Below are 273,417 nucleotides of genomic sequence, written 5' to 3'. Positions count from 1 at the left end.
TTATGTCATGTTTTCCTTATCATTTGGTTCAAAATATTAGTTCTAAGTCTTACTGTTATTTATTCTTTGACCCATAAGTTATTCAGACATATGTTGCTTAATTTCTAAACTACTGAGGATTTTCTAGCTATCTTTTTCTTATTGATTCATTTTCATTTCTAGTATAATCCCACAGTGGATTTGTCTATTCTTTTAGTTTGATCTATTTCTTTTATATATTTTGAAGCCATGTTTTTAGGCTCAAACAAATGTAAGACTGCTACATTTTCTGTTTTGCCAAAACATATGACTAAGGAATGTCCCCTCTTTGTGCTAGTTGCACATGTGAATCAGGACAGTGCTACAAATCAGTATTCACTACACTATTGTACATGGAAGACATGTGTATAAAAGGTGTTTCTAAGAATGCTAGTAGTTTGTTGCATCAGGGTGGTGTTCTTAGTGAAAGAATGTGTTGATCACACTGTAATGCATGTAAAACATTGTGTAAAAACACATATATAAAAGAGTTTTTAAAAATGTCTAGAAGTTCTACACTTTTAAGTATGCATTTTAAAAATTATTCCTTTAGGGGTGCCTGGCTGGCTCAGTTGGTAGAGCATGTTGGGGTAGTGAGTTTTAGCCCCATCATGGGTATGGAGATTACTTAAATAAATAAATGAACCAGGGTGCCTGGGTGGCTCAGTCCTGTTAAACATCTGCCTTAGGCTCAGGTCATGATCCTGGGGTCCTGGGATCAAGCCCCACATTGGGCTCCCTGCTCAGCAGGGAGTCTGCTTCTCCCTCTCCCTCTGCCCCTTCCCTTACTTGTATTTGTGCTCATGTTCTCTCTCTCACTCTCAAATAAATAAAGTCTTAAAAAAATAAAAGGCACATATGATCAGGATATTTATCACTATTTATGTTAATCTTGGTCACTTAGGTGAGGTAGTGCTTGTCAAGTTTTTGCAGTGTAAAGTTTCCCCATTTCCATACTGTCTTCTCAAAGGAAGTCACTATCACAGCCCACATTTAAGGATGGGAAGTTAGGCTCCTCCTCCTTGATAGTGGAACATCTCCATATGTTATGTGGAGATTTTCTGCAAGGAAGATTCGTCTATTGCACGTCTATTTATTTAGTAATTTATGGATCTCAATATGGACCCATGGATCTCAATATAGACTCTTATAAATTGGCTTATAACCTAATACTAATTTATTTGCTTTATTGTCCAAATTGTTCTATCTCTGGCCACTGGGAGTTTTTTCAGTTGGTTCCTGAAAATACTCCCTTAATTGAGTTTTATTCTTTTTTGAGGACTTCAGCACTATCTAGGACTATAAGATATTCTAGGCTCATCCTGTATATCACCTACTTCAATCCTAGAATCAGACATTGCTTTCAACCCAAGTTACTTTTTATGGAGAATGTTATTCAAAACCAAGATCCAGGTGCTGAGTATATTCATTGTTACTGGGGTGTCACTGTTTCTCAGCCAACTCAGCTGACAAAGCAAGCAAATATATGTGTGTGTGTGTATACTAATTCATGTATCCATTTTGTTTTTGAGAGATATTTTTCCTAGATATATAGCTCTATGATGATACTACCCCCCCTCCACACACTTTAAAATGTCATTTCCTGGGACACTGGGTGGCTCAGTTGGTTACGTATCTGCTTTCAGCGCAGGTCATGATCCAGGGTCCTGGGATTGAGTCCCATATCGGGCCCCTGCTCCATGGGGAGCCTGCTTCTCCCTCTGCCTCTGTCTATCTCTCATGAATGAATGAATAAATAAATAAATAAATAAATAAATAAAATCTTTAAAATATAATAAAGTAACGTGTCATTTCCTTGTCTTCTCTCTTCAATTTTTTGTTATAAGGCATTCATCAATCTTATATTTATATCCCTGAAGGTAAAGTGTTCCTTTTCTCTGGATGCTTTTCAGAGGTTTTAAGAAGTTTTATTTATTTATTTATTTAATCTTTTTTAAGGATTTATTTATTTATTTATTTGACAGAGAGAGAGATCACAAGTTAGGCAGAGAGGCAGGCAGAGAGAGAGGAGGAAGCAGGCTCCCTGCTGAGCAGAGAGCCCGATGTGGGACTCAATCCCAGGACTCTGAGATCATGACCTGAGCCGAAGGCAGCAGCTTAACCCACTGAGCCACCCAGGCGCCCCAGGTTTTAAGAAGTTTTAAAACAGCACATAGCAACAAACAAGGAATGGAGAGAATCTGACTTCCAGAATTGTCACATATTATCTAAAATGTTCAGTTGTCAACAAAAATTACAAAAAATTCAAAGAAACAAGAAAATATGGAAATCAACAGAAACTATCCCTGAAGAAACCCAGATCTTAGATTTATTTAACAAAGATTTAAAAGCCAGCTATTTTAAATATATTCAAGGAACTAAAAAGGAACCATGTCTAAAGAAGTATAGGAAAAGTATGAGAATTATTTCTCATCAAGTTGAAAACATCAATAAAAAGATAAAAAGAAACCAAGTATAAATTCTGAAGTTGAAAAGTACAATAAATGAAATGGAAATTTTACTAGAGAAGATTAACAGTGAATTTGAGCAGACAGAAAAAGAATCATCTCTGGGGGCGCCTGGGTGGCTCAGTGGGTTAAGCCCCTGCCTTCGGCTCAGGTCATGATCTCAGGGTCTTGGGATCGAGCCCCGCATCGGGTTCTCTGCTCAGCAGGGAGCCTGCTTCCTCCTCTCTCTCTCTGCCTACTTGTGATCTCTGTCTGTCAAATAAATAAATAAAATCTTTAAAAAAAAAAAAAAAGAATCATCTCTGAACCTTAAATACGAGTCAATTGAGATTTTCAAGTCTGAGGAACAAAATAAAAAAAAAAAACAGTAAATAAAAATGAACAGATTCAATGGATATAAAGTTTCAGTTATAAAAGAGTTAAGTCTGAGATATCTGCAGTACAACATAATGCTGATAGTTAACAATACTGTATTATACACTTAAAATTTTTTTATGATAGTAAATCTCATGGTAAGTGTTCTCACCACAAAACAACACAACAATAAAAAAGCAAAATGGCACAAGGACACTTTTGGCAGTGATGGCTATAACTATTACTTTGATTGTGGTGATTGTTTCATGTGTGTATACGTATGTCCAAACTCATCAAACTGCATATATTAAATGTGTGCATTATTTTGTATTTCAAACATACCCCAATAAAACTGTTAAGAAAAACAATATAAGACAATTGGGGTGCCTGGGTGGCTCAATGGGTTAAGCCTCTGCCTTCGGCTCAGGTCATGATCCCAGGGTCGTGGGCTTGAGCCCCATATCAGGCTCTCTGCTAAGCAGGGAGCCTGCTTCCGCCTCTCTCTCTGCCTGCCTCTCTGCCTATTTGTGATCTCTGTCAAATAAATAAATAAAATCTTAAAAAAAAAAGAAAAAGAAAAACAACAGAAGACAAAAAAACAAAACAAAAAACCAAAACAGAGCCTCAGAGAGCTCTGGACATTCAAGCATACCAACATATGGGAGTTGCAAAGAGAGGAGAGAGAAAAAAGCATGGAGAATATTTAAAGAAATAACAGCAAGAATATTTTCCCCATCTGATGAAAAATATTAATCTAGACATCCAAGAAGCTCAACAAACTCCAAATAAAACAAAGTTAAAGAGATTCATATGTAGATACATCATAATAAAACTGATGAAAGACAAAGAACTTTGAAAGTAACAAAAGAGAAGTAACTTATCATGTACAGGGATTCTCAAAAAATTAACAGGTGATTTCTCATCAGAAAGCATAGAGGCCATATGTTATAGAAAGATCTATTCAAAGATCTGAAGGAGAAGGATTATCAACAAAGAACTCTATATCCAGCAAAACTATCATTCAAAAATGAAAGAGAAACGAGAACTTCCCAGATAAACAAAATTGCAAGATTTCCTCACTTGAAAACATGTCCTACAAGAAATACTAAAGGCAGTCCTTCAGGCTGAAGCAAAAAGGGACTACATAGTAACTTGAATTCACATGAAGAAATAAAGAGAACAAGTAAAGTAACTACATCAATAAATATAAAAGGCAACATAAATGCATTTTTTGTCACTTAAAAAAAAATTCCGTCTGGCTTGAAAGACATATGCATTAAGAATTATAAATCTGGGGGTATATTCCAAGATGAAAGAGGAGTAAAAGACCTAAATTTCATCTGGTCCCAGAAACTCAGCTAGATAGTTATCAAACCATTTTGAAACTTACAAACTTATCTGGAGATCAACGAAAAGACTAGCAAGAACTCTATGAACAGAAAAATGATGACTTTAAGCAAGGTAGGAGGTACAGATAATTGAATCTGAGGCAATATTTGGGAAGATAGACCACAGAGGGAGGCAGTCTCCATTAGCTGGCTACCAGTAAGTGACAGAGCAGAGGAGCACAAAATCAGAACTTTTAGAAGTCTTCTCTGTTGAGGGACTTTGCTCTGGTGGCTATGTGTGTGTGTGTGCAGGGGTGGGGGGGTGCTGTGGAACATTTGCTGGGACAGTGTGGTCTCAGGACCCTGGGGGTAAAAGAAAGACTGGGGGTGCCTGAGTGTAGCAGAGCTCCCAGGTATCCGAGCAGGGAACCCAGCTTCAAAGTGAACAGAGGAGTGGGCTTTCAGCCTAGGGTTGCCAAATACCATTATTCACGGCACTGTGGGGCCCTGCTCTTTGAGTGGGCCCCAAAAGCAGGAGAGCTAGAGAGATTCCCCTACCTTCCCCACAGGAATCTGCTGCGTTTAAAGACTCCAAACAGGGCCATCTGCTGAAACAGAAATGCTCAGTCACAGGCTGAGTTATCACAGAGTGCTGCCAGAGACCAGGGAGAGAGGAGTGATTAACTGCTTTTCTCTAACTAAGGAGTGGGGCCCAGAGTTCTTGGTTAATCTGTGGTGAGAGATTCGGAGGTCGCCATTTTCATCTCATCCTCTAAAGCTGTGTAGAAAGCCTTCAGGGAACAAAAGCTACTGAGAGTAAACTGGAGCAGGTTACTTAGCCTGGCTCACTGGCAAGGGCACTAAAATTCCACTTGGGAAAGACATTTGAAAATCAATGCAATAGGCCTCTCCAATAGAAGATCAGCAAAAACATCCAGCCAAGGCCAATTTTACTGATCAATGGGAAATGCAAAACTCCAGTGCTAAGGGAATACAGCTCATAGAATTCATGGCTTTTCCCCCATAATCCTTTAGTTCTTCAACTTTAAATTTTTAAATTTTCTTTTTCTTTTTGTGAAAATTTCTCTTTCCTTTTTAAACCAACTTCTTCTCTTATCAATTCCTTTTTTAAAATCTTTTTTAATTTTCATTTTTATAGTCATATTCTATTCCTCCATTGTATTTAACATTATCTTTTGCATATTTATATGTATATGTATATATATATATATATATATACACACATACACACACACACATATACACACAAGTTATTCTTTCTTTAAAGTTTTGGGATGCTGTTTCTTCTAAAAGACAACATATACCCAAAAACTAGTGTATGGTTCTGTTCTATTCACCTCCTGATCACATTCTCTCTCTAATTTTTTTTTTTTCAATAAACTTCTCTTATCAATTGCTTTTTTAAAATCTTTTTTTTAATTTTCATTTTTACAGTCATATTCTATCCCTTCATTGTCTTTAACTTTATTTCTGTGTATATATAAGTTTTTCTTTCTTTAAAATTTTGGGATGCAGTTTCTTCTAACAGACCAAAATACACCCAAAATCTAATGTATGGTGTTCCATTCATCAGCCTGAACATATTCTTTTCTTTTTCTTTTTTTTCTTTTACCCTCAGTTTCAGTTCTCTTCTCATTTGTTTAATGTATAGTTCTCTGGGCTTGTTGTAACCCTTTTAGAATTTTGTTCTTTCATGCATCTATTCTTCTCTGGACAAAATGACAAAATGGAAAAAATGACCTAAAAAAAAAAAATACAACAAAGGGCAGTACCATCTGCCAGGGACCTTATCAATATGGACATTAATAAGATGTTGGAACTAGAATTCAGAATAATGGTTGTAAAGATACTAGCTTGCCTTGAAAAAGCATAGAAGACACTAGAGAATCCCTTTGTGGAGAAATGAAATCTAACCAAGTCAAAGTTTTAAAAGGCTATTAATGAGGTGCAATAAAAAATGGAAGCTCTTAATGGAGACTGCTAGGATAAATGAGGCAGGGAAGAGAATTAGTGATATAGATGACCAAATGATGGAGAATAAAGAAGCTGAGAAAAAGAGAGATAAACCACTACTGGATCATGAGGGAAAAATTTGAGAGATAAGTGATACCATAAAATGAAACAATATTAGAATAATTGGGATCCCAGAAAAAGAAGAAAGATTGAGAGGGGCAGAAGGTATTCTAGAGCAAATTATAACAGAATTTCCCTAATTTGGGAATGAAAACAGGCATAAACATCTAGGAGGTACAGAGAAACCCCTCAAAATCAAAAAAAGGTCAAACCCCAACATTTAATAGTAAAACTTAACAAATCTCAGAGATGAAGAGAAAATTTTGAAAGCAGCTCAGGACAAGAGATCTGTAACCTACAATGGTAGAAACATTAGATTTGCAGCACACCTATCCACAGAGATCTGGGAGGCCAGACAGGACTGGCATGATCTGGTACTAAACAAGAAAAAAATATGCATCCAAGAATACTTTATCCAATAAGGCTGATAGAAGGAGAGATAAAAACCTTCCATGGCAGATAAAAACTAAAGGAATTTGTGATCACCAGACCAGCCCTACAAGACATACTGAAAGGGGTCTTCTAAGCAAAGAGAGAGCCCAAAAGTAACACAGACCAGAATGGAACAGAGACAATATCCAGTAAAAGGCACCTTACAGGCAATACGAGGCACTAAATTCATATCTTTCAATAGTTACCCTAAATGTAAATGGGCTAAATGCTCCAATCAAAAGATACAGGGTATCAGATTGGATTTTAAAAAATAATAAGAAGAACCACCAATATGCTGCCTCCAAGAGTCTCATTTTAGACCCAAAGACACGTCCAGATTTAAAGTGAGGGAGTGGAAAGCCATTTATCATGCTAATGTACCTAAAGAAAAAAAAAAAGCTGTGGTGTTAATCCTTACATCAGAAAAATTAGATTTTAAACCAAAGACTGTAATAAAAGATGAAGAAGGACACAATATCATACTTAAAGTTTCTATGCAACAAAAATATCTAACAATTGTAAATATTTGTGCCCCTAACATGTGAGCAGCCAATTAATAACAAAATCAAACAAACACATCAACAATAATAGAATAATAACAGGGGACTTTAACACCCCCATCAAGGAAATGGACAGATGATCTAAGCAAAAGATCAATAAGAGCTTTAAATGACACACTGGACCAGATGGACTTCACGGATATATTTAGAAAATTCCATCCCAAAGCAACACAATACACATTCTTCTCTAGTGCACATAAAACATTCTCCAGAATAGATCATATCCTGGGTCACAAATTAGGTTTCAACTAGTACCAAAAGACTTGGATCATTCCCCGAATATTTTCAGGCCACAATTCTTTGAATCTTGAGCTCAATCACAAAAGGAAAATTGGAAAGAACTCAAATATATGGAAGGTAAAGAGTATCCTACTAAAGAATGAATGAGTCAACCAGGAAATTAAAGAAGAATTGAGGGGCGCCTGGGTGGCTCAGTGGGTTAAGCCTCTGCCTTTGGCTCAGGTCATGATCTCAGGATCCTGGGATCAAACCCCGCATCCAGCTCTCTGCTCAGTGGAGAGTCTGCTTCCCCCCTTCTCTCTGCCTGCCTCTCCACCTACTTGTGATCTCTCTGTCAAATAAGTAAAATCTAAAAAAAAAAAAAAAAAAAAAAAAAAAGAATCGGAAAAATTCATGGAAACAAATGAAAATGAAAACACAACTGTTCAAAATATTTGGGACACAGCAAAGGTGGTCCTAAGAGGGAAGTATATAGCAATTCAAGCATTTCTCAAGAAACAAGGAAGGTCTCAAATACACAACCTAAACCCACACCTAAAGGAGCTAGAGAAGAACAGCAAAAAAAGCCTAAACCCAGCAGGAGAAGACAAATAATGAAGATCAGAGCAGAAATCAATGAAACAGAAACCAAAAGAACAGTAGAACAGATCAATGAAACTAAGAGCTGGTTCTTTGAAAGAATTAATAAAATTGATAAACCCCTGGCCAGACTTTGTAAAAAGAAAAGAGAAAGGACCCACATAAATAAAATCATGAATGAAAGAGGAGCAATCACCAACACAAAGAAATACAATTTTAAAAACATACTATGAGCAACTATATGCCAGCAAATTAGACAATTTGGGAGAAATGGATGCATTCCTAGAGACATATAAATGACCAAAACTGAACCAGGAAGAAATAGAAAAACTGAACAGACCCATAACCAACAACAAATTTGAAGCAGTAATCCAAAATTTCTCAACAAACAAGAGCCCAGGGCCAGATGACTTCCATTCTACTAAACATTTAAAGAAGAATTAATGCTTATTTCTCCAAAACTGTTCCAAAAAATAGAAATGGAAGGAAAACTTCCAAACTCATTTTATGAAGCCAGAATTACCTTGATCCACAAATGAGACAAAGACCCCATCAAAAAAGAGAATTACAGATCAATATTCCTGATGAACACTGATGCAAAAATTCTCACCAAAATACTAGCCAATAGGATCCAACAGTACTTTAAAAGGATTATTCACCGTGACCAGGTGGGATTTATTCTTGGGCTGCAAGGTTGGTTCAACATCTGCAAATCAATCAATGTGATGCACTACATTTAATAAAAGTAAAGGACAAGAACCATATGACACTCTCAATAGATGCAGAAAAGCATTTGACAAAGTACAGCATCCTTTCTTGATTAAAACTCTTCACAGTGTAGGGATATACCTCAATATTATAAAAAACATCTATGAAAAACCTATAGAGAATATAATTCTCAATGGGAAAAAAACTGAGAGCTTTTCCCTGAAGGGCAGGAACATAGCAGAGCTGTCCAATATCACCTGTGCTGTTCAACATAGTACTATGAGTCCTAGCTTTAGCCATCAGACAACAAAAAGAAATTAAAGGCATCCAAATCAGCAAAGAAGAAGTCAACTATCACTCTTTGCAGATGATATGATACTTTATGTGGAAAACCCAAAAGACTCCATCCCACAACTGCTAGGACTCATATAGGCATTCAGTAAAGTGTCAGGATATAAAGTCAATGCAAGAAATCAGCTGCATTTCTATACAACAACAAGACAGAAGGAAGAGAATTCAAGGAATCCATTTATAATAGCACCCCAAACCATAAGATACCTAGGAATAAACCTAATCAAAGAAGCAAAAAAACCTGTCCTCAGAAAACTGTAGAATACTCATGAAAGAAACTGAAGAAGACACAAAGTGGAAAAATGTCCCATGCTCATGGACTGGAAGAATAAACACTGTTAAAATATCTATGCTACTGGGGCACCTGGGTGGCTCAGTGGGTTAAAGCCTCTGCCTTCGGCCCAGGTCATGATCCCAGGGTCCTGGGATTGAGCCCCGCATTGGGCTCTCTGCTCAGTGCAGAGCCTCTCTCTCTCTCTCTCTCTGCCTGCCTCTCTGCCTACTTGTGTTCTCTGTCAAATAAATAAAATCTTAAAAAAAAATCTATGCTACCTAGAGCAAGCTATACATTTAGTGTAATCCCTATCCAAATATCATCAACATTTTTCACAGAAATGAAGAAATAATCTTAAAATTTGTATGGAACCAGAAAAGACCCTGAATTGCCACAGCATGTTGAAAAAGAAAAACAAAACTGGTGGTATCATAACTCCAGGCTTCACGTTCTATTACAAAGCTGTCGTCATCAAGACAGTATGGTACTGGCACAAAAACAGACACACAGATCAATGGATCAGAATTGAAAACTCAGAAATGGACCCTCAACTCTATGGTCAACTAATCTCTGTCAAAGCAGAAAGGAATATCCAATGGAAAAACAACAACAACAACAACAACAACAACAGTCTCCTAAACAAATGGTGTTGGGAAAATTGGACAACCACATGCAGAAGAATGAAAATGGACCATTTCCTTAAATCATACACAAAAACAGACTCAAAATGGATGGAAAACTTAAATGTGTGACAGGAATCCATAAAAATCCTTGAGGAGAACACAGGCAGCAACCTCTTCGACCTCAGCCACAGCAACTTCTTCCTAGACACATCGCCAAAGGCAAGGGAAGCAAAGGCAAAAATGAACTCTTGGGACTTCATCAAGAAAGCACAGCAAAGAAAACAGTCAACAAAACCAAAAGAAAACAGAAAGAATGGGAAAAGATATTTGAAAATGACATATCAGATAAAGGGCTAGTATCTAAAATCTATAAAGAACTTATCAGAGTCACCAGTCAAGATGGTGGAGGAGTAGCAGACTAAGATGACGTCAGGCTGCAGGAGTTCAGTTAGATAGTCATCAAATCATTCCAAACACCTACAAACCCAACAGGAGATCGAAGAGAAGAAGAGCAGCAATTCTAGAAACAGAAAATCGACCATTTTGTGAAAGGTAGGACCTGTGGAGAAGTGAATCTGAAGTGATGGGAAGATAGACTGTGGCAGCAGCTCCCAGCAAGCAGTGGAGCAATGGAGCACAAAATTTGAAAATTTAAAAGTCTGCTCCACTGAGGGACATAACTCCAGAGACCAAGCGGGAGTGCAGCCCTTGCAGGGACAGTGTGGTCTCAGGTCCCATGGGGTCACAGAAGGATTGGGGTCATCTGAATGTAGCAGAGATCACAGGTATCAGAGCAGGGAAGCCAGCTACAGAGATGGAGCCAAGGACTGTGCTCTCAGCTCAGGAGTACCTTAAACTGTGACGCATGGCACAATCAGACCACTGTTCTTTGAGAAGGGTCCCCACAAGTGGCAGCTTGGGGGAGACCCACCTTCCTTCTCTGGATGCGGGAATCTGCTGGATTCGGAGACTCCAAATGGGGGTGTGTGCCAGAGACAGAGGTGCTTGAGAGCTTTTTCCCAAAGGTACACTGAGGAGTGGGGCCCCAAGCTCTTGGTTCCTCTGGGCTGGAGATTGGGAGGCTGCCATTTTCACTCCCGTCTTCTAGAGCTCTATGGAAAGTGCTCAGGAAACAAAAGCTCCCAAGAGTGAACCCAAACAGATTACTTAGCCTGGCCCCTGGCAATGGCTGTGTAATTCTGCCTCGGGCAAAGGCATTTGAGAATCACTACAACAGGCCCCTCCCCAAAAGATCAGCAAAATCATCCAGCAAAGACCAAGCTCACTGATCAAGGAGAACAGCAGAACTCTAGAGGAGGGGAAAGCAAAGCATAGAATTCATGGCCTTCTCCCCATGATTCTTTAGTCTTGCAAAGTTAATTAATTTTTTTAATGTTATTTTTCTTATTCTAACTTTTTAAAAAATTTTCCTCTTTCCTCTTTTTTAAACTAGTTTATCTTAACAATATCTTTCTTAAAAAATCTTTTAAAACTATAGTCATATTTTATCCATTGTATCTAATTTTATTTTTTGCATACATTTGGGTTTTTTCTTCTAAAAATTTTTTGGGATACAATTTCTTCTAATAGATCAAAATATAGCCTAAATCTAGCACAGGGCTTTATTCTAGTCTCCAGCCTGAGCAAATTCTCTCCCCTTTCTTTTTCCAACCAACTTCTCAATTCCGTTCTCAGATTTTTAAAAATTTTAAAAATTTTTTTATCTTTACAGTCATATTCCATCTAGTCATCATGTTTGCCCTTATTTTTATATACATATAAGTTTTTCTTTCTTTAAAATTTTGGGAAGTAGTTTCTTCTAAGAGACCAAAACACACCTGGAATCAAATGGGTGGCTCTGTTCTATTCACCAGTCTAATATACATACATTTAAAACAACTAAAAAAAATTTTTTTTCAACTTCTTTTTACCCTCTTTCTTCTCCCCCTGTTTTGGGGTCTCTTCTGATTTGGTTAGCATACATTTTTCTGGGGTCTTTGCCTCGCTTTTAGTATTTTATTCTCTTGTTCATATATTCTTATCTGGATAAAATGACAAGGTAGAAAAACTCCCCCCCCCACACACAAAAAAGAACAAGAGGCAGTACTGAAGGCTAGGGAACTAATCAATACAGACATTGGTAATATGCCAGATTTAGAGTTCAGAATGACAATTCTCAAGGTGTTAGCTGGACCCAAAAAAAAGGCATGGAAGATATTAGAGAAATCCTGTCTGGAGAAATAAAAGCCCTTTCTGGAGAAATAGAAGAACAAAAATCTAACCAAGCTGAAATTTAAAAAGATATTAATGAGGTGCAATAGAAAATGGAGGCTCTTACTGCTAGGATAAATAAGGCAGAAGAGAGAATTAGTGATATAGAAGACCAACTGACAGAGAATAAAGAAACTGAGCAAAAGAGAGACAAACAACTACTGGACCACAAGGGGGAGAATTTGAGAGATAAGTGATACCATAAGATGAAGCAATATTAGAAAAATTGGGATTCCAGAAGAAGAAAGAGAGATGGGGGAAGAAGGTACATTGGAGCAAACAAGCATCAAAACCCAGGAGGCACAGAGAACCCTCCCTCAAAATCAGTAAAAATAGGTCCACACCCTGTCATCTAATAGTAAAACTTACAAGTCTTAGTGACAAAGAGAAAATCCTGAAAGCAACCCAGGACAAGAAGTCTGTAACATATAAGGGTGAAAATATTAGATTGGCAGCAGACTTATCCACAGAGACTTGGCAGGCCAGAAAGAACTGGCACAATATATTCAGAGCACTAAATGGGAAAAACACGCAGCCAAGAATACTATATCCAGCTAGGCTATCACTGAAAATAGAAGGAGAGATAAAAAGCTTCCAGAACAAACAAAAACTAAAAGAATTTGCAAACACCAAACCAGCCCTACAGAAAATATTGAAAGGGGTCCTTTAAGCAAAGAGAGAGCCTAAAAGTAGTAGACCAGAAAGGAACAGAAACAATATACAGTAACAGTCACCTTACAGGCAATACAATGGCACTAAATTCATATCTTTCAATAGTTACCCTCAATGTAATGGGCTACATATCCCAATCAAAAGACACAGTATCAGAATGGATTAAAAAACCAAACCCATCAATATACTGTCTATAAGAAACTCATTTTAGACCCAAAGACACCTCCAGATTTAAAGTGAGGGGGTAGAAAACAATTTATCATGCTAATGGACATCAAAAGAAAGCTGGGGTGGAAATCCTTATATCAAATCAATTAGATTTTAAGCCAAAGAGATGAGATTTTAAGCCAAAGAGATGAGGAAGGACACTGTATCATACTCAAAGTGTCGGTCTAATAGGAAGATCTAAAAATTCTATGCTCCTAACATGGGAGCAGCCAATCATATAAACAAATTAATAACAAAATAAAAGAAACACATCGACAATAATATAATAATAGTAGGGGACTTTAACACCCTCCTCACTGAAATGAACAGATCATCCAAGCAAAGGATCAATAAGGAAATAAAGGCCTTAAATGACACACTGGACCAGATGGACATCACAGATATATTCAGAACATTCCATCCCAAAGCAACAGAGTACACTTTCTTCTCTAGTGCACATGGAACATTCTCCATCCTGGGTCACAAATCAGATCTCAACCAGTACCAAAAGATTGGGATCATCCCCTGCATATTTTCAGACCATAATGCTCTGAAGCAAGAACTCAATCACAAGAGGAAAGTTGGAAAAAACCCAAACACATGCAGGCTAAAGAGCATCCTACTAGAGAATGAATGGGTCAACCAGGGAATTAAAGAAGAATTGAAAAAAATTCATGGAAACAAATGATAATAAAAACACAACTGTTCAAAATCTGTGGGACAGAGAAAAGGCAGTCCTGAGAGGAAAATATATAGTGATACAAGCCTTCCTCAAGAAACAAGAAAGGTCTCAAATACACAACCTAACTCTACACCTAAAGGAGATGGAGAAAGAACAGCAAAGAAAGCCTAAACCCAGCAGGAAAAGAGAAATAATAAAGATCAGAGCAGAAATCAATGAAATAGAAACAAACAAAAACAACAACAACAACAAAAACACAGTAGAACAAATCAACGAAACTAGCAGCTGGTTCTTTGAAAGAATTAATAAGATTGATAAACCCCTGACCAGACTTATCAAAAAGAAAGGAGAAAGGACCCAAATTAATAAAATCATGAATGAAAGAAGAGAGATCACAACCAACACCCAAGAAATACCAACAATTTTAAGAACATATTATGAGCAACTATCCTCTAGCAAATTTGACAATCTGGAAGAAATGGATGCATTCCTAGAGACATATAAACTAAGAAAACGGAACCTGGAAGAAATAGAAAACCGAACAGACCCATAACCAACAACAAAATTGAAGTAGTAATAAAAAATCTCCCAACAAATGAGAGCCTTGGACCAGATGGCTTCCCAGGGGAATTCTACCAAATAGTTATTTTTTATTTTTTAAAAAGATTTTATTTATTTATTTGACAGACAAAGATCACAAGCAGGCAGAGAGGCAAGCAGGAGAGAGAGAGAGGAGGAAGCTGGCTCCCCGCTGAGCAGAGAGCCCGATGTGGGGCTCCATCCCAGGACTCTGCGACCATGACCTGAGCCGAAGGCAGAGGCTTTAACCCACTGAGCCACCCAGGCACCCCTCTGCCAAATATTTAAAGAAGAATTAATACCTATTCTCCTAAAACTGTTCCAAAAAATAGAAATGAAAGGAAAACTTCCAAATTCATTTTATGAGGCCATCATTATCTTGATCCCAAAACCAGACAAAGACCGTATCAAAAAAGAGAATTACAGACCAATATCCTTGATGAATACAGATGTGAAAATTCTCACCAAAATACTAGCCAATGGGATCCAACAGTTCATTAAAAGGATTATTCACCATGACCAAGTGGGATTTATTCCTGGGCTGCAAGGTTGGTTCAACATCTGCAAATCAATGTGAGACAAATACATTAATAAAAGAAAGAACAAGAACCATATGACACCCTCAATAGATGCTGAAAAAGCATTTGACAAAATACAGCATCCTTTTTTGATCAAAACTCTTCAAAGTGTAGGGACAGAAGGTACATACCTCAATATCTCAAAGCCATCTATAAAAAACCCACAGTGAATATCATTCTCAATGGAAAAAAACTGAGAGCTTTTCCCCTAAGGTCAGGAACATGGCAGGGATGTGCATTATCACCACTGCTATTCAACATAGTACTAGAAGTCCTAGCCTCAGAAATCAGACAACAAAAAGAAATGAAAGACATCCAAATTGGCAAAGAAGAAGTCAACTATCACTCTTTGCAGATGATATACTTTATGTGGAAAACCCAAAAGCCTCTACTCCAAAACTGCTACAACTTGTACAGGAATTCAATAAAGTGTCAAGATATAAAATCAATGCAACAAATCAGTTGCATTTCTACACCAACAAGAGAGAAGAAAGTGAAATTAAGGAGTTGATCCCATTTACAACTGCACCCAAAACCATAAGATACCTAGGAATAAACCTAATGAAAGAGGCAAAGAATCTGTACTCAGAGAACTATAAAGTACTCAAGAAACTAACTGAGGAAAACACAAAGAAATGGAAAAACATTCCATGCTCATGGATTGGAAGAACTAATATTATGAAAATGCCTATGCTACCTAAAGCAATCTACACATTTAATGCAATCCCTATCAAAATACCATCAATTTTTTTTTTCACAGAAATGAACAAATAATCCTAAAATTTATATGGAACCGAAAAGACCTCGAGTAGCCAGAGGAATGTTTAAAAAAAAAAAGAAAAAAAGAAAAAAAAAAAGCCAAAGTTGGTGGCATCACAATTCTAGACTTCAAGCTCTATTACAAAGCTGTCATCATCACGACAGTATGGTACTGGCACAAGAACAGACACACAGATCAATGGAACAGAATAGAGAGCCCAGAAATAGACCCTCAATGCTATGGTCAACTAATTTTCGACAAAGCAGGAAAGAATGTCCAATGGAAAAAAGACAGTCTCTTTAACAAATGTTGTTGGGAAAATTGGACAGACACATGCAGAAAAATGAAACACCACACATAAAAACAGACTCCAAATGGATGAAAGACCTCAATGTGAGACAGGGATCCATCAAAATCCTTGAGGAGGGCGCCTGGGTGGCTCAGTGGGTTAAGCCGCTGCCTTCGGCTCAGGTCATGATCTCAGAGTCCTGGGATCGAGTCCCGCATCGGGCTCTCTGCTCGGCAGAGAGCCTGCTTCCCTCTCTCTCTCTCTGGCTGCCTCTCTGTCTACTTGTGATTTCTCTCTGTCAAATTAATAAATAAAATCTTTAAAAAAAAAAATCCTTGAGGAGAACACAGGTAGCAACCTCTTTGACCTCAGCTGCAGCAACTTCTTCCTAGAAACATCGCCAAAGGCAAGGGAAGCAAGGGCAAAAATGAACTACTGGGACTTCATCAAAATCAAAAGCTTTTTGCACAGCAAAGGAAACAGTCAAAAAAACCAAAGACAACTGACAGAATGGGAGAAGATATTTGCAAATGATATATCAGATAAAGGGCTAGTATCCAAAATCTATAAGAACTTAACAAACTCAACACCCAAAGAAAATAATCCAATTAAGAAATAGGCAGAGGACATAAACAGACACTTCTGCAAAGAAGACATCCAGATGGCCAACAGACACATGAAAAAGTGCTCACCATCGCTTGGCATCAGGGAAATACAAATCAAAACCACAATGAGATACCACCTCACACTAGTCAGAATGGCTAAAATCAACAAGTCAGGAAATGACAGATGCTGGTGAGGATGTGGAGAAAGAGGAACCCTCCTACACTGTTGGTGGAAATGCAAGCTGATGCAGCCACTCTGGAAAACAGTATGGACGTTGTTAGGAAGTTGAAAATAGAGCTGTCCTATGACCCAGCCATTGCACTACTTGGTATTTACTCCAGAGATACAAATGTAGTGATCAGAAGGGGGATGTGTACTGCAATGTTTATAGCAGCAATGTCCACAATAGCCAAACTATAGAAAGAGCCCAGATGTCCATCAACAGATGAATGGATAACAAACATGTCTCACACACACACACACACACACACACACACACACACACACACACACAGGAATATTATGTAGCCATCAAAAATGAAATCTTGCCATTTGCAATGACGTGGATGAAACTAGAGGGTATTGTGCTAAGTAAAATAAAGAAATCAGAGAAAAGCAATTATCTTTTGGTCTTACTGATATGTGGAATTTGAGAAACAAGGCAGAGGATCATAAAAGAAGGGAGTAAAACATAAAAAAAGATGAAACCAGAGAGAAAGACAAATTGTAAGAGACTCTTAATCTCAGGAAACAAACTGAGGGTTGCTGGAGTGGAGAGGGGCTGGAAAGGATGGAGTGTCTGGGTGATAGACAATGGGGAAGGTATGTGTTGTGGTGATCACTGTGTATTGTATAAGACTGATGAATCACACACCTGTACTCCTGAAACAAATAATACATTATATGTTAATAATAATTAAAAATAAACATGATAAAAAATTATAAATCTTCATTGATGGGCACACATATATAAAGATATAACCTGTATGACAACAAAGGATGGGGGAGTGATTGGTATAATATAGAAGAAACTTTTTGTATGCTACTGAAATTAAATTGTATTAACCTGACATATATTGTTATAATTTGTTAATTGTAATTTCTAGGGAAACAACTGAGAAAATAGATTTCAAAATACACAGTAAAAGAAACAACAAGGGAAATAAAATGGTAGTCTGAAAATATATATATATATTCCACACAGAAGATAGCAGTAATGGAAGAAAAGAGGAACAAAAAAAAAAAGGACATAAGACATTTTCAACATAAACAACAAACATAAATCTTATCTCATCAGTAACTACATTAAATGTAAGTGGATTAAAATCTTCAATTAAAAGGCAATTGGCCTTTTAATTAAAAGGCAATTAAAAGGAATTGGCAGAATGAAAGAAAACAACTATGATCTGATTACATGCTGTTTACAAGAAACCTACTTTATAGGAATACAAATACACTGAAGGTAAAAGGATGGTGAAGATATACAATACAGCTACCAAAGGAGAAATGGAGTAGCTAGACTAATACCAGATAAAATAGATGTATGACAAAATTTTTACTAGAAATAAAGCTTGTAGAATGATAAAAATGTCAATCCATTAATAAAACAATGATAAATACATATTCACTCAAAACAGAAGCAGCAAAACTCACAGAATGGTGGGAAAAATAGATCAACAACACTTGAAGATGTCAGTGTTCCATCTTCAAAATGGATAGAAAAACTATACAAAAGATAAATAGAATATAGGAATAATGCTATAAACCAACTAGACCTAATGAATATCTATAGAAATTCCAACCCAACAAAAACAGAATATACATTCTTTTGGAGTGCACAGGGATCAATTTCCAGGATAGGCCATTTATTAGGTTATAAAACAAATCTCAATAGATATGAAATCATACAAAGTATTTTCTCAGGTGGACATGAAATAAAATTACAAATCAATTATAAAAGAAAATTTGGAAAATTCACAGATACATGGAAACTGAAGAACACACTCCAGAGTAACCTATCATTCAAATAAGAAATTACATGGGAAATTATTAAATATTTTGAAATCAATAAAAATAACAATACAATATACCAAAATATAGAGCATGCATTGAAAGCAGTGCTTAGAGGGAAATTTATAGCTGCAAATGGCTGTCTTTAAAAAAAAGAAAACATGAAAAAGTGCTCAACATCATTTATCATCAGGGAAATGTAAATCAAAACTACAATGAAATATCACTTTATAATTGTCAGAATGGCTAAAATCAACAGCACAAGGAACAACAGGTGATGGTGAGGATGCAAAGAAAGGGGAACCCTCCTGCATTTTTGGCGGGAATCCAAACTGGTGCAGCCACTCTGGAAAAAAGTATGGATATTCCTCAAAGGGTTAAAAATAGATCTACCCTGGGCGCCTGGGTGGCTCAGTGGGTTAAGCTGCTGCCTTCGGCTCAGGTCATGATCTCAGGGTGCTGGGATCGAGTCCCGCATCGGGCTCTGCTCAGCAGGGAGCCTGTTTCCCTTCCTCTCTCTCTGCCTGCCTCTCTGCCTACTTGTGATCTCTCTCTGTCAAATAAATAAATAAAATCTTTTAAAAAAAATAGATCTACCCTACATTCCAGCAATTGCACTACAGGTATTTATACACACACACGCACACACACAAAATGGAATGTTACTCAGCCATAAAAAGAAGGAAATCTTGCCATTTGCAAAGAGGCAGATGGAGCTAGACAGTATTTGGCTAAATGAAATAAGTCAGTCAGAGAAAGACAAATACCATATGATTTCCCTCCTATTTTGAATTTAAGAAACAAGACAAATGAGATGAGCATAGGGGAGAGAGAGAAAAACCAAAGAAGAGACTTTAAAAAAAATTTTATTTATTGAAAGAGACTCTTAACTACAGAAAACAAACTGATGGTTATTAGAAAGGAGATGATTTAAATAAGTGATGGGGGTTAAGGAGTGCACTTGTGATAAGCACTGGTGATGTATTCAAGTGTTGACTCACTATACTGTATACCTGAAACTAATATTGCACATTATGTTAACTACCTGGAATTAAAAAAAAACAAAACTTAAAAAAATAAATATCTTAAGCCAATAATGTAATCTTCTACTGTAAGACACTAAAAGAGGAAACTAAACATAAAACAAGCAGGAGTAAAAAAAAAAAAATAATAAACCTCTGTGCATAAAGAAATGAAATAGAGTATAAAGACACAATAGTGAAAATCAATAAAACAAAAAGTTGGTTCTTTGAAAAAGATCAACAAAATTGACAAACTAGTTAGAATGACAAAGAGAAAAATAGAGAAGACTGAATTATTAGCATGAGACATGAAAAGGGGTATATTACTACCAACCGTACAAAAATAAGTTATAACCTAATATTACAAGAATTTGTATGCTAACAAATTAGATAACTTAGATGAAATGGACAAATTTCTAGAAAGACACCAACTAGTGAAATTATTCAAGAAGAACAGAAAGGGGCTCCTGGGTGGCTCAGCTGGTTAAGCATATGGCTCTTAATTTTGTCTCAGGCTATGATCTGAGGGTCATGAGATTGAGCCCTGTGTCCGCCTCTATGCTGGGCATGGAGCCTGCTTAGGATTCTCCTCCCTCCCTCTTCTCCCGGGGCTCGTGAGCACTTTCCTCTCTTGAATAAATAAGATAAATGTGAATGACTAACATTAAAAAAAGAGAGAAATAGAAAATATGAATAGGCCTTTAACAAGTAAAGAGATTGAATTAATAATTTTAAAAACTTCCCATAAAGAAAAGCCCAGAACCAATAGCTTCACTGGAAAATTTTACTCAACATTTTATTTATTTATTTGAGAGAGAGTGAGAGTGAGAGAGAAGGCAGATGCTTAATTGACTGAGCCACCCAGCACCCCTTTATTGAGCATTTAAATAAGAATTAATGCTAATGTTTTACAAATTTTGCAAACAAAACCAAACAAAGCAAACAAACAACAACAACAAAAAAAAAAAAAAAAAAAGGAAGAAGAAACACTTCCCAACTCATTCTTTGGGGGCAGTACTACCTTTGTACCAAATCAGACAAAGAAAACTACCGATCAATATACTTTAATAATAAAAACATAAAAATCCACAACAAAATACTAGCAAACAAAATCTAGCAGCATATAAAAAGGATTATACACCATGACCATGTGGGACTTAACTGCAAGATTGGTTCAACATACAAAAATCTATCAATGTAGGGGCACCTGGATGGTTCAGTCAGTTAAGCATCTGCCTTTGGCCCAGGTCAAAAAACATCCCAGGGTTCTGGGATCAAGCCCTGCATTTGAGCCACCTTCTTCTCCCTCTACCTGCCACTACCCCTGCTTGTGCTCTGTCAAATAAATAAATAAAATCTTTAAAAAACATAAATATATCAGTGTAATTCATCAAGTAAATAGAATAAGAAAAAAAATCAGATGGTCACTTTAATAGATGTGGGGAGAGCATGTGAGAAAAATCCAATACCTTTTTATGACAAAAACACTAAAAAACTAGGAAAAGAAGGGAACTTCTTCAATGTGATAAGACCATTTACCAGAAACTTACAGTTAACATTGGACTTAATGGCTAAAGACTGGAAGTTTTCCTTCTAAGATCAGGAATTCAGTAAGGATGTTCGCTCTTACCACTTCTATTCAACAGTATCCTAGAGTTTCCAGCTACAGCGAGTAGGCAAGAAAAAGAAATAAAAGTTTTCAGATTGGAAAAGAAGAAGTCTAAATATACTTATTTGCAGATGACATGATCTTGTATATAGGAAATCATAAGGAATCCACAAAAAAATTAAAGAAATGAATTCAGCAAGGTTGCATGAAATAAGATCAATATGCAAAAATCAATTGTATTTCTATACACTAGCAATGAAAAACCTGAAGAAATTAAGAAAACAGTTCCAATTTACAGTAACATCAAATATAATAAAATACTTAGGAATCAAGTTAACAAAGGAGTGTGAGATTTGGACACTGAAAAATAAAAAATAAAAAAACAAAAAAGAAAAAGAAATTAAAGAAGACCTGAATAAACAAACTAATTGGAAGATCTACAATTGTTAAGATGGTAGTACTCGCCAGTTGATGGTACAAATTCAATGCAATCCCATCAAATTTCCCACTAGCGTTTTCGCATGAATTGAGAAGTTGACCATAACATTTATATGGAAATGCAAGGAACCCAAACAAGCTCTTGAAAAAGAAGAAAAAATGTGGAGGACTCACACATCCCAATTTTATAACTTACTAGAAAGCTACATTATTCAAAACTGTGGTACTGGCATACAGATAGACACAGAGATTAATTAAATAGATTTGATAGTCCAGAAATAAACCCTCACATTATTGTCAATTAATTTTTCTGTTTCCCCCCTGTTTTATTGATATATAATTGACAAAAGTGTTAATTGACACTTTTAACAAAAGTGTATTTAAAATGTACATGATAGTAATTTGATATATGTATACATTGTGAGAGGATTTCCATCATCTACTTAATTAACACATCTATCAGCTCACATGTTTACCTTTTGTATGTGAGAACATTTTAGTTCTATCCTGTTAGGAAATACTAGCTATATAATGCATTGTCATCAACTATAACCACCATGTTTTATATTGCATCCCTAGACCTTGTTCATCTCATAGTTGAAAGTTTGTACCCTTTTACCAACCTCTCCCTATCTCTCCTGTCCTTCTTCACTGCAACCACAACCATTTTCTCTAATCTTTGTTTCTATGAGTTTGATTTTTCTTAGATATCACATATAAGTGATAACATAACAGTATTTGTCTTTTTCTGTCTGGTTTATGTCACTTAGTATAATGCCTTCAAGTCCCATCCATGTTGTTACACTATAACTTGGATATAGTAAATAATGCTACAGTTACCATGGCAGTGAAGACAACACTTTGGTATCCTATTTTCATCTCCTTTGGCTATATACCCAGAAAGTGAAATTTCTTGATCCTACAGTATTGGTTTTCTGGAGGAACCTCCATACTGTTTTTCATAGTGGCGGCACCAACTTACAAAAGGATTCTCTTTTCTCTACATCTTTGTCAACACTCATCTCTAGTCTTTTTTTTTTTTTTTTTAAGATCATTTATTTATTTATTTGTCAGAGAGAGAGAGAGAGAGAGAGAGCGAGCGCACACAAGCAGGCAGAATGGCAGGCAGAGGCAGAGAGAGAAGCAGGCTCCCCTCTGAGCAGCGAGCCCAATGTGGGACTCGATCCCAGGACCCTGGGATCATCACCTGAGCTGAAGGCAGCGGCTTAACCAACTGAACCACCCAAGCGTCCTCATCTCTAGTCTTTTTAATGACAGATGTGTGTCTAACAGGTGTGAAGTGATATCTCACTGTGGTTTTGATTTGCATTTCCCTGATTAGTGATGGTAAGCACCTTATCATGTACCTGTTGGCATGTCTTCTTTGGAAAAATGTCTATCCAATTCTTCTGCCCGTTTTTAAATTGGATTGTTTGGTCGTTTTTTTTTTTTTTGTTGTTGTTGTTGTTGTTTGTTTGCTATTGAGTTGTAGGAGTTCTTTATATACTCTGGATATTAACCTCTTATTGGATATGTGATTTGCAAATACTTTCTCTCATCCTGCATGTTGCTTTGTAATTAATTTTTGGAAAGGTGCCAAGACTGTTCAACAGTGAAAGAATAGTGTTTTCACCAGATAGTGCAGGAGCAATTGGCTATCCATATGCAAAAGATTAAGATAGACTCCTACTTCACACCATATATAAAAATTAACTCAGGGGCGCCTGGGTGGCTCAGTGGGTTGAGCCACTGCCTTCGGCTCGGGTCATGATCTCAGGATCCTGGGATCGAGTCCCGCGTCGGGCTCTCTGCTCAGCGGGGAGCCTGCTTCCCTCTCTCTCTCTCTCTCTCTGTGCCTGCCTCTCTGCCTACTTGTGATCTCTCTGTGTCAAATAAATGAGTGAAATCTTTAAAAAAAAAAAATTAACTCAAATTTGGGGCATTGAAGTGGCTCAGTTGTTTGAGCATCTGTCCTCAGCTTCAGTCATGATCGCGGGGTGTTGGGATAGGGTCCTGTATGGGGCTTTCAGCTCAGGGGGGATTCTGCATCTCCCTCTGCCCCTTCACCTACGCATGCTTGCTTTCTCTCTCTCTCTGATTAAAAAAAAAAAAAAAAAAAAAAAAAAAAAAAACAACTCAAAATGGATCACCAGGGACTTAAATGTAAGAGCTAACACTATAAAACTTAGAAAAAAACAAAAGTATAAATCTTCATGACCTTGGATTAGGCAGTGAAAGTCCAGATGGGACATCAAAAGCAATAAAAGAAGAAAAACAAATTTTACTTTAACAAAAACAAAATTTTGTATCAAGTAACACTATCAGGAAAATGAAAAGACAGTATTTTATTTTTTAAAAAGGTTTTATTTGTTTATTACAGAGAGAGAGAGAGAGCACAAGCAGAGGGGAGGGGCAGAGGCAGAGGCAGAAGCTGACTTCTCACTAAGAAAGGAGCCTGAAATGGGGCTCAATTCCTGGACCCTGGGATCATGGGACCCTGGGATCATGACCTCAGCTGAAGGCAAATGCTTAACCCACTGAGCCACCCAGGTGCCCCCAAAAGACAGTATTTAAAATATATAGAATGTATATCCAGAATATATAAAGAACTCTTACAACTCAAAAAAGAAAGACAAATAATGTAATTTTTAAAATGGGCACAGGGTTTGCATAAACCTTACTCCAAAGAAGACATACAAATGGCCAATAGGCATGTGAAATGATGTTCAACATCATTAGTCATCATTAGCCATTGGTTGAAAACGTACCACTTGAAAACCACTAGGATGATAAAAATAAGAAATACAGACAATAGCAAGTATTGGTGATGTGGAAAAATTGGAACCCTCATCAACTGCTGGTACGAATGCAAAATGATGCAGGCACTTTGAAAAAAAGCTTGGTAGTTTCTCAAAATGTTAAACATAGAAATACTATGTGAACAAGTTCCCTCCTAGGTATATAATCAAGGTAACTGAAAACCCATATCCACATAAAAACTTATTCATGAATATGAAATTTGTTTATAGCAGCATTATTCATAATAGCCCCAAATCAAAACAACATAAACAACCCATCAACTGATGAATGGATATATAAAATGTGGTCTTACACAGGGGCCCCCAGATGCCTTAGTCAGTTAAGAGCCTGACTCTTGATTTTGGCTCAGGTCGTGATCTTGGGATTGTGGGACTGAGCCCCAACTTGGGCTCTGCACTCAGCTAGGAGTCTGCTTGAGATTCTCTCCTCTACCTCTCCCTCTGCCGCACCTCCCACTCATGCTCTCGTTCTCTCTTTAAAAATAAATAAATAAAGTCTTTTAAAAAATGTGGTTTGTACATACAATGTACTATTATAAAAAAACTGATACATGCTACAACATAGACGAACTTTGAAAAGTTGATGCTAAGCAAAAGAAGTCAGACACAAAAGACCACATATTGTATGATTCCATTTATATGAAATGTGCAGAGAGACAGAGCCATAGACAGAAAGCAGACTAATGGTTGCCAGGAGCTGTGGGGAGTGGAGGATAGAGAATGACTGCACATAGGCAGGAGCTTTCTTTTTTGGGGTGATGCAAATGTTCTAAACTTAGATTAGATACAAATCACTGAACTGTACACTTTAAATAGGTGAGTTTTATGATGTATATATTTCATCTCCATTTTTAGAAGAATTGAGAAATACAAAGCTAGGGAAAGGGATCCAACACATAGATAACAGAATCTTGGGACACTGAAAAAACAAAATTGAACTAAAAAAGTAGAATTTCTTGAAGAAAGCTGGAACAAAGAAAACAAAAAATATTCAAAATTACAATTTATGGAAAATTTTCTGAAATAAAAAAGATGTGAAATACATATTCGAGGCACCTGAGTGGCTCAGTTGTTAAGCTTCTGCCTTGGGCTCAGGTCATGATACCAGTGTCCTGGGATCGAGCCCCGTATCAGGTTCCCTGCTTAACGAGGAGCATGGTTCTTCCTCTCCACCTTCCTCGTGCTTGTGTTCCCTCTCCTGCTATCTATCATAAATAAATAAAATCTTTAAAAAAGGGGGTGTGTTGCCTGGGTGGCTCAGTCAGTTAAGCATCTGCCTTCGGCAGAATCATGATCTCAGAATCCTGGGATTGAGCCCAGCATTGGGCTCCCTGCTCAGCGGGGAATCTGCTTCTGCCTCTCCCTCTGTCCCTCCCCCTCATTTGTGTGCACTCTCTCTCTCTCAAATAAATAAGTAAAATCTTTAAAAAAGGGACGCCTGGGTGGCTCAGTTGGTTGGGTGACTGCCTTCGGCTCAGGTCATGATCCCGGAGTCCCTGGATCGAGTCCCACATCGGGCTCCCAGCTCCATGGGGAGTCTGCTTCTCCCTCTGACCTTCTCCCCGCTCATGCTCTCTCTCACTATCTCTCTCTCAAATAAATAAATAAAATCTTAAAAAAAAAATCTTAAAAGAAAAAAGTCATCTGGCCATGTTGGCAAAAAAGAACATGGGGGGGGTGTTTGGGTGGCTCAGTTGGTTGGGTGTCTCCCTTTGGCTCAGGTCATGGTCCTGGGATGGAGCTGCACATCCAGCTTCCTGTTCAGCAGAGAGTCTGCTTCTCCCTCTCTGTTGCCTCCCCTCTACTTGTGCAGTCTTCCTCCTCTCTCCCCTTTTCTCTCTCTAAAGTAAAAAAAAATAAAATTTTTTTAAAGGAACACATGATTTATGAGAGAAAGAAGATTAGTTTGTCATCAGGTTTCTGAACAGCAGTGGTTTATGCCAGAAGAAAATGGAATGACACATTGAAGAAAATGGCAGCCAAGGATTTTACATCCAGCAAAATTGAACTTCCAAATATAAAGAACAGAGAGAAATTGTAATCAACATGCAAAAACTCAAGAAATATTCTTCCTATAATCCCTAAGGAATCTTCTAGAGGATGAACTTCAGAAAACCATAATTACTAGAGAGAGAGGAAAAGACAAGTAGGGACATTCAATATAAGTTTGTGTGTAGAGCTTAGCCTCAGTGAGGACTGAAAATTATTATCTACAATGCCAGATGCTCTGACAATGAAGATGTAGAACAACCCTTTAAATAAAGAAGGTGAGGCGAGTATATGCAAAAACAATGTTTAACTCTATTTAGTAATCATAATGGGAGGTGTGGCATTACTATTCTTACCCTAAGACTGTTGTATGTGTAAAGTGGATTAAGCAAATGACTAATTATGGAAAATTCTAATTCCATAGTCCCCTGTATACTTGAGAATGAAAATTTTCAGTGTGGAAGAAAAGAGATGCCAATGTAGTGTAGAAGATGACCAGTAAAAACCCTACAGTCCTGAATTTGAATTAGAAATAGCAGTATGAATTCAAGAAGTATTTTATCTTCATGGGTGTGCATGCGAGTGTGCACTTTTTAAAACCCCACTCTGTTCACTAAAAACGTGGAGGAATAACCAATCTTTAGATTAGAAATATTTAGATTAGAAATCTTTAGATTTAATCTTTAGATTTAATTTAATTTAGATTAGAAATATGGTTATTTAGAAATAACCATCTTTAGAGGGCAGAGTGTACCCTTGAAATATCATTTTCCACTGAAAGAAAGAAATCAGGGTTTCTTGGAGAAATGGCTGATTCCAGGTCTGAGTTTGGGAAAGGTCTGAGATGAACCTGGAACATCTCAATGGGCTAGGTAGCAAGGAAATCATCAGTGACTAGTAGGTTCATGTGAAAAGGACTCAGGGGCCAGTGGAAGAGGCCACAATGGGCAATATATGCTTTGACAATAAAAACCACATTGGGTTGCGATCCAGCTAGTATGTTCACACCCAGGATTCATTAAGTGACATTAGAGTAGAACAGATATAGGACCAACTGGGTACTTTCTGAGTACATCAGAGATGTCCTCATTATCTTGAAAAGTGAATCAAGAATTGGGCACATGTCCAATCCTTCCAGTATGCCAGTACCACTGTGTAAGTGAGTAATAGCTGAGGGGAAGTGTCTCCTCATACTATTATTCCAACTAATGTATGAAAACAACATGATGGACTTAGACTATCATCACTGTGCCACTGTCGGTGAATGAATGGATCTGTAAGCACTGAAAACAATGGGGACTACCACAAAAAAGAGTGAAGACTAGATTTGATGTGCCTCTGCTGAGAGAACACATTACCACCCACAGTCTTGACAAGAGGATCATAACTCAGTCCGATCTGGTCTCTGGAACCAGGTGGTAACTTGAAGGGTGTACAGAAAGCACACCAGTGTTTTGAACTGAACCCCGAGGAAGCCATTAGCAACAGACCATGGGAGACCCTACAGGTTCGGTGAATTGGATGCTTCACAAATACATGATAAAAAAAAAATCAAAGGAAGGAAAAGGAACCAAAACTTAAGATACAAAACAAAAATGTTTAAATAAGACTTAACCACAGTAGCTATGGATGCACACTTGGATAATGAAACCAAAACGAAGCACAGGAATGATTACTAGAAAAGTGGGTGTGGGGGTCACTTCTGGAGGAAGATGGGGGCAGGGGGATGGACAGGGCAGGGGCCCCTGAGATGGATCGAAAAGTGCTAGCTCTTGACTTTGAGTGATACTTGCAAGGGGTTCACAGTAAAATAATTCATTAATCTATTCATTTGTTTTGTGTTATCATCTGTATCTATGTTTTATTTTAATTTTTTAAAATTTCTTTCTTTCTTTTCTTTTTTTTAATTTATTTTTTATTTTCAGCATAACAGTATTCATTATTTTTGCACCACACCCAGTGCTCCATGCAATCCGTGCCCTCTATAATACCCACCACCTGATACCCCGACCTCCTACCCCCCGCCCCTTCAAAACCCTCAGATTGTTTTTCAGAGTCTCTATGTTTTATTTTTACCATAAGAAGATTTTTAGAAATAGAGAAAATAAGATAAAAAGGATTTAACATGTCTGTGTTTTAAAGAGTTTTTAAATTTATTTTTAAGTGATCTCATGACCCTATGTGGGGCTCAAACTCACAACCCCGAGATCAAGGGTCACATGCTTTCCCAACAGAGCCAACCAGGTTCCCCAAGATGCCTGTATTTTTTGAAAAGGAGAATGCTAGTGCACTAAAAACCTTTATCAAGGCATGATGCCTCCATTCCTTTTTATAAGATTAAAAATTCCTCTTGGTATTGGTGTCATGAAGATGAATATATTCTCAGTTGAAAATAACTTGGGGGGCACCTAGGTGGCTCAGTCATTTAAGCATCTGCCTTTGGCTCAGGTCATAATCCCAGGGTCCTTCTCAGTGGGGAGCCTGCTTCTCCCTCTACTCCCTGCTGGTGCTCTCTCTCACTGTCTCTTTCTCTTTCTTGCTCTTGGGTGAATAAATAAAATCTTTTTAAAAAAAATTTAAAAACTAAAAAAAAAAAAAAAAAAAAAGAAAGAAAGAAAATAACTTGGGCCACTCGAACCATCAAACAACAGTTACCTGGTTTGTATTAATAATGAACAAGCTCAGACCTCAGTCATCTGAGCTGGCCATCTAGCTATAGCCTGTCTGCCCTCGCTGTAACAAGAGAAGATGGTTGAAAGGATTTCTAAGGTTTTTTCTAGTTCTGTGAGTCTGATGATCATTTTCATATGATTAATACTTAATATGCACTTTTCTGCATTTCAGCATACTGTAATTTATTTAAATGCATGCTGTGAAACACTTTTCCCAAGCAACTATGCCCACCATGATACCCACAGGTCTTCCTTTACCACTGCTTTTCTCTGGAACTATAGGCATCGATAAGGATGGTGAAGGGCTAAATAAAGTATGGTGAAGGGCTGCCTGACTGGCTCAGTCAGTGGAACATGTAACTCTTGATCTCAGGGTTGTGAGTTTAAGCCCCATGTTGGGTACAGACATTACTTTAAAAAAAAGTAATGGTGCAGACATTAGTTTAAAAAACGAAAGTGTGGTGCAACCAAACTATGGATTCCTATGCAGTCATCTAAAAGGACGAGCTGGACCCCTGGGGATAAAAATATATGTTTATAAAAAATAAAAAAAGTATTAAAAAAAAAATAAAAGGACGAGCTGGACCTATAGTCCTAATTTTGTAGATAAATTTCTGAGATGAGAGAAATACACACATTTCAAAACAGGGTGCTGTTATCACAACACTGGCATTTAAAAAATTATGTGGAAATACTCATTTACCTTACTATAGTTTTCTCAGGGAACAGGATTTGATGAGTGGAAGAATGTTATGGAGGAACAGGGGACATTACCTTTTTTTCTTACCTTATTTTGCAGTTTCTCAAAATTATTTTAAAATTAAAGAATCATCCAGTGCATGTAGTAAAATGTTTAGCTTGATGAATTTTCACAAACTGAATACTCAGTACAACCAGTCCCTTGATAATGAATCAGAGCAGCCGCAGGCCACAGAAACTCCCTCCTGCCGTCTCCTAGACAGTATCCCTCTCACCCCCACCTAGGGCAACCACTATCCTTATTTCTAACTGCTGTTAATTTTTTATGAGCAAGATTACTTCTATGATATAAAACATCAAAAGAAAATAGCCTCCAAGGCTATATTTATCCAACAACAAAACAACATAACCTATTCTAGGAACACAGAAATAAATGGGGGCCCTTAACTGCAAGAAGCTCACAGACTAATGGCTAATCAAATATCAGAACTGCAGGAGAAACATGAATCCGATTGTACCAGTGCAAGGGAATGCTCAAGGAAGTGAAGGAAGGTTTCACAGAAAAGTAGGGCTTTAAAGGATAAGTAGGAGCTGCATGTTGACAAGGCTGGAAAGAAACTGTAAGTGAGCACAAATGAAAACTAGCTCTTTAAGACACCAGTTTCCAGGGAGGTCTGGTTACTGGTTAATCCTACTTGCGCTGTCAATCAGGATGACATCACTGTTGTTCAGGTTACTCAGGAGGCTTACATTTGCTAGCCAGGTAATGAGGAAAAGGAAGTCTTGGGAAACGGCACCCGGTTGCCCAGGACAGGAAAGCCATGCAGCGTACTGAGGCCGGAAAGGCTTTAATTAAATTCAACCACTGTAAGAAATACATCTATAGCTTCAGTGTTCCCCAACGCTGCCCTCTCTGCCAGCAGGTGATAGGCTCGAGGAAGCTGGAGGAAGCACCTATTAGCATCTCCAATCCGTTTACCAACGGGCATCAGGAAAAATGTTCATTCCTCCTCAGACCAACTCAAGGGAAGTTTCTTAGGTACAGTGCTTTTTGAGTGTTATATTAAGTGATTCTGTAAACTCCTCCTTCTGTGTTGTAGTCACTAAAACTTTTTCTTTAAAGATTTATTTGAGAGAGAGAGTTCCCGTGGGGGTGGAGGGGAAGGGTGGAAGGGCAGAGGGAGAAGAAAAGGAAGAGAGAATTTCCAGCAGACGCCCTGCTGAGCGGTGAGCACAGAGCCTGCTGCCCGGGTGGGGGTGGGGGGCTTTGGGATGCCATGAGACTGAGATCATGACCTGAGCCTAAAGCAAGAGTTGGACACTTAACCAATCAAGCTACCCAGGTGCCCCCAGAACTTTCTTTTTCTAACAGGTACTATATGGTGTGAGGTTTGGTGGATAATCTTGCCAGTGTTTCAGCATTAAATCCTAAAATTTAGGTCTATTCACTTCATAAAGATAGATGGTGTGTGTACTTTCCTAGATTGGTAAGTGCAAAGACTATATGAAGAATAAGAGAAGATCAAAACTGCTGATACACTCTTAAGAGAGGAAAATTGATAGCTTGGCACTTTTTTGGGTCATAGATTTTGTGCTAAGAGGGTAACTGGCTACTCTAATCAAAATAATTTCTTTACTGCAAGTTAGTCTGTAATTTCTGTGACCAAAAGAACAATGTACAAAGCCTGAAGAAAAGCCATATACAGACTATTCTGCATAGAGATGAATTAAACTGAAGACCAGAGGTGGTCTGCCTCAGTTGTGGATACCACCTGACTAAGAAAGATTTCAGAAATCAAAAGGACTGTGCCTCCTTAGTGTCCCTGTGGAGTTTACAAATGGAATTAGAAGTGGCCCAGGATAAACCAGGTGTGAGAGCAGGGACACTATGGAATGACCATGGTCACGAACATCACTATGACCTAATGCCTCCTTGAAATCCACCCTCCCAACCCCCATGTGCCTTTGGCAGCGCTGGTTTGGGACAAGACAGTTGGAGTGGTCTAGTCATTGCCCTGCTTACTAACTTCCTTAATTGGTTTCCTTCCTGTCTTTATGTGGATGAAATGAACCAAAGTGTGCAGAATGCTGCACTCATGCCTCTGGAAGGCTGCCGGGTGCAGAGAGAATAGCACAGACTGTGTTGCCACGAAGCCCCCAGTTCCTATTCCCGTTCAGACCAGCTCCAGACGCTCCAGTCTCTGTTCCTCATCTACAAATGGACGGGCCTGCCGACCCTGCAGGGTGGTGAGGTTCAGTGATAAGGCAGATAAACCTGACCCAGGCTCTGTTGAACCAACGTACTCCTTTCCATCCTATTCTTATACTCAGTTCAGAATACAACTGGCAGAACTTTCGTTTTCCCTATCTGAATCATGAAGCCCAAAATGTTTCATAAGATCCCCTCATTTGTGCTAACCTGGAGTATTAACTGGCTGGATTCCAAAAGCTTTTGAATGAAGTGATTAAAATTCAGAATTTAAATACCATAACATTGGTTCATTCAACAAATCCTTACTGAGCAGCTAGGGATGTCACAGTGAAGGAGCCATAGCCGCTCTCTAGAACATGACAGACTTTTAGGTTGGCCCTTAGGAAGCATTAATTTATTCTATGATGTGGTAGCAATACTAATACTTAGGTTTAGCAGAAACCTTAGTACCTTCCTTTACCACCAGACCCTCTAAGGCCCACTTCCAAATTGTTCCTTTCCCTTTCAGCCAACTTCCAAAACCTGAGGACTGACTCCCACAGTTCACCTTGAGACGATTTCACCTACTTTGTGAAAGAGAACCTGCAATAACCCAAAGGAATCACTGAGGTTCTCATCAAACTCTCAGGGCTGTCACATATGGTTGTGCAGGTTGTGGACTACACAAAGCTCCCTGGCCACTAAGGGACAGGAGGAAGGAAGGAATAGCTGGGATTTCAGCAGGAAACAGAGTGCGGTGAAACGCTGGGTTCATTCTCGGCCTCTGAACCCATGGGGTCTCAAAACAGAGTGGCTGCAACAAGATGACCTGGGGGATCACTCTGAAAGTGGGGCCACTATTTGTGTTCTTGATCATCTTAAAGCCTGGGACTGCTTGCTTCCATTGGGAACCTGCTGTCTCATGAAGGAGCTTTATCATTTAACTATGACCTCTGATTTATTCAACATCTGTATGTGGCCAGTACTTGGCAGGCATTTTATTCTTACGAGATTGCTGGAGGTTTATGGTATTCCCATTTTACAAATGAGGAATCTGAGATCAGAGAAAGTAGCTTTCTAATGTCCTAAGGCTAGTAAGTGATGGCCTGGGATTGTATATGAAGGTTAAATCATGGAGTCAGAGATTTAATGGACAGTCTCAGGTCAAGAGCAATTTCAGGAAGCAAGGGCTGTCCAGGAAAAGCGAGCATGGCTGTGGGCTACAAAGACCAAAAGACAAGCTATTTCAGTTTTGAAGGTAGAGGTCCACGGAGATGCACTCAGGACCCTTTCCCTGCTCAGCCTGAGGAACAGGCTGTAACTTCTCCTCCAATGTGGAAAGAATGAGGAGCTCCTTCAACAACTGACCTGCAGGTGTGCCCCTCTGCTGGGGAGCCAAGAGCTAAGCTGACTTCACGCCCCAGCAGGGCTCGCTTTCCACACACTTTAGTGCGTGTGTGGTGGTGGCGGAGCTTTAGTAATAATAATGGGGTGGGGGGTGGTTAAAAAAAACCCATGGGGGCCAGGGCATATTTTCTACCTCAAATGTACTCTTGGCTCAACCAGTTTTGAAACAGCGCTTCCTCTCCCCTGATCACTCATGCCCAGTTCTGGCACCAGCCAAGATCAGTCTCCTACTGTAAATACCGACTCTTCCTGTTTCTTTCAGGGAGTACGATGGAAGGTCTGATCTTCACGTCGGAATAACTAACACAAATGGTGAGTGCCCTGCTCAAGGCAGGAGAAACTGACAGGTGAACAGAAACCCAGGACTGGGTGTTTGGACTCAGATTTACCCACATGAGCCATCAAAGGTATGACCCATTGTCTCAGCGGAAAGTCAGTGCTGATTTAAGGAAACCAGAGAGAAACTCTGATACATAGAAAACTTCAACAAGAATATGGAGATGATTATCCTGGCCCTATGATTGTCTCCATTTGCTGTGGCAACTTTGCGGAAGGAGGAGAGGGGGTGGAGAAAGAACTGGGTTTCCCTGAAAGAAATGAGGTGCTGAGGGCAGGAGAGGCAGAGGCTCCAACAGCCCCAATGCTCCCTGGCTCTAGGGAAGGCTCCAGCTCTGTTCGGGGGGGTGGCTGCCTCCCCAGCTTGACCATGGGGGTGGGGAGGCAGATTCTAGAGCCTCTCATGGTCTCCTGCTCTCTGACAGCCATCAGAAAGTACAATCTGGTTAACCTCTTTGTAAAGTGACCACGGTGGCTGTGACAGTCTTCCAACCACCCCTCACAGAGGCGTGTGTTCCCTTAAGCCCCCACGTGACCCTATTTCCGGTTGCAGGAGTAGTGTATAACTATACCACACACGGCGTCCGGCGAGATGGAGCAGGGTGGGAGGAGAGTGTCAGCATCCCGCTACTGCAGCCTGGCATGTATGGACTGATGGACCAGTGGGACAAGTACCTGGAAGACTTCTCCAGCACGGGGGCCTGGCTGCCCCAGAGGTATGGTTCCCTGGAGATTCCCCATGCAGTTGTGACCCCAGCGTAGAGGACTCCTAAGCTGTGTTTGGTTCGTGTTGAGCCTGTACGGAGATAGTAGTGCCTGTAACATAGCATAAGCAGGGGTCGAATGACCTTGGATTTTCTGCAGGGGTGAGCCAGCCCACCTTTACATAACAGAATCACTGTATCTTAAGAACCGAAAGGACTACAACACAGTACTCCCATTATTTGATTAGAATTTTTACATACTTAACATTTAATATGTACAGCAAAAGCCACATTATAGTCCCTTAAAATTTTTTTTTAAATGTTTAAAACGTACCTAGCAGCCCTTTTTTTGATTTAGCAATTTGAAATTTCTCAATTTCTTGCTCCCTCAATACTTTAGGCATGTAGCATACTTGTGGACCTAATTGGTTTGAGGCTTCCCTTAAAATAAGTGTAGATGCTGGGATACCCTAAAACTTAGAAATGGAACTCTATTTCTAAAATGTCAGTTCCCCAAGTTCCTGTGCAACTCAAGTCAGCACTTTGACCATCTAGGCGCGTCCATGCCTATCTTGCTGAAGTTGCAAGCAGAAATAGCCCGAGCGGCCAAGCATCCTTCAGATCTACACTCTGGGAGCTCAGTCGCCCAGGGGACCAGCAGACCCAGTGTGCGGAGGGCCCAATTTCAATGCTGCAAGTCCCTTGGCGGCTTCACGGCCTGTGTCTGAGCCACTTTGAAACCTCAGCCTTCTCTTCTCACCGTCCTTGTTTTCTAAGGTATGAAGAAGACCGTCACAACTGCTACAGTTACACCCTCACATTCATTAACTGTATTCTGACCACAGAAGGCAAGGAGCAACTGGACAAAGAAGAGTTCATAGAGAAGTATGTGGTCCCAAGGACAAGGAAGGCCTCCAAGTACATCACACTCTACCGGGCGATAGAGGAGTATGGCTTCTATGTGACCGACCACCCTGATGAGGAGACAAGTCCTCCGGAGGGGAGCGGCTCGTGCTGAGTGTGCTAAGGGCAGAGGGACAGCACCGTTAGACGGTTTGAGGGATTTCTACATGTGTTCAACTGTGGTTAATAACAAGGTTTTATGGCTTTCTTTGTAGCACATTTCTACTTACTGCATTGTGTTTATGAAATTAATAAAAATTGCTATGTTTTGCTAGAGTTTTAAAAATTGTATGCAATACAAGTAAATTAAAAAAAAAATTTATTTGACAGAGAGAGACACAGGGAGAGAGGGAACACAAGCAGGGGGAGTGGGAGAGGGAGAAGCAGACTTCCTACTGAGCAGGGAGCTCGATGGGACTCGATCCCAGGACTCTGGGGTCACAACCTGAGCCAAAGGCAGACACCTAACTGACTGAGCCCCCCAGGCACCCCTCATTACAAGTAAATTATTCTCATAATTGTTCTATATTTAAACTGAGGTTCCATGTTACAGCATAAAGTGGCAGCATCTTTTATTCACAGGACAACAAAAGCTATTTTTTTAATTAAAGCTGAACAAATTCATTTTTCCAGGTGAACCCAGAAAGTGGGGATTTGTAGAAAGGTGAGTGAGACATAATTTATTAAATAAATTCTCCTGTTTTTATTCAAAAAGTGCATGGTAACCCTTTGACAGTAATAGTGAAAGAGAGAGAGCAGGAAAACAATCAAGTAAGGGTTTCTGAATCTAAGTTAGGAAATGGGCTCCACTTCTCAATGAGTCTTTATGAGACTATATGCAAAGTGGATGGCAACTCACTCAGTCAGTCTGTTTCTCTCTCATATTACTTGACCTGACATGAGGAGATTGGGGTGTTAAGCTGACCAAGGCAAGTACATCCCCTGTCTACTGTGTTTATTTATATTTTAGACTTTATTTATTTGAAGTCATCTCTACACCAACATGGGGCTTGAACTCACAACCCTGAGATCAAGAGTTGTGTGTGCTTCTGACTGAGCCAGCCAGGTGCCCCTCCTCTGTCTACTTTACGTATGGAATTCAGGGGGCACCTGTGTGGCTCAGTTGTTAAGCATCTGCCTTTGGCTCAGTCGTGATCCTGGAATTCTGGGATTGAGCCCTGCATCGGGCTCCCGGCTCAGCAGGAAGCCTGCTTCTCCCTCTTCCGCTTCCCCAGCTTGTGTTCCATCTCTTACTGTCAAATAAATAAATGAAATCTTAAAAATAAATAAATAAGTACAGAATTCAGGAAGAACACAATGAAAGGTCAACTTCTTTCTTTAATACCTTTAGGGGGAAGAAGGGGATAACTGGGATGAGGAATTATAAAGAAGTGAGGTGATTTTTTAACAACCACATCAGAATTCATATACCCAGGGCGCCTGGGTGGTTCAGTGGGTTGAGGCCTCTGCCTTCAGCTTGGGTCATGATCTCAGGGTCCTGGGATCTAGCTCCGCATCAGGCTCTCTGCTCGGCAGGGAGCCTGCTTCCCCTTCTCTCTGCCTGCTTCTCTGCCTCCTTGTGATCTCTGTCTGTCAAATGGATAAATAAATAATCTTAAAAAAAAAAAAAAAAAAGAATTCCTACACCCAAATGATTATTGAACTTTAAATAGCCAAGGAGAAAACATTTCATTGTTCCTCTCTGGAAACTGCTTCCAGAATTGTTTGTTTTTGACCAAATGTGATTTACCACCACGGCTAATTTCCCCAGCTACGGCACCAAATAAAGAGGTCTACTTTCTAAAAACCAAATCCATCTTCACAGAACCAATAATTTACTCATAATAAAGATATTTAGAAGACTTGCTACAGATCTTTAAGGCCTGTTTCCAAAGAGGCATTTGGGTAAAGTTTCAGCACTTGGTAACTTCAGTGGGGGAAAAAAGGCATAGTACATCACTTCCATCTATAGGTTCAGGTACTTTTAGACCATCTTGTGAGGTGGGAAACTGAAGAAATGACTTGCCCAAAGTCACATGGTGGGAAAACCAGAGATCAGACCTAGGTATGACTGCAAAGGCCGTGCACTTAACTCCCTGGGTCACCCGGCAATCTGAAAACAGCCAATGGTATCTGGGATTTGTGGCAACTGGGTCACAGATTTGCCATCATTAGAGAAGATAAAGGAGAAAATAAAGGTTTTGCTTTGACATTCAAATATGGAAAGGAAATAAATGTCGCAAAACAATTCAGATAAAATAAGAATAGTTAATGCTAGAAATACCAAGTTCATGCTTTCCCTTATGCTTCACTTGATTTTCAAACAAAGCTTTCAGGGTCCCCAACGCCTGTTTTAGGGGCTGCTCTCCAATCTGGGGGTGACCATAGCAGTAGTCACCCTATTTCTTTTTTCACTTCAGGAGGTCACAAATTCCCTCTCATACAAATCAGAGCACGACCCTATAAGCTTTACCCCTAACAAAGGAAATTCAGCATTGAAATAACACCAATAGATGGCAATGTTGCTTAGTTTTGCAGAATTACCACCTGAGGCTCCTTCCATTAAGTTTCTTTTATCATAACAGTTAAATGCTAACAGAAGTACAAGGCAATTCAGCATCGGCACCAACTCAGCTTCCCAGAGGAGTTCTAGCTGGCACTCCCAACAACGTGCCTCTGCATCTCAGCACGTGCTGCCCTGTGGCACACACCTAGTCCCCACCAACGCCACGCAATGGCCGCAGTGGCCAATTGCTGGGCTCCTTTTCACAGCAATGTCCGTAAAGTTGGCCTCAGTGTTCCTCATCTGAAAGTCTAAACTGATCCACCCAAAGGCATCTTCCCAAAGCCTTTGGAGCATTGATGAATTACTCCTACCACCAGGAAAACCCAATAAACAGTATTTAAACAAAAACCACATTCACACAATAGCTGTGTCTGGCTTCCTTGGTGCAGGAGATGCTTACTACCACTCTTGCCATCTCCAGAGCTATCTTCACTACTTTCCCTCAAACTACTTTACGTCACCTACCATGGCATAAAAATTGGCTACACATCTCCTAGAGAAAACAATTATGGCCGAGCTTACATTTTCGGTTCCTCTGAAAGAGAAAAAAGTATACCCGAGACGTGCCAGACCCTTTCACTGGTCATTTCATCTAGTTTGCAAAACACACTCAGCAGATAATTATCCCTGTTTCACAGGTGAGCAGACTAAGGTTCAGAGGCAAGGCTTTCAAGGTCACCACTGTTTCCCTAATGTAGACATGGAATTTAGACCCAGGTTTTTCTGATTCCAGTTTATCAGAATGGGCCATTTAAAAGTTGGGAAGAAGAGGGGCACCTGGCTCAGTCAGTTAAGCAATCGGACTCTTGATTTTGGCTCAGGTCATGACCTCAGAATTGTGGGATCGAGCCCCATGTCGGGCTCTGTACTCATCATGGAGTTTGAGATTCTCTCTCAACCACCCCCACCACCCTCTCTTAAATAAATAAATAACTCTTAAAAAAATAATAAAAGTTAGGAGGAAGAATTTCTACCTGCATAATATTATTTCTGAAGATGTAAAGATTCTAAAAAAAATCAAATTCTTGCAACCTTTCACTTAAAAAAATAGTGAAAAAAATACCTCTAAGTTTAAGAGTTTCAGATTTGTTTTCATCTTATGTATTCTTAAGGCATCCCTGGATTTCACAAAATAGCAGACTAAGTTTTTTCAGCTTAGATACAAGAAAACAAAGATTTGAGATAAATCGAGGGGTTTACTTTTATTTCTTGAAGATTTATTTATTTTAGAGAGAGACACACAGTGATAGCAAGAGTGGGGAGAGGGGTAGAGGGAAACTCAAGCAGACTCCCTGCTGAGTGCAGAGTCTGACACGGGGCTGGACCCCACGACCCATGAGATCACAACCTGAACTGAAAAGCTGGCAGCTTAACGGACTGAGGCACCCAAATTGAGGGGTATGACCTCAGGTAGTTTTAAGGAAGTTAACATTCATGGTTTAATTATTGGAGTCTGTAATCAGATTTTTAAAAACTCAACTCTGTTAGTACAATCATAAATGGAAGGTGAATGTGAGAAGACACCTCATTTCTTTTTAACCCATGTACTCCCCGACAAAGAGAAAACTAAGTTAAAAATCACATTTAAGTAAATAGTAACTTAAAAAACAACAAAAATGCCTTAACAATAAGGGGGGAAAAGGACAAAATTTTATTCTGTAAATAACAGTGACTTTTCAGACTTGCAGACTATGTTCAAAAAGGAAGAGAAACTTAACTAACCCCACCCTGGTAAACCTGCCTAAAACTATGCCCCATTCATGCTGGTTTAATCCCTGCCAAGCGTAATGTTATCAACTAACCACCTTCTAGAACTCAAATCTCCTTACAGGAGAACTTAGGCCAGCAGAGCCACAGACTTTACTATTTCACTTCGGTTTGGGAATGAGGTCAGAAAATGTCAGCCTCTAAAATGGAAGCTAAGAGAATCATCGTAAAATAATCAACTACTCAAATAACTGCTTTAACAGATGGTAGGTATGGTGGTTCTTACAAGAGTGCTTCCTGTCCACCCTCAACCCCCCACCGCATGCCTGGAAGCAACTGAAAGTCATCTGTGCTGTATTTCTGATTTCACATGTTTTTCTACGCCAGTGTCACTTCTGCTGTGGAGATCTTGTAAAGGCACTAAACCCAGGACCGAGAGCTCTCGGGTCAAGTCCTCCACTTGCACTTGGTGGCAGTGGCGTGTGGTGGTCACATCTCTGAGACGCAAAACCTTCGTCCTAGGGCAGAAACTCAAAAGTCTGTTGTGGGAGAAGCATGAACACAGGTGTCTGCCCCATCTTAACCTCCACTATTTATTTGCTATAATAATATATATTTTTTGCTATAATAATTTTTCAAAAAAAAAAAGGTATTCCATATTGGCTACCCCCACCCACCGACCCCAAAATGAGTCTGAGTCTGCAGAAAAATCACTCAACTAGTGCCTGAAGCACATAGCCTGTGCTAGTCTTAGCTGACCATCCAATGCCTGTGCTATTTGGATGGTGGCGTATGGTCACATCATTTCCCCCGCTTTATTGAGTAAAAATGTCTCTTATGGAAATGGAAAAGCTCATGAAGAAAGTAAGTGTTTTGGGTACCTGGGTGACTCAGCTGGTTAAGTGTTAAGTGTCTGCCTTTGGCTCGAGTCATGATCCCAGGGTCTTGGGATCGAGTCCCATATTGGGCTCTCTGTTCAGTGGAGAGCCTGCTTCTCCTTCTCCCACTCCCCTCGGTTGTACTCTGTCAAATAAATAAATAGAAATCTTAAAAAAAAAAAAAAGAAAAGAAAAGAAAGTAGGTGAGTTTTAAAGGCCTAGGAAATCCCCTTAGAAGAAAAAAAAAGTGATAATATATTGAGAAAGGTGATCATATAAAAGAATCCTGGCCAAACACGTGTTCCCCCTTTATTTGCGTATAGTTTTTTGCACTGGGTGACAAAACAGAACTTGGAAAAAGTGTTGGTTCCACAAAGTTTGATGGTGCTCTTGAGTGTGGCATGCTACTTTTATAAAGCCAGTGAAATCCTTGTATGGAGGGTGCACAACTGGTCAGCGCGATGCCCCTAAGCACATGTTGCTACAATGGGCAGCTTAGATGCCTTGGGAGGGCTGGAAAGTGCTGGAGCAGAGGGAGGATTTGGTGAAGAATTCGTTTTGAAGCAAGCCTGGAAGGTTCATGATTTAAGAGCCACATAAACACACTTTGAAGAGAGCAGGTGAAGCAACTTCCGTTTTCAGTGAGGCAGCAGCATCTCCCCCAGTGAACCACAGCCATGCCTGAAGGTGGTTTTATCACAGAACAAATTTCCAATCTTGCTCAACCTGAGCTTTTTAAAAAGAAAACACACGCCATCTGTTACATTTATTTCAGAAGGTGAGAAAAAAGTTCCAGGACATAATGCATCTACAGATAAGCTAATCCTACTCTTTTGGCTGGTAACTGTGAGGCTCATGTAAACCAAAACCTTTGTGGTACATCATTCCAGAACCCCAGGGCTCCTGGGTAATGCTGAAGAGCGCACGGGCTGCTACATGACATTCACACTGTGGACCTGAAGAAGGAAAATCTTTTCTAAGAGGCTGGTCTAAAGATGATGCTTTTGAACATTCTTCTAGAGCCTTCAGTTAGAAATAATACCTGTGTAGTCTTGTGGCTTTTCTGCATCTTTAATGTGGCCGTTACATGAAGGAGGTCCCCACAACCTTGAAGACACATTAGCTGATGATAAGATACATGACGTGGAGTGCTCACAGGACAAGATTTTGATGAAGGATTCATGGTAGAGTTTTTACCAAAAAGGCACATGATACACTGATCAGGCTTGGAGAGAAACATCACCACTAATGACAGATGAAATAGGGAAAAAAATGGCTCCAGAAATTTTGCTGACCATCAGGGTTTTGAGAGGGTGCTGCTTCAAAGCCAAGTCTTTGACTTTGCTAAGGAGCTTAGAGAAAGCAAAGCGGGTAGTAAAAATATTGAAGTATTAGCATCACTAATGAAGAGCAAGGACTTACTACTAAGAGACTCTTTCAAAGTGATGATCATTATTGGTCTGAGGTAGGGGAAAAAGTGGACAACCTCCTTCATTTGAATGCCAAATCTTTAAAACGGAGGCCATACAGATACAATGATTCTCGGGTGAGGGAGCAGGATCCTGCTGTGAACAGAAGCACCGTGTTAACACACACAGCTACAAGCAGCATCTCAGGCTGCCGGCCGAGGAATGCACACAGATTCCCATCTCAGTCATCTCTCAGCTTCCAGCTCGTACCATCCACTTCTGGGATATTAAGTGCCAAGAAGAAGACTGTCTGCCAGTGTCTTGAATTTGGACAATGGACGAATCTGACATTTGTTTCCCTCACACCAATACTGTCCTCTCCCCTGCTCGTCTGCCCCTCCACCCCCGCCGCCACCCTGCAAACCTTCAATGGTACGCAAGCAATCTGAAAAAGGCTTGGTTTATTGTGTTTTACCAAATGCTAACTGCATTCATTATATAACTCCATACATTATTTCACTACATTTTAAAAATTTTATAACAAGTTCACTGAAGCATGATGCAATTTTTCTCTAATACTGTACAATACTGTTGTGTACTATACACAAGCATGTCCATCAGTGAGTTTGTGGAAAGCTAAAGATTAGGTTTTAAAGGCTTTATGACATGAAAATCCTTGACAGTTATTAAACAGATTTTTAAGCGTTTGAGTAATTGGTTCAGGTTCTTAGATAAGGTGAGATACACATTATTTGTTCCCTTTAACATAACAGAATACAGAGCCTTACAATCCCCAAATCTCCTTTCTGGCACTCTCTCAGGAATGGCATGGAGGTGAGTATTAAGAGACACACGTGTACGAGTGTTTGGGAAACTGTTCTATGCCACATAAATGTAAACTACTGTCATTTTCAAGTAAAATCAGAGAGTAACAGAATTTCCCTGCCGCCGGAAGAGTCCTCTTGGGACTCATCTAGTCACACCTGCTTACTGAATGGATGAGGACCCCGGCCCACAGACAAGCTGCTCAAAATCAGGCGGGAGTCAGTTACTGACCCAAGGACAGAATCTGAGGCCAGCAAGGGGCTCTTTTTTCTCCCCTGTGTAATCTTATCTTGTAAAATACTAACTGCTTCTTGGTGCTGGGACTGCTATGCCCTTTAAAACTTTTCAATTATCAGGCGATTATAATAAGAGGACTCTACCTCACACTGAACTTGGCTTACTGTAGGAGACTCAATAGCATTTGTTGATAAAGCAGAATTCTGAGGTTGAATCATTAAAGTTCATCTTGGTCACTCCTCTCTCGTGAAGAAACCCAACGACTTAGAATCACCTCCTGTAACCAATGAAAATAAAAAGGTGACTAAAAATTTCAAGAACAGAAATGAAAGAACATGCTAGGCCTGTGGGATCACAGCAACATTTCACAAAGAACCGTCTATAGAATGATGATATCCACTCCCATTCCTTGTCACTGAAACACCTGGGGCTAAGGGGAAGGTAGCAATACACACCTTCCATGCAAATACCATCTGCCGTAATCACACCAAGATTTTAAAAGCTAAACTTGTGTTGGCAGTGGTATTCCATTAGCACATTGCAGGAACAGGAGTGCCGGTATGAAAGCGAGCCTTTACCATTAGAACCAGCTCTGAGACTGTGCTGGTATATCCAGGCCAGCACTAAGAAGGGAGCAGTGGGCTGGGCTGGCACACGAAGAACAGCTAACCTAGGGGGTGCGAGCAGGGAAAACTGCTCAGATGAGGCACGGGCACTGGGGCTGGCTGGCAAGGCTGCAGCAGGACAAAGCAGTGCGAACAAGAAAGGGTGCAAGGTGAGAGACAAAGAAAACTGACAATATGCTAGATGTGGGGGAGCAGTCACAGGCAGGGCGAGGGGCAGAAATAGTCACTAATACTGGGTAACAGGATGGCCGCCGTGGCGGAGAACACCTGCCAGAAGACTCAGAAGCCAGACAAGAAGTTCAAGTGGGGGAGTGAGTTAGCAGCACCACTTTAGTTTCTGGGACTGAGACCTGGGGGAGGTCTGGCCAGGAGGTCCCAGGCCGTCTGTAAAAGCAGCATCAGCTGGATGGTGGGGAATAATGGAAGCCAAATGACACAGCAGAGAAAGTGGCAGCAGGAATTACGGAGGAGTGAGAGTGGGCTCAGCAGGGAGAGGGCCTCTGCGGGGGCTTCCTGTTACCAAGGAAAGATGGTTTTCATTTTTTTTCTTGGGACCACATGTTCCAGAGGACACAATATGATGGATGGAATCTTTGGGATGCCATGAGTCTGTCTCTGAGTTTACCTACCTGAACTTTAATTTGTTTCATACATTCTGGGGACTCCATCTCTTTGTTAGTCATGGTAGAGGGTTTAATCAAATAGCACAGCATCAGTTCCTATTGAGAGATGAAGAAAATGTCCACATTCCACACAATAACAACATAAATTTCGGTGCAGGAAATGCAGGCAGGCTCCATTCCCTCCCATCGTGCGCTCTTGGAAACTTACAAAGCACATTAATTACCTCCTAGGAACATGACTGGGCCTGAGAGCTAGACTAAGGACCTGCCATTTAGTCATTGTGGACATGGCAAGAGAATGCAAATAAAGCAAATATATGGGTTATAAACCCAGTATTTAAAATATTAAATATATGCAACAAGTCCCATAAAGTGGGTCTAAAAGTACTAAAAGCAGTATAGACTCCCTATTTCTAACAGACAATGTTGCTTTTTATAGGCCATGCATAAGCAACTTAACCTGGACTCAAGATTGTTTCCACCTGGCCTCTGCTGGACCTTCTGGTCTCCCCTGCCACCGCACCTCTAAGAGCACTGGGACACAGCCAGAGGGGGTTCACAATCTGTGTTCAGTTAGCAAACTTTTGGATGACAGAGAACACACAAAGCTTTCATCCTTAGTAGTTCTGGTGTAAGATGAAATTTCCCGCCTATCTTGATGGCTGCAGAATCCAGCAGAACACAACCAGGCAGTTGGATGACTGTGGGTTTAAATCCCAATTCTGCATATAAGCTGTGTGATCTTGGCTTTGTCACTCAGGATCTGATTCTGATTGATTCCTCACCCTTAGCGATGAGGATAACAACAGTGTTCAGCCATAAATATTAATATCCTTCCTTTCTCTTCAAGAGATCTGCTAGCTCTGAAAAGAAATTTACCAATGTTTTGACTCCCTTGTGAATGTGTGTGAGTGACTGTTGAGCATATGCTGACAGCACTTCTGGGGAGGAAGGCAAGGCTCACCTACATCAATCACTACAGGAAATTCTGAAGCTCAATTCTTAGAGCTCAGCACGAGTGGGTGATGACAGGGAAAGTGAGAGGAGGTCAGCTTCTAGCCCCTTCTCGCTGGCAGGTGTGAAGTTCCTACAGATGACTTCTATGATTCTATTACATTTAATAAAAAAAAAAAATCCAACCATTTTAAGGGACACATGAATGTGAAAGCTGATGTTGTTACCTTGGAGACATTAACTGAAACTCTGCTCAAGGCAGCCAGTGACCTCCAACTGAAAGGTCTGCGAAGAGAGCCCTCAAAATTGTCATCGACCAACTCAATAATGACAGAGTAACTGGAAGACACAGAAGGCATTATAAAAATAAACAGCATGAAATCAACCTCTTTAAATGAATAATGCTTATTCTACCAAGTACAAAGATACAGAAAATAAAACATACATCATCTAATCCTAAATGTCCTTGCAAGTTATTGGGAAAAGTATTAATGAAAACGTTTGCTTTACATTAAAAACTTTCAGGCTCATCTCAACACTGACAAGGAGAGAACAGAAATGTTGCTTCCAATAAGAAAGCCATGAATTCACTTAACTGTTTAGATATTAACACTCACTGATATTAAGATGAACAATTACTGCAATAGATTAACTAAAAGTGTAACACTACATACAACACATTTGTCATAACCTATTCATTATTTTACATATAGTACAACAATGTTAATGTATAAGGCACAGATTTAGAGCATCTATTCCTAATAGGTCAAGAGAAACACGACTGTAATAGTTTCTGTGGCACTGAAAATTACACTGGAAGACAGAAATTTCCTCCTGTTCCTTTAAACGATAAACTTATTTAAAAATCACTCCAAACCTTGCGTGGTAAAATGGAGGGCCTTTTCGATACAACACTGCAAAGAAAAAGAAAGAAAATGTATAACCACTTGAAATCAAAATCTTATTAGTGGCATTTTCTCTTCTCTAAAGAGACATAAATACCCGATTATCTGTATATGGGTAATCTGCAATATGCCCTGTGGTCTATTTTTAAAACCCAAACTGTTTTCTTCCCCTGGAACAAAAAGCAATTAGTAAAGCAAATCTGTGGCCAGGATCCTAACAATTTTATCTCATCCTCACCTCACAAATGAAATCCAAATTCAAATACAAGTGATTTTGGTCTTGCCTCTTGTCTTATACTCTTCCAGAGTGAGAATGTGAAATGATGTTAAACATGCGAAGTACAGGGGCGCTTGGGTGGCTCAGTGGGTTAAAGCCTCTGTCTTCGGCTCAGGTCATGATCCCAGGGTCCTGGGATCGACCCCCGCATGGGGGGGGGGGTCTCTGCTCAGCGGGGAGCCTGCTTCCTCCTCTCTCTCTGCCTGCCTCTCTGCCTGCTTGTGATCTCTGTCTGTCAAATAAATATATAAAATCTTAAAAGAAAAATGCGAAGTACATATAATGTTGACCAATATTTTGTTATTAATTTCAAATCAAAGTAATTCAAAGGGTCTGAGCTACTCCAGCCAGGTACAAGCTGGCTGGAGTTTTGGTGCTAGAGATGAGTAAGAATCATCACTACTTTTTAAGAAATTCAGTCAGGTGGGGAAAACAGTCATGTAATCATACAGGCCATTTGGAGATGAGTCTGCCCTTCTGTCAATCTGTGGAGGTCGAAAGCCAGTGCCCACAAGAGCCTGGGGCAAGGACTCTGACCTGGAGAATCTTGAACTGCATAGGGAACCCTTCAGAGGCACAAAGTCTGTGGTAAGTCTGTTTATCAAACTCATTCCCTCTCTTTCTAGGCACGTGGCTAGATCATGTCTCTCAGTCTCCCAAGCAGCCAGGCTGGCCCATAAGACCCTGCCATGTACCAAGCCTGTACTTAGTCCTTTTAGAAGATGACCTTCAAAGCCATCTGGTGAAGACCACGGAGGCATAAGGAAGAAGGCTAGACTCCTGAAGCACCTTTGGGAGTTGATCTGCATCACCACTCAGAGATACCAGTTTTCAGATTGCACATGAAAAATTAACTTCTGTTGTTAAGCCTCGGAGATCTGGGGTTTATATGTAACTACAGGTATAAAATTATCTTTACTAATACACAATTATATCTATAAGCTTGTGACTATCCCCAGTGCAAAATCAATGCAGGCAAGCTTTTTATCCTTTGAGGAATTGAGAAAATTTTCCTTTTTGGCCATGCCAGTACTATAGCTAATCACATTTCCCTTAGGCTCAGCAAGCTCAGAGCCAACTTGACAGCATGAGTAGTAACCCGTAGGCCCATGGACATCACAGCAATCCTTCACCTAGACTACATTTACGAGGGTCATGTTTCCTTCTTACTATGATATTTCCTATTTAAATTGTAGCCAAAGGATTTGGCAAGTCAGCTCAAATTCACTGTGTGTTAAGGGGACAAATTTAAGTAAATACCCTAACATACAATCCTCAGCTTTCTGAGATGTGGTGTAGGGAAGGAAACCATGTACTGGAATGAACTTGAATTCAGGAGTTTTGCTACCTGCCTGGTTTCTGCCACTCATGGTTGTATGACTTCAAAAAAGTTACTAACATCTCTGAGCCTCAGTTTCCAAAATTGCAACATGAAGAACAAGGGGCAACTGAGATCTTTTCCAGCACTCAAATACTATTACTTACGATCAGGCATCAAGCATCTCTAACATGCTTCTGGGACACTAGAACATTACATAGCTGGAAAGCAGCCTCCACCCCTAAGTTGGATCATTTCAGATGACTGATAAGGTTGGTGGTATAGCTTACAAGTTACAAGCATGAACAGCGGCATCAGACCCAGGTTCAAGTCTTTTCAGTGTCAAGACCAAAGGACAACACCTTGTGTTTCAATCTCCTTCTTATAAAATCTGGGGGTAGTAATTGAAGATAGAGTTGTCGGCACAGTGGCTGGCATAAAGTGAGGGTTCAAAATGCTACCTGGGATAGTATTCATAATGATGACAGCGTCTTCAGAGTGAACAATAAAATCGTTTTACAAAAATGCCTCTCAAGCAGAAAGATGAAAACTTTCGAAGTCTAAGAAATCCTGGGCATTAAAAAACAAAGTCTGAGAGAATGGGAAAAAGAGAAAGCTCCTTCTTATAAATGTAAGCCAGACATGGCATGTGGAAGGAATGACAGAATTAGAAAATGATCAGGGAAAAAACCAATCTGGGCAACCATTATAATTATTGGGGATGCAGATATGCACAGTCTCATCCACCCATTCGTTGTCAATTACAAAAGGAAATACACAATTTTACAATGGATATATGATAATGGTCACTTTATCCAGCTAATCAAACTTAGTATCATCAACAGTGGGACAGCCTGACATTAAGTACCTCCTGACGGGGTACAATACCCACAGCACAGACGCAAGCCAAAGAATGTGAGCCAGAGTCTAATCGTGAGGAAACAAACATATCTAGAATGTGGGATATCCTATAGGACTCTTCAAAAAAAAAAAAAGTCATGAAAACCAAACAAGGTAGAAAAACTGTTATAGATTTAAAAAAAAGCTAAAGAGGTTGTGGTGGGGTGAATGGTGGCCCCCAAAAGATACATTCATGTCCTAATCCCTGGAATCTGGGAGGTGGCCTTCTTTGGAAAGGGCTCTTTGCAGAGATGGAGTGATGCCACCATAATCCAAGGGATGCCCGGTGCCACTAGCCGCTGACGATGCAAGGGATCAATGTCCCCTACTGCCCAGCAGACTGCCAGCCTCCAGAGCTGTGAGGAAATGAATTTCTGTTGTTTTAAGCCCCCCAGACTTTGGTAATCTCTTATGGCAATCCTAGCAAAATAAGAGAAACCTAACACCAGATGTGATACATGAACTATGAGTAGAGCCTGCATTAAAACAACAACAAAATCCCCATAGCTGCAAAAGACATTTGGGGGACAACAGAGAGAAATTCAAGTTTTCTGGTATTTTGATGATACTCTAAGTTCTGATTTCTCTCAGGTGTTGCACGGTGTTATAGTTATGTAGGAGAATGTCCCTATTCTCATGAGTTGCATGTAGAAATACTATGGGTTGTGTGAGCAGATGTGGAAAATGTTAATAAAAATATTTAAAATGTGGGGCACCTGGGTGGCTCAGTGGGTTAAGCCTCTCTGCCTTCGCCTCAGGTCATGATCTCAGTGTCCTGGGATGGAGCCCCACATCAGGTGCTCTGCTCAGAAGGGAGCCTGCTTCCTCCTCTCTCTCTCTGCCTGCCTCTCTGCCTACTTGTGATCTCTCTGCCAAATAAATAAATAAATAAAAATATATTTAAAATGTTTAACTTGAAAAATAAGCCAAGAGAGTGGTTTAGGAAAGAACCAAGACATGGGAAGAAGGCACAGCTCTTTGTTTGTGGTGAGTACAGAGGAGCTGCTCTGATGCCTCTTCCTGGATGCAGAACCAGCTATCAGTCTCTGAGCTGGGTGTCATGACTAGGGAGGGCTCCTCTGGTCTCTGGGAACCAGGTACTCTGCTGGCTTCTAACGTCTCCCATCATTCCACTTGTCTTGAGACTTCTAATTCATAGGCAGCTATGAAATTACATGACCCAACTCAGTCAGGGTGGGAGGGAGGCTTAGGAGTAACTAGATCTTAAGTCAGTCACGTCAACCAGTAGCTGCATGTGTCAGAAAAAAAATATACACCTGGAGCTGGTTTTCAGCTTTCTGGCCAGCAGAAGCAGTCTGGTGTGGTGGAAGCACACGGAGCTTGGACCCAGACAGAGCCAACCTCCACACTTACTTGCTGGGGGACCCCTGACAACTTCCTTGAACCTTCTAAACTATAATTTCCCCAGTGTCTTATAAAAGGAAGTGAATGCCATATGCCTCACAGGAGTATTAAGATTAAATAAGATGAAGGAAGAAAAGCACCAAGGCAAAGTGCTGGGTCACCATGAGAGCCAGCAGATGTGGGAACCTTTGGGTGGGGAATATAAGGAAAGGCTCCCACTTGGTTTCTAATCTGGTTTTCACCAGTGGGTGATCAAGGTCAAGTAGCTCAGCAGTTGAACTCAATTTGAGATCCATATCATTTGTTCCGAGTACTGCTCCTGGAATGAAAAGGGATTGACAAGATTTATTCAAGGGAAGAGTTTCCTGATAAGATGTGAATTTCATAATGGCCCTTTGTCATGGGTCATTACCTCTTTAAGCAGAAACAATAGTTATGAGGGGATGTCCTGGGCTTAACCTGTGTTGACAGCTCTAGGATATGCCTGATTTGGTCACTGGCCCTTAAAATTAAAATAATATTATTGTTAAAAACCATCGGGCACCAAGCGCCTGTGCCTAGAGCAGAGGAAAAGCTTAGGAAGCTGTTTCTCTTTTCTTTTCTTTAAAAAAAAAAGATTTTAAGTAATATCTACACCCAACATGGGGTTTCAACTTAAAACCCTGAGATCAAGAGTTGCATGCTCCACCAGCTGAGCCAGCCAGGCACCCCAGGAAGCTGTTCCTCTTATCCCAGGCTAGCACTGCTTGTGAACCCCTGCTAAAGCAGGAAATGTGAAAACACCCCTCATGTTGCTGCTGGTCCAGAAACCTGGTCTCACATTAATTATACAAGCAGCTCAAAGTACATGATTTGACCCAGCTGTGGCAAAGGCCTCCAGGGAGTTGGGAAATAACAGTTGTTTCATTTCTTTAAAAAAAAAAAAAAATCTGTCCTTTCAACCATCCCTATTAGGCGATTTGTTTTAAAAATGACTCTTCAGGGGCGCCTCAGTGGCTCAGTCTTTAAGCCTCTGCCTTTGGCTCAGGTCATGATCCCAGGATCCTGGGACTGAGCCCTCCATCAGGTTCCCTGCTCAGCGGGAAGCCAGCTTCTCCCTCTCCCATTCCCCCCACCCCCAGCCTCTTGCTGTCTCTCTCTCTCTCTGTCAAATAAATAAATAAAATCTTAAAAAAAAAATTAATAAAAAAAATGACTTCACAAATATGGCTTATAATTGAAAGTACATCAGTCATCATACATGATCATACCTCAGGTATGCTTAGAAGGCACTCAACAAAGGCCCCCTTCCCCTGCAATTTTTAATTTATTTTTTGTAAAGATGGTGTTATCCATGTTATATGATGAGCAAATGGACACTCAGAGAGATGAAGTAACTTGCCTGAAGCCACACAGTAAAGAGAAAGAGCTGGCTGTGAGGCCAAAGAGCTCTTTTGACTAGTCCCATGCCATCTCTGAAAGTAAGCGGGCAGCCTTGTTAACTGGAAAATTCTAACTCAAATTTCACTCATACAATGAGAAAGCTGAGGAAGACCTGCCAAGCGTTTGCACCAAACAGCTATTCTTACAAGAGAATGAAAAGGAGAACAGGGTGGGAAGCCAATGAAGGAAAATGAAACAGGCACATAACTTATTTAAGCATCATGAACTGTAGCGAACACAATTATGTGGAAACCCAACAAGCTAATCTCAAGCTTATCCTGGTCATTTGTGTGCTAACCCTAAGTCAGTGTATCTGTACCTGAAATCCAGGCATGGAAGAAACAAAAGAAGCCATTTATCTTAGAGGATTAGGAAATCTTTAACCTTCATTTTGGACTGCTGACACCCTCCTTCCCTACTAAAGAATTTAATGAAAGAGGTGGACTCTTGATCAGAAAAACACACCAATCTACAAACACAGTATTTTATGCTAGGGTCTCCTGAAGACTATCCTATGATTTCAGGTTAAGCACAATTTTATAACACTTAAAATTTAAAAAAATTGAATTGGTTTTGTGTGTTAAAAAAAGAAAAAGGCTCAGAACACATGAAACAAGCATATGACACAGCTCACAAGACCTCAGGGCCATGACTTCTCAGAAGATTTCTTAAAGAGCTTGACATTTTTATTTGAGCCTCATAATTCTGAAAACATCTAGGAAGCACCCTCACTTAGCAGATGTAGAAAATGAGTTTGAGGGACTTAGCAGTGAAACAAGTGCTGGAAGGGACCCCAGGACCTATGTCCACTCACCTGGGCCTGTGGCTTTGAGGGCTGCTTACATTAATGACAACTCCAAATTTATATCTGAAGGCATTCCTGTGCTCTAGAATCATTTTCCAGGTATGCAGGCATTATCCCTGATTCCTCTTAAATGAAATTCTGACATCCAATCTGTCTGCAGGGCTAGTTGGGCTCAGTTTTCCTAATTAAGTCTCTCTGCTTCATTTTCGTCCCTGACCCACCCCACTGTCCATTAGTAACAGAGACGACAGAGGGTCCTGTTCATTTCAAGACACTTCTTTGCTCAAAATCTCCAAGACTTCCAATCACCAGAAAAACAACCAGGCCCTACATGCTCTGTGTAAGCCCAACTTAAAGACATCACCTCAAGTCACTCTCCCCCTGGGATCTCCAAATTCTAAACACTGTCTTTATGCTGTTCCTGAGACTTCCCTGCCTCAGGGCTTTTGTGCTTGTTCTTTACCTTGTGCCTACTATGTTCTTCACTCTTCCCTGGGATCTCTAAGTTCTAGACACCCTGTCTTTACATTGTTCCTGAGATTGACAGAGCTCATTCCTGCCTGAGGGACTTTGCACTTGCTGTTCACTTTGTGCCTACCCTGTTCTTCCCCAGATTCTCAAGTGACCTGTTCCCTCACTGTGGTCATATTTTTGTTTGTGGTCACATCTTTTCAGAGTCCTTTCCTAACTAATTTTCTTCACTTTCTATCCTTTACTCTGTTTTATTTTTCTTAGTATGTAATAGCCCCTGAAATTACATTATACATTTACTTATTGGCTTATTCATCTCCCCAGCCAGAATGCAAGCAGCTCCATCAAGGCAGCTTTGTGTTAGTCTCATTCACCTCTGCATTCCTGGCCCCTAAGAACACCTGGCCCATAGAAGACTCTCAGTAATTATCTGTTGACTGAAGTGCTCATCTGGTCCAGAATCCTTACTTCAAGATAAGAGGAGGCAGTTTCTAAGAGTCTGGACTTCAGAATTCAAAGCCAAGCTCTGTTAAGTTGCTGACCCTGGAAACTATTAGAGGCAAATGACCCATTCTCTCACAACCATAATCAGAAAAAAAATTAAATAATAAGAGTATCAGTCGCATAAGATTGCTTTAGGGATTAAATGAGATAATTAATTTTAAAATGCTTGACACATAGTAAGTGGTCAACCAAAGGATCGGTGGGATTATTAGGATTGTATGATCATTCTCACTTGTCAGATGAGACAATTGAGGCCTAGAGGATAAGAGACTGCCCTGTATCACACAATCACATGGCTAATGAGAGGAGGGGAATGAGGGATATAAAACTCTTTTCTCAGATTACAGAGCAGGTGAGAAGAAAACCTGAATACTTGGGGCTACAGGCTTCTATCTCCAGGCTTTCCCCTTAGACTTCCTTTTCCTTCCTTCTGGACAAACCCTCCACCCCAACCCAAATATTTTTATCTAAGCCAAAATGAAGGTATCATTTTAGGAAAAAACCAGCAACAGTACTTATTACCAATTCAGTTTTCACCCTGAGAACCAGCATTCTACCGATTCAGGAAGTACTTACATAAATCTGTCCCATACTTAAGTCCCACTTTGGGCACCCAGCCCTTGCTTCTGAAGTAATGGTATGCCATGTATGTAGTCCTGAATGTGGGCTGAACTGCAGTGAAAGCTTTCCAGAGCTTCAGGATTGTTAAAGGCTCCTAATGTTGGTGAAAGAAAAAAAGGGCATTATTATGTATGTTTTTGCTCGTCATCAAGCCAGTGAACTGACATCTGTACCAGCAGTAAACACACACAGCACCCATGACCAACGGGCTTAACAGAGAATCTAGGCCTGTGCTACCCAGTGTGGCAGCACCAGACACAGGCCAGAAGGGAGATGGGCCTCAGGTGGAAAATACACAGCGAATTTCAAAGACTCGGTAGGAACACAAGAATGATATATTGAGTTCAAGAAACTCTGTAAATAATAAGACTTTTTTTCTTTTAACCCCTTCAATGCGGCTACCAGGAAATTTAAAATGAATCATGCAGCTCCTGTCTGAGGTTTATATTCACTTCCATCAGAGAGCACTGCTCTGGGAAGGGCCTCCATGCAACAGCAACATCTGAGATGAGGAGGAAGCAGCCAAGTAGAAGGGGGTGATTGGGGGTACCGGGGGCAACAGAGGGGACTGGGGGTGGTGGGGATGGGGGGAGCCTGAAGCAGCAGGGGGACTGGGGGTGGCGGTGGGTGTTGCACGAGAACACTCCAGGGAGAGGAGTGAGCGAGTGTCAGGTGCTTGAGGGCAACAAGTCCGCCAAAGCTGGAGGGCAGGATGTCCCAAACATTTCACTGACCCAAGTTGAGTAGCTACTGTATGTCAGGCCACATTCAGGAAATCAAAATATAATTTTATGAAAGCTTAAAAAAAGATGCCCCATTTAGTCTTTGGAACTAAAGAATTTATCTCATGGCACAAATGAATAATGCAACTGCTTTAAAGAGAATTCTGTTCCTAACGGAGGGTATGAAGAGACGGAGAATGGCTTGGTTCTGGGAACATTTAATTCATTTAATTGGTTTAAGGCTCAGTCAATGAAACCTGTTCAGTTTGTCTCAGCTTGAGATTTTAAATCCATAAATATGAAATACATTTATTTTCTTCCTTTCTTCTGCTCCTTCTTCTTCTTCTTTTAATTGTTCCTAAGGTAGAAACTCCATACATATGTGGCTTTTAAATTCCAAAGCAAAGAAACACTCAGCACTCCCGTAATAAGCAACGGTCTCATAAGGAAGGCTGAACTTACAGTATGGAGAGCCCACCATGTTACAGAGGGTGAGGATTCTAGGTAGCAGTGGAATATTCTCAAGAATTTCAACTAAGGCCCAGGAGAGGAGGCAAGGTGGGTTAAGAATGGCCACAATCTGGGAAAACGAGTCTCCCATCAAACATCAAACATCACCCATTTCAAACTACTGGAATACTCTTGAAAAGAATTTATATAATTGGAATTTGATGAATGATAAAATTATGCACTCCCAAGAACAAAACAAAATATGCTTTTCCCATTCTATTTATTGCTCTGCTTACCTTTCTCTTTTTAATTCATTTGAATTATTTGGAATAGATATTATATTCACATGGTCCAAATTCACAAAGCATAAAAATGTACAGTGAAGTCTCCCTTTCTACCTGTGTGCCCAGCCCCCCAAGGTCTCTACGAGAAGGTAAGCCATGGTATCAGCTTCTCGTGGAACTTTCGTCTGAGGGCAGCAGGCTACAGTACACAATAACAGGTTTGGAGATACCTTCACATAGCTTCAAGTATTAATTCTAACCAGACTAGTTGTGTGACCCTGGCTGAGTTACTTACTTCCTCCAAGCCTCAGTTACCTTATCTGTAGAATTCTTACCAGGCAGAGGCAAGGACCAGAAGTACTGCCTGTAAGGTACCCAACACATAGCTTTTACCAAAGGAGGCACTGAACACTGGCAGTTCTAATTTTTAGTACTGTTCTGATGCCAATTTCCTGATCATTATCTAAGATATTGTTCTTTTCCTAGCATCTGGGAATGAAATTCAATTTGAAAGAGTCAAACCTGGCTTCTGTCTTAATAATCACAATTCAGGGGGTGCCTGGGTGGCTGAGTTGGTTAAGCGTCTCACTCTTGACTTTGGCTCAGGTCATGATCTCAGGGTGGCGAGATCAAGCCCCACATTAGGCTCCACAAGCGGCATGAAGTCTGCTTGGGATTCTCTCTCCCCTCCCCCTGCTCAAACTTGTAGTCTCTAAAATAAATAAATAAAATCTTATCCCCACCCTAAAAAATCACAATTCAGGGCCCAAAACCTAAACCTAGAGAAAAAATTTAACTCCAATTTCATTCAGTGAAGGTAGGTAAGTTTGTATTATAGCAATATGAAAATTACTACAGCCCGCTTTTAACACCAGGAAAATTTTAAGCAGAGTTTATTTAAATATAACATCTTACCTTCTCATAGTAAATACTCAGACATCCCAGAGCATAGACCAGGAAAAAGGCCTAAAAACAGAGCAAGCAGAAAATGTCCATTAGAAACTATCCCACATTCTTGAGAAATTATTTTACAGGTTGATTTTTCTTTACGTCAAGTATAAATTAATGTCCTTAAATCACCTTCAAAAAATGATCACATATTTTTTTTTTTTAAGATTTTATTTATTTATCAGAGGGAGAGAGGGGGAGAGAGCAAGCACAGGCAGACAGAATGGCAGGCAGAGGCAGAGGGAGAAGCAGGCTCCCCGCTGAGTAAGGAGCCCGATGTGGGACTCGATCCCAGGACACTGGGATCATGACCTGAGCCAAAGGCAGCTGCTTAACCAACTGAGCCACCCAGGCGTCCCAATGATCACATATTTTTAACAGAAATGTGTTCATGCAAATTTAAGTCTAAGAAGATATGAAAGTCACAAATTGATTAAAAATCAGTAAAAAAGCATTTGTGTATTTTCCATGTATTTTCCCCTTAAAAACCATATAGTTAAACTGAAAAATGATGTAAATAGCTGTAATAATAGAAAGCATTCCTCATTAGATTTTCCTCTGCAAAATTAAATAACCATATTAAACCAAGAAAAAAAATTTACAGGAAGAAATACATAGAAATTTGTGAAAAGTGGGCAGTATAAATTTGGCTTGCATAACAAAACATAGTTTTTCAGTCACCCTTGCTTGTAAAGTGATTTCCCATTAAGTAATCCCTAACTTTACATGAACTTCATTATACAGTAATGTTTTACTTGCACGGGGAGGCAGGAGGAAAAGCAAACAAGGTCAGCTGTAGTTGAGTAAAATCACACTTAGATGGAGATTAAAATAGCCTTTTTTTTTTTTTTAAAGATCTTATTTATTTGATGGAAAGAAAATGAGCACAAGCAGGGGGAGAGGCAGATGAACAAGCAGGGGGAGAGGCAAATGAACAAGCAGGTTCCCCACTGAGCAGGGAGCCGGATTCAGGACTTGATCTCGGAACCCTGGGGACAGGACCTGAGCTGAAGGCAGACACTTAACTGAATGAGCCACTCAGGAGGCCCAAAATAGCTTTTTTAAAAAAAATGTTTATTTTTTTTTAATAATCTCTACACTCAACGTGGGTTTCCATCTCCCAATCCTGAGATCAAGAGTCATATACTTTACACTAACCGAGCCAGCCAGGTGCCCCAATTGCTTTCTGATGAAAGTAAGACAATGCCAAACACTGATGCCACCAAGCACTGTTCACTATACTTGTAGATGGGGATAGGATCCATGTTTACACCCGAACAGACTTATACGAGAATGGTGTGTCCTAGTGGCTAAATGGTGGTTATCAGTAAAAGCAGGGTACTTTCTTTATAAAAATGAGGACAGAAGATTAGAACCAAACGAAAACCATTCTGCTGCCTCTGCCTGGCACAGATGAGGGCCTTCTTACACAGTGTGGTGACAGAGATGCAGTCCCCCGCCCCAAGCCTACGCATTTCTGTTCAACAGCATGGTACCGATGACGGGTGCTCACCAAGCATACTTCTTCACTGCCCCAGCACGCACAGCAACAAACCACAAGAGGATTTAGGAGAGCACAGGCCATGGAGGTGTAGGGGGTTTCAAGCAGTGATAAGGTTTGCTAAGGAAACACCTCTGTGATCCCCAGGAATTGCCTGAGTCCACCCCCTGTCATTTTCTCCTATCTCATGCCAATTCTCTTTACAACAGTGGTTCTCAAAGTGTGGTCTGGGGATCCTGGAGTCCCCGAGACCCTTTCAGGAGATCTCCAGGCCAAAACTGCTTCATGAAAAGAACACTTTATTTGCCTTGTTCCTGCTCATTCTCTCCAGAGGCGCTAAGACACGTGGTGTCACACAGTCTGAATAAAGAAGCAGATGTGGGCATCCAGCTGACTTCTATAAAGCCAGACCTTCAAGCAACTGGCAGAAGGGGAAAACTGCCATTCTTCTCACTGAATTTGTTCTGTTTTATAAGAATGTAGTTATTTTTCCATAAAATTTTATGTAATATATAAAGGATTTATCATTATTATCTTAAAATGAATTAAAGAACAAATTTCAAAATTGTGTTTTAAAAATTTAGTTTGGCAAACAGTGACAGATATAACCCACATAAAGATGTTCCTGGGATTGTCAATAATTTTTAAGAGTAAAGTGGCTTGAGAACTACCGCTTTAGGTCCACTCTGGTCTAAACCTAGAGCTTCTCTAAAGATGCAGGTGACCCTGCTTCTCTGGGTCCCAGCTGCCACTCCCTGCCTGGACTTCTCAGAGGCCTTTCTGCTCCATGCATTCTCCATAGTAGCGGAGCCATCTTTTCCCCACATGAAGGTCACGTGGCTCCCATGACTAAAACCCTCCAAATGGCTTTATGGCAAGGCACGTTGCTTCCCACAGCCTCCAGTCCCTTGGACATCTGACCACTACTCCTTCTGGTCATGTTGGCTCCATGTCTGCCCCTGAACACAGTAAGGTCATTCCTGCCTTCACCTTTTTAAGTGCTACTCCAGTATCTGGCACGTTCTGCCCCAGACGCAAAGGTCACTTCTTGGAGAGGTCTTCCCCTCCGCCCTTGTTAAGCAACCCCCATCCTGATCATCTTCTTCAGAACACACCTTTTTTTTAAAAGAAGATTTTATTTATTTATTTGACAGAGAGAGATCACAAGTAGGCAGAGAGGCAGGCAGAGAGAGGGGGGAAACAGGCTCCTCACTGAGCAGAGAACCTGGTGTGGGGCTCGATCCTAGAACCCTGAGATCATGACCTGAGCAGAAGGCAGAGGCTTAACCCACTGAGCCACCCAGGTGTCCCAGAACACATTTGTCTGAAAAGATCTTTCTTATATGCGCCTCTCCAGCTCGAAAGTCAACTCTGTGAGAGCAGAAACTCTGCTTGCCGTTCCCCTGGCTCAGGAGAGCACCTAACACATGGCGTTTGCTCTGTGCCTGTGCAGAGAGAATCGACCCCGGGTTTATGACACTGCCGGAGTCACTGCAGGCCTGGCTCTCCAGCTCCTTTCTCCTCACGTGGATGCTGCATGCCCCACAGCCCCTTGCAGCTACCTGACAGCCTTCCCAGGAGTCTGATAATCTTACTTTGACCTTTGGTCTTCCTGTGGCACACCACTCACTAATGCAGAGTACCACTGTTTCTCGGATGCACACAAATGGTGGTCAGAAGTTGATACGGAGGAGATGAACCTGGGTTCTCCAACAGTCAAGGGCTTCTCTTTTCGATGTCTCCCAGCCATCACTTCTTAGTTCAGAACGGGACAACAGGGAAGATGAACTGTGGGATGTGGCAGAGCTGGGCTGAAATCTTCATTAACAGCAAGCCCCCTGCAAGTATCACTTAAGCTCTCCTACCTCACTGACAAAATGGGGCTGAAAATGCCTTATTAAAGATTTAATGAGATGGGACGCCTGGGTGGCTCAGTTGGTTAAGCGGCTGCCTTCGGCTCAGGTCATGATCCCAGTGTCCTGGGATCAAGTCCCACATCGGGCTCCTTGCTTGGCAGGGAGCCTGCTTCTCCCTCTGCCTGCCACTCTGCCCGTGCTTCCTCTCGCTTCTCTCTCTATGACAAATAAATAAATAAAATCTTTAAAAAAAAAAAAAAAGATTTAATGAGATTAAGTCTCATAAAAATTTTAAAGTCTATGCAAAGTACCTAACTGCTCAATTCATTTTAGTATTTGTTAGAATTTAAGTTCTACAGAAACTTTCCATTATCAGTAAACAAATGTTCCTAAGAACTGATAATTAATGCCTCATTAATATTTATTGGCCTAAAATAAATGGTTTTTATGAATGTACACAAACTGCTCATAGGCACTTATTACAGATGGAATGGATCTTAATTCAATTAAGTTGGCTTTATTTGGAATTAAATCATCAGAAGACTGGGGAAGTCCGGGGAGGTAGGTGATTATGTCCCTTGAGATCTCATTAGTAAGCTTTTACTATCAAAGCAAAGTGGAGGGAAGAGTTTAATGATAGTTTTAATATCATCACGAAATCTAGCTAGGTCCCAAAGTGTTATAATGGAAAAACAGTTCTCAGTAACAGATCTTTAAGTCAGCTGTGGAATTATCATACCCAAGCTCCAGAAAAAAACTGCTCTGAATCACCAGAGAAGGGCTGCCTGTGCTCCTGATGGACATTTATGGAAACACATTAAACTGTATAAGTGGTGCACCAAACACAGGTGATTCCTTCAGAGGCAATCTGCCAAAACAGAACTGAGGCAGAGCGAGGTTTAATCGCACATTCCCCGAAAACTGCAAGACCTCTGTGGAATGTCCTCAGGAACCAAGCAGCTTCCAAGAATGCACAGCAACCTAATCTACCTCCCACTACTCTTGTCTTTGTTCAGGAGTGTTTGGGAGACAGCAGCAGAGAGTGACGCCTTTTATTGTCAGTAAAAAGCATCACATGGAACACAACCAGTCACCTCCTGGAACAGTGAGGCTGACACCAAATGCCCTCTCTGCCTATTGCTGCCGCCTCCCAGAGCTGAGATCCTGGCCGGCTCCTCCTCAGCCCTCCAGCAGTCTCCCACTAATGCCAGCTCCAGTACCTGCCCTTCCCTGACATGGCCACTGCAGTGCCCCAGCACCGCCAAGACCGGGTCAGAACCCTGGTTGATACTTATAGATATGCCCTCATGATCTAGCCCTTCTGTGTTGCCATCCAGGGCTGAGCTGCATGAAGGAGTCTACGCTGTCTAGTGTCCAAATGGCAATACACTATTTATCTTTTCACATCTATAGATATCACCAACTCCATGAAGGCTTTCCAGCTAGTTCACGTCCTTTTGGACTCCACCAGTTTCTGTGCAAATTCCACACCCTGAATGCCCCCATTTAACAAATAAAATGATTAAGCACTTGATAGACATCAGACATTGGGTACAAGGATACCAGAGGAGCAACACTGGCACAATCCACAGACCACATGGAATGTAATTATTTCTGGGCCATCTTTAGGACCAGAGCCATATTCTGTTTATTTCTGTATTGTTAGTACTTAGCCCAGTGCTCGGCACAGAGTAAGTACCCATTGAACATTTTTGCAAAATACTGATTGCAAAAGAAAAGGTTCTAACTAGCTACTTAATAGCTTTTACAAGTAATTTAATAATAATGATAACAACAAGAAAAGCAGACACTAATGCTTACTGAGCACTTACTATGTATCAGGCACTGTGCTGGGCCCATTACATGGGGTAGTTAATTCCCAGAAGATCTTATGAACAAGGCACTACATAACGCTCATTATACTGAGAAGAAATCAAGGCCCAGAGAGCTCAAGCACCTAGAGAAGGGGAATCTACAGTGTTGTCCAGCAGAACTTCCTATGATGATGATGTTCTACACCTGTGCTGTCCAATACAGTCACCACTATCCACCTGTCGCTGCTGAGTGAAATGTAGCTGGCACAACTGAGAAACAGAATTCTGCATTTTGTTCACTTTTAAATTAAATAGTCACACGTGGCTAGTGGTTACTGTCTTCTACAACAGATTCAGCTGGTGCATTTGTAGAAAAAGGAGATGTAGTAAATAATTCCAAATATCATTTCTGGGTCCCACAGTCTGTTTGGTCTCATTGCAAGGAAGGAAGTACAGACAAGGAAATCCAGAAAACATGGAGATACAACTACTTCTCTGAGAATGCACCCACAAAGTTACCAATGTGGCCACATTCAACAAGCACTTCCTGAGACCTGCATCTCCACCAAGAACAGTGCTAGTGACTGCGGGAGCCATCCAAGACAAGCAGGAGCATTCTGGGAGAGGAAGCACATGAGATTGAGGAAGGGGTACAGTTCTCCAGGGCAAAAAGGACATTTCTGTGCACAATGTAAACATAAGCCAAGGAGGAGGGACTGAACAAATGAACACAGGATAGAGGAACTCCAAATAAGAGGGAAAATTTATGATGCAGTTTTTAGAAAGTCACTTTTAGCTAACTTTTGGGAATGTAGCTATTCCATTAAGAGACATGTATTAGTAATTCTGCAGAAGGAAATATCTAGTATCCATTTATATAATTAGCAGCCACGACATGACTTGAAGCACGCACCTTGGCTTATTAAAAGCTGGTGAAACTATGAAACACTAAAAACCATGAACTGTACACTTTAAATGGGTGAATAGTATGGTATATAAGCTGTATCTCATGATATAGGAAGGACCCCTTCTTAGACCTGATGAAATGAAGGTTAAGGAGTGAAGTTTAGGCAGACCTACTTTGGAAGGTGCCTATGGTTATGTCAATACCTATTTGTAATGTTCAGTTACTGCATACTCAGTTACTGAATTATATAGTTCCTGAGTTATATACAGAATTGAATTTACAAGTGGACCCCATTAGAGGTTGTCCAGGCCCTGAGACCAAGAGCTGAAAAGGTAACATGCAGGAAACATACCTCTTCTAAGCTAAGCTGCAAATACTCCAAGATCCTATATGGATTTCTTCTGCATACTAATCTCCTTTTTGGTGCCAACTGAAAAGAAATAAACAAACAGAAGCACTACATATTACATAGAGCGGATTGCATTTTAAAACATTTTTCTTACAATTTTCACAGATTTACATTTATTTGATTGATACTGTTAAAAATATTTTTAATTATGATGTGGAAAAAGAAGTTTTAGGTTTCTATTATTAACATTTTGATTTGCTTCCTCTCTATGTTCTCCACGAAATTTTCCCATGGTTGTGATCCTTTCCTTGGTCAAATTTAAGTACTTCTTTTCACCCACTTGCAACTCAGAAGGGTGGGCCTAGCTTATCAGGCTCCATTAACCCTATTCTAAAGGCTAGATAATATTTCTTCAAACAGGTGTTTCACATACAACTTAGCCATTAGATTTGCTCATTTTAGCTATTACAGATAATTCTAGGGCAACCGACTCTGACTATGCATCCCTCGGTAGGGGGCGGGGGTGTGTGCTCTTGAGCTTTCCAGTGTTTTTCCTGTGCTGGCTGACCTCCTCCATACCCGAGACTCCCTGCACCACAGCTGCACTCAAGACTATGTGTAATTACTACAGCACTTCTTTTTTTCCCACCCAAGGGAAAGAATATTATTATATATGCTTTAATTTGCACTTTCTTTTTTTTTTAAGTTAAGTTATTCACAAACTTTGAGGTTTTAGGAGAAATAACATTCATAGCTACTGGGCCACCAGGGCTGGGATCCAGTGCCTGCTAGTTCTCCCAGAGGGTCTCACCACCTCCCACATGCCCTGGGCACTTAATATGGGCCTTCTACCATTTCTGAGTAAGGGGCATCCTGGTTAGCCCTCATCTGCGATGGGCCAGAAACTTAGGGAGTAATTTTCTTCTTCAGTTGATCTTTGGACAACACAGGGGCTAGGGGAGCTGACTTCAGCCACAGAAAATCTACATATAATCTCTGACTCCCCCCAAAATTAACTACTAATAGCCTACTGTTGACTGGAAGCCTTACCAATAATTATAAATGGCTGATTATTGTGTATTTTATATATGTGTTATATGCTGCATTCTTATAATAAAGCTAGAGGAAAAAAATACTTTAAAAAGTCATATGGCAGAGAAAATACATTTACAGTATTGTACTGTATTTATCAAAAAAAGCAAAACCAAAACCCAAAAAAACAAAAGCCTGCACACCAATCCTTGTGTGTATAAGTGGGTTCATGCAGTCTGAACCCCTGTTGTTCAAAGGCCGGCCATACTTACTTCTTCACTTGGGGCACATTCCTTCTCGCTCTCATCATACACATCTTCCTCCACCAGCACGTACTCATCACCAGGCACCCTCTCGCTGGCACAGAGGGGACCTGTGGGCTGGCTCCCATCTCCAGGCTGAGTGTCAGGCAGGAGGAGGAGGACACCTTCTTTGCCACAAGGAACTCGGGGCAGGGGGTGGTGCTGTGGCTTGGCCACCTCCGCCACAGGTTCACCCATGCCGTTGGGAGCGAACGGGTCAGGCCCAGGGCCCTGCTGCAGGCTGCCTGATGGCTTGCAGGGATCGTCCATGCCAACCGACTTTTCCGAGTCCCCATTCATCACAGAGGGTTCCTCTCTATCTGTGGTAACTTCCATTTTGGAAATCGTTTCAGAGTTCTCATCGTGCCTTTGAACTTCTTTCCTTTTTATACCAGGATGCTCGAGTGGTTTTGTGTAATCCTGGAGGGTTGTCTGTACAGTACTCTCCTCCTGCCCTTGTCCTCGCATGAGCTCTGCGGCCCACTCCACACGATGCTGATACCTGGAAGATGCAAATACTGTTAGTAGCACCTGAATTTCAATATTCAAAGCACAACGTGGCATGCAGAAGAGATGGGTTCATAGCATGTCAAAGCGTTTATAGCAGTTTTTCTCAGTAGAGGGCTATAGGTAAATGTTTTCTTTATACTTTTTTTTGGTGTGTGTTTTCTAACTGTTCTGCAATAAGCATGTGTTACTTTTGTTTTTATTAGAGCTTCATTTAATTTTCTTACTTTGAAAAAAAACTTGACTCCAGTTTGACCAAGTATGAATATTTATGTAATTTAAAACTGGTTGGCCAAATGATTAAGGTGACTACAAAGAGAATATGGCTATGTTCTCTCAGGATTTCCTTTACATTATTCTCAATTTTGGATATCACAACATTTTCAGAAAAACATCCCACTCACAGTATACAGAATCTTTGCTCGGCACTGGAATGCAAAATGAGAACTTCAATAAATATTTTTCACAGTACCTACTAAGGTCCTCACTGCATATGGCACGAAAGGATACATATGGCCAAGCATCCTAGCAGAAAGGGCACTTTCTCTCATAATAACTTTTGAAGTACTGTTTGATGAGGAATATCTGCTTCGTTCCTCAAATGTAAAGGCAACCCCGAACACTTTCCATGTTATAAAAAATCACAGGTAAGACAATAGCGTTCTGCCCCAGTGAGACCCCTGGCCTGATGATCCCACTGCAATGCCTCCATGCAGAGTCAGGCTGCCATACTGGAAATCTCATCAGCAGGAGCTAAAGGCAATGCGAAACTCAAGCACTATTTTCTTTTCTTTTTTTTCCTAGATTTTATTTATTTGACAGTGAAAAAGCACAAGCCGGGGAACAGAGGAAGAGGGAGAAGCATATTCCCAGGTAAGCTGGGAGCCCTATGCGGGCCTTGATCCCAGGACCCTGGGACCATGACCTGAGCTGAAGGTAGATGCTTAACCATCTGAGCCACCCAGGTGCCCTAACTCAAGCACTTTTTGCCTCTACCTACAACCGTTGGCCTGGAAGCCACTTACGACCACACGGTTTGTGGGAAGACCAGAGGTAATTTTACTCTTCACCTTAAGTATTTTGCTTTGCGTATAGATGGCTGAATATGTCACAGTTTCTAAACTGTGGCATCTCATACGCAACTGAACAAGGAAGTTGGCCTCTGCTATATTTTAAGATTTGTGGCTGCTTAACCCTGATTCCTCAGAGGAATCGCCAAGCTGTCCACACCCTGTCTATCCTACATAGGGATGAGTACGCCTTCCTATATACTGGGAACTGTATCTTAGATTTAAAGAGTAAAACCTAGAAAGGCTACACCTACATCTAAGAAGAAGCAGGTAGACAAAGCCTATTACTTAACTTCTCTGTGGTTGTTCCCCCACCTGTAAGTAGGGGTAATGAGACAACTACTGCAAAAAGGGGTTATGTATTACTTTTAATAATCAGAATAAAAAATGTAGTTGCTCATACAATGGCAGGGTGTCTTCTCACCTGTATGAAAAGTATGGCCGCTGTTGCATACAGTTAAAAGAACTTTCAATTGAGAGATCTCAAAAAGAATCTTTGCTCTTCATGCCACCTATAGTACTGGCTTGATAGGCTTTGTGGATTTATGAATCTTTTTATTTGAACACAGATTTTTGTGTCAACATATCTTTCTGGGGAAGGGATCCCCAACTTTCATCAAATTCCTTGACTTAAAATATGTGAAAGAACCACTGATGAAAGGTTCAACTATTGCCCCTTTGAGCAAAAGATCTGAACTTGAGAGAGAGAGAAAAAGCACAGAGAGAAGGAGAGAGGCTCTGATCTCTGCAATAGGGTGGTCAAGGCAGATACAAGTTCAAACTCTCATTCCATCATGTTCCTGTACTAGCTACCCGACCCTTAAAAGGCTCAGCTCCTACTCTGTAAACCAGGAGTAAACCGTACTGACATGATGGATTTGTTGCAAGGACTAAAGGAGACAAGACATGGGCAATGCTCAGCACACAGTAAGTACTCTATAAATATTTGTTACTATATGCTTGTGGGCTTTTTAGGGGGAGACTTGAAAAATAAAATCATTTTGACTTATACATATACATTACAAAACACAAATAACATTTTTAATGAATGGAAGTGTACACCTTGCTTTTTGAGAGCAGGACAGCTCTGTGGGGACAAGTGCTGCACCAGATCTGGGTTCGGGAGTTGGCTCTTTCATGTGATTCCGAGCTAAAGCACTTAACGCCCCTATAACTTTTTGCTCTTCTGCAAAAAAGCAGAATCACACCTGCATTCCTGCCTCATTATGACCTCAGATGCTCATTTTGTGGAAGCTCAAATGAGAGCGTGGCTGCAAAAGCATGTGGGAGAAAGCCTCTGAGAAAGACTGGTGATGCAAACAGCCAGATACACAAATGACTAAGACATATGGCATATGAGTCACAGAGCAGGTGTCCTCTCATTGGCTGACAATGCCTGAAAAAGCCAAGTCCTGCTGCGATTAACCCTGGACGCTGCTGGAGAAGCAGCAGGAAGAGAAAAGTAAAAGTCAGGCGACATAAGGGAGAGAGTGGCAGGGGGAAAAGGTGGCAGCTATGATTAGCAGCAGTGAAGAGACTGGTGAAAAGCCATTTCAGGGCTACCCGACCGCACAAGGGTGTAGCATCTGAATACGCCTCTGCTTCTTCTGTCTCTATGGCCTTGAACATACTCTTCCACTGGCACGGTGAATGCCCCCCTTCCCCACTTACAGATGAATGCCTATCTGCCATTGGAAATTCACAGCAAAACAGTTTTGAGGCAGTCTGCTTGGGTCCAAGTACTGCCCTTACACAAGTTATGTAACCTCTGGTTGCGTTTCCTCACCTGTCAGATAACAGGACCTACCTCTAGGGGAGATGAGAGGACTTTAGGGGACAGTCTAAAATGTGTTATCAGCACAGGACCTCATTTATGGAATATGACCAAGAAACGCCAGCATGTACGACGTTATTGTTCTCCTGTGTCAATGTCTTGTAGGCTCTGAAGCTGAACTGCCTTGTCTGAGCTGATACAATAAGATGGAAATGACTATGCCTACCTCAAAGACTTCTCAAGAAGATGAACTGAGATGGTCAAGTAAAGCATCCAGACTGATAGCTAGCACTGTTAGAGAGCCGGTACCTGTTAGCTATGACAGTGATCATAGTAATACCTCCCTGCAATGTTTATTACAGAACAGTCCAGTCATTTACTTCTCTTCTGCTCCCACTTGATGGTAAATCCCTTGAGAATAGGGATGAAATTTTTTCCTCCTCTTGTATCTGTAGCACCTACCCGACACCCAACACTCAGGCACCTGCAGTAAACACTAGCTGAACAGAGGACTACAAATGGGGGGGGGGCAACACCTCCCTCACGACTGGCCCTTCGAGGACACAACCTATATATTTCAGTCCCCTAGGGCATCATCCAAGGGTCTGGATACTCACCTCCAGAGAGGATTACAGGAAGGTTCTCATCACCCATGGACAACTATGTTGGGAAAGAGCCAATCAGAGTGAATTCACTTGAGAAAGGGAATCAGAGTTTAGAGGGAAGAGTAAAGAAACAATTACAACAAGCACTTAAGCTGAAAAATTAACGTAAAAATATAAAAATGAACCCAGTTATTTTAATATTTAATAATTTAGATTTTGACTGCAATTATTATGGCCAAATAATTAATCAAGTGATGGGGGGCCATAATTTTCTGCAGAAATGTCAGATATGGTTAAGTCCTAACCCCTGGCACCTGTGAATCTGACCTTCTCTGGAAACACTGTCTTTGCAGATGTAACCAAGTTAAGATGAAGTCATACTGGCTAGCTTCCTTGTAGGAAAGAAGAGGGAAATTTGGACAGAGACACGTAGACATACACAAGGGAGAGCTCCATGTGAGAATGGTGGAAGAGCCTAAAGAGATGCATCCATAAGCCAAGGAATGGCAAAGATTGCTGGCTACCACCTGAGGTTCACACCAGGCATGGAAGATGGGAGGATCCTCCTTTATAGCCTTCTGAAGGAGCACAGCCCAGCTGATATGCTGATTTTAGACTCCTGGTCTCCAGAGGTATGTGACTAAATTTCTGTTCTTTTGAGCTATGGTAGCCCTAGGGAACTATACAAGGATCAATAAAATGCTTGGAATGTTATTACTGCAGAGCTGACAAAGGGATAACTTCAGCCGGGTGACAATCTCCCCCACCCAGAACTTCACATACTCAAACTGGCTTGACTGCCAGCCCAATCAGGATGCAGTTTTTTTTTTTTTTTTAAAGATTTTATTTATTTATTTGAATAAATCACAAGCACAAGCAGGCAGAGAGGCAGGCAGAGAGAGAGGGGGAAGCAGGCTCCCGCTGAGCAGAGAGCCCGATTCGGGGCTCGATCCCAGGACCCTCAATCATGACCTGAGCCGAAGGCAGAGGCTCAACTCACTGAGCCACCCAGGCGCCCCCAGGATGCAGTTCTGAGGGGCAGGCTTCTGCTCTGAGTCCTAGGGTTGACCACAGCAGCTTTCCTGCAGCTGCTCCTGGGATGGGGGCTTTGCCAGGTTCTTAGCAGGCCCCTCCCAGACTGGAACCCTACCCCCACACCCAGCCTGCAGGTATAGCCACAGCAGCCACTGAGATCTCCCTGGGGTCACTGTCCCTGGCTACGGGTTACCGAGCACACAACTGAATAGGAGCTGTCAGATTCTGCCAGTATGTGCTAGAAGCAAAAAGAAAAACCACTGGGGCTTCAATATTTTTAGAAGGCTTACAGAAGAGTCACCACTGGAGCTGCCTCTCAGGGACAATGAGGATTTAAATGCATGAACGTTTAGTCCACAAAATCCCACCAAGGGACCACTCTGTGTTGGGGCTGCAGAGAGGAAGCAGGCCTGGTTCCTGCTCTCCAGGAACTGACAGTCTAAATCCAGGTGTATGACAGCCGGCACAGCGAGGGGCGCCAAGGCGGACTGTGTGGGAGCTGGAAGAACCAGCCCCACGAAGGGAGGGTGGTGGTGACAAGAAAACCTCCAAGAGAGTGACAGGCAGCGTGCTTGCTTGGGGGGGGGGGGGGGGGTCAAGAAGAGAAGTTCCGAAAAATGGGAGAGCGTAAAGAAAAGCCAGAGGAAGGAATTGGGATTGTATGAGTAGATGAGGAAGAGCCTCCATGGAAGCCTTTCTCTCACCCTGCAAGTGTAGAGTGAGGAAAGAGGATAGGGAGAGGTTAGTTCTAGACCTAAGTGTAAACATCCTAGCACTTAAAGACATACACAGTAGAGGACACTTGTTCATATTTTGGAAGTGGCAAAGGATTTGGATTAGCATTATTTAAAAAAATTAACTTAGTGCATTTCAAATATGATTTGATCCACATTAAGTTCAGACATAATTTTCAAGGACACACCTACTACCAAAAAAAAGAAAAACAAAAAACAAAAAACAAAAAAACAAGGCGTGACCTACCACACTGGAAAGGCTATCTACAAACAGATCTGACTTAAGCCAAGGCCATCATGACTTACTTCTTTGACGTGATTATAGGCATGTCTGTCTTCATATCTGTAACAACAAAAAAGTCTGTTCAGACAATTTTCCTAAAGGTAAAAAATACATTGAAAATCCAGAAAAACAAAGAGAATTTCAAGAATCACAAAATCACACATTTAGAAGGCTAATCTTGCTCAACCAGCAATGGCATGCTTTATATGCCATCATTCCCTGAACCCACTGGAAGGCAGTGCTGATTGATCACAGTGCTCTTGCTGTGCCCAGATGTGACCCTGAAATCCTTCTCAACACTGCAGCGCAGCAGCAATGGCATGCAAGAGGAAACCCCTCTGCCACCTCTGAACTTTTGGATGAAAATATCGAGGCACTAAAGTTACGTACTTTGCCATTTTCCCGTGCTTCATAAGGCATCTTCAGTCAAAGCTCCCCACATGTACCTACAAAAAGGGTTGATGAAGTGAATTTCATGGCAGTGTTGGTGCTGGGTGTGGACCTGGGAGTTCTGGGTTGTAGCTCTGGGCATCTGGCTGGTTGAGCCTTTCCACCTTCGGTATTATTTACTGATCACCTGATGGTGTGGGTTTTAGTCCTCATCCTCCTCCACTCTGCCTTGGGCAAATCGTTTCTCCTTACCCAAACTCAGCCTTCTGCCCAGGGCATTAAAGGCTTGGAATAGATGATCATCAGCTTTAAAAACACTAGGAGTTCACATACTCCTACCTCCTTAGGAATTTGTCAGTTTTTGCTGTGTCATGACCTCCCTCCTCTGGTAAATTTAATAAAAATGACAATTTAGCATGCATTACTGATAGTCATCCATGTGTCCAGCACTGGAGACACAGAAGTAAGAAAATAAATCCTCTTTTCTTGAGATACAGCCCAGTTGGGGAGACAGACCAGAAATGACTGATTGTAACCCAAGCTGAGGAGTAAAAGGAGTATAAAGGGAGTAGCTCACTTTACCTGAAAGGCTTAGTAAAAAACACCAAGGAGGAGGAGTAGCTGAGCTGCTCTGAAGAGTGAATGAGGGTTCACCAGGCAGACCAGAGGGAAGGAGGCAGGGGAAGCCATGCAGAGGCTGAAAGAGTAAATGCATGGCAGGTCCATGGAATGGCAAGCAGCCCAAGGTGGCTATAGTGCCAACAAGTAGAAAAGAGTGCAGAGAGAGGGTGGAAGATGAGGCTGAAGCCAGAATTTGAAGACCCTCCTAAAATGGACATTTGAGATTTACTTCTTCAAGGCAGTCCACAAGCTTCATTTATGATTCCTTGGCATAAATTCCTTTCCTTCAAATTTCTATTACTGTCTAAAATTCAGTTACTACACAGATCAGGAGAAGATTCTCAACTGTTAAGATCATCATACTATTTGAAAGCCTTCTAGGTTTCTGGCCAAATATTCGTAATGCTGAAGCTTGATGGTGGGGGTCATTCTGCTATTTTTTCCCCCACTTTTTGAAAAAGTGAAAAAGTTTTCAGACATACAAAAGTAAGGAGAATAGTATAATAAATTCCCATGTTGCCATCCCTCAGCTTTAACAATTAACTCATGGCCAGTCTTGCTTTATTTGTTCTTCTGTTCATTCTCCTGTCTCCAGATTATTCTGAAAAAGATCCCTTACATCCTATCACAGCATCTCTAAGTAGTGCTTATATATTTCTCTAAAGACTTAAAAAAAATCCAAAAAACCTTGTATAAAAAAATTGGGGGCGTTGGCTGGCTCAGTTGGTGGAGCATGTGACTCGAACTTGAGGCTGTAAGTTCAAGTCCCACATGTGCATAGAGCTTACTTAAAAAAATTATAAAAATTGGAAAAATAATTGCAATACCATTGTTACTTTTAAAAATTACTATTAATTCCTTAGCCTCATCCAAAATCTATGAACTGTCACAATTTTTGAAAATTGGACTCAAAATCCATCTAAGGCCTATACGTTGCAACTGACTGGTAAATCTGAAGTTGATTCTAATATACGTGACCCCACATGTTTTTCTTCCCTGTGATTCACTTACTGAAGCAATTGGGTCTTCTGTCCTATACAGCTTCCCCCTGGTCTGGCCTCAGAGGATCACGTCCCTACTGTGCTGTAAACACGGTGGCTCATCAAAGGTCGCAGGCCCAGTACTGTTCTTGAATTACTCATGGACTGTCCAAGAAGAGCCTGCACCAACCTTTAAGCAACTGCCTCACTCAACACATCGCTTAGTTCAGCTCCCCTTGTCTTCACAGCCTGCTTTTCACAGAGAGGGAAGCCATAGGTAAACAGCTAAATAGTAGGGGATCTATTTCCATTCTGTTGCAAAGGTCTTGACACTGGAGTACTTTGAGCAGCACTGGCTTAATTAACGCATTCTTTGACCCTGTTTCCCGCAAATCGATGCAACTGGTGGCTTGACCAGATTCAGGCTCAGTATTTTGGGCAGCCTACTTCATGGGTGGTGCTGTGTGTTTCCCTCACAAGACAAAAAAATGTGTTGTCTCTTTGTATGTCATCAACACCACTGGTGATCAATGTTTTATAAGAGGATGCAAAATGGTGCTATTCTAATCCCATTATTTCTTGTTTATAAGCAGGAATCTTCTATAGAGAGAAATCCCTCACTACTTAGTGACCTCAAGAACCAGTCCATGTTTACGAATTTCCAAAATGGTGAATCCTCCACAAGTGAACTGTGAATTTCTCCTGGAATGTATCAGTATGTACTAGCAAAAATTAAAAGATTCAAGCGTTTTTTTTGAGGTATTATTACCGATGACTGGATTTTAAAACAAATTATAGTATTAATTCTTTTTGTTTGTTTTTAGCAAGAGAAAGAGAGAGAGAGAATCTGAAGCAGGCTCCATGCTTAGCACAGAGCCTGATGTGGGGCTCAGTCTCACGACCCTGAAATCACAGCCTGAACCGCAATCAAGTGTTGGACACTAAACTGACTAAGCCACCCAGGTGCCCCTATAGCATTATTCTCATTGATGTTCAAATGTTTCCCTCTTTGGTCTGGGGAGCCTCCTTTGAAACAAGCCTAGCACTTTTTGATAATCTTCTTTGCTTCCTGGTACAGATGTTTATTGTGAAAATCCTGGCTCTCAACCATACCAACATAATTAATCATGTGCTTTTCTAAACAATACCCATACAACAGTCGGTTGTATGATTGCTATCACCTGTAAAATAATTGCTGAAAATAATGTGAAGATTATTTTGCAACTCTTCCTTTCTTTAGAGTATAGGGCAGGTTGATTGCACTGATGGTCCCAGTTCTTCAGATCTTCCACCTGCCAAACACGTTGACTCTAGACAAGTTGGAGTAACAGCAAACATGCCATGAGGAGAGGTCCAAAAAGCACCGGCATGCTGGGGCTTGCTTGTGACCCTCCACCATGACCATGAGAACACGCCTGGCTAGTCTGCTAAAAGGATGACATTATGGTGCCCCCCGCCCCTCATCCCAGTTGAGACCATCCTAGACCAGCTGACAGCCGACCAACAGACCGCCAGACACTAGTAAGTCCAGCTCGATCCATTATTGGACTAAATCCATCAGAGTAGCCAGCTGATCTCTATAACTAACCAGATGGAGAAGTATATGCAGCCAAGATCAGCACACCTACCTAGCAAACTTGTCAGCAATTTGGATGCTGCTGAAAGCCAATGATTAAATAACACTGTGCCAAGAGAGAACTGACACAAAGTCTATGCTATTAGGATTGAACCTCAAGTCACCATGTTCTATAGTCACTCAATATAGTTTTCTTCCATGGCTATACCACCAACTTGATATATAGATTCCGCTTTTTTAAAAAATTACTTTTTTTTTTTTTTAAAGATTTTATTTATATATTTGACAGACAGAGATCACAAGTAGGCAGAGAGGCAGGAAGAGAGGAGGAGGCAGGCTCCCCACAGAGCAGAGAGCCCGATGTGGGGCTTGATCCCAGGACCCTGAGATCATGACCGAGCCGAAGGCAGTGGCTTAACCCACTGAGCCACCCAGAAGCCCCTAAAAATTACTTTTAAAAATTTAACTTTGTTTTGTAATCATGTAACACATTTACAAGGTTCCAAAGTCAAATCTATAAAGTTGGACCTCTTTCTCCATCCTGTTCTGTCCCTCCACCATAGGCATTAAAAAGAATCCATGATTTATCCTTCCTTAAATTTCAAAAATATATTTATATCCCCCCACCTTCAGATAAACCATGGCACACTACGCAGATTCCCCCTTACTGTGCCTTCTTTGCTTAGGAACACATCCCAGTTATCCTTCATTCTTAGCTCAGTTCCATGGTACTTCATTGTATGAATGCAGTACAGTGTTAATTGACCAGTCCCCTCATACCGGACATTTGGGTCTTATCCAGTCTTTAATATAAGAAACAGTTTGCAATGAATAGCCTCGTGCAATTTCTTTTCATATTTTTGCCAGTCTATCTTTCAGAAAAATTCCTAGAAATGGAATTGCTGGGTTAAAAGTAAATGCTGGAGGGGCGCCTGGGTGGCTCAGTGGGTTAAGCCTCTGCCTTTGGCTTAGGTCATGGTCTCAGGGTCCTGGGATGGAGCACCACATCAGGCTCTCTGCTCAGTGGGGAGCCTGTTTCCCCCTTTCTCTCTGCGTGCCTCTCTGCCTACTTGTGATCTCTCTCTGTCAAATAAATAAATAAAATCTTAAAAAAAAAAAAAGTAAATGCTAGATATCCACAGGCGAAACACTGGACCCCTACTTTATATCACACATAAAAATTAACTCAAAGTGGATCAGAGACCTAAATTTAAGAGCTGAAAATATAAAACTCTTAGAAGAAAACACAGGGGAGAATCTGTATCAGCTTGGATTTGGCAATGGCTTCCTAAATATGACACCAAAACCATAAGTAATGAAAGAAAAAAACATATACACTGGACTTTATTAACATTAAAAAATTTTATCACTTCACACTCACCAAGATGGCTATCACAAAAAACAGACCAAAAAAAAAAAAAAAAAAATTCAAAACCCAGAAGATAACAAGCGATAGAATTAGGAACTTTGTGTATTGCTAGTGGGAATATAACAGGGGGAAGATATTGTGGAAAACTGTTTGCCATTTGCTAAAAAATGAAAACAGAACTATCATAAGAGCCAGCAAGTTCACTCCTAGGTATATGCCCAGGAGAAATGAAAATATATGTACACACACACACACACTCACTCCTAGGTATATGTCCAGGAGAAATGAAAATATATGTTCACACACACACACACACACACACACCCCTGTATATGAACATTCACAGCAGCCCTATTCATAACAGACCCAACGTGGGAACACCCCAAAATGCTCATCTTTGGATGAGTGGATAAACAAAACATGGAATACCCATACAATGGGATACTATTCAGGATAAGTTCTGATAACGCTACAACATGGCTTCACAATGTATGATTCCAGGTACAATGAAGTATCTAGAATGGGCAACCTCCGAGGCACAGTGAACATATTAGAGTGGCTAGGGGTTAGGGGGAGACGAAGATTGGGGGGGAGGCATATGCATAAATCATTTTGGCAGCCATTGCTAAATTCCCCTCTGTGACAGTTGTACCACCTGCATTCCCACCAGCGATGCGTGAAGAATGTTTCTCTGGGCCTCCCCAAGAAGAATATGGTCAAACTTTTGGATTTTTGCCAATCTGATTGTTAAAATGGTATCTTAGTGCAGGTTTAATTTGTATTTTTTCTTACAAAAAAACCCCAATTATGTTTTTATATGCTGGCATTGGTTATGTAATCACCTTGAGACTTCCTTGGACAAACACACTAAGGTAAAAGATTTTTAAGTTAAAAGAAGGCGAGTCAAGCAAGTAAGAACTACACACATTAGTTAATGTTTTAACAAATTCATTAATGTTATGGTTATTGTTTAAATTCTAATGCTAGAAATAAAAAATATAAAGCTCATTTTGCATATAGGTGAAGAGGTACTTAAACTACTAGTACCTTCTGAGTGCACAGTACCCTGCTAGTCAATATTTACCAACAGAAAAACCTGAATAACACTTTTGATAACTCCAGAAATTAGTTAAAACTCATTTTCACCAATCATCAGAATCCTTTCACCTTGATCAGAATTATTATAGTTGCTAGTTTTAGCAGTAAAATTGCCACTGTGCATGTTATGTCTTCTCCAGAGAATTTTCCTATGTAATCAAAGTGTAAGATCAAAGAGGAAAAAAATAATTTGCCAAATGAACTGAATGAGGTACGTTTACCTTTCCACTTAGCAATGAGCTTAGGATCTGAAATTGTGAAGTTTGGACGGCTTCTAGACAGGATACCTTTTCCAAAATAACCCTTCCAGGAAAAGAGAAAACAAAGTTAGTTCATGTGTAGTTACCATTTTTATAGCTGATGGAAAATAACTATTTGAGTTAACAAGAGATTCATTCTATTTTTCTAAGCTTTATATTTTCCTTCTGATTATTTAATGATTACAAATGAAGATCTTAGCATTTATCTCTGATTGTTTGAAGAGTTCTAGTAAGTTTTCAGTACACCTTATGTGTCTTAACCTAATGATTTCAGTCTGGGTTTGGTAAGCTTAAGGCAATGAGATAGGCAGAGGCAGGGCCTTGGCCTAGAGCCCCATTTCATAAGGATCAATGCCACCTGCTGTATCCCACTGTGAGAAGGTGGCTACAGCATATGTATTTTGTATAAAAATGTTTAGAAAAGCCATTTTAGAGAGGAAGTAGATCAATGGGTGACATGGGCTGGAAGTGGGAGCAGCGATTAACTGCAATGGTACAAGGGAACTTTTTGTGGTGATGGGAATGCTCCACAACTAGACCGTAATGGTGATTGCACAACTCTATGAATTTACAATCATTGAATTACGCATTTACAATGAGTGAATTTTTATGGCACTAAATTATACCTCAATAAAGCTATTTAAAAAATGCTCCCAAGTTGGGGGATCTGGCTGCCTCAGTTGGTACAGCATGTGACTCTTGAGCTCAGGGTTGTGAGTTCAAGCCCCCTGCTGTGGGTAGAGGTTACTTAAAAAAAAAAAAAAGAAGCCTCCAGTAATGCACTGGCTATGGATGGGGGTGAGGTGGGGAGGAAGCAGGCTACCAATCTCAACCTGAACTTATCATGGGTGGAAAACACAAAAACTAGAACTTGTTCTCATCTAAGAAGAGTTCCCCAAAGAGACAAGATCCCCGTGAGACAGAACAACATGCCACCCTGTGTTTACCTCTGGAGATGGAGTGGGACAGGGGAATTTTTACTTTTTACCCATTAGATTCCTGTAAATTGCTTGACATTTTTATGAACATGCATGGCTTTTATAACTGAAAGACAAGAAAGGCCAATGCGCTACCTTACTATATTGTTGCAATGTGGGTTCAAGGGTGGGGGAGTAGTCTTCCTCATTAACATACGGCTTCAGGGCACCTGATTCAAATTGCACAGTTCTAACACTGGACTGAATGGCAAGGAAAGAATATAGGTCAATTACAGTTTGCTTTTGGGAGTGAATGGGGGGGGAAGCAAAAAGGATAGCTGGCTCAGGGCTGTCAAAAGCAGCCATGTCAAAGCCTCCAACACTTACTCTCCCATAGAGCTGCTCCATATCTTCTGCGTTCCTCACAATTACATTGTTGTTTATCAGCTCTGCTGTGAACACTTTGAAGTCTTGCTTAGGCCCACAGTCCTGACCAAAAGGAATGGGCAGTGGAGACTCGTAACTCTCATACACTCTTCTTTTCCGCTTTGGGGCACGGAAAACTGCTTCTGCCATTTCTCAAGGGTAGCTGTTTTTAAAAGAGTCTAATAAGGAGAAAGAAACAGATAGCCAATCCATAACTATGTTGACCAAAAATGGGGATGCATTTATCTCTAGGCTCAGAAAGCTTTGTGGTCCATGTGAAAAATAAAATATTTAGAAGCAGTGTACTAAAAGAAGGAGTAATGAGAACATTTTGTACAAGCACTAAAAATCCCAATCACCTAAATATCTCAATTCCCAAAACTGTGCTCAAGAAGTCAGTAATGGTATTTCTAATTATCATGAACAAGACTGAGGCCTTGTGGCATGTCCAAAGTCATAACACCATGCAAAAGTCTACTGATAGCAAGCACAATAGGATTCCTGTTCTTTTGCTCAGACAACAGACATTTACTGAGTACCTACCAGGGCCTCATTATAATCAGAGGTGTTGGCGATATAAAGATAAAGCCAAAAAAGACACTGTCCTCAAAGAATTAAATCTAGTCAGTATTTTTATTTTCCAAAATAAAAGGACCTTAAAATACATTCTAAACATCAGGTCAATCATCTTCTAATTTATAAGGTAAATTAATAAGTGATAACAACAATGACAGAAAGTTATTTCAGGGTTTGTTATGTACCACCAAATGTGAGTGGCAAAGAGCACAAACTCTAAAGCTAGAATGCCAGGACTGAATTGGCTTTACTAGTCCTACCTGTGTAATTTGGGGCAAAAGATGGTTAATCTCTCTGTGCTTTGGTTTCCTCATTTGCAAAATAAGGATGAAAAACAGACTCTATCTTAGAGTTAAGACCCCATAAAGGGCCAAGAAGGGTACCTGGGACATAATGAGCTTCACGCATGTATTTAATTATCATTATGGGGTGAGCACTACCAATTCTGGTTTACAGATGAAGAAAACAGGTTCAGGTCAGAGAGATTTTACAAAAGGTCCGTTCAGATGATCCCAGGTCTGTTGAACTTCAAAGCCTACACTCTTTTCACGGGGCTCTGCTGTGAGCACAGGCAGCATCTCCCACCCACCCTCCTTGTCTGAAGGCCCACTATTTCTCAAGATTAGGAGCCAAAGGGTTCCAGAGAATTATGGAATTACTTAGACAAGACTGCCCTTGTCTGTCCTTGTCTCAGTCCTGAGCCAGTGTGCACTCAGCACTCTGAGGAAGTAAAGGAAGCCAAAGTCAGTACCTCTCCCTTCCAGGCCTTATACTCAATCTGAAGAGACAAAACAAGCACATAACACACACGAAAGCAAACTGAAGGTAACACAACAGGCTACAATTTCATAATGGCTAAAGGAAGGAAATGAAGTTGAGTGCACCGTGTGATAAAGAAAAAGAGCCACAACAGATATATCTAACTTAGGAAAATTCAACCACATGCAAAGGGGGAAAATGTAAACAGTGCAAGCGTCTGGGCCAGGCACTCCACTCTCCCAACAGATGCCCTGGAATGAGAGGGGAGACTCGAATCTGCTGCTCCCTTTGTCCCGGCCCAGTTTGATTTAAGTGGAGAGCAGATCCAGTGCTTGAAAATATAGTGGAGCTCTATCACACGTTTCATCTACATGGATCCAAGAGAAAAAAGTAAGACTGCTTATTAAAATGCCTCCTGCGCTTAATACCAGGATCCATTGGGCAACGGATGCAACCAAGCCTGAAACAGCCGGTGATGGTGGCCAAATCTATGGAAGGTAAGTGGTTTTATGGGTTCGTGACCATTAAAAAGAAATTGAATGCCTTGTCCAGTGTGTGATGATACCTTTATCTGCCTTCTCAAAGAAATTGAGGAATTAGATGAGGACAAAGGAAAATATAGAACAAGCTTGAGTTACAGAAATTGAAAAACCAATTACAAAGATAACTGTGAAAAATAAGAATCACTAAGTTGAAACCTTCATAGAAATAACCAAGTATGCTAAGCAGCAAACACTAGAGTAATTTTTTAAATAAGATCCCTCAATGGAATTACATACTGAGCATGACTCATATATACATTATACACATGCTATAAAATAAAGCCTTTATAACAAGCCATGTATGTTGGATGTTAATGGACAATTAAGAGATTTTCTTCCAAGAGCATTTTAACTAAATTTTCACTTGCTGACTTATCCCTCAATCCAAGCTGATGATCACATTTCGTATTCAGAAGAAACAGCAATAAAAAAAAAAAAAGAAGAAGAAACAGCAATTTATCCTGAAACTTAAACAGCTTTTTTGAGGCAGGATGTTTAAATCTAGTGAGAAACTTTCTAGGCATTTCCAGGAACAAGTTGAACTTTTATGAGATTTTTCACTTTTGAAACTTAACTTCTGGTTAGTATTTAACTTGTATATGCTACATTTGGAATTTTTTGAAAAAAAAAAAGAGGAAATGTTAAATGGCTAACTTCAAGAACTTCTAATTAAATTCTCTTGAACAAGTGACAATGAAGTTATAATTTGCCTGGTTTGGAACTTTCCCTCAGATTGCTGCTATATTCTCCTTATTTTTTTCAAGATTTTATATATATATATATATATATATATATATATATATATATTTATTCGACAGTCAGAGATCACAGGTAGGCAGAGAGGCAGGCAGAGAGAAAGAGGCTGAGCAGAGAGCCCGATGCGGGCCTTGATCCCAGGACCCTGAGATTATGACCTGAGCCGAAGGCAGAGGCCCAACCCACTGAACCACCCAGGCACCCCAATATATACTCTTTAAGAAAAAAGCAAGAATGAGCTAGGACACTTGATGGCAAGAACTCTGTATTCCAACCCAAGTGTGTGTGACAGAAAGGTTCCTGCCACAAAATGTTCCCTGTTTTCCACAAAATCTCAAAGTCTGGTGGTGTTTCCTCTGCCCATGTGGCAGGAAAGGCTTCAAGAATCTGGCTCATAGGACTCCTAGATATGCAAACCTGCCATTATTATCATGCGACCTTGCACAACCCACTTAAGCTCTCTGAGCCCTGTTTCTTCATCTTCAACTTGAATAGGACTGGAAAACAGTTTGGAAGTCACTCAAAGGTTAAACACAGAATAACCATATGATCCAGCAATTCCATTCCTTGGTACAGATATAAGAAAACTAAAAACAAGTTCATGCAAAAATCCATACCGGAATGTTTAGTGATTCATAATAGCCAAAAAAAACCCCAACAACAAAAAAAGTGGTAACAACCCAAATGTCCCTCAACAGATGAATGGATCAATGAAAGGTGGTGTATCCATATGTAATGGATTACCAGCAATGAAGGAACAAAGTGCTGATAGATGCTAGTGTGTATGAAGCTTGAAAGCATTACCCTAAGTGAAAGTAGTCACAAAAGACCACATATAAGACCATTATTATGAAATGTCTACAATAGCAAATCCATACAGACACAAGTGGATTAGTGATCACCAGGTTCTGAGGGAAGGGAGAAATGAAGAGCAACTGCTAATAGGTACAGATTTATTTTTAAGGGTGATGAAAATGGTTTAAAACTGGATTGCGGTGGTGGTGATGGCTGCCCAACTGTGAATATACTAAAAATCACCAAATTGTATATTATACAAGGGTGAGTTTTATGGTATGTGAATGGTCTCAATGAAACTGCTACTTTAAAAATCTAATAGGACAAACCAAATGATCTCTAGTTTCATGGTTTTGTGAAGGAACTGTCTTGTGTTGAATTTGAAAGGCAAAACGGGGGAGAAAGGACTGAATTCACTAGTTTCCATTATCTGCATTAGGCATTTAAGATATGTTTCTTTAGTGCCATGAAAGGAGAACAGCATAATGTAAGATGTGGCATGTGAATAAAATTAGAAGAGGTAATTATCAGTAGGTATGACATGCCAGGCACGGACTGTGCCATATGCTACACACATGGGTACTACTATCCTCTTTCACAAACAAGGAAACTGAGGCTTAGAGAGGGCCAATCATTTGCCCAAAGCCCCAGTGCACAGAGATATAACATTGTAAGAAGACTGGCCTTAAAGAGACCCATGTCTGAACCACACACGTATGTATAGGAACGACTGGGCCAGTTGTCAAGGGGTTTGGAAGGTGAAGGCTGGTTTAGACTTGGAATCGGCGCAGAGGCTTACGCAGGGATTGAGAACTGAAAAGAGATTAATTAACTCTGGGTAGTATACAATAGTGGCTCTCAAGCTTGGGTGCCCGTAGAATCACCTGGAGAAATCTTAAAACTCCTAATGCTCAGAGCTTAACTGCAATTACATCAGAAATTCTGGGGTGGGACCCAGATGATTTCGGCAGTAGCCAAAGTTGCCAGCTACTGGTGACAGGATAGCCTATTCAAACTCACTTAATCCCAACAGCTCCCTAAGTAAGTACTGTTACTACTCCCATTGTTCAGAGCAGGAAAGGGACTCAGAGGGGCTGAGTGCTATGCACCTGTAAGGGATTGTTGTTTCTCCTTTCCCAACCCAGGACATACTTGACTCCAGACACAAGAAGTGTTAAGTGCATTTACTTTCCTATCAAAAGTGGGGCTTGCTCCTTATTCTTCCCTTGAGCAGACAAGCTAACACTGTTTAGGTATTCAGTAAATGTTTATTCCAAACAAAACAAGCAAAACAAAAACGGGGGAGGAAGCTCCATTTAATTTTCCAATCCCCTGGAAATACCCTGTCAAATAAACCTGGTTAAAAAACCTCCCACCCAGTAAAGCTCACCTTCTCCCAATTAAAAAATGTTTGAAGCTCCAACGGTGTACCTCCTGGGCTAAGGGAGGCAAGGATGAAAGGGACAAGGCAAACAATCCAGGCCCTGGGGAGCTTTCAAGTCAGAACCTGAGACTAAGCCACATAAACAAACGATAACCCTTTGAAGGTTGTTGTGAGGATTAAGTGGGTTAACTCTGTGAAGGCGAAGGAGCCTCGTACTGGGCCTGTCATGTGCAAGATGCTAGCCAGACGGGGGCTGCAACTGCAATACGTGACTGCACACAAGCCAGAAGGTATTAAGGGCCCACGAAATTCATAACTCCCTGCCTTACTTCATCCCTCTGCGGATTTCCTTGAGCGCGCCCCCCCCCCCCAACAACCGCACTAGCGGCTGAGGATCCCCTCGGGCAGAGACGGGTGTCCAATACACCTCTACGTCCCCAGCCCCCAGCACTGAACGTGGCATCCTGTTCTTGGGAAAGAACGAAGAGAAGTGTAAAGGGCTACAGGTGCTGGAAGAACCGGAGAGGGGCTAATTCCGGTGGAACCAGGAAGCCTGGCTCCCCTGCCCGGCCTACTCTGGGGCGGCTGTGCAACGCGGGGAGTCTCTACGCCCTTTCCGCTCCCGCTCCTGAGAGCTTTCAGAAAAGGCGCCGTCGCCTCTCACACCGCGAGACGTGGCCACCGCGCTCAGCGCCACCGGACACCGCCAGCGGCTCGCCCCGGCGTCTTACCTTCCTTAGCCCCACGCGTTCGTCGTTACCCCGGTAACGCCGGCGGGTGGGCGGTCACCGCCGCCGTCAAGCAGTGCGGCCGCAAAGCCGGGTGAATGCGCAGCCGCAGAGTCCTCGGGCATGCCTGCCGGGTCTTTGCGGAGAGCGCGTGCGCAGAAGCCGCGCATACCTTGGCCGGGTGTAATCGAGTTGTCCTACCTGCCCTTCTTGGGGTTGTATGGCCAACCTCCTGCATAGATGCCACTTTTATTGAATCCTCACAGCAGTCTCGCAAGATTCGTTTTACATGAGATCCCAAGTTACTTGTCCTATGTCACATAGCTAGGAGGTAGTGGAAAAGAGGCTCTAACCCAGGCTTGAAGATTTAGTTTGTCCCGGGGTGGGCGGTGGGATAGTTGAGGCCACCAGGTTTTATTGTAGGACCTAGCCCTGGAAAAACAAAACAAAACAAAACAAAACAAACAAACAAACAAAAAAGGGTCTGTAAGTATAGCCCTGACGCTGTCCTCAGCTTTCTCAGTGTAGATGTATAAGCTGCAGCATGCCGGGAACCTGTAAGGAAGCGCCCTCTCGCAGACACCTGACTAAAAGCCACAGTGTGCACTGGCTACCCTGTGCAGTGTGAAGGACAAAATCGCTAGGAGTCAGAGCTGCATCTGAATCCCTGTCGCCCGCCTCACTGGCTGGGTGGTCTTGAGTGACTTAACTTGACTGAGCCTCAGTTTCCTCTACTGAAAAGTGGGCCATTAGAATTACGCAGGATGAGCAAAACAAAAAGGCGTGGGGGGGAAGTGTAAAAGTTAATCCTGGTCATTTTAAAGGAGGTCTAGTGGGGAGTCCCAAATATACGTTTCAAAATATGAATCCCAGGCTCCCCAGCACACATACCACTCATGCTGGGCAGGTGGGGAAGGTGGGTGACAGGGAATGGTGGCAAATAATGCCAGAGACATTCATAGGGCTGGTGTGATGGTTTTTGAAATCCAAGCCTTTTTCAAATTTCTCCTGTCTCCAGGACTTCACACACATTAGCCTTGGCCTGGAACATCCTTCTCCCCTCTGTATGCAGCTGTAATTCCTGGCCCCTCCTTGAGCCTCAGGTCATGTATCTCTTCCTCCAGCTTATTTCCTCTTCCCTCCCTAGGCCAGCTTGGGTGACTTTCCTCTGTGTTTCTTCAGTCGTCTGGTGCATCCCATGTTGTCCCTGTTTCATGGTCCTTCTTAACCAGAGGGCTTCCGTTGATGGTCCACCTGCACTGGCCTTAACTGGTCGGCTTTGAGTCCAGACTTTGATTTAGATAAATCAAAATTAGAATAGCTTCCTGGTTAGAATGTTGCAAAAAACAGAACTTCAGCAAGGTTCACAGAATAGTGTATCAGGATGAATGGAGGCAGGGAAGGGAGAGCCGGCCGGAGGCTGTAATGTTATACCAGAACATGCCAATTTAGGAAATACTGGTTTTAGAATGGGAGCATTTTAACAATGAAGGGGAACCCAGACTTTGTCCAATTCAATTTCCTTATTTAACAGATAAGAAAAATAGGCTCAGAGGCACTGTGAGTTGCCAGATGTAGCAGAGTAAGTCTGAGGGGGGGACTGAGACTACAGCCAGGTCTCCTGAACCTCTCAGCCTGGTACTCTGCATTCAAGGACTTGGGATTCATCCGACACACAGACATCTCAGGTGGCATCATCAAGAGCTCTGTCCCAACAGAGGGGTCCAGAGTGAAAGCTACTGGATTAGATATTCTTCCCCCAAGATTTTCTCCTCTACTGTTTTTTAAAACTTTTTGTTATGGTCATTTTCAAACAAAGAAGTAGAGAGAATATTCTAATAAATCATCACTTCCACAATCTTCAACCTTTGCTAATTTGTCTATCTTATATACTCTCCATATATATAGATAGATAGATACAAAACACACCTTTATCCCACTTCTGTAATATTTTAAAGCAATCCTAGACATTGTTTAATTTCACTTATAATATTTCAATGACTCTCTAATAGATAAATATTTAAATTTTATTGCATATTATATATTTTCATATTCATAGTTGATGTTTATGTATACATGGTATATAATATGATACGTAGTGGATTCTCTTGATTCACAGTAGTTCTATAGCATCACCATGAACACTGAATCAGTGAATACTGAACCATTACTCATGGGGAAATACAGGGTTAGTTTCCTGCCAGAGTCTGGCCACAATATTTCTATCAACTGATCAGTACATAACCTTACTTTCTGTTAAAAGACATTGTATTTAATATCTACTGTTGATTCATTAACATTGGACTCACGGCCAACAGCACTGTAACTCATGCCTGAACGAAGCTTATCTAACACAGGTATTTTCTCTGTAAGTCATATCACAGCCTTCCTGGCTTAGGAAAACTAGGCAACACTTCAGCACTCTGCTTGGTGTCCATTTTAAGCAGTAAAATCAACAGAAAGCACAGAAATGAGGAAAATGTGGTACTAAGGAAATTGCCAAAAGGAACCTTGTATGAGAGCTGGAATAGGAAGTGTCAACTGATGACTTCAGCTGGGAACTTGCATACTGGGAGACTTGAATTTTTCTCCACTCTATGCATGTCTATGAATGACTAGGTGCTATGAATATTGATTTTGGCAAGACCAATAAATGTTAGCCAGTAGGAGCGATTGCAAATGCAGAATCTGCCAATTTGTGTATCTATCTATCTATATATCCCCAATGTCTTTAGCACATCTAAAAAAATGAACAATACTCCTTAACATCATATTCTGTGAAATGTTATGCAGAATCCCCATGTAATATTTGGGGTATTTGGGATATAAAATCGCTTATCTGAAATTCAAGTTCAATTAGGTGTCCTATATGTAAATCCGAGCAATCTAAAGATGAGTTATTGGGTGTTTATATGTGCTGGCCATTTTGCATCCAGTCTCATTCTCACCACAGCCCTGTGAGGTAGATGCTCTCAACTCTATTTCACCGTTTGAGGTTCCCTCTCTTTCAACTTCTCAGAGTAGGGAAGAAGTGGAGGCCAGATATGGATCCAGATCCACGGGACTGAAGGGCGTGCAATCATTGATATCAATCGTATTAGACAGGGGAGGCCATGCACTGACAAAACACAGCTTTAAAAATGGAAACACAAAAATAACTAACAGCAAGTGTTGGTGTCAGGTCAAGGTGGGTTGAAGGGTCCGTGGGTCTTCCGGGAAGAGGGGGCCTTTGAACTGAGCCTGGAAGGAGGTTGACCTTCGAGAGTGGTGAGGAGGAGGGCGAGAGTGGGCTGGGGCACAGGCCAGGCACGTGTACCAGGCAGGTGAGGGTTTTGAGGTTCTGGCGGGGAGGAGTTGGGCCTGGCCGGGCAGGAGGTCGCCGCCAACGATAAGGTCCGATAGGCAGGGCGGGGCCTGATTGTGCCGGCGCTCGAATTCCAGGCTTGGCATTTGGACTTTACTCCGCAGACAATGGGGAGCCACCGGCGTTTCTGAGCAGGGCAGGGCGGCCCCAGCTGTCGCCCCATTGTTTTTCTCAGACCACACAGATTTCTGCAGTATTTCAGCGAGCCCACTAGATGGAGATATTTTAGCAAATTTCAACCGCCCAGCCTTTCCTGGACTCAAAGTGCAGGGAGAAAAACAAAAAACGGGGACCCCGCAAAACCTCCGCGTGTGGACCCCGCAGCATCTGCCAGGTAGAATGCAACGGCTGCGAAACAGAAGTCAAACCAGGGACAGTCCAGCTCTGACGTCCAGCCAGTCCAGTCCGTGAGATGAGACCTTGGGTCATCTCACAGTGTTGAAGGAGAAAAGGTCCTGGATGAACAGAGGCCAGCACAGTATAACCAGTCCCTCCATTTATTTTCTAGTCTTTAAGCTTCACACCTTTGAGGAGAGTGTTATGCCATTTTACAAGGAGGGAAAGTGAGATGCTGAGAGGTACATTTGCTCAGTTACTGAGGGAGCTGACACCAGGCCAGGCCCGGGAATGGAGTTGACATTTGGTAAGGTGGGCTGGGCGGGCCTCTGAGGCATTGTTTTGCAGGAGGGTTGGGCACTGCCTTCTGATTCTTCTTTGGTTGCTAGAAAAATCTGTAGCAAGAACTACGAGAGCTACGGGGCTCCTACTGTTTGCACTATTTCAGCTGCTTTTTAGAGATAGTCTCACTTAATTCTCTCCCAAGAACCCACTGAGTTAGGGATTATCATACACCCATTTTATAGGTAAGAAACAGATTCAAAGAAGTGACTTGTCCAAGGTCACACAGGGCGGAAGTGCCATAGGGGGAAGTGGATCCCAGGTATGGCCACTCCTGTTCGGTTCTTAGCAGTGAAGTACATTCGACTTCTGGGGAAATTCCTTAGAGAATCTGGGGCACAGATTTTCAAAGAGACACATACAGAGATTTTTTTTTTTAATCCAGGCATGATAGTTTGCAATTAAAAAAAAAAAAGGCAGGGGGGATAACTTAAATGACCATCCCTAGACCAAAGGACATATAAAATGTGGTATAAAAAGTTCATATGGTAGAATACTATGCAGCAGTTCAAAGGAATGAATGAGCTCTTATATACATATCAACATGGACAGATTTCAAGAATATGCTTGGTGATAAAAGGCAAGATGCAGAATGATATGAATCCTCTGATACCATTTACTTAAATTAAAACACACCCCAAGCAATATCAAATACTGAATGTATGTGTGGGTACACTGAACTATTTTAAAATAACAGGGAGGGGTGCCTGGGTGGCTCAGTTGGACTTTGGCTCAGGTCATGATCTTGGGGTCCGGGGATTGAGTCCACGAGTTGGGTTCCACGCTCAGAGGGAAGTCTGCTTGTCCCTCTTGCTCTCCCTCTGCCCCTGCCCCTCCCCCCACTTGGTTTCTCGCCCTCTCTCAAGTAAATAAATCAAACCTTTAAAGTAACAGGAAGGATATGCACCAAATTCATTAGTTACCAGTGGGACTTGGGTAGTAGATAAGGGGACATTAGCTTTATTTTCTGTTTCTTTAAAAAAAAAAAAAACTAGAAGCAAATATGGGGTGGGGATATAGGTGATTTTTAAATTATTTGTTACGTTTCTTTATCGATTTTAATTTTTGCACAGGAAGACTCTTCGGGTAAACAAATACACATGAAGATAGAAAAACCATAAACCAAAATAATTTTCCCATTTATCATCAACAGTTTGATGACGGCAGTTGCCAGTACTCTGGTTCTGAGAGGAACCTGGGAGAAGGGGATCAGAGGAAGTGGCAGATAGGTTCTGAAGCTAGGATAACAGGCCTGAGCTCTGTGATGAGCTTGTGGCTGGTGGGGTCCAGGGCACCAGCATTTTCAGCATAAGAGCCCATCCCTGCCTCTTACACATGGCCCTGCCGCGCTGTGACTGCTGTCCCTGTCAGGGAGAAGCTAGGCTACATGGGGCAGTAGGAACCACACAAGGAGGACAGAGGAGAGCAGGAGGGGGTGCAGGGGCCTTGGCTGGAAATGTCCACACCCTCTGGCTTCTCTCCCTCCTTCCCTTTCCTTTGGTTACTTTCTGTGACCTCAAGGTTACAGACCATTTCTTAATGTGTGTCCTTGACAGGATCACACCCACTTTGCTGCACCAGGTGCTCCAACCACAAATGAAGGGTTATGTTCACTTTGCCCATCTGCTGGGGCTGGCGTGACAGGCATGTAGACTTATGAGTGCTAACCTTCTTTGCTAGCTATTGCTAGCAAACAAACAGAATTCTTTTTCCCCTTCCTTTACATTTGCATATGACACAAAATAATGGTATACAGAGAGCCTAGCACTTTCCTTGCATTGCTCATTTCCCCACTCATTTATTCCTCTTAACATGCCTCTTAGTGAAAACTTCTATTCTGCCCTTTTGTTTTAAAAGATTTTACTTGTTTGTCAGAGAGAGAGAGAAGGAGAGAGAGAGAAAGAGCACACAAGCAGGGGGAGGGGCAAGCAGAGAGAGAAGCAGGCTCCCCGCTGAGAAGGGAGCCCAATGTGGGGCTTGATCCCAAGACTCTGGGATCATGACCTGAGCCGAAGGTAGACGCTTAACTGATTGAGCCACCCAGGCATCCTCTATTCTCTCCTTTTGAAGATGAGGAAAGTGAGTCAGAGAGGTTAAGTAATTTATCCAAGGTAACCCAGCTAAGAAGTGACAAAGGTAGGATTTAAATCCAGGTCTACCTGACTGCAGGGCTACTGTGCTGTATGGAGACAATATGTTTTATGGTCTCATAAAAGGTTTCTTATTCTAAAAAGGAAGTACAGAGAACATTTAGTGATTTTCTTCTTTCTCATAAAATTCTTCTTTGTTCCAAGTTGCTGTTGTCTTGTGTGTGACCCCTTATACGTGCCCACCTCTGAGCTCAGGCTCATAATTTCCTTGGTGGCTGGTGGCTGAAAAGCTCTCTACTCTGCTCACAGGAGACAGGGGAGAAGAGGTCCACCACGGCCCAAACCTGGCTTTCATGCTCTCCTGGGTATGTCAGCCTCAGATGTCAAAAGGCCTAAATTCCAGGCAAACCAGGAATAATGCCCCAGTCATCAAATTTGAAACCAAAACTCAGCAAAGACATGTATTTGCTGCCAGAAAGCAGATCGCTTTTTCTTTTCTTTCTCTCTCTTTTTTTTTTTTTTTTTTTTGCCCAAACAAAACATCCTCTTATGAAATATGTCCAATTTGCAATATTTACTTTCCCTTTATTTAATAACAGGAAAGGGTTTGCAGGACTTTTGTTGATTTTTGCATTTCTTATTAAAATTCTTAAGGGGGTTTTGGGGGAACTTAATCAGCAAAAACGGAGGAGGAAAAAAATCTCATCTGCATTCCACAAGCCTTATTAATGGAGGAAACTTACTGTTTGTTTAAGAGCACTTTCTGATGGGAGAAGGCAAATCGTCACATGTTCCACAGCCTTCCTGTGAATCTTTTTCTTGACTGTGCTTCCTTCTCAGCTGTCTCCAGAGCTCTGAGTCCCTTTTTTCAAGCTTTTTGCCCAAGAAGATGGGGCTGGGGTTTCCACCCCACTGCCAGGCTTGGAGGGAAGCTAACATTCATTGAACATCTTCAGCCCAGTTGTCTGCACCCACAGTCTCACTTCACCCCACATCAGCCCTCCTGGCAGCACTTAGTTGGCAGATGAGGAAACTGAGGGTAAGAAGGATTGAGTCTCTTATCTAAGCTCCCTTTCCTTGTAGCTTTCATTCCTTGGGAGTAAAAGGAAAGGGCCTCTAGTATTCATGGGGTCCTATGTCCAACTGAGTCCTCACAGCAACCCTCTGGGATGACTGGATAATCTCTAACTTACAAAGCTCAGAGAGGTGAAGTGATTTGTGAAAGGTCACACAGCTGGAGGGGTACAGAGCTGAGATTTAGCTGTGCTTGGCCAGACTCTCACATCCATGTTTATTTCACTTAACCACATCACGTCTTTGGGGCCAAGGCAGTATGTTTCTTATAATGAAATAAAATATGCCCCCAAAGTTAAAAATCCCTCCCCCGAGAGGTCTTACTCCTGCCTTCCTTGGTTCCAGAACTAGACTGCACATGACTTTAAAGACTTTGTTTTTATATTTTCATTCAACCACAAATATTTATATATATAATGTATATTCTATTGCATATGATATATACAATGTATATAATACTATATATATAAAATATACACATTATATAATTATGTTTATTTCTAGAATAGGACCTGTACAGAGGTAGTCTTAATTAAAAAAAACCTTGTAGATAGTCAAGTTCCAGTGCTCTCCTTATGCAGAGAAGGAAAGTGAGGACTAGAGAGAAGAAGGAATTTGCCCAAGACCCTACAAGGTAGGAACCTGACCTGAGACCTCCTGCTTCTCTCTGTATGGTCTACAACAGAGCACAAATGAGTCTACAACAGAGACCTTCTCGTTCATTCAGCACTACACACGGGGCACCGTGCACGAGGTTGGACACGCAGATCAACCAAACATGATATTTGAGGCAGGATCCTCATAGTCTAGCAAGAGAGGATGCTTGGAAAAGTTACACTCTCACAGAGGTGGTAAATGTTAAGGTTTTCAAGACGGTCGGGGGCTTGGGAAAGACTCTAGGGAAGAGGGGACATTTGTGCTGGGTCTTAAAAAATAAAGAGGAGCTAGCCAAGTCGGGGAGGGCACCCCAGGCAGAAGGCCTTGCTCAAGCAAAGATCTGGAGGTGTGAACACATGTGGCCTATTCAGGAACCATCCATAGTCTGCTGGGGGAAAGCAGCAAGCCTGGAAGGGAAAGTTGGGTTCAGGCTGTGATGGACTTTGAACGCCGTCCGCAGGAATTTGGAGTTTATCCCACGTGTGGTGGACACACAGAAAGAGGTAAAGGAGGGGATTTGTTTTAGGAGGATCACTCGGGAGGCCTGGGGTAGAGGAGAGTAAAAAGGGCCGAGGACCACCAGGAAGGGGACTGTTGCGCCTTTGAGGTCAGAGAAACCCAGGACTTGCCCACCTAAAAATCCTCTGTCTCCTTCTACTCTTAAACGACATCTCACCTGTTCTTCCTTCTCCAGGCACTCTCCAGACCGCACACCCAGGTGGTGCCCCTCTTTCTAGTTCCCCAAGTTCTTATTCTTCGGGCAATGCTATTGGCACCTTCCCTTCCACTCCTGAGTCCTCAACAGCAGTGGGTCTTAACCTTGGGGAAGAGTCTAAGGAAGGACTTAAAAAAGCAAGTACGGAAATGCTCCACATGTGGAAGGTGCAGACCCCCTGAAGCTGCTTTCACTTATAGAAGGGGGACAATTCCAAGGCAACAAAGGTGGGGGCAGACACCCCAGAAGCCATCTGCTACAGTTTGTAAGTCCCCAGGAAATGGGAAGGCCAAAGAGGAAAGGGATTAGGGATGAAGATTGCCTTGAAAGTTTAAGCATACGTCCAAGGAGGGATCCTGGGCCAGAGGAAGCCCTAAATGAATGTAGTAATTGTCATTAAAGAAAGAAATGTCCATCTGCAGAAGAGCTGGGCAGCCAGGGAAGTAGCAGGATGAGAAAGAGGGAGGATGCCATGGTCAAGGATTCTGGGGACCCCAGCGGTAGGTCTAGCTTGCCTCAACACCTGAAATCCTGGAATCCCATAACCAACCCCTCCCTTTTCTCATTCTGTGCTCACCAAGAATCTTCTGATTAGGATTTGGCATCCCGAGGAGTGTGCCTACAGGGAGCTGGTGTGTTGGCTAGAGGACACGTGTATCCAGTCCCCTTGGCAGTTACATTTGTCGTGTAAATTAGTAAATTGGGAACAGACAATTCACAGAAGAAGTAATACAAATGACTAATAAGCACATGAAAAAAATGTTCATCCTCACCAGTATTCAAAGAAATGTAAATTCAAACCAAAACCGAGATTGTTTTCTACCCATTAAATTAGAAAGGATTTCTTTTTTTAAGTGAATACATATTGCTGGGAAAGAGGTGGTACAAGGGGCACCTCATGTGCTCCCTGCTGGGGCAGGCACATCTTCTTCCCATGGTGTCTGTTCTTTAAACTCCCACAGAACAGACCCATGCAACTTCATCTGCCTGCAAGGAACAGTCAGAGGGCTCTCTTCATGATCTGTTCACCCCGTGTTTACTGAGCACCTATTACATGCCAGGCTTATGAGGCACTGTGTGTAGTAGGGGCCACATAGAAATTTTATCCCAAATGCCAAATGATCTCAAATCAAGAGAGAGGCTGGAGGCCAGTCCCTGGGTGGGCTGGAAAAGGAAGAGATCTACAGGAAGCTGAGAGGAAAAAGAATCCGCTAACTTTCACTCCTCCCCTTCCCACCATCCAATTCTCTTGGAAGTTCCAGGTCAGGCTGAGGCTCTTGGGAGAACACCAGGCGTGTCCTAGAGCCAAGTTTTTAACCCATGTCCATTCCCAGAGACTGATTTGATTGGTCTGGGATGGGCCTAGCCACAGTCTTCTAAAAAGTATCCCAGGTATTTCGAATGTGCAGCCCCGGTTGAGAACCACTGAAAGAAGTGAAGTAGGAAAACGCTCACGCGTCCTGGTTAAGAGGCAGGTTTTAGGGCTGGCTCCAAGGGCTGGACACTGATGACCTGGGTCATGTCCAGAAAGACACTTCCTGTCTGAGCCTGGGTTTTCTTCTCTGTAAAACCGAGAGCAGTTGCCATGAGGGTGAAATGAGGCAGCGCATGCGAAGTGCTTGCCTGTGCTCCCTGAGATTCATGGTCATGATTCTTAGTGATCAGCCAAATACTAGCATAGGCTCAGATCTCACAGGAACAAGGATACAGGGCTCCCAAGGTATCTGAAAATTGCACAGGAGGAAAACTTTCAACTTGAACAGCCCTGACCGTCCACTTGAGTTTTATCCAGTGATTTAGGAGACGATCCCCATGGTTTTACTTAAGCTCCAGGAATTCTCCTTCCAGATGCCAGGGCAGATGGGGAAACAATGTGCCATTCTAGCCCAAGAATCATACCGTAGGAAGGATGGAGCCCAGCAGTATCTGGACCAAGCTCAGTTTATGAAGCCAAGTTCGCTGGCCCCACTCCCATGAAAATAGCAATGAAAAGCCCAAGGCTGGTAGACCTCATTCTGTCACCACTTACTAGCTTTGTTACCTTGGGTGAAAGACTTCACCTCTCTGTGCCTCAGTTTCCTCTCTAACCTGGGGGTAGTTCTGGTCTTTACCCCAAACGGCTATGAGGGAGAATGAAATGCGTTAACGAGGGTAAAGCTCTGAGCCCGGGATCTGGTGTATGTTAAGGCCTTGATGAATGGCTGCCATATGGGCCTTTCCCCAGCCAGCAACAGCCCTTTCCACAGCAGTCTGATTCCCTTGTGGCCTTTACCCCCAGCCCCCACCCTTGCACATGGGGCTTGGGGGTATAATTGCTTATGTGTGTGTCTTATCAAGGGCCTGGCCTGATTCACCCCCTTCCTTCTGTTCCATGGTTCACCATTATGTTGAGCCCCTGCTCAGAGAACATGTGTGGAACTGGACTAACCTCTCTGCTTTCCCAGATAAGAAAACTGAAGCTGATGCAGGTGGGGATGGGGGGAGGCAGGGGGGAGCTGAGGTCACATACCAGGTGCAAGGTCCTGAGGCTCAGGTCATTGGGGAAGGATTCTCAAAAGGGACACATTTGGGCAGAGGGCTTGGGACCTTCCACGACCTTATTGGGCAGTAAACTTGAACAAGGGGAGCCATGGAGGAAAAGGTGACTGAAGAAACCCCCTGGGGACTCTCGCCAGAGGTCGATGAGGATCTGCAGGTGGCCGGAGAACCCGGGTGAGCAAGGGGAGGGGGAGAGGCCGAGCAAGTAAAATTCACACTGTTACCGGTAGGGTGACTCATTTGTGCCAACAGGCTGGTGAGACATAGAGAAACTCCGGGTACAGGAAGATCAGATGGGATAACGAATTTGAAAGTTCTTTGAAAATGGTAAATCAATCTAAGAGTAGGGGCTCTGGCTTCAAATAGACCTGGATGCAGAGCCTGCTTCTGGAACTTACCTGTAAGCAAGTGGCTTAACCCCTGGAAGCTTCAGTTTGCTCATTGGAAAGGAGGGGGCGGGAGCCATAGCTGCCTCAGTGGGCTGCTCTGAGGATCCAGCCACCAAATGTGGATAATGTCTGGTCCAGAGCCTGGCATGTGGCCATCCATGGTAGCCGCAGTGACGGGGAGAAAGAAGTTGGGCCCTCGGCTGGCGGAGTCTTCCCTCACAGTGTCTTCCTGTCTAGTTCATACCCATCTTCCGGCCTTGCAGTTTCCCTGAGACAGAAAGGCCCTGTGCCTTCTCTACATGCTCGCAACTTTCTATTGAAGCCCTTCTCACGGCACTTCTCAGAGCAGACTTTGCATTTACTACTACTTCCCGAGCATGCCTGACAAGGCCCAGTCTAGGTCTCCCTCGTCCCTGCCCACCGTGCCCGCACACAGCCTCCACCCTGTCCAGAGAGACACCACGGAGCAGTGAGATGGCCAGCAAGCAGAGACAGCAGCTGGGAGACAACTGTCCCAGCCCTGATACCAGAACAGAGTATGTCATTTGCACTAATGAAGTACAGAGGAGAAAGGAATTTGTAAACGCATTTTTTAAACAATTCTACAAACTTCTTTTGATTGATACAATTGAATTCATATTTTTTTTTAATGAACACAGTTTCCTGTTTGTTTTGTGTTTAGGCCCTGCTACAGATGAAATGAACGAAAACTTCCCATAAAACCCACTGGCTTAAGTGGTTGGTAAGTCCACATGGAATGTTTGTTAACCAGTCAGACAGGGAAAGTTGGCCCAGTTGTAGGAAGCCCTATCGCCGGGCATCAACAAAGGCCAGAAGAGATAAAAAGAAAAAGCATCTACTCTCAGAGCCTGGAGAATTCCAGAGCTGGCACTCATGGGCCCCTAAGCGGCAGGTTGCTCTCCTGTAAGATAGGGGAAGCAGAGCTTACCTCACAAGGACATGGAGAGGTTTGAGGATAATGTGCCCAGAGCCTCGCTCAGCACCCGGCAGGTGGGGGGCACTCAACAATGCCAGCCACCCTTACTCCACTAGCTGGCAATGACATGAACTTATTTTCTGGGCTTCCTACCTGACAGTTAAAATGAGGTGTACATAAGAAAATGAACCATGTTGGGGCACCTGGGTGGCTCAGGCCATGATCCCGGGGTCCTGGGATCGAGCCCCACCTTTGGCTCTCTGCTCAGTGGGGAGTCTGCTTCTCCTGTTCCCTCTACCCCTGCTTGTATTCTCTCTTTTTGCTCACTCTCTTTGTCAAATAAAAAAAATCTAAAAAAAAAGAGAAGAAAAGAAAACAAACTCTATCTATCACTAAGAGTGAGCCCAATACCTCTTAACTGGATAAACCTTTCAAAATCAAGATTTTGATCTTGAGTCTCTGTTAAATGGGTGTAGAGCGGAAGACCCAGTGGGAAGTCCAAGAAGAACTGGGCGGGGCAGGATCTCCCAGAGCTAAATGCCTGTCTGCCCGGGTTTTCTTCAGTAAGAAAGTTCAGGGATTACTTTGACCAGGCAACTGAACCTATGCTTTGTCCATTACTGATGACCCTGAAAACCAACCAACCAACCAACCAACCAAGAAATAAAACCATTTATCTTCTTAGTATTCACTAAGCTGAGAAGACTCCCTCCCTCCGTTCACCCTCCCTTCCTTGCATCCTCTCCATCAATGTGAAGCCACCATCTACCTGCTAATTTCCCTCATCTAACTCTTCAGGACAGAAATGCCTGTGGTGTTTCTCTGCCCTTCTTCCTGCCTGTCACAGGGTAAATACACTGCCCCTTGGTGCCCCTGATCTGCAGCCAGTGCGACTGGCCCCAGTGTCTCAAGGCTGAATAGCCTGGCTCTGGCTGCGTCTGATCCTTGGGCAAGCCCTGGGTCATCCCCACCCTCTGCCTTCTCCTAATGCAGATGCAGTGGGAGCAAGTAACACCTCGGGCCCCTTCCGGCTCTGCCATTATAACCTCAAGGAGGCCTGGGGCCTGTGGGCCTGGGGCCTCAGTCCTGGGACCTGACCCACTGGGGTTCCCTTCCCTACTCCACCACTTACCACTGCGTGGCCTTGAGTCAGGTATACAATCATCAGTGGCTCCACAGGGGGCCAGACATCCCTTTTAGGGTCACAATGAAAGATGTTACATAGTAAAGATTTATACTTGTGCCCATATACAATTTAAGCACTCATGAATGCTTTCTACTATTTTATTGTGCAAAAGAGGGAGCAATGGCACACCAGACCCATCTCAGGCTGACAGTGGGGACCTGTCCCAGGGTCTTCCACTTCATGAATGCAGCAGCCCTATTTGCCAGCATTCTGGCATCCCGTGATGTAACACTAGTGAAGGAGTGAGGTACAGTGGCTTCTAGAGGAGCTCAGTCGAGGTCAGGGTCGCGTTCCCGCCGCCCTGGGTACCCAAGAGTCTCCTGCCCTGGTGCAGGGATGGACAGATTGTGTAATTGCTAAAAACTGTGTGCCTAACAGAGGACTAGTGAGCACAAGCCCAGCCTGCAGGCAAAGAGATCCAATGAGGTTTTCAACGTGGCCAGGCAAACAAGATCGCGCAGCTGGATCCAATCTGCAGGTCTAATTATGGGACTCCCCACACAGTGTGGGTCCTTGCTGTGGGCCTGAGCCATGGCCCTCATCGTCATGTGTATGTATCAGCACCCAAGACAGCTTTAAGGAGATCTAATTCTCACGCCAGTCAATGTGCCTTTTTAAAGTGTGCGATTATTTTTTTTTCCTACCATAGTTGTAGAGTTGTATCTTCAGTACCCGAAAAACAAATGCTCTCCTCATGAGTGGTCATTCCTCTTCTCTTCCTCTGTCTAGCCCCTGGCAACCACTGATCCACTTTCTGTCTCTGTAGATTTGCCTATTCTGGACATTTCATATAAATGAAATCATAACAGCATGTGGTCTTCTTTCACTTCTTTCACTTGGCATTTTGTTTTCAAGGTTGATCCATGTGATGACATCTATCAGGACTTCACCCCCCTTTTTCATGGCCAAATAATACTCTGTCATGTGGACAGAACACATTTTGCCGATCCATTTATCTGTTGATGGACTATGGGGTAGTTTCCACTTTCTGGCTTATGTGAACACTGCTCCTCTGAACATTCACGTGCAGGTGTTTGAGTAGATACAGGTTTTAACTTCGCTTCTGAAAGTACCTGGGGGCTCCTGGCTGGCTCTATCAGTTAAGTGATCGACTCTTGATTTCACCTTGGTTCATGATCTCAGGGTGCTGAGATTGAGCCCTGTGATGGGTAAGCCCTGAGTTGGGCTCCGAGCTCAGCACAGAGTCTGCTTGAGATTCTCTCTCTCCCTCTGCCCCTCCCCCTGTTCACACGGGCCCTCTCTCCATCTCTCTCTTTCTCTCTCTCAATAAATAAATAAAGTCTTTTTAAAAAGATTTTATTTATTTATTTTGACAGAGTCACAAGTAGGCAGAGAGGCAGTCAGAGAGAGAGGAAAGGAAGCAGGCTCCCTGCTGAGCAGAGAGCCTGATGCGGAACTCGATCCCAGGACCCTGGGATCATGACCTGAGCCGAAGGCAGAGGCTTTAACCCACTGAGCCACCCAGGCACCCCAAATAAATAAAATCTTAAAAAAAAAAAAAAGGCAGCACCTAGGAGTGGATGGCTGGCTCATATGGCAAAGTGGCTATTAGGGTTATAGTAAGTGCTGTACTGCATCTTTTTGCATTCCCACCAGAAGAGGAGAGTTCTAGTTGATCCACACCCTCGCCAACATTGGCTAAGGTCAGTCTTTTTAGTTTTAGTCATTCTGATAGAGGAATCGAGGAGTCTTGTCCTTTTAATTTGCATCTCCCTGTCCAAGCTCTGAACTGCAGCAGTGAGCTGCATGGCCAGGCCTGTTCTCCCTTGAGGGGAAAAAAGACAAACAGGTGTTGGTAAGAGAAAATAGGGGGAAGAAAAGAATGAGTGTTTGGGTGGGTGGGAGCCAGCCGGATAGGGCTAGAGCAGAGAGCTGACTTAGCAGTTTGCATGGTGGCTGTCTTTGTTTTTCTAGCACATTGGAATCTCTTGGCTACTGGTCTTTGATTTCCTTTAATTAGCCTTCCCTAGTGACAGCGACAGGTCAAGATTTTTAGGAAGTGCTCCAGACGCCTCTGCCTGACAGACCTACATCCCTGGGCGTCCAGTCCTTAGGGCTGAAATGCATCCTATTTCTCATCCTCGGAGCTGACTTAGGGGCTGACAGAACAGTTGTGCCCCTGTTGACTTTTCATTCCCTGCTTCACCTCCTACACAAAGGAAGTGTATTATTTACAAAGTATCTCTATCGCCTAGAAAACATCTCATTGGGAAGAATTAAACAGTTACACATTAAAACCTTTTAAAAATGCAGGCATGCATCAGCTGCCATTAGGACACCAGCGTGGCAAACCTGTTTGGCATCTATTTGGTAGAAAAATAAGCTTCTAAAGCTTCCAGGCTTGCTTGAGGGACATTTGGTTTTAAATCTGAGCGCCCTCAGAGATTCCTTAAATAGCAATAGCCATGGTGGGGAGGGGCATTTCCTAAATGTGATGAGGACATTTTAAGAGTTTGGGACAAAGTACTCAGAAATCAATACCTAACCTACTAAACTTGTGATCCCAAGCAGGATACAGATCTATAAAGAAGTAAATGATAGGATGGTGTGATAGCTATTATGACAGAGAGATGGACAGGGCACAGAAAGCAACTGTTTGGAAGATGGTTTAGGGCTATCTGACAGAAAAGGGGACATTGCAGTTCAGCTTTGAAGGATGAATAGGAGTTCGTTAGAAGATACGAGAAGGAACAACCCACCAGTGTGGAGAGCATGCATAAGGCACTAAGATGTGACACCACGCAGGTTAAGAAAACTGTGGGTCCTTAAGTGAGTCTAGACCATAGGGTGGGTAACAGAAATGGTAGGAGTGAAGCTGCTGAGCTCCACGGAGCCGAGATCCCAGAGAACCTTGACAGCCAAAATAAGGAGCTCGGGCCATAACCACTATAGGGTTTTGGTCAGAATATGTTCTTGAGAGAGCACCCTGGTCGCCACGAGGGGGAATGGATGGAGAGAGCAGGGCTAGGCACGATTTCACCAGGGCCACAGTGCCAGTTGTGGCCCGAGGACATGTGATATACCAAAACCATGCTGTGTACCTGGGATTGGAAGTCAGCTGGCAGCACTCCCAGGGGAGGCTGGGGTTGGCCAGGGCCCGAAGGAGGGCACAAATCCTTCCCAGTGGACACCCAATTCATTCTCCACAACCAGAGGGAGGTGTCAACCCTCCTCCCGCTCAGGGCAGATCCTGGACACATGGTGTCCATGGAATGGACCATGACACCATGTGTCATTCTTTTTTTTTTAAAGATTTTATTTACTTATTTGATAGAGATCACAAGTAGGCAGAGAGGCAGGCAGAGAGAGAGAGAGGAGGAAGCAGGCTCCCTGCCAAGCAGAGAGCCCGATGCGGGGCTCGATCCCAGAATCCTGAGATCATGACCTGAGCCGAAGGCAGAGGCTTAACCCACTGAGCCACCCAGGTGTCCCATCATTCTTATTCTAGGATGGGAAAATGGCCAGGGCTCAGTGGAGACCGGAACAACCAGAACACTCCAACTCCTTGGTACTCAAGCTCCTCATGACCCCAAATCCTAAACCTGGCTGATGACCCAGCTCGCCTCACAGCCACATCGCACCCTGGGGGCCGGACATGTCAGGACTGGTCAAAGCCTTTGCTTTTCCAGAGTTGGAAATTGAGGTACGGATGAGGCCCAGCTTGCCAAGGCTCCCAGGATTAAGAAGGGGTAGGTAGGGTCAAGACTTGGATGAGGGTCTTCAGATTCCCAAGGCCCTTTTCCAGGCTGCGTCTCACAGCAGGTCAGGAAAACGAACACTGCGCCATGTGATAAACATACATTTTCTTACTTTCTTTTCTTATGACTGTTCCCATTTTGCAGATGAGGTGCTGAGGCTCCTAACAAGTAATAGCTGTCCGTCGGATGTCTCCATGATGCACCAACCTGACTTCTCTGATCTGAAAACAGACTTGGATCAAAATGTCTTTCCACACTGGCAACAGTCAAGCCTGCTTTGCAAGGCAAGGACTGGTGAGGACACAGGCCTCTGGGGACCATAATGTTTTCTGCATTGGCATGGCAAATGACTTGCAAAATACCACGACATCAGGAGAGGTTTTTTTGCAACAGAGCTCTTGTGACAAGGCGAAGAGGCCGGGATGCTCTGGGACTTGTGTTTCTTTTTAAAAATAATCATTTTTCTCCCTCTGACAGATAATTCAGATCCCAGGCAGGCGTCAGAGCGGGCAGGGGAAGCTGCCCCTCCCCCTGGCGGCACCCACTTCCTCCAGGGCCCAGGAGAGAGTGGGCCTATCTCCCAGGCCACTGCTCTCTGAGGCGGCCCCAGGTACCAGGAGTTTGTTTTATGGATGGGTCTGTCGTGAGTCAGTATGATAATGTTTCCTGTGAGAACTTTATTTCCCTGCATTGTTTGCAAAGTCTGTGTGTGCGTCTGAGCACGTAGTCCTAATCTCGGTGGAGTCTGTGCCTTGGTTCTGAGACACCCTTGAGGGTGGGGGTAGGGACCCGAGGAGACCAGACACGGGTTGTCCCGGTCCCCTCTGGTGGCAGGGAGAGGTCGGGGTGACTCACATACTTAGGTCTTGCCTCCAGCCTGTGGTGGGCTGGCTTCTCTGCTGAAAGCCACTTCAATCAGTCATCTCTTCTTAACACTCAATGTGGCCTGGGCCTCATTGGCGGCACCCACCCGTCGCTGTCTGGGACGCTTCTGAATGAGGGCAGGAGACGATCCTCTCACTTAGCTTTCAGCTCCTTGGTTTGCAGGTGGGGGAAACCCAGGGAAGTTACGTGGTGTGTCTAGGCTGAACTGACCCCTGGGGTGGGCCCCAGTCCAGCAGTCAAGCAGGGTCTTTGGAGCTCACTGGTCCTAGGTTCAAATCCCAGCTCTCCCACTTGTCACCAGGCAGGTCACTTCATCAATCTCAGTCGCTTCGACTGACAGATGGTGTTAATCATGCTCAGCCTGCTGACCAGCTGCCAGCATGAAATCAGAGAACAGATATAGAGCAGGTGCCTCAGAATGAGTTTGGGGAGCAGTCTTTTAGTCAGTCTTTCCTCATTTCCTCTGAAACACTGGCTGGAGCTCATGGCCTTAGCAAGGGCCACACAGCAGATGCTTCTGGGGAAGCACCAAGGGGGTGTCAAGGCGCTTTGCTCACAACAGTTCTCTTCAGACCACTTAGTCAAAGCCACTGGATTCCAGAGCTTTCCAGAACAGACAGGAAATGGCCCTGCTGCTAAGAGATGGCTATCAGTAGTAGTGAGTAGCTTAGCCAAGAGTCCGACTAGAAGAAAAAAGAAGAAGAAACTGTAAGTTGTCCGAGCTCTCCTTAACATCTTAGCTCACTGCCTGCTGGCTTCTCTGACGCCTGCCTGCCATGGCACTCAGGGGCAGCCCCACATTGTGGTTCTGTGCTTACCTGCTTTGGTGGAATATCTATTAATTCTTTCAATTCTCATTTCCATCGTTTGCTGTTACAGGACTTTCTGGTGGACACCTTTTTTCTAAAGATTTTATTTTTAAGTAATCTCTACGACCTAACATGGGGCTTGAACCTACAAGCTCAAGATCAAGGGTCCACACGTTCTACCTACTGAGCCAGCCAGGTGCTCCGGAGATTGGATGTTTTGATCTGCCCAACATTTACCTCTTCTTTTTCTAGAATCAGAACCCAGGTTTGGTTTTGATCCCCTCCCCCAACCCGCACTAAACACCGTCTTTATAACTGTCGATACAACTATTTTTGGCTAAAAGGAGGGCATATGATCCCAGCCAAACTAATCAGACGCCCTTCTCCTGGGATCTGAATGTCAAGGGAGGATAACACAGGGACTGAAGATGGGTCCAGCTGCTTTCTCCCATAGAGGTTTCCTAAACAGATGAGCCGGGTCTGCTGCTTCATGGACCCACAGAACTGCTTTTTACCTACCCTTTTTGTGGTGTGATCTGCAGGCTCTCATCCCATAACTTCCCAGTCCATTTTGTTTGCCTTAAATTTACAGTTGTAACTTACAATGGACACAACCTCAGTAGTGCACAGTCTGCATACAGTAGCTCCTTTATCCATGGAGGATACGTTCCAAAACACTCCGCAGATGCCTGAAACTGCAGACGGCACCAAACCCTACATGGGTTGTGTTTTTTCGTAAACATATGTACCGATGAGAAAGTTTTATTTATAAATTAGGCACAGTAAGAGATTAGCAACAACAATAATAAAAATACAAGAATTGTAATGATCAACTGTAATTAAAGTTATGTGATGGTGTCTCTCAAAATACCTCAGTGTACTGTACTCACCCTTGTTCTTGTGATGATGTGAGATGATAAAATGCCCACGTGATGAGACAAAGTCAGGGGAGTGACGTCGGCACTGTGACCTAGGGCTGGGCCACCTCTGATCTGATAATAATGTCGGAAGGGGCATCGTCTGCTTCAGGAGCATTCTTGACTGTGGGTGACTGAAATCATGGAAGAGGAAACTACAGATAAGGGGGGACCACTGTATAAATACATTGATACCTTGCCTTCTCAATTTATCTCATGAGCAGGGGCTGAGTTGTTTATTCATTCAACAAACCACAACCAAATTCCTATTTGTACTGGTCTGTTTTGGGAATTGGGTGTTTGGAAAGGAAAACACAGTACTTGCCTCCAAGTAGTCTGAAGTCTGGTCCACCCTTGGGAAAATGTTCAAGTTACTCCTCAGTCTGTCACTCATAGAATAATGCTAGTTGGGCATCTCCCGCGGGCCAGGTGCTCTGCTGGGGTGGGCTGACAAGGTAGAGGATGGAATCTTTGTCCACACCTCAGCACAGCAATCTGCACAAGGAAGGGGCTAAAAATGAATTCGGGGTTCCAGAAGGTCAGAGTCTGAGGCCATCCAGAATCCACACGGTTCTACTGATTTTTGAACAATCCTGTGGGGTACTGGGGACCGAGTACTGTGGCTTCATAAAATACTCTAGTATTTTACAGCTTTATTGAGGTGTAATTTACATACCATAAAATTCACCCATTGGAAGTGTACGATTCAAGGCTTTTTAGAGAATCTACGATGTTGTGCAACCATCACCACAATCCAGGTTTAGAATGTTCCCGTCACCCTGTGAGGTTCTCTCGCCCCTGTCTGCGGTTGATCCCTGCTTGAAGCATTCTATTTTTTAAAAAAGCTAAAAGAAAAATTGAGAACCAGCCATCTGTTCTAACCCACTTTCTCCGCCGATGGGGAAGCTGAGATCCAGAGAAAAGAAAGGGCCCTGCTGAGGACATGGAACTAGCCAGCAGCATTGCTGAGATTCGAGGCCAGAGCAGCCTGACTGCAAAGCCGGCTTCTTTTCACTCACGGGAGACGGTGCCAGTTGTGGTTAAGGGTCCCAGAACCGTGCAGTTTGAGCTCAAATCCTGCCTCCCTCGTTTATCCGCTGTGTGACCATGGGCAAGCTGCTCAACCACTTGGGGCCTCAGTTTCTTCGCTGGCTCGTGTGCAGAAGAACAGTACTACCTGAGAAGGTTGGCGTGTGGATTCCCCGAGATCACAAATACGAAGGCACTTAGCACAGGACAGGACACGGAGTAAGTTCTCGGGGAAAGTTGGCTAATAATGATCATTTCACCACATCACTGTCTCCCAATTTCCCCTCAGAAATTTGGAAGTGAAAAAGACAGTGATGAAACAAAACCAGTCGAGGCCCCAAGTGGCACTGCCTGTACGGAGGCAGCTTTCTAAGAACGTGGTGCAACACCCTACCCTAGGGCATCATAGCCCTTGCTCGGCGGATGGAGCAACTGCCGGGGGGCGTTGCTCAAGCTGCCCGGGACCCAGCCGGGAGACGCGGCGGTTGCTGTTCCTTCCTCCCCAGTTTCAGCATTGCCCAACAGGCCCACAACAGACACATTTCATCAGCGTCCAGGGAGCCTGGCTCCCTTCCCACTCCCACCCTGAGGGGCCAGATGTGGGATTCTGGCAGCGGGTCAGGAGGGGCCAGGCTCCGCCCCCTGCCCCGCCCTGCCCCGGCCGCCGCGCCTCAGCCACGGAGGAGGAGAAGGGGCAGGGCACCCAGGAAGGAAGGGGACTTAGCTTAGCACGGCGCTGCATGCTTTGTGTGTGTTATCTCTGTCAGCCGAAGAAGGAAGCTATTAATATCTTACCCCATGACAGCTGAGGAAACCGAACTTCAGAGAAGAGGGTGGGGGTGGGGGTCCGCCCAGGTAGGGAGCTCCCGAAAAACACGCTCTCCCAATAGAGGTGGGATTAGGTCCGGGTACCGCTGCTTCTATGAAGCAGGGTGGGGGTCTTCGTTTTGTTTTGCTTTTTGTCTTTTGTTTTTAGCACACACACATTAAACCTGCTTTAGTCACTGTGAGAAGAGTTCTGCCTTTGAGACTCAGCATATCTGACTTTGGTCGAGTTGCTTAACCTGAGACTTCATTTGGGGGAAAACACTGCCTAGTTTGCTGGGTTGTCATGGTGATTAGAGAGCCTGACTGTAAAAAGCACCAAGCACGGTTTACTGAACTGCTCCTGAGGGCAGGGCGTGAGGGACACATTGCTAAACAACATCCCCAACCCTAAGAAGTTCCAGTGTATGTGGCAGGAGACAAAATTCTATGGTACTCTACTTTTTTTTTTTTTTAAAGATTTTATTTATTTACTCATTTTAGAGAGAGAACGAGTGCAAGCAGGGGACGGGAGGGCGAAGGAGGGGAAAAGAATCTCAACCCAGACTGTGCACCAAGTGTGGAGGCAGGGCTCAATCTCAGGACCCTGTGATCACAACCTGAGTTGAAACCAAGAGTTGGATGCTTAACTGACTGAGCCACCCAGGTGCCCACCAAAGTTCCATTTTGATGAAGATTAGAATAAAAGGGCCATGGCAGAAACTGAGGATGGAGCTAGGAAAGGTTCTGGCTTTGAATGGTGAAGGGACTGGTGATAGCTGGAGAGGGCTGGAATTCAGGATGTGGGAAGGGCGCATAGAAGGGGAGGCTGGAAAAGCCTGCTGAAGTCAGACCCGGATCTTGAGCGGTGAGGATTTTAAACTTTATCATGTAGATCATAGGGAGCCACTGAAGGTGTTTGAGCAAGGGCATAACCTGACCAGGGACCCTGATCTGCTGGCAGCTGCACTAGGGTTGACAGGAAAAGAGCTCTCCTTTGGGGCCCTTCCCTGGGCTCGCGGACTGAATGAGAGTGTGAAGACTGACTGCCTGCTATGTGTAAGGCACCTGTTGAATTTATAAATGACTTGAATATATGAACCACTTTAACAAGGTAGTGATTGAGCCACCAGAGAGCAGGTGATACTTTGGTGAGCAGGGAACACAGCTGAAACCTGACGTTAATGAGAGGTGCCAGCCCCCAGCAGAGGAAGAAGTACCACAGAACAGTCAGGGAAACAGTGGAGCTCACCAGTTGGGCCATTTGTTTAGGGGCAAGTATCTCCCCAACAGCTGCTCTGTTGGCGTTCATAATGATGACACAGGCAGTGAGAACAAGTCACCAATGGTCCAGACACCCTATTTGCCAAAGCAGGGAATTGCTCATTTTATCACAACCATAAATAAATAAGGATGAGCACACACAAAAAATGAGGTGACCAAAACATTTCTTTCTTCTGGGTTCTCCTTGGCTATCTGGGATAGCCTGAACCATGTTCCAGCTAAGCCAGACCAAATGATGGAAGCCACGGCGGCGGGGCGGGGTAGCTAGGGCAATGAAGACGACTCTTTTGCCACTGGGGTCATGGGTTAGCCATCCTCCATCCACCCATCACCCACTTTTATTTCCAGACACTCCAAGAACCCTCTCCTGTTTATGCATGGTCTTGGGCCACATTTCACAGATGTTTTGCCATGAACCAGGAAAGCGGCCCCCAGCCTTGGGCTTCCCTATAGTCCAGATGATGCCGAGGCTTCTGCTGGGTTTCCCACTTTTTCCATGGTGGCCACAAATACCAGGTTTATCCCTAAGCTTGGGCTGACACTTGCCACTCTGACTATGAACCCATCCTAGGAGGAGCCTCTATGTTGCACTGGTGGAGAGAAGGTTTGGGGACAGATGTCCTCTGTCTAATTTCATAACTCTCAGTCACGAGCCACATCTGCACTCCTGCTTGGCCCCCAGCCACTTCCTCCAGGGTACCCCCAAGAGCCATGCAGATCCTGATCTTGCGGTGCTCAAAGACCATGAACCTGAAGATCCATGAACCTGAAGCCTTGGGAGTTCAAAAGAGGACTAGGCCACTGAGGGCTGGGATAAACAGGAAAAGGAACTGGGAAGGAGAAAGAGAAGAGCTTGAGTAGCAGAGAAAATAAGATGAAGAGAGGGAACAGAAAAGATGACAAAAGTCTACATTCTTGTTTACTGTAGGTGGATGTTTTGGGCAGGATAACTTGTTGGCACATTAATTTCTGACTTGCCCTTGCAAACGTAAGAGACTCAAGGAAGAAAGAGAGGTAGCATCTCCTTCCCTCCACAACACCTTTCTTGCTGAGAACTTACCAGCCTTTCCCCCGCTAAAGCCCGTGCTCCCAGAACTGATGGCATTGGATGGTTCTGCATGGAGAGGTTTTCAAGGGTCAGAGGGAACAGAAGTGGGTGGAAAGGGCTGTGCCCACTGAGACTTCGGTGGGAGGCTTGGGGGCGGCCTGGAGGTAGCAGAGCCACTGATGGGTGTGCTGGCATGGAGGCCACGGGGGCAGGTACTGTAGCTGTGACTCTGGGGACCCTGGCTTGACCTCTGAGAGGCCACGGAGGACTGCAGGGGCAGCCCATGAGAGACTGAGGATGAGAGGCCCTTCCTCGACTTTCCAGGTTGCCCCACCCTGAAAACACATTCCTTCAATTTAGAAAGAAAATATATTAAATTTTATACTCGAATGCCCTGGAACAATTTCATACCTCATCCTACAGGCACCGAAAAATCGACTGAGAGGAAATCACCCCCAAATATGGACCATGGGGGAGTCGTGTTCACTTTTGTCTTTGTGCCATTCACAGTTTGTACTTTGTACGTGATGAACAGGAATTATTTTTGTCATCATGCTGTTTTTAAGACAATGAAGCAGGTTTCCAAACAGCATTTCAGTTAAAAAAAAATTATGTAAATGTCCATACGTGTGTGTCTACTTAGACCAGAAGCTCGGGAGATTGTAATGGCTCTTGTCCACTTGTCTCTCAGTGGTCGGGCTGCAGCTAATTCTTAGCTTCTCGTTTTTCATTTTGAAATGAATATTTGAAATGATAGAGTATTTCATTCTCTATTGACTATTTTTCCTGTAATAAAATGAACTGTAGAGTAAAGAGAAAGTAATGAAATATTTTCTAAAGGGGAGGTAGGGAGTCCTGCCCCCCACCCACAGCCCCCCAGGACAAATAAGAAGGACACTGGGGCGGGGCAGCTGAGGCTGAGTAGCCAGTTCCCATGGGAGCCTGTGTTGAGCGATGAGGCTGGGCTAGGCAGGGATGGAGGGAGGGACTGGGTTCTGAAGGCTGCCCATCAAACCCTTGTCAGTGCCCACAGTAGCATTTGCATCGGATTTGGGTAAAAGTGCCCTTATGTACTCCCGCAAAGTATGCCCCCCTCCTGAATGCAGGCATTTGTCAGGTACCAGTCGTGCTGGGCCCTGGGAGGCTGAGATGAATGTGATAGGTTTGGTGGAAGGAACATGAGCTCCAAGTCCCAGTCCCACCTCCATGGCTGTGCAGCCTTCAGCAAGCTCCTTACCAGCTCTGAGCATCAGCTCAGAGTCTTTCTCTGTAAGAATAAGGCTAATGCCACCTCCCCTGAAGGGGGCTGTCCCTTAATGGGGTTCCCAGGCTCATGCGGAACTCAAGATCCTGGCTAGGGGGTCTCTGATGCTCCGTCTGCCTTTCAGGACAGTGGCCCCAGTTGATTAAAAATCACGCAGTGAGTATTTCTTGAGGGCTTCCAAGCCACTCCAGACGCGTTAGCTCCTTGACCCAACCAACTTGCAACACAAGAGGTTTCTACTCTATCCTAAGTTCCAGAAAACAGAGACTCAGTCAGACCAAGGGATTTGCCCCGTAGCCACAGAACCTGAAAGTGGCAGGTCAGGGTTTGGATGCAGGTCTGGTCAGGCACCTAAAGCTCCAGCTTAAACCCCGGGGCGCCCCTGCCAATCCAGATGCTTACTGCAACAGGGATCTTGTGGTGAGCACACAGGAATGGCCTCCCCCACCGGCCCTGAGCCTTGGCATAGAGAACGGAGGTGGCAGACGGGACTGGGGGGTCGGAGAGTCACAGCCCTGGGTTCAATTCTGATGCGGGCACTTAATAACTCTGCGACTTCGGTGCCATTTTCCCTACCTGGGCTTCAGTTTCCTGATCTAGAAGAGGGAGCAGTGATGCCTCCCCCAGCCCAGGAATGCTGTGAAAATATGAAATAATGTATACCCAGTATCCTGGCCTGTGGCTGCCCTCAAAAAGTTTGTTGTATTTGTATCTATGGAGCCCAGAATTGTTTATCGGGGCTTCTGAGTGGCAAACCTTTGACCCAAACCATTGCAAAACACTGGTCCTGATCATATGAGCTTTTGCACCAGAGCTCAGATCCCCTGAGTCCCCATGGCCTTATCCTAAGATGCAGAGCCCTGTGCGTGTGGCAATAACTGTCTCACAGGGCGGCCACCCTTTCCTGCAATGAGTGTGGAGGCAGCCAAAAGCCCAGTGATGTCACCACTGTGGGCTCCATCCTGAAGCAGGACGCTCTGCTTGGGGATTGCTAAACATGGCCCTGTGTCCCCATCACCACTCAGGGAGCCCATGCCAGGGCTGGAGGGAGCAGGAGATAGACATGGTCCCGAGAGCCCACTGTTGGTAGGGGCCCAGATATTCAACTCCACCATCTCTTGTGTTTGCCCACCTTCTACCTTGCAAGACCACGACCCTGAAGGTTAGAGAGACTGGGGTTCAAATGTAGGCTTCACCGCTTCTTTGCTATGTGACTATCTACAGCACACTTTCCTTCCTGGACCCTGTGTGTAAAATGGGATTCATCATTCCTATGGTTCAGGATTGTCATAGAGATTAAAGGATGTGATGGGTGTCAATGTCCCAGCGGAAGGCCTGGCCCCAAATGGGTATTGAGTATGTCTGCCGGTGACCTTAGATAACTCTCTTTTCTCTCAGGACTTCAGTTTCTTCACATCAGACATCAGGAGGACCTCATCCCAAAGAGGATGGCCTCTTGGGGCCTTTCTAGTTCTCACAATCTTCAGGCTTGTCCCCAACCGGAACAAGAGTCATGGATGGTGTTAGCCATCAGGCAGGAAACAGAGGGCAGAATCAGCCTAATGTCACTCAGCTATTCAGCTAGAGGCTCAGGGCAAGATGCAGAGAGTGGGAGCTTCCTGCCCCAAACTTCCAAGCCACAAGGAACTTCCTTTGCAGGGTCAGAATAGGGACTTGGCTGGCTCTCTGCCTGCCATTAAGGTGTCTGGACACTTCCCTGGGCCACTCTTAGCCTTCTGAGCCAATTCAGTTTATGGTTCTCTTGAGCATTAGCTTGTGTGGGCCTCTCCTTATTCAATCTCTATTTTAATTTTCTAAAAATAATATAATCTTTTCAGGGAAGGTGCATGCCTTACACAGGGCTAGGGTCAACATTCAACAGTCAACGTTCACCAGTCACTGACCGAGTTACCTGTATGTGTCAGAATCTGTGCTAACCTGGGGTGGTAACCAGCCTCCAAGATCCCCCCAATGATTCCAGCCTCTTAGTGTCCACAACTTTGTGTAGTCCCTTCCTATAGTGAATAGAGCTGAGTTGCATGATCAATAAAGTCTGGTAGAAATGAAAAAATTGACTTACAAGCCTAAATCATAAAAGGGCAGTTTGGGTTCCACATTTCACTCTGGAGGAACCAGCCATCTTGTCATGAGGACATGCAAGTGGGGGCTGGTGGAGTTACTTGGCAAGGAATTGAGATTTCCTGCCAATATCATACGAGTGGGCCATCTTGGAAGTAGATCCCACAGCCCCAATCAAGCCTTCAGATGAGGCAGCCCCAGCTAACATCTGATGAGACCTCATGGGACACTCTGAGCCAAAACCTTCCAGCTAAGTGGCCTCCAAATTTCTGACCCACAGACACTATGTGAGATAATCAATGATTATCATTGTTTTGGGCCATCAGATTTTTGGGATAATTTGTTATACAGCAGTAGATAACTGATACATTCAAGAATATAAAATGATATATCGGTATAATCAAGCACTCATTCCTTCTTCTGGGGGACTCTGACTTACCCACATCCCCTTATGCCTAAAACGTGGTGTGTTGTCCTGCCTAGAAGTTTTCCCAACTGTGGTTTACTGACCAACTCTTTCAGAAATACCCGGGATGTTTGTTTATTGTGCAGATTGCTTCACACAAGGCCTATCTGGCAGAAGCACAAGCCTCTGGTGCCCTGATGTCACCTGCAGGTGTATGCTGAATGTTTTATGCATGCTCAGTCTCATCTTGAGCTGTCAAGTGTCCCATGCCTGGTATGTGCAGCACATCTTTTCACATCCTGCCCAAGACTTTCTCCAAGTTGTGGGATCTCACATATAAACACGGTCAGGATGCCTCCAGGGGAAATCCTTGACCAATGGGGGTGGGAACTGTCCCTCTGGCACATATTCTTGGGAGTATTCATTTACCGAGAGAGCAGTGACCTCAGCAATGCACACCTATATTAACTTTCCTTCCTCCCTGTCTCAATCTCCTCATTCTCTCACTACTGCTTCCTGCACTCACCTCCCCAGACACTGCCTGTATCCACAGTCCTGTCTTGGGCTCAGGTGAGCCCATTTTAAGACATACTGAATCAGAGTCTGTAAAGAGGGGCCCAGGCAACTGCATTTATGAAAGTTCCCTGGGTGATTCTCAAACACCTTCACGTTGAGAATGCGGTTTGAAGTAAGATTTTCCCAGTGTGGGGACCAAGTGCTCTGCTTCCAAGAGTTGCCGACTGTCAGATGTGCCAGACACCTTCCATCAGCCTCTCCATGTCCACGACCACCTTTGTCCTGGATATGTTGCACCCTGCCTCAACAGGAAGCCTTACTCTCTGGTTCGTGGCTGGCGTCTGTCAAGGGGACACACACAGGAGCCCAGAGGGGAAAAGGAGAGGGATTTGGGGCTTATTCCCCAGTTCCCTCCCTGTAGGGTCCCCATGAATTGGCTACCTCTTTCGACCAAGGTCGCTGCTTCTCTTAGACTGTCTTCTTCCCACAGCGTGCTCTCTTTCCAGGTTCTGGTGACTGCACTTTGTTACTGTGCCTAGCCCCAGGTTCTGCACTAGCCCTGTGGTTTCTTTCCACTCTGTCTATTCCTTTGTAAATAATCCCTTTATTAAACTCTCTTCAAATTACCCAATCTGAGTGTGCCTGCTATTTCCTGGTGGGAAATATTGATCCTGACACAATTCTGTTATGCACCCCGCCTTGTTGTGGTGGAATAAATCATGTTTCCCTCACGGAACTGTGGTGGTTGCAAGGTGTTTGCTCCTCTAGAGTCCACTTCCTTTCTCCTGACCTTTGTTTTGGAATGTTCTCACCTCCCAGCTGCTTCTGGGACGAGCGGGACACAGGGATTAGCTCATTGGCTTTTTGCATGCCCCTGGACACAGTGATTGGTTAGGTGGCATGCCATGTGACTTGGGCTGGTCCAATCAGGCTGAAGTGCTGGTGGGCGCTCCCCGAAAAGACCAGCAGTTCCTGACCTGGGGGCTGCCTGCTTGCCCTGGGCTTCTGCTGGTGTCTAGAGCTTCACCTTGGGCAGAGAGGCAGTATGGGAAATCTGCTCCTTCCTTTCTCAGCCAGCTTAAAAACTGTGTGCTCTTGGGCAAATTACTTAGCAGTTCTGTGCTTCAGTTGCCTCTTAAAAGGGGGCACGGGAATTTCACAAGTGTCTGAGTGGATTCTTTTAAGACCAAACCAGAGACTCATGAAAATAAAGTAAGACGAAAAGAGAAGGAGACAAATCATAATAGACTCTTCACTACAGGGAACAAACAAGTTTGCTGGAGGGGAGGGCGGTAGGGGGATGGGGTAGCTGGATGATGGGCATTAAGGAGGGCACATGATGGAAAGAGCACTGGTTGTTATATACAACTGATGAATCACTAAATTCGACCCTGAAAATAATAATATGCTGTATGTTGACTAACTTGAATTTAAATAAAACCCCCCAAAATTCATGAAAAGAACTTGGGACAGAGATTTTATCAAAGCAGGTTTTAGGCTTTACTAGAGACTTCTTCTTTCCTAGACTTCTTTCCTGGGATAGGTCAATGAAGCTGGAGAGCTTTAAGTGACAGCCTGCTGCTGTGCTGAGAATCACCCCTTCCCCACTGGAGACTTTGTTACCCAATCAGGCTTCTCCACACCAATTCACAGGCTTCTCTTGCTCACAGGGATGGCTTTCTGTGACTCCCTTCCACTGGCTCACCTGATGTGCCCAGGAATGTCTGAATCACCCCTCACCCGTACCTACATAAATTATAACCCAAACCCGATTCTTCCATATTGCCAATAGACAGAGATCTCTGAGATGAGAGGAAGCTGGGTCCTGGGAGGCACCCCACCAGGAAGCAGTTTAATGGCTGGCTTTTGCTGGCTGGAGAGGGGGAGCTCCGTGCTGCCCGCTGCTGTCCTTCTGGTCTAATCTGTAATCCAAAGGCTTGTGAGTCCTTGCAGCAGAGATGCCCCAGCACCCTATGCAAACAACCATCTGGTCATAGCCAGGCCTGGGACATCAAGGAAGCAGGACAAGGAGAGGTGAAGGACCTCGCTTAGCACAGCTATTCCTCTAGAGTCCAAAACTCAGAGCTGCATTGCTTGGGATTAAACACTGCTCTGTGCAGATTTCCCATTAAAAAATGCAAATGCCGGGAAAAGAAAAGGTCTTTAGGATCTGGAGTCTGCCTTATTTCCCACTCTTCTTTCCTAGGGGCTATGTCCCATCCCCAGTGAGTGACTTAGTGTTTCCAGAATCAGGCCAGGCGCTATTGCGTCTGTGTACCTTTACCTTGCCTTTTCCTGGAAGACATCTACACTTTCTCCACCTGATGGACTGCTTTGGACTTTTAAGATTCAGCTTAGTAGTTGCCTCCTCCATCCTTCACACCGAGTTAGGGACTCTCCGCTCTGTTTGCCATGGTATCCTGGACCATATTCTGTCATTGCCTGTATCACTCTGACTGCTCACCGTTGGTTTGACTGGCCACTTGTCTGCCTCTCTTGCTACACAGTTTTTTGGATGCGTGGCCCACCACTAGGTCACTCGCAGCATCCTCAGTGCTCAGGGTCTAGTATACAGTAGGTGCTCAGGGTGTTTTCACTGGCTGTATGGCTACCCCATCCCCGTATCCCCGTCCCCTCTAGCAACCTTGTTTGTTTCCTGTAGTGAAGAGTCTATTATGGTTTGTCTCCTTCTCTGTTTTTATCTTACTTTATTATCAGTGGTAAATGCCACTTACTAACCAGGTGTCTTAGTTTGGGCTTCCCCATAAGCAGACCCTAGGCAACGTTCTGAGTGTAAGCTGTTTACTGGGGAGGTGAGGAGAATGTCATCAGGAACCTGGAAGAGAAGCCAACCAAATGAAGTGTGTTTATAAGCTAGATCCTAATCCCACTGGCTATCTCTGGCAGTATAGACTGTATCTGATCTGGGAATGAGGGAGCTGGGGTGTTTGTCCCCCACGCCTATCAGTCCTGGGACTGGGGGCTGCCCTTGGAGAGCATTAAGACCTTGGCAAATCCAATCAGGCATTAAGCAGTGCAGAGGTGGGCAGCTGGAGGTCAGCCTCTTGCACTCAAGTGGGATGGGCGAGGGGAATGCATGAACTCCTACCCTTGTATTCTGCAAGCTTCACACTCCCCCTTCTAATCCAAGGACTACATACTGCTTGAGGGCGGTGACCATCCCATTCATCTTTCCATCCCCAGCTTTCGGCAACAGTGCCTGACTCCAAGAAGATGCTTGGTGAGGACCGAGTGAATAAATGAATAAGTGAGTGATTGAGAACAGTGGCTTTCAGGTTAGCAACTTTCGTCTTCCATGGCGAAAGAAATGAGGGGTCTGGAGGTCCCTGGGAACCCAGAGAGGATGGTGGGTTCGGGAGGAATGGAGGGGGCCAGTCCCTGGGAAGGGGGAAAACTGCTCTACAGCTTTGAGGCTGGCCGGCCAGATGGCCATGAAGAAAGACTCATTTCATGTATTTTATGGGGCGGGGAGGCTCCCCAGGCTCAGGCCCTGATGCTGTGGGCATCTGCTTCCGCCCTGGGCCTGTGGGGTTGCGTGACTCCGGGAATGCTGGGCCCAGGGCGTGGAGGCAAGCAAACGCCATTAGCTCTATCAGCGATCTCCCAGCGCAGATATGGAAGTTTGAGGAGGCCCAGCCGGCTCTGCCCGACTGTAAAGAGACCTGATTGAGGCGGGTCATGGGGAGGTGGCGGTGATTAAGGGGGGCTGAGTCCTGTGGACTTCCTGCCCAGCAGGTAGTGGTGACCCAGGGAGTGAGAGGATGGGATATTAGTCATAGTGTAAACCTTCTTGGGCTCATAAAACCTGGGCAGAGAGCTGGCTCAGGAACCTCCAAAGGCTGCAGGGAGAAAAGCTGATTCCCTAGGGTGGGACAGCAGTGCCCTGGGCTTATCTTCCTAGTCTGGGACTGGAGTGTCTGGCTTCAGTCTTGGGAGTACCTGCCCTGAGGCCTGACTCACGGAGGCAGGTGCGGACAACAGCTCTGTTAAGGTTCCAATAACTCCGTGGCCCCTGTGAATTTCTAGTTCATAGTGTTTGCGAAGCACTTTCTCCTCCCACGGCCTCATCTATCCTCCAAACAGCCTTGCTGTGTCTGTAAAAATGGTTATAACCCCTACTTTATTGTTGAGAAAACTGAGGTCCCAAGGTTTCAGGCCTGAAAAATATGGAAGTGAAAAGGAAGAATATCCAGGGAGTCAGATGGGACTGAATTTCAATGACAGCAGGTCTAGCTTTTGGCTCTGGAGGTGGCCCAGGGACGTGGGTTGGGGTGAGGCAAAGGGAGGGGAGGGTATTTCCTAGGCTGGGAGCCGGGGAAGGGGGCGGGGCACGGGCGGGGACAGGCACCTACCGGAAGAAAAGAGTCTAAGAGTGGGAGAACTCTAGCCTCAGGCCCTGCCATGTGTCTGGGCCACTGCTTCCTGATAATAAAACGCTCTAGAAGTAGAGACAGAAGCTCCAGGGAGTTTTCTGCTGAGTTATGGGAGAGAATAAAGTGGCTCCTCTACAAAGGAGCCAGAACAAGACACACGTCTTCAATGGTATGTGTGTCTGTGTGTGTAGAGATGGGACTCAAACACCCACCGGGGCCCCATTTATGCAGGTCTTTAAGCCTCTCTTCTTGGGGGTGATCATGAAATGGAGAGAATAGTATTCATCTCTCATGGTCACTGTGTAAGAGAAATGAGATATCATATGTCCTTGCCTGTGGGAGGCTCTTAAGCACTGGGAGTTGAATGGAATCTTAGTTCTCCAACATCCCCTAGCATATTGAAGGCACTCCTGGACATTTAGGGAGCCAGGGGATAACAAGAAAACAGAGAAAGTGAAAAACCTCCATTTGATCTTGGTGGGAAACCAGGGCTTAGAAAGTCAACGCATATTTTTGCAATATTTGTTGGTCTTCTCCTTGACTGTCACTGCCCTATGACTGTCCTCACTGCTCTTGCACTGCCACACTCTCCCCTCCAGCCCACCTCACCTCTCAGCTCCAGATACCCATCTCTAACAGCTAACCAGACCCCCTCCTGAATGTCCCCTGGGTTCCCAACCTTAATATTTCTAAAACACAACCTGTTATCCTTCCCTCACATAAGCCCCCATCTCGATAAAGAGCATGTCCCTATCCTGCTATGTCACCCAGATCAGACCCTGAGAATCACCCTGTCCCCACCCGCATTAAGCAGGCCCTGGAATATTCCTCAACACTGTCCACCTCCTCCGTCCCCATTGCTGATGCCTTTCCCTGGCTAATGCCAGCTTCCCCTCTTGTCCACATGACAACCAGCATCTCCTCAGGTCCCCCCCAGCTCCATTTCCTTGCTGGCTCACAGAGTGAATATATCTGATTTGCCACTTCCCTGCTTAAAATCTCCCATGGCTCTCTTCTACGGTTCCCCCGAGGATGAAGTCCAGGCCGCTTGGTCCATTAGTATAAGCCCCAGCCTAATTTGATTCCATTCTGCTCCAGCCATTTCTCCCCTCACCCCCCTACACCCTTCTGTTCCAGCCACAACAAAATAATCATCCTGCCTAACATGCCTTGTACCTTTGCCCATGAGCCTCCTGTCCGGACGCTTCCCTGCCTGGTCAACGCTTATAAATCTTCCCAGTCCATCTCACATGTCACCTCCTCCATGAAGCCTTCCCTTACCCCCCATCCAGAGTTAAGCATCTCCTGCGTTTCTACAGCAACAGAAACCATAGACCTCAGATTCTCTGGGAAATTTATGATAACCTATTTTGACATTGGATTGTGAGTACAATTTTTGGTTAGAAGAGCATGGCTGTCCCAGAGAGCCCTGGCATGCCCGGTCCCCTATCCTAGTGTTCATGACAGTACGAAGATGAGGATAAATTCACATTTGCTAAGTCACAGTGCTGCATGCTTTCAAACTTCATCTCTCCTTCACAGCAACTTTATGATGTAAGTATGACCTTACCCAGTTATAAAAGAGGAACTGGAAAACCTTTCTAGTCCAAGGTCATATTTGCCCAAGGTCATACCCCCAAGAAGTGGCAGAGAAAGGGCTTTGAACCCACCTGCCTGCCTCTGAACCTTCTTCTTCCTTCCAGTTGTTAGATAATGTTGGCCTTGCCAGCTTAGATGCCTGTCTCCAGGAGAGAGTGAGCTCCTTGATGACCCAGGTCATACCAGGCATATCTGTTCCCAGAGCTGTGGACAGAGAATGTCAGTGAACATTTGCTGACACCGAGCTCAAACCCCTTCCTCCTCACCCCTTCCAGGCTGACCATTAGTGACCTTTTTCCCTTTTCAGGCTCTATTTTGGCCAGAATTCCTTTTTCTCAACCACGCAGGGAGCAGGGTCATGCGACTCCAAGTTTGATTATTAGCCACGAGGTGTTGGGTAAGTACATTCTTTCTCTAAAGGATACTGGGGCCTGTTCTCCTCTGACTAGGTACCTGGATCATTCTTAGGGACAGCTAAAGCCATGGAACACATATAGCACCCTTCCGTGGAGAGTCTTTTTCTCCTTTAATTTTTCAGGTAAGTAGAAATAAATTTAAGTCATTTAACTTCTAAGCACTATTTTAGACATTTATTCAAAATAAAAAAAAATTTTGGCACAAACTACAAAGTTTATGTTAACTTTTAGGTTAAAACTTACGCTTGCTGGTTTAGGTTACATGCCTTAGGTCTCCAGGGAATATGGTGGAAAGATGTGGGAAGTACCCCATAAAATTGTGTGGGTTCCCAGCTACCAGGGCCCACCCTGGCTAGGGGTATAAAGAGATGCTGATTTCATCAACCCTCCCTTCTTCCCGCCCTGGTCCCTTGGGTCTTCTCCTACAACTGGTTTAATACAATGGAAGAAATTATGTCTCTGGAGCTAGACAGACCCAACTTTGAATCCTAGAATGGGAGCTTACACTTAAAGTTCTCTGTTTCCTTTCAGTATCATGGGCTTAATGATACCACCTACCCATGCGGGATATACTGTTTGCCCTGCAGATTTGCCCTCCAGCCATCCCTACCCTGCTGTCTGTGCTAGAAGCCTAAATCTTACTGATGGTATCAACTGGGTCTTTTGTTCCCTGGCTACCGGTGGGATTTGGCCAATGGGAGACTCTGGCTGCAGGATGGGAAGAGAGAGGGGAAGGGTATTTATTCCCTAGTTTGCTCTCTGCCATCTGGAGGACAGCAGTGAGAATGTTCCTCACTTCCTTGGGCCACAGCTCTTGCCACTTAGCCCTCCCCTGTGGCTACAGCTCTCTTAGGTTCCAAAAGCCTTCCCTCCCCTGACTTCAGGGCCCTAGCTAGCCTGGGATTGGTGCAGGGGGATGGGGGGGAGGTGTCTTGCCACCCTGTAATGGTTTCCTTTAACCCTTCCAAGGTTTGTAAATAGCCCCCCCCAACCCTAAACCGAGCTCTCCCCAGGGGTGCCTTCTGAGTGTACCATTGTTTTCTGTGGGACCCTGACCCATAAACCACCTCACTGGGTTTGGTGTTTGGGGAGGATTGAAGAAATGGCTGCGAAGTGGTTTTTAAGTAAAGGTTGTACTTGGTGTTCGAGAGGAATAATGGCTGTCATTGGGGACCCACTGGGGAGACTGGGGAGGGGAGAGCTGGCCCTGGGTAGAATCTTGTCAGGAGGAGGCAGCTCCTAAAAAACATCTCCCTTCACCAACAGCCGCTCCCTGCCCTGGAGCCCCAGGAGGCCTGGCCAGGGACAGGCTTTTTCAGGGCATGGTTCCTGCTGCTGGGGCAGCCGCGGCAGCATCATCGGTAACACGCTGGGCTCCTGGGAGGCCCTCCTGGCCGCATATCATCTGGCAGGCTCTGGCGGCCCGGGAGCCCCAGCGCGGAGCCGCCAGCTCGCTGACTCAGCACAACGCCCCTCTCTCAGCAGCTTGGCTTGGGTGGGAACCAACCAGCCATCCGGCGGCCCCTCCCCGCCCCTTGGAGGCAGCACCCCCTCTGGCTGGAGCAGCTCCAGGCCTCTAATGAGTGCTGGCTGTTGTCTTGTCCAGGACCCCGCCGCGCTCAGGGAGAACACGCTCAGGCAACAGAGAACACTGTTGGTCAGCCAGAGAACTCTGTCTCCCTTCCAGCCTATCCCCCAGAGGCTCCCAAGGACCTGGAGTGTCAGAGCTAGAAGGACAGGACAGAGCCCCTGACAGGACAGCACTGCAGATGAGGACACTGAGGCCCCCCGAACAAAAGCCATTTCCCCAGGGCCCCCGCAAACCGCTGTTAGAACCCAGGCCAACACTGGACAATTCCTCACAGGCTGGAGTCTCATGGTTTCCTCTGTGGTTGAGGACACTGATCACCAAAGGTCCCAGGGAAGAACAAGGGCCTAGCAGATTGTGTGAGGTGGTCTTTGGAAGATTTTAGTTATGGGGTGGCTCTCAGCATGTCCCCTTCATGTGATGTCTCATCCTCACAACAATCCTAGAGGGTAGGAATTGGGATCATTGCAAACTAGATGAAGCTGAGACCCAGAGACAGGAAGCAGCTTGCCTGAGGTTGCACAGCCAGTAGGTGGCCGAGCCAGGATTCTAACTGATGTCTTTCATGCCATACGCTGATGGTGCTCTGCCAACCAGGCAACACTGTCTTTGCATCTAGCAGTGTGTAATGGAAAAGAACCTTAGATAGGGTGGGCCTCAGCAAGCCAGAGGTCTAGCCTCAGCTTTGCCTCTTCCTTTTATTTGTGTAAATTTGGGCTAGCTTCTGTACCTCACTGGGGCTCATTTTCTTATCCATGAATAATGGTGAGCTGACCTGCCCTACTTCCTTCATGTGATATTCTAGAATACCTGCAGGGTGGGTATACTATTCCCATTTGACAGATAGCGAAACTGAGACCCATTCCTCTATTTGTGTTGAATACATGATATGAAATTTGCTGAAGGACTTCTTTTGATAGGCCAGGTTCTTTGTCCCCAGAGGGGAGGTGATTGCTTGAGGCCGCACATCTAGAAAGTGGCAAAGCCAAGCCTCAAGCTGACAGTGGATACTCTAACATATACTTCATGGCCTCCAGGATTATGCAAAAGTGGCCACAGGATCACGGTTTTCTAACTCTTGCAGAAAGCCACTTGGATTCTCCTTGAGCACAGCCCATGGCACTAAATAGATCCCAGGAATGTTATTCTCCTGGGAACTTTTGGCCTGGAACATATTTACAAAACTCTAGAGGGGATGGAAATATCCCAACCCACTCCCTACAGACCCAAATTAGCAATTTTCTTGTTCTTTATAACCTCTTTGGAAATGCAAACTATGTAATATTGGTCTAAAATTAGGAGCACAAGTCACAAGAGAAAAGTCCCACTCCTTTGGATAAAATATTTTCTTAGCCTCATCCTGGCATTTTTTCTAAACCAGAACCCAGCAGTTGTCTTTCAAATAATTATTTTCTCCTAGTGCGTATGGACTGGAAACAAAATGCTTTGGAGAGAACATATTTTTTACTGTACTGTGAAATGCTGAAATCCAATCCCTTTTACCTGACTTTCAATCGATTCAGGTAGGGCCTAGAATACTTGAAGAGGAAGAGCCTGTTCTATGAGCCCAGGATGCCTTCTTGAATGAAGGGCACCTTAATAATAACAATAGCCATAATGTTATCTGTAGCCAACACAGACTGACAGTAAAGATGTGCCAAGGTGCTGTGTGAAGTGTTTTATAGCCACTATTACGTTTAATCCTCAGGATTACTTATAAGATGGGTATTATTGTCCCATTTTACATTTGAGGGCAATTAAGGCCTAGAGAGGTTAAGAGATTGACCCAAAGTCATATGGCTATAGGAAAAGTAGTGGTAGAGTTAGAATTTTAACCCAAAGCTGTGTAGCTCTGAAGTCCAAACTAGGGTAATGTCTTTGTTACAGGTCTACATACTATGTGCCAGACACAGTCCTGAATGACTCACATAATAACCTTTTGACTATCACAATAATTCCTCTAAGAACTTTGCCCCATCTTTTTCCTTGCTCCTCAGTGCAGAGACATGCACTAGCTTCAAGTTTGTCATGTCCTTCGAGATTCTTTTGTTGGGCTGCTGATCCCACAAGGGGCTATGCCAGGTTGGTAAGAGTACGTGTGAAATTTAACACCTTTGAATAAATTAATCCTAGTAGAGGCCTAGGGCCTTGGGCATATTACTTAACTTCTTTGATCCTCAGCCTTCTCATCTATCATTTGAATGGGCTAGCTCCTTTGAGCTCGAATTTACTAGAATTCTATGACAAATGCTGGGCTTGTGTGGAAATAAGTGTAGGGCATGAAGGTTTTGTTACATGGGGGTAGATGTTACTCTGCCATCAAGGCAGAGGAACATTGTGGGTTAGGGGAATATGAGGTCCCAGCTCCTAGGAGCAGTAGGGAATGGACAGCAAGGAGGGAGGGGGCAGGGTCCTTCAGCTAGCCAGAAGACTGAGCCAAAAGACTGTCACCTGACTAAAGAGGACACGGTGAGTCAGAACCTCTCTGGTGTAAGAACAAGCATGTGGTCCTATGTGTGACCCTGGGAGAAGAGCTTGTCCTACCAGATAGAAATCACCAAGGGGCTTGGAAGGGAGAGAGTTCCCCATCCCTTCAGGTAGTTGTTTGGGGGTTGGACAGCCATTGGAAGCCCTGTAGAGGGGAGCTGACCTGTAGAGAGCAGACTTCCCAACGTGTAGACTTGATCATGTCCCTCTTCCTTCTGCCCCATCTACTGGATCCCAGGTGCTTATGAATACAGTCCAAGGTATCTCCTTACCATGTGGGTGAGGCTTGTTACAATCTGTTGCTGATTTGGCCACATTCACTTCTCACTATTTCAGTTATGGTAGCCATGCCTAACTTCTTGCTGTTTTCTGAACACATGACGTGTTTACACTTCTGAATCCACCCATATCCCCCTTGAATCCTCCTTCACACCTCTAGCCGACTCATCCCTTTGGCTGAGCTATAATTATGCATCAACTTTGTCAACAGATCATGAGCCCCTTGAGGACAGGGCCCAGTCACACTCCTGTTCATATGGTGGGATGGGGACTGGAGTATGAGCGGTGTACAGATTAACAAATTAGGTGGGATTAGATGACATCTGACAGGCTCCGGGCTAAGATCCTGCTATTTTAGTTCATTTCAATAAGCATTAAAATGGTGGGCCTACCATGTACAATCACACAGTAAGCGTTTGATTCACAGATAGTAACAGTACTAATCACGTGAACAGAGACAACGGGAGCCGGGGCTAGGAACGAGGATGTGGAGAGGAGAGAGAAAAATAGGGAGGTGGCTACCTAGTGAAGACAGCCTTGGTCTGTCTCATGGCCCCAAACTAGTTCAATGAGTGGGTGGGAAAGAGGAAAGAGAAAGCAATGGGGATGGATGATTCTGCTGGCAATGAATTTTGGTTCTTTTGGGATTTAGAACTGAAATTGGCTTTCTTTAGAAGCCTCAACCCCTGCTCCCCAGTGGGTATTTTTAAGGGAATAGGTATCTGGGGGCCAATTTCCAACCCCCTCTCATCCTTGGCCCGTTGTATCAGCAACAGTTAGTAACAGATAATTCAGCAAGTAGGGCCCACCCACACAAAGTGTTTGCCTTCGGTAACCTCCAGGGAAATGAGGAAAAGTCACTGGAATCCAGTAGCAAGTAAGCAGGCCTACCACAGAAGCCTAGTTCCCCCGTATCCCTTTTTCTCTTCAGTGGCATTGATATAGCTGCTCCCCACCCCCCCGGTTTCTGCCCCCTGTGTTATCTATCAGAATTTGAAGTGTGGCTTCAGCTAGAGCTTCCCAACTCTTCGAGTTCCCACTAAAGACCCCCATCCTCTTGCTCCTCACCCAAATTTTGAAAGTCAGAAAACTCAGATCAGCCCAGTTTTTGATGGTGGCTAGAGAACAACGGGGTGTGCAGATATGGTCTCTCCCATGGGTACCCCGCTGTTCCTATGCTCCATGGACAGCAAGAGCTGGGGTGGCAGGGGGCTGGGGGGTTAAGCCAGGCCAGATTCAAGGGCAGTGTTGGGGCTAGGGCTCTTTTGGGAACCTTGAAACCCCCTTCCCTCCCTTCTTGACCAAAGTTACTTTTCTTCCTATTTTTATTAACCCAAATCCCTAAGTGTGTTTATGTCCAGAGAAAGTACTATGAATAACTGATGATACATTTGTTGATTAACTTGTGAATCATCCTGGGGGGAAAAGGAGACTGGAGAAAGGAGCAGGAGCTTTGGAGACTTGCAGAAGATGTGTCGTAAAATATTTAGCAAATGATAGTCCAAACCACAGGGAAGAAGTCAGAGAGATGGGAACTCACAAGCTGCCAGGGTTTAAAAGCTATTTAATGCTAACCATCCATGCCAAAGAGCTGAGAGCGTCTCCCTTCCTCCTCCCATTGGCAGCCACAGCTCCGAGAATGTGGAAAGGGTTTGGACCGGCTGCACAGTGCTGGTGGGAACAGAGAGCAGGCAGTGTGCTGAAAGACTTTTTGTTTGAGAAAGCTTGTAAACAAGGGATCTCCTCTGAGGTGGTATCCTCACCTCGTCTACTGCTCACACGTTCTTTTCTATCTTTTTTCTTCAAGATCTGCCAGATGATAAACTCTCCACATGGAACAGTAGTGGAGCCTCTGGTCAGTCATGGGGATGTTTCGGAATATCCTGATGTTTGGCATCAAGGTAAAAAGAGCCATGTGACGGACTGAGTTTCTTACTCTTCTTCCCAGTGTTTTGATAACACTTCAACAATGACTTCAGTCACTGGTCCCTAAGTGCTGAGGTTGTAGCGAAAATTTTGAGCTAGGAAGTCATGGCTCCAAAAGGGTTAGGGGTCTTACATTTTTAGGGCTGTGGTCAGGACTCCCTTCTGTAACTGACTGTTTGGAGATGTTTATTTTGGGGTAATGGATGAAAAGATCTTGCCTGATATTTTGGCCTGAAAGCCTCATATGTGAAGTTAGGTTCTCCCAAGTATCAGTGCTTTATTTATAAAGAAAGATAAACTAAGAGAGAAGCGGCAGGGAAATACTTAAAGTCAGTGGACATAACCATCCTGGGGAGAAAGAGCACAGGAGAGTTTGTTTACAAGGCACCCTTCAAAGTCACAGTATCATGAGTTCACAGGGAAACAATGCTAGTGAATTCGGTGTCTTCAATCAATGAGCTTATTAATGTGCCAAGAAGGTCCCACTTTTAGGGAACATACCGTCTGCATGCTGGGGAGCCATGGGTCACCTGAATGATACAGATAATTAGCTTTTGAGGTTAGAAAAGCAGATCTTTGGGCAAGGTGGTCCCAAGGAAGACCACAGGAATAATTTTAGCAATACTGGTCCAGGGGCACCTGGGTGGGCTCAGTGGGTTAAGCCTCTGCCTTCAGCTCAGGTCCTGATCTGAGATCGTGGCATTGAGCCCCGCATTGGGCTCTTTGTTCGGCAGGGAGCCTGCTTCTCCACCCCACCCCCACCTCTGCTTACTTGTGATCTCTCTCTCTCTGTGTCAAATAAATAAATAAAATCTTAAAAAAAACCACCACCACCACAACAACAAAAAACAACTGGTCTGTGTGCATCAGAACCAGAATGTGACTCTTCTCCCTTATTCATGTTTGGTTTTGGTTCCTCCTGTTGCTGTTGCTCCTGTTTTGCTTTCCTGGAATGTCTCTTCTCCTACTCTCTACCTATCCCAATCCCAACACATCCTCTGGGCCCACTTTAATGAATTTAGAGTCACACTTAACTATTCCAATCTTCATCAATCCTTACTTCCTTCAAACCCTTACCACACTTGGAGCCATGTCTGGGCATATGATTATACGGAGTATTATAATCTATTTTTAAGAAAGAGCAATCTTTTCCCTTCAGTTCAACTCCAACTTCTTTTCGGTAGGTACCAAATCTTCCAGCATCTCTGATACCCACAGCTTCTAGCAGCGCCTACCCTGCTACATGGGGTATGCGTCGGTGTCCCGTCAGCAGGCTGCTCACGGTGAGTGGAAATCCTGACTAGGGTTAGAGGAAGAAGACTGGATTCTTGGTAGGCTAGGGCTGTACTCCAGATGTGCACATCCAGGGTTAAGAAACACATGCTCTGAAAAGATTTTGGTCCTGAGGTTTCCCTTCTTTTCTTAATTGTAATTGTTAAGGCAGATGGGAGGGTTCAGAAATGTTGTGAATGGAGTGAAAAGTTAATCTACTGAGAATGAAAGTTGGTCAGCAGTGCCATTCACATTTTTAAAAACGTGTAAGAAAGAAAATGGGGTGCCTAGGTGGCTCGGTTGGTTGAGGCAGAGAGTCTGTTCTCTCCCTTTCAGTCTGCTCCTCCCTCCACTCATACTCTCTCTCAAATAAATAAATCTTAGAAGAAGAAGAAGAAGAAGGAGAAAAGTGAAAGAAGAAAAAAGGGAAGAAATAAAGAACGGACTTAAAAGGAAATAAGCCTTGTGGTGGGGGTAAAGTGGGGGATGTGTAAGACTCAGGTCTCAAATACAACCAGCAATTTCATCATGTGGTAATTTTTAATATTAAAAGTAAATTGTAAATGTATCTTTATAAACAATATGCATAAAATAGATCTATTATTCTAAAACCTTTTCTTTTTAAAATGCTTTTTCACAGTAAATTTTTTAGGTGTCAGATTTCCCCTCAAAATAATAGTGCAATCGGAAGAAGGAACACATGGTCAGTGAACTCGGACTTCTCTGCTAATACAAGTCCTTGTATATTTCCTGTAGGAGCGGGTGAAGACTCATGTCTGTCTCTGTTTTCTTTATGACTTGCAATAGCTGCACATGTTCTGTTACAATCTGTCTGAGGTCTGTCATTTTCTGGAGCAGCTTGGCAAAGAGCTGGGAGGACTCGGGGTGGTTCATCTTGAGCTGGAGCTCCAAGGCTTGCAGCAGGTTGTCCTGGATGTCCTCGATGGGCTTCACGTTCAGCAAACCTGGGCGGTCTGGGGGAGGAGAAGAACAGGAGGTTCAGTGACAGACTCCTCTGGCCCCTACATCAGAGGCATTGTCAGCCCAACTAAATTACCCGACTTTTTGTTGGCTTGTTTTGTTCTGGTTCTAGAATAAGTGGGGAGGGAGGGTAAGTAGACAGTGTGCAAGAAGTGCATATGGGAGGGAGGATGGGCTGAAACCAAGACTATCACTGGTCTTTCCAGGGGTATGGTTTCCTGGCTGGGGTTAACTCTGCCTGATCAGTTGACATAACACAATGGCAATGCAATCCTCTCCCCACACTGAGGAATCGTCTGCCAGGATGTTTCTGTCAGAAATCTCATTTTCAGCTGCTGCCTCTTCTTCATGAGTGTGCTTTACAACCTTACTACTTACTTTCTCACCATACTGTTGATATGCTTTTAAAACCAGCATTGGGGGTGCCTGGGTGGCTCAGTGGGTTAAGCCGCTGCCTTAGGCTGAGGTCATGATTTCAGGGTCCTGGGATCTAGCCCCACATCGGGCTCTCTGCTCAGTGGGGAGCCTGCTTTCCTCTCTCTCTCTCTCTCTCTCTCTGCCTGCCTCTCTGCCTACTTGTGATCTCTACCTGTCAAATAAATAAATAAATAAAATCTTTAAAAAAAATAAATAAAACCAGCATTGTCTTCTTTTTCCCTTAACGTGGCATATATGTTCTCAATGAGACAAGACATAGTTTTTAAATACTGGTACAGTATTTAAAACTGTAGGCACCCAGGCGCCCCTTGATTTCTAGAGCCTCTAGATTTTAACAAGGGTTTCTTCTAAGTGGTGAGGCAATTTTCACTTTCTTCTTTATATTCTCCTTATCTGAATTTTTAAATGATGAACTTAAATTACCTTTAAACTTTTTATGTTTTTCTTCATGCAGATCTTTTAAGATGCATCCCTAATTATAGTGTCTTTTAATTCTTTCTTTCTTTTTTTTTTTTTTTTTTGCTTTATAGTATTCTATAGCATTCATTTTCTTTTCTAATCTAGCCCTGCTGGTGGTTACAAAAAATTTATTCATTTTGGTATACTGAATATATTCCAATTTCCTAAGCTTTTGTCAATTCAAATAATTTTTATCATGGATTTATTTTCCTATTTTGGATAGCCTATTACATCTTCAAATAATGATAGTTTCATTTATTTCTTCTTTTCCAGTGTTTACACTTCTCATTTCTCTTTCTTGCCATAGTGTATTGGCCAATCACCTCTAATATGGTATTAAATAGTCACAGTGATAGGATGTATTCTTGTTTTATTCCTAACCACGACAAAAATACTTCTAATGGCTTACTACAAGAATGATGTTTACTACAGATCATGGTGGACACATTTTACCCCTGGCTTTCCAAGAGCTATAAAGTTTTTTAATTAATTTAGTCAGGAATGTTGTGGCATTTCCTCAAATTCTTTAAACCTTTTCTCTCTAAAGAGATGACCAAATGGTTTTATCTTAATCTCATAAATTATATTAATAGATTTCCTTATATCACTGTACTCATTTGCTCCTATTTTATTCAGGGTTTTAAAATTTGTGAGAATTGTCCAGAGTTGTCTTTTTTGTGCCATCCTTTGTCTATTTTTTTGGTAATAAATATTAACTAGCCTTCTAGACCGAGTTGAGGAATTTTTCTTCTGTTTCTATGTAGTAATGATCTGTTCCCTGATGGCTTCTTGGAGTTCACTGGCAGAACCATCTGATCCTGATGGTAAATCTTTGGCTACTTTTAATTTTTCTCCTATAGCTTTTTAATCATTTTAGTAAAGATCTTAGTCAAGATTTAGTGAAGACTATTTACTCTTTATAAAAGTAAAATTTTGTAATTCATATTGGAATAATATTGTATATAATATTCTCTCAAAATCTGAAATCCCTTATTTTTATTTATAACTGAACGCTTTTTATTTTGTATATTCTCTCATTAAAAAATCTGATTTGCTAAAGGCTTTTTTTTCTTTTTAAAGAAGCACAACTTTTGGTTTTATTCATCACTCTTTTTAAAAATTCTATTTTGTTTTCAATTTAACTAATTTATTCTTTTGACTTCCTTTAAGTCTATTTTCCCCTCTTTTTCTAGCTTCTTGAGTTGAATGCTTAATTCATTTAGTTTTAGTATTTCTTTTTTTGTGATAGATGCATTTAAAACTTTAAAATTTCCTCTGTCACTTTGGTTTCACCATACAGGCTTGGGTAAATAGTATGTTCACAGTTCTTTCCTAGATAGTCTGTCTTACTCTTGATTTCATTTTTTTTTTTTAAGATTTTATTTATTTATTTGACAGAGAGAGATCACAAGCAGGCAGAGAGAGAGGAAGGGAAGCAGGCTCCCCACTGAGCAGAGAGCCCGATGCGGGGCTCTATCCCAGGACCCTGGGATCATGACCTGAGCCGAAGGCAGAGGCTTTAACCCATTGAGCCACCCAGGCGCCCCTTGATTTCATTTTTAATCTGAGAGTTCTAATTTCCAAATGGAAAGTCTGGGTGTTTGTTTTTGTTTTCTAAACACTAAGTTTTATTTTCTAATTTCTGTTTGTTGCACTGAGATTAGAATATAAGGTTTCGGGGTGCCTGGGTGGCTCAGTGGATTAAAGCCTCTGCCTTCAGCTCAGGTCACGATCCCAGGGTCCTGGGATCGAGCCCCATATCAGGCTCTCTGCTCAGCAGTGAGCCTGCTTCTCCCCTCTCATTCTGCCTACCTCTCTGCCTACTTGTGATCTCTGTCAAATAAATAAGTAAAATCTAAAAAAAAAAAAAAAAGAATATAAGGTTTCCTCATTAAAGTTCACCAAAGGGGTGCAGGGTTTTTGTATACCATTCAGGACACACACCTGACACCTTGTGCTGATTCCAAATTTTAGCTCTTGAAGGCTATTCACCCTTTTCTAATTTTATCTTCTCCCCTTCCCTGTAAGCTAAAGCACTATATAAGGGCTTTTACTTGCCTTTTATTTATTTAAAAAATTTTTAAAGATTGTATTTATTTATTTGAGAGAGAGTGTGCATGCACACAAGCAGGGGGAGTGGCAGAGGGAGAAGGAGAAGCGGGCTCCCTGTAGTGTGGCTCCATCCCAGGACTCCGGGATCATGACCTGAGCTGAAGGTAGATGCTTAACTAACTGAGCCATCCAGATGCCCCTAAAATTTTTTTGTGTGTGTGTGATTTTAAGTGATCTCTACACCCTCACATGGGGCTTGAACTCATGACCCTGAGATTAAGAGTGGCAAGCTCTACTGACAAAGTCAGCCAGGTACCCCTAGTTTATCTTTTAATACCTTTCATCCTCTAGTGTCACTTTCTGAAACCATCCTTTTGTTCCAGCCATATTAAGGTATTACCATAGTAAGTCCCTCAACCATCCTATTTTCTGTCATGACTGTGCTTAGGCAGAATCTGTTCCTCCCTCATGAAACAGTCTTCTTTTCCCTTCATCCAACTTACTGACTTCAACCTGTTCCTCAAAATACAGCCAGTTTTACTCTGTTCTGGGAACACTATTTGACTTTAGCTCTTCCTCTCCCCTGTTCTCCCAACCCCCTTTCTCTGGACCCTGTAGCACCCTATAAACACTTTAATCTCCACCATACTAGTAGATTACACTTATTTAATTTATTTATTTTTTAAAAAGATTTTATTTATTTATTTGACAGAGAGAAATCACAAGTAGGCAGAGAGGCAGGCAGAGAGAGAGGAAGGGAAGCAGGCTCCCCGCTGAGCAGAGAGCCTGATGTGGGACTCGATCCCAGGACCCTGAGATCATGACCTGAGCCGAAGGCAGCGGCTTAACCCACTGAGCCACCCAGGCGTCCCAGATTACACTTATTGAATGGTTATTTTCCAAAGAAAGTGCTAAAGGCTTTATACACATTAGATCATTTGATATTCACAGCATCGCCATGAGGCCCATGTTCTATGGAGAGAAGAATTAAGATTTAGAGAAAGGCTTGCCCAAGGTCTGCTACTTCCTAATAAATGGTGAAACTGAAATTCAAATCTAAGTTTAATTTCAAATGCTGTATTATAAGTATATAGTATTTATAAATTATATGATAAGTACTGATTTTTCTTCTTTATGTCTATGAGGTCATGAGGTATCAGAGGGCACACTATGTCTTGATCATCTCTGAGCCTCTGGAGGAAACACAGGAAGTACTTAGTTGGCTGAGTTAATGAGCGAGAAGGTTGTTTGGGCTAAGAATCCTGGATTGAAAAGTACAATTCTCCTGGTTGGTGAACAAGCCTAAAGGCAGGATCACTACACAATGAAGAAGTCTCCTGTAAAGTGTTTTCCTGTATCTAATAAACTCTAGTAACCTTTATGCATTGAGGTGAGGTACAGGAGAGAAATGTTAGCTGGTCTCACAGTGGGATTTTCAGAACTCTAAAGGTTCTCTTAAATTAAGTTTATTTTCATTCTTTTTTTCCCCCCCTTTTTATTTACAGAAGGAAACTTTGGGTTGATTTTTTTTTTTTCTAACTTCTTATTCCATTGACTGTTATAAGTATCCTCCCCATATCACCCTTCTCCCCACTCCCAACCAATATTTAACTTTGGAACCATCAGCAAAAATCTCAGATTCTAAGAATGAAACAAATGATGTAGTCCTGGCTTAGAGAATCATGCCCCTGGGGGACCTGCCTTTCTCACAATTGCCATGCAATCATGAAAACCCTGATGCTTTAGCCTGTCACGGATCCTGGACTGGTGCCTTTGGTTTAATGACTGCTGATCCTCTTTCTGACAAATGTTCCAGATTTCAAAAGCTCTCAGCTATGCAAATGCACGTGCATCTGAAGTGGCAGCATTTTGTGTGAAGGCAGGTGTTAAATGTGGCTCCTCCAAAGGCTGGGACCCCACAGCCCTTGGACCTCTGCTAACTGGGCACTGACTCCTTAGAGCCCTATCTCCTTCTTCCTTCCTCTTGGGCAGCATCAGTCAAAACTTCTGCTGAAGAGATTACATTAATCTAGTGGGTTTCATTTATCATGACAGCTCAAACAACCAAACCCTAAAATGCAGCTGATCAGGCTTGCTGGAAACTCTTGGCTTCAGTGCAGTATAATGGAACTGGCTCCTTTAGGAGTGGAGAAGGATCTGGTTTGGATTTTCAAATCCCTCTTTGGCAAATTATTTTTTTTATTATGTGACAGATGAAGTTTGGCTGAATGGCTGAAATTCTGTGGCCACTGATTTATATTTTCTCCAGTGACGAGTTAGATCATTTACAGATCTGTCCCTGTCCCCTTTACTGAGCCTCAGTCAAGGCAAAATGGAGCACCACTGAATGGAAAAAGTAGTACACTTTAACAGCTCTGTGACCCTGGGCAAACTGATTAAGGTCATTGCACCTCGATTTTCTATTCTGTATATATGTAATTCACATAATTAAACTGGGGAAATACACTCAAAGTGTGATTACAAAAGTACATTAACAGGCTTACACTTAAATTTAAAACACTGACTTCTTTAAAAAAGTAAAAAGCTAGCTTCCCTTGGTCTTAAAGCATTCCCTAGAATCAAAGGCAAAAGGGATTTGTCAAGGTTGCTTCCCACCTTCTATCCTGTTGGAAGGACTTCCCTCTCCCTCTCCTCTTTCTCCTTCCACACTTTCTTTCCACACACATTCAAACCCTTGCTGAGCTAAGCTGGACACCACAAATATGCCATGGCAGTCTACGGAAGTACCCAGAGCCCTCCTGGGTCCTCACCTTTCCCTCTCCACTCAGTGCCTGCTAAGATACTGATTTTAGAAGACCCGTCTGAGATGTTCTTCCTGCACCTTGCTGAGGTCTGCAATTGCATCAGGGTCAAAGGACCCTATTTACTGGCCTAGGCTGCCTAGAAGGCCCTTTTGGGAAAGTGAGTGTTGACTCACACACTCCAGGACACAACGCTAGAGGAAGCTGGAGTCAATTACTGATTTTTAACTCCCAGGCTGCAAAGAATTGGGAAAGCAACCTTTCCGGTCCCCACTCAGACAGCGCTGGAACTGATTACAGAGGGCTGCTGATTATGAGGAAACCTACAAAACCCCCACCATATCCAGATCTGACTCCGTCATGGGGAGAGCTATCTGAAGATTTCAATTCTCTTGACCCTCTTGGGATCTGTCCACCTGGGCCAGGCATTTCCTGAGCACAGATTTTCTCAGGAGGTGTCTGGGGGAACCAGAGGGCCTCAGTGGAGTCTCCTGAAGGAGAGCCAGAAAACCCCAAGTGTTTGTCTCTATTCTAGAAACTGCTGTTAGGGCTTTTCCAATCTTTGTCTATTGGCTTTCTGATACAGGCCAATCTGAAAAGGACTGTATCTAGGGGATTTGGGGGGAACAAAAAGTCCGGTAGTTGGGGAGCTGTAAATTGATCCACAGACAATGAAACACCTTAGTTCAGGTGCCTGATGAAAACCAAAGGAGAAGTAGGGCTTCTTTTTACACTTCCTCTCCAATTTCCTTTATTCCATTCTAAGTTCACAGACGTGTTAAAAAGAGCAATGGATTTGGAAACTGAAGCCTCGAGTCCTGTCTCTCTTCCACTTAGTTTCTTTATGACTCGGGACCAGTCCTCTAATCTTTCTGGGTTTTGGTTTAATTTTTTAAATCGATGGTACTTCTTTCATAGGGTTGTGGTGAGAATGAACTAGGTATAGGGACACTGTAAGATGTTACTATTCTCTTGGTTTATCCAAATAAAGGCAGTTTCCACCGGGATGGGGTCAGGAGTGTAAGTGGGGTTGGGCTGGCAAATACACAGTGGGGAAGGGGAAGGTTCCTAAACTGATTCTGGTTAAGATCACAGACTCAGGAACACAAAAAAATAATTCCTGATGCAGGCTCATGTTTGAGGGGTTTAGGCAGATTCTCATTCTTGTGGTTGAATGCATAAAAGCAAGACAGTCTAAGAGCAATAATAAAACAAGGAAGGCATGGGACCTCAAGTCACTTCTTTCTTGAACTGATGGTGTTCGGGCTTCTGCAGTACTTTTCTGATCAAGCAGAATCATGGTGAGCATTAGGCAAAACTGTGAGTTCAGCCAGCTTTATCTCTGGTAAACTATGGTAGGGCCTATAGCAATTCCCTTCTACATTCCTACCTTTGGAGGAAAAAATAATGTAAGAAGGTTTTACATGTGCTGTTCCTCTCATAGTTAAATTTCAATTGGAGCTGGATGGAGTGCAGGGATTCTCAACTTTGGCTGCACACTGAGATCACGTGGGGAGATTAAAACCCTGCAAACGAATACCTGGGTGCCATCTCCAGAGATTCCTACTGACTTGGTCTGGGGTATGACCTCCAAGGTTTTTAAAAGCTCCTGGATCATTCTAGTGAACAGCCAAGAGTAAGCACTACTGGCTTAGTGGGAAGCAGCTGGATTCCCAGCCTTAAAGCTTACTTGCTGGGTAGCCTTGAGCAAGTTCCTTAACCTTTCTGTGCCTTGGTTTCCTCACTTAACAAATGGAGACATACAAGTAATGTGACTCATAGTGTTGGTAGGAGGATTAAATGAGTTAATAGATGGCAAATGCCAGAGCAGTGTCTGATACCTAGTAAGGTAGCTATTTCTAATATCACTAGACTCTTTTTCCTTCCTACCTTTCTTCTCTCATTTGTCTGATTTTTCCTGGGTCCTCTATCTTTTCTGTTCTTTCTTCCTTAATTGCTCCTTTCTTCTTGGCCATCTCTCCACTCACCCCTCCAGATGTTTTTCCCTTTCCACTATGGGACCTGCACTGTACTGGAGGTTTGGTATTAGGAATCCTAGCAAGGCAAGTCTAAATTGATCAGAAGTTTGCATAATGGATGATTTTAGGAGAAATGCAGTTGATGATGGCTCTCTGGGCAAGGGGACAACACAACCAGAAGGTCTTGTAAACATGTTATCAAACAGATAAAGAGCTTCTGTAACGAGCTGTTCTGCTGTGAACCCACATGTTATCGCCAGTCCTTCATTGTGGGGTGGGTTAATATTCTAACATTTCCCTTATGAATGCTTTTTCTGTCTATGTCCAAATGATAACCCCTCCTTACAACAATAACACATGGGATGTGGTCAAGATGGGGAAAGGGGATGACCACCACAATGAAAACCATCGAGAAAACCATTCCACACACCAGCTTCCCTCATCTCACACACCAAATGCCACCGCCAAAATCCACCTCCCCAACTACAACAGCGGTAGACACAAAGATATTATAATGAGGTGAGTAGTGCTTTCTTCTTTTCTGTCTTCAAAGCCCTTTGCATTGCTCAATGCTACCTCAATGGAGTAAAATGAGCTTGGGCTCTGTTTTATTTCCAGGTCTCGCAGAGTGGAAATTTTACTGGAGATCTCTCCATCCTGCCCTTGGGAAGTCCTTGTCTTTCCTGTCTCCTTTCACCCCGGTGGGGGGTTAAGGTCCCCCTAAAGGCTGCTCAATGGAAGCTCAGCCATGTGGTTTGCTGAGGGTTCTCTGTGTCAGCCCAGGACAGCAGCGTGTTCTTCCTTTTAGCTGAGGGATACAGATTAATTTCTGCTCCTTCTATGTCCAACACTGGCTCTGAGCAGCTGGAAATGGGGTGTGAGTGGGGTGGGTGGAGAAGGCTGGAGAAAAAAGAGAATGATTTTTTCTTCCTCATCAAGGCTGACACACTCCTCCCCCTAACCCAGTTACACTTCATTGCTTCCTCATCCTCTAGAAATGACAATAACTGAACATAAAACATAGCCAAGTATTTGTTTCCTGCAATTCTCCCTATCTTCCTTTCCAGTGTCTTTGAGAAGAACTTGTGATCTCAAAACATAGGTGTGATCTTTAATCTCCAAACATGACCTCTCAACATATAATGTCCCAAAACTTTATCAGAACCTTCGGAGTGTGGAAACTCACTGCACTCCTGCTATTCTTTGTCTCCTTGAAGGGGCCAGGAGGCTCTGAGTTCTCTCCTTAGCCTGTCAGGCCTCTCCCTCTTCCTCCAGTATCTCTTTCCCTTAGGGTTTTTTTCCCCTCAATCCACAACTAATCCCCTTAAAGTGATAGCTGATAAAGGGATTAGCTGATATCTCCCTAGGGGTATTTATATTGTAATAAGGGATTTCAAGAATCCCCATTGGTGGAACTGCAAGCAATCGGACTGGCAAGATGCATAGAGCTACCTCGAATTCTATCATACAGGGGAAAAGGGAAAATTAGCACTTATTGTGTGCTTAACATGTCCCAGGCATTGTGCCAGAGGCTTCACATAATGTTATTTCATTTACTTAAGACACTGATAAGGAAATTAGGGCCCAGGGAGGTAAATAATTGAGTGAAATCACACATCTAGTAAGTGGTGGTAGGGCGTGGGGTCTGAACTCCTGGCTGTCCCTGGGATTCCAAAAGCTTTCCAATGCCCCCAGCCCGCCTCTTCTGGTTTTCTTTTTTGTCAGTCTGGCAAGACCCTTGATAGGTGCTTTCCCTGGGAGTGCATGGCTCCTTCACAACCTGTGTTGGCCTTTCAGTGACGAGTGACTAGAACCCCTCCTGAGTTTCATTCTTCCTCACTCGTAGATGATCTGTCTGAATGTCTTGGTGGATTGTGCCAGTCTGGAAGGCTGCCTGGGGTCACCCAGAGTTTAAACACACATTGTGAGAACCCAGAATGATAAACTGCTCCAAAAAGCGGCCCACTGACTGACTGACTGAACCTTTTCCAAAACTGCTGGTGTGGCGATAGGAATGACTCAGCAGTTTGGCTTTCAATCCCATGTCTGTCTCTGAGGTCAAACCCAGCCTTGCGCTCCCTCACGGACATGATCCCAGCCTACCAGGCTCAGGGTGAGGAAGAGATTTTAATTCTGAAGCAGTCACAGAAAAAGATGCTTGTATGTTCTACAAACAACAAAAGCCTGTGTGTATGTGTGTCTCTTCTGTGTGTGTCTGCGTGTATGTGTATTTTTAAGTTTCTCAGATGATTCTAGTATGTTTCATCTTCTCCCTTACCCTCCGGCCTGCTGGTTTTTAGAATTGGTGTGCCAGTTGAGAACTCATTGATAGACTTCACCTTTCTCTAAAACAAGTCCACAAAGTTATGAGAAGAGTGAACTAATGGGGCATTTCTCGATAACACTGACTGAGTCATTATTCAAAGCCATCCTGGCCGCCTGACAAAGGTTTTCCCACTGGTGGCAGCATCATGGTGGGAAGAGCGAAGGAGAAGAGTGTCATACGCCGTGTAGACACAGTGTAGGTGCCCATTACAGACTTTTCAGTTAATAAATGAATGCTATTACTCTCTGATTCCATCATGGCCCACATGGGAGACAGAAACCATGTAATAACACTCTTCCACTGTCCTGCTCAGAGCTTAGTCAGACAAGAAATCAGAGGTCCTTGTTTATTCTCAGTATCATGAGAAAGAAGTTAGAAAAACAACTTTTACCCCTTAGGGTAAAACAAACAAACAAACAAACAAAACTTGTATGGATAAGAGAGCTGCCTATTTCACTCACAAAGGTGAGTTAGAAGAAAGTAGGCCTACTGGTGTTCACAGTGTTTTTAATACCTAGGTTTTCAATTATTCTGGGTTGTGTCTCCTCCAAGTCAATGAGTAAGGCTGATGCTGACAGAGAAGATATGGGGGTCGCTGGACCTACAGAATCAGAGGCCTCCTAAAGCTGGGATTTCCTCAAGAAAAGCATAGGCCACTCAGGGACCTGTACTCTGTCTTCTGTTCTAGAGAAGTGCCATGCTGTCCATTCTAACTGGTGGACACAGCTCCACAGACAATATGGAAGGACTACACATGAGCTGGATATATCCTCAAGATTGTGAAGGGCCTTAACGCACGGGGAAAAGAGATGGAACACTCAAGCTCAGAGTCCTCAAACCCTGCCCAAGAGCTGGTGTGTGGTGTTTGCCACTACAGTGTTTGAGCAGAACAAGCACTGTTTCTGAGAGGCAGGAAAAGCTGAAGTTACTGGAGGACATTTTAACAATTTCAAATTTTTCTCATAGACTTCTTCTGCAACCACTTATCTCGGTTAGAACCTGGTGTAAGATGGTATCTGATGAAGTATGAATGTATTCACTTAGTTACTTAGAGCCTACCGTCAATTTTTGTGGTGAGTGCCACACTCAAGTGCCATCATTTCTGAGGGCCATGCTACCTGAACAAGTTTAAGAACATGGCACCAGTCTTCAGTGTTATCCTGGGCTCCATTCTTTCCTTCCCACAGCAATTTTCAAACCTCGTGTGTCATTTTGTTAGGTTTAAAACCGTGTCTCGAGAAGGCCTCTGGATATTGGTAAGTGATATTGAGACTACAACCTGAAAATTCTTTACTGAAATATTTGGAGGCAAAATGAAATAGGTAGTTTTTGATAATTGACAAAGAACTCAGGACCAAGGTACTTAACTGGGATGCTTCCACATCCCAATACACAGTAGGGCACCAGTGTGAAGATCAGAGAGACCTAGGTCTGAACCGTGGCCTCGCCAATTAGTGGCTCTGGGACCTGGGACAAGTTGCTTAATCTTAGAGCTCTAAACTTCCATTTTCTCCATTTGTAAAATGAGGATAACAACAGACTTTGCAGAGCTGCAGGAAAGGTTAAACAAAGATTATGAAGTCTGTAAGGTGCTCACGTATATATTCTGGCATATAGTGAGGTATTCAATAAATGGCTGCTAGTATTATTATTAGTATTTCACTATTATGCATCCAGTAGGCATTTATTAGGTATATATTCTGAACTGGATGCTGTGCTTTGATTCTGTTCTGTACAATCTGTACCTGTATCCACACACACAATTATAACCAAAGGTAAGAAACAGAAGCCCCAGGTGACCTGAAACTGTCTTAAGAGCATCAACTCTTGGGGTGCCCGGTGGCTCAGTGGGTTAAGCCTCTGCCTTTGGCTCAGGTCATGGTCTCAGGGTCCTGGGATCGAGCCCGGCATCGGGCTCTCTGCTCAGCAGGGAGCCTGCTTCCCCCCCCCCCCACCCCCTGCCTGCCTGTCTGCCCACTTGTGATCTCTGTCAAATAAATACATAAAATATTAAAAAAAAAAAAAAAGAAAGAAAGAAAGAAAAAAGAGCATCAACTCTTCCTGGGTCTGCTAATGTACAGCTTTGAGAACAATTCCCCTTTCTTGTGCCTTACCTTCCCTGCACCCCCCTGCCCACTCAACAGAAGCAGCACACATGATCACTCCAAGGACAGTTGTCCAAAGTTGCTTCAGAGAGAAAGAACATGGCTGGGATGGCTGGAAAATGAAGGAGCTGCCATAGAGGTGGTTTGCATAACCAAGCCAGACTCAACAGGGTAAATGAGGAGGCTGGTCCCTTGCCATCTGTGGCTATTGTATCAATATTTACAGCTTCTCTGTCATTAAGATGGTGATGGCAATCTGCCTCCAAAAATACATTGTAAAACCCGGTGAATTTCCTCCCCCATATATTGGAAGTTTGGGGAGAACTGTAATGGATTCCAAACTGTTTTGAATTAACAAAAAGGGCTTTTTTCCTGTTGCACAGTTCCAGCTGGAAACTTCCTATGCTTTTCTTCACTGAACAGCAAATGCTCAAGGGGGCAAAGAGTCCAGTGGAGTGTCCTGGGGCTTGTCAGTTTTACTGACAAGCTTTACACTTGGCTTTGGTTGCTGGGTAGTTCTGGGAGTTTGCTAGTATGGCTGGCAGGAGGCTGTGGCGCCAGCTGCAAACCTGCCCTCGCTGGAGGCGGTGTTAATTACTCTTGACGCCACCCATCCTAGAGGGAGCAAGGAAGCTATTACTTATCAGGACTACTGAGGAAGCACTACCTCCAAATTAGGGGCCCGAACATTAGGGGGTCTGGTGAAGGGAGCACAGGTTGTGGCCACCAACCCAAATGTGAGGAGGGTGACTGCGAGCCATTAACCAGGTAGCAGGGGACAGGGTGTGAGGCAGCAGGGGCAGAGAGGTGACAGGATCCCTGGATTTCAGCCCCAGTTCCATTGCTCACTAGTTGTTAGGTCTCAGACAAATTGCTCAAGTCTTTACCTTCTATGAGATGAGAATAAAAATGTAGGGGAATTGTCAGGATCTAATAAGAGAACATGTATGGAGTCCTCTTAAAACCATACCAAGTGCTGTCTGTTGTCTGGTTCTGGACTGTTGTTCTTTGTAGTCCCATTTTTTTTTTTTTTTTCTTGCCTTGAGCTCAGAGGAGAAGAGAAAGAGGAGAAAAACTTGAGAAGAACTAGGTCATCTTTCTCAGCTAGCTTGGTTTGAGAGCTGAGTAAACAGCAAAGATGCTAAGCACCAGGCCAATCTAAGTACCAAATCTCACCGCATCAGCAGTTTCTAGGGTTGAAGTTGAATGACAGTGATCTTACTATAGCAACTCCAGTTTCCTCAGCAAATACTTAGTTGGGTCAAATCAGGTACTTTCATCCAAAAAAAAAAAAAAAAAAAATCCCCTTTAGGTTTTCTGGGCACACCTTGCCCTTAAATCTTCCCAATTCCTTACCACCCCTCTCTTACAAGGGGGTCCATCTCCCCAACCCTCCTTCAGTCTAGGTTCATGGTCCCTCCACCAGAATGAAGCTCTTCTGTGATTCGAAGGCTAGCTCAGAATGAGGTCAGTGAGACCCCTGCCAAAAGCTCTTTTTCTGAAATCACTAAAGCTCTCTATAGACTTCAGCATAAAATGCACAAAAGACAATGATCCACTCTTTATCAAGATTACATAGGATCAGAAATTTGTTTACTGGATCAAAGCCTCTTGCTTACATGAATGTTTTCCCTTTCTGGAAAACCCAGGATAGGAAAAAAATTAAACCCATTGAGAAATTATGTATTGTACTCTAATAAACCATAGCCTGGGATACTGACCTCACCATCTACAGATGACTGGGATTCTGATCTTACTGGAATCCAGTCTTTGGACTGGAAAAGACTCAAATAGTTCTTTCTCTGGCCTATACCCAACTGGCTTCTCTGAGTAAAGAAGAGAATCAAATTTCTGTGTGTTGAGCAAACATGGGGTCCAGTTTATTCATTTTTATCTACTGCCTGTAGGTAGACTTCATCTACAAAAGCAAACTTTGATTGGGGAAGGATTTGCCTTTTGTGATATGGGAACTAGTCAACGGTTAATTCTATTTCTTTAAGGAAGTCTAAAATTATTCACAGGGTTTTCTTCTCATTATAATAATCTACAGGTATAATAATCTACAGCTGGCTGCTACCTACACATTTCTTTCATTGTTGTGAAGACCCTATAAGATCTGGATATTGGCTACCGTTACAGTAGTCTGTATGAGACCAAAAGGAACTCACTTACATGGCATCTACATTTAAAATGTACCATTTAAAATTTTCATAGTTAAAAGCCAAAACCTGTAATATACCTGTTAAATTAAATCAAACTATGCACTGTTATTTTTTGACCGATTAATGAGAAATTTAAAGCCAATAAATTGTTGGTTTTTAAATAACCTTGCTTGTGAGTTATAGGTAGCAATGGCTTTTTTCCTAGATGAAAACACCCTGTTGTCGCACGTGCCCATAAAACAACATTGCTCACTGGAGGCGCCTGGGTGGCTCAGTTGGTTAAGGGGCCAACTCCTGATTTCAGCTCAGGTCATGATCTCAGGGTCCTTGGACAGAGCCCCACTCAGCCTCCGTGCTCAGTGGGGACTCAATTTGAGGAGTCTCCCTCTCCCTCTGCTCTTCCCCCTGTTCATACATGCTCTCTAAAATAAATACATCTTAAAAAAAAAAAACCAAACCCCAAAACAAAAAAACATTGCTCGAGCTCAGAAAAGTCCAGAAGTATCATGACTGTTTCTTGTGTAAACCTTCCCTGACTAGTGATTAATCATGTGTGAATAGCTTTTTTCAAATGCCTGCCTTAGCATGTCTATGGTGGGAATATAAACTGATATAAATGTTGCAGAGGACAATCTGGCAATGATGGAACAAAAGACTTAAAAATATTTGTAGCCATCTACCCAGCAATTCCACTTCTGGCTATTTAGAATGAGAAAATAATTTGGAATTTGAACAGAAATTTACACTTAAAAATGCTCACTGAAACACAAATTTAGGGCACATTTTTAATAATTTTCTAAAAACAATTTCTATATTCCTCTCTACAGGTCTTTTGAAATAAGTCACCAACCATAAATAAGGAGATAATTAAATATATAATGGCCCTTTAAAAAATGAATATTTTACAGTCATTAAAATGGTAGTGTGTATACATAGATATGCTAGCGCATGCATAGAAACTTTTCAGGAGGAGAAATAGGACTTTGTTAATCTCATTTTATTCTGAGGCCAGAGAACTTTAATTTCTACTTCAACTTTTCTGTACTCTTTGAATTATGAAAATGACCAAGTATTACGTCTGTTTTAAAAAATTAATGAAAAATATGAACAGAGTATGTAATAACAGGGGGAAAATGATTAAGTGAGAAAAGGAATATAAAACATGGACTTCAGAGCATGCCTGGGAAAAATCTTAGAAATACATCAAATGTTAATAATCCTATTTCTATTCTTCATTAAAAACAAAATGTGCCTCAAAATATTAGCTAAGCAATAACGACTCATTTTCTCATCTGGTTTTTCAAAATTTAAGCTTCTTCTCCTAACGAACCTCAAATAAACTAGAATCTCACTCTTCTTTACTGAATTAATCATGGATCCCAGAGGATCAAGTGTTGATCTTTTAAGTAGATTCAGCCAAGATATTAAAACGTGTTGGAGAGTAATTTTTGTTACATTAAACATAACTTCCCCAAACGTCGCTTTTATATGAGTTGCAACTTGATGCAGCACCAGAGGCCACAGAGTTAGCCTGTGTGCCCTACTGACACCTAGCTGCACCCAAGCCACGTAAAGGGCGGGATTACTGTAGACCCTGGACCCAGACTGCCCGAGCTCATCAGCCTGGCTCCCCATCTCCTGTTTGCTGGGTAGTCCTGGGCAAGTGACTAAAACATTCAGTCCTCTGATTTTCTTGTCTGCAAAATGATACCTACCTTGCTGGGCTGGGGAATTAAGTGTATGTATACTACATGCTTAGAATATGACCTAGGACATGGCAGGCACTTAACACAGGTTTGCTGCACCTGATTTCAGAAGCATTTTGCTTTCAAGTAACTGGACAACAAAGGAGGACAGAGTGCAGTGTGTTCTTTACAATATCTTGTATAGTTAGGCACAGTTTACCTCTAGAGGACCACCATCCCTCCCCATGTTGGCTTTTGCCAACAGAGGATATTCTGCCGAGGGCACACAGAAAGCTTGCCTGAAGCCCATTTCAGTAATGAAAATTCACTGCTTAAAAACAACTTTTATAAAGGGAGACAACAGTAAAACTTTCTTCTTCATAAGTTGGAAATGTGTGGAGAAGCCAATGAAAGTAGCATTTAGTATAAAACCTGGCTTTTGGAGTTGGTTAGTTAGATCATGTACTTGCAAGGCCAAAAATACAATGAACTGCTAAATCACTCAATTTATTTCTCTGCTCTGTGCTGTTTGGTTCAGATTATATTCTTAATCATAGCCAACTACCTCCCAAAGGTACTCTAAGGGAAGCCACCAGAGAAATCTACCTGAGAGAATAGGTAGAAGTCAGTAGATAAATATCCCTTGATTCCTGATATTAGGAAAGCAATTCAAAGTAGTATCTTTCTGATGGTAGGGTAGGAACTTTCTCTATGTCAAGTGTGCACTGACTCCAGCAAAGTTGTATATGTCATTACTTAAATGACTTGAAGCACAGACTGGCCTGATGGGAAGAGAAGGGAAAAATAGAGAAGGGAAGGGAAAAGATAGAGAAAAGAAAAAAAAAAAGGAGAAGAGGGCATTTGTTTTTCACATTTGGATTTGGCTGAAAAAATATTATGAAGGATAAAAGAAGAAAAACCTAGGTTGTCCACAGCCTTCCAACAACAAATCTATGATCTTCTCTCCTGGTATTTTACCTGTATAGTGATGCTCTCCTGACATCATGCCATTGGCATTTTCTGTCGGAAAGTGCAGTAAGTACAGAGAAAAGGACAAATGCTCAGGAAAGTCAAAATTCTTCCAGCCCTCACCCCCCCCGCCCCACCCTCTCTCACAGAAGACTGAAAGATGAATCTTACCTCCACTGAGAATAATGACGGCTATAAATATCGCCAAGTCGCTGTCATCTAATTCCAGTGCGTTGAACTTCACAGCAAACTCAAACTTGGGTTCCATAAAGTCACCAAAGGGCTTTCTCAGGCTCTTTAGAAACTCCCTTGTCATGAATCCTTGGCCCTCCGATATGAGAACCCCATCTTTATTCATCAAGGAGGCCAGCATCGTGTAAATGATCTCATGGACGCCATATTTTAGGAGAGTTACTTGGTCATTTAAGTCAAGGTTTACAAAACCAGGGATATTTTTGGCATACTCTGTGATCTCCTGAACAGCTTCCACTGAGCGGAACTGACATCCCTGAAAGATGCGAATGGCCACCTCTTTGCTCTGCTCCTGCAAGGGGGTGATGTGTTTGAACTTGATTTTATCTTCTCCCATCATTAAGGAATTCATATCATAGATAACAAATGGCTGCAAAAAAGAGGGGGGGGGGGAGAAGAGGCTGAGTTGGAGATTTCCAATTCAGTGTGAACACCATTCTAGTTTCTTTATACACATTTGCTTTGTTAACTGAAATCTTTAAGGTAGAAAATACTTAATGAGAAAATACTTTCACCTCCCGATTATTCCTCTTGTCTTCTGGGACCAAACATATTTGACCAAACTTGTTCTTCTTTTCTTTCAACTTATAGTGCAACACTTTTACCTGTGACTGGCTAATAGTTCCAGTTTTGTGGTTGTGTGGAGAGTCTTTGTTGCTGACTTGTAAAATCATACAAAATCTGTTGTTTATCTTGGCTTTCAAGAGAACGTGTTTTTAAACTTCTTTCAGTGAAAAAAAATCATTTCGGCAACTCAGGGTTGAACACACCCACTTGAACATAAAGTAATCTTGCAGTTTTAGATTAAATCTACTCAGATCTCAAATGAAACTCAGTGTGCATGTAAAATATACTTAACTATAAAAAATCAGTTTGAAAGCACATGAGGAATACTGAGCCAAGAATATGTCTATTTCTTTTCTTAATGTTCTGGAAGCAATCTGTTTCAGAAAAAGCCAGATGTTTAAAAGCCTGTGGGTAAGCACTGCATAAAGTGGCAAAATTAAAAAAGGGTTTTGAAGTTATTTTTCAAAATATCTGTCTGTAAGGGTCAAATAATCAATAAAACACATGCATCAGTTACTCAAGTCTGCAACAGGCTGCCTTCAAAAGTAAGTTGTCATTAAGTGATCGCTTTCATTTCCTTGTATAGAACTGACCAAAGGAATGTGGTCATTGTGAAATTGATTCTCCAGGCTACTCTGATTGAAAAGGGGCAGCATTTTATACACATTGGAAACACTGAACTATATAAGTTAAACCCCCACTCCCATTCAAATAAGTGTCTACCCAAAAGCACTGGAATAAGAGTTAGAGTATTTGCACTCTAGCTTTGGCTCTATGGTTAAGTATGTGACTTTAGGAAAGTCATTTATCTTTCCTAGGCTCAAATTTCTCAACTGAGGGGAACAGATTACATTGGATGTTTCCATCTTTTCCCTTGAAGATTTTCTAGTTGCCTTTCTCAGCAGCTCTGCGTGTATGTGTGGAGGGGGTGTGTGTGTACATGTGGATATGTGTGAACATGAACATGCATGTACACTGAACATGAAGTCTCAGATGTACTAGAGTTTCTTCAGGCAGAGATGCTGAGAATTCCCTCCTGATGGGCAAGAGGAAGCTGTATAATGAGTGGCAGGAGTAAGCACCTTTAAGACCCACTGGTTCGGAGATTCTAACTATGAATCTCTACACAAGTCTATGATTTTCACCAATCTATTAAGTCTGGTCTACACTGAAGAAATAACACTAATGCTAAGGACCCTTAGATGTTGAGTAGACTACCAAGCCTGCATTTTATTTCAACACCATTCACTGGAATTATTCCAGAAATTCTTACCTTTTTTAACCAAAAAATTCACTTCAATGGTATCATTTAGTCAACCCCAAAAGATGGCAGGAGCAGGAACCCAAGAGTAAGTCTGCTTGGTGGCTCTATCTAATTCTTCAAGTAAATTAGGAACAAATAATGCTTACTGTTTTTGGACATTCTGCTTGCTTTCTTTTTTCTCTACTTCAGAATAAATATTATTAACGAGAGAGGGAAAAAAAGAGCAGCTAATCAGTCACATCAGTTAAAATGTACTGTTTCCCCAGAAGGTCAGATTCTAATCATGAGAAAGACTTGCTTTTATAGAACCTACAGAAAATGTGATTTCTGTCCTCTAGGAGTTCTGCAGCATATTATAATTTCTATCAATGATATATTGGCTTTCTTTACTGCCAGGAGAATCTGATGGTATCAATACCATACAGACCTAATAACAAAATAACGTGAATATAAATCATCCCCTCTTCACATATAGAAAGACTGTACCCAGAGCTACCCACTTCAACTCCTGGACGAGCTTCTGCTCAACCATGTGGCTTCTTGGCACAGAATGTATGCATGAAATTCTTCCACCTCCATGTAAGCAATTTATCTGGAACTATGCCCTGATAAGTCACCCTGTGACTCTTCCCCTTGACTTCCCCTGTCCCCTCATATAAAGCCCCAGGTTCCTGTTTTTGAAACTCTGTGATAGTTGAACATAGGGCACAAAATCCTGCTAATTTTCTCTCCCAATTTAACAACAATGTGACTTTAACCCCTTGGCAATCGATGTTGGTCAGGATTTCCTGGCAGTAAACACTCAAGGACAGAGAAAAGAATCAGCAGCCCCCACCACCATGCCAAACCATTCCAGTTCTTTTTTTTTTGTTGGTTTTTTTTTTTTTTTTTTAAAATCCCTTCAGCATTTTTGAAAAAGTGGTGAACTGGTAAAGAATTCTGGGTATTCAAATGCAAATGAATGCCAAGTGGATTTTTTTGTTTTTCTAAGATTTTGCTGTTTTCCTTGAGTTTCTGGAAGTCTGCATAGGTACTTTCAGCCTCTGTGTAAATCTCTCAAACTGCAAAAGTGATCACCAAACATGAGGTGTCCTTTCTTTGCCACCAACTCACCTATTCTTAGATTGCCAACACTTAACTCACACATTTCATGTTGGGACCTCCCACGCCTGCAACAGGGAAAACATAGAGAGTTGCCTGATTTACAGAAAGCGAACCACTTAAAATCAAGTGGAATTTGACCTGCACAATTTATCTTGGATCATTAACTTAATATTATACTTCTGGTAAAATATTCTATAGAAAATGAAATTTCACTTCCATATTTATTCTCTACAAATCAAAAGGAAGCCTTCCATGTTCTATTAGCTTGTATGGTATCATCTGATGATCTGCCATTACATCATCCTCAAATTTGGTCTTAATGATTTTATACTTCTAGTTTGCAGCTAACGATGTATTTATCTTCAGACACTGTATCAAAGGGCGAGATAAGCATTTCTTCTTCACAGGAAAGAATGTTTACGAACATCTGGGACACTACAGGGATAGATCCAGGTTTTGTGGGGCCGGAAATACACACAATCATTGGGCACATCTAGACAATTGTTGGGTTCAATAAAAAGCAAAACTACTCAGACCCTTCTGGCAGCACTGGAAGAGGCTTCTGCTGAGGCCAAGCCCTGACACTTAAGCTTCATTCATTTCCCAGTGAGTCTGCCTTTGGCCATTACGATACTTGTACTTCTCCTATGCTGGACAGACCAGAAAAAGGTGAGACTGACATGATGAAGAAAATTGTACTTCAACATGATGTTTTTCTTGGGAAGCAAAAACAGTCTCTGTAAGAGGAAATTACATTTCTTTGGAGAGATACATCAAATGTAATTAATTTTGATATATTTTCATTTGGCTCCACATATCAAAGCCAGGATGGGATTAAAGGTACTGTTTTATACAGGTTATTAAGTTTAGTTACTGGCCTCTTGCATGCCTCTATTGTATAGCACAACGATCATGAGGGAAGCTGGCTTAATAACGAAAATACAGTACAGTAATAAAAGTTGGCTTTTTTGACTGGAAAAATAGAACAATAGTGTTCCTTAGTAATCCATAACATCAGCATTTTAATATACAAGTTATGAAAGGGATTATGCATGAATGCTTTAAGTTTACAGCTCTTTTTGAATAATAAAATAACAAGGTAAAGGAGATAAACGAGAAAGTCAACTAATGAAGCACAGATTGTCCTGATGATTGTTTCAATTTGGGAGACTGGAATGAGTATAACAGACAGCTCTACCCTCTCACAGACCATCCCTTGGTAACCATGTCAGAGTTAAAACTGGCCTGGAAAAATTTTTGCCCCCTCTCAAGGAGCTCTTTTGATATCCTTAGTTTTCATGACAGATTAGAGCAAAGGCTCAAGGAAGAGAAACTGAATTCTTAGGGCCTATCTTCTTCATTTTGTTTCCTTCTTCCTTTATTTATACTTCTGACTGGCTTTCATCCTTTAAGAGACTTGGTTCCCCTGGATTAGCTCTAGTGGGTGACTGTTCATCAAAATGCATTGGTTAGGTTTCTTTAACTTCTGGTTTTGCCCATTTCTATTTTCCTCCTGTTGAGAACCAAGGGATTTACAGAACCAAAGGGGTCTTCAGAAATCACCCACATCATCATTCTCTGACGAGGTACAAATACACTGAATGAAGTCAAAAGACAATCCAAAGTCAAGTAACTATTTACAGCAAACCATGAACTGCAACTAGATATCCTGACTCATGACTAGTTCTTTTCCCTTTCTCTTGCTTTCTACATGACTTCCCCACTATTCCTTCTTTAAATAAAATGACTATCCTGGGAGAAATTTCGGCTTTTAAACCCAACCTCTTCCATGGTAAGGTCTTGGAGGCAGTGCCTTTGAGCAATTATTTCCTAGAAGTGCTAGCTAAGTGCTGGATGTGACAGAAGGGAAGTCTGAACAATCTCTCAAATGTAATTCTGTTTTCCTGCATGGTTTAGAGATTTAAGACAAATAAAAGCTTAATGGGAAGAATTATTCACACTCCAATGAACTAGAATATAATCACAGCTCTTAAAAAACCATCCATTGCCAGCCAAAGTGTTACTCAGCTGGCAAACTAATCGTTACCAAAAAAAAAAAAAAAAAAAAAGTTCCCATGCTTTTCTTCAATCTTTTTAATTTGTTGTCTGAAAGAACACAATTGGTTCAGATCTGTTATATCTTTGGCTAGTCCTGATGGTCCTGGCAATAAAGGAATTTATTTTATTCACATTAACATCTAGATTAAGGATCCCAGGAACCCCGTTTCTTCATTAGCCACCCAAACAAGTCAGCACTACTAGCCTGCTCTTTATTTATATTGGGGCCCCTAAGTCTCTCTTCTCTGATGGTTTGTCTGGTATCTTTCTTCTCAGGGGAGTAAATTCCAACTCACTCAGATTTTTCCACAGATGAAGGGAAAAGAAACCACTTTGTTCAGCTCTAAGTGTAGGACAGAAAAGAACAGATACCTTTCCAATAGCTCCGAGAGTTACTGGGTTTGACAGCCACTGTAAATTTTAGAATGGGAACATCTGAATGGGTACAGAATGGTTTTCACCGAAGTTTACATTTCCAAACTGGTTTTATTATTTAGTTGTTTCATATTTCACATACTATTTAGAAAAACCAGTTTTACGATGGCACCAGTTTGCTCTCGTAATTATAGAAACAGTGACTCTGCATGTACCCATCAGAAGCAATGTGATGCTTTGGGACCCAAAGTCTAATATAGTACAAATAACGAGTTTTATTCCTTATTGGCAGATAGAGTGCAGCAAGGGCCTCACCATCTCTCAGATATGGCATGAAAAGTTGGCAGGCGCACGAAGGGTTTTTCTATTTGTTGTTTTATGACAAGCCATGGCACTTAAAATGGCTTTTGAAAACCACTCTTTGTTTATTTTCACCAACAAACATGGGATCATGTGACAATGATACACCCAGTGTGTTCATCGCATAGGGGTAATAGCCAAACACTGGGAACTTCCAAAGTCCATTCGCTTCTCAAATTGCCATCATGAAACCCAGCACACCGGTTCTAGAGTTATGGTTTTCAGAGTTCAGTGGGATCTCTTAAAGAAGGTGCTGGCTGCTACAAGTCACTGAAAGGGAAAGAGACTGAGGGAGAGTCACCACAGGGTGACTAAAAGGCTTCCTGTTAGTAAACTTTCTTCTCGGGTTAGCTATATCCAGCAATTCCATATTCATCTAGCCCTGAGCCTAAAACTCCCAAGCATCATTCTTTCAGGCAAGGCAATGAAAAGTAGGGGTATCATACCCTGAAGACACAATGTCAAAGTTAAAAAGACAGGAGGGAAGCGGAAGCACATATCTGCTCATTTATCTGTTTTGAAAGGTGTGAGGGGCACCAGGAAATAAGATACAGGAGATGGAAGTTTAGTTGAGAAGCAAGAAGCCCTGCTTGGCCTGGAGGCAAATGCTGGTAGAGGTTCCAAGAGGAGAGATTAGCAGGTATATCCCCAAATAAGACAGAACAGGCAATGGTTAAATGGAGCAGTAGGATAAATTTACAGAATGGCCACTTCAATAGAGTCGTTTCCTCTTCCAAAGACTCTGGGTAACTGGCCATCCTTTATGCTGAGCAGCCTCCCCCCAGGCTTGGCCTAACCAACACGAATGACATCAATCTCAAGCAGGGTCTATAATGAGATCCACGCTGTCCTACTGCACCAGCCATGGCCACTTTTCCATATCCCCCACCCTCTCGAGAGTCCATACTTCCGCACGACCTATCCTATCAATGCAAATCTTAACTTTCATAAGTCTTGGCCAAGAGATAACATAACACCCCTGAGAGAGATGCTATCAAATAAATAACATGACCACGTCAGATAAAGAACAAATCTCTAGTCTCATTGGAAATCACATTTTGGATTTTTTTTTTCCCCTCTCCCATTTTCTCTTTGAACTATTTCTTTCCACTAGTGCTTAATTTGATTTTGCAAGATAAGGAGAAAAGAGAGAGCCAAACAATTCTATTTCAGGTTTTGTGTAATCAGGGAGTGGATTATTTTAATTTGGCCCAGTCTTGCTTTCCTTTCCAGACCCTAACAAGAGGCAATTCTGCCTCGATCCAGACCATTAATGATGTCCAGGTTGGTCAGCAAATATTGGGTTAGTTAGAGGCTCTCCGTACAAAGTCCAGAATTTCAAAGGGGCATAGGCAACAGTTTTTTAATTCAATTAAACAAATACATTCTGAGTAACTATTATGGGCAAAAGCACAGTCTTAGTTACTGTAGGGGAAAACATGACAAACATTTGGCCTCTGAACTTGCAAAGCCTATAATCAAGCATTTTGCAGCCCTTTCTCTTAAAATACCATAATACCTATTTATCCCATAAGGAACCTACAATTATCTTATTTTTAACTCAAAGATTTCGAGCCAAATTGCCAATTGGCGTGAGGTTTTAAAGTGATTTATAGTGGACTGGGCTCTCTGCCCTTCAGTGACACATAAGAGACCATGCAGGTCACCAGTAGTGTACGTCTGATTTCTTGACTACTAGAAGAAAAAATGTTTTTTTAATGCCTTCCTCCTATCTTTCAGGTACGATTAAATTGATAGGATTTCCAGCAAAGATTGCAGGTCTGGACTGGGAGATACAGAGAAAGTGGGAAAGCAGTTCTGGAAACTAAATGGCCCGAGGCAAAACTGTGGAGTAAACAGTGTGCATTCGGACTCTTTCCCTGTCAGTGCTCCCTTCCCAGCTAGGGGCCTCCCGGCCTCCAGGTCCCTACCCAACACAGGATCTCAGCAAGCAGCGGCAATCTGCCTTCAGCTCTTAACCCCTTTTAGTCAGGTCACCAGTTTTCCTTTTCTTTCTCTCCCTTCAAATAAACACAGTTGATTTTCTATAGCCACATCAGTGACATAGAGGTCTTTGCTTGCTTTTGTTTTGCTACTCCCTGATTTTTCGGGGGGGCATTTAACGGATACACGGACTCAGCTTGTCTAGGGCCTAGAGTCTGTAGTCCTACCCCTATGGAAGATAGTTGTCCTAGACGCTAAAATTTGGGAAGAACAAAAGAGCAAAAACCAGAAATTTCCTGGTTGTGACTATATCAGCATAGCAGAGCAAGGTAGACGATTCCTGCCGTTCTAAAAACTGCTAAAAATAAATAACACAGGTTGTTTTCCCAAGGTGAATCTTTCCTAGTGTCTCTCTCCACACGGCTCATCGCCAGCCAACGGGAAGACGAGCTTCCGGGAGGGTGTACCCTGCTTGGAATGCACTGAGGTAGAAGTTAGTAATCTCGCATCACAGGGTTCTTCCGCATGCTGTGTGATTTCAGGGCAAAATGTTTAACCTCTTAGGACGTTAGTCTCCTCATCTTTAAAAACAGGATAATAACAGCAGCTGTCAGATGGCTGTGTGTCTTGAACATAATGAATGTGTAAGATATTTTGAAATTCTGAAGAATCGGATATACATAATACTGTTCAGGTTTGTGACCTCTCTTGCAGTCAGAAAACTCATTGTCCTCCTTGGCATTTGGCTCTTTACACAGCAATATCCCACGGTTTTTTTTTTTTTTGTTGTTGTTGTTGTTTTTAAACTATTAGCTGACACTACTCTAATGGTTTATAGCCAAAAGGAAAAAAAAAATCACATCTTGAGATCGTCTTTAAAATACATTGAAGGCTGATATTTCCCCCCAAATATAATGGAGGGGAGACAAAGTTACACAATTGTATGCATCTCCTGGAGGTGTTCATTTGAAAATAAATAAAAGCACAAAAGGATTTTCAAGGGCTGGGACCTTGTCTTCTGAATGTGTTCTGCGCTTCTTAAAACCCTAGGAACCTGCTGCAGACAGTACCATCAAAGTGAGACCCCTGTCTGTGAAAACAGGGACAGAGATGTGATACACGTCACAGTGCAAGCTGATGGCATAACTGAAACTCAAATTCAGGTGTTGTATCTTGTTTTAATCAGATTTCATGTTACTTTCTCAGCTTCCTATTCAGAAAGACTTCTGCTTTGGAACATCTGACTTAGTAACAATTATAATTTCTGGGTTTTCTAAACTGTAATCAAGGAGCCTGTAGATATTTGAGAATCTATGGGAGGAGCAACCCAGGCAGCTCAGAGCCTCACAGAAGATAAAATTCACATACGTAATCAAAGCATAGAGCCTCCCATCAGTAGAGCTACGAGGAAAGAAAGGTAGTATAATGTCTACATGTATTTTTATGCTCCACATGGAACTTCCTAAGTAACTTTAGCTGTTCTCCTGAACTGTAAAATAACGGGGCCAAATACCTCTTCCAAACCGAGGTTAGGCCCCTCCCAGAGACACGCGGGGCTGCTGGAATGGATGCAGCTGTGGCCAGTTATTCTGATGTTGAGAAAAGAGTTGGGTCCTGAAGGAGGGCAGCAGGAAGGAGGGTGGGGTTTATACTTTTCTCACAGAATTTATGAGGAGAACTTGAAGGACTTTTTCCCTTTTCAAAATAAGGTTTACTTAACCTATCTGAAAACATTTCCTTTCTTGTGTTTCAGTCTTCGATATCTAACAGCCAACAGCTGAACACAACCCACATGTGTGTGTAACAGGGTGAATGATCTTCTCAAAGACAACAACCACCGCCACAAACCCGGCCACCCCCAAATGAAGACAGCAGAAGAGAACTAACTGATTTGTCTGTTGTCTTTCCTGTCAAGATTGCCCTCGCCTTTGCTTTGGTCAGCGGGAAGGACTTTATGTATGAGTCATACAAATGCTTTGCCAGGGCCCGGAGATCAGCCGACTCTGGGTTCAGCTGGTCAATATCACTTGAGATCTCCGCCAACAGCTTCTCCTTCTCAGCCTGCGGCATCCGCCCAAACCTGATGGCTAGAAAGGGAGAGAAAAGACAGGGATGTATCACTGAATCACTGCTGCTCTCCCCAAGTCCTAGCACCCACACAGTAAAAGCTCCCCCTCCCCTCCACCAAGCTCAAAGTCTGGTTTTTCTACTCCAGCTTCGTTCAGGTTTTTATTTCACGGCAATAGCGTAGGCTATCAGTAAAAATTACACTATTCACTTTTTTAACTGAAAAATATTAATGCATGATCTTGCTGAGAAAGTGAAAGAATCTAAGAGCTCAGCAAAGAAAGAAAAGTGTATTTACTTACATATAAAATAGGTGAGGGTCAGCTCCTATTCATCCCTCAAAACCCAAGTCAAATGTTACCTTATTTGTGAGGCTTTCCTTGACTTCTTCAGGCAGAATTTATTATTGCCTGTACTCCAATAGCCCTAGGTAATTTCTTCAATACAGCAATTTCAAACTGTACTTTTTATTTTACATGTTTATTAATCTCACTACAGAACAATATCCTGAAGGCCAGGGACAATGTCTTACTCATTTTCTCATCCCCACCACCTGACATAAAGTCAGGCCCTAAAAAGATCAACACGTTTCACAAACTGAAGGGAAGAACTGTGCTGAATTCAAAGTTGTACAGACCGGCTTTGTTCTCCAAGAGCCTGTATGATCTATTTTGTCCCTGTTAAAAAGAAATATGGATGGTGCTCTCTTTCATGTTATTAAACTAGAGAGTACTTTTACATTTAGTAAAGAGAAGCCATAATCATTCCCTTGACTCTCCAGGATTACCACTTAATGATGTTTGTCAAAAAGACCATTTCCTTACTTAACATTTGGCTTCCTGTGGGGTGAGGAAGTGTAAAGAAGAAGAAAACTAAAGAAAGAAAGGCAAAGTGGGACATTTACCAGAGGTTAGTAAGGCCTAGGTTGGGGGAAAAAATCATCTGTACCTTTTTTGACTAAGATGGTTTTTCTTCCCCTCTTCACCCTGTACCAATGCAATCTGCAAAATATTCTTTTTTTTTTTTTTTAAGATTTATTCATATATTTGAGAGAGAGAGAGAGAGAGACCCTGAGCACTTGTGAGTGCAAGTGCAGAGGGGAAGGACAGAGAGGGAGAGAGGGGAAACTAAGCCAACTCCCCGCTAAGTGCAGAGCCCCATGTGGGCTTCCATTTCACCACCCTGAGATCACAGTCTGAGCTGAAACCAAGAGTAGGACACTTAGCCGATTGTGCCACCCAGGTGTGCAAATTATTATTTTGAATAATACTGCTTCTGGGTTGTGCTTTGGACTCTCTGTATTTTCCCGTCAGGACATGTGGATATCACAGTTAACACTGCCCTCCGCACAGCTCTACTCTGACCCTCCCTAGATGGTAGCACAGAGGTGTGTTTTTATGACCATCTCCTTCACCACACTGTAGCTCCTTGAGGGCAGCGTTGGTCATACTCATCTATATCTCTAGCACTTAGTAGTGCTCCCTCAATGGTTGCTGAATGCAGGAATGAATAAATGGATGGTTTCCTGCTATAGTTATAATGCTAAAGGTAGCATTCTACCCTACGACACTAAAGCACATAAACACATTTCCATCTGAATACTTGGTGAATTCCATTTCAGTTGGCTGGAGGAGAGACTGCAGCACACCCCCAAGTCTCAAATTCATAAATACATTTTATGTAGCCCCAAATAAGCGTTATCACTAACGAGTACAACTACTGTGTTTATGGGGGCCTCCTTAAAGACCTCCCAGTTAGAGAGGAAGAGAATCTTACCTCTTAGTTAGGATGCTTTTAAATTAATTAGCTTATATCCATTTGATAAATATATCCTCTGCCCATGACCTCTGCAAATGGAAATCTTTAAACAATTGCCATTTTTTGGTCAAAAATCTTGTCTCTCTACTCACTCTTCCCCATTCTCTTAGGCCTAGGCGATGAGATGAATGGTTGCTCCTGTTCTTATCTCAGTCCCCCACCCCTCTGACCCAGATTTGTTTAGGCCCCTCAGGATATGATCTCATTACTCATTGTATTCTCTTTCGGAGCACTGATCCGAGTAATTGACAGTGTTTTCTTGCCTCCCTTATGTAATCTGCACGAAGGCAGGAATCTTGCTCATTACCATATCCTTAGCATTTAGTATAATGTCCAGCACATATTAAATCTTTGTAGAATATATGTCGAAATAAAACAGAAAAACAACAACAACCTGAGAACCAGATAGCAGATCCCTTTAGAAATCCTTCTCTGGAAGCTTGTCCAGTCATTTGTTTCCCTGTACTAACTATGTTTATTCCCTGTACATCAGCAGTTCTCAGTGAAGTAAGGAGGAGAGGGGAGGCAGGGCATATTAGAATCACTTGATAACTTCAAAAATTATGTATCTTCCCTAGAAGATGCTGATAAGTCAGCCCTACTCCCAGTGAGGAGCGAGTGTATCAAAAACTTGCAGTTTGGGACAGTTTAGAAAACCTTCCTAAATGATGGGCTTCTGTTGCATACCATCTATTAGCTCAGATAGCAAACCAGGACTGTGCTTCTATATTGGTTATTCTACTAGAATCTATGAGTACCAGGTTTTCTCATTTTTGCTCCTGGTGCAACAAATGCTTGATGAATTTAAAGCATCAGGTTTAAAAACAGAAAATGAGACAATATGTACCCAGGGACGTCTGGGAAAGTGATCATAAAAGCAGCACCCAGTAAGAATTATGGCATATTGAAAGGAGAAGAAATTTTGGTGTAAAGATTGGAGACCACCAGTTTCTATACCAAAACAGAGGCATTAGAATCACTAACAATCTGTACAGAGTGCACAGTACCCTCTTTTCACTCAGTGAGTCATTATTTGAATGTCTATTGTGTGCCCAATGTTGCTCTAGGCTCTAGTTACATTTTTTATAGGTAATAAAGTATAAATATACACTCAAGTTTACATGCCTAGGAAAGCACTTCTTTCAAAAGATAATCAAAAAAGTTAATTTAAAATAAACAGACAGCCAAAGAGGAGTACGAGGTACAGACTTCCAGTTATGGAAGGAGTAAGTCACAGGGATGAAAGGTACAGCATAGGGAATATAGCTAATGATACATGGTAACAGAGGGTCGTTACACTGTGGTAAGTGTAGCATATGTACACACAGGTAAGTGTAACATAGCATGTGAACATATAGAGACACTGAATCACTATGTTGTGCACCTGAAACTAATGTAACATTGTGTGTCAACAATATTTCAATTAGAAGAATAATAAAATAAAATTTCTGTTAGGAAAAAACCCAGCCAAACATAGACAATGACTATATTTGCTAGTCTTGCTTTTCTGTAACCTACTAAAAAATAGCTCAAAATGACTTCTAAAAATCATTTTAGAATTAGGATATATTAATGTGAAAGCCTTCTGCTATAATCTAAATAAAATGTGAATTTTTATAAGTCAAAGTTTCCCTGAAAGTTTAAATCTTATGAACAAATTTTCTGTATCATTAAATGCTCATGCTGTACATTAGATTCAATGAACTATCAGTGCAACTAATTATTTGGTGAGTTTAGCATTTTCAACAAAGGAATTTAAAAAATACTCCCCATTTGGTGTAACTAAATTTGCCGAACACATACAGAAATCTGAAGTTGTAGAGAAAATGCCATTTTTTATTTGTATGCATTTTTTAAGAGAGAAAATGTCTATTTTATTTTGTTGCTTTTGGGTCCCATGTAATAATACCTATCATCTGTATGTGAAATGATGAGATAAGGCACAGAAAGTGCTCAGCACAGTGCATGGCACATAGTAATGCTTAATAAATATAGCTTTTATTACTTGTGGATGAAGTGGTCTAGGACAACCATGGTACCATGGTTCCTGTGGACTATAGACCAGGAGGGTAACCATGGCACAAAGACCTAAATTCATTCCCATAGATAAAGAACAAATCCTGAAAACCTAATCTGTCTATCTCTGTAAATCTCTCTCTGTCTTTAACTTGTTTAAGGAATGGTGTACTAATTCTTGAAACTCAGGTTCCACCCATTGGGTGGAAAAATCTGAGGACCAACAGAGGAATTATTTATTTCTCCCGTTGGATTGCTGTTTGCTTTAATATTGAAGTTAAGAGCTTAGAAAAGAAGACGGAAATTCTAGATTGGGGACCAGAAATATAAAGGCTGAGTGTGCCTGTATGTATGCAAGAGTATTTTCCCACGTCTTCTACTCCTGCTTAAAAGACAGAGGAACGTGCTCCATGTGTTATTATGTTATTATGCTCCATGTGTTATTGGTAAGTCACAGAGGGAGAACTTCTGGCCTCTCTGGAAGGCAATGAAATTAACACTGCACTTCAACTGGTCAGGAAGTCTACTTTCTAGTTTTAGCTCAGTGAAAAACTGGCTAAAAGTGGCTTGACTTCTCTGGTCTTTAACTCCTTTATCTATAAAATGAGGGACTTGGAAAAGAAAACCTTTCTTTTAACTTTAAATTTAGCTATAAAATTCTACAAATCTTGATGACACACAGCACTGCAGAACACTCTACACCTCTTTCTTTTTTAATCCCCATATATTTTTTAAAAAATTATTTTTATTAACATATAATGTATTATTTGCCCCAGGGGTACAGGTCTGTGAATCATCAGGTTACACATTTCACATCACTCACTATAGCACATATCCTCCCCACTGTCCATAACCCAGCCACCCTCTCCCCACCCCCGAACCCCCAGCACCTCTTTTTTTTTTTTTTTAAAGCAATATTTGTCCTGTCTTTGAGCCTCTGGATGGGGGTGGGGGGAAAGACACACTCTGTCTGTTCTACAGATCTATCATCTGACATATAGAGCAACTTCCAGAACACTGGCATTCAGTGTCATATATGGGATAATTAATCACCTATAGAGAATTCATGTATCTTGGTATGAAAAAAATTGTCAGTATCAGAATCAGTATGTAGCCTTCAGGAAGAACAGGTTTGGCAGAGACTTAATTTCTGGTGAAAATATATTAGTTAACCTTTACATAATACAATTTTACTGAACTGAATGCAATTCACTACTAGCTTATGACGTATTCAATACTGTGTATTTAGTATGATTTACTGGACACAAACTCCACGTAAAATCTGCACATGCAGATTTAGATATCCTGTTCTTTGGATCTTGGTACAGTGCTAAGAAACAATACTTCTTAATGACAAAATGTGTTTTTTAAATACCTAATTGTAGGAGCATTTAAAGACAAAATGGTACTTAGTTAAAAGATGAATTAAAACAATTTTCAAGGGCGCCTGGGTGGCTCAGTGGGTTAAGCTGTTGCCTTCGGCTCGGGTCATGATCTCAGGGTCCTCGGATCGAGTCACGCATCGGGCTCTCTGCTCGGCGGGGAGCCTGCTTCCTCCTCTCTCACTCTCTGCCTGCCTCTCTGCCTACTTGTGATCTCTCTCTGTCAAATAAATAAATAAAATCTTTAAAAAAAATTTCAAAATTATAAATTAATAGAAAACAAAAGAATGTCTTTCAACATACAACATACAAAGGCTGACTTTGCAATCATATTAGACTTTTGACAATTGGTAAGGCTATGTCTCATGGTCAATTTTAACACGTTCATTATCCAAAAGCATCATCATCTAAATAAGACATATAACACTATTGGTTTTAATATGACTGTTGCCAATCAGTTACGTTTTTCCATCGCTCTTTCTTGAGAAAAAAACTTAAACATTTTGAGGTTTAGCAGGATTTGGGAATCTAATAACTACGGTTTTCTAGCTCCTCTGCGTAAAACAAGGAGCAGCCTTAGCACCATATTATTCAGGGGTAACATCTTCAAACTATTTGCAGAGGACATTTAAACATTTGTCTAGGTTTCTTTCCAAGGTAGAGATGGGCAAAACACCTTTGCCTCACATGACTCTTATCTCCAGTTCCCCGAAGTCTTACCTGGTATCATTTAATTCATTCATTGAACCCATGTTTGATGCAAGACATGAGCTAGACAGACTGGACTGGGGACACAGGATGGAAGGCTGTGTCTAGTCGGGGAGAACCTACATATATATGGATTATTTTCTCTCATGCACCTCTCTTCACTAGCTCCTTCCCTTCCACCAGAGCAGATTCTAACCCTAGTTATAACCTTCTCCTTGGGCTATCTTTCCTCTACCACTGAGGTTACTGAAAGAGGAGTCTTCCTTCTCTGCCTGTGCCTGTCACCATTTACAGCCCAACCACCTACAACGATCTTCCTATGCCTCATTTAAATTTCCAAAACTTTGCTCTTAAAAGTTCCCCATGTTCTTTCTGGCAGCCAGATCTAGGGGCCTCTCCGGAGTTCTCGTTTCTGCTTGAGCTCTCCAGCTTTCTCCCAGCTTTTGCTACTGTTGACCTTCTCTACCCTCTTACTTGAAATTTGTTCTCATCGCGGTTTCTGCTTTTCTGGTTCTCCTATCTTTCTGCCTATTTTCCAGACCTTTTTGATGGCCCCTCTTCCTTCCCTTCTATTCTGCTGTTCCTAGTTCAATCTCCTCTCTGACTAACAAAATGTGCTAATGACTGCTGCCCTCTCTTTCCTGCGATTTGGATCCTGCGTTTTCTCTTGTTCCTGTATTTCTTTATACATGGATGCTAGCTCTCCCATAAGACCCTCAAATGCAACTTTAAAAATGAACTTCTGATTTTCTCCTCTAAACTGTCTCTTCTTCCCGTTTCCCTTTCTTGGTTAATTCATCCTACCACCCAATTAGACACCCTGAACAATTTCTGACAATCTCTCTTTCCCTCAGACACTTGTATTCATTGGTCATGCTCCAACATTTTTCTCAATTTCATTTCTCCTCACTCACTCTTCCCAATGTCTTAATGCATAATATTACTTTTCTCCTCTGATGAATTTCCCTATTTGTCTATCCTTTTTACAGCTGTCAGTAGTTTAGTTTTTGGTAATATAGATCTGATCACTCCCTTGCTTTAGAAAGCAGTGTGGTTTCTCAGGAAAGGTATAAAACACACAGAAGAGGAAGACAGGGAATTAGAAAGTCTCATGGAAGACGGCATTTCAACTGGGTCTTGAATGCCAGGTAGAGCTGTGACAGGGAACCAAAAGACATAATAAACGGAGACCCAGAGGTATCCCACCATAGAGCACTGTGCAGGAACGGCAAAGTACACAGTTTACCTCAAGTGTAAGTTGAAAAGGGCAGCAGTGGGAAAGGGAGGTGGAAGCTAGCGGGTAGGCAACCATGAAAGCCTAGCCAGTCTGAGCACACAGCTGCCATGTGTTGGGACTTTTTACTTGGTGATATTTTCTGAAAATCAACATTTGGGTAATTTTCTTTTATATTACAAAGAAGACTAAAGAAAAACACCTAAAACACTGAAGTAAACTTATTTGCCATTCATGCTTTTCTTTTTCACAAGGAAGGAGAGAACTGCCTTAAAAAATGCTGAGTACCACAAATATCTGTAAAACCATTTTTTCTGGATTTTTATGAAGCTCCTGAGAAATTATTTTTAAAGTTGTCAGCTTTTTAAAAAAAACAACAGACCCCCTCCCCCCCCCAATTTATATAATAGAATGTCCTGGTCAGTAAAGTCAAGGTTTCACTAATTTTTATACTTATGAAAAGTATAATTTTCATTCAAATCTCAGTGGTATAGAAAAAATCTTTCCTTAGCCTTGACTGCTTTGGATTTGTACTCTCAGGCTACATCATTATGTGACCATCAAATGTACTGCTTTAAATTGTTGAGCAGTTTTTCAGAACATCCAGAAGACCTGATTCAGGCACATGAATTATATTTTTATGGCACCAAAACATACAGGTAGAAACTTTTAAATTCAGGTAGTCGACAGATGCCAGATACCTACATACTTGAGAAAATGGTGACAATGTCTATAAAATATGGTCCAGTTTGTTGAAAAGTGAAAAATTCAGGGAGGTAGCTTGTTTTAGTTATGTAGAATCACAGAACTTTCCGAGTTGAAAGGATTTAGCAATCATTGTTTCAGTGATTTTTCAACGATGTTCCTCAGGGCCCTGAGGATTCCTTGAAGGTTACTTCAGAAGCCTCCTTTAAGGCTGGGAGTGGGTGGCTAATGCACAAGCTACAGGCATCAAAAGGATAAAACAGAAACCAAAGAGCAGAAACAGCAGCAACAGAGAATGGAGTCAATTACTTTGGGAGGGTGTTCATCTCTTCTTGTGTGTACTGAAAGTACTGAGGTCCTGATTTTGGTATAACACTAGAAGGCTCTTGACAAGTTAGTTGGGTTATTACAGTGAGGTCCATTCACATAAAACATTAATAAATTAACAAAATAATTTTAAATAGTTACTACAACCTCCTAGGAAACTTTGTATTTGGAAATGTTTCCTTTCTCAGGATAACAGGCAAAACTACTCAAAACCTCGCTGTTGAGGGCGCCTGGGTGGCTCAGTTGGTTGGACGACTGCCTTCAGCTCAGGTCATGATCCTGGAGTCCTGGGATCGAGTCCCACATCGGGCTCCCAGCTCCATGGGGAGTCTGCTTCTCCCTCTGACCTCCTTGCTCATGTTCTCTCTCACTGTCTCTCTCTCAAATAAATAAATAAAATCTTTAGGAAAAACAAAAACAAAAACAAAAACAAAAAAACACCTCGCTGTTGAGTTTCCCTTCTTGTGCACAGATCAAATGGATATTTTCTGTGCAGCAAACACATTCCCATAAAAACCTCTTAGAAGGGATTTTCTTAGTCACAGTTGCAATCTTGTAAATCTTGAACTTCGTAAGTCTTTGATGCCAGAACATTTAATTCCTTTTTTTTTTGTCTTTCCAAAAAGAACTGAACACTCCCTATCAAGACTGCTCTTCTCTCTAAATAGAATAAATTAATTGTCATTTGAAATCAAATGATGACTGTATTATTAAGTTTATGGGCTTTCTTTGACTTTCCTGGGAAGAGAAAATTATACCATCAATACTACATAGATTGTTGGGCTTTAAATATTATTTGCCTATAAATGATAAGCAAAAGGAGACGTATTTTACATGAATGTGTGCAAGCAACAGGAAATATATGTGAAGTGACAAATTCTTTTTTTTTGAAGTGACAAATTTTTAAAGAGCAAAAAATAAATACCACTAAAAGAAGACATGGGATGCTTTTCTAGGCAGTCTTGGTAATAATGATTTCAAAGTCAAAGATTTCTTCATAAATATAAAACAAGTTTACTGCTACTTGATTACTTCATCTAAAACATAACCCTTGATTTGAAAATGTGCCCTTATGTTTTATGAAGTCTGAAATAGAATCAAACCAGTAAATTATTTTGCAATCAATGCCTGCAATTGTCTACTGCTACATAGCAGTTGTAATCAACTGTGAGGAAAGTCAGACCAAATCTCCCTCCTGCCCAGGATAGCTGATAGATCTCTTCATAATACATTCTTGCCTTTAGAGGAAATAACCCACATTAATTATAAAACTATAATTTTGTGATCTATTTTTAAAGAGTTGGATGTCAACCAATGAGTGATTCTCAAATATTTTGAAGCTGTCCACTGAGAAAACCAAACATCTGTATGACGGAATATAACTTTAATTTTCACAGATGCTTTGGAGTCCTGACCTATGAAGACTGACTTCAAACATTATTTTTTCACCAGATCAGTTTGGACACAGGGGAAGGCAAAAGAAAGAAAAAAGCAGAATATCCAGTGAACTGAGACTTTGGATTTTATTTGATCCCTTCAGCATTTTATATTTCTTGAGCCCATAATGAGTTTTCAAAGAACTAATATTTGACAAATATAATATTATCAGGTTACTATCCAATTTGTTGTGACTTTGTTAACACCAATCCGAGCTAAATGAAAATCAAGAACTATTTCTTCAAACAGGCCTATGTTCTATGATTTTACTGAGTTAGTTCTATAATTCATGAAAACAAGGGTCTTCTCTGGTCATCTGCATTCTTTCTCTTAAGTTGACACGCTTTGATTTTCAATATGGGATTGAAAAACAGAAAGTTTTATTATGTTTCTATGGACACTGAAGTTTTGTGGAACTTTAAAATTCTTTCCTTTATCCACAACTCTGCCTGCTCCTTGAAGATGAGGATATGGCTGTGCCTACAATCATCTTTGCTCAGTAAAGAGGCGAAAAAAAGGATATATTCTAAATTCTGATATGCCACTTAAAGTTCCATACTCAAAAACCTGCACAATTTTCTTACATTTAAAGTGGAAAGAAACTACTAAGACATACAAGCATAATTCTGTTTTTAATGCTATTAAAGCAACATAAAAAAACTAATCACAGTCATTACATTCATTTTAAAATACTAGTTATTTCTTCCATTTCTCATATTTTCATGTCTTCTCTCCCATCATGGCAGATGCCCAACCACAGAGAGAAGGATTCTACACTAAAAGCCCAGACTTTGACAGAAATGAGAAATGCTTTATCAGCATATACTGTTCTGTAATTTGGCATTTTGTGGGAAACTGTACACATTTTCTGCAATGGCCCCAGAGGCTCCTTCTCTGGCAGCCATAATGAGAACAGTAAAGTATGCGTGCTAAGTGTTCACTTACCATTGTGAGACATCCCCACAGCGAGGCATTTCTGAAACCGACAGTACTGACATTTATTTCTACTTTTTTTGTGGATCCGACAGTTAAGGTCACACCTATCGTAAATGAGCTTCAATCTGATTGTCCTCCGGAAGAAACCCTGCAAAAGGATACGGAGAAAAGAAGCAAATCTTAGGTCTTTATGACACATGGAAGCAGCAACATCTGGCAAAAGGCACACTGGCCTAGGTATCAGAAAAGGCAGGCTCTGTCACTGGTGACTTCAGACAAGTCACTTAACTGCCAGTTTTCTTTGCTATAAGATACAGAAACAGAAGATCACAGTGTCCTTCTTTAGCTCTGAAACAGTGACCATATCCAACTGATGTCATTCAATGTATCTTGGCTCTACATGTGGATCTCAGCATGCTCTAAAAAGTGCTCTGGATTTAATGTAATGCAAATAAAACACCATGTAATCAGTTCAGTCTCTCTGCAAATCATTCCAACAGCATGCCCCAGCCTTTATTATTGTGCTAAGCCATTTGGCCAAGTTATAATCACTTCATTCTAAAACATGATCAGGGCCAATAAAAATCCACATGTGGATAATTTTTTAGAATTCTCTATGTTGCATAATTTCCTACAGAATTGGTTTCATTTATTTATGCAGTTGAAAGAGTGCTTCATAACTGTCATAGCCTACAAAAAAAATAATAGGAAAGAACAGGAGAAGTAATATGCAGATCCTCAGACAATGGACTGTCATCTCAAAACAGCAAATAGACTGATCTGGGCTAATTGAATTCTGTTGTATTTGTACTTTATTGACAGACCTCCATTTTTTTGTTGTTGTTCTCAGAGTGTTCTTATTCATTTCCACTGTGCTCATCTCCATGAAACTCAATTCTTAACTTTTACAAACGTATGTGGCCCTGTTTGGTACAAAATCCCTGAACTGGTATTGATCCCGCCACTGACATGCATTTTCACTTTCTCCAGATTTGTGTCTTGAATTCTAGACAAGTATTTCTACTGGTGACTTGACATGTCACTTGGAAATCCAACAGCTACCACACCCAGCATGTCCAACATTGAAACTCTGGACCGTTCCCTGCGAGTTCACTTTACCAGCAGCTTTCACAGTCTCAGGTGGTACAACCACCCTCTGAATCTCTCAAGCCAAACTCTTTTTTTTCCCCAAGCCAACCTCTTTGAAGTCACTCCTGACTTCTCTCTCTCACGTGGAAAGCTCTTCCTCTAAATATACACCTGCTTATTCTCTTCACTGCCTTCAAGTCTTGCCAACATCTCAACTTCTCAATGAGGCTTACATACCCTATTTAATATTGTGGCCTGTCCTTGCCCCCGCCTCTTGTCTGGAGCTCCTGGTCTCTTTCACTCTACTCTAGGTTTGTAGTTTTTTTTTCCCCCAATAGCACTTAGGACTTTCTAACATACCACAGAATTTACTTATTATATTTAAATTTATATTTATTTATATATTATATATTTATATTTATAATATATAAATTTATATTTATTTATATATTATATATATTTATTTATATATTATATTTAAATTTACTTATTATATTTAAGTGTTTATTTTCTGTCCCTACCTCAAAGCCCAATTAAAATTGTGAGCTCCATGGGGAGCCAATGGAGATGACCCAAATACCAACAGTAGTTTTCTTTTTTTTAAAGATTATTTATTTATTTATTTGACAGAGAGAGAGAGAGATCACAAGTAGGCAGAGAGGCAGGCAGAGAGAGAGGAGGAAGCAGGCTCCCCGCTGAGCAGAGAGTCCGATGCGGGGCTCGATCCCAGGACCCTGAGATCATGACCTGAGCCGAAGGCAGCGGCTTAACCCACTTAGCCACCCAGGCGCCCCCCAACAGTAATTTTCTATCAAAATCTGTTGAATCTTTGAAGATGTACATCTCTTAAGTTCCTTTCTGGGCCATCTCTGATATTTCTCTATCCTAAACCATGAATGAGATATCACAAGGCAATTCCTTTTTTGTTACCTTATTAAATGCAATATGAATTACAAACATGTAGAAAATACATGTAATCATAAAACATAACAAGATATTATCACACATAGCCCACTGCTGACATTTAAAATCATGACCGGAAATTCTTGCCCTATTCAACTCCTGCCCTTTGTGTCCTCTCGACAAAGTAATCATTATTCTCAATCTTGTGTTTATTGTTTTCTTGGCCTTAAAGAAAATACAGTTTTGTCATACCATATGTAAAAATTGAGTAATACATTGATCAGTTATGCTTGTTGGGGGCTTTATTAAATGGTATGACGCTTCATATAGTACTTTGGGATTTTCATTTTTTTAAATTTAGTATTAGGTTTCTAAAATTTATCTACTTTCTTGTGAAAAGTTAGGATTTATTCATTTTCACAATTTTGTAATATTCTATTGTATGACTATCCCACAATTTATTGATATCTTCTCATGTTGATGGATGTTTAAACTGTTGCCAATATTTTGCTTTGATACAAACACTGCTTTGATAAGTATTTTTGTAAATGTTTTATGATGCACATGTACAAGAGTTACCTAGGAGTGGGGTTTTTTGGATTGTGCAATAAGTGAATGTGAAATTTTATAAGATCACACCAAACTGTTTTCAGGGTGATTTTTAATCAATTTCTATTCCCTCTAACAACTGGTATTGTCAGACTTCTTAATTCTTGACAATGTAGTATGTGTCAAACAGAATTTAAGTGTGATCTTAATTTTTATTTTCCTGATTTTTCATTCCCTAGTTTCCAACAGTCTCTTCCTTAAAACTGAATTTTAGAAATTCTTTATATACCCTAGATACTAATCTGCTGTCTGTTCCAGGTATTGCAAACATCTTCTGCTCTCTATGGTTTACTATCCTTGAAATTTATTACTTCAGTTTCTCAGGTTTTTTTGAACCTGTAAACAGTTTCATTTCTCTCACTGCTGAAAGATTACAGAGAACTTCGTTATCTTCCATCTCGTTTCAGATCCCATGATCTTTGTGCTTCCACTGTTGCTGTGGAGAGGCTACTGTCAATTGACTTTGAAGTGTTTTTTTTTCTTTTCTCTTTGGTTGCTTTTATACACTTAGTTTTCAGTATTCTGCAGTTTCACTGCAGTGTGCCTTGGAATGGATTTTTCATTTATTCTCTTGGTTGTGTTTTCTGCATCATGGTCTCACTTGCTTATCAGTTCGGACACAAATTAGAGAAGTGTTAGACCTTATTCTAGCCTTCAATACTTCTAAACTTCTCCTTTACATTTTCCATCTTTTTGTCATCAATCACTCAATAACATTGAATATAAAAGTAAACATGGGAACAAGAGTTAAATAAAATCCCAAAAGATACATCATTACATTTCCATACATGAGGAAAAAAAGGAAACATTCCTCACCAAAGTTCATCAGTAAGAACAGTTCTGTACATTACTCTTCTACTGATTAGTGACCCTATGAATCCTTCAAGAACTAATAGGCTTCAAATCCTAGCAGATTCTGGACAGACATATTCTGAAGGCACTGTGATTCTCAATCTCAGTAATTTCTTGACATTTACCTTCCAGTTCAGTAGTCCTTTCTTCTGCTATGTCCGGTAACTAACCCTTTCACTGAATTTTTATTTCAGTAATTATATATTTCACTGTTTAAGTTTCATTTCCTTAAATAAATTCATTTATTTTCCAATATGCCTGGTCATTCCTGATAGTCTATTGTTGCTTGTTCACAGCTGTGATTCTGTCCTCTTTCTTGAAACAGTTCATACTATATTCTCTATCAGGCAATCCCAATTATCTGCTCTCCTTGTATGGAATGGGGCAGGGGGGGTCTAAATCTGTTTTTGTTTATTTTTTATTTTTTTAAATGATTTTTATTTATTTATTTGACAGACAGAGATAACAAGGAGGCAGAGAGGCAGGCAGAGAGAGAGGAGGAAGCAGGCTCCCTGCTGAGCAGAGAGCCCGATGTGGGACTTGATCCCAGGACCCTGAGATCATGACCTGAGCTGAAGGCAGAGGCTTAACCCACTGAGCTACCCAGGCTTCCTGTTTTCATTTATTTTTGATAAATGTCATTCAAGTGACTGACTTCCTAATGTGCTTATTGACTGATATTTTATTTTAAACTTGTATATTGACCTTAAACTGTGGGAATCCCACAGGGCTAAACTGGGAATTCGTGCCTCCAAAAAGAATTTGCAGATGGTTCTGTTGGAAGCCAGAGGTGCCACTGACTTGTGACTATTTCAAATTCCGTTAAGAAAGCTGGCTCCATACAAAAGCCCTAGACTCAGCTCCCCCTCACTGATGGATCTGGATTCTGTTGTAGGCATCTTTCTCTGGGGAAATGCCACACCTCCATACTACGATGGGTATCTACCATGAGAAACCTTGCACCTCAGTGTGTCTGCAGCCCACAGGTCAAGACCTAGAGCTTTTGTTGGTTTGTTTGTGTTTCTATTGTTGGTTGTTTGGGAGAAGTTTTCCCTACCCTTGTGAGATCAGCAGTATCTCAAAGATTAGGTCCTACAGAGGATCTGCTGGAAGTTGAAGCCTCCTTAATTCTCAAAGTGTTCCGAGGACCTCTGAATATTAAAAAGGTATTTTTTTCCACTTACTAATAGAAGGTTAATGTACAGAACTAGTCTAACTGATAAATGTTGGTGGGAAATTTTGTTTGGATTTTTGCCATTGTGATCATTTGTGTTTTATGATATTCCTCGACTGTATTTTGAAATTTTCCCTTCTAAAAACTGATCTCCATGGTGGAAAATGCCGCTTGGCTAGCTGAGAATGGGACAGGTCCCAGAGTAGTGTTATTTGGCATGGCTGGAAGGTTTTTTGATGATAGAATTATGTTATTTAAGTTTAACCCTTATAATGCAAAGTTGTGTTTTGACTCATACAATATCTTTCAAAGTGTTTCACATTTTTTTTTTATGGTGATTCAGGGTCTTTCAATGTTAAAGGAAAATAATTCTGGATATTATTTATGTACTGTGTATGTACATAAAATCATAAACTGAATTTATACACACTTAGGCACACAGCTTAGAAGTTGCTTTTACTTTTCTTTTTCAAAACACCTAGTTCATGATAGTTAACTCTATTCTTATCCTTTGATTATTTCAAGTAACCTAATGAGGAAGATATAAGACCATTGGAGTGCTTTTCTGTACAGAAAATTATTGATTTGAAGAACAAAACAGGCTTCCCTGAGGTTTCTTCATATTGCTGATCAAGAAAACACTCTTTAGGGGCGCCTGGGTGGCTCAGTGGGTTAAGCCTCTGCCTTTAGCTCAGGTCATAGTCTCAGTGTCCTGGGATCAAGCCCCACATCGGGCTCTCTGCTCAGCAGGGAGCCTGCTTCCCCCTCTCTCTCTGCCTGCCTCTTTGCCTACTTGTGATCTCTCTCTCTCTGTCAAATAAATAAATCTTAAAAAAAAAAAAAAAAAGAAAAAGAAAACACTCTTTAACAACACTCTTATTATTGTACTGTGTGCAACTTCAACAGGTTTCTCTTCTGATTACCACAAAGTCTGTGAACTGGTGTGATGGAAATGCATGACTCCCCATTGCAGAAAATTGTTTTTTTTTTTTTATGGTATAGATTTATTCCAAAGTCTTCATACTTGTCTATGAGAAGGTGATGGCTTTTTTCTTTTGCCTTATAAAACCCTTTCTCCAACTTCTCCTTAATTGCTTTTAACAAACTTTTAACTTAGGTACAATGAGACCTAAGTTAATTTTACTGTGAGATTAAAAGCCCGGTGTTGGGGCGCCTGGGTGGCTCAGTGGGTTAAACCTCTGCCTTCGGCTCGGGTCATGATCTCGGTCCTGGGATCGAGCCCCGTGTTGGGCTCTCTGCTCATCAGGGAGCCTGCTTCTCTCTCTCTCTGCCTGCCTCTCTGCCTACTTGTGATCTCTGTCTGTCAAATAAATAAATAAAATCTTAAAAAAAAAAAAAAAAAGCCCTGTGCTGGTCCTATGTTTGGCTTTCCTGTGAAGCGGTGTGGCCCAGTGAAGCTCAACCCATGGGCTCCCATGGCAGGTAAGAATATACTAAAAATCCTTCCTGATTTAGGGCCCTGCATAGATATAGAAAACCAGATTACACTGTATTATTATATATAGTAGATTGTACTTACTTATATCTTTAGGTAAGTCTATGGTTCTAAAATGATCTTTTACTAAAAACACAAAAACACGATGAAACCCACTAGAAAATGAGTGTCTAATTTGTAAGTGGTAAGTGACAGCTTTGCAAGCTCTAAGATGTATGTATTATTCAGTAGCCAAATGTTATGTTTTACCTAAGTCTATGATATTAATAACCCAAGAATCTGTCACTATTCCACTTTAATCCAAGCCTGATCTTTTTATTCCTGTTTGAAATTTGGCAAGGATCACTAAACATAAACCTGTTCCATAGGCACTGTAAAACCATTTCAGAAGACCTACTAACAGCTATGATAAGCAATACTGTAACTATTCTTTTCAATCCATCAATTGGTCTGCAGGTTGATGGTTACCTGTATTTTAATTATGGGCATATCCTACATTCTTCTGAAATGGCAGACATTAAAGGCCCAAAGTACCCTTTAGGAAATACATATGAATCAAACACTTGTTAATTTCACTTAACTCGCTTTTTATTGAGTACTGTCGATAAGCTAAAAAGGGTATCTTTGATTGCTGGTATGGCCACTGGTCTAAATTAGCTGCATTCAGACTGTGGAGACAATTTGGTTTATTTCCAAAGTAACCATCCCTTAATCTTTTATAACAGCAGTTCTCAAACTTTCTGGTCTCAGGACCCTTTTTAAGGATTACTGAAAACCCCATGAGCTTTGGTTTATGTGAACTATATCTACTAATACATATCAGACTAGAAATAAAAAGTGAGAAATTGTTATGTATAAGGACTTAACAGGCGAACATTCCATTAGCCACCAGAACTATGTTACCATTCTTCGTCATGTAGTTTCTGGAACAATCCACATACACTTCTGAGAGAATGAGAGTGAAAATGGTAAATAACAACCAAATATTATTATAAAAATAGTTTCAACATCACGGGGTCTTGCAAAGGTCTGAGGGACCCCTAGAGGCTTCTAGACCACATTTTGAGAACTGCTGACTTATACTTAGAGAAGCCAAATTATACTATTCCACTAACATTTCTCTTTATCTTTAAAATGAGTAGATGTCTATTTTACCTTCTAAGGTTAGTATAACCTTCCTTGCATTTTAGGCCTGGGAGTCTGTAATCCAGGGTACTCTTCAGATCTGATTAAATATTCACTCTCCATCTCTGCCTCAGGATCCTATCTGTTCCTCAGTTGATGGCATTTGGATTTTGTCCTTACTCTTCTCTTCTCCTTCTTGCTATTTTTCTTCTTTGCTCAGTTTGATTTTCCAAGTTTTTTTGCCCGCAGAACTTAGCTTTTATTACTATAATCAGCTATTATCTTTTCAATTTTTTTTTTAAGATTTTATTTATTTATTTGTCAGGGATAGAGGGAGAGAGAGCGAGCGAGCATAGACAGACAGAGAGGCAGGCAGAGGCAGAGGGAGAAGCAGGCTCCCTGCAAAGCAAGGAGCCCGATGCGGGACTCGATCCCAGGACACTGGGATCATGACCTGAGCCGAAGGCAGCTGCTTAACCAACTGAGCCACCCAGGCGTCCCTATCTTTTCAATTTTTAACTGTTATCAGTAATGTTAACTCTCCACAAATACCTGACTAAAAGAATCATGGTAGAACTATTTGCTTAAATGTTCTAGTTTTCTAAGTGTTTGACCAGCCTATAAAAAAACAATAATGTATTGTGGAGATTTAACCATCGCACTGCTTTGCTTATCAACATAAATTGCCAAGATGACCAAACAGAATGGTTTCTTCAGGTATTTCTCAGAATTTAGCAATAATTTACTCAAAAATTATATAAATCTAACACAATAAAACAACACGTTTTCACTACTTATTGGAATCTTAAATAACTGACTACACATAATGATTTCAGAGATCACAGATCTTTTAGGTCGGTTTTAATCACACAGTGAATAGGTTTTAGTGTTTTAAATGAAAGTGGCTCTTGCCAATGGTATTTCAAAAACTCATTTTGGAATTTTATACCTTAAAAATAAGTAAGACCTTGGATAGTTGCTAATCCAACCAAGTTGTTTTACGAATGAGGTGACAGAGAGCTGAATTGTTTAAGTGACTGGCTAGTAACTCTGGGCAAGTGGCTAGGTGACTACTAGCTTGTCTCTTTTCACTTTAGGAGGTTGCCTTTAGTAATAAACTATTTGAATTGAAGAGATTCTAGAGATGATCGAATTCAACTCCATCATTTTATAGATGCAAAAACTTAGGCGGGATATAGTTTAAAAATGATATATGCTAAAGCATCTTGCACAATATATGGTACACAGTGGAAATTCAAGAACTATCAATTTCAGACCCTAGATGTTCTAACACCTACCTACCTGGTGTTGTATATCTATTTGGAAGAAAAAGCCCAACTGAGGATCGAATCTGCTCTTATATAGTGCTTATTTTATTTTATTTTATTTTAAAGATTTTATTTATTTATTCAACTGAGAGAGAGAGAGAGAGAGAGAGAAAGAGATCACAAGTAGGCAGAGAGGCAGGCAGAGAGAGAGAAGGAAGCAGGCTTCCAGCTATGCAGAGAATCCGATGCGGGGCTCAATCCCAGGACCCCGAGATCATGACCTGAGGCAAAGGCAGAGGCTTTAACCCACTGAGCCACCCAGGCACACCAGCAGTGCTTATTTTATAAGGTAAGTATTTATGAACAATTTATTCTGAGCCCTGGAGTATATAATAAATACAACTGATTCACTAAGTATATTAAAGTTAATTATTTTAAAAGACTACCTACTAAAATATGAGTGGATTAGAAAATTCTTAATAATTGGGCAGAATATTACTGAATGTTTGAGCTTTCCAAAATACACTTTTCACAAAGAATGGAGGAAAAATAGTATCTCCCCTCCAAAATTGTTCTATCACGTTACTTGTCCATAATACATGTCTCAAACTGATGCTGAAGTAAGAAAAGACAGAGCACTGGGTTTGGAATCATAAGATACATATTCTGGTCCTAGTTCTGCCACTTACTAATGGATGACCATGGTTACAAGAAGCTTGTCACCACCTCACAGGGCTGTTACAGGCCTCAAATGAAAGTATCTACTTATCTCATCTGTCAAGCCTTATAAAAACAAAACAACACATGGAATAGTGAGGGCTGGGGGAAAAAAACAAACAGAAACAAAACTGCAGGATTCCAAAAATATGGGTTCTGGGCCAGGTCATCACTGTCTTGCTATGACACACTTATATTCAAGTCACTTTTTTTTTTTTTTTCTTTCTTTCTTTCTTTCTTTCTTTTTTACCTGCAAAATGCAAGCAATGAACTAGATCAGTGGCTCAAGGACCAATTTGGAGAAAGGGAAGTGAAGCAAAGCAACTCTCTTTTTACCAATTTTCTTAGGTTTTCAAAGAAATCATTTGAATGGATTTTACTAAAACAAAACAAAAAAGTTTTATCTCAATTCCTAGCTATGTGTTCACAACAAGAAATGAAAGAACAGGTAAATTTTCAGCAGAATTTTTGAAAAAAATCTCTCTCAGTTTTTCTTTCTCTCTCTTTTTTTTTACCTTGCATCCTTCACAAGCATGAACTCCATAGTGGAACCCAGAAGCTTTATCTCCACAGACTCGGCATTCAATTGCCATGAGGGAATTGGAAGGCTCTTCATGAGGCTTATTGTACAGCTGAGTCTTTTCAGAATAATAAGGTGGGGATGCAGGCTCCACTTTGATTGCACCTGTGTGCAGAGAAATGTGAGCAGATAATTATCACGTGAAAAACTGCTGAAAAAGCTCTATGGCAAGTCGCCATAGAACACTTTACTGCCATAGATTTATTATGTAAGTGTAGAAGCATTATGGAACATTAAAAACAACAACAACAACAACACAGGAGAAAGTGGGTTTTGTAACTACAGGCAAGTCACAACATCTCTGAGCTTCACCTGTAAAAATGAAAGGGGGAAGGGAATGAAGTCTGTGGTCTGGGACCCTTCAGAATCAAAGCTCAGAATGACACCCCACAGTATCTGAGACAATGAAGGTTATTTTGCTACACAACGTGCTGTAGTTGGCATTCCTCACAATATTAACTTATATATTTGTATTTAAATATCGCATTTTAGAAGTATTCTTAAACCACTCTTGGAAAAGAAACACAGAAGGAACACCACTGTGAAAAGGTAATGTCATGCCCAGCTTGAAGGTACATAAGAAACAAGAGACCAGGTTTTCAGCAGTGTTGAGTCAGAAAAATAATGGTTTGTAAAATAATCTTTGAGAGAGAGAGTGAGAGAACCCATGGAGAGTAAGTACTCCCCTTCTGTTGGTTAGGATCAGGCCTATTAAATATCCATATTAGGCTCTAACTGAAAACCACACAAATATAACCAAGTATATTATTTATCTCAAAAAAAAAAAACTAGAAATACAGGAAGTTCTTACTTATTGTCAAGTAATGGTTGCCAATTACATGGTGGTGGCTTTGGAAAACCAGCATATCAGTACACAAAGATAAAAATCAAGGAAATAGCATCATAGAAATTTATTTTATCTTGAAAAGTACCGTTTTGGTTTATCTTGACTCTGATGTTTTGATGTGAATTTACTTAATGGCAGGAAGATTTATCAATAGACTACAATGGTAAAATTTAAATTTGTGCAGAAAAATAGGTTTCAATATAAGCTGCTCAAATAGCAGAATTAGGGAAAATGAACCACAAATTTGCAATTTGGTGATGAGAAGTTATGTAAGGTAGCAAATTATTACTTATTAACTTAAAAGTGACCAAAAGAATAAGAGTTTATACACACACACACAAACACACACACACACACACACACACTAAACCTGGCAATGCAGCCATGCTGGGAAATGCTCCTAAGAAGGAAAGAAACAAGAAATAGGAAAAGAAAGAGGAAAGAAAATGAGGGAGAAAAAGGAAAGAATGATTTGGGGTATTTACACACTAACATCCTTTTTGGTATATCATAAATACACAATGTTTCATAGGTAAATGGATGAGTAAATGAATGGTGAGTATCTTTTTTATAAAGTTTTAGTCTCTGGAGCATTATTCCAGTGCTATCAAGAGGTTAGTCTGATTCTAGTCTTAGCAGTCTGACAAGAGAAAATAACTATCATACTTTGGTACTCTTGGAGCTTCAGGTCATACTTATAATCAGCAACCATTGGGTCTGCTCTTGCAAATGGAATGTCTTCATAGTGTGGAGTGGAAATGCTGGAGAAATCCACAGTGGTGAAAGGCTTGATGTCAAAAGAATGGGAGTGGTCATCCATAACAGAGAGATCCACGGAGCTGATTCCAAAGTTGGTGGGCCAAAATGGCATCTCGGTGTCAACCATGGTAATTTCTGAAATGGAAAAAAAGAAAAGCTGTGGAGTTCATTCTGGAAAGCAGAACGATCTTCTAACAATACACAAGGAGGGAACTGAAAGGGTCTTTGGTGCTGTGCTCTCATCTAGATTATCACAACGAGAGAGAAAAACACCCCACCTCCTGAGTGCTGCCCAGGCTGTTTTACTAAAGGAAGGAAGCCACCCCTTATCTGGATAGCATGGCAGAGAACCTTGTATCGATGTGGTCAGCATACCCAAGGGAATGTCCTGCAAACAGCCCTGCTCTCATGATCTCTTAAAGAAGATCATTGTATCAGGTCTGTTAGTGGTTTTAAAAATTAATCAATTAACCAATTAACCAATTTCTTTAGTTGGTTAATAATGTTTAAAGAGCATAAAGTTCTGGGACAATTTTGCTTCCTTGGAATTAGAGATGCTAAATATTTTTCTCTTTAGGATAAAAATTTTGCTCCCCTATTTGTATTTATAGTGGTTTTATGTGACAGAAAATTTGACACATTAAATTTAGGTAAAAATGCATTCTTTAACTGCATTATAAGGATAATTTTATTCTTAAAGTAACACAAAAATGAATCTTTTTTAAGAAGGGACGATCCCTCTATAAAAACTTGCTCAAATATTTACCTTTTCTGTGCATACAGTTTTCCTTAAAAAGGAGAATGTGTTCTCCATCTTGAGAGCAGAAAGATTAGAAATATTAGAGATAGAGATTAGAGATATTTGATCATGAATGAGAGAAAGTCAAAATGACAATCCTCACAGCATTAATTAAACCACCCTCACACCAAGACCACAACGAAACAAAAATGGAAACAAGAAAACGTATAACAGACAAGGGGAGGGGGGTGGGGGGGTGAGCCTGGTGATGGGTATTATGGAGGGCACATAGAGCACAGAGCACTGGGTGTAGTGCATAAACAATGAATTTTGGAACACTGAAAATAAAATGAAAAAAAAAAAAAAAAAGACAAAGGTAAAAACACATGGATTCTAAGGCCAAAAAAGAACTTGTTTCATGCATTGCCTGCTTAGGATGACACATGCCATGTGTGTTTTTCAGTATATGATTTGTGATCACAGTAAGTGAAATAGAACCCTGAGGAATTTTAGTTCTAACTATTTAATGTGGATGTATGAACCACCAGAGGCTGTGGACTAAACCTTCGTGCCCTAGGAACCTACACGGGTACTTACTGATATAGATATTCAGACGTGAACACACACAGTGCCTCACGGGTCCTTGGTTCTCCTGAAACCAGTTCATTCTTCAAAGTGGTATGAAAAGAGCAGTCACTGAGTATTTTAAGTGGTAACTCTTGGGTCAAAAACATGAGCAAAGGGCTGTGTGAATTCAGGACTGCTAATATTGGAGACAAAGAAATGAAACCCTCATAAAACTCGAGAAGCTCCTGAAATCATAGGCTGATGTATCTTATTTCTAGTTAGTTCACTATCACCTAGCAATGGGCTTGGCTCATAGTAGGTGCTCATATGAAATATCGAATGAGTTGATGAGGCAGCTCTGAAAGTTTAGCAGAACAGGCAGGAAGAGGGGAAGCAAATTAGTATTTATTCAAGTACCCCCAACATAAGACACATTCTCTTATTCCATAGAACCCAAGATCTTATCTCCACTTTAGAGATAAGCCAGGACCAGTGAGGTTAAGTGACTTGCCCAGTGTCCAATAACTAGTAAACAGAGAATTCAAATTCAAGATTGACCCAGGACCCTATTCATTGTGTATATATTCTCTTTATTCTTGCTGATGAAACTGTTTTATGGAGAAAGGGCTACTCTCCTAGGGTATCTGTCAGTGGGCCTCTTGTTTTTTCCCAGAAAGCAGAGAGCTAAGGAATTTAATCTCAAAGGCATGAGGTTAAAAATTCCAGTTGTGGCCTTCATAAGGAAAACAAAGTGAAAACACAAATAAGGAGACTGTCCTATGAATGTGCTTCAGGGGTTCCGAGGGGACTCATTAAGGCACCATTTGGGTTCACATGTCTGAATATCTACACGAATAAGTACCCAAACAAACGTAAGTTATCTGAGTCACAGTATAAACACAACACATAAGAAGAGAGAATGTGTACTGGTGATAGATTAAAGGTCATGCTGGTCTCAATGACACCCAGAAAAACATCTGTGCCTTTAATGATGGGGAACCCATCAAACTATGCCCTTCGCTTCACAATTCTTCTAAACCTAACTCCCCCAGGTCCCTCCACTTACTCTGCCCACCTCCTCAGCATGCTTATTTTACATTTCTTTATCTGCTCTGCTTGGTATAAATTACCAGCGTATCAAAATAATCTCTTTTGTCTCGACTGCAATTTCCACAAAACTGGACTTATCAACTATTTCTCATTATGCCTGCTGCAAAGTTCATCTGTAAGCAAAATAAAGCTTGTCTGAGTTAAAGGTAGTGGACAAGCCACCAAATGAATACTGGGAAATGAAAATGAGGATGCAAAAAAATATCTGTGTTGCAAGAAAAACTGGTTGCTCATCATTTTGCTGGTTTAATTTTGTTTTGTTTCACTTTTAATATACGACTTCAATGACTCCCTGTCGACCAAAGCCATGCTTCTTAACACAGGAATCACTCCGAGGGGTCATTTACTTGACTGCAAAGTTTTGGAAGAAAATTTTAGTGTTAAAATAGCCATCTGTGTGTAAATGAACAGAATAAAAAATCATGTGATTTTAAAGATATAATATGGAACTTCCTAAAAAATTGGTACCTGTGGTACATTTCATAGCTAAAAGAATGCTATTTAAAAAAATAAACATAATTTATTTTCATTTATTTGTTTTTAAAGATTTTATGTTTTTAAAGTAATCTGTACACCCAGTGTGGGGCTCAAACTTATAACTCTGAACTCAAGAGTTCTTTCCAGCTCTACTGACTGAGACAGCTAGGTATATAGCTAGCTGTAGGCTAAAAGTAGGCTCCACACCCAGCCTGGAGCCCAGCATGGAACCTGAATTTTTTTTATAAAAAAAAATTTTTTTTTAAAGATTTTATTTATTTATTTGACAGAGATCACAAGTAGGCAGAGACGCAGGCAGAGAGAGAGGAGGAAGCAGGCTCCCTGTTCAGCAGAGAGCTCGATGTGGGGCTCCATCCCAGGACCCTGAGATCATGACCTGAGCTGAAGGCAGAGGCTTAACCCCCTGAGCCACCCAGACGCCCCCTCCCTATACCTCATTTTTATTTTACTTTTTAAAAGTAGGCTCCAGAGGCACCTGGGTGGCTTAGTGGGTTAAAGCCTCTGCCTTTGGCTCAGGTCATGATCCCAAGGTCCCGGGATCCAGCCGAACATCAGGCTCTCTGCTCAGCAGGGAGCCTGCTTCCTCCTCTCTCTCTCTGCCTGCCTCTCTGCCTACTTGTAATCTCTGTCAAATAAATAAATAAAGTCAAAAAAATAAATAAATAAAAAATAAAAGTAGGCTCCACACCCAGCCTGGAGCCCAGCATGGAACCTGAATTCACAACAGTGAGATCAAGATGAGAGCTGAGATCAAGAGTCAATGCTTAACCAACTGAGCTACCCAGGCGCCCCCTAGACTTTTTTTCTAAAAGCAGTTTTAGGTTTACATAAAAGTTGAGCAGGAAGTACAGAGTTCCCATTTATCCTTTTCCTCTCCTTCCTTTCCCTGACCCCTGAAACACACACAATTTCCCCTATTATTAACTTGCATTTCTCCTATTATTAACACTTGTGTTAGCCTGCTATGCTTGTTACAAAATTGTGAACCAATATTGATACCTAATTATTATCAATAATTTGCATTCTAGTTCATTCTCTGTGTTGTACATTCTATGGTACTGACAAATGCAAATGTCATGTATCCACCATTACAAAATCATACAGAAAAACTTCACTGTCCTAAACATCCCCCGTGCTCCACCTATTCATCCCTCCCTCTTCCCCATCCCAACCCCCGCCCCTGGGCCCCAGAATGCTGTCCTCTTCTATTAAGGGCATATTAGTTGAAAAGCAGGAGGGGCGCCTGGGTGGCTCAGTGGGTTGAGCCTCTGCCTTCGGTTCAGGTCATGATCTCGGGGTCCTTGGATTGAGCCCCGCATCAGGCTCTCTGCTCGGCAGGGAGCCTGCTTCCCCCTCTCTCTCTGCCTGCCTCTCTGCCTCTTTGTGATCTCTCTCTGTCAAATAAATAAATAGAATCTTAAAAAAAAGAAAAGAAAAGCAGGAGAAACCTTGACCTTTATATATTACATAAATACACACACACACACACATATATATATATATATATATATGTAATGTCTCACCTTGGCTTTCAAGGCCCTCCCTGACACAGTCCTAACTTACTTCCTCAGTCTTATTTTCCATTAGTGATCGTAGACCCCAATCTCATTCTTAGCATGCCCTGTGGTTAGGCATATCATACTATTTGCCCAGGTTAAACATGCTCTGCATTTTCTAGTCTACTTATCTTTATTCATGCCAAGGCTGCTCTATCTCCTCCCTCTTCCCACCTCCCTCATTGCTACATGTCACAATCCCTCTGTCTTTCCCACAGTGGGAAATCCCACTGTCTCCAAATGCTCCTTTCTCCAGGAAACCTTCTGTGAAGTCTCCAACTTAAAAATACTCTCCCCATTCTTTGCATCCCCACAGCTCTTTCTATCTCTCTTTTAACTCTGATAGAATTATTTGGGTAAATATCTCTGCTATCAAGATTTCAAGCTCTAAATGGACGGTGTCTTAGTTTTCTGTTTTTCCTTTAGTCCTCATGCACAGCTGGTCATTTACTAAATGTTTACCAACTGAATGATCATTCATTTTTATGTGAAAATATATAAAAAAAAAAATAGGGGCACCTGGCTGGCTCAGTTGGTGGAGTGTGTGACTCTTGATTTCAGGATTGTGGGTTTAAGAAGCACATTGGGTATAGAGATTACTTTAAAAGTAAATAAAAATTAAAACAGGGGTGCCTGGTGGCTCAGCTGCTTAAGCGTCCGACTCTTGGTCTCAGCTCAGGTCATGATCTCGGGGTCATGGGCTAGAGCCCAGAGTTAAGATCTGTGCTGGACGTGGAGTCTGCTCAAGAATCTCTCTCTTCTTCCTCCCCCTCTCTCTCTGCCCTTCCCCACTCATGGCCACTTTTTAAAATAAATAAATAAATCTTTAAAAAAATTAAATAAGAAAGGAAACATGCAGAAAAACATTTATAAAAATAAAAGGGAAAAAATGAATATACTTTCTCAATAGTTTAGTTTTTTTTTTTTTTTTTTTTTTAAGATTTTGTTTATTTGACAGAGATCACAAAAGTCGGCAGAGAGGCAGGCAGAGAGGGAGGAAGGGAAGCAGGCTCCCTGCTGAGCAGGGAACCTGATGCGGGGCTCGATTCCAGGACCCTGGAACCCTTACGGGAGCTGAAGGCAGAGGCTTTAACCCACTGAGTCACCCAGGCGCCCCTTAATAGTTTAGTTTTGCTAAGACTTATCTTCCCTTAGAAAAGATGATGATCGTCAGTATTACAAATAAAATACAATTTAAACCGTAACTTCTCCCTTCAACAAAGTATATCCAGTTTTTCTCTTGATAATTTGAGAAGCAAGATTAGGATCCTGTGAAGTTTCTCCCTACATAGAAAAGACAATGTGAGAAAGAAAAACAACTTGACTCTTCATCTCTAAGAAAACACATTACTCAAATACACATTTTCCTTTCCTCCTTTCCCTTCTCCCTGTCCGTTATATTCTGGGACATCTTGACCTAAACAATATTACTCCATGGACCATAGTTACCAGGAGGCACAGTGGCTCCCTAAACATTTTATTTTATTTTGACTTAGAGATGGGTCCAGGGAACCTGTTTCTAATTTTGTCTCTAGAAAACATAAGCTACTGTTTCTGCCAAGCTGTAAGTCGAGTAGGTGTTTTTTTTACTCCATGTAATTACCCATGAAAGAACAAGTGAACAAAATATTTGATGAACAACAGTCCTTCTGAGGGATAAGTCACAGTGTCTTAACTTTCCAGCTGGGTGACAGGAGTGGGTTGCATCAGGATTTATCAATCAATTTCACAACCTTAAGGTTCCAAGCAAAACTTTTTGGGCAGACACTGAACAAGGAGGTGAATTTGTGCCATTTATCTTAGACCTTCAAATATGGCTTTACACTGTATTATTTTCAATGAGCAGACTCTGAATAATACTCCAAAGTATAATGTATCTCAAATAAAAATATAACCAGTACCATGCCAAAATAAAGTAACCTCTCCAACTGGAAATGCATCATTATTTGGGAATATGGAAGTGGGCCAGAAAAGATGGTAATGTAATATAATGTCCCAAACTACACTGTTTACCTTTGGGGTCTGATATATTGGTCCAATATAACTGCTGCCCGTTAAGAAAAGGAAACTTCTACTAAAATTTCTGAGGAAATGCTGCATTTCCTCACTACATTATTATCTAATTACATTAACTAATATTAATAGAACCCTAAATCTTTACTAAGTATTGTGCCAAAAACAACACTTGGACCATTTCATTTAAACCTCACAACAATGAGGTCGGTATACTCTTAAGTATTCTTAGAGAAGAGGAAACTGAGGCACAAACATGGAAGTAGGTAACTTGCTTAAGAACACACAGCTACTGGGGATGCCTGGGTGGCTCAGAGGGTTAAGCCTCTGCTTTCAGTGCAGGTCATGATCTCAGGGTCCTGGGATAGAGCCCCGCATCGGGCTCTCTGCTCAGTGGGAGTCTGCTTCCTCCTCTCTCTCTCTCTGCCTGCCTCTCTGCTTACTTGTGATCTCTGTCTATCAAATAAATAAATAAAATCTTAAAAAAAAAAAAAAAAGAGCTACTAAGGACTAGAGCTGGGTTGTGAACCCAGGTGGTTGAAAACTGCATAGCCACTACACTTAACTTTCTAAGCTGGTTAGAAAAGACAAATCTCTTCCTGATCTTCCACTTCTATCCTCAAGAACAATTAATTTCAACAAGGCTTCAGTGAACAAGAGGGTGTGCCAGGTCCAGGAGTTGGGAATATTCTATGAAGACTGGGTAATTATCACATAAAACCTTCATTAGAAAGATGTTAAGCTGGGCAACAGGAGGAGGTGCCAGAAAAAAGCCGTTCATGGATTCTCTAAAACTTAGTAGCTTCGTTGGAAGTGGCCTTAAAGAGACACTTAATCACTGATTTTTTACAATCTCTTCTAATGTGTTTCAGTTTAACATCACAGTACTCATCAATACAGTTCAAGCTTATCTATCCAGCCCCTCCTACTGATTCATCAAATCATTTTGCAGTGTAAATTGACCTGGGAATTTTCTAACTGAAGTGCTCTCCCATGAGGACAGCTGATATACACAGACAAAAATCATCCTGAAATAGTAGAGAGGCAAAGGTCTTTTTGAGATACTCTAAGTCCCTTATTTGACAGATGAAGGAAATGAGAGAAATGATTTGCCCCTGAACACATATTCAGGGGCTTACCAAATGAGAATCCAGGTTTCCGGTCTCCTATCCTAGCATTCTCTACACCCCATCATGAAGATGTTATGGTATGTAAATATGTTGAAAATGGGACTTTTAACCTATTCCAATTTTCACAGATCCAGATTTTGGGGGGTCTTGATATATAGGAATGACATCAAATTTATGAAGGAAAGAAATCTCATGCAAGTACTCATTTACTGGATGGTAAATTAGTATATGATTCCCCGTAAAAGAATTTGTTTCTAACAAAAATTACTAAAATCTGAATTCATCAAAAGGTTTGGGGAATAGTCTAATAAAATGAGCACAGATCAGTCCCAGTTTTTACATAATAAATACAGGCATACATATTTTATTTGCTTATTTTTTGTGGGTTGCTGTTCTGAACATTCACATTGAAGGTACATGAGCCAGTTATCACGTCAGATACTCTGGGTTTGAATACTGACCTACCGCTTGCCAGTTTTGTGATCTTTTTATACCTAACTAGCCCATCCGTAAAACAATATTGCCTACCTCACAAAGGTGTTGTGAAGATTAAATTAGATAATATATCCAAAGCACCTAACAGGTCCAGACACTTAGTAAGTTCTCAATAAATACAATTATTGGCAGCAGCAGTAATTCTTATACTTAACCAGACTACTAGAATCATGTAAAAGGTGGGCTAACAGCCTCCAGTGCTACCACTAGGGGACAGGAAGAGGAAGAAACACCAGCAAAGTCCTATTGTTCAAATAGGACTACGCCTTCAACAGATGTCCTGTTTTAAAGACCTCTGGAAAAGGAGTCCACAGCTTCTCCTGGTTACTCATTCCAATGTTTAATGGCTCTTTTGTAGCCAGGAAAGTCTAAGTCTTATCTGGCTTGTCTCCAACTGAGTTATACATATGTTAATGATGTTTCTTTTAAAATAATTAAAAAGAAAAAAATCTGGTGAGCAAATAAATTTAGGAAATGCTAGGTCAAGCAAGGTTAAATAGGTTTATGCAGAACTTCTCAAGGCTCATATGCTAATATTTCATGAGAATGTACAAAGGAGAGGGAAGGCACAGTGTGCAACATTTGCAGAGTTTCACATTTGACGGAATAGTTGGGGAAGTGATGGTCTATCCTATGCTGGAGTTTATAACTTCTCCCCCATTTTTCTAAACATACATAGCTACCATCTTCTGCACATTTGCCCATTACCGCTTGTACTTGAAAAGTGTCATTAAGCTGTCCCTCAGGTTTTCTTTAATTTTAGAGTGATTCTTAAAACAAGACCCAAGAGGGAAAGGATTTCTTAAACCATGTAGAAAAGAATCACTATAAAGACTAACGCTCTTTTTATAGAGACAATCTGAAAAGCCTCCAGACACGGGAGGGGAAAAAAAAAAGGAAAGTCCACATAAAGGATCAGAACCAGAATGACTGTGAACGGCTCAACAGCAAACCTGGAAGCCAGAAAATCAATACAGCAAGGTCTTCAAAATTCAAAGAAAAAGTTGTTATTTCCAACTTGGCATTTCAGACTCAGCCAAACAAACCTTCACTCAACTGTACAAGCAGAAATACATTTTCAGAAATAGAGGACCTCCAAAAAAAAAAAAAAAAAAAATTCACCCCACAGGTACTCTGAGAGTTCCACACCAGAACAAAAGAAAAACAGGGGATCCGGGAAAACAAAGAACTGGAAAAGGGGAGGGTAAAAGAAAGACTGAGGACAGCAGATCCTGCGCAGCCTGGATAGAATGGAACAGGAAGGTGAGGAAGGCCGTAGGAGATTACCCAAGAAGTCCAAGTGCCTGATATAGATGACCGCTTAGAGACAGTTTTTATACAGTCAGAGAGTTGGAGAGAGAACTAGAGATAATTCTTTCTAAATAAAAAGGAACAATTTGTCAGTTAAAAAAAAAAAAAAATTAACTCCAGAAAAAGGAATAGCTCTTCAGGATGGGAAACAGAACTGTAGTATACTGCCTAGTGCAACTGGAGCAGGACTTTCAGAGCTGATAGGATGTAAACACTGCAAATTATAAATACATTGTGAAGATGTCGGGAAGGACAAGTGGGTGTTTTGGGAAAAGGGGTGTGGTGGGGAAAAGCTAACTTCTATCTTCCACTGTAGGAAGTCCATGGGGGAATGGATAGGGCTTTTCAAATAGCAGCATACCAGATGTTATTTTAAAGACATAGAGGTAAATTCCAGGAGAAATGTTTAAAAGAGTTAAAAATGACTGTTTCTGAGGAATAGGAACTGGGGACTGAGGGTTGCTGTTCTTCATGAAAAGTTTCATCCTGACTTTAAAAACTAGGTACAAGTCTTACTTTCGTAGAAATAAAAATTAAGCTAAATATCTTTTCATTATAATGCCTTTCCATGCTTTCACTGAACAAAGGGAATAAATATATTCCTTGTATGTTTCTTAGTCCTCTTAAAAGGAATTACCATGCAAAAAAAAAAAAAAAAAAAAAAAACAAACCCTGGAAAAGTAGGGAAAATTTTAATGCAGTTTCAAGTAAAATAAAGGAAAATCAGAAAATATTTTTAATGCTTGATCAATAGTTAGCAGTTCTTTTGGCTCAAATATTTAAAAAAATTCTATCAATTCTTTTCTTTTACTTTCCTGGTATCATGGATTTTGGTCAGAAAAGTGGGAAAAAGACTCTGGATCCCATTAGCAGAAGTATAACTTAATGATAGGTAACAGTTTTGAAGTACTTACATGACAGACATTGTACCTTAAAATTATTAAACATGTAATTTATAATTAATTAATGTATATATGTGTAATTTATAAATGTATGTATACATACATATAATTCACATCTATGAACGGTTCTATGGTTTATATACAATTGTTATTACCTCCAGTAGACTGAAAACAATAGACAGAAAGGGGTTAAGTGCAAGGAGCCTGGGTGGCTCATTTGGTTAAGCATCTGACTCCTGGTTTCAGCTCAGGTCCTGATTTTAGGGTCTTGGGATTAAGCCCCACCTTGACCTCTGTACTCAGCCCATAGTCTGTTTAACCCTCTTTCTCCCCTTTTGCTTATACTCTCTTTCTCAAATAAATACAATTAAAAAAAAAAAAAGAGGTTAAGTGCCTTGCCTGATGTACATAGGTAATAGGTACTGGGATTTGAATCTTGTGTGATTTCTCAAAATAAAGAACCCTTTATTTTGGACACCATGTATTAAGAAAAGGATAAGAAAAGGATTCTTTGCTGTGTCATTTGTTTCTTCAATATGAAAAAAATACATTTTCATTCTGCCGTCTACTTAAGGACTATATTAAAACTCAAATCGAATGCTTCTGTGGTTTGGTTCCCCACTGATACTCCCACTGATAACTCTGGTAGAGGCTGAAACATTCCAATATGTAACTGTATATACACTTGTCCTTATAATGAGTCAGAAGATCTCATAACAAATTCTCAAATTCAGATCAACAAAGGGCCTATCATCTGGTTTTGGAGAAGGCCATGTACACTTATGTTTTTCAAAAGTTCATTTTCTCTTACATGGGTCACATCTTGTTTAGATAGCTTGCTTAATCCAGTCTAGTATCAGGAGACAGGAAAGATTACAGGATCATGCCCTCATCCACAGTCATCATTTCTACTGTTTCCTGAGAAGCATTTTCACCATGGTCAAACCAGCTCAAGCTTGGTTCTTTTGCTAAAACTACTGTCATGTGTTTCTAAAGGGAGACTTACTAGTAATTGAATCAACACTAAACCCAAGTCTGTGGAACAGCTAGTTACTCTGGTATGATTGAAATTCCTACTTTACTGAGCATATACTGGCAGCAAGCGAAGAATGGTGTGGAGGTCAGAAAAAAGAAACTGGTGTGTCCTCTCCAGCTAGCTCTTTCTGCACATTTTAGTTTTGGCTTTGCAGTTGGAGCCTAATGAAAATGGGAGACAGAAGACTGAGTGGGAAGGAAAAATATAAAAGGTATGGTCCAGGACTTTGTAACTATTCAGAAGGAGGGACCACCAAAGAGATGCGAGAGTACTGTTTCTCTTTGCTTTGTCCACCTCTCAAACACTGTCAAGGGCCTGACATCCTTGCAACCAGGAAAACGTAAGAGTGGTAGTGGTTTTAAGTAATGCTTTATTACTGAAGCACCTTGAATAGCTTGAAACTATCACAGAGTGGAAAGTGATTGTCTTACTCAGAATTGTTTAGTTCTGGCAAAATGATGTGATACACTATGGTCCTGTGTACTCTTGTTTTTAATTTACTGTGCCAAACACTCTTAATGAGAAGACAATGGTCTTAAGCTAAACAAATATGAAAACAAAAGTGTCAAAACAGATGTAGCCAGATTGCCAGTGGTTATGGGCTGATTTGTAGATTTTCACTAGCTATACCATATATTATCTCAAAAATATTACAATGTAGTATTTAAAATATTCATAGTAAACATTTTTCATGTTTAAATACTCTTCCTGAGCTATTAGAGCATTATCAAAATATTCTGTATAAAGACATCTGACATTTATTATTTTAAAAAAATTCTCTTAACTAGGAAGAAAAGAGAACTTCTATAATCTGATAAAGCGTATTCATAAAAAACAAACAAACAAAAACCTAAAGGACCCATCATACTTGATGGTGAAATATTTAAAGCTTTCCTTTGAGATCAGGGATGAGATAAGCATACTAGCTATCACTGCTTTAGTCAAAAGTGTACTGGAAATCCTATCCAGTGAAATACAAAAGAAAGAAATGATTAGAAAAGAAAAAATAAAACTAACATTACTCACAGATGACATGAATATGTGTGTGTGTGTGTGTGTGTGTGTGTGTATGGAAATAAAACCCATTACAATTAACAAAAGAATTTAGCAAAGTTGCTGGATATAAGATCAATCAATATGCAAAAAATGGGGGTGCCTGGGTGGCTCAGTGGGTTAAGCCGCTGCCTTCGGCTCAGGTCATGATCTCAGGTCCTGGGATTGAGCCCCACATCGGGCTCTCTGCTTAGCGGGGAGCCTGCTTACTCCTCTCTCTCTGTCTGCCTCTCTGCCTGCTTGTCATCTCTCTGTGTCAAATAAATAAATAAAATCTTTAAAAAATATATTCAAAAAATAAACTGTATTTTTATAAGTCAGCAACAAACAGAAAATAACATTTTAAAATGATTTTTACTGTAGTGTCAAAAACATCAAATAAATACCTAAGGGGAAAAAACCTAGCAAAATATGTGTAAGACTGCTATACTGAAAATTCAAAAATATTATTTTTAAAAAAGTATTTAAATAGATGAAGGTATACACTGTATTCATGAACTGGAATACTCAATATTTAAAACTGTCAATTCTCTCCATATTTATCTATAGATTCAGGAAAATTCCAATCAAAATACCAGTATTTTTGTGTGTAAAGAGACATGCTAAGTCTAAAATTTATATGGAAATTCAAAGAGCCAAGAGAAGAGAATCTTGAAGAGAAGAACAGCACTGGAGGATGGAGGATTTTTACTACCAGATACTAAACTCAATTATAAAACTACAGTAATTAATAAGTTAATTAGCGCAAGAAGAAAAACAGACCAATGCAATAGGAGAGCAAGTCCAGAATTAACCCCACAAGAATATGGTCACCTGGTTTACGACCAAAATGTCCCCATACTATAGTGGGGAAAGGATCACTTTGTCAATAAATGAAGTAGGTCAATTACATATCCACATGCAAAAAAGTAAATCAGCCTCTACCTTAAAACATACACAAAAATCAGTTCCATGTAGACTGAAGATCTAAATGTGAAATAGGAAACAGAAGAGTTTTTAAAATAAAAATTAAGTAACACTGCATCAGGGATGCATGAGTGGATCAGTTGGTTAAGCTGCTACCTTTGGCTCAGGTTATGATCCCAGGGTCCTGGGATTGAGTCCCACATCGGGCTCCTTGCTCAGCAGGGAGCCCGTTTCTCTCTCTGCCTCTGCCTGCCACTCTACCTGCTTGTGTGCTCTCTCTTTTTCTCTCTCTTTCTCTCTGACAAATAAATAAATAAATCTTAAAAAAAAAAAAAAGTAAAAAAAAAGAACACTTCATCAATTTTGGAGTAGGCCAAGATTTCTTCATAAACACTTAATAAAAAGCACTGATTAGATAACCTGGACAATATTTAAGATTAAAACTGATTAGTAGTAAATGAAAAAGCAATACACAGTGTGGGAGAAGATATCTGCAATATATACATTTGACAAAGTGTGCTTTATTTTTAACAAAGTATGCTTTAAACTCATATCTAAAGTACCCAGTATAAAAATGGGCAAAACACTTGAACAGGCACTTCACAATAAAGAAGAGTCAAAAGGGTAATAAATGTTTTTTAAAGTGCTTAACTTTTTAGTTATTAGAGAAAGAGAAACAAAATTACAATGTGATACCACCATAAACCCATTAGCATGGCTAAAATGAAAAAGAAAAAGAAAATGTGTAAAGATGTGGACCAAGGGAAACACTCCAACACTGCTGGGTATAAACGGTACAGCCATGATCAAAACCGTCTGGTAGGGTCTCTTAAAGCTGAACACACCCTATGGACCACGTATATGTCTAACAGAAATGTGTACCCTTGTTCACTGAAAGACCTATATGAGAATGGTCCTAGCTGTACTATTTGCAGTAATGAAAAATACCTGAATGCCCATCAACAGTAAAACAGATATATTGTGATATATTCACAAAATAAAATAAATTAATAAGAATGAAGTACAATTATACTCAGTAATGTGATTAACAAACAAATGCTGAGCAAATGAATTCATATACAAAAGAGTAAACAATGTTAAGTTCTATTCATATAAAATTCCAAAATGGGCAAACTAAACCATGGGTTAGAAATTAGAAGAGTCAGAGGGCTTCCAGAGGGCTGGTATTGTTCTGTTTCCTTATCTGAATGTGAATTACACGTTTCACTCATTTGTGAAAATGATTTACATAATTTTCCCTATGTATTTTATGTTTCAATAAAAAACTTCAACAGGAGGGATTGATAGAAGGAAACATGCAAACCAAACATATAAGCCAACAAAAACTCTTTTATTTCTGTTAAAAAGATTTGTTACAGAATTTCTAATGTATTTATTTAAGAATTTTTCTATTCAGAAGTTACCAAGTGGTATTAAAATCAGTCTCAATAAACTACCTATATTTCTAACTGCCTTCATTGTATAATAAAGGCTAAATACATCTTCAATTAAGATGGTCAAGTCAGCATCAACAGGGTAGGAAAAAATTCAAAGGGGTGGAACTTTTTATCCTAAGGAGTACTAAAAGTTATATTTTTGCTTTAGGTATGCTTGACTTATATGTACGGCCTCTTCTGCTTTACAAGAACCCTATATTTCTTTTAAAATATTTTCCCAAATACTAATACCTACAACAGGAGTCCTATGTTTGTAAAGTTAACATGTTTGGATCAGTTGTCTTTTGAAACATTCCATTGAAATGAAATGAAGTCTGTGGCTTAGTGCAAACTACCAATTTCATGATGAATATTTAATTTCTTTGTATCAACAATCTATTTCATCAACTTTTTGTTTTAGAAGGGTTATCATCATATTTTACTACAGTATTTTTCTTCCCAAAGCCTCTCCTCGTTTTAGTTTTCTTTGGTATTTTCTTTTCTCAATATCTTTATCCCAGTATAAGCTTGATCAGTAATACAAAACCCAAACAATCTCAAATCAAGATAACCAATTACCTAATAGTATGTGCAAGGTATTTTTCAGGCCTCACAAGAAATACATTATAACATACTTCTTGACCTTGAGAAGCTTACCAAGGTGAAAGATGTTTAATAATAGCAGGCAGAATACAGACCAAACTAGTGAGAGAGACGATGAGTGCTCTAGAAGTGTAGAGGAGAAAAAGACCAACATGTACTGAAATAATCCAGGATAACTACATGGTAGAGATGGGTTTTGAATTGTGAGGATCATGTGGGATGATTAGGATTTGGATTATTGTTGATAAAGGTATTCTAAGTAAAAGATATTGTCTCTACTATCCAGCATGACCCTTATATTACCTGAGTTTCCTGAGACTGACATGAATATGATATCAAAATGATTAAATTTGGGGTTAGAAAAAAAGGACATTACTTGCAAACTGGATCGATTTCTTGGCCAACTGGGTCATCTGTTTGGGTCATTTGTATGTATCTTGTAATTAGCTAGAGATGTGGTTCTATCAGTAGTAAAGAGATTTCTTTGTAAATGGCAGAGATTTCTATGTAAATCTGGCTATTCTTATATCAGACTGACACATTTGGTTCTTTTCAGCATTATATTTTGCTAGTTAAGCAAACTTGCCCAGTCTACATAATAGGTCTAAATTTTTTAAACTAATGGCAGGATTTTAGGTGAAGTGGAAGACAACAGTAAAGTAATATCCTACCATCTCACATTTAAAATATTCAATTGATAATGCCAAGTAATGAATGTTTTATTTTTTCCAAAAGAGGTGACTTAATTCAATGAAGTAAGGTGAGCCATGGTGCTCACATGTCTAGCATTGACGAAGAATATTAGAACTGCTATTCTGTCTCTGAGTTTTGTCACTGGTTCTTTGCCAAAACAAGAAATTGAACCTGGGTTTCTTTCTTCTGGAACTGTGATTAATAATATGTATCGATCAGATAATATCTAAATATTCTGGGAAAAAATGCTAAGGAAAAGACTGTAAGCAAGTAAGAACTAAGTGTAACTTAATTAACTATAGTAACAGAAAACTGTGATAGCATGGACACTGAAAATCTGTATTATCCCAAAGTTATAACTTCCATTTCACGGAAGACAAGACAAAACTAACATTTGCTGGACACCTGTTACATATCAGGTCCTGTGCTAAGTGCTTCTTCACAGATTCAGTATTGGTTACTTAATCAAGTAAGTTGCTTTCGTTAGCACTGCTAGCAAATAAGTCCCCTAAAATTTCAAATGAATACTGAAAGTATCAAAAGGTAGGCAGAGGGGCGCCTGAGGGGCTCAGTGAGTTAAGTCTCTGCCTTCAGCTCAAGTCATGATCTCAGGGTTCTGGGATTGAGCCCCACATTGGGCTCTCTGCTCAGCAGGGAGCCTGTTTCCCCCTCTTTCTCTGCCTGCCTCTCCCCCTACTTGTGATCTCTCTCTATGTTGAATAAATAGATAAAATCTTAAAAAAAAAAAAAAAAAAGGTAGGCAGACTTGCAAAAGAAGCCAGGCATTCAGATAAGTCAAAAACTGTGATATTCAAATTAATATTCAAATAATACTCAAATAATGATAATCCAAACCAATGGAGGGATATGATGCAAATAACTGTATAACAGGCAATTCAAAATATATTTGTATCTGGTTTTTAAGACAGATCATGTTGTTGGTTTGTTTATACCAGAATGGGTTTTAGAACAATACATTAGCATGTACACTAAACTTCTGTTTTTACTTAGCGAACATATTCTAGTGCCTTAACCTCAGGAGATGGTGAGGTACAGCAGCAGGTCAGCTTGGAATTAATAAGACAACAATAAGAGCTTATTATGTATCTATTATATGTTAGATACTTGTGGAATAAAGAAGAGAATAAAACATGGGTTTTGTCCTCAACAACTATACAACTTGGATTAAGGGAATATATAAAACAGAAAATATTATCAGGCAGTCTCCAATTAAGGGCTAAACAGTGTGATACAGACCAACGCAGAAGAGGGGATTTTATTATTTTATTTTAACAAGTATTAATCAACTGGCCATTTACCAAACATGTCCCAGGCATTTGGGATATACGTGAATGAGCAGACCAGACAAAGATCCCTGCCTTTATGGGGTTGATATGCTAGTGTGAAAAAGTGGACAACAAATACAATAGGTGAGTAAATTATACAGTATGTTAGAAGATGGTGAATACTTAGAAATGAAACCATGGAGCAGGAGGAGGGAAAGTGACTAAGTCAAGTGAGGAGCTGCTGCTGTAGGGTTGTGAGCTGAGTGACAGAGCTGACTTACATTTTAACGTGATCCCTCTGCATGAAGGCTGACACTAAGCAGTTAGGAGGTGAGGACAGAGGCAGGACAACTCGTCAGAGTGGGATACCAATCCAGGCAAGAGACAGTGGCTTGGATGAGTACTGACAGTGAAGTGGGGAGAGGTAATATATTCTGAACATATTTTCAGTTTAGAGGAACCATTAACAGTAACATATTAACAGGAGGTCTTGTGCCATGGTGGTTACTTGAACCTGATGTTGAAGGACAGGGAGGATTTGAAAAGGTGGAAGAATTAGGAAAGGCATTCCAGGATGTGGTGGGCTTAGAGGCAAGGGTGAGTCTGGCTTATTCTTGAGACAATGTGATTAGTCCAAGTAGAAAAAGGCAGATCATTCTCTGGGGCGTAGAGGGTCATAAAATACACAAAGTGGAAATGGATTATACAAAGCTTTCAAATGTAGGTGGAAGTGTTTAGACTTCACAAAATTCACTATGGGGCACTACTTGTATACAGTAAGTGCTCAATACATACTGGAAGTCTGATAGGCTTTGAGGACCACTTACCTTGCAGATTAGACTGGATAGCTAAATGTCTCTCATTTAGAAAGTCAGCTAAAAGGCTGTACATGAATCCCAGTGTGTGGTCAGAAGAGATGATATTCCTTATGGTAAATGACAGTTGACTGTTTTAAATTTACTTTATAATGCAAGCCATTCACCACTTGTTGGAACTTCAATCTTGTGTTGGCAAATCTCTTACCTGATAAAAACTACATGGGTCTAAACACTGTGTGCTCAGCTAGCCATGCGATCTTAATTCTGAGGTTACTGGAATTGGACAGCAGTTGCTATCAGATGCAAATGTAATTCCTGTGTCTCTAAATTAGTTACAGGTACAAAACTGTATCTACAAAAAAAGGTAATCTTGTAGAGGTTTACAGAAACTTAGTTCCATCTAAATGAGTCTGATTCATTCATATCACATTTATTTTTGCAAATATTCAACACTAGTAGATGGACATGAGGTATTTGCTGGGACAACTTTCTTATGCCTAATGTAAGGCTGTCCAAAGGAAGCTAAAATAACAGAACCCATGTCAGTTCTGTTGCTCTAATACAATGAAGACATTTACTTGGCTCAGATTTCCACTGATGCAAAGAATATGTGCTTTATAAGGAGCTATGATGATTTTAGAAATTTCCTATGGGTTACCTTATTCAAGTTACAGGTGAGAATGTTGACAAAGATAGTAACCTATGACAAACTATCAGAGCTATAAAAATTGTTTTCCATTTGATAACCTCTTTTATAAAGCAATGAAGAGTTTAAATGGGTAACTGCTGTCAGGTAACTTTCAAAACAAGTTGTACTCCTTAGGGATGCTAGGGGAAAATAAATTTAAAAAAATTTTAAATGCTGTTTTCTTGTAAGACTCTAATACACATGACATTTGTTTCTGGTGTTTCCTATAACTCATAATTTGGGGGGAAGTACAAGAGAAATGATAGTTTTTGGAAACATAGTAAGGAGATTCTAAGAGTCTTGAAATCTACCAAATCTACTATGTCCTGGTGATCAGAAAAGAGATATGAACAGCTAAATCAGAGAAATAAATGATAAAATAGAGCCACACTAAAAAAATTAATATGGACGATAGTAACATTCTAGAAAAAGACCCTGAATCATTATTAATGTGAGATTGTGAAATTTACAGCTATGTCAATTACCTAAATCTTCATCATAAAGAATATTATAATCTAAGATAGTTTTTCAGTATCTTGGAGAAGAAAACGTTTAATCACTGTTTTCATTTATGGCCCAAGAATGATTTTAGTTTTTGGAAATCCAATCTTTTCTGAAACAAACATTAACAAAAGTGGGAGGTAACTGCCCCATTTAAAAAAAAAAAAAAACTAACAGAAAGACACTTTCTCTAAGTATGATTATTTCCTTATCAAAATATTCAGGTGAGGTCATGGGAGAAGCCTCATCTCACTCAAAAACTGCCATAATTTTGATACACAAAGAATTCTGTGGTTTCCCCCCACATATTCCTTAAAATGCTTCTAAATTAAGATATTGTATGTTTTCTGTTCCATCCTAAATGATTAATACTAGAAGACCAAAACAATAAACTCTATATAGAACTTCGGATGGACTTTTGCAAATACTGTGTCATTTAATCCTTGTAATAACCCTGTATTTCTGATGCTTTATGTGGAAACGGAGGGAAGAGAGGATAAATGGCTTACTCAAATTCACACAGAACATACATGTCCAGGACAAGACTTGTAGTTGCATTCCCTGATACTACCTGGGTCCCTTTAAACCTCTAGAAAGGTGAAACCTTTGGTCAATTATTTAATGCTTCCAAATATACAGTTGCCTGGAGTCTTACAGAGGCACAGTTTAAGTACCCCTCCATAAAAATGGCGGGCAATCAATCACTCACTCCTATCTCAGGAGAGGCGCTTGTTTCAAAGGATTGTCTATTGCAGCATTTATCATGCCTCCAAGGCATATTTCCATTGCTCAATCAGCTCCAAAGGACAAGCGTGTCATCATCTTTCAATGCTCTGGTGCAACACTTTAAAATTATAGAATTCACACAGGACTAAGTCTGGCATGAAAAGTAGGAGGCATATTCAGCTTGAGTTTGTGGAAGCTTCCCTTCAATATTGCCAATTTTTACTAGGAGAGATGGTTTCAGAGCCAGCATGGGGTTACTTGGGGTTACTTGAGGAGCTCATGATGAAAACGGGGAAATAAGATAAAGGGGGGCTCCCAGTGATAATGGAGCCCAGGAAAAAGCACAGAACTCCTATTTGGGTAGAGTGGCTACATAGATTTTTTAATCTCATGATATGACCAATATAGCTTGGGCATCTGGATCATTCACAGCCATCAAGACACTTTTTCTTCAAAGTAGCACCAAGCTACTTGCAACAACCCCCAAGACCACCTTGCCTACAGTGAGCAGGAAAGAGCACCAAAGTTAATTACCATATTAAAGCCAAATCCTAAACTCTACAGTGTTTCATCTCTGATGGCCTCAATTTCAAGTTTGTTTGTTTGTTTGTTTGTTTGTTTTGGCAAGGGTGGAATAAATAGTGGTCATCTACACAATGCAACTGAAGTTAACAAACATAGGCCTTTGCCTTTAGGAATAATATTTTCAGCAGAACACCACTTAGGAATAAGAAGTAATCAGATACCATATAAATGAAAGTTAAATTATTTGTACAATATATAATTTTTAAACTGCTAATAATTCTGTACCATGCTAATTAAGAAGTAAAGTACTGTATTAGTCTTGGAGGGGATTTGAGACTCAAGACAATTAAACTCTGGCAAATTCAAATCATAACCATATAGAGATTAATACAGAATGAAAACTAACTTGAATCACAAAATGATCTCTTACCATATACAGAATTTTTCCTCAGTTAACCTAAAATATTTGTTGTACTAAATTCTGGACATATTCCTTGCAAACAGACTTAACTACCAACTTTTGACTCAAGAACTATTTCACAATATAGCCAGGACATTCTGCCCTGATGCAAGCTAAGTTAGTTACTGGAGAAAGACAGCAATAATTTTTATGGCTTTTAAAAAATAGAAAGCAGATTTTATATAATATAATGAAACAAAACTCCTATTTAAGAGGCACAGATGACAGATAAATATATTGAATCAAATCACTGTAATAGAATGAAACAGTATTTCAGGAAATATTTTTTCTTATTTTTTAAACAGCCTGATGTTTTAACAAAAAAACAAAAACAAAAAAAAAACTGTGACTAATATGTTCAAACTTCAGACTTCCAGAAAAATTAAAACATTAAAATGTAAAGCCATTCATTTCAACAACAAAGTGTCTTAACTGTAACTCTTTAGCACTTGTATTCTAAAACACCAATCACACTAGTTAACAGGTTCTATTTTTATGCCGTATCTATGAGAAAAAAATACATAGAAATACAGAAATAAATATGAAACAGTACAAAACAGAAGAAGCTGTGCTAAGAAACTCCAGTAGAAGGAGCTGTAGAAATGAAGAACTTATATTTTGCAATGGCCAAGAAAGGAATTTTGAAAAATGAGGTATCTGCTTGAATCTTATATATCTGAGTACAAGTAATAGCTAATCAGTTACTTGGTATGCAATAGGCATTTAGGGATGTTGCTTTATTTATGTGTAAAATGAAATGCTTGGAATAGACATTCTCCAAGGCCCCACAATCTATTCTACAATGCATTAGGCACCATGCTAGAAATACAGAGAAGAATATAAGTTGGTCCTACACTCTGGAAACATACAATTCTTTGGGAGAGATAAAATGTACAAATATCTAGATTTTAAAATAGAACTAAACATACTGAGAGAGCTTTAAGAGGAATAAAAATGCTGTAAGTGGGATAAAAACTGCCTGAGAGATATGTACCATATAAGACTACAAAATGGGAAAAAGGGACCCCCCTCGGGTATTTCTAAAAAAAAATCCTCAAGTATATTTGGGAAGCACATATAAACCAAGGAAATAAAAATGAATAGGATTTTAAAAACTATAAATATACCTTTAATGCCTACAATTCAGGAACTAGGAGCCATACACAGAGACATACATGGATTAGTTTAGGTTTCTTTTTTAAAGTTCTGATGCTTACAACTGAACACTAAAACAGCAAACTAGGCATTAAAAGACTGGACTACACACATCTAATATTAGAATATAACCTGGAAAATAATCTACAAGAGCAATTTCATCATTCCATAAACACCCAAAGTAACCCAACAGCCATATCTGGAATTGACTTTACCTTGTGAAGTGCTTGCAGACAGTGTATCAGCAAAGGAATCGCTTTCTGGGTCAATAAGAGACTCTCCCAGAGTTTCACCCATAATAGCATGGAAGAGGGCTTTCTGTAATTCACACTGATATTTTGTCTATTTCTTGCAAAAGACCAATCCATTAAAAGAAAAGGACTTGCAGTAGTAGAACTTGTGAACACAACCAATGAGTTAAGACATCAGTTTCCAAATATTACGGGGAGGTGGGAATTAATCCACAAAGGACCAGGTCTGAATTGGCTGGCACTGTCCTGTGAGAGAGCCAGCTGTGACAAATGTGGTGTCATAATGTTGCTCACTGCTTTGGCAAGACTTGGTACATTACAAGGAAAACATTGCCACACCGTCTCGCCAGTGACCCACATGTTCTGTGTCTTGTGAGGGGCGTAAGTTGTACAGTATTTAGAGCTATCAAAGCAAAGAGATTGTTCAGTGTTCAACTGCTCCCTAAATGGGAAACTTTATATCTCTGGGTTATGAAATACCAGATAAACTTACTTGGACAAAGTTTTTTTCTAGCTGCCCATCCCTGGTTGAATCTCTAATCATATTACCTGAAGGAAACTATTTAATTCAAACATGTACTTGTATTTTAAAATCTGGCATCGGCATGCCGCTGAAATATTGTTTTCTGAGGCATTGGTTCCAGCCCTTGACAAAGGCCAAAGTGACACTGACAAATTCTAGAAGATTAAATAGTTGAGAGATATAGTTTAGATTTGATCTATCAGGGTTTGCTTTTTAAAAACTCGATAATGAAGTTTAGCCATTGCTAGTAGAGGCAGTAACACTGCACCAAGGACTGAGCATAGCTGATGTTTCAATGATAAATGCCATGTCATAACAGAAAAAGTGGAGTTCTCTCTGAGAAGAATAATGAATTAGCAGAAAAAAAAAATAGGCTCACACTGAGGTTGGCGAGGAACTGTGGTCAGTTTTGTAATCAGGAAAAAGCTGGCTTCTTGCTCAAGGCCTTTGCCCTTTTTGGCAAGGAGAAACACGAGCAGTGCCAAACTTCAGTGTGGAAGCAGGTCTCCACTTGTCCCATAAGTGGCCTGATAGAATTGCAGTGACTTGTGGATTTAATCAAGATGCCCCCACATAGGGCGATGGATCAGATGGCAATAATTCCCTTAGACTTATCCTAATGTTCCCCCAAGTGGCATTAAGTATCTATCTGTTCCATCTACATTGAGTAACTGGTCATTCTGCAAGGGGACTAGCAAAAGTTTCCCTGTTAATCATGGAGCAACAATTTGGTGGGGAAAATGCATACTTGGGCCTTCACAGCACAGAATAACTTTATTTTTTAAATATTTTATTTATTTATTTGACAGACAGATCACAAGTAGGCAGAGAGACAGGCAGAGAGAGAAAGGAGGAAGCAGCCTCCCCGCCAAGCAGAGAGCCAGATGCGGGGCTTGATCCCAGGACCCCGGGATCATGACCTGAGCCGAAGGCAGAGGCTTTAAGCCATTGAGCCACCCAGGTGCCCCCACAGCACAGAATAAAGTGGAGAGCTGGGCGTTTGTATTGCTTAAAAACTTTTAAAAACCAAAAAGTGTTTACTAAGGTAGTTCGAGTTAAAGCAAATTTCTTGGCAGTCCAAATGACAGAGGTAATTACAGGTGTGTAGGATTAGTTTTGTCTATATTCAACTTGAACTATCAATAAAGGAGTTTCTCCTTCCCTTTCAATGCTGGGAAGTTTCCTCCTATTACAGACACGATGATAATAGTTAAAGTATGATTAGTCTAAGATTTTTGGTTAAATATAAGGATGGAACAAAATCAATTCTAGAAGTCAAGGACAGTTTTCTTCTTGTTAATAAAACAGAACAAAAATTTAAGCTAGTCATTCTGCTTACAGATAATGTCCCAAGATGTGCTTGCAACTGGAAGGCAAATTTCAGCTTTCTTCCTATGAAATGGCAGTCTCTCCCTCAATCCCCTATCCTCTCCCCATTCTAGGTCTCAGATTCCAATGTCTTTCTAACTTAAAAAAAAAAAAAAAAAAAGAACAAGTTTATTAAAATGTTAAAATTATGCCAGAGTATAAGAAGGACAAAATAGGCAGAAGGATACCATTCTTAGAGTGAAGCTCTTTATAAAAAAGCCCAACACTCTGTTAAGAAGATGAGAAAACAAGGCTCCAAATGACAAGTACATTCTCCAGGTTAAACAGGTAGGTAGTGACAAATGTGGAACTAGACTCTAGGTTTTTTAGGTGTCTAATTCCCAGGCCAGCCAACTACTGAGCTATCCCTTCCAAGCCCCTAACCGTTCTCACTCACACTGTGCTTTAGATATTCAAATATAGAATTATTTACAACAGATAATTATTCCCTAACATCTGAATCTAATGGTATCTATTCCCCTTGGACTGTATTATTTGAGAGCAACAACCTGTCCTGTTCACTGTATTTCACTCCTTTATTTGATCAACAGATGTTTATTGGCAAAATATCAGAATACACTGGCAGGTCTTGAGTTAGGGGCTGGCTTAACGAACAAGATGGATGTGTTCTTATCTTGTGGATTTCAAAGCTAGTCAATAAGCAAAAACTACAATTTTATCAACAATTTTTATCAACATGGGGACAGTAGGCTCAGTAAATGTCACTTAAACTCTTGACAGCATATCAAGCAATACAGAGAACACCCTAAGTTACTAACAAAATGCTTATACAATGTGGACTTTTAATCATTATTAAAAAAAAAAGATTTTATTTATTTATTTGACAGAGAGAGAGAGATCACAAGTAGGCAGAGAGGCAGGCAGAGGAGGAGGGGGAAGCAGGCTCCCTGCCGAGCAGAGAGCCCGATGAGGGGCTCAATCCCAGGACCCTGGGATCATGACCTGAGCCTAAGGCAGAGGATTAAGACCCACTGAGCCACCCAGGTGCCCCGATTAATCATCACTTTTATGTTAGTAACAATATTTATTAATTTTTAAAGATTTATTTATTTATTTGAGAGAGAGAGTATATGTAAGTGGGGGGGAGGGGGAGAATCTCAAGCAGACTCCCTGCTGAGTGCAGAGTTATACAGGGCTTAATCCCAGGACCCTGAAATCATGACCTGAGCTGAAACCAAGAGTCCAATGCTCAACTGACTGAGCCACCCAGGCACCCCACTAACAATATTTTAATATTTTGCATCACACTGTAGCACCAGGTCACTTGAAAAACAACTTGTTCATGCATATATTAAAATGGACAAAAATAAACGGAGCCAATCCCATTTGTATCTAATTAGGAATGTGCTTTGCCTTGAGATACTGAAGAGACTTATTTCACAGTGATCCATCCGTGTATTCCTCAAATATTTATCAAACACCTTCTGAGTGCCAGATATTATTCTAAGTATAGGAGATAAATTCATTAATAATCCAAGTTCCTATCCTCAATAAGTTCATATTTAACTATATTTATACAAATTATCTGAATATACCTAAAAGAGTGATCTTTTTCCTCACTTAACTTTGAAAGTCAATTAGCATGCACTGATGCCAGAAAAAGTATATTTGCTTAAATAAAGTCATTCCTCTCATTGGACAGTATATGATCACCAGAAAATTTATGAGAGTTTTGACATGCATGTGAATATTCTATCTTCAAGGCCTTAAGATTCCCCAGTGTCCTATTCTTCATAATATCAAAATCAAGAGGATATTATAAGATGTGTAAAAGAGCATGCTGGTAAATAGAGGACTATAATATAAGATGTTGGAGCTGTAGACAAGTCCAGGTGTTTTGCATACCAACTGCATAGCAGTACTTTGCATCTGAAGGGTACTTCTACAAAGAAGTCTCCATGGAATGGTTTTCCTTCCATCCCATTCTTTGCTAATCTAGCAGAGTGAGGAGGAATAGTAGAAGACCACCTTCCTTATGTACTTGCACAAAAGCTAGCTCAGTCGCTTCTACTGAGGGATGCAGGGCTTTGTTTGATGTTGAAGTTGAGAAGGCCATCTCCTCTTGGACTTTAGAGACATATGGGGTATGGATGCGACTGTGGGTAGAGTACGTATAAAGAGCAAGAATAAGAATGAAGACAATTTTGGAATGGTCATATAGTGAGGAGGCTGAAAAACTAATTCTGCCCTAGTTTGACACTTGAAAAAAAATGTAGTTTGGTATTTGAGAAGGCTATGCTTCAGTATTTTGTCTTCAATATTATTTATGATTTCTGTCTTTGAAAAGAATCTGAACATTATTCAGCCAAAAAACTTCCAAACTTCTAGTACAATTAGGAGAAGGCAACTGGACTAATATCAGCTGTGTGTGATTCAGTAACAAAGACAATGTCTAAAAATCCATAGTTAATAAAATCATAGTATTATATATGTATAAGGTTTTAAAAATATTATTCAGTGTTTGGAATAATTTATATAAAATATATCCATAAAATAGAATATTAAATATTTTTTGTGTTATGTTACTCTTGAAAGCTAATTAAAACCTTGCTTTTTTGGGGTGTAGGTTAAATTTGGATTTTAGCTTCTAGAGTAAAATTGAATTTTTAAAACTGCTTTAATTGTTTTCTTTTTCTTTTATGTAAAATAGGCTATGCTAGTATTGGTATAGAAGTGTTTACAGTATTTTTTTCTTTTGTTATAACTCCATTTTATTTTATTTTATTTTTTTTTTAAGATTTTATTTATTTATTTGACAGAGAGAAATTACAAGTAGATGGAGAGGCAGGCAGAGAGAGAGAGAGAGGGAAGCAGGCTCCCTGCCAAGCAGAGAGCCTGATGCGGGACTCGATCCCAGGACCCTGAGATCATGACCTGAGCTGAAGGCAGAGGCTTAACCCACTGAGCCACCCAGGCGCCCCTATAACTCCATTTTAAAAGCTGCTTCATTTAATGCTTCAAGCCCTATGAATACTTATGCTGGCCCCTAAAGGTTAGGAGATTTTTGGGAGAACAAGATCGAACACCTCTTTTTATCTCTAGAGCCTAACAGCGTCTCTAGTCGGCACACATGTTATTATTTTTGTTGATGTTGAGAATCATGAAAGAACAGCTGCTTGCACATCTGTCTCACATGGACCATTCAAGGAAGAGTTTAGAGACCAAATGAACTGACAACAACATCAGTTTTCTTCTTGTTCCAACAAGACATTTCCCCATGGTACTCCAAAGGACACCAGATAATCGCGAACATGCAGAATGTAGTCTACCTAAGCTCTCTGCTCCCCCTACCCAGAACTGGTGCCTTTTCCTACTGCAGTTAAAGTTGGCTTGGAACTCTATCTTCTAGCTGTGGTTTCATCAATTCAGGATTTCTTCATAGTCACAGGGGACACAACATGGAAGAAATGATGTTCCAATGGGACGCATGCCTAAATAGAGGAACAAATAATCCTGTATCCTAAGATGTAAATTCCACTGCAACTCTTAACAGCAAGCCTGGTACTCCCATGTAAAAAGACAAAGGGAAACTGCTGTTGAACAGTGATTTTTTCCTTTTTTTTTCTTAAGGTCTAGTCCACTTTTCTTTCATCAAAAACCATAATTGGGTTCAGATATTCAAAAACTAACATTTTCTATATAGGATTAATATTTCAAACTAATATACCATTTTGATTTAAAGAAAAACCAACTAAAAATTTCTTTTTCTTTTCCCCCTTCAAAAGTTAACTTGCTAGTAATACCTGAAAAAGAGCCTAACCTAACTACTTTCTAGGGATCAAATAAACACTTTTCAAATTACTGTACCTTTGAACCAAAGACATCACAACTAAACTATCTTGTCTTTGCTTATAATATCTGAAATTCTCCAGTAATGTGGTTTCTAGCATGATAAAATACCATGGGTCGTATTACCAACTGACCCAGATTTACGCTGTGTACAATCCCAAACCTCTAAAACCTATCTCCTTCACTGCTCAGATTTTTAAAAAATAATTTTTAAAAAGACTTTATTTATTTATTTGACAGAGAAAGAGATCACAAGTAGGCAGAGAGGCAGGCATAGAGAGAGGGGGTAAGCAGGCTCCTCGCTAAGCAGGGAGCCTGATGCGGGGCTGGATCCCAGGACTCTGAGATCCTGACCTGAGCCAAAGGCAGAGGCTTTAAACCAGTTTAAAGTGCCCCAGTGCCCCCACTGCTCAGAGTTTAACAATTTTTCAAGATCAGTTATTTTTCAAGATCAGGAGATTCCCTAGGTAACCTATTTTATCACTGGTGAACCATACTAGAATTCCACAAACATCCTAAAGCAAGCTCAGAGCCACAGCACTATATACAAGTTCAGTTTATGTAAAATAAACAATTTACCAGTTCTGCAACTGTACCAATGGAAATATATGGATTATTGAGATCAATAGTACTAGGGAGATTAATATATTCAAACTCTCTTAATTTTTCACATAAGGAAAATGATTTCCAGAAAAATGAAATGATTTGCCCAAGGTAATACCCAGATAATCAGGAGCAGAGTTTGAACTAAACATCAGGTTTCTTCACTCCTAGTTCAAAGCAGCAAACTATACTCTGTCATGAAAATGATGCAATAAAATGTTCAAATAAACTGTTCCGATCCATTATCCTTAATGCCAACAATTATGTTAGAAGCCTATCAGCATGAAAGCATTTATAAAATGATATGATTCACTTAATGTACATGAATCACCAATAGAATATCATAGTTCATCACAGAGTTTAAAGACTTTGCTTTCTACAAAGTACTCAATAACAACCTGGTAAATAAAATTCAGTAACATTTGAGCAATCAATTCCGGAATTCATTTTGCTGACAAATGTCCTTTTGCCTCATTCATATTTTCTTTAAGAGTCATCCTTGCATGCTGGAGTTCTTCAGGGAGAAACAGTTGTCTTTTCTGACATAGTTCCTTGTTCTTTTGAAAATAATAAAATTGCTATTTGAAAGCTTCCACTTTGCACTAATAATATTCTCATTTTTTTATTATGTTAGTCACCATACAATACATCATTAGTTTTTGATGTAGTGTTCCATGACTCACTGTTTGCATATAACACCAGTTGCTTAATTTTTTAAAAAGGTACATTAGAGCTGTATGGTGTTTTTAATCTCATTTGAAATTCACAATGCTACTGGGTGGTCATTCAAAGAAAATAGTAACAAGTACCGAATAGGGCTTCAATATGGAACCTGGTAATGGGTTTGGGTCATAAATTTTTATTTTTTATTTATAAAGTTATACTTTATAAATATATAAATAGTTTCTATTTATAAAGTTATACTTTATTTTCTATCAACTCTGTAAATGCTATCATGAATAAAATGGTCTACTACGAAATGAACTTGTAAAATTCATACCTGTTTTTGAAGATTCTAAACTCTACTTGTGTATCATTTCTTCGTGAAACATACTGATGTTCATGGAACATATTTAGAAGCAATAGCAGGTAATATAAAATGCTAACAATAGGAAAAATTGGGTGAGGGTTATATAGGAAATCTAAAATAATCCCAAAATAAAAACTTTAAAAAAAATAAATAAAAGCAATAGTAATGTCAGCTGGTGACTGCCTATTATTACTTTATTAATCAAGTTGTCCTGGGTAAGATTTAAATTTCTGATGGCAAGAATTCATAAAATTATAATTTGGGGAGCCTATTCTGTTCCAGGCACTGATTGATTTCGATTGTGTTTAGTTCTCACAATTATTCTTTTAGATGTGAAAAGAGAGGTTTAGAGAAATAAGGTGACTTGTCAAAAGTAAAAATGCTTGTAATCGACAGAGTTTGAACTCAAAGCCAGGTCCGTTTGATTCTTAATACCACACTGAGTAAAGACAAATAGGCAAAGCTTCACAGCCACAAACTCTCACCAGATGTTTTTAAAAGATAAGAAACTGTCTTCTTGTCTTTGTACCTTCTTTCCTCAAAGGAAATATATTTATTTTCCTTAAAGGACAAAGTACACTGTTGCTTTTCTGCATGCTGTTGTATAACAGCCTTTTATTATTACAGAACCAGTCTATGTTCACTGTTGAAAATTTAAAAACTAAATGATTTCTACTACTCAGAGATCATTGATGTTAAACTGTGTTTCTCGCACTGGTTCTTTTCCTGAGCACATGATGGATCCTCAGTCTACACAATTCTTAAGTACATACATACAGTATTTGTATTTTTAAAATAAAAATGAGATATGGTACTTTGTAGTGACAACCTGCATCTTCAAGTCAATAATCATCTTTTTACTTTGTAAATGTTCATTTCCAATGGTATCCAGTCCATATTCAAAATTCCCCAGCTGACCCAAAATGTTCCTTTACAGTCCGTTTGTTCCAAACCTGAATCTAATCCAGGATGATGAAATGTATCTGGTTATATGTCCCATAAGTCTTTTTAAAAGACTTTTCTTAATTTTTAGGCCACTGACCAGTTGAAGAGATCAGGCCAGTTGTCATGGAGAATGTTTCACCCTCCGGATTTGTCTGGTTGTTTTCTTGTGGTATCATTTAGCTTGCTTCTCTATCCTGTATTACTTTTAAACTGGGTGTTACATTTAAAGATCTATGAATTCAAGTCAAACATTTTTTACTTGAATGTAACACATGTAATGTTCTAGACTTCCTACTGAATTACATCAGAGACACAGCATATGACTGACCATTGATGATGCTAAGATCAACTACTAATTTAGAATGATGATAGTCAGGTCTTTCCATTGTAAGGTCCCTTTATTCTCCTTGCAACTAGAAAGTAATCTGTAGTGCTGTGACTTTGGCATATAAGGAGTTCAGTTTATCACCAATCGCTCATTTAAAGTTTTTAACACATTTCATAATCTTCTCCTGACTCAATATTTTGAGTTTATAAACTGAAGCTTTTCTAATTCTATCACTCCTTCAGTATTTGTTAGCTGCCTCTTTTTTTTTTTTTTTGGACGAGGCAGAGCTTTCCTTTGGGAAGTACAATTCTGTGGATTCCCTGAAACAGTTCCTCCTACAAAGGCAGAATAAATATCTTATCTGTTCTCTGTCATTAGAAAGGTAGATATCTTCAACACCAAACTTTCTTTGTTGGGCATAGCTGTATCTTCTGTTCACTGAATGTTCCTATCATAAAATATTTATATACCCAAGTTTTTCTTTTTTCCATCACTTCTAAAGAATTTTATTTCAACTTCAATTTTCTCTGTTATCCTTGGTCCTGACAGTTACAACCAAGACACCCATCCACTGGCTCTTTTTCTTTTCATGGCATATAGAAAACCACTTATCAGTCCCTAATAAAATAAGTAATGCTTCAGTTTTACCTAACAATTTCCATCAAAAGCGACTTTCAGTTTTTATCAAATGTTTACTCCTAAATTACAGGGAATAAGTAGAATACAAACTTCACTGGTTCTTCCAAAATTATACCGTGTGTCAGCAAAGCTTTAGGAAGAGAGTCAGAGGTTCCTGACAGGTTTATGGACTAATTAAACCACATTCCAACCACCAAAGCTTGTTCTTTAGACCCCAAGTTTGCTTTTCTTCAGATATGCTAAGCTCTAGGAAGTAAGATGCTATGTTTCTGTATTTACAAACACGAACTCTATTGCAATAAATTTTTCATTTTAAACATCTAAAAACATCTTATTGAACACAAAAAGAAGGTGAAGACAGACAAGAAATGACTTTTTCAATTCTAAAATGAGCACATATCCCCCAATAGAAATAAAAACAAAACTGAGTCTTAAGTCAGTCTTCCTTCTAATTATGTTTTTATTTATCTATTGCACACAGTCATATGAATAGCTCAAAATGCCTAAAGTCATTCTGGGCAAGTTGACAAGGATCCTACACATTGAAATGAGAAGTGGGAAGAAGGCCAGATTGCTTAATTGTTACTTGAGAATCTGAGGAGGTGGACAAGCCAAAATCTTTATGGGGATCCAAAGAGTACAACTTCTTCCTTAGGCATCAGGAGAAAACAATGGGTCAGATTTTCATTCTGTATAATTTTATAGGATGATTCCATTGTATCGTCCATTGTTTCTTTCATGTACTGCCTGAAGGGGAAGTGTATTGTTATCTGTGGAATAGCATCCATAAGAGTTAAAGAGGATGAGAACATAGCCTCTGGGAGATTAATGAATGATACGGCATTCAGTCTAGTATGAAACTTTCAGATAAACATTCTGGGGGACTGTGTACTCAAAAGACCTATGCATTAAGGTCAGGAAGTTTTAGTGAACAAGAGTTAGTGAGACAAGCAATATGCCAAGCTGATTAAAAGGACCTTAGAGGGGCTCCTGGATGGCTCAGTGGGTTAAGCCTCTGCCTTTGGCTCAGGTCATGATCTCAGGGTCCTGAGATCGAGCCCTGCATCAGGCTCTCTGCTCGGCAGGGAGCCTGCTTACCCCTCTCTCTCTGCCTGCCTCTCTGCCTATTTGTGATCTCTCTCTCTGTCAAATAAATAAATAAAATCTTCAAAAAAAAAAAAAAAAAAAAAGGACCTTGGAAGGAACATAGGAACATCTGACTGTGTACTCAAAAGACCTATGCATTAAGGTCAGGAAGTTTTAGTGAACAAGAGTTAGTGAGACAAGCAATATGCCAAGCTGATTAAAAGGACCTTAGAGGGGCTCCTGGATGGCTCAGTGGGTTAAGCCTCTGCCTTTGGCTCAGGTCATGATCTCAGGGTCCTGAGATCGAGCCCTGCATCAGGCTCTCTGCTCGGCAGGGAGCCTGCTTACCCCTCTCTCTCTGCCTGCCTCTCTGCCTATTTGTGATCTCTCTCTCTGTCAAATAAATAAATAAAATCTTCAAAAAAAAAAAAAAAAAAAAAAGGACCTTGGAAGGAACATCTGGGGAGAGGGGCAATAAATAGGAGATTTAGAAAGGATAACAGAAATGTGAAGATGAGGTTGTCATATCCACAGGAAGTCTTACAGAACATATAATCTAACCCCTTCTTCATTTGCAGATGGGGAAACCCTCTAGGGGCCTTGCCCTGGATAATACAGAGTTAATGCCAAAGTCAAAGCTGGAATAGAATCCATGATCTCCTAAGTACTGAATGCTCACTCCAGTTCCACTAAAATAGTGTTTTTTCAACAAGGTCTCCTTACCATGGGGGAAGGATATTTATAGATATATACTTCTAAGAAGTTCTACCTAAAAAAAGAAAAAAAAAACTTTATAAAAAGCTTTATTTTGAGGTATATTTTATATACCATAAAATTCATTTCAAGTGTACAATTCCATGAAATTTGGTAAATTTACCAATTTTTGCAACCATCATCATAAATCAGTTTTAGAATATTTTCATCACCTAGTAAGAACTTTCATGCTGATTTACACTCAATCCTAGGCAACCACGTATCTATTTTTCTGCCTTTTAGGTTTGCTTTTACTGGACGTTTCGTATAAATGCAATATATGGTCTTGTGTCTGGCTTTTGTTTTTGGTTTTGTTTCTGTTTTTCAAATTAAGTAGGCTCCATGCCCATTGTGGTGCTTGAACTCACAACCTTGAGATCAAGAATCAATTAAATGCTCTACTGACTAAGCCAACCAGGAGCCCTTCTTGCATTATTTACCTAGGATTATTGTTTTGAGGTTCATCCATGTTGTAGCATCTATCAGGAGTGAGTTCCTTTTTATTGATGAATCTAGGTCAGGCAGTATATGAGGATACCATATTCTGGCTATCCATTTAATTGATGGACATTGAAATTGCTTCCAATTTTTGCTGAAAAGTTTTTAATTCTGTATTTTCAATTTTCCTTTCACTCTAAATGATAAAAGACTGAAATAAGTTGCATTTTAGATTCTCTGGCTCTCTGTATACCTGGATGGTGTTGTAAGCAAATACACGCAGGTTCCATGCCCCAGTTTGTATTTATGATTTCATAAACTCAAATATGGTGCCCAGGATTACTACTTTAGTTGTCCAGGATTCATGACAGAAGGACACACGGAAACTTTTAACATGTCAATGATTCACTCGAGTTAAGTGAAAACCCAACGAAGCCCAGTAATATCATCAGGAGGACTTTCACAGAAGAGTTCGGTCAGAGGAAAGCTGAGGGAGAATTTAATCAGATACATGGCACTGAATAGCAGAGGGTGTAAAACCTCAAAAACAGGTGTTCCAGCAGAATTATCAACTGGAATGTGAAGAATTTTGTGACTTGTTATTTGATTCATGTTGGTTGTATGTAAGAGCTATATGCATCAAAAGTTTATAGCTAGTTTTGTACATATTGAAGTTACGTTATAATAAAAATTATGTCAATGCTGAGAATCATAAGAAAATTTTCCTTAAGTCAGTGCTTTTACTCAAATACTAAGAAGATGTAGCTATAATAACTGAACAAGACTTTGAAAGTGTTTCTAACCCTCTCATTTTATAGATAAAAGAAATGGCATGACCCTAACAAAATGATACAGCTAGTCAGTGATTGAGCTAAGTCTAAAATACAGACTCTTCCCTGCCATTGCTATAAAACATTTGCTCTAAGTTGTATATTGTTAATCTCATCAAGCCTTTAGTCATTTTATCAATAAGATATTCACTAAGATTGAGATATGAAACAGATTCATTTTCTAAACCGTATTTTTCTACCAATGGCTAAATAATGATTATAATCCAAACCTTTAATTGAGGATCTAACGTCTGGGATTCACATAGCTGGCATGGGGAAGAAGAAAAGATGTTTTAGCTAAACTCAAGAGTCAAGAGGCAGAATGGTATATGTAATTGGAAAGTGAAAGACCAGGGTTCGACCTTCAGTTCTGCCACTAACTCTGTTTATAAACTCAGGCAAGTCACAATGGCTCTAATCGTTAATTCCCAACTTTTGAAGTGGAAATAAGGAAAGGTGGATAGAGTAGACGACTTCTAACCCTTCCCTTTAGCTCTCCCATTCAGTGAATTACAAGTGTTTAGGTCACATCTATTATAAACTCTTGTCCCTAGTTAGAATCACACCTAACCTCTGCATAGGTTAATAACATTGTTATAATCTGCCTACACAGCCACCCACTCATCCACCTTATTGCTCATTATTTCCTAACATGTAACTTAAGTTATATTCAAAAGGAGATATCTATTCACCCCTATGTACCTGTGGCAGACGGCAGATGTTCAACAAATGTGGAGTAGATGCATTAATGTGTGAATGAATGAATGGGTCTCTTTATTTTCGGCCATCCACCAGGACTTGTTTCTGGCTTCTTGATCTTATTTATAACATTTAGGGACATTTTCTTGATTAGCAGAAAATAAACACTCTTTGGGTATCAATTTATTCTTTCTTTTTTTTTTTTTAAGATTTTATTTATTTATTTGACAGACAGAGATCACAGGTAGGCAGAGAGGCAGGGGAAGCAGGCTTCCCGCTGAGCAGGGGCTCAATCCCAGGACCCTGAGATCATGACCTGAGTCAAAGGCAGAGGCTTAACCCACTGAGCCACCCAGGTGCCCCTCAATTTATTAATAATAATTCATATATGTGGAGTCAATACCACACAATTTACAGCTAAGTTATTTCATGATGTTTGTTTTATTCCTCCAGGTATACTGTCAAATCCTTTGGAAACATGAGAGGGTCTGATCTTTACTTTACTTACACTTTTTAGAATAGCACTAGATGTTCAAGATTTAAATGACTGTTAATTCCAAACAAATAATATGCTGTATTTTCAAAGGCCTTCAGGAAAGTATCCTACTCCAGATTTAAATGTCCACAGGAAACTCAGCCCTCTTGTTTTACTTTCAGAAGAAGGTCTAAGAAAGATGGTTACTCTTCTTTGAAGACTGCTCCTGTACAAATCTAAAGACCATTATTCAAAACAACATTCCTCTTCCTTACCTTCTTTTCCCAGCTAAAGAATCTGTTTTTCAAAAACAGATTCAGGTTTTGGTACTTGAAAATTCTAGCATAATTAATTCTTTGAGTTGTACACATAAAGAATCTGGGTTCTAATCAAAACTCTACTGCTTACAAATGCCCTTCGGCAAGTCATTGAGCACGACTGGGCTTCAATTTCCCCGTGTATATAAAATGGAAAATGACATCTACCCTCTCTTATGGGATATTGTAAGGATTAAATATTTTACTGCCTGAAAAAATTTTACATGTTTTAAAGCTCTATGCAAACATAAGATATTATTATTTCCCTATTGTTGCCTGAACACTAAAAGCATTTTCCTTACGGTTATAATTTAAGGGCTCCATTGAACATACATTAAAAAATACATACATGTAAGAAGGTTGAAAGGAGCTATGCTATTGTTAGTTATTTCTGGGTGATGGGATTACGAATGATTGTTTCTTGCTTTATATTTTTCGGCATATTTTTCAATAGTAGTTATCACTCTGGGAATTTAAAAAAGTTATTTTAAGTAAAATAAAGACTCTGTACAACAATGAGTATGAAAAAATAACAGCTGTCAAATCTGGAGGACTCTTTAAAAGAAAATATCAAGCAAGTCTTTTATAGTTAATAACATTAAGTTTCTGAGTAGGTTATTAAGGTAAATGGCAGAGAGATTCAGCTAAGCTTTTCAAAGAGGAAGGTTATCAAGAATAATATGTTTCCATTTTTCTAAAGAACTATTATCTTCCATCTTTTTTTTTTTTTAATTCTGTGAAATGTTTCTGCTAGATATCAGCATCACCAGTCCTCAAAGAGTATCAAGAGGTGAGAGACTCACAACATGGAAAACCTCAGACAGGAAGCTTAACGTTAGTATTGCATAAAAGATACCACAAACTCCTGACCTGGTTCTTGTCCTCCGCCTCTCTCCACTACCCATGAGCAACCAGCATTAATCTGATGGATCTTACGATGCTCAGAATGCATTCACAAATCACTTCCCAGCTCAGCTCACATCTTATTTACTAAGAATTCTTATCAGTAGCCTTTTGGTTCCAGCACCGTCCCAACCCCAATATAACTTCCCCTTTAGTATGTTCTCATCATTCCCAGAGTTCTTCTCCTGATTAGTGCCCCTAAGAGATGAAGTAAGATGACCATACACTTTTTTACCCAACCTGGGACACTTTCAGGGGTTAAAGGGGGCAATGTTAAAAACAACACTCAAGGAACAGGCATCAACTGAGGCTATCATAGGCAACCAGGAATATAATCACCTTAAAATTCCACAGAGGGGGGCTCCTGGCCAGCTCAGCATGCCACTCTTGATCTTGAGGTCATGAATTCAAGACCCATGTTGGACATGGAGGCTACTTTAAAAAAAATTTCAGCAAAGTGAGGAGATGAGAGAAGTTTCATGATGCCTTTGGTCCTGGCCCTGAAACTAGGTCAAGTCTGTCACTGTTCATTGAACACTGCCTTCCACTTCTAATGGTTGTTTGCTCTTGAATGGAGGAATCCCCTATGAACGCTTTCATTGAAAATTTGTAATTAAATGTGGGTGAAGCAAATTTTCTTTGTTTGCTTTTCTTTTCTTCTTCTTTTCTTAATGTGAAAGGTTCACACAGGGCAGCTGTTTTGCAAAGGAGGGTGTGAATTGCAAAGGTTTTGCCCTAGGCTGTCTTGCATTAAGAATTGTTGCATCTGGCCACTTTTCAAGCAACCAGATGTGAAGTAAGTGATGCCCATTTGGATTATAAATCTCATTTTAATATCTTTCAACATAAATAACAGTAATAGTCAATATATTTATTTTAAGGCTTCTTAGAGGTGAGAGACCTTAACCACATAAGAATTATACTCTAGAAACATCAGAGAAAAAAAAGACCCTATTACAAATATTTTTAAATGACCAAAGTAGCTTATTTCAATGACGGTAAAATAAACTTTATTTGATGGCTAATCAAAGCATCACATTTGTAAAATTGTTTAAAAGTTTTTTAAAAAAGATTTAATTTATTTGAGTGAGAGAGAGAATTTGTGCACAAGCTGGAGAGCAGAGGCAGAGAGAAGGAGACTCCTTGCTGAGCAGGGAGCTGATACGGGGGCTCAATCTCAGGACCCTGGGATCATGATCTTAGCCGAAGGCAGACACTTAACTGGCAGCCACCCAGATGCCCCCCAAAGCATAAAATTAACGAAAACATCAAAAGTAGCAAAGACCCTCCCCCCTAAAAAAGTAGCAAAGACCCAAATAATGCAATTCAGTAAATTCTTAATACCTAGAAAGTCTTGATCACAAGCCTTAGCTATTGAAATTACTGTATTTCATCCCATACAGATAACCTAAGACAATACAGGCTTTGATGGTACCAGTCCTAATACATTCTTTAGAGAGTATACAGAACACTACTACAGACTAAAAGGCATTTATTTCAATATTCCTAAGGAAAAACCCACTATATCAATCTGAAACTAAAAGTGAATGGATTTAGTTACCTTGAAAGAAAATTAACAATAATTTCTAGTATTCTCAGGTTTGTAGTGTGATGGGTCCATTACTGGATGGACCTTGTGATCCATCAGAAGGTCTAGGCTAGTCTGGTAACAGTTCATACTATTCATGTCCATAAACATAAATGAGACTAAGATTTGGGAAATATGCAAAATAAAGGGGGAGAATTAGAAATAAACTTAGAACAAATAAGTCAAACCACAAAGAGCTATACAGTAGGATAATAGAGGTGAAAATAGGTCAAGTAAACAGGTTAAGTAAATGTTGAGACACAAAGTATCTATTGGAAGAATTCAGGATATGGCTACTTATACCACAAAATATAAAATGATCAGTAACACTCGTATAATTCAAACTGAGGCTCATGGAAGCTAAGTGATGACCCAGATCGTTAGACCAGAAAGTAACTCTGAACCCAAAAATTTAACACAAATTAACAAACATTTGCTGAATGAATTCAGTCAAACAAACAAACAAACAAACAAAACTTTGCTATTTACAAGACAGTGTGGGAAATACAGAGAAGGATAAGCCTGCCCTCAAGGAAATTATATCTTGGCAAAACAAGCTGCAAAGAGGTAAAAAGTTAAGTAATAATGATTCATGATTTCAGTAAGATTCTAGCCAATGATAGAAGAGATGTCACAAGGTAGCACCTGGTTAATTGCCAAATAATTGAAAAATGACTAAGTTTCACAGGGACTCCTGAAAAGCATGTCAAAATGGGATGGTTCATAGAAAAGGCTCCATGGAAGAAATGGGATTCAGCGAGGGCTTGTAGAGTGTATGTACTAAAAGAGAATGACCTCCTTAGAGACAAAGACCGTGTATCTATGCCACTTTCCTATGTGTGTCACAGAACTTCAATACCTTACTGTATGACTAAAGACCATTGTCTGGCTGGTTGATGAACTGATTAACAACTGGATGAATACGTACATGGATAAGACATATGGAGCATTCTAGACGGGGAAGGGGTAAAATATGCCTGGGGGATTAGTGAACGCAAAAATACTACTGTGCTTATCCAAGGTTAGAGGTGTTAGGAAGAATAGAATAGTAGCTAGTATGTAGGTCTCCTGACTTCCAGTGAGGAAAGAGGCATAAATGGGAAGAATACTAGTTTTAAAATTAGACTTAAACTAGAATCCCAGTGCCACCCCGTACTCGGGCTGTAACTTAGGGCAAGCCATTGAACCACTTCAAAACTCAGAAATCATGTGTGTAAAACACCTACGAGTGCTTGGCACAGAATTAAGTATAAATGCTAATTTCCTTCTCCCCAGGCCCCATTTTAAAGGGTAATTTACCTTATTAAAATATTCACTTTGGTACTGCAAGCATTGGAAATACCTACTGGGCGGATGCCTCATGACTTAATTTACTCAAACCGAATTCAGCTGTAACTTTTCAGATGGCTCTTTACTGCACACATATATGTATCTGTCATGTCAGTAAAATAATTTGAAATTCCTGCATTATATATAAGGTTAGTGATTAAAGAGTACACATTTTGATGAAATTAACAGTACTAAGGAATATAATGATACACTGGGTTTTACTGAGAATTATAGAAAATTCTACAGAATTATAGAAAAATCCAGATATTAAAGAAAAACAACTGCAATATAACTTTCATTAACTATTAAACACACTTAATGTACTGAAAGTTGTTCCTATACCTTTAGAAAAAATGGACAATTACTAAGGGGGGGGCAGTTAAAAAGTGATTTGTTTTTGAAAGTAGCTTCCAGAGCATTTCCTGAGATCATCTTCAGTATTTTCTGTATCTTCAGAAAACTGTCTTTGCTATTCAAAGTGAAACTAAGACATTAAACGTTCTCAAATCATCGATTCAGTTATCTAAATTGAATTTAAATTTTATTTCACCCCAGAATATCTACCAAGATGGAAAAATGGCTTATTGTGTTTAAGAAAGATTTTATATGACCATAAATGGAAAGGGTTTTTTTAGTTGGCTGAGTTAACCAGAAATTCAGTTCACCAAGAACAATGTACACATTGTACATCACAGTTTATCAACACCTCACGACTAGATTTTGGCAAAAGGATTGGAAAATGTTTAATTTGATGATCAGTAGCATAAAACTATCTGTCTCTGTATGTAAGGTACACAGATATTTTATGGAACAAATCACTGGACTTTCCTATCGGAGAGCAGACCCTTGGATTTTGGCCTTTCTTCCAATACTCTGTCTTCTTCCTGGCTCCTGAGATACCAATTACCCTAACCAGTTGTGTTGCTCCTTCCTCAAGGCTTTGTGTTAGGCTCTTTAACCCTTCTAATTCCATATGCTCTTCCCTAAGCAAGCCCATTAGAGAACATTTCAAATATCATGGATAAGTTGAAACTAACTCTGTGTCTCTGCACTGGCCACCTCTTCCGTGCCCAAGTTCTATAGAGGGACATCTATTTGAGCTGTCTACTGAAACACCTCATAGGCAAGTCAACTGCAAATGGTCTAAAATGGCATTCATCATATATTCCCCCAAACTTGCCTCCTTCAGTGAGCCCTATATTTAGTAAACAGCTCCAACAATCTCCCAACTGATCATGGCCCCCCAAAAGGGAGTCATAACTGACTGCTACAATACCTGCATTTAATCAATCACCACTTCCTTTTGATTCTACATGTTAAATACATTAAATACTTCTCTCAGTCCTCTTTTTCAACACTAAATCCTCTCTTTCAACCCTATCTTTCCTGTAGCTTTCTATGTAGTCTCCCTACATTTTTATTGGCCCTTATCTCCTTTCCAATCAATTATGCATCCGTAGCTGGAGTGCCCTTTTAAAGATGCAACTCAGATTATATCATGTCCTTATTGAAACTCTGTACTGAATTCTAATTGTCTTAAATTGATACTGGAGGGGTGCCTGGGTGGCTCAGTCTGTTGGGTGTCTGCCTTGGCTCAGGTCATGGTCCCAGAGTCCTGGGATCAGGCCTTGCATCAGGCTTCCTGCTCAGCAGGGACCCTACTTCTCCCTTTCCCTCTGCCATTACCCCTGCTTATGTTCTCTTTCTCTCTAATAAATAAATAAAATCTAAATAATAAGAAGAAGAAGAAGAAGGAGGAGGAGGAGGAGAAGGAGAAGAAGAAAAAGAAGAAACTAAAAATAGAAAAAAAATCTATACTGGAATAATCTGGTCCCTGTTTATCTTGGGAGCCTCTTTTCACTCCTTTTCCCACCTCAGAGCCCCCACACAAGTTATTTCCTCTGTAACATTGCTCTTCTCAGCTCCCTTCAGTTAACTCCTGCTCTCTTGACTATCAGAGTAAAAATCTCTTGTCTGAACCCTCAGACTAGGTTAAACTACTCTTCTTTCACTCAATACAACTCCTATTACCCTTCTCTTTCTTCACACACTTGTCATTTTAGTTATTAATTGTTCATCTGCTTTCCCACATTTTAAACTCAGTGATGACAGGATCCCTGTAGTATCCCCACAGTGACACAAAGAACTCTGAAGAAAGCTTTAGAAGACTTGGGTTTTAGTGCAGGTTGGTTTTATTAACTTGCTGTGTTATTCTAGCAAGCCACTTAACATCTCTAAGCCTACTTCATAAAAGGAAAGGTGTTGGCTTTGATCAGAGTTTCTTAAGCTTCAATGTATGGGTCCCTTTCAAAGGAAGAAAAAAATCTTAGACACCTGCCAAGATTATGTCCTCAAATTCCCCAGAAGTTCTGTAACCCCCAGGTGAGAAAAGTAATACATGAAACCATTAAAATGTCCTTGGACTGTGAAATTTGGGCTTTATAATGACTTTTTAGATTATTATTAATATAAAAACATTATATTTTTAAATTCTAAAACTCTCAGATCCCAAGAATATATTGGTGGATTCCCAAGAATCTGTAGATTCTAGTTTGAGACACAGATAGTCTCCTCCAGGTTTAAAATTTCATCATTCGAAGGAAATGAAAATGGATGTTTATTTTCTAGAGTACTTCATAATGAATCATACTCTACACATGGGCTTATCCCCCAACCCCTCCACACATGAATGCAATACACAGAGATCTGGGAAAGAATACAAGGAATTTCATAGCATCAAGGAAAAAAAAAATCTCTCATTTGAAGAGAGATTCTTGGGTACTGATTTGGTAACAAGATGAAAAGCATGTGACCTTAAGTCAATGTACATGGCAATAGGGTGCCTGCGTGGCTCAGTTGGTTGGGTGACTGCCTTCAGCTCAGGTCATGATCCCGGAGTCCCCGGATCAAGTCCTGCATCGGGCTCCTAGGTCCATGGGGAGTCTGCTTCTCCCTCTGACCTTCTCCCCTCTCATGTCCTCTCTCCTCTCTCTTTCTCTCTCAAATAAATAAATAAATAAATAAATAAATAAATAGATCCTTTTTAAAAAAAATGTGTGTGGCAATGAATGACTAAAAGAAAGCATTTCCAGGGCACCTGGGTGGCTCAGTGGGTTAAGCCTTTGCCTTTGGCTCAGGTCATGATCTCAGGGTCCTGGGATCAAGCCCCGCATCGGGCTCTCTGCTCAGCAGGGAGCCTGCTTCCCCCTCTCTCTCTCTCTGCCTGCCTCTCTGCCTCCTTGTGATCTCGGTCTGTCAAATAAATAAGTAAAATCTTAAAAAAAAAAAAAAAAAAGCATTTCCCTGAGCTCAAGTTATACTATCTTTTTGATTATACAGAGAAGTATGTGAGAACATGAATTAAAAAGTGAGAGAGAACAACGGAAAGGCAAAAGACAATCAGCCCCATTTTAAAAAAGAGGAAAGGACATGAACAGACATTTGATCAAGGACATACAGATGTCTAAAAAGCACATGAACAGATACTCAACAGAATTAGTCATTAGGGATATGCAAATCAAAACCACAATAAGATAACAGTATACAACTACAAGAAAGGCTCTAATCAAATATAAGGAAAAAAAGAGTTCAGGAGGATGTGAAAATGGGGACCCTCACACATTGCTGATGGTAATGTAAAACAGTGCAGTAGCTATGGAAAACAGTTTGGCGGTTCCTCAAAACAGAATAACCATAGGAGCCAGCCACTCTATTCCTAGGGATCTACCTAAAAGAATTGAAAATAGGGACTCAAACAGACAATTGAACACTTGGAGGTTCATTGCAACATTATTCATACAAGTTAAAAGGTGGAATCAACCCAAGTGTTCCACAACAAATGAATGGATAAGCAAAGTGTGGTATGTACAATACATACATAATACAATGGAGTATTATTCTGCTAAAAAAGAAATGGGAGTTCTGGTACATGCTACAACATAGATGAACTTTGAAAACATTACACTAAGTGAAATAAACAATACACCAAAGGACAAATACTGTATGAGCCCGCTTATATGAAATAACTGAATAGGCAAATTTATAGAGAAAAAAATAGGACAGAAATAACCCTGGGCTAGGGGTGGGTAGGTGATGGGGAGTTATAGTTTAATGGGTACAGAGTTTCTGCTTGGGATGATGAGAAGTTTTGAATATAGACAGGGCAGATATTTGCACAATGTTGTGAATGTAACTAGTGTCATTGAACTGTATTTTTAAAATGGTTGAAATGGGGCCACCACACATATGACAAGATGCTCAACATCATGGTCAGCAGGGAAATGCAAATCAAAAAACCACAATGAGATCACCTTATATCTGTCAGAATGGCTAAAATAAAAAAACACAAGAAATTACAAGTAGTGTTGAAGACGTGGAGAAAAAGGAACACTTGCGCATTGTTGGTGGGAATGTAAATTGGTATAGCCACTGTAGAAAACAGTATGGAGATTACTCAAGAAATTAAAAAAAATACCATATGATCCAATAATCCTACTAGTAAGCATTTACTCAAAGAGAATGAAAACATGAGTTCAAAAAGATGCCTTCTATGTTTATTGCAGCATTATTTATGACAGCCAAGATATGGAAGCAACTAAATGAACGGATAAAGAAGATATGTGATACATACACACATGCACACACACACACAATGGCCATAGAAAAGGATGAGATCTTGCCATTTCTGACAACATGGATGGACCTAGTATTATGTTAAGTGAAATAATTCAGACAAAGACAAATACCATATGATTTCACTCAGGTTAAATCTAAAAAATGAAACAAAATAAAGAAAAATAAAATGAGACTTATAAACACAAAGAACAGAGAGAAAGGGAAGGGCAAAAATGGATGAAGATAAGTGGGAGATACAAGCTTCCAGTCATGGAAATAAAAGGTACAGCATCCAGAATATAGTCAATGACATCATAATAGCATTGTATGATGACAGATGGTAGCCAGAGTTGTGGTGAACACAACATAAAGAGATGTCGAACTGCTATGTTATACCCCTGAAACGAATGGAACATGGCAGATTTTATGTTAATATATTTTACCACAATAAAAAACAGTGAGAGAAGAGCTTGCTATTTACTGGGTGGACAACTAAAAGGTTAATGATCTAATAGAGATATAAAATATGCAATACATTGTTTTAATAGAAAGACTTGTTCTACTATCAAGGAGCTCAAGAACTAGCAGTACTCAGGTACCTGGGTGGCTCCCTCGGTTAAGTAGCTGCTTTCAGCTTAGGGCATGATCTCAGGGTTCCGAGATGGAGCCCCTCACTGGGCTCCCTGCTAAGTGTGAAGCCTGCTTCTCTCTTTCCCTTTGCCCCTCCCCTCAGGCTTGTACCTACTCACATGCGCTCTTTCTCAAATAAATAAATAAAATCATAAAAAAAAAAGAATTAGCAGTAGTAAGTATATGACTCATCACTTACTCATATTTCAGAATTATGGAGGTCCCCATAACTGGTTTACACCTATCAAGCAATACAAATTCTAATTCTATGGCTCAAGTTAATTACTAATCAACCTTAGTGATGAATGTCAGAGGACTCAAGAGTAACTGAAGAACAGCTAAACTGAAAATCTAAGTACACTGATCTCTTTGTATTCCCTACTAGCAATCACTAGTAGTGATTAAATGACTATCAGAATCCAGGAGAGAAAAGTTAAATGACAATCATTGTGCACAGCAGGTTCTGAGAGCAGAACCAAATGCTATTTCTTACCATTTCTTTTTAAAGATTTTATTTATTTATTTGACAGAGAGAGACAGCAAGAGAGGAAACACAAGCAAGGAGAGTGGGAGAGGGAGAAGTAGGCTTCCCGCTGAGCAGGGAGCCTGATGCGCAGTTTGATCCCAGGACTCTGGGATCATGACCTGAGCCGAAGGCAGATGCTGAATGACTGAGCCACCCAGGCGCCCCTATTTCTCCCAATTTTTACCTTATACAGCACATGCTTTGCAAGGGAAAACCAAACTCCAGTGCCATTCAGATACTAAAGAATTAATTTTATTTGTTCAATTTGTTTGCTTTATTTTACAACTTGACAAGGGATTCTAAAAGAATTGCTCTTCTTAGCTGAAACACCCTGGTATTTTAGGACCTCTTTTGTGACATGACTATGTTTCAAAGTACTTTCCCAAATGTATCAGCTGTACTATGGAACAAAATGATCACCCTTGCTACCTCTTCAGATTATAAGTCAGAGGCTTTTCTCAACAGTGCCAAAAAGGCCTTTGTGCCAGCTGTCATCCTACATTCTCTGCTATGGTCTTCATGCTCTTCCAATTTGGACACCTCACTCTCTTTGAAAAATCTTGCCAGGTAAGTCAAAAGAGACAACATCCTTCATTTTACTCAAGCTGCTTGGAATTAAACCTCTGAGTGAGAGAGGTAACACCTATTCACAATAAATATTCTGTTCTTTAGGCTTCCCTTTTCTGGACTTCTTACAGAATGCCCAGAGGCCAGGCTCTCAAATTATCTAAATATAAACAAAATGCTTGTTTCCTGACTGAGACCTCATCTGCCAAGATTCCACTCAGACTGCTGATTTATAGGTGGCTCTAACTCTCTTAAGTACAGAAGACTCTAATAGACGTGGTGACACTGCCCATGGTCAGGGAAGCAGAACAGCTAAAATAAAATCCACAGCACTCCAAAGAGGAAGAAACAAATTGGGGTAAAACATCCAGTTTCCTTCTTTTTTTTACCACTAGTACTTTTCACTTTACCTCTTGTATTCTAAATTACATGGTAACCTTTTCAACGTAACTTACATGTGTGTCATAGTAAACTGGATTCTTTTAAAATAATAACGTGTATTTTGAAAACAATTAATACAACTAAGGATTTTGGAGGGGAGGGGAGGGGTGGGGGGAGGAGTGAGCCTGGTGGTGGGTAATAAGGGGAGCACGTATTGCATGGAGCACTGGGTGTGGTGCATGGGCAATGAATCTTGGAACACTGAGAAAATAAAAAAATATTTACAATTGAACAAATTATTTATTTATTTATTTATTTATTTGACAGAGAGAGAAAAATCACAAGTAGGCAGAGAGGCAGGCAAAGAGAGACAGGGGAGGAACCTGGCTCCCTGTGGAGCAGAGAACCCAACGTGGGGCTCCATCCCAGAACCCTGGGATCATGACCTGAGCCGAAGGCAGAGGCTTTAACCCACTGAGCCACCCAGGTGCCCCTGAACAAATTTTTTAAAAAAGAGTTTATTTATTTGAGACAGGGTGAGAGAGGGAGCACAAGCAGGATGGAGGGGAAGAGGGAGAGGGAGAAGCAGACTCCCCACTAAGCAGGGATCCCGATGCAGGGCTTGATCCCAGGACCCCAGGATCATGACCTGAACTGAACGCAGACACTTAACTGACTGAGCCACCCAGGGGTCCCTGAACAAACATTTAAGGAAGAAATTTTTAAAATCCAGTATCCTTTTCCTTCAAGTTCATATTTTCACAGGATAGCTGATTCTACAAGCTATACTACTATCATGACTCAAACCCAGGATAACTAACTACAACAGCTTCAGCTGAGCATTCAGTTTTTGGATACTTGGCTATCTTGTCAAACATTTCAGTTTCTATCCAAGAACCAAAAAGTCATTTATTGAAGTCTGCATTTTTATGCAACCCATGTACACAAATACTATAAATCTCCAACTCAGAGTAAGGAAGGCCCAAGGACAATCTACAAACTTGAAGCTTGATAAGGAAAGGGATAGAAAGACATCTCTAGATCACCAGATAACTGAAGGTGAAGTTGACTAATGGTAAAATGTCAATTCCGGCTCTAATTCTTCATCAGAAAGATAAGACAACCCCAAATAGCCTAAGTAAAATTGATGATATTCTAGAAAGTAGTATAAAATATGTAAAAAACATGTATTTGGGGAAATATTCCTGCAGTCAATTTTCTCACTTAAGAACACCAACCAAAGATGTCTCTATTGATTTTGTTAGAGCTGTTAACTTTTCCACCATACCAGGCATTAAAGTTACAAATGGGTTTGCTGCTCTAGTGGTCTGGAAAAAGTATATGCTGTTTCACTGAACTACTGTAAATTTAAATCCATTTCCCCTAGTTCTTAGCTTCTTTTGGTAGAGTACTTCTAACTAAAAGTGTAATAACTATATTGTCATACTTCGGGGTTTATACAGCTCTATCTATGGTGAGGAGGTAGTAAGAACTCATAAGGAAGTAACGTATTCTGGTGACATTTTATAACCTTTAGCAAGCCTGGGGACAACTGAAATCACGTGTTTAAGACGGGAAGCATTACTAATTTGGGATGACTTCTTGTGGCTTTCTTTTTATTACACCAACATCACTAAATGTTTCAGAAACAGATTTCTGGTTTTTTCCTAAATCACTTTTCCTTCATAACATAAAACACAATTTTCTTTTTCAGAAAAGAAATGTTCTTGGTAAAATTTAAGTTAACAAAAGATGGGAAACTAGGATATTAATTTTTAAGTTACTACAAAAGATAATTTTGAAAAATCCTGAGATTTCCATTACCTGTCAGTCAATTCCCCGAGTATAGTTCCTTTTTACAAGAAATCATCTGAGTAACCAAATGAAAAACAATTAAATGACAATTAAAAAAACAATTAAGGGCGCCTGGGTGGCTCAGTGGGTTAGGCCACTGCCTTTGGCTCAGGTCATGATCTCAGGGTCCTGGGATCGAGTCCCGCGTCGGGCTCTCTGCTCCGCGGGGAGCCTGCTTCCTCCTCTCTCTCTCTCTCTCTGCCTGCCTCTATGCCTACTTGTGATCTTTCTCTGTCAAATAAATAAAAAAAATCTTTAAAAAATAAAAAAAAATAAAGATCACTAGCAATCTATAGTCAAAGTGATAGAAAATATTAAAAAAAAATAACAATTAAAATGACACAAAAACAAGGCAGGTACATGACTGCATATTATGTTTCCGAATTGTCATGGGGGTGACTGATAAGAATCAAAGAGAAAAAAACATGGAAAGAGTATTATAGGAAGCCTGTACTGTATTTTGTAATTCAGCTTTCATTCATTTAATAAGTATTGGTTGAGCAATACTTAGGAGTTTAGCAGGCCTTGTGCTCTAAGGACACATCAGAGAACAGGATGCAGTCCTTGTCTTCAAGAGTTTTCAGTTAGTAATACACTGAGATATTTTAATACTTTTTAATAGGGGAGGGGAAGATACTTCCAGAAATTTTGACTTGTGGACCTAAAATTCTAAAAATTTCTTTTGTTTTATTTTTGTTATTCCTGCAAATTCTTTTTGTTATAAAGCTATATGACTGCCATATCTGTGCATAGATCAAGGCTGCCCCATTCTACATGCATAGAAAATTAAGTACTGGAAGGGCCTGTAAAGATCGATTAATCTAACTTAACCTAATTTGTCTAACATATGATGGTGGAAGAGGTCACTTGGCTGCTATGTCTTTAGTTTAATGAGCTTTTCTTCCAAGTAAGCTATAATGTCAGAAATATCTTCATAGCTAGTGCTTTGATAAACCTATGCTTATCTGAAATCTCTCTCTACCTACTGGGTGAGTGATCACATTTAAGCTCATTCTCCTTTCTCCAAATTTAGTGGAAGCAGTCTTTTCTCTCAGGGTCTGTTTTCCTTTAATGGCTATCTTGAGACCTCACCCCTGCACTTTTCTCTTCTTCTCCACTGGTGTGCTCTCTTCTTAACTTTACTTGACTCAGCTTCTCCAGAAGACCTGTCCTACTTGCTGGCCAAATACCAGTGGTCTGAAATCACTCCCTTCATTCACACACCACCTGCTGACCCACACAGCTCACTGAAATACCCCTTCCTACTGCTAGACTTAAACCCTAATCTTAAATGACAGTCTCTTCCTTGTAACTGTTAAAGGCATTATTCCTTTCTTCATTCTTCTTGACTATTCATTGTCATTTTACATTTTATTTCAGTTAAAAAAAAAATACGTGAGCTTGGGAGTCAGAAAGATCTCCATTTCAAGACAGATTTCATCCTGTGCTGGCAGTGTGTTCTCAGCCAAGTCATGGAACCAGCTAAACTTTACTTTATATGCCTGTAAAAAGGGATAATCCTAATTCCTACTTTATAGAGTAATTTTGAGGACTAAATAAGATTATATATGTCAACTTGTTACTGTAATGCCAGGTACCTAATGATACTAAGTGTTGTTTTCCTTTCCTTTTCATAAAACTCTTTTCATTTGACATTGATGATCCCAGTCTGTCCTCTCTCTCATCTTTCAAACTTAACCTGTGTGTCGGTTCTGCAGACCTCAGCTTCCCTCTATGACAAAAACATTCAAATCAACAGACTACTTCCACTGCCTGCAACAAGGCTCATCCCCTATCTTCACACATCTCTCTGGGGGCATTTGTTAGATATCCCACCTTCACTTCAAATTGAACAAGTCTAAAAGCAGGTGCATCTTTCTTCCCCCAGAGGAGTCCCTCTTTCCTCTTTCTTTGAAAATCTTATTTCTCTGTATATCAGCCAAAAGTTCATCTTTGATGCTTTTGTCTTTTATCATCTTCATTTCTTATTTAGTCACCAAATCTTAGAAGTTATCAAAATATCTTTCACTTGTCCCTTCCACAGAGAACTTCTGTCTTACTTCTTCCCTATTTCTAAACCTTCAAGTTCCCAATGCTTCCTAGACAAAGCCCTGTTTCTTCAGTCCAACATTTGTACCCTGCCAAATATAGCCCCTTTGCTCCGTATGTGTACTTCCCCCTGATTCTCCAGTATAGCATGCCCACCAATATCTTGACTTTCCTACCCCATGAGGCTCCTCATATTTATAATTTCCAGCTTCTTCCTTCTCACGTATCCATATTTTTACTTCCAGGCGGAAGTAAGTTGTTAGGAAACAACAAAGCACTATTCCAGCTCTGCATGTGTATTTTATTCCACGAATTTTTACTCCATGTTTTTCCTCAATCACACGGTACCTGGTTCTGTTATTTAATTCTTTCATGTGGTATATGTAGGTAATGTCTTTGAAACAAGACTGTAAGCAAGGACTATTTCATCTCTGTTTTGTCTAGAAGAGTGCTGCATATATAAAAGTAGTTCAATAAATAACTTGTTTTGTTTTAAAGATTTTATTTATTTATCAGAGAGAGAGAGAGAGGGAGAGAGAGTGAGCACAGGCAGACAGAATGGCAGGCAGATGCAGAGGGAGAAGCAGGCTCCCTGCCGAGCAAGGAGCCTGATATGGGACTCGATCCCAGGATGCTGGGATCATGACCTGAGCCGAAGGCAGCTGCTTAACCAACTGAGCCACCCAGGCGTCCCTAAATAACTTGTTTTAATAAATAATATATATAAGGGCACTTGGGTGGCTCAGTTAAGTGTCTGCTTTCAGCTAAAGTCGTGATCCTGGAGTCTAGGGATCAAGCCCTGAGTAGGGCTTCCTGCTCAGCAGAGAGTTTGCTTCTCTTTCTGCTTCTGCCCCTCCCCCTGTGTGTGTGTTCTCTCTCTTAAACAGATAAATACAACCTTCCCAAAACTAAATAAATAAGAGGTCCCTGGATGGCTCAGTCATTGAGCATCTGTCTTTGGCTCAGGTCATGATCCCAGGGCCCTGGGATCGAGCCCCATATCGGGCTCCCTGCTCAGCAGGGAGACTGCTTCTCCCTCTCCCTCTGCCCCTGCTTGTGTTCCCTCTCTCGCAGTGTCTCCCTCTGTCAAATAAATAAATAAAATCTTAAGAAAAAATGCATACATACATAAAACTCATGATAAATAACTGTCCTACACTGGGGAGGGCATGTACGATGGTGAGTGCTGTAAATTATGTAAGACTGATGGATAACAGACCTGCACCCCTGAAACAAAAATACATTATATGTTACTAAAAAACGAACAAAAAACCTGTCCTAGCCCTTTACCTGACTTGGAAGCCTTCCTTCAGATGCAACTGAACACAGAAACTCCATCACTAGTCTGTGAATTGAATTATACAGGTAAAAGGTAGCTGATGAGGTACTTATGCACTTTTATGCCTGGGTTTACAACATGTGCAAAAAGAAAAATGCTGTGTAGGGGCGCCTGGGTGGCTCAGTGAGTTAAGCCGCTGCCTTCGGCTCAGGTCATGATCTCAGGGTCCTGGGATCGAGTCCCACATCAGGCTCTTTGCTCTGCGGGGAGCCTGCTTCCTCCTCTCTCTCTCTCTCTCTGCCTGCCTCTCTGCCTACTTGTGATCTCTGTCTGTCAAATAAACAAGATGTCTAAAAAAAAAAAAAAGAAAAATGCTGTGTAAATGTTAAATCTATAAAATCATAAATGCATATACGTGTCACAGAAATTCTTATTTATTTATTTGACAGAGATCACAAGCAGGCAGAAAGGTAGGCAGAGAGAGGCGGGGGGGTGGGGTGGGGGACAGGCTCCCCGCTGAGCAGAGAGTCTGATGCTCGGAGCTCTATCCCAGGACCCTGGGATCATGACCTGAGCCGAAGGCAGAGGCTTAACCCACTGAGCCACCCAGGTGTCAATGTCACAGAAATTCTTTTAAAGTAATTCAGTTTTATACATACTTTTCATCTCTATTTGGTAAATTTTAAAATAACATTTAGGCAAGACTGCTAATAATACTATGTCTAATTAGCAGAAATAAAAGTATATGTACATTATTTTAATTTCAATTACATTATCATTTCATTACTTGCATAATATTTGCTAAAATTTTTGTTAAGCACTAGGGATAGCCCAAAGATGGTCTCTGCTCTCAGGAAGCTCACTCCTAAAACTGACTATAAAATCTGTTACAGTATGATACAGTAATTGGTATATTCCAGCCATGAACGGAACCAGAACATTGAGCAGTCTGGTGTGGCTGAACTCTAATATTTGTGGCAGCCAATGGAGAGGATACACTGAGGGGGCAGGCTGAGGCTGACCACAAAGATTCCAATGCTCTTTGAAAGGAGGGTGAAATGTAAACAAACAGCATTAGAAAGATAACTGTCAACTTAGGAGGGTGAAATGCAAACAGTAAAATGTTGAGTCAGATAACGTGCCATTATTGAGGTGAGAAATTAGGATAATCTGAACTAAATCAACATCAATGGAAATAAGGTTGGAAAAGCAAAACTAGAGTAGCAGCAATCAGTAGATCCATACATAGGAAGATTTTTTCCCCCATCACATTTGCAACTGGGGAGCAGAAGTGTACAAAAAAAGCATTCTTCTTAGATACTTACTTGCTGTTGTTACTACTTTTGTTTCAAATTCAGTTGGATAAAAATAGTTAGTACATATATTGAGAACACAACTTGGCAGCATTTTTTATAACTTTCACGTTTTGCTTAAGGTTGAAAGTCAAGTCCCTCCAACACACTCCCGCCACCAACACATCCCAGGTCAGTTGTTCTTTAAAAGGATGTAAACTTAAAGGTAGTTAGTCCATTTTGTCAGACACAGAGGCACTACATTTTTAGAAGTGTGATCGCTTCTAGCAAGCACTTTTTCTGGTAAAATGTGGTAGAATACAGATCTGTTATGTGTCACCCTTTTCATATTGGTGCTTAAAAATAAAATTTAAAAACAAACTAAAACAATGAAGGGGCTTAAAGTTTTTCTTGAACAAAGGTATTTTAAAAATATATTGAATAGTTGCAGAAATTCTTTAAACTCCTATGACACAGAGAAGCATTTACTCTTTAAAATAAAGTTATTTTATTATTTCTTATTATGTGGCAATATATTATTGTGGGGTCTGAAATTGAAATAAGATCGCAATAATTTCAACAAATAGCTCCTGCTACTGAATGGGCCCCAGCAGGGAGGACAACCAAGTATGTTCCTATAAATCCTTAAATTACAGAAAACACATAATCACCATTAAGGAAAGAAATAGCAGCAGGTCAAAAGGCAAAAACCGCATTCTGTTCCACTTTAACTGGTAATAAGAAAGTACAGATTAAGGAATGAAGATGTGCGCCAACCACACATCTTCAAAAAAAAAAATTAGTATGTGCTAGGAAACAATCATCCTGGTGGCAAAATGTAATTCTTGTGTAGTATTACAGAGTAAGGGAGTGACTTGCACTCAAATCCCACCCTTTTAAAAAAATGATCTGGATTTGGTCAGTGAGTGGGGTGCTGATTAGGGTGTCCTGGTAGCTCTTAGGTTGAGTGGGATGGAATAAGTTACCTGTCCTCTGCCTATTTTGATTTCATTTGGAAAAGGTAAAAATTAAAGGCAAGAATTATAGTCATCCCTTAAAGACATATAATTCTGTAAGAATTTTCTAAGCCCTTTATATATCTGATCTTACTTGATCCTCACAATAAACATCTCCCACTTAATAGATAAGGAAATTGAGGTCCCAAGTTTTTAAGAAATTGCCAATTAACAAAAGAGGAAAGATTACAACCCAGGCGTCTCGACTCTCAAAACAATGATATTCTCTGGAATGACACAGTTAGGGTTCTTCTAAAGTATAATCAGAGATCAGCGTTGGTAAAAAGTTGAGTATTAAACTTCTCTATAGCAGTAGGAAAAATCATCTTCATTGTATGCACGTAATTATTAAAATACTTGCTGAATGATACACCTTATATTTCCAGTGAAAGCAACAAAAAATAAATCTTTCATGATCGCGTAGTTACGCTAGATTTCTCTGGATACTCAAAATAGATTGCTAAAAAACATCAGTTCTTCTCAATTATAATTATACGTCAATAGTCGCTACTGGACACAAAAGTGCTCTCAATTTTACGACACTATCTGGAAGAAGTTCAACAACACATTGTTAATACTCTACTCCTACAAAATAATTTTAAAGCTCCATGGGAATTTAGATTTGCACAAGTTATTAGGATGTGACCTTTCCCTTAGATTTCTTATTTTAGGATTGACTTAACATTGTATTTCCCCAGTGGGAGCTGTTGTACTTCCTTCGCAGATAAGAAAAATAGCAATCACAAATTATAGTGAGTAAACTTAGGAAAACATATATTTCTGTGATGCAGAAGAAACCAAAATCATAAAAGGAGCCTACACGGCATATGCCTTGAGTTTGAGAGGAAAGCCATGTGGCTTGCTGACAAAAGAAAACAAAAGTCATGCCATTATGGTATTTCCCTGAAATTTATACTTAATTGTTTTTTGTCCCAGCTACCAAGTCTTATGACTTTTAAAGATTACTAAAGATGTTTACGTCACTAAATTTCCTATGTCCTGTCTACTGAGAGTATAAAAGGTTAAAAATATCGAACTTTTAGTAACTTAAATGATTTCAGATCACAGGATCTGGATTGAAGGACAAGGAGTTCATCAGTATAAAGAAAAAAAATTTAGTAACCGAGTTGCTTCACTTTATGTTTCATGGAATAATAATGGCTTCTAATGACTGACCTCTTACATGATACTGTGGTAAAATTTATGTACATTATTTGTAACATATGAGTTGTTGAAAGTATCCAGATAATCAAGAATTTTTTTTTTAAAGGCAAAGAACACTGTGGAAGGAAAGATGATGAAGACATGTATGTTTTTTTCCTAACTAGGTGCCAAAATCAATGATTTTATATGGTCTTAGTTGATGGAAATATTAAAATAAAGAAATATGAAAAGATTAAAAATATTTTTTGAGGGCGCCTGGGTGGCTCAGTGGGTTAAAGCCTCTGCCTTTGGCTCAGGTCATGATCCCAGGGTCCTGGGATGGAGCCCCTGCATCAGGCTCCCTGCTAAGCAGGGAGCCTGCTTCCCTCTGCCTGCCTCTCTGCCTACTTGTGATCTCTGCCAAATAAAATCTTTTTAAAAAAAGTATTTCTTGAGAATGAAAGTGCAGGATATAAATGAGAATTAAGTAACTGTCAAAAGTAATCTTTTGTATCCTGTTATCAGACCTATTTGTGCAATAGGTTTTATTAAAATTACTTGAGAACACGGCTTCATTTGATTTATTACTCAAGAATCTCAAATAATCAAATCTACGATGCATTCTGAAGTTTAATTCAGAGTCTCTATACCACAGAAGCTTTACTTTCAGGCTTAATTTTTAAGAATTTAACTCTCAACATTTTATAGCTGTGCCTAACATTTTTAAGTAAAGATAGTACCCACTGTGGTTGACATACACTTTTTTCACAAAATGTTGTATAATTTAGACAAAGCTAGGTTCTAAAACATTGTTTTGAATGAAACAGAATTTAGAAATCATTTAATACAATCGCTTAATTGCACAGACATTGAGGGTCAAGAGATAACGATGTATCAAATATTACATAGACATATAAAAATATGTGTGTATGCTTATCAAGAACTGGAAGGCAACTTGTAGAATAGTTTGAAAAATAATATTAAGATTATAGATAATTTTTTTCTTTAAGTGATCGGTATCATTATTATTACATTGCTTATTTGATATAAAAAATACAGTAAACTGTATTGCAGTTAAAACCTATAATCTCTACTTCAAATCAGTTACTATGACACTTAACCCTCAAATGAAGGTTTAGAATGAAAAGCAAAGACAAGGGGTGCCTGGGTGGCTCAGTCAGCTAAGCATCTGCCTTTGGCTCAGGTCACAATTCCAGGGTCCTGGGATCAAGCACCGCATCAAGCCCCGCATCAAGCCAAGCATCGGGCTGCCTGCTCAGTGGAGAGCCTGCTTCTCCCTCTCCCCCCCCCACTATGTCTACTTGTTCTCTCTCTCTCTTTCAAGTAAATGAATAAAGTCTTTAAAAAAAGGAAAGAAAAGACAATCAATCACCTCTAATCTTTTTCCTGTTCACTGTAATACATTTTAAACATGTAATCTTGTTTCTTAAAATTTTCTCTATATTGTTATTCTAAAACGACCATTCCCTACAAATATTCAAACCACAAATGACTTACAAGAATTTCATGCAAAGTGAAACAAACCCAATAATCAAAACTCCTCCAAAGCAAAAGTAATTTGTCCTCATTCCTCATTTTATTTCTAAATGGGCCACCTACCGCCTTTTAGGTTTTACAACCAAACATTATCTATGTTCCAATCCTGAAGCCCTGCATTTGTACACAGCAGTATATTTCGGCAGAGAGTTCATTTACAGAGGGCAGGACTGAACTTTGCATGTGAGCACATACAGAAAACGATAAAGATCGTTGTGTCCTATTAGTAATTTACAGAATTGTGATTTGCTCCACCCAGTACACCTCTAATTGAATTCCTCAGCCATAAAATCATGGGGACCAAACAAGTTCAGATATCTTTTATCTAAGCCCTTTTTTCCTCCCTTACCATCAGTTAACATATTTCTTATGGGGCTTTTCTTCTTTTTATAGATTCATTTGTCTTAGTTATAAATTAACCCCACAACCAACTCTCTCTGTGGCCCAGCTCTACCGTGTCCTGTGTACCAGGCTTCTTTTTACATGCAAAATTGATGATAGAGGGGCCATTTAAACAGCCCGATGCCAAATGATGCCCAGGGAATTATCTCTAGATTAATAACAAAATAAAAAAATTCCTCAGGATAAAAGCTCTTGAGCAGAGATTCTCCTCATAGCTGGACACCCTGGCAAAGAAGTGGAAGGCTAACTGCCAGAAACTTCCATTATTTCTTTTTTGCTTTTCAGAAAAATTGTGGTAAAATATATACAACATAAAAATTTACCATGTTAACTCTTTTAAATATACAGTTCAGTGGCACTGAGTACATTCACACATTGTTCAACTAGCACCACCATCCACCATCTCCAGAACTTTTTCATCTTTCCAAAGTAAAACCCAGTCCCCATGAAAAACTAGCTCCCCATCTGTCCCTCTTCCCAGCTTCTGCCAGCCACCATGCTGCCTGCTGTCTCTAGGAATTTCACTGCTCTAGGTACAAACTTCTGTTTTTTCGTGTTTCCCTTGAACTGTGTAAAACAGTGTAGTTCATGAAACTGGTTGAACACACAGAGTTGCCCGCAAAAAATAAAAAACTTCATACAGGAATTCCTAATACTTAGCATTTCATTTTTATGCCCAAATGCTTGGATTGAGACCAAACACTCACGTTTAGATGCCAAAGTATATACTGGTCCCTTACTTTGTCTTCTATCAAGAAGTTGGTCTTTCGATTTGAAATGGCTTCAGGTTTTTCTAAAGTTATACTGATTTTCTAAGCAAACTTAATGCTGCTGTTGATTTTTCTTTAAGAATCAAAGTTCCCTTAGTAGTACTTGTACTCACTGAATTCCCAGACATTTGACCTAAAAACAGTATGATCTTCCCTCATTTTCACCATTCAACTATACAACTTCTCCTTCTCCTAATTCTGAGTTCAGATGTTGCCTTCGGTAGTGAAGATTGGTGGGCCAAGGGATTATTAATGAGATCTGAACAGTCTTACAGTTTGGGTTTGAAAATTCACATCAGACCCTGATCATCACCAGCTAAAAACTTGCTAAGAGATGGTTCCCGAGGAGGCAGAGCCTCATGGCATTTCCCACACACAGGTCTTCTAGGGGACTGGAAGTAACTCTCTGAAATATTAAGTGAAGGCCGAACTTGTGGAGGTAGGGACTGCAGTGTATATGGCTAGGATTAAGAAACACAACTCAAAGAGTACCCTTGATGAAAAGAATGCCCCTGCTTCTCTCTGTTTTAAGATGTGCAGACAAACAGAAAGTCGCCCTATAAATCAATGAAAATGATTATTTAGGGACTCCACTGGGACTTTTAAAGAACTTTTCATTTCAAAATAATTTGAGGGTTACAGAAAAGTTGCAAAGACAGAACACTCCCATGTACCCCTCACTTGGCTTCTCTGGCTGTTGACCTATTACAACCACAGTACAATGATCAAAACTAATAAATTAACATTGGAAAATACTATAAACTACTTTCTTTGGACTTCATCAGTTTTTCCACTAATGCCCTTTCTCAGTTCTGGGATCCCACATTGTGTTTAGCTGCCATGTCTTCTTATTCTCCTCCAAATCTAGGGTAGTTCCTCAGTCTTTTTCTTTTTTAACAGCTTTACTGAGGTATAATTAATATACAAAACCTGTATATATTTAACTACACATTTATTTATTGATTCAGTCACTTATCTATATCAGTGTGGAATAATGTATATCTATTTTATTTGGGGAGTTATAATCCAGTACTATAGCCATTTATATTATTGCTCAAAATCTTTCAGCTTTGGCCACTGGGAGCTGGAAAAATGTGAGCAATAAAATAAATAACTGTAGTATCATATTTTAACTCCCCAAATAAAAAAAAATATGTGTATTAGTATTAGATATTGAAACTAGTTTCTCCTTTGTGAGCAAGGATCATGGATGCATGTCTTAGAGGGAACCAGGCAAGGTATTTTTATTTTTATCTCAATTTAATTGTAAGTATCACAGGAAACTAAAATAATATACTTGTACTTGAGACTTAATTCTAAGGATCTAAGTTATTTTTTAACTTCTAGGTCACTCTCTTATCTTTGTTTTGTCTTACACAAATACATTATTATGTTCTCCTTCAACTGACTGGTAAATTACAAAGCAGAAAGTATTCTGATAGCCAAAATAAGCTCTCTAAGAAATTTTACAACAAAATACTATGAAGAATTTGCATGTTCTTTTAAAACAATGCTTTAAAATACCAATTTAGTAAAATAAATTCTGCATTTACCTACCGTGAAAGGGCAACTCTTGTTTGAGAAAATGGTCTTATATACTGGCTTAGAGTTGGCGTCTTTCAAATCTGAACAATTAAAAAAAAAAACACAAAACATTTGATATACACATACTCAAAAGTCTTAGACAACTAGGCTGCCAAAATGTAAGGAAAAAATAAATTTATTTTTTCTGTTAGATTTCATTTGGAATGTTTGTTTTCTTTGATTTTAATATTCTCTAGAAGTAACCAACAGACTACCAACTGTAAATCACACAGGGCTGGAGAATCTTCTTAAAGAGACATGTATTAGATTTACTTTACCTACTTTCCTACTCTGTCACTGATCATGGGTTAAGGTTCTTTATCTCATCCATCTTTTACATCAAATTAATAATGACACCTATATTACTGGACAGACTTCAAAAAAACTAGATCTTAAAAAGATTAATAATCTCAAAAGACAGGTGTTTGCTAAAAGTTATACATAGCAAATATGCTATTATTAAAATACAGAACCTCATTCTAGATGGCACATGGCTATTAAGCCTACAGTGAAAGTATAGTCATGTATCACAACCATTTAGGGACAGGAGACGTAGCATATTCCATGTGGAGATTTTTAAGAGGAAGACCCAGAGAGCAAAGAATTCAAGAAAATGTGCCAAAGGTCTCAGGATTCATATCCTTGGCTCTTACGAAGGTCTCAGGGATCTGAGAATAGCTGTACATTCCATAAAGACAAAACAGCATCTAGTGCCAAAAGCTTTATCATAGGGGCCTTAATAGCCCGAACTTCCAGACCCAATGAACTACACAATCTAACCTACACAAAATTCCAACTTTTTTCTTTTTTAATTTTATAGCTTTGCAAACTTGAAACTTGCAAAAACTATCCTATTACCTGATATGTAACATCAAAGTAGTGGATTATGAGTATAAAATGTTTGCCCATTTTGTTATTTCTAACATGAAAGAATATAAACTATAGCCAATGAATTTTTTTGTTGTTGTTTCTCTAGCACTATTTAGTACTTCTCTTAACACAGACTCAACACTAATAATAAAGTAATTATTTGTTTTCAGAATGGGACATATTCTTCTACAGAAAACTCTGACCCGTCAGTATTTTAGACTGGTACGTTTTGTTTTCTGACTGATTACCAACCTGTATCAGACCAATTTACATAAATGCTCTCTCATTTGTTAGTCAAAAACGAAAGGAATATCCACACCAAAACTATTCATTGCATATAATATGTATAACACATGAGGGACAATTTTTATCTCTAATGGATTATCACTTTGAGGTTTTTGTTTTTGTTTTTGTTTTTGTTTTACATTCAATTAAACTAAAAAGGGCTTAAGTATATGGGAGGAAAAAGGAAAGAATATTAATAAAGAAAAACGGGAACAAAATCTCTATCTGAAAAAAATTAAAGAATGCTGACTCCAAGTTAAGAGCAAATCATACTAGCTTTCCTTGACACTGGTCTCAATTTCCCTTTGAAATACATATGCGTTCATTAAAAACAAGAAAAAGGTAAAGATAAGTATTCTTAGCTCATGGTCCTAAGAGTTAGATCGAACAGAAAACTGGGCTGGCTCCTGCAGCTTTCAGAGACAGACGGGATTCTATAATCTTTCCCCAAACCCTTCCTATAACTAAGATCAATAATCTCCTTTCTGTACCCACTTAGAATTGCACTGTACCACACACAGAAGGAGCCGTTTCCAAACATTAGCTACTGTAGAGAAGAAACAAGAGCGGTTCTGGGGGTAATGTATACCAAGTTTTCTTTCACATTCTCCATCCAGTCAGTTAAACACAGCTTGGTTTTATTAATTAGATTATGAATCCTTCTACTCATTCCCATTCACCAATTGGCTTCTTTCAAATCTGAACCCCTGACATTTCAACACAACCCACATGAGACAGGGGCCGTTCATACCTACTCATCCAACTTTTTATGTTCTGCTAAAAATCGTCTCTCAGATGTAAGTAGATAGTAATGCAGACCAAGGGGCAATTTACTCAAACTAATTTGTCTGAAATGGTAGAAGTGGCAAAAGTTGCCTTAAGAAATAGAAAAATAATTAGCAATGAAAGCCACTGAAAACTTATCAAAGAATTACTTCCCCAAAAGCTCTGGGCCTAGATAATTTTCTAGATTTTTTTTTTCTAACTTTCAAGGAAGAGATAATTTTCTTGTTACAAAATTATTTATGAATAGAAAAAAATACAGTGACCAATTTTTTCAAAAGTAGCATGATATTGATGTTAAAACCTAACAGAAAATGAAGAGAAAAATACCAGTTCTACTTAGTAATATTGATTTAAAGCTATAAATAAAATGCTAATGAACAAATTCAATCATATACTAAAAGAACAAACCACCACAATCAGGTTGGATTTACTTCAGGCAAAGATTTACCTCCAGAACATTTATTAAATAACGTGTCAGAGCACTAGGTCAAGTTTTAAAAGAAAGTAGATGATTATCTCAACGCAAAAAAAGACTCAACAAAATGCAACAGCCATTCTTGACATTGTTCCTTTAGAACACTAAGAAACTTTAATAACAGAAATATTTATCTCACTCAAACTTATAACCAATATCATCTCATTTGCTAAATACTACAGCAGCGTTTCCCAAAATGTGTTTTGTAGATAACTAGTTCCTTAAGACTTTCTATCAGAGAGGTTTCCACCATAAAGCAAATTTGCTCACATTATTCCTTTTTTGGAGATTAAGAAGGTACAAAAGCATTGTATATACTCTGTGGGCCCAATACCTAAAACAAAAATCAACAATAACACTGGGTGTTATACGCAAACAATGAATTGTGGAACACTACATCAAAACCTAATGATGTACTGTAGGGTAAGTAATAAAAAAAAAAATCTGCCTTAACTCAATTTGAAAATGTGTCTTCACTTCCTATTATTTTACTCCTCAACCCACTTTACTGTGGTTTTTGCCCACCTTTCTACTGACACTAAGGCAAAATTCATACACTGTTTCCTTCTTGCTAAATTCTTTAGACTTTTCTTGATTTTCACTCTATTTATCCAAAGCTGTGCTGATAAATATTTAACAAGTGGTTCTCCTTACAGGTGAAAATGCCCCGATTTGCAGTGTTTGCCAGTTTCTGTGGTGTCAATACTCCCCCCAGGATTGAGCAGAGGCTATTGACATAACATCACAGAGCGCTGGGGTGGGCAGCGCTGGAGCAGGGGCTCAGGCCACATTGCATTTCTACCACTCAGACACAATCGAGAGGAAAACAACAATATAAAACAATTAGGAAGTGATGTCCGAGGTGTGTTTATTGCTTTTGTTTTTTTTTTCTTTTTAAACATAACTTGTTTAATTGCAAGTATATACCATTGTATTTTAGTTTATTTTTTATTTTATTTATTTATTTATTTTTAACCATTGTATTTTAAATAATGGCTGTGGATAATAATGGGCTCTCAGAAACCCTGAAAATTTTAACAGCTCACTTTCACAAGCCGGTCTGAGCTGGCTTCGGCACATTGGTCTTCTGCAGTGTTTGGTATTTTGTCCATCCTTTACCACTGAAATGGTCTCCTTCTTTATTTGCCTGAAGACCAGTTTCTCCTAGCTCTTATCCTGTCACATGACTATGATTTCAGCGCCTCTTCTTGGTACCTCTTCTTTCTGAGCTTTTCTATCTTATGTGTCCTGAAAGTTCTTTCCTGGTTCACTCTTACCCATAAAATCTGCTTGTTTATAGCTCACAAATTTTTATCGGCAACTACAACTATTCTTGCAAGTGTTCTAATTCTGCATTTCCAATTTTTTTTCGGACACCCCTACCTGAGGTTCTTTGGGAACCTCAAGCTCAAAACCACCCAAGCCTACTACCTATCTTCCCCCACTAAGGAAGGAAAGAAACACAACTCAACACATAATTGGGCTGCTCCTCATTCCTTGCAAGATTAAAAGGAATTCTATTCTCCACTCAGATCCCTCAAAACATGTTATAGAACATTCAGTTCATAATAACAAGCAACCTTCTCATATCCCTTTTCCCTACATCCTTCAATTTTTTTCATTTACCACACTCTCCAAAATGTCTCCCCACCCAAACACCTCACTAAACGTTTTCTCTATTCCCAGCCCAGTAAATTTATTATCTTTCCCTCTTCCTCCCCTGTTCAGCACTTTATCATGTCCTCCAGGTTTTCCCATTCAGTCCCTTTCTACTTATATTCTCTAGCACTTCCTCACAAAAAATAGGCAATGACCTTGTAAGATCAACTTTTCTAAGGGTAAGGGAAGAGGGTGTTGTATTATCAAAAGAAGATTCTCTTTGGTGGATTGGGGGAAAGTGAAAGTATATGAACACACTCAAATGACTAATTTTTAATCCCATCAAACTAAATTTCTCACCATCCTCCCCCTAAACAGCTGATGGATTCCATCAGTGGCCAGACTCAAGAAGAGCCAATTCTATCCTTCCCTAGATTTTTACACTAGCCATACAAAATTTGCTATTGAACTTACCTCTCTATCCTGGGATGACCAAAAAAAAAAAAAAAAGAAAGAAAGAAAGAAAGAAAAGAAAAAAAAAGAGGCTTGATTTTGATTAAGAGGAATCTAAGAGGGAGAGAAAAATGGAACTGAACAATCTCTTAACAGTGGTGGTTTTAAGTGATGGTGGAATTACTGAATATAATTTAAAGATTTGGTGACATGATTTACCTCGTCACAGGTAACAAGAATAAGTACTTCCAGTTTCTTAGCACTTACAAAACACATAAACTGATGCAGTGGACCTGAACAACTTAAAGTTTAGATCTAATCCATAGTTACACCTGAATATGGTTATACTTCTGTAGATCTGTTACGTGTGGAATGGAGGTAGCGGTGTTGGTAGAGTGTAGACATCTCTTTCTCTGCCAAGTTAAACACTACAAAATTAGGCTTTTGTTAAAGAGTATAAGACCGGGTGTCTGTATTCAAACTGCCTGAGTTCAAATCCTCATTTCATCACCTGGAAGGTTATTTTTGCCTCTCTGTGCTTATTTCTTCATCTGCAAAAGAGAGATAATAGTGTGTACTTTCTATGGTTGTTTGAAGAATAAAATGAAATAATGTAGGCGATGCTTAAAATAGAGCCTGATAAGTACTCAACAAATATTAAATATTACTATCAATAGCTAGATTACTTTTTTGGTGCTTGAGATAATTAAAGAACAGTCCTTTAGAAGGATAGTTAAATGACATTTTGGCGAAAGATTTAAGCTATGGAGTAAAGGGTAGACTGAACAGAGAGAAAGCATTCTCTAAACATGAAATCATATGGTTACATTTATAAATCAAATATAAACTAAATTATCCTAGTGGCAATATTACTCCAAAAAGTCATGATAGCTATTTAGGACTAGAAGTAGAATGAGACAGTAGATTTGAAATAAAAAAACGACAATCATTCATTGAGCATCTGATACTTGTTAGCAGTGTTCTGGGCACCGAGCATAAAGAATGAACAAAACAGACAAAAGTTCCAGCTCTTGTGTAATGGCATATATGAAGACATAATAAATGTGGATGAACTAGAGAGTACTACGCTGAGTGAAATAAGTCAATCAGAGAAAGACAATCATCATATGATCTCTCTGATATGAGGAATCTGAGAGGCAGGGCAGGGGGTTGTGGGAGGGCAGGAAGAGGAAAAATGAAACAGAATGGGATCAACCATAAGAGACTCTTAATCTCATGAAACAAACTGAATGTTGCTGGGGGGTTGGGAGGTAGGGAGAAGGAGGTTGGGTTATGGACATTGGGGAGGGTATGCGCTATGGTAAGTGCTGGGAAGTGTATAAGCCTGAATATTAACAGACCTGTACCCCTGGGGCTAATAATACATTATATGTTAATAAAAATAATTAAAGAAAAAAACTAGATCCTGAAGGATCATGTGATATATCTGGTATACCCACCATTTGGAAAAAAGAGATGAAACTAAGGTTGTTAGAGACAAATACGAGTTATCTCAACAAGCTACTATGTTTTACTAGATTTACAAATCAAGGTCCATTGAACCCCTTCTCTCAGTGTGAAGATTAGTGATTCAAAAATCTTTTATAAAATCCACTGGAGTCCATGTATAAGTGATAACCAATTTCATTTCACCTCAGAAAGAGCAACATAAACATGTTCATAAACATGAACATTTTGTTCATTTTAAATTCAGAGGACATCCCTACTTCATCATTTGACTAGTAGATAAAAATACATTTAATTTCCATATTAGAGACCCAACCAAAGAGAGAGATACTAGGAACTGGGAAACAGAAAGAAAAACGGAAAACAGCCACTGAGGGAGAGAAACAGAGACAGAAAAAAAAAGAAGAAAAAAAGAGACAGAATGTAAGAAACACCAAAAATGAGGGAGGTGAGGAGGAGAGGGGCAATGGGAAAGAGGAAGTTAGAAGAAGAGCTAGAGCAGGAACTGAGGGTACAGCCAGGAGACCTCGAAAATCCAGATTAGTCATGGGTAATAACTTTTTACATTTAAGTTCAGCTATTCATTTCAGATATAAGCATCAGAAGTCATCATCATTGGTATTTTATATACTGTACGGAAATTAAGAAACCACCAAAGTTTTCACATGGGTAATTATATACAAATTCTACCTTCAGGAGACTATCTCTGTTTTTATCTAAACTCATATTTTCCCTACTTTGGTGCCTATGCTCATATAATTTTTCTACTCAAAGTGCTTTGTCCACCATAACTCCACATTCAATGAACAATTCTCAACAAATATGTACTGAGTACCCACAACATATTAGATACTGTTCTAGACACAATTTAAATTTTTATACATATTTTAGTGAAAATGTGCTATTTTAACAAAATATTGTTTTTTAAAAATTAATTAATTAATTAATTAATTTTTATATATAAACATGTATTTTTATCCCCAGGGATACAGATCTGTGAATCGCCAGGTTTACACACTTCACAGCACTCACCAAAGCACATACCCTCCCCAATGTCCATAACCCCACCCCCCCTTCTCCCAACCCCTCTCCCCCCAGCAACCCTCAGTTTGTTTTGTAAGATTAAGAGTCACTTATGGGGGGCGCCTGGGTGGCTCAGTGGGTTAAAGCCTCTGCCTTCCGCTCAGGTCATGATCCCAGGGTCCTGGGATCGAGCCCCGCATCGGGCTCTCTGCTCTGCAGAGAGCCTGCTTCCTCCCCTCTCTCTCTGCCTGCCTCTCTGCCTGCTTGTGATCTCTGTCAAATAAATAAATAAAATCTTTAAAAAAAAAAAAAAAGAGTCACTTATGGTTTGTCTCCCTCCCAATCCCATCTTGTTTCATTGATTCGTCTTCTACCCACTTAAGCCCCCATGTTCCATCACCACTTCCTCATATCAGGATTAACAAAATATTCTAATAGACTTGAAGAAAAATGATTTTTCTTCTTCTGCAGCTAAACTTTTTCTTCATCTAATGCCATAACCACTAAAAAAATCCTTATGACCATAATGTCCTTTATTTAAAAGCACTCTAGAATTTTCCCCCAAATCCAGTTAGAATATCACTCCCGTGGGAGTCAGTCCTCTGGATCCTCCAAAGTGCAATTAATCTGTGAAAATTCCAGCTGCTAAATATTAACAATAACAGTTGGAAGACTGTAATAACTAAGTAAAAACATTGAATAATAAAAGTTATTTGAACTTTCACCCACGGCAAAATGGAATACTGAAGACATTACCAAAATGGGTAGTCAGGGCTGGTCTTGTTCAACCACAGCCATACATCACAGGAGGAAGAACAAATGATTTTAAGATTAGCAGTGTGACTGTGATTTAGATAACTCACTTCTGTAGATATTGCATTACTTGTAAAAAAACATCACTTGGAAGAGGAACTTACCACAAATATTAAAGGTGGAATTAAATGATGGCTGAGAACCCATCAGAACTGTATTTTCTTTAAAAAGAACTATGACGGGGGGGGGGGGGTACCTGGGTGGCTCAGTCGTTAAGTTTCTGCTTTCAGCTCAGGTCATGATCCCAGGGTTCTGGGATGGAGTCCTGCAGCTTCCCTGCTCATCGGGAAGCCTGCCTGCTTCTCCCTCTCCCACTCCCCCTACTTGTTGTGTTCCCTCTCTCGCTGTGTCTCTCTCTGTCAAATAAATAAAAATAAAATCTTAAAAAAAAAAAAAAAAGAACTATGGAACCAACCATACGGATATGCTTAAAATTGAACGCGCATTCAAATTTAGGGAAATGTAATTACGGGTCTTGACGAAAATGTCCAGACACTTAGCAGACACTGGTTTTCCAATATGGTCAATAGCAAAAGAAATAAGTCTATGAAGTTAATATTACAGATGAGGGAATTGCTACGTTATCTCCTATAAAACGTCTAGTTCATTTGTCCTATCAGACAAGACTCCTTGACTGATGGCCATTCAAATTCCACATGAATGTCTCTACTGACAAAGTATCTGCTTCTTCACAAGGCAGCCTTCCCAACTGCAGCAACTGGAATCCTTCCCTCACGCTGAGTGGAAGCATGCCTCCCTTTAATTTCTAGCAATCCTGTGACAAAGAGCTGTCTATGATGCAGGAAGCTCCATAAGGGAAGGGACCTGTCTGTCTTGCTTACTGCAACAGTCCCAGTGGCTAGCACAGTGTGTGACACATAGTAAACATGCCATAAAAATGAGTCCGTTGCTGAGGACTGCCCCATAGGACTCAGTCACAAAGTCCAGTCCATTTGTTCTTTAGGGAGGTGGTGCTGTAACTCGGAGGTGAAGGAATTTTCAATCCATTGTGGCTACTTCAGTAGAATGCAAAATGATGGGCTTGCATGTTATGACAATATAAAATTTTTAATGTGTATCCTCCAATTTGCACTTACCTTGTACCAAGCCAGAAACAGAGGGTTTATTAGCAGATCGGTCTCATTTTCCCTACCTCTTTGTTCCTACAGGCCCTCCTCATTTTATGTCCAGATGTTGCGATAGCCTCCTGTTTTCCCTGCACACTACTGCCAAATTAATCTCCTGATTAAATCATCTCACTCTTTTTCTCAAGACCTGGAATCTCACCACTCCTTATAAGATAAAACCCACACTCCTTTGCCTGCATTCCAGACCCTTTCTCATCTGACCTAAAATCTCTGTCTCCAGCCATATTTCTCCTACTCACATACACGTGCTACATTCACTTCAAATGCATCGATCTCGGCAGAGTTTCCCTCAATCCATGCTTACGCACTATTCCAGACTTTGTTTTCTTACACTGGAAATTCCTTTCCCCTCCTTTTAGGCTGCCTCAAACCCTAAACTTTTTGTTTTGTTGTTGTTGTTGTTTTATGGGGCAAAATTCACAGAACACAAAATTAACTATTTTAAAGTGCACAACTCAGTGGTATTAAGCACATTCTTCAAGCTGTGCAACCAGCACCTCTATCTAGTTCCAAAACATTTTAATCACCTCAAAAGGAAATCCTGTACCCATTAAGCAGTCTCTCCCCTTTCCCCCTTCCCCCCAGGCCCTGGCAACCACTAATCTGCTTTCTTTCTCTATGGATTTGCCTATTCTGGATATTTCATATTAAAGGAATCCTACTTTAGTTCCCTTCTTTGTTTCTTTTTCTGCATATTTTTTAGGTTTATTCCCCACCATGAGGTTACACTTTCAATCTCCTAACTTCTCCAGTCTAGTTTAAACCTTCCCTTCTCTACATGGTTTTTTCAGGGTATACCGTCCAGGCCACACTGATCCACCATTCTGTGAATTTTTGTTGCATTTGTTTTCTGTCTTGTTTTATTTTCTAGCTCTTAACCATATAAATTCTATGTTTGAATTTTACCCCATTTTGATTCATGTAGATTATAATCTCCTTCTTCCTGTCTCCCTTTTTGCCTAGAACATAGTTGAACATGTGTGCAATCCACTGTGTCCAGCCACATAGAAATGAGTAACAAAATGAGGAAACTGAAGTCTGGATCGTTAATGAGAGAAAGCTTCAAACCCATTTCACTTCTTCATCTTTCATTTTATCAAGCTCTACCCTCCCTACCATTTTGCTTCTCTCTGGTATCGTGTCTGTCGGGCCCTTCTTTGCCCTAGTGGGAGGTGAATAGGTGTGGTTGCAGAAGGATAATGGCAGGCTGCCCAAAGCTGGATAGGGTACAAATTCCCTGCATTGATCTTTGGCTATGAGACTCCTATCTTCCTTCTACTGCCACAGATGAGGGACTGTGGAGAAGAGGGGGTGGGCAGAGATGCCACAAAGCCATGTAAGAAAAGGTTCCTCTATTTGCTTTTCTTTTATATGTAAATCAGTTTCTTTGGCATTTTTATTTAAAGTTGCTCATAAACCCCTATCTGCCTTGTGAAAGGAGATTAACTGTTAAATAATGATGACGATAGTACTTGTGATTCATATAGGAAATAGAGTGATTAAATTATTTTGCATATTATAAACAAATTAATAGGCCAAAACTTGATGGTGCTTAATCTAATACTTCATGAAATATCTGGAAAGGAACCTGTTTATTTTATGCCTGAGTAATAAGTCTAAATGATATTTTCTATTATACATTATTATGAGCTTTTCTCCAGTTGTAGTACTAAATAGAATCTTACAGTTGCCGTTGGAAGCCTCCAAACAGGAATGTAAAACAGTGCTCTGGCCCTTAGGCCATTTAAAACCTGTTTTTCTGACCAGAACAACTAAAAGATCCAACATAGAATGCTGAAGTCTATAATTAACATTTTTTCCCCCTTTTCATATCGCATTTTGCCTGCTTTAGAATAGTAAAATGGAAATATCTTCTGGCATTAATTTCAAATTATTATGTATCATTAAAAATGTTAAATAAAATACAAATTAACATTTTATTTTATCTTTTCAAGACTTTCTTTTCTTTTTTTTTTTTTTTTAAGATTTTATTTATTTATTTGACAAACAGAGATCATTTATTTGACAGGCAGAGAGAGAGGAGGAAGCAGGCTCCCTGAGGAGCAGAGAGCCCGATGCGATGTGGGGCTTGATCCCAGGACCCTGGGATCATGACCTGAGCTGAAGCAGAGGCTTTAACCCACTGAGCTACCCAGGTGTCCAGGCGCCCCACAAATTAACATTTTAGAGAGTAACTGAGGGAATTCCTTTAATATGTAGAGAATAGCAGCACTGAGAATCCCAAACAAGTGACCCTAAAAAAGCATAAACTTGTCCTCAGAATCAAATCAAGTTTAAAATTATTTATAAAGTACTTTGGATGCACCCAGCCCCCCATGCTACAGGCTATGAATTAGGGAAATTAAGTTTAGAAGTATTTATAAAGCACTGATAATATATCCAGTTCCCTACACTATAGACCATGAATTAGGAAAAGTATGTAGTACATACGTATGTAAGAGGAATAAGAACTACAACATCATTTCTGTCCTCTGAATTAACAATTTTGCTTGGTACACAGAAGTTGTGCAGAAAAATTATAAGACATGACAGCAAAGAATCAGCAAATAAAATGTGTAATCCAGAATATGGAACACATTAAATCACATTTCAGGGTAGATCTGCCTTCTAATCGTTTTACTTCAGCTGAGATTAAAATTAGTTTGCATTTTCTGAATTCGAAAGCTAGTGGCCAGTATAAATATTTTACACATGTGTTGTATGACAACAGAAATCAACCTCACCTTTAAAAACTTCATGTGCATAATAAAGACAAATTAATTGTGTGTCTGTATGGTGCTTTGTCAGGATCCTAGATTGTTCCAGCAGACATAGTGAATTACACAGAATGAATCATGTGCATGGCTTAAAGATGCACACCAAACCAATATGCTGTGTTAACCTGCTTAGGTATTTTCTCAGCTTTTACTGAGCTGTGGTAATTTGCCTCCCTAGTGCTAGATGCTGGTTTACAGAGACCCAGCGTGGTGTACTCTCAAGACTGAGAAGCATTAGTCTGACCCTCTGGCCATGTTTCCAAGTCGGTAGATTTTCCTTCCTATGTAAGAATATCTAGTATTGAAAAGCAAGCAGTCATTCATTAAATGTCTGTGGAGTTTGTGAAATTGAATAAACTATAGCAAAATCTGCAAAACTGGAGAATTTTGGTTATATCTGAAGTAAACCCTACTCTACTTTGCCATGTCAGTCTACATATGAATGGATTAACTGTACTTCACATAAATTCCTTCAAAGTGTATTCGTCCCATGATTCTCCAAACTGTCATGTGGTTCAGAACTTATTTTTAAGTGGTCAATAAAATATTTTCTGTCACTGTAACATCAGAACTAAAATGGGAGACAATTTGTATGTGAATATGGAATTTGGAAATAGCTGTATTAAGTAATTTGACCAAAGGAGGCACATTTGAAATAATATCTGGATCTCCTTTTTACTCAAATATTATATTCTAAATATGTAAAAGTTCTTCACAGGCTTTTAAAGAAAAGTAGCTAACTTTATTTCCCAGGGGGAAAAAGAGTGTTGTTGGTTTGTTTTTGTTTTTAATTTTAACCAGATAGTCCCAATGAACTTTGTTTTATATTTCTATTAAGTATAAATAATATTTTGGAAACGGGGTTACAAATTCACTTGCATAGCTCACCTTTACATATAGTCACTGTGAGAACATAAAATAAATAATCCTTCTGCAAAGTAAATAATCACTTTGTCCTTTGGATTTTCAATAACAGTAATACCTTATTAACAAAAGATGCACTCTACCTCCTTTGTTAGTAAATTTGTTACTGAGAGAGACACAAAGTAATGTGTCTCATTATACATAACACACAATGCATACATATAACTTAAAATAATATAGTAATAAGGGATCCAGGAAAAAGGATGCAGGTTCTCCTCCATTCACAACTAATTCAAAGATAGCCACCGACTCTGTGTTGGTCCAGCAATGCTGTCTTGTCACAGGGGAAAGGCCAAAACTGTGGGCTTCTCTTAGATATCACCTCTCCCACTACTCTTCTTGTTAAATCTAGTTAGCAATAATTGTAAACTCCAGGGGAGATGGAATTTGTTGATTGCTTTTTCCTTCTTCTCTAAAATAGTCTTGGCACAAAGGAGGAGCTCAATAGATATTTGCTGAACAAATTGAGGACTAAATCAGCAGAAATGGAGGAGGCAGAAAGAAGAGAGAAAAATTCAATATCCCTGACAAAAGATTTTTAGAAGTTTTTAAAACTCTGTCTTCATTCAGATAATGGTTATTCTGAAGACATCAAGCTGATATAAACTTCTCAAAAGAAGTTCCAAAGAAATTGACAAGAAAAATGTAACCTGTGACCTGGGTCAAAGGCAAAACCACTTAATTTTCCCTTTGGGATTTCTAGAACAATGCAACAGAAAAAAGGAAAAATTAATTAATTCAAAGGTTACTGCTCCGTTTATGTGTGTGTGCGCGCACATATGTGTATATAAATAAAGTCTTTCTCTGTGTATGTATATTTACATAGTATATTAAATATGTTATATATTAAAAATATGCCTTTTACAGTGTTCACTCAGAAGCCTGACTAGAGTTTTAGAAACCTGAATTCCCTTGCTATCAATAACTACCCTACCATGGAATCATTTATTTTTATAAAAAAAAAATAGACATACATATTTTTTAAGAAAAAAATTTTAAAAGGGTGGCTTTAAATCAAAATAATTCCAGAAACTACTTTTTAAAAATTCTGTGTTGTCAGTGTACGCTAAAGATCAAATAGCGAGTGTAGGCCCAAAGAAATAAACAAAATCAAATCTGATGTATGAATGAGAAAATTAAGAGACTGTAACAGAGATGGGATATTTTTCTCCTCCCTGATAGAGGTTAGTTAGTCAAACAAAGAGTACAGAGAAGTCCAATATGTGAAATAAAATTAAGTATGAAATAAAATTGGGTATAACCAAAAAGAATTCATGTGGTACCTTACGTTATTGTCAATGGCTTTCAGGATATAGGTAGAGGATTCTCGATGTTTAATCAACTCTTTGTCTTGATTTTTACTAATCAGAATTAAAGACATACTAAAAAACAGAAAAGCTATAAACATATGTTCTTAGTTTCAGAAATAATTTTATATTACTGGCTGAACTTTGAGAAAGAGAGAAAAATATAAAAATTTTTAAAAGCCCTCCATGATCTCACTACTTAATATAACTGTCGTAAGTTTTAGATATTCCTTCCCTTCCAGATTTTTTTATATACATATATTTATATAAGATTGCAATCAATAGCGCATATACACTTTTATGCTACTTTAGTTAATATTTTTCAGATTTATTACCATTTCTAAATTGTCACTAATGATGATATCATATTCCACCTAGTAATCATACCATAATTTACTTAACTATTCTCTTGTTATTGAATATTTAAGTTACTTCTAAATATTGGTTCCTATAACATTGCTCTTATGAAAGTCTTTGGGTATATTGCTTTCCCTATATCCTCCACGTCTTCGGGAAATGTTCCGGAAGTAGAGGTATAACATCTCAGTGTGTGATATACTACCCAACTGCTTTTTAAGCACCCTGAATTCAATCACAGTGACATCAGAAATACAGGAGTACAAGTTTCTTTAATTCCAGAACTAAAGAATTTTAGAATTTAAAAAAAAACCATCACTAATAATCACAAGGAAATATGGATTTTCTACTTTTACTAAACCAGAATTGGAGCTTATACCCATATCTTGTAAGTCTGTTTAACATGGATCCTCTAGGGGTGACTCATCCTTGGTGATCTTATAAAATCCAGTCCCAAAGTTTTGTCTTTGATCCTGGAGGCTCAGGATTCCTAGCAACCATTCTAAGGTAAGAAGAACCAGTGATGCTCAGACTACAAGTGAGCTGGCTAGCTTCTCGTGACACAAGCTTACTGACAACACTGACCTTCTTTAAGTAATACAATGCCAAGCCAAAGAGGTTAATTTTATGGGATGATCCCCAAAGAGTCTATCAAAGGGAGAATACAGCAAAGAACTTAACTATAGGCAAGGGTAAAGCCTACTAAAAATAATCCAAACTAAGTGCACTGATCAACAGGGCCAGGCCATTATATGGGATGCAAGAACAAGGGGGTTCCAAAATAGTATCCATCAGAATCCCCTGGAGAGCCTGTGAAAACACATCCCCAGAGTTTCTGACTCAGTAGGTCTGGGTGTGGCCTGAGAATTTACATTTCTACCAAGTTCCCAGATAATGCTGATGCTGCTGGTCCAAGGACCACACTTGAGAACCACCGCCTTAGATGATTTCTTCACCCTTTTAAAAACAAAAACAAAAACAAAAACATTCTATTTATTCATGAGAGACAGAGAGGCAGAGGCAGACGGAGAAGCAGGCTCCCCCGCAGAACAGGGAGTCCGATGCGGGACTTGATCCCAGGACCCTGGATCATGACCCGAGCCAAAGGCAGATGCTTTACCAACTGAGCCACCCAGGCACCAATGATTTCTTTATCCTTTTTAAAACATTTGCTGAATGTGTACTAAATATTGTGCTAGATGCTGGAGACAGGAAGATAAATGAAACTCGATTAGTACCTGCTTCAAGAAACTAATAATCTATATTTTTGTAGACATTGTTCTGCTCTAGTCCTAAACACCAACGAATTTGGACCTCATTAAAAGGAAAGTTTAAAAATATTTTATATTATCTTTAAATAAAGCTAGGATGTTTCTAATTAGTTCCAAATACTTTAGGAAAACATGTAGTAATCCTACATTGGCAAATGCCTGGGTATTTTCTTCACTCTTCTGGATTTTGGCATATGCAAATAATTTGTTAAAGTATTTTCTTCATTTATATATACCCCATTCATGTTTGCTCTCTTTCATAAACTCTATCCACTACATAAAGCAAGGGGAAAAAATTTAAGCACTTTTCCACATGCAATCAAAAACTTGTTTGTTTACACCAATAATTACCAACTGATAGAAAAGAACAAAGTTTAGTAAGGTAGGACTCCAAGATTCTCTGCTTTAGATTCTGACTTCTTCAACACTGTGGAAAAAGTGAACAAGAAAGCAATGTGCTCAGTCATGGGCATGAGGGTAGCCCAATCCTAACTGTTAAACACTACCTAGCAGCTGACTCAAAGAATTAATGAACTTGATTTTGTCATAGTTAGTAATCTTCTACTACTATCAGAGATGTGTTGGCTTGCCATAACAATTTTTGAGCAAAAAATTTAAAAAAAATAAAGCACGTGTTAAGTTTTATGATCAATGGATCTGCAAAAGCATTAAGCATTATTTATACTTCAGTATACATTTTTCTGATGTGATTGAAATGTTCCCCTCATTTCAATATACTAGGACGCTACTTTAAACGTCTGGAAGAACTCATGGAGACACTAGATCATTTGTCTAGCATCACAGAGAAAATAAAAAGACATAAGAAGTTATATTCAGATATTTGATTGCCAACTACTAACTCATAACCTTAATTTTGAGAACATTTCCTAGGAATGTTGAAGCTGGGGAATAACAATTTGTTTTCTTTGAGGGAAAAAAATGGTTCAAGGAAGACTTGTATTGATCTTTAAGAGAAAAACAAAGGCATGTATGGGGGAATCTATCCTTTCCTACCACTGCTAGTTCCAATGGTTATTTTCTTATTTGGTTTCATAGAAGCTGGTTTATGGGGAAACTGAAACATGAATCATTTTTATTTTATTTTTCCTTGTCCAGATCACTTCTTTTTAAACTCCCACATGTGTTGTCTATTCTCTAAAGGCCTTGTTTTCAGGTAGCAGGGAAACTAGGAACTAACGTCTCCATTTTTTGGTGACAGTGATTTAAAGAACTAACTCTGCTAGGAATATTGGCATTTTGAAAGTGGACTTCAAACTTTCAAATGACAAATATAATTTTAGAGGGGGAATGACAGCCAGTGGGGTGGGGTCAGAATTAAGGGGTTCTTTCCAGCACTTTATCATTGTACTCAGGCAGCCTGACAGGTATGTTTCCCTACTGCCTTCCCTATAAAGGAAAATTTATTCCTTAAACATACAGGGTACGAATATCCTTTTTCCATTCACTTTCCCAGATTCTCCCCTGAGGCAACTTTTACAGCCAGAGAGAATAACAGTGCTAGGTGGCAACTTTAGAATTTAAAGCTATTTTAAAACTCTATGAAGTCATTGAGGAACAGAGTAAATTCTTAGAAACCAACCTTATATTTGAGGTCTACGCACAGTAACTACAATCTGATGATTGTGGGAGTTGACCAACACAGATCTCTTATACTCCTACTCAGAGTATTTCCCTGTTTTTCTACCTCCCTCATATCTCCCTTCTCCTTATCTGTGGTAAACGGTGAAGGAATTCACACCCCAGGTTTATGCTAATATGAACTCTTTCCAGAAGGTCAGAAAATTTGTCTCGGTAAGCCTTTTTTTTTTTTTTTTTTTTAAAGATTTTATTTATTTGAGACAGTGGGGGCAGCCTGTACAAGCAGGGGGAGCTTGTGAGTGGTAGCGGGAGAGGGAGTGGGAGAGGGAGCGCCCCACTGAGCAGGGAGCCCAATTCCAGGCTTAATCCCAGCATCCTGAGATCATGACCTGAGCCAAAGGCAGACACCTAACAACTGAACCATCCATGCACCCCTGTCTCAGTAAGTCTTATCCACATTGTTAACTCTCTCTCTTAGATGAGTCTACAAGTTAGAGTGTTTCCTCAAAATAGTGAATCAGTTAAACTAGCAATGAATTTATTTTCTAAAAGCCATGAAGTGGAATAAAAATGTTTCCTAAACAGATACTGAATCAAATTGAACTAAAACAATATATGATCCAGTTTAAATCCCGATCATGAAGTTTTAAGTCTCAATTTTCATTGATTCTTGTTGCATGAACTGATGACATCATTTCATTCCTTCATATCTGAGAAATCACAGGGGGGAGAAGGGATTCAGTACACACGGTCACAAAAAAGATTTTCAAATTGAGAACGGCCTGGTCCCTGGAAGAGCTGAAGCTACAGCCATGACTGAGAAAGCACAGCTACTATGACAACAGCAGACGCTAATATTGCTCCCTACTCCCCACCCCAAAGGGGAACCCATGGAAAAGGGAACACTCACCTATAGGCACTGGCCTAAACCTTTCTTTGCCCGCTGTCTCCTCAACCCTTTAGTCATGTCCCTACATGGGCTCTGCAGCTCCACATTCCAGGAACAGAATGGCGTTCAGACCTGGATCCCAGTCCCTTACTTTCTTGTAGAGGAGACGCTTCACAATAAAATGCATTAATTAATAATTTGTAAGTAGAATTTAAAATGATTATTTGGATTGATGCATGCATGATTAATTATATGCTTGTCCAATTATGCCCTACTAGTAAACTGGGGGGAGGGGCTATTAAGAGGCATCCTCAGTTTCAAGCTTCTATAAGCCTATTTTTGGTTATAGCTTGTTAGGAAAAGACCCAGTTTTTACAAGTACAGGTCACTGTTTATTTATTTATTTATTTTTAAAGATTTTATTTATTTGACAGAGAGATCACAAGTAAGCAGAGGCAGGCAGAGAGAGGAGGAAGCAGGCTCCCTGCGGAGCAGAGAGCCTGATGCGGGGCTCGATCCCAGGACCCCGGGATCATGACCTGAGCTGAAGGCAGAAGTTTTAACCCACTGAGCCACCCAGGCACCCCCAGGTCACTGTTTAGTCTTTTAGTCTGAGATACTGAATTGTCATTTGATCCGAAGGTTCATAGGCCTCATGATAAAACAAACCTGCTCCTGGGTAACATACATTAAGTACCCACAGCGTGCGCCATAAAAATACATAAAGAACAAAACTTTATCAAATAAAAGTACAATCTACACCTAGACCGCAATAGACACACAATGTTGACAAAAGAGGATTCACACTGTGTCTACAAAGGACTCACAAAGATAATAACAGTAAAACAACAACGACAACAAAAAATAGTCATCCAATTTTTTATCCAAAATCACCAGGAAATATGAAATACAATTTTAAATTGAATATGAAATACTTCCAGAAACATTTAATAGATAGATCACCACCCAGCAAACATTATCTTTAGCTCATTCTTTATTATTGTGGATTTTTTTTTTTTAAGTATGCTCCACGCCCAGTGTGGAGCCCAATAGGCTTGAACTCACAACCCTAAGATAAAGACCTGAGCTGAGATCAAGAGTCAGTTGTTCAACTGACTAAACCACCCAGGAGCCCCTCTTCAGTTCATTCATAACAATGATCTCAAAATTTGTGCCAAAGTGAACCATCAGCATTTGTAGAAGAGTTGACATGAATACCCATGAAGGTTCTCTTTAAAATATCTACTCAGTTAAATTCAGGGCAAGGTCTTATCTTTTAAGATACACAGTTTTGCTGATAAAGTCTTAAAATCATACCAAAAAAAAAAAGCATAGAACAGTAATTGCAATACTTTTCCCATTTCACAGATGAGGACATGGACAGTCAGAAAGTAGATGACCATTACCACCCTAACTGCGTGGGAGCTCATCTGATCTTGGAAACTAAGCAGGGTCGGGCCTGCTTAGCAATGGGAGGGGAGAAAAAGTACAAGTGACTCACCCCACTGTAATAACTAAACTGTGAGAAATGTAAACATTTATATTCTGAATTAAATATTCAGTATTAAAATGTTAATATGTATTGATTGTTGAAGAAAAATATTTCTTATATAAACTTCAAAAAAACCAAATAATTCATGTATATACTGTATACTATATACTACTATTGGTGACAGTTTTTGGCTTAACATCTACAAAAGTTATATCCAAAATATGGCCTATTGTATTTGAATCAATTTCCTTCTAACAACCAATGTAAGTATTTTAGGTAAATAAAAATTAAAATGTGACACTTTTATTAAATAAGCTCTAAAACATATGCCATATAACTTTTCAAAATATACCTCTGTATTGTGATAAAATACAAATAGTAAATAAGAAACTCCAGGAAGATTTCAAATAATCATCAATTTAAAATTTTTATCTAGAATGTTATGAAACTAACCAGTATGATATGTAGGAGCTGTCTACACTTGCAAGATGGCTACTCACAGATCTTACGGTACTTTGGTGGAATTAAATTATATCAGTTTCAAAGGACCTTCATAAGCACTTTAAACCGCTGCCCTTTTTGTTGTTTTTAGGCCTCAACTACCCTAATGTTGGGATCTGCTAGGAAAAATAAGAAAAGCAACTTAGAAGTTCAGTTTGTTTTAAGGTGGGGAGCATATGTTTACATTTATAGACTTGCGACTTAAATCAAGTTTTCTTGATTAGTGATTTTTAAAAAATCCTCTACAACTGGTATTTATTTAGTGGAAACCTGTGAGACCAAAAATATCTTCTAGCACATTTTGCTACACCTTAGGACATATATTCCCAAGTTCAAGTGAAAATGAATTCATCAGGTCACCCACAAATTAGAAGGATGACATCTTCTGTGTTATCCGTTAGCATATAGATACATACATACATCCTGTGAAAGAAGTAAAAGTATAGGAAAACATTTGTAAAGTATTAATTTAACACTTTTTCCATGTTTCATGAAAGTCTCTTGTTATTAACCACTTCACAATCTGAAAACTAAATGAAATATATCAATACTGGTGTATGTTTTCACAGCAGCAGCTGACACACAGCTTTCACATGCGTATTTGTTTATAGTCCTCTAACTTATGAAAAGCAATTAGCCGTGATCAGTAATGCATTTCTAATTCATATTCCTAAAGTCAGACTTTGTCTCTTGTATAAATTTTAAATGTCAGGGGATTTGGAAATTAATAGTGATTTTTAAAAATTATGACATATTGTTTAAACATAATTCTGAAATACACAGAGAAGCAAATACTAAGGAAATTTATCCCTTTAAAGAAAACTGTATTTAATCATTAAAAACAACCAATCACAAAAATATTTTCAAAATATTTTAAGTGTAATAAAGAATATGATGCTGGCGGACACTTGAGTTTTACTTTTTTAAAAATTACATTCTTTTAAATGTAAAAGAATGAAAAAACAATGCCCAAAAGTCTTAGCCCAGAGTTCTTCAAATCTTTATACGACAACAATGCCATGCTATTATAGTTTTTATAAAGACTAGAAACTATTCAATGTGAAAAAGAATTTTTATTTAAAAATGAAATAACCACTTTTTTTTTCCCGTCCCAGTGAATTATAAAAGGGTGAGATGGTCACTAGTTGATTCTAAGATGTTTAAAGATATAATCACTAGCAAGTGAAGTATCACATATCATATAATATAAATAAAGGAGAAAAATTATGTGAAGTACTCAGTAAGGCAAAAATAGATGATTTAGTAACAAACTTCATTTTTTTGGCTAACACGACATTAGTTTTAAATTTTAATTACTAAAGAATACTATGGCACTATATTAACTGCAGAATGAATCTGTGAATCTGACTGAAAATAGACAACACAAAAAATTATGTTAAAACTTGAACAGGTTCTCTTGAAACATCCCTCAAAAAAAAAAAAAAAAAAAGAGTTGAAACATCCCTCAGAATACTAACTGGTAACATGTGTGTCTCCCATAAAACATTCATAAGAGTGCAAAGAACTTCTTTAAAAGAGAAGCCCCAGGTAATGTCTATGTCAGTCTCCATTCCAGAAGGGTTTCCTAAATCATCTAACACCATCAGTTTGGTTCTACTTTCAGTCAGTGATCGATCTCTCAGCTATTGATGGGAGACTGCCAGAGCACACCTGAGATTTGTGGAAAAGATGTGCCTGGGTACTTTTAAAGAGTAAGTTATTTCACTATTCTCTCAACATCTCTGGTTAAAATCTATTTCATGAATGATTAAAAAAAAAAAAAAAACAGCGGACATTAAAATAATGTACTTCAAAATGAGGAGCTTCTCCAGCAGTAGGGTTCCTGCAACTCAGTTCAGCATCTTTCCTGGTTTTGTTTTCAGATGATAATATAAACAAAATTAATTTTACATTTCATCCCCCAAACTTGAAAAGGAAAAACAAACAAACTTTAACTTCTTCCTGACAGATCACTATTTTTTTTTACTTTATTTCTCCTAAAATTGACACTACTTTTTCCAAGACAATGGTGAATTATCCTTAGACCCAAGAGATTTCGATTCTTAGGCTCAAACAAGAGCACGGCCAAATACTAACGATATACTACAATCAATCGTCGTCATCATCATCTCGCAAATTTTGGACACACCAACACATTTCAACAAAACGCAATCAGAGTGAGGCGACTCACCTAAGCAACGGAAGCTAACAAGAAGAAATTAGAAATGCAGCCTTCTGAAAACCAGCAGAGGTAAAGGCCCCTACCTTACCTAACAACTGACCTTATATAAAAGCAGCGAATAGGTTACTCCCAGTTTCTGCCTCCTTACCTTAGGCTCCTCCCCCAAATACCGAGGCAGACAGTACCACAACCACACACCCACTTCCCACCCCCTGCATTCAGGGACCTGTGCTTTCTGTTTAAGCTACCTGCCTCTCGCTACCTCCGGGAGAGTACACGGAGCCGGCAGTGAGGCGCCGCACGTGTGGGAACCCCCAGCCCGGCGATGCCACCTTTCCAAACACCGGGGGTGGGGCGGAGGACGCACGCCTTCTCCATCCCGTACAACCCCGGGGAATCCGGCCCACATCCCAGCCTCTCCACTAGGCTGACGGCCAGCTCAGCGCTCAAGGGCACTGGGGCTAGGTGACCTCGAGGGTGCCCCTCGCTTATCTGTCACCCCGACCCTCACAGAGACCGCCGCCAGGGCTCTAGAGACCGAGCACGAGACTCCGCGGCGGCTGGACGGAGAGGCACCGGAGCCCGTGTTTCGGTCCTAAAGTTCCCCTCGAGCGCCTCCCGAACGCCTGCGCACCCTCGCCGGGGACTCGGAGGTCCCCGGTTCTTTCAGACCCCGACCAGGCGCTCCCTCGAAGGAGCCTGTCCCGGGAGCGTCGGACGCACGCCCGGCGTGTCCCGGTGCGCGGCCGCCGCTCCCTGTGGCGCGTCTCGCGTGCAGCCCATGCCCTCCACCGCCCGGCCGGCTCGCTCTGTGCCGGGACACCTCAGCGCGTCCGCGACCCTCAGCCGGGACCTGTCCGCCGCGGTCCCCTCCGACCTCGACGCCGCAGCCACGGCCCTCCTCGGACCCCGACCCCTCGCCGCTTCCCCGCCCTCCAGGCCCCCAGCACCGCCCCGCGCCCCAATACTGACCTGCGGCGGCGGCAGCGCCCGGCTCCGGCGTCCCGGCGGCCGACCCGAGCGCCCCAGGCGGCGACTCAGACGCGGGCGCGGGTTACCGCTCCGAGTGCGTTCGGCCCCGCCTGCCCGAGGCCGAGCCGGGCCGGGGGCGGGCGCGGCGCGGCGCGGGGGCGGGCGCGGCGCGGGGGCGGGGAGCGCGCGGCGCGGGGCGCCAGCCGCGTGGCGCACAGTAGGGCCCCTGGCCGCTGGGGTTGCCTTGGTGCGCGCCCACTCGATCCGGCCTCTCTTGTTCCTCCCAGCCGCCGCTGGGAGGCGGCCCAGAAATGGTCCCATTTTACCAAGCCGGCACCTGGACAGAGCTTAGAGAGGTGCCCACGGTCACGTCTGGGATCAGTCCGAGGTGCGGGATTCCGGAGCCCGCCTTCCGTCTCCACTCCACTGTGCCTCACCCTTCGCCCTGCGAGATGTCTTTTTTTCCAAGTTGTTATTTTTAATGACATTCTTTAAAAAAAATTAAATCACATTTAGGATCATCTGGTTTTTAGCTGAGGGCCCAATGGCGCTGCGCAGTTTCAGCGCCCCCCTTTTGCATTTGTACTTCACAGCGGTGCTCATTAGTCCCTTAAGGTGACTGAGTTTTAGTTTTAATCATTAAAAGCATTTCTTAAACTCATTAACAGAATTTCTTGAATTCTTTAGCGGTGTTTCCTCCACTGAGGGATCAGAACACATGGGGTGGGGTGGAGGTGGGGGGAACGCGGGGCTTGGGAATCTCAACTTCTCACGTTGCAGAAGCAGTTTGGGGCCTGCTGCCTCCTAAATGTACTGAGTAGTCTGCGGGCCGCTACTTTTCGTGCCGCTCTCCGGGACGACCCGTCCAAGAGGGGTCACAGATGCCCAATCAGAAAGCCTCTGGTCTTCTGGACTTGAGGCCATACCTCCTGTCCCTCCTTCCCATCTCATGTACTGAGCATCCCGTTCTCGGCCTGGTCCTCCTTGAGGAAGCAAAGATTAATAAAGTTACTGATTTCAAGAAGCTTATTGATTGCTTGTCCAGAATGCTTGCTAGTTTTTTCGCATCTTAACTCTGGGGACGCTTGGTTCTTTTCCCTTTAGGGCAGAAGGTTCTCATTTTTGAAATACAATTTTGTAAGGATGAGTATCACTTCTAAAAGGGTTCAGAGGTAAAGTCAATAGATTCATGTCCTTCTACTTGTCTCCCCAAACAAGAAGAGCTACAGCTCTGTAGGGACTCCAGAGAACAATTGTTGACCATAAGACATTCTTTGCCTGTCGTATGGGTAAGTCGGATTGTCAGGGCCAACATTCTACACTCAGGCATAGAAGTGCTGCATGTATCCTTCTTGATTATTCCAGAGTTCCAATCTGGCTTCAAATGTATAATGCAGTATTTGCCAGTTTATTGACAGAGTTGTACCACCATCACCATTTCAGAAGAAACCTCCTACCCATTAGCAGTCATTCCCTGTAGCTCTACCTAACCACTAATCCATCCCACTCCATAGATTAACCTATTTTGGATGTATCATTTAAATGAAATCATACAATAATGTCTTCTGTAACATGCTTCTTTGAACTTAGCTCAACGTTTTGAGGCTCATCTATGTGGTATCCTCTGTGTGGTATGTATCATCTATGTGGTATTTCTTGCTTTTTTATGGTCAGGTAATATTTCATTGTATGGCTATATCATATTTTGTTTATCCATCCATTGTTAATGAATTTTCAGGTTTTTCCTACTTTTTGACTTTTAGGAATGATGCTGCTATGAACATTCATATCAAGGTTTTGTGTACACATGTTTTTCATTTCTCTTGGGTATGTACCTAGGAGCAGAATTGCTATGTTTAACTTTTTAAGGAACTGCCAGCCTGTTTTTCAAGGTGGCTGCACCATTCTACATTCCTATCAGCCATGTATGTAGATTCCAATTTCTCCACATTCTTGCTAACACTTGTTATTGTCTTTTTTATTTTAGCCAACCTGATGTGTGTGAAGTGGTACCTCACCATGATTTTGATTTGTAGTTCCCTAGTGACTCATCATATAAGCATCTTTTTATGTGCTTATTGGCTATTTGTATATCCTCCTTGAAGAAAATTCCAATAAAATCCTTTGCTCTTTAAATTGGGTTATTTATATTTTTATTGTTAATTTATAAGATTTGTTTATATATTCTGCATACAAGTTATTTATCAAATATATAATTAACAAATATTTCCCTCCATCCAGTAAGTTCTTTTTACTTTCCTCTTGGCATCATTTAAAACAGAAGAATTTTTAATTTTAATGAAATCCAACTTACCTATTTTTCTTCTGGTGTCACATCAGTTCCTAATACAGAGTGATAAAAATTTACTCCCAAATTCTAAGAGTTTTATAGTTTTAGCTCTTATGTTTAGGTCTGTGATTTATTTTTAGTTAAATAATGTGCATGGTGTGAGGTAGGGAAAATCTGCTTTTGATTGGGGAAATTCCCATAATTAACGTCACTGACCAAAGAGAATCCCAAAAGAGTAAACTCAGCACTGGTACAACATTTTAGAGTTGAATACTAGAATATGAATACTTTCAAAACATCCTTCTAGATTTAAAAAAAAATTCTGTGATTTTTGAAAGTGGTCTATAGTTAGTAAGGCCTAAGAATGTAAGTTAAGCAATGTAAATAGAAATAATATAAAACTGCTTTTTAAACTACTGGTCTTGGTTCACTGGTGGATTATTAAATCAATTCAGGGGGTAATAAACAATATACTTTTTAAAGTCCAATAAAACAGAAGAGAACAGAAACTATCAGAATGTACTTCCTAAATTTAAAAAGCATTACTTCATAACTTTTACGTTATGTATATGTGTGTCTGTGAGTACCAGGAATTGGTGTAAAATGTTGTTTATTACAGTTGGCCATATTTTCAAAAATTAGGAAACACTGTGTAAGCTACAGTTGCAGATTTCTTTCATTCCACAAACATTTATTGAATGCTTATTTTGTGCCAGGCCCTCTGCTAAGTGCTAGGGATAAAATGATAAACAGCACATAGTCTCCACCCTACAACAGCATGCATACGCAGTCCAATCCATATTGTAGTTTCTAGAGATAAAAGATTGTACCTTGGTTCAGTTTTTCCCAACCACAAGGACACCTTCCAACTATTGATGTTTGGTCCTGTGGCACTTATTTTTTTGCAATTAGTGGTCAGCTGTTTACCTCATTCGAGATTTGCACACATATTTGCTTTTCTTCCAACTAGGGGAACTTTGTTCCCAGGTTCTTAATTGCATACTATGTTTATTATATTGGGAAGGAAGTACAGATCTGGTAGTGGGAGGTGACCATAACTGAATTGGTTGGCATTTTCCTCCAACTAAAACTAGCTTGAGTGTGAGAACTCAGGTTTTTAGGGTTGTTTTGTTTTTGTTTTTGTTTTGAGAACTCAGGTATTTTTAGCTACTGTTATATTATTTCTTAAGGGAGAAATCTCAATAACAAAATTTAAAAAAATAATGACAACATTTTTATGTTTCAAAGGTTTGGCAAAATGGAGTGTTGGCATTAACAGTGATATTTAACTATTTTGGATATTGGGTTTAGGACAATTAATGTGCTCTGTTTCCAATCATCCAATTGAGTCACTTTTTCATGACAGCTGTATACAATCACGACTCTGACATTTGCTCCTTCTTTTTATCTGAGACACCATTTGTCATATCTAAACACCATACATTCCCAGGAGATTTAGAAGATCTTAATTTAAAATTTAAAAAAATTATAACCAGTTCAACAATGCCAGACAGGTTACACACACACTCAAAAATACAGCCACTTTTTGAATGACTCTATTATGTTCCCATACATGATTTTTAGAACTTATAAAATTTTACCTGCAACCTCCTAATTTTACTTTGACTTTGATTAAGCTCCTTTACTCTTCCTCTCACTATTCTGTCACCTGTTATCTTGCCCTTCACTAAATTACTTGCCCATTTGTTAGAAGATCTTAAGCACCACAACCAGGCTTGTAGCCCATTTCTTCTGACCTCCAGGTGATTGATCTTTTCATTATACCGCTCTGCATAAGTCACCTTTCTATTTCTGAGTGGTTGTCTTATGAATAAGAAAATTTCTGGGACATTCTTAATACAAGTATTAATCTCAATTATAGACAAATAATTAGGTTACAATATATACAGCTATGTGTTGACTCAAATTAAAAATCATGAAAGAATATAGCCAAATTAGTACTTTATTTATTTAGCACCCCAACTTTGAGCTTTTAAAAATATAATTTGGAAGAATTGAAAGAAATAATTTCAAAGCCATTTCTTCAAGAGTACTGTTTTCTTTCCTATTGAATGAAATAACTCCTAATTTTTCTTTTACTCATCTGTTTTAGAAAATTTTTTTTATTTGTAAACATCTTATGAACTTAATGATATTTAATTCCAAGGAAACTCCATTTGGTAATTTTAATAGTTCTGAATTAGACTACTCAAATTTTAAAGTAATTTAATGGTTTGAAAACATCGTTTAAAGGTTCAGAAACACTCTGATTTCCAGAGAATAAAAAAGAGAGTTTTGCCCTGCTTTGCCAACTTTTCTCTACTTTTTCTCCTAAAAATTGACCCACTTTGCATATCACATTGGCTTCTAAGTATCAAGAGGTAGGAAGTAGGGTGAGTAGATGTTAGGAACTCCTGATCACCCTGGAATGGCAGAGTTTAAAGAATGAGAAATGTGTTCTATTTTCCATTCATCTTTTCCTTTCAAGAACATGAAGTAAGTAGTAGTAGAATGGAAAGAGCCTTGACTGTTATCTCCGTTCATTGTGACCTTGGGCAGGAGACGCGCTCTCTCTGAAACTGTTTCCTCGTCTATAAAATGGAAATATAATATGTTCCCACAATCTCATCCGTGAGATGACATGAGAAATTGCCAAGTCAGTCTCCATATAGGAACTCAGTAAGTGTTGTTTATCTACTGGGTGAAAGCCCTGAGAACGTTCTTTCTGATAATTCCTGATTAATATATTAAGGCACAGTTTGGATGCTAAATTGTATTTTCTTTCTTTCTTTCTTTCTTTCTTTCTTTCTTTCTTTCTTTTTTTAGGGTTTTATTTATTTAGGGACACTTGGGTGACTCAATCGGTTAAGCATCTGCCTTCAGCTCAGGTCATGATCTCAGGAACCTGGGATCAAGGTTCGGGTCCTGCGTTGGGCTCCGGGCTTGCCAGGAAACTGCTTCTCCCTCTCCTCCCTGCTCGTGCTCTCTCTCTCTCTCTCATTTATTTATGTGTGTGTGTGAGAGAGAGAGAGAGAGTACATGCACACAGAATGGGGGGATAGGGGCAGAGGGAGAGGGAAAAGCAGACTTCCCTCCTGAGCAGGAAGTCGGATGCGGGGTTCCGTCCCAGTACTAGGAGATCATGACCTGAACTGAAGGCAGCTGCTGAAGGCAACTGAAGGCAACTGAGCCACCCAGGCACCCCTAAATTGTATTTTCTATGCATTTTTGGGGAAATACTTTTTGAAGTATATTTTCCTATATATATCTTATTTAGTCATTGATCTACATGGACACTCTTCCTTTCTTGCATGTAAAAAATCATTAGTATAGTGAATAGATTTAAAAATAACATGAACTCCAGATTTCTGCATGAGAATGGTTTTCTCAGGACACCTGTATGATTCTATAGGTCCCCGGCTTTGTCATATGAAGCTAAAAAGCAAACTCTTGTTATGATGGAAAAGATTAGACATAATACAAAAGCAGACAGAATAGGAAATGAGCACCCTACACAGAAGGGGACAGAATAAGTAATGAACCCCTTGTATTCATAATCTGGTGTCAGTTTATGGCCAATCTCATTTCTTCTTACCCTCACTCACCTCCCTCTTCTCCAATATAATTCTGTAACAAATCCCCCAAACACGTTCCATCATAAAACTTCCAAACTGTTGGGGCACCTGGGTAGTTCAATGGGTTAAGCCTCTGCCTTCAGCTCAGGTCGTGATCTCAGGGTCCTGGGATTGAGCCCCTTATCAGGCTCTCTGCTCAGCAGGGAGCCTGCTTCCTCCTCTCTCTCTCTGCCTGCCTCTCTGCCTACTTGTGATCTCTGTCTGTCAAATAAATAAATAAAAATCTAAAACAAACAAACAAACAAAAAACTTTCAAACTGTTTCAAAATGTTGTTCTTAAGTCTTCTATGTAGAAGTTGGTTCAAATTATTTATTCTGGGAGCTTTTTGGTTTAGCAGAAAAGTTCCTCTACTGAACTTTTTCCAGCTATATCACTGATACATTGTAAAATGTGTTTCTTCCCGAGAGAACCATTGTCTGTGTGCTGCAGAGTTCCAGAGGACCCAAGGACATAAATATGTTCAGGCTGAGAAATGGGCAAGTAACTTGGGAAAGACAGTCATGGTAGTTTCAGTTGGTAATAACAACAACACAAAATCAAAAACAAAAGCCAATGGGACGCCTGGGTGGCTCAGTTGGTTGGGCAGCTGCCTTCGGCTCCGGTCATGATCCCGGCGTCCTGGGATTGAGTCCCGCATCGGGCTCCTTGCTCAGCAGGGAGCCTGCTTCTCCCTCTGCCTCTGCCTGCCATTCTGTCTGCCTGTGCTCGCTCTCTCTCCCTCTTCTCTCTGATAAATAAATAAATAAATAATCTTAAAAAAAAAAAAAAAGCCAAAACAACCCTTGTGCCAAGAACAGATTTCAGCAGATAGATATCGGTTCCCTAAGCTTTTAGGGTGGCTGGAAGGGGCCTGGGTAGGTAGAGTTCGGGGCAGGGGGTGGTCACTTTCAGCCACTGGCAGCCCACTTCTTTTCCTTTCGTCTTCCCTTATGTGAACCATACAAATGAGTATTGTGGGCTAAAGGTTAGGAAGAACGGCAAGACTCTAATCTTCCCTTCTGGAAGACCTCCTTGGGAGTAATTGTGTTCCTCGAAGCTTCTGCTTATTCCTCCGCGTATACAGAGTTCAGTCTAATACCTGTTGTATTTTGGTATGAGTTGTTGGTGAAGTGTCCCTCTTCTCCTAAGATTCAAGTGCCTTGACACAGAAACCATGGTTTATTGATTTTTTTTTCTTTTTTTATGCCAAGGACTCCTTCACTAAATGCCTGAAATCAAGTAAGTGGGCTCTTAATGTCTGTTGAATGATTGATTGCTGGCTGTTTAATTTACAAACTCATGCCTATTATTCAGTAAATAATTCAAATGTTGCCTCAAGAGGTCTTCCATCACTGTTATTCTTTATTCTCCTAGCAGTTTTCTTTTTTTTCATACCACCTGAAATTATGTTCTTAAACTTTTGTTCATTGTTTGTCTCCCTACAGTAGAATGTAAACACCATGAAGGTAGGGATTTTTGTAAAACTTTATTATTTAGAGCAGCTTTAGATTCACAGCAAAATTAACATTAAGATACAGAGATTTTCCATTTACCCCTTAAGGAAGGGGTTTTCTATTCACTGTTGTAGCCCTAGCTCATAGTTTGCCTTACATGACAAGTGGTAAGGGCTCAATAAATTTTTGTTCTTGTAATAGCAATGGTATGATAGACTCAATTACCTTTAGAAGCTGTATTTTCATTACTTAAGTCCTACAATCAATTAGTATGTAAATCCCCAAGCTCTGTACTCATTTTAACCTTACTTAGGTAGTCACTGGTTACCTAAGGGTTTTTTTTTGGTTTTTGTAAACATATTTTTGTTTTGAACTTTTGAACCTATGGGACAGCTTTGCTTTTGACACTGGGAACAGCTACTGATGATACATAATTTCTGTTTTGAGTAGAGTCTGAGGACTGATGGGGAAGTTTGACCCTGGAGCTTCAGAGCTGTGCTTCCTATGAGAGTAATTTTAGATATTCTCTTCCCACTGTGATTTTTCAGTAATAGAATTTCCCTTTTCCCCTTGCCTAGAAAAGGTTTTCCAGCACCTGCATTGCCTATTTCTCAAGCACCTGACATCTAAAGGGGCATTTTTTTTCATACATCTAGGACATGACATTTGGGAGTGACACCTGTCTCGGGGTGATGGTCTGGTACAGGATAGACTTTACTTCTGTTTTGCATTTCTACTGCAATTTAAATGTTTGAGTAACTGGTTGGTCATGAATTGCATGTACCATTGACCTTTTAACAATGTGGAGGTTAAGGGTCTCCCGTGCAGTTGAAAATCTGCTTGTAGCAGTAATTCCCCAAACCTTACTGATCACATCATAGTCCATGAACAAATATTTGGTATGTTATATATATTATACACTGTATTCTTACAATAAAATAAGCTAGGGAAAGAAAATGTTACTAAGAAAATCATAAGAGAAAATATATTTACAGTCACTGTACTGTATTTATAAAAAAAGTTATACAGTTCAAGGGGCAACTGTTTATGTTTAGAAACTGCTATATACTCTTGGGAGGAGGTGGGGGAGGGAGTTAAGGGGAACCCTGTACTTACTGAAGAGTGATACTTTGTTGCCATTAATATCTTTGCAGCCTCTCTTACCACCATAACATGGATATATAGATATTTTTTCCTCCCCAAACTATTTTTCTGTTTTAAATGTCCTGTACTTATCCATTGATTCTTTCAGTAAAACTTCAGTAATTCAGTATAATCCCATAGTATCTCCAGACATTCAAAAACACATTTTAATATATTCTATTACATACTTAATGCATATAATGGCATATGAAACAAAACAAACATTTATAAACCATAAGATCAGTAACAATCACAACATATGGGCAAAGTCAATCTGACCACACAATGAAAAGATATTTAATCCAAGTGGAAAAACAAAAACAAAATAGAAAAGAAAAATAAATCACAGCCTTGAACTTTTATGTAAATAAGGACTTCTTTCTTTTTTTTCTAATAACTTTAAAAATTACAGGAGTCATATATGCTTTTTGTAAAAAGTCAAACCACTTGAATGCCAATGCTCATAACAGTGTTGGTTGTAGGAAACAAAAATGTGGAAACCATCCAGATGTCCAGCAACTAATGAATGGGTAAACAGAAGGTGATGTGTATATACATTATTCAGCAGTACAAATGAATGAGGGGCTACTGCATGCTATGAAATATATGAGCCTCAAAAAAATTATGCCAGGTGAAAGAAGTCAGTCATAAAAGACCTTATATCATTGAACACCATTTATATGAAATGTTCAGAATAGTCAGATCCATAGCGACATAAAGTAGATTGGATGGGAAGGAGAAAATAAAGCACTGAGGGTTATATGCAACTAATGTGTCATTGAACGCTACATCAAAAACAAATGATATATTTATATGTTGGCTACTGAACATAAAAAAGATTGTAAATGGGTATAGTTTCTTTTGGGGGGGTGATGAAATAGTCTGGAATTAGATAATGATGATGATTGGATGCCTTTGCTAAATATACTAAAATCCACGGAATTGTTCATTTAAAAGTCTGAATTTTATGATATGTGAATTAAATTTCCATTTTTAAAATGTTGAGGAAAAAATATTTATACCTTCCTTTACTGAATAAGAGTTAGCATATTTTTACTTTTCCCTTCTTCACCCTCCCTCTTGCCTTGTAGGGGTTCAGCAGGTTGTTATAATTGTGCCCAGAGAGGCCAGCCTAGGGGACAAAAGGGTCTAAAATCTTAGCCATACACTCATTCTACCTGAAAGAAGGGGTGACTTTTTTTTTTTTTTTAGCATGAAGGTGAGGGAGAAAGAATCTTAAGCAGGCCATATGCCCTGCATGGAACCTGATGTCAGGCTCAATCTCACCACCCCCGAGATCATGACCTGAGCCAAAATCAAGAGTCAGATGCCTAACTGATTGAGCTAAACACTGGCCCCAAATGTGAGGGACTTTTTCTAACCCACACAGAAGTGCTTTAGGAACTAGCAGTGGCCTTCACCATTTTAATGGGTTTTATGGTAGTGAAGGTTGGTAAATAAATGTACTTAGTCTACTATCTTGGCTTAAAAGTCAAACACTTCATTTCATTGTAATATTATAATGGATTTACTATAGTGGATTATTTTCCAGAATGGGTCATCCTTTGGCCCTCTCTTCACAAGTTGGGTTGAAAATTATATGATTAATCTCAAAAAGCACATTTCTAGTTTAAATGTGTGTAATACAGTCCCTTTAGATTTTTTTTTTTTTTTTTTTTTTTGGTTTAAAAAAGATTCAGTGTACTGTTCAACTTTATATTATGATCCTCCAATAGTTTTTATATTTTATATCACTAAAGTACCACCACTACCAAGGGTATTTCCCAATACTTACTTGTTCTAACAATGCAACTTTCTGACAGCATTCTTGTAGATTTCAAAAGAGCTCAAATAATAGTATTTTTGGACTAAATTTAATCAGCGAGTCAATGCACATTTATTGAACTACTATTGAAAATAACACTCTTTTCCAAACAGGAAGAACCCCCAAATCATGATACTTTACATAAAAAATGTTTATGTGCCTGGTGTCTAGTAGGTACTCAACAAATATTTGTAAATGAATCAATGGATCAAGTGCAATTTTGTCTATTTAATGATAGCTAAAAATTAGATACTGGCTAATAGCCATAGATTTAATAGGTCCTTATTTCCATTTTCAGAGAAAAAAGGGAAATTATCTGATATAAACAATGTGATATAATTAGTGACTACTTCTAACTAAGAAATTCTGGCAAGTTAACAATCGTTTTAATGCTAAGTATTTGTGGTGGTTTAAGCTGCAAATTTTCATCAGTGATTTTTGGGGGTGGCTAATTTTCTTGATTGTTTATTTGTTTATAAAAGAAGTATTTATTGTTACATTTCAGGATTACTCAAAAAAATTTCTATATATAAATCAATAATCAGTGGTTCTCAAATCTGGCTGTATATTAAACACTTAGTGTTTTGTTTTTCATTTTGGTTATGTGCTTGTTTCTAATCCTAGAAAGGTGGAATCCAGGATTCCTAGACTAATCAGAGCCACATGGTTGAACTCATGAATTTTTGACTTAAGAAGCATTCTAGATGATATTTTGGGGCGGCTGGCTGACTCTTGATTTCGGCTCAGGTCATGATCTCAGGGTCCATGAGATTGAACTGGCATCAGGCTCCATGCTGGGTGTGGAGCCTGCTTGAGATTCTCTCTCTCCCTCTGCCCCTCCCCAACACTTTCTCTCTCTCCATAAAAGAAGGAAAGAAAAGAAAGGAAGAGAGAGAGAGAGAGAGAGAGAGAGAGAGAGAGAGAGAAAGCCTCCTAGGTGATATTTTAAGTTTTATTCTTAACCACTCAAATTCTTCATGAACATTGTTTTTTCTTACAAAAAAAATGGAAGATTTCAAATAATGCTAAATTCTCTTCCTGGTTCCCAATCTTGATTCCTTTTCTCCTTCCCTGACTTGGGAGTACTTCTTGTGCACAACTGAATTTTTTTTTTAGAATTCAAAATATAAGGCCAGATTTTTAATATTGTTCTTTATCATATGAAGTAGAGAGTACAAGTCCCAGTAAAAAGAGGGAAGAACTGCCTTTTCAAGTATTTAAGAGCCATTATTTAAGATGATATCTTACCAAAAGAATCTCTTCCTTCTCACGGAAAAAAAAAAAAAAGTTTAATTCCAATTACTGTTAGTAAGAAATGTGAGCCATGGAAATAGTAAACATATTCAGTATGTGGGGAAAACAGTTGGTATTCAGTAAACACCAAGTAATTTATTGGCTTGGCAAGGCTCCCTTGAACTCTAGCGTATAGTTAACTCTTCCTTATCTAGGACTAGATTTACCTTTTTGTAGATTGTAATGTCATTGAGCTTCCCTCCATCATGTTGCTAAATTCCAGACTATTAGAGTACTACTACAAGAGCAGTGGAATCAAGCTCCACAGTGGGCTAATAGAAGTTGAATTTCCAATCCTTACTGCACATCCTTTTTGTCACTGTTAGGCAAAGGGCAAAAACCCTGCTTTTAGGGAGTTCACAGTCCTGTAGAAGGGCCAGAGGCAGATAAGTTAAGGGGAAAAAAAAAAGCTAGAATACCTTGGTAAGTGTGGTGTATGGTAAGTGCTTGAAAGGGTTGTTCCATGGTGCCATGGGGTACTGGAAAGGGGGAGAAATCTAACTCAGGTTGGAAGGGTATGGGGGGAGGGGTTAATGGGAAGGCTTCCCAAAGTTGTAGTAACTGAGCTTAATCTTGAAGGATGAGTACATATTTAGGATATATTTATATTTAAGGAGGTAGGATCCAAGGCTTTTAAAAAGCACAAAAACAAAAAAAAAAAACAAAAAACATTCGCACTCGAGACCCTAAGTCTAAGCTAATGCTCGGGTTTCTGACTTGAGCAATTGATGGGCTCAGTTTGAGACATGTTGAGTTTTAGGTGTTTGTGAGGCAAGGTGTCTGTAGATGATTGGCGATCTATAACTTTGGAAAGGAGTCTGGGATGGAAACAAAATGTGGAGTTGTCATTGTTCACCTAGCAACCGAACTCACTGATGTGAATGAGATTGTCAGGGACAGCAAGAAGGCAAGGAGCCTGAGGAGAAATCTCTGGAGAGGGTGAGCTTTTAAAGGATAGGTGGAATCTGAGAAGGAACAGCCCAAGAAATAGAAAAAAGGAAAATGAGAACAACAGCTTGATATAATGATGGTCAACAGAAGAAAGACACAATACTCTCAGATGTCACAGAGAGGTCAGTTAAGGCAGGCCTGGTGACTGGTGACATCAAGGCAGAAGCCGTGTCAGTTGGGAACATTTATTGAGCACCTGCTATGTGCCAAGCACTGTAAATGTCATGCTCTTTATTCTTCACTACAGTCTTCTGAGGGAAGGTAGTATTATTATTATCAACCTCATACTACAGATGAGGAAGTTGAAACAGACAGAGGCCCTGAGCAGAGCCACACAACCAGTATGCAGCAGATCAAAGATAACTCAGCTCTTAACTACTTCTAAGTCCAGTCTCTTAGCCTTTTCTGGTTACCAGTTGTGGCAAGAAAGTAGAGATAATGTATGTAGATGCCTCTTTAGAGTGAAATAAGGAGGGTAGATTTTACAAAGGGGACACTGAGACTAAACAAGGTGGGTTGTAGGGGTTTATTTTTGGTTTTAAGAAGAAAGAGGTTTGCTCAACAACACTCGGCATCAGGGAGATACAAATCAAAACCACAATGAGATACCACCTCATGCCAATCAGAATGACTAAAATTAACAAGTCAGGAAACAACAAATGTTGGTGAGGATGCAGAGGAAGGGGAACCCTCTTATACTGTTGGTGGGAATGCAAGCTGGTGCAGCTACTCTGGAAAACAGTATGGAGGTGCCTCAAAAAGTTAAAAATAGAACTACACTATGACCCAGTGATTGCACTATTAGGTATTTACCCAAAGAATGCAAACACAGTGATCTAAAGGGGTACATGCACCCCAGTATTTATAGCAGTGATCTCCACAATAGCCAAACTATGGAAAAAGTCCAGACGTCCATCAACAAATGAATGGATAAAGAAGATGTAGTATATGCCCAGAGTTCTTTTGTGGCACAATATATGGTGCCCATTGATGAGCTTTTAGCTGATCCTACTTGGTTACTAGAAATGATTACTTTCAGTTCTCCCTGGTCTTGCCTTTTTAAAAATATATGCAAATGTGGTTAAACTTGACTTAAACTGAGCTTCTAGTAACTATTCGAGAAAGGGCAATACAATCCAATGTTTCTTGGTTATAAAGGACTAATGATGAAATTCATAACCAGAGCTCTTTGTACATTCCTCTCCAAAAGATAGTAGAGTGGTAATGGAGTGACATCTAACTCATACCCTAGTTCATAATTTTATACATTGAAGACAGACATACTAGGACTTGTGTGAAGGTCCTAATGCTAGGGTTCTGTGGGAAAATGCAAAGTACCATGCCTGTAGCTTCTTTAGAAGCTCTCAACTTTCTTAGAAGAGATTACAGAAATTACTAGAATTCAGAGAAGTAAGTGGCCAATATAAATGGTAATCTGGTGTTGAATCACCATAATTTCTTCCATTTAAAAATGACTATACCAGTAAGAATTTATTTTTATTGCAAGAATTTATTGTTTTAAAGGAATACAGAAATATCTAGAATGTATTATAATATAAGAGTTCCCCCTTACTACCTCCTCACTTCCACTTCCCTTCCCGGATTGAGGCGTTTCTCACTAATTTCTTCTCTATGCATTTTCATAAGTGTGGAAGGACTTATGTAGTTTAGTACAGGCTCTTTCACAACTGTTTGGCATAAATTATTTAAAATGCATTGCTCCATGAAATTTTCACTTAATAAGTTCTTTTCATGTCAGAACACACAGATCTATTCTTTTAATAGTCAGTTTGTATTACTACCAAATACTGTTTAAGTGTATCTTACAAAAGAGAATGAAACAAAACAATTTCTAAAACTTTTGATTGGCAAACACTAGTGACTGTATTAAATTACTTCCATGTTTAATTTCTTGTTTGGGAGGGCTAAGCTTCATATAGATATTCTCTTTACCTTTTTAATCTTTTAAAAACATAGGTTTAATGCATCATTTTGACATGAAATGCCTTACATAAATATTTTGCTAAAAATCAAGTGTTCTTAAAAGGAAGACTTAAGGAGTAAATACTGGAATACTACCTCACAAGAATATGTAACTGAATGCTTTGGATCCCATAGACAGAAATAGAATGAAATAAAAATCTTAAATATCTAGGATAATGGTAATTCTAAGGACAATGGGATTTTTAAAAAAATTTCAGTTCTTTTCTCATCATTGTTAAACTGCTAACTAAAATCTTAAAAAAAAAAAAAAACCAAGATGTGGAAAAACAAAGAAACAAGACAAGATGTGGGGCACCTGGGTGGCTCAGTGGGTTAAGTGTCCAACTCTTGGTTTTGCTCAGGTCATGATCTCAAGGTCGTGAGATAGAGCCCCATATCAGGCTCGGAGCTGGGCTTAGAGTGGAGCCTGCTTAAGACTCTCTCTCTCCCTG

At 40.4% G+C, this 273,417-nt stretch overlaps 3 protein-coding genes and 1 long non-coding RNA gene across 10 annotated transcripts; 1 reads left to right on the top strand and 3 right to left on the bottom strand.

The window, feature by feature from the left end:
• The first annotated feature begins 30,680 nt into the window (after window positions 1–30,680).
• Window positions 30,681–35,748, top strand: MKRN2OS (MKRN2 opposite strand). Its single transcript, XM_059161775.1, has 4 exons — window positions 30,681–30,970; window positions 33,792–33,841; window positions 34,419–34,581; window positions 35,347–35,748. The coding sequence occupies exons 1-4, from the start codon at window positions 30,753–30,755 to the stop codon at window positions 35,585–35,587; spliced, it is 672 nt and encodes a 223-aa protein (XP_059017758.1). The 5' UTR covers window positions 30,681–30,752; the 3' UTR covers window positions 35,588–35,748.
• Window positions 35,749–40,919: 5,171 nt separating this feature from the next.
• On the bottom strand, window positions 40,920–83,357 carry TSEN2 (tRNA splicing endonuclease subunit 2). Of its 3 annotated transcripts, none has more exons than XR_009350803.1 (13): window positions 83,239–83,357; window positions 77,657–77,874; window positions 76,314–76,395; window positions 70,082–70,118; window positions 64,021–64,552; window positions 62,720–62,797; window positions 56,257–56,307; window positions 53,841–53,979; window positions 46,175–46,211; window positions 45,525–45,636; window positions 44,350–44,439; window positions 43,238–43,371; window positions 40,920–41,354 (listed from the first exon to the last, which is right to left on the bottom strand). XR_009350803.1 is itself a non-coding variant. In XM_059161774.1 (12 exons), exons 2-12 carry the CDS (start codon window positions 77,843–77,845, stop codon window positions 43,312–43,314), a joined length of 1,407 nt encoding a protein of 468 aa, XP_059017757.1. In that variant the 5' UTR covers window positions 77,846–77,874; window positions 83,239–83,357; the 3' UTR covers window positions 42,477–43,311. The 3 variants fall into 3 exon arrangements, 1 of the variants encoding a protein (XP_059017757.1); XR_009350804.1 differs by having other exon boundaries at window positions 40,920–41,349; XM_059161774.1 differs by lacking the exon at window positions 40,920–41,354 and having other exon boundaries at window positions 42,477–43,371.
• A 16,715-nt stretch (window positions 83,358–100,072) lies between these two features.
• On the bottom strand, window positions 100,073–103,323 carry LOC131824236 (uncharacterized). Its single transcript, XR_009350802.1, has 2 exons — window positions 103,167–103,323; window positions 100,073–102,990 (listed from the first exon to the last, which is right to left on the bottom strand). It is a non-coding gene; the product is annotated as an uncharacterized LOC131824236 (long non-coding RNA).
• A 22,782-nt stretch (window positions 103,324–126,105) lies between these two features.
• PPARG (peroxisome proliferator activated receptor gamma) lies at window positions 126,106–258,561 on the bottom strand. Of its 5 annotated transcripts, none has more exons than XM_059161771.1 (8): window positions 258,412–258,513; window positions 235,195–235,262; window positions 175,343–175,570; window positions 173,765–173,934; window positions 164,066–164,204; window positions 153,314–153,513; window positions 143,674–144,124; window positions 126,106–126,558 (listed from the first exon to the last, which is right to left on the bottom strand). In XM_059161771.1, exons 3-8 carry the CDS (start codon window positions 175,560–175,562, stop codon window positions 126,311–126,313), a joined length of 1,428 nt encoding a protein of 475 aa, XP_059017754.1. In that variant the 5' UTR covers window positions 175,563–175,570; window positions 235,195–235,262; window positions 258,412–258,513; the 3' UTR covers window positions 126,106–126,310. The 5 variants fall into 5 exon arrangements, with proteins under 5 accessions (XP_059017754.1, XP_059017756.1, XP_059017752.1 ...); XM_059161773.1 differs by lacking the exon at window positions 258,412–258,513 and adding an exon at window positions 257,449–257,469; XM_059161769.1 differs by lacking the exon at window positions 235,195–235,262 and having other exon boundaries at window positions 258,412–258,561.
• Window positions 258,562–273,417: the final 14,856 nt, after the last annotated feature.

Source organism: Mustela lutreola, chromosome 2 (assembly GCF_030435805.1).
Source record: "Mustela lutreola isolate mMusLut2 chromosome 2, mMusLut2.pri, whole genome shotgun sequence".
NCBI lineage: Eukaryota > Metazoa > Chordata > Mammalia > Carnivora > Mustelidae > Mustela > Mustela lutreola.
This window is presented reverse-complemented; position numbering and strand designations above follow the sequence as displayed.

Bases quoted from the DNA above. Each gene is read 5' to 3' on its own strand.
- MKRN2OS (XM_059161775.1), top strand. From the start codon at position 30,753: ATGCAGCGTACTGAGGCCGGAAAGGCTTTAATTAAATTCAACCACTGT. The intron at 33,842-34,418 runs GTGAGTGCCCTG...TTCCGGTTGCAG, and splicing joins CGGAATAACTAACACAAATG to GAGTAGTGTATAACTATACC. The intron at 34,582-35,346 runs GTATGGTTCCCT...TTGTTTTCTAAG, and splicing joins GGGGCCTGGCTGCCCCAGAG to GTATGAAGAAGACCGTCACA.
- TSEN2 (XM_059161774.1), bottom strand. From the start codon at position 77,845: ATGGCAGAAGCAGTTTTCCGTGCCCCAAAGCGGAAAAGAAGAGTGTAT. The intron at 62,798-64,020 runs GTAAGTATGGCC...ATTTCTTTTCAG, and splicing joins AATGTGCCCCAAGTGAAGAA to TTGGCACCAAAAAGGAGATT. The intron at 43,372-44,349 runs GTAGGTAAACTC...CATTGGTTACAG, and splicing joins TGAAACAAATTAAAGTTCAG to GAGGTGATTCTAAGTCGTTG.
- PPARG (XM_059161768.1), bottom strand. From the start codon at position 197,939: ATGGGTGAAACTCTGGGAGAGTCTCTTATTGACCCAGAAAGCGATTCC. The intron at 173,935-175,342 runs GTATGATAGTTA...CTCTGCACACAG, and splicing joins GAAGCTCCAAGAGTACCAAA to GTGCAATCAAAGTGGAGCCT. The intron at 153,514-164,065 runs GTAAGTGAACAC...CTCCCTTTCTAG, and splicing joins TGTGGGGATGTCTCACAATG to CCATCAGGTTTGGGCGGATG.